Source organism: Barbus barbus (assembly GCF_936440315.1).
Source record: "Barbus barbus genome assembly, chromosome: 27".
In the NCBI taxonomy this organism is placed as follows: Eukaryota; Metazoa; Chordata; class Actinopteri; order Cypriniformes; family Cyprinidae; genus Barbus; species Barbus barbus.
The window spans coordinates 15480980-15711245 of NC_136755.1; the positions used below are offsets into that span (position 1 = coordinate 15480980).

Below are 230266 nucleotides of genomic sequence, written 5' to 3' on the forward strand. Positions count from 1 at the left end.
TAGTGCAAATAGCTATATATTCTATTTACACAATGTTAAAATCGGGGTTTCAATTTGTCTGCTATTTATACTACTTATTGCAAATAGTGGCAATTATCTGCACCTCAGTATTGTAGTACATTATAAACAATATGCAATAATAACATATTGAGTTTAAATTATAATTTTAATTCAAATTATTAAATGGATGCCACCTTTTTGGAACAATATAAGCCCTCCCTCTGATTACCCTACCTGATACTTTATTTTCAACTTTTCGATTATTTCCTTCATTTTTATTGAAAATAAATGCCTTTCTGATGTGATATAAGAAAGTTAAAAAAAAGTTCAGCAAAAGGCGGATTTGAATTCGGGTTGACCACGTCAAAAATAACTGCAGCATGCACGTTACCATCTATGCCACTGAAGTTGTTGATGATAGTCTCGTGTAGTGTTGACTAGGCAATTCACACGTTGGTGGGCAGAGTCTGCGTAAATAGCCTCTGCTAACAGGGCGGCTATTTGCACTTACTGTAAATACACACTCCGTATTGGGCACTGTTCACAATTGTTTTTAGTAGAGTTTGAAGTCAGGATGTTGCTAAGCAAATAACACATTACGCTAATTAAAATAATAACACTTGTATTACTTTGTATAACTTTTGTATTAAATATTCAATTTTAACTGCACTTATTATTTTTAGTCATAAGTATTTCATACTTTCCAATAATGTAAAATTAAAAATATAGCCAATATTTTCCAACATACAGGATTTATTTTTCCACTCAGCTTGTCATAGTACAGGATTGCTTCCTCAGTCAAAGACAGATGCGATGCTGCCTTGGAAAGTTGGACTAAAATATGTTTTATGAAGGCAGCATAATTGCAATGCCTCTGTACTATGTTTGGAACAGACATTGCAGGCATTTACAGAAATTATAGATGCATGAAAACAAATTCACATGCAAATAAACAAACACCAGACTAAAGCAAGGCACACAAGGTTTATTTGACCTCTCTGCTAAAACTCACCAAGACGTACTCATCCCTTCTCTGGCTTTTTTTCATCTCTACATCCCCACCTAAGGAGAGAAAATGTCAGCCCTTTGCGTCTGTTGCTTTAAATGTCTTTTTCAAGCCACTTTCCCCTAAAGTGTTTGCTGGCATGTTCTCCTGCGGGGCTGAACGCCCCTCTCTGGCTCTCTGCACAGTCCATCAGTCATGTGAGACAGCCCTCCCTTCTTCCTTTACCCCCAATTTAAAACAATTGTCTGTCATCGGCTCATGCAAATTCTTCACCTATTAGAAGAGTGTCTCCATTAAGGCCCCCACGGGGGATTATTGGATAAAGAGGCAGATCAGGAAACAGACAAAGTTCAAGACTATACTGCTCCAAGCGAAGATACGGCTTGCAGGCCCATGTTTTCTCTGACAGCTCTGTCTGACAGAATGGGAATGCTGATAAGCACTGAGGAAAAGAGCGTATGCCTCTTTCTTGTTGTTATTTTTTTTGTGTGTGTGATACAAGCAGTGTTTTGGCATTAAAAGTGTGTTTGAACGAGCTACCTCAGTGTTTTCAGATGATTCCAAGTTGAATGATCAACTGATCTGCGAGCTGAATGGTTGAATTACAAGCAAAAACAAGACCTAAATAAATTAATTCTAATAGAAGCAAAGCACCAACATCAAATTAATTGACTGCTTAATCAGCTCGTAACTATAAATTAACAGTCTGTGTTTCTTTTGTTTCACTTCAATATAATGAAACAGTGCCTGCTTACTTCTAGCAGCAGCCTTGGTTCTGGAAGTGTTTTTCCCATAGGGGTTTTTTTTTTTAAGTCTTTGTTAAAGCGTTATAAGCCATTAGCTAAATCAACCAGCTATAAGGTAAAACACAACATTACCAATTTTGATTTGAAGCAAAAATTGGTTTGAATTAAATAGACAAAGCTACGACATTGTGAACTTACCTCTGTAATAAGAGTCCACTGAAGGCGAGCGTAGTGATGAACCCAAGTGCAGTTTATTGACATACGTGATCCAAAATACAAACATAATCCGAGACTTGACTTGACATGAACAGACATGACTTGGCATGAACAAACGAGACTCATCGACTGCAGATTACAGCATCAATATACGACAAGGAACAATGGCAAAAAGATGGCTACTTACAGCAGACAATTGAGAGTCACATGACATAAACAAACCAATGGGAAACAAGACACATGACTAAGACAACCAATGAGAACATGACACAATGAACAAGAGAACCAATGGCATGAATACATGAGGGCAAGTGGCATGACACTAACAGCATGAAACAAACTACAAAATAAAAGACATGAAAACAAGAACATGAAACAGAACCCCACGTTACCTGTCCCCCCCTCTAAGGGGAGCTGCAGACACCCTAACCACACAGACCAAAACCCAAAAAGTCCAGGAGGGTGGTGGAGCGGAGGCGGAACAGGGGGAAGGATGGAGGGCCAGGCCCATGCAGGGGAACAGGGTCAGAATCTAAGAACAGTGGTGGGCCTGGGCCGTGGAGCAGAGGCAGGCAGTGATCAAGGTCAGGAGAGGCCTCAGGAGCAGATTCTTGGACAGAAGAGGCCTCTGAGGCAGAATCGTGGACAGGAGAGGCCTCAGAAGCAGACTCGTGGACAGGAGAAGCCTCAGGAGAGCAGTGTACCGCCCACACGCTCAAAATGGCGACCGCCATTACGGGCAGTGAAGCAGACAGTGGGATGCCTGCTGGGCTTGAGAGCGTAGAGACCACTGGAATGTAAGCCGCTCGCACTGACATCAGTGGTGGGTCCAACACACAAGTAATCAGTCTTTTAAGTCCTGGCCCAAGCTCTGCATCCGCAGGAGCTTGGGTACTATGGCACAATCAGGCATGGCAGCTATCTTCCGATGAGGCTCAGGAGTGGTGGCCATCTTGGCCGGGGAATCAGGCATGGCGGCATTCTTGGCCGGCGTAGCAGGCTTGACGTGAGCAGACTATGAAGTGGCAGCCATGTTATGACGAGACTCTGGAAGATCAGCTAAGAAGTAAAAGTAAAAAAAAGTTAAAACTCAAGGATAGATCAGTACCCATTGTTCATGATCCAGCTGCACCTCCAGAAGAAGTAAGTCGCACACTTTGTATTTTTTATGATTATTTGCTATTTCACAGATCTCATTAACATGTTAAGAGATATGCCCCGAAATGAGTCGCTGTGAATAGAGCTGGTTTTGACAAGGTAAAAAGGGTGTTGTTTTACATGACCACTCAGACCATTTCAAGAATACCCTAAAGAATCATACCAACTTATGGAAAATGAGCATCCGATGTCCCCTTTGAAGCACAACCACCACAAAATCAGACTTACTTTAAAGTCATTCTGAGGTTAAATACAGATTTAAAATCATAACAAAAAATAGTTTAATAGCTATGATAGTGTTTTTAAAATAAAATTTTGCATAACTATGACAGGAAACATTGGAATCTAACAATGCTTTAGAAAAAAATAGTTAATCTTACAAAATAAAATGTACAGTATACATAAACCCAGTTATCGGATAAGCATGTTATAAACCTCTGAAACATGGTGTTTCATATTTTAGAAAAGCCGCTGCAATTTATGAAATAAATCAACTAAATCTGTATGTGGGAGTGTGTGTGAAAAAATCAGATGTATCTCCCTTTGTAATTCTTAACATTTTCATAAGTAACTGTAATTTAATTACACATTTTTTCTTCGTAAATGTAACTGATTACAATTAGTTTTATTTTGTAATTAAATTACGTAATTCCGTTACATTTCACACTACTTAATATTTTTGCTTGTTGGTTTCCACATTTTTCTGTGTTCTCTCTGTATATACTCACTGTTTACTCACACCACTCAGGTGCAAACGATGAATCACACAAATAGGGGTGAAGAAATCCAGTGCAATGATCATCTTCTGTTATGTTCCTGAAACTAGGCCTACACATTCAGTGTGGCTATAAATCGAGTCCTTGTTAAAGCGACGAAGCCATTTCCAGGTTCACTCGCTGTTCGAATCTTTCTGAATGACAGTTTATATGAACAAAACACTTAAGTAATTAGTTCACTAAAAAAGACAAAGTTCACTAAAAAAGGGTGGCACTCTAACCACAAACATACCAGATGTATCAATTAAAAATCACATATAGGCCTAGTCAAGTCAAGTCAAGTCACCTTTACTTATATAGCGCTTTTTACAATGCAAATTGTGTCAAAGCACTGCACAATATCAAAAAAAAAGGAAAATAAAGTGTCAATAAGTTTGAATAGTGTCTTTGCAATAAGGTCGGCGATATCGCTGGAAATGAAGCGTCCCCAACTAAGCAAGCCAGAGGCGACAGCGGCAAGGAACCAAAACTCCATCGGTGACAGAATGGAGAAAAAAACCTTGGGAGAAACCAGGCTCAGTCGGGGGGCAGTTCTCCTCTGGCCAAACAAACCAGCAGTTCAGTTCCAAACTGCAGCAAGTCAGATTGAATGGGCTCAGCTGGTTCCAGTGGTCTTTTCCGATGGCTGTCTAAGTGGCGGGGTCCTCAATGGGGATCTGTCTCTGGCGTTCATCCAGGTGTTTGGCCTCTGCCTACGATCAGGGACACATACGTCATCTCCCGGCGCTGATCCTCCATCTCAGGTGTTCGGTCATCTCAGATCATGTAATGGTTAGATCCAGACTGAAGTTCTGTAATTCCTGGCAGGAACGTAGAGACAAGCAGAGACATGATTAGCGTAGCTGCTGTTCCATCTAAGCAAAAAATAAATTGTTCAACCCAAGCTAAAGAATAATAATGTACATTTGATCAGATATAACTGCAGTACAAGATTATAAAATGCATTATGTGTATGCTTGGCTAAAGAGATGTGTCTTTAATCTAGATTTAAACAGAGAGAGTGTGTCTGAACCCCGAACGTTATCAGGAAGGCTATTCCAGAGTTTGGGAGCCAAATGTGAAAAAGCTCTACCTCCTTTAGTGGACTTTGCTATCCTAGGTACTACCAAAAGTCCAGAGTTTTGCGACCTTAGAGAGCGGGTTGGATTATAGCGTGGTAGAAGACAAGTTAGATACGCAGGTGCTAAACCATTTAGGGCCTTATAGGCAAGTAATAATAATTTGTAAATGATACGGAACTTAATAGGTAGCCAATGCAGAGACTGTAAAATTGGAGTAATAGGATCATATTTTCTTGACATGGTAAGAACTCTAGCCGCTGCATTTTGGACTATCTGTAGCTTGTTTATTGAAGATGCAGGACAACCAGCTAGCAGTGCATTACAATAGTCCAGTCTAGAGGTCATGAATGCATGAACTAGCTTTTCTGCATCAGAAACAGGTAGCATGCTTCGAAGCTTGGCAATGTTTCTAAGATGGAAGAATGCTGTTTTTGTAACATGGGAAATATGATTTTCAAAGGACAAGTTGCTGTCTAAAATAACACCCAGATTTTGGACTTTAGAGGACGTAACAGTACATCCGTCTAGTTGCAAATTATAATCCACGAGATTCTGTGTACTGTTTTTTGGTCCAATAAATAATATCTCTGTCTTATCTGAATTTAGTAGGAGGAAATTATTGGTCATCCAATCTTTTACACTTTTTACACAATCTATTAGCTTAGATAGTTGAGAAGTTTCATCTGGTCTTGTTGAGATATATAATTGAGTATCATCAGCATAGCAATGAAAACTTATCCCGTGTTTTCTAATAATATTTCCAAGGGGCAACATGTAAATTGAAAATAGCAGAGGACCTAGGACAGATCCTTGTGGTACTCCATACTTTACTGGTGATAATTGAGATGACTCCCCATTTAAATGAACAAAGTGGTAGCGATCGGACAGGTAGGATATAAACCATCTTAAAGCCTGTCCTTGAATACCAATATATTTTTGTAATCGATCTATGAGTATATTATGGTCTATAGTGTCAAACGCAGCACTAAGATCAAGTAATACTAGCAATGAGGTGCAGCCTTGATCTGAAGCAAGTAGTAAGTCATTCGTAATTTTAACAAGTGCAGTTTCTGTACTATGATTGGGCCTGAAACCTGATTGAAATTCTTCATAGAGATCATTTTTTTGCAAAAAGGAGCATAATTGAGTAGACACAACTTTTTCTAAAATTTTTGACATAAACGGAAGATTTGAAATGGGTCTGTAATTTGCCAGTTCATTAGAATCTAGTTGTGGTTTCTTAATAAGAGGCTTAATAACCGCCACCTTGAATGGTTTTGGGACGTGACCTAAATATAACGATGAGTTAATAATATTGAGAAGCGGTTTTTCTGCTACGGGTAACAACTCTTTCAGCAATTTAGTAGGTACAGGATCTAATAAACACGTTGTTGGTTTAGATGCACTGATAAGTTTATTTAGCTCTTCCTGTCTTATAGTTGTAAAGCACGGCAGTTTTTCTTTGTTTTTCTTTTTCTTTGAATGAAGCTGAAATACTAGACGCAGTAGAATCTACATTTGTTATTGTATTTCTGATGTTATCTATTTTATCAGTAAAGAAATTCATAAAGTCATTACTATTAAACTGTGAGGGAATATTTAGATCGGGTGGCGTCTGTTTATTTGTTAATCTAGCCACTGTGCTAAATAAGAACCTTGGATTGTTTTGGTTATTATCTATGAGTTTGCGGATATGCTCTGCCCTGGCAGCTTTTAGAGCCTGTCTATAGCTGGACATACTGTTTTTCCACGCAATTCTAAAAGCTTCTAATTTAGTTTTTCTCCATTTGCGCTCAAGAATACGAGTTTCCTTCTTGAGAGAATGGGTATAACTGTTGTACCATGGCGCAGTACGTTTTTCTCTAACCTTTTTCAATTTGAGGGGGGCAACAGCTTCTAATGTATTAGAGAAGATAGTGCCCATGTTGCTAGTCATTTCGTCTAGTTCATGCGTATTTATGGGTACACAGAGCAGTTGAGATAAATCAGGCAGGTTATTTGTGAATCTGTCTTTGGTGGCTGGAACAATAGTTCTGCCCAGACGATAACGCGGAGCCATATAACTAATATCAGTAATAGGCAGCATGCACGATACAAGGAAATGATCAGTAACATCGTCACTTTGAGGTACGATATCTATATCAGTAAGATCAAGTCCATGCGATATAATTAAATCTAGCGTATGATTAAAACGATGAGTGGGCCCGGTGACGTTTTGCTTGACTCCAAAAGATGCACTGATCCAAAACATACTAGTGCATGTAAACTTGCCCTTTCTTGTCCCCATCCTCACAGGTTCCGTTATCATGTGATCACTCAAACTAAACATGAACATTATATTGGTAATACATAAGCTATATATCGTAAATTCAATTCGTTCCAAATTAGGCCTGCTCTTAAATTTAACATCACACCAGTGGGACTGATGCTGTAAAACAGCGCTGTTTTTTAACAACATAGGGTAGTGGAAGTGTAGTGCTTTTATACAGTTCATTAAGTTAATATAATAGTCTATTAACATTTTTTGACCCAGAATTGCCAGTTACTTTCTCTGTTTTTGATCCGCCAAAAAAACGGTTGAATGAATGGTTCATCGACTCACTCACAACAACAGTCACCTGTTTATTTCCTGAATGAATCAGCATTTTGAATGAATTGGTTGAATGAATGATTCTAATGACTTCCTCCTTAGCACACAGTCCCTTAATTGTTGCCATCTACTGGTGTTTTGATGTAACCTACAAAAGATTGGAGGAAAAATCCCCACAGCCACAAGTACATTTACATTTACATTTAGTCATTTAGCAGACACTTTTATCCAAAGCGACTTACAAATGAGGACAATGGAAGCAATCAAAATCAACGATTTTGAATCAAGAGCAATGATACGCTAGTGCTTTAACAAGTCTCAGTTAGCTTAGCGCAGTACACTTAGCAAGTTTTATTATTATTATTATTATATAATAAATAATAGAAAAGGAATAGAGCGAGCTAGTGTTAGAGGCCGTTTATGTTTTTTTTAATTGTATAATAAATAAAAAGTAAACAAATATAGAATACAAAAAGGTTAGATAAGCTAGTGTTAATATGTTTTGAGAATATAATTAGAATAGAGAGTGCTAGAGTTAGAGGGTCAAATAAAGATGGAAGAGATGTGTTTTTAGCCGATTCTTGAAGATGGCTTCAGACTCAGCTGCTCGGATTGAGTTGGGCAGGTCATTCCACCAGGAGGGAACATTTAATTTAAAAGTCTGTGAAAGTGGTTTTGTGACTTTTTAGGATGGCACAATAAAGCGACGTTCACTTGCAGAACGTAAGCTTCTAGAGGACACATAAGTCTGAAGTAATGAATTTAGGTAAAGGAGTGCAGAGCCAGTGGTGGTTTTGTGAGCAAACATTAATGCCTTGAATTTTATGCGAGCAGCTATTGGTAGCCAGTGCAAACTGATAAACAGAGGTGTGACGTGCATTCTTTTTGGCTCATTAAAAATTTATCTTGCTGCTGCATTCTGGATTAATTATTAAGGTTTGACAGAACTGGCTGGAAGGCCTGCCAATAGAGCATTGCAATAGTCCAGCCTGGACAGAATAAGAGAAAGTAAAACTCTCACACAATGTCAAAGTCTGTGAATAGCAGAGTGCCATAATGTGTGCTCTTTATCAGGCCATACTTAAATTCAATTAATCATGCTAAGTCACTTGTGTGAGTTACGATTAATAATTAAATAAGCAGAATTTCCGAGAATCAGTGTTTCAGTTTAGTCCTTTTACAGTAAATGTCTCCATGCAAAGATCCAGAAAATTGATTCTGGCCTTTAAAGGGGTCTTATATCACAAGGAATCAGATTTTCCTTGATCTTTTGAGATAAAAGAGTCCACTGTAGCCTACTATATGAAAACATACAGTAAGTTCAGATATCCTTCTGAAGGACATCTTTCTTAACAGTTCAAGCTGCATATTCCAGAGTGGATCGTTTGTCCTGTTTTGAACTTGTCACAATGCGAAGAAGCCTTTGCAAAAATTTGATCTTATTTGGAAAATAAAACTGCATATCGTGTATGTGCGATATTTCAATATGCAAAAAGTGTTTACACCAATAAACACCAATAAAAGGCCATAATAAGGGTCAGAGAAAGAAAATAGAATATGTTCATATTAAAATAAATTATGACTATTTTGAAGTACATAAAAGTAAGCTATGATCCATTTAAAACAATGAGGCTCATAGACATACTGAGGCTAATGGAAACGCTAACGGACAGCTTTCTCCCAGGGATTATAGACCTGCTTCATTAAAACTAATATATTTGTAGGCTATTGTGTTCTAATAATCCAGTCAAGGAACATGAATTATGCATATTGTAAGTAGTAGGTTTTAAAATAATCTTCAGTTTATCATTTATAACAGATGCAAAAAAGTAACAGAATATCTGAACATATTCCTCTTGATGAAATCATTAAACCATCTGTTTCCTATCTATTAATTCGCCCACTGAGAGATATCTAATGCAAAATGTATGACAACATATTAATATAACTGTAAGATGATTTCTCCCTCAAGGCACGACAGCTTATTCATATAATCATATAAAAGAGAAATCTATTATGCACTTAATTTTGGCCGCTTAATAAGGTTTTTGCACTATTTGATTGACCAATTCTCTCAGACCCTTAAACAGACATTGATACAGTACCTTTGAAAATTATTGCAATTACCTTTGTTTACGGGCATTCACACTGCCATTCATTAACATAGGGCAACTGCTGAATGCTGAAGAGGTGTTGATATATATGCACAAGGGAGGTCAATTAAATGCATTAATTGTTATGACATTATAAGCATAACAGATTATAAATGAGCTGATTTTTATTCATTTCATGCATAGCGATTCCTTATAGCAAAATGTTAGCCAGTGAAGCCTGCAAGTTTGTGTTGAGTGACCTAAAGTCAACACTTGAAGAAAAAAAACTGTGTTTAAAGAAAGTAACTGATAAACTGAGTGATAAAGAGATGAATGAAAGAAGGAGAGGGTGGAGGACAAGCTGAACAGGTCTATTACTGATGGCTGACTGATGAAGGCAATGGCATTATTGAGAGATAAGAGACAGAAGTAATGACTGAACAGAATGATGTATTTCTGTGCACAACCAGGTCAGGTGACATAAGGTCAGTGGAAAAGTGCTGAATCAATGCTTGAAGCAGACAGGTATAGATGTCTAAAAATGAGACAAATACATACAATGAGTCAAAAGGTTGGACACACTTGACTGAATTTATTTTTCACATGGCCTTAAAAACCTTTTTGATCTGCAGGCTTATGCCTAAATTCTTAAATGAAATGTTTTGGGTGAGTTGCTACATTTTGCAGACATGTTGTCCCATAAAACAACTGCACATACTGTCCATTTAAAAAATGAGCCAAAGTGACTGAAAAAAAAACCTGTAATGTCTTTACTCTTATTCTCAAAATGTGTGTGTACACTCACTACAGAAATATTTTTGTAATGGAACATCGCATCCTGCAGATAATGACTGAAAGCACAATGACCCCACTAAAACCTTTCAAAATCTCCCTTTTGTTTACCTCTCATATACACTTTGTTCAAACAGCACTGATGTTCACTCAAGAAAGTCATTTTCAGTAGGGATTCTTTTTTTTAGGAAAAATTCACAATTATTTGAAAATTGCAGAAAAAGAGCTCCTTCTCAAATCAACTCATTCACACTGTAAGAATGTGTTTTATTCATGTGGCACGTTAAATCAAATATTGTGTTTATTTGTTCTGTTGGTTTTATGCCATGCAAAGAATTTGTTTATTGAGATTGGATGGTGATGGTGATCAATGACTCTGAGGAAGGAGAGAGAGAGATGTGTCTCAGTTCTGTCTTTTGTCTCTGCAAATGTAAAATTGAGATGAATGAGACAAGGTAAACATTTCAAATTACCCACAAGAAAGGGGTGTAAGGGAATAACGGAGAGAAAGAGAGCATGCATGTCAAAGAGTATAGAGAGAGGCAAAGAATGTAAGAGATGGAGACAGATAGATAGATAGATAGATAGATAGATAGATAGATAGATAGATAGATAGATAGATAGATAGATAGATAGATAGATAGATAGATAGATAGATAGATAGATAGATAGATAGATAGATAGATAGATAGATAGATAGATAGATAGATAGATAGATAAAAAGCATAAAGTCAGGAAATATACAGGGAGCCTTCTATTCCAAACATTGAGAAGCAAAATGGCCATTATAAGTAAAGTACAACAAAATAAATCAGATCAATTAAATCAAAATCAGGTATTTACAGTATATATTAACACTCAGCATATATACATGGATAGAATCAAAAATCAATATATCAAATATTCTTTAGATACACAAAGAAAAATCTAGCATTAGGATGCTCAAGACATCCGAGTTTGATGATTTGTGTAACTCTACTGAGAGTTGATTTGTTTTTGCTTTACTTATTCCACGTATAGCATTTGAAGCAGCAATTGCTTCCCCACAACTAGAACCTGATTATCGAAAACTGGAGAGCATTTTTTTTAACTTCATTTATTAAAATTCATCATGGTGGAAGCACGATCCATCGGGGAATACGCATGCTCGATTAGCACATACATTTTCATATCATTCACATATCAAACCAACTTTGGCCAGTCCCTCACGACCTCTGCATGCTGGTGCGGAGAAGAGTTTCTGTGTAGCTAAGGTTCACAACGGACAGTGTCGAGAGATAGAGGGAAAATACAGTGAAAAAATGATTATAGTATCTGATTAATGTTTAAATATAGAGAGCGCTAACAGGGTAGAGCTGATCTAACTGGCTGAAGAGTTACGCAGGGGAGGGAGAGGAAGGCCGTGGATGAGACAGAGGTTGATTCACTTTGCACAGCCACAGCTGCTCTTGAAAAGAGTGAAATTAAAATAACCCCATATAGCATGATGGATGGGAGAAACTAAAGGGGCGCAGGTCATTTCTGATGATGCCAGGAAGTCAGTCAAAAAAGATGGATGTGAAGAGAGAAAGCAACAAAGATTTTTCAGCGCAAATGAATACATTAATTTAACTGTGACTAATTACAAGGACAATCAATGCTTTATCTGTCATATTATGAACGGATGCCAATAGGTAATTAAACAGTCCAAATGGTCCAAAAGGTTAATTAAAGAACTTGCTTGGAACGGTCAGGACATCCTGACAATGATTATGGAAGCTTTGTTAACTCATTTCGTCTGTGAGGTGCATTTACTGTGATTGGAATCAAATATTTTCTTATTATCAGTGCAATCGCAAGTCTATTCAAAGATGCTTTTTGTAAATGTGAACAATTACATTCAGACTGAAACAAACATAGATTAAGTAAAGTTGACTCACCGTAATTAAGCAGTCAAAGCATGGTGAAATCATTATTTGCCATTCATAAGTTATTGGTGCTTGTTTTATTAATAATTCAAATGTAAATTAAAGCCATTAAAAACTAATCAATTGTTTTTTTGTTTGTTTGTTTGTTTTTTTGTATTCAGTAAGGTTTCTGAAAAGCCTCTGGTGCATCTCCAAGAAAACAAAGCTACCCAATCTTGAAAAGCACACACGTGCGATGCAAACTTCTGTAATTGCATCCCTTTGTAATTTTGATGCAGAACCAAAATGTTGAACAGAAACCACAAAAAACACAGCTTGAGTTTATACTGCCAAGTTTTTCACAGGTGTATAATTGTGACCCATTTGTTATCATTAGGCAGAATTAATAGCCTGTGCAAACAGTTTTCCAAGGGAATCAATTTCTGACACTTGGCCTGAAAGGGTATAAATGCAGTTTGTATTTATTGCACCTGTTCCAGTGTCTTTAATATTGATGGATAATGCATAATTCATATAATTTTTATAATGACTTTAATATCAATCTTTATTAATTTTATTTTTGTTGATTTTTTGCAGCCTATGTGATATGCTTGTTTGGTGTGTTTTTATATTTTATATGTTTATATATGTATATATACAGTGCTGCTTGAAAGTTTGTGAACCCTTTAGAATTTTCTATATTTCTGCATAAATATGACCCAAAAACATCATCAGATTTTCATACAAGTCCTGAAAGTAGACAAAGAGAGCCGAATCAAACAAGTGAGAGAAAAATACTTTCTTTTTCATTTTTTTATTGAGAAAAATTATCCAGTGTTACATATCTGTGCGTTGCAAAAGTATGTGAATCTGGTGTGACCCCCTTTTGCTGCAGTAACTGAAGGTAAAGTTTCTTGTAAATGCTGATCAGTCCTGCACAATAACATGTAGGAATTTTAGTCCATTCCTTAGTGCAGAATCACCTAAACTCTGTGATGTTGGTGGGTTTCCTCTTATGAACTGCTTGCTTAGGTCCTTCCACAACATTTGAATTGGATTAAGGTCTGGACTTTGACTCAGCCATTCCAAAACATTAACTTTGTTCTTCCTTAACCATTCTTTGGTAGAATGACTTGTGTGCTTTGGGTTGTTGTCTTGCTGCATGACCCACGTTCTCTTTAGAATTTGCTGGTATAATTCAGAATTTATTGTTCCATCAATGATGGCAGGCTGTCCTGGCCAAGATTCAGCAAAATGGGCCCAAGCTATGGTACTACCACCACCATGTTTCACAGATGGGATAAGAGTCTTAAGCTGGAATGCAATGTGTTCTTTTCCCCGGACATAATAGCTTAGCCTACTTTCAGGACTTGTGCGAAAAACTGATTATGCTTTGGGTCATATTTATGCAGAAATATAGAACATTCTAAAGGGTTCACAAACTTTCCAGCAGCACTATGTATGTGTGGGTGTGTGTGTGTGTGTGTGTGTGTGTGTGTGTGTGTGTGTGTGTGTGTGTGTGTGTGTGTGTGTGTATATATATATATATATTTATATTTATATATTTATTTATTTATTAATTTTTTCTGGATTCTTTTATAAATATAGTTCAATGAACAATGTTCTATATCTTTGTGGTAGTGTATCACAGCTTCCAAAAAAAAAAAAAAAGTTATATATATATATTTATTTTTTAAGCAGCATCAACATATTAATAAAAAAAAATAAGAGATGATTTCAGAAGGATCATCTGACACTGAAGACTGGCTGAAAATGGCTACTGAAAATCTTAAAATACATTGTTATTTTAAAATAATATTTCACACTATTACAGGCTTTACTGTCTGTTTTATTTATTTTTTTCTTCAAGTAAATGCAGACTTGGTGAACATAAGATACTTCTTGCAAAAACATTCAAAAACATAATTATTCCAAACTTTTGACCAGTAGTGTTATTATTGGGGGGGGGGGGGGGGGGGTACTGCTGCACAACATCGGTATATAGGGGAGGGAGGAAGTATCTCACTGCTACTTAGAAAAATCCATCAAGAAGTATTTTGTTTATATGTTTGTTCAGCTTTTGTGTTTGCCTTTCTCAACAACATTTGCAACACACTTGCACTGTTGCATCATGAGCAGTTGGCAAGAAGCAGGCCAAACATATCAGCAATCAAAGCAGAGAAAGATGCGGCATGACTGGGGTGATTTAGACAGCAGGTGAGAGACAGATGGAGAGGCATCACATGTGATTGTGATCTTTGATCACTCTGCCATCCGTGTTTTAACACTGCAAATAAATTATTCTGCTTCCAAACCCTCAGTCAAGTGAGGAAAACAGAAGAGATAAAGTAATTTAATCTATTTAATAATCCTTTGACATAGTAAACTGTCACTGATAACAAGGATAGTAACATATGGCCAGTCATATCACAACTTTTTCTCCTCTACCTTGTTCTGTGAGAATGTGGACTACTGAGGATGTTTGCATCATTTCTTGAATCAATGTTGAAAACAATTTAATATGAATTGTGAGTAAAATAAATTGACTGCTACTGAGTTTCTGGGAATCTTATGATTCATACAGGTGATGTTGAACTATTAATGACTGTACATCAAAGCAGTGAACAGTGTAATCTCTCTGAAATAAATATAACATTATTGCCAATATAGACAAATAATGTCAAATATCTGCATTCCATCACTGCATATAAATAAACAGCGTAAACCGACTTGTTACATAAAATCTACATTTCACTGCTGGTTATACCCTGTATAATTGTGTATTGTATGTGACAAATAAAAATCTTGAAAATGTTAACAATAGTGCAATATGAAACAAAACCTTTGAAATTCTCATTTGAAAGGCTTTCCACTCATACAATATCTAGATGCACAGATAAACCAGATTATAAACTGGAAAATAAATGTGTATGGTGCTCATTTAGTCTTTTTATGTAACAATCTCCATATAGATACATTTTTAATAGGCTTGGTTACGTGCTCAAAATGTTGAAATGCAATCTCTGACTGTAGGCAACTGAGACTGGGGAAGTCTATTATCCTGGTCCCAGTGTTTTTCGTTTCTTTTAGATGGGTTCCTCAAGCTTCAAGAGTAATATGGAGGACATAACACAGGTTAATTGAGATTTTTTCTCTCTCCTTTCTTCCCCTCTGCCACAGATTGCCACAGCATGCTGAACACAGAGACATGACTGGAAGGCGTCATTATGAGGGTAGCATCCAGGCTTTACACCCGTTTGTAGAAATGTATTAAGCAAAGAAAGGTGGTGTGATATTCCTTGAGCACACACCTGTTCCTGTACCTCAGAGGAATTTTTTTACCGCAACTTATTAACTAAAAGCTTTCCAGGTCAAATTAAGTTGACTCTTTCAGAAAGCTAATGCAAAAAGAGCACAAGTTTATAAAATTCTATCACCCAGTTCCAGGAAATAAGACCAATATTAGAGACTCCATGTTATAAAGACTCCATGTTATTTTATTTTTTTTAATGATATGCAATGCTATAACATTTTATTATACAACAGGCCGGCATAAATAAGTGGTTACACAGGTACGCCAGCAGGTGACAACAAGTTACCATCTTCACGAGCAAGTCAATGAATTATGATTCATTCATTCTGCAATGCCAATAAAGTGTGTTGCGTGGAAATGTTCAACGGTTTATCTGCTATAGATTTGTTTGGAATTATGTTTATTGACAATGCAAAAACAGACAAAGTGATGGAAAATCATGGGCCTAATATGTAAGTTAAGGTATGGTCAATGAAATCAACAGGAAGCAAATAATACAGGAGGCCCCGCACATTCAACTTACAAATGACTGTGTCTGTTTTAAGTTAAAAATAAGGTATCTACCCATGAAAAATCAAAAATAATTAATCAAGCAAGCATGGTATACTGTCACATCTGTCTATGTTTTTTGTTAATGTTTAATGTTTTCAGGTCAGGTCCGTCTAGACATATGTTTTACTTTGGTTTCAGTCATGTGTTTCCTGGTCCATGTCATGTGACCTCCTGTTCCCGCTTGTTTCTTGTGTCATGTTTTCATTGGTCCATTGTCTTATGTAATCAATAAATAATGACTTAGCATATGATACAGCTAATCACACTTTAATGTGTTAGTTCCAGTTGGTTAGTTATTTGGGTTCATCACATGACAACCAATGACAAAACAAAAACTCTAAACAAGAAAAAAAGACAAATGAACATGAACCAATGAATTAATAACAACAAGACTATAGGCTTGATCGAGATGAACTACACTAGCCTGCCACCGGCTGGCGAAATCTGCCGATGCAGGCAGGGGAGGAATAAAGAGATGGCCGTTAGGTTGGATACAATTTCCGTAGTGTGCTAAACCAACGTCGTTCATGGCAGACCACTCAATTTTTGCATTGATTGTAGCCGAAGAAGTGGATGAGATTGAAATTCCCATGCTTTTGCATAAAAATCTTTAGGGACAGCGAAGGTGATACAGGAAATTGTCTAAGAAAAACACGTAACACACGTTGTCCTCATCTTCACAGAATCTGACCAATGAGAATAAAGTGTCGTCATCAAGGCTTTCGCAGCCAATTTTGAGCAACTGCAGAGCTGACTTAGGCGGCTGGTCTTGTTTTACTCTCGCCGTACTTAGATGGCACATGTGATCGTAAAGCAGCTGCAGCGCCTATCAAAGTCGGACACATTTTCTAACCAGAATGCTTTTGTCAGGTTGAAGCCTATCTTTGTAGCTGTGCATGAAGTCGAACAAGCCTAATGAACCAATGAAGATGACTAGATAGAGCTGAACTGAAAACATGAACATGAACAAAAACTTTACACAACACCATTTTCAACTAAAAATGGAAACACTTTTATCCAAATCGACTTACAAGTTTAGTATACAAGTTCTGTGACAAGTCTCCGTTAGTAGCAAAGCATAGCATAGCATAGCATAGAATAGAATAGAATAGAATAGAATAGAATAGAATAGAATAGAATAGGTAAGTGCTAGTATTATTTGGTCAGGTGTTATTATTCACGTTTTTGAAAATGCCTAAAGACTCAGCTGCTCGACTTGAGATAGACAGGTTGTTCCACCAGCTGGGAACAGTCCAGGAAAACGTACGTGAGGGTGATTTTGTACCGATTTGGGATGAAACCACGAGGCATCGTTCACTTGCAGAATGCAAGGTCCAGGAGGGCGCATAAATCTGAACTAGTGAGTTTAGGCATATTGGTACAGAGCCAGGTTGTCTTGTAGGCAAACATCGGCAGCTATCGGCAGCCAGTGCAAACTGATAAAGAAAGGTGTGACATGGGCTTTCTTCGGCTTGTTGAAGACCACTCTCACTTCTGCATTCTGGATCAGCTGCAGAGGCTTGATAGTACATGCAAGAAGGCCTGCCACTTGGATATTTTGGACGCAGATATTTTTCAGAGAACAGACGAATCCATGTCATGTGTAATATATATATATATTTTTTTTTAAATTAACAACATAAAATTAATATAAAAAGACATTAATAAACGTCTCCCACTTAAAGGTGCCATAGAATGCATTGATACAGTATTTTAAATTGTTCTCTGATATCTATACAGAAGGTATGTGGCTTAGGTAAGGGCAAAAAATCTCCAGAAACGATTTTACATGTCCATTTACAACCCTAGGATTTCTCCCTAGAATGAAACGGTCTGTTATTGGCTTATTTGGCAGGGTCATGAATAATAATGAGCTCTGCTCTGATTGGCTGTTTCACAGTGCTGCTCAATGTTGAGCTCTGCTCTGATTGGCTGTTTCACAGTACGGCTCATCAGCAAGAAGGAAGCACAGGGAGGAAAATATATATTTAAATACTTTCTCTCGCAGTTATATCGTCGGGTAATTATACTGTATATAAAACGCGGGCATCAGGGAGCCGTTATTAATATGCGAGGCATTGAAACTGCTTTTGAACATCGATCGTGTTATAGTTTCACTTTCAAGAGACCCGATCACACAAACTATGTTTACATTATGGAGCAACAGTACTTACCACACATTTCACAAGATCAGATGCTTGTCAGTGGTGCTCAGGATCTGTAAGTCATTCGCCATCATCCTCATCTCTCCTTACTGAGAGTGAAATCTTATGTACTGTAACAGGCTACCGCTAGCAAGGAGCTAACCATGTCCCTTTAGTGGCTCGCGTTATTTGCTTTCTGTGCCTTTCTGAATACAGACACCAACCCATCCCTGCACTTCACACCCCCTGCACGGCCTGGAACATAAAATTTATTTTGTTATTTTCGCTGTTGTCCGCGCTTGTTTATTTACAATACCTGCAGAGCTTCTGATGGTTCGGCCGGCTTAGAACAAGTGCGGGTTTATGCAAATGTTGGGGGCGTAGTGATCCCGACTGTTGCGTCACAGTCGGTGTTATGTTCTGATTCGCCTGTTTTTCAGTGGTCTTTTTTAATCACGAGATTTACATATGAAGGAGGAAACTATGGTGTTTGAGGCTCACTGTATGTCATTTCCATGTACAGAACTGTTATTATTTAAATATGCCAGGGTAAGGACAGTTTTTCATTCTATGGCACCTTTAAACTCAATTTATTAAAAACTAAGACTCGACAAGGTGACATGGTGACATCACGTGTTCTTCGGTCTATAGGTATTGGCAGTGTTTCTTTATAAAGTGACATCGACAAATACTGGCCTGGCATGCATTATACAGCTTTTTAGTTGTTTTCATGGATCAGTTTGACAGTGTTGTCTTCTGTAGGCGAAAACATTTCAAAAACGCAAAGGAAAAACATTGTTGTCTTGTAAACTTAACACTTCGACAGACCTTACAGCCCGTTACTTTACTTTACTTTAAATTACTTTATGGGTAGATACTGTAGAGCAGTACAGCATGAGGGGCTGTTCACACAGAACTTGTTTTACATTTAAAATGTGAGACGCATGACGGTAGAATTAAACAGCACAAGGTCTAGAGATTAATTTAGAGTCTCATTTAACATGAAAGCCTAGAGCATTTACATAGAAAAACAACAGAAAAGCAGTGCAGTGGAATGCAAAAATGCATTCTGTGTGAACAGTCCTTATGATTGTGTTTTTGTTTATGTGTATTTGAGAGTGAGTAATTCTGAAGAAAACATGCAGACCAGATGCAGTAGCTGTGTGACAGAATGGTGTCACATATGCCTGGATGCTAGATAACAGTCTCCCCATGTCAGCCCGGCTTCCAAACCCTTTCCACCATCTCTGACACGCTGTCAGAATCAACAGGGCCACCTCTAATGCAAGCAGATGTAATTGTAGAGTCTGAAATAGAAAGGAAGTGTGCTTGCAGAACAATGAAATGACTCAGTCGATGTAAACAGCCACAGTGAGATCAAAAAATATTCATGTTACTTCTCTATTAGGAAAAGTGCATCCTTCTCATATAGTCCATTATAATGTAGCTGAATCTAGCAAGATCAAGATCATGAGTTCCATTCCCTGGGAACACATGTACTGATAAAATCGGTCTATTGGATACACTTTAACTGGCTTTGGATAAAAGCTTCTACCAAAGGTATATGCATTACATATTGTGCAGCTGAACTGTGAATGATGTGAATGCAATATTACAGCTTTGGAGTCTGGTGGTCCACTTCTTTCACATGGCATTTTGGCACAGGAAGAAACAAGATTAGATTCACAGTGAAAGACATCCCTTTCTGCTTTTAGTCATTTTCAAACACATATAACTTATAATAGTACAGTACAGTCAATCTTGTGGTAGAATTGAAAAGCTAATGCTCTCCTACCAGCCTGAGCAGCCATGAGGAACTCTAAATCATCTACTCGAATGTTCTAATAACTATACTTGGCTGGTTTCACACCTATTATATCATTTTTGTCAATGACGCACACCTAATACTGCTTACAAAAGCGTGCCAGAGTCATGAAACGGCTAAAAAAAAAATTACATTTTTTTTTCCTCTTAATGGTTCCCAACATGCATTGCAGTATGCTTTTTTATCTATTTGTTGGTTTATTATGCATTTGCTGTTTGTTTTTTATATAAAATAGAATTTTAATTTATTATTATTAATGTATTTATTTATTTTTTATTTGAAAGAAAGAAAGAAAGAAAGAAAGAAAGAAAGAAAGAAAGAATTTTTAAATTGCTTTTTAAACATTCTATTTATAATAGTCATGTGAAGCTGAAAACTAGAGTAATGGCTGCTGATGATTCAGCCTTGCTATCACAGGAAAAAAATTACATTTTAAAATATATTAAAATTAAACTCAAACATTTCAACAATAGTACACTTAATAACTATTCTTAAAACAAGATACTTTTACTAGATAAGCAAAATTACTTAAGATATTTAGTCTTGTTTCCAGGGGAAAAAAACTAAATTAAGTGCATTTTGCTTAAAACAAGTAAAAGTATCTGCCAGTGGGGTAAGTAAAATATTCTAAAAACTATTTTGCAAGTTTGCATGTTCATTTTGCTTATCTAAAAGTATCTTGAATAAAGAATATTTTGATATTTTGACTAGAAACAAGAAAAAAATACTAAGTAAGATAGATTTTTTGCAGTGTGCAGATAGATACACAAAAACTCCTTGGATTTATTGAGAGTTTCTTTCATTTGTGTATTGTTTTGAGGGGGAATCAAGAATCTGAGTCTGGAAAACAATATTGCCGTGCATCTGTTTCACAGAAGAGTCATTAAAAAGCTTGTTTTTAGAGGAAAAGTCACAGTGACATACTGACTCACAGATTTTATCTCCAAAGATCCATTAAGGTTGGCTTATGGGTATCAACATATCTATCACTTATCAACTTAGCTCACTGAGAGAGACCAACAGGGATATTGTTTTTTTCTTTGGTCTGCTGGACCAGATTGTATTCTAGGGATCCAAACCAAGGAAGAAAACACCAGATCTGAATCAAATGCTCCAAATTAAGTAAAAGAAAACTAATTAAAAGTAAGGGCCCAGCTCTCAGCCAAAAGGGAACACTAAGTGAAGTGAAGTGACATACTGCCAAGTATGGTGACCCATACTCGGAATTCGTGCTCTGCATTTAACCCATCCAATGCGCACACACACAGCAGTGAACACACACCCGGAGCAGTGGGCAGCCATTTATGCTGCAGCGCCCGGGGAGCAGTTGGGGGTTCGGTGCCTTGCTCAAGGGCACCTCAGTCGTGGTATTGAGGGTGGAGAGAGCGCTGGACATTCACTCCCCCCACCTACAATTCCTGCCGGCCCGAGACTCGAACCCACAACCTTTGGATTACGAGTCCGACTCTCTAACCATTAGGCCATGACTTCCCCGACTAATCACGATAATCACCATAATGTGCCTTTTCTCCTTTTTCCGTTTGCTAAGTGACTAAATGTAAATGAAACAACTATTTACACTGTTATCTCATAATGAAGTCTGTTTTTTTTACATTCATTTGTTGCATTATTGTAGACAGCAAACATAGTAAATATCTGAAAAAAAAGTATTTTATCGTAAGAAATCATTTAAAAATCAATCATCAGAGACATCTTATGTGCTTGAGGCATTTCTATGTGGGATGTTCATAAAAACAAAATTTGATGACACAGAAGTCACATATAAATGTGTGTCTGTTGTCTATTGCAGATATGTTGCTGGTTGGCAGACCGGCTTCTGCCTCAGTCCAGATGAGTCAGTCTTGTGCTCTGTTTTCATGTCTCACTAAGTAAGTGTATTGCCGGAGAAATTAGATACCTCCTCTGCATGTACTCTCAGGTCTGATTCATGGAGCCGCTCAAGGCCTGTAGGTAGCGTAGGTAGATCTGCATAATTGTTTGGCTCTTGTTGATGGTGGGAGAAACCTGTAAGGCAGAAGAATAGAGAGGGAGGAAAGGACAATCAATGGAAAGGGCATCTCTACTTGACAAACAATGAGGGCTGGTCCCAGCTCTGACTCACAGGATCAAGAGCGTTAGAAGCATATGCTCTGACACAAGCTGGGTTTCAGCAGGTGGTGTGGCATATTCACAAGTTTAGAAACTGTAACTATATGGAATATGATTCAACAAGTTTTCACTCGTGTTATTTTAATGTTATTATTTAAGTGTTTATTAATATTTATCAATATTGAAAAAAAATAATTAGGTGTTGTTTATTTAATATTTCTATTTAGCTTTTTTATTGTAATGCATTTTTACATTTATGTTTCTATTTAGCTTTATATTTATTTTAGTAGTACTTACTCTTACAGCATTTATTTTAGTTAGTTGCTAAAGTAACATTCCTAGTTTATTTATTTTTTTAAACCAATATTTATATTTTTATTTGATGTTCTTATTTTTATTTTATTTTAATAGGTTTTATTTTGGCTTTAGTTTTAGTTAACAATAACAATACTGGGTTTTTATTTACTTTTTTCATTTTATTTCACCATTTCATTTTTTGGGTGAACTCTTCATTTAAGATCTCGAAGGCAGGTCAAATTTAGCATATATCGTAGTTACTCTCAATGCTCTCAGAACACAATGAACAGATCATTATTCAGAGAATAATGATTATTGATTATTTTTAATGATTATATCATTATTTTTGCACATTCCTCTTATTACCATTTAAGTCAACAACATACTGACCTGCACATTTATATTTATATTTTTTATCTTATCTTATTTTATTTTATTCTTTTATTTTATTTTATGTTTTGTACTTCTCCTTCTTCATATTTGTATTCTATATAATTGCACTGTCCTTGGAGCGGACCTGACCTACATTTCACTGCTGGTTATACCCTGTATAATTGTGTATGTGACAAATAAAAACTCTTGAATCTTGAATCTTGAGAAACACTTCGATATATATTTAAAACAGACTGCAGCCGATCCTTTGGAGCAATTCAGGCCTGCTATTTATCTGAGCAGTCTGGCCTGAATGTTCTTTTTTGTTCTTGAAAATATAAGCATGATTTTTGTCTTTTGGATTTTCCAGGCGTTTTTTGCAGAATTTTTAAAGCCTTAAGCTTAAATAAGCAAACTTGATCGTATAAAATGACTTTATTCTATTTTGTGTTTAAGGCCAGTAATCCTGCCACAATGGATCATTTCTAGATTGCTGTTCCTTGTGTACTACAGAATCACAGTCATTTCACTTTATTTGTTAATTGTTTTGTCTTTGAGCTGGGCAAACCGTTTCTTTGCTCCACTGCACTGTGTGAGCGTCCAGCCATGGCCCAGCAGGCTTGCTTGTGTCCACAGTTTTTTTATATGTCAGGGTTTTGTACAAGCCTCCCAGCTTCACTGAATAAAACATGAGTTCTTCTGATGTTCTGAAAACACAAAAAAAAAAATCAATAAAAAATATTTTTGTCTCCACATTTTATTACTTTTCAAGCAGTAATATGTGTTTGGCTTGCAAAAATGTGTTTGCTTTCTGTTTTTTTTATTTTGCAGGTTTCACGAGTTCACACTTACATAATAAATAGAATAAAGTTTGTGCATATTTGCCGTGCTGTCCGAAGGGAGGGCTCCGAGCTCGGAATTTTTGGCCCGAACCCAGAGTTATATATTCATATTTTCAAAAGCTACAAAAATTCATACTGGGATTTTGAGAAAACATCTCTGTGTTTTATTTTGTTCATACAATGAAAGTCATTGCGTTCCTGTGTTGTTTCAGACCCCTTTGACTTTCATGGTATGTAAAAAAATGGAAATAATGACATAATTGTAATTTTTCAAGAGAACCATCCCTTTAAGAAACTATAAACTTTCTGTAAGTTTGTGTGTGTGTGTGTGTGTGTGTGTGTGTGTGTGTGTGTGTATCCTTGTTTTAGTGTTATGTACGTTTAATAAATTATTCAGCAAATGTTTTCCTGCGTGGCATTGCAGATTTTCCAGAACACAGTGTGCGCAGCGCATACACATAGGCACAAACTCAACTAAAAAAAGACACCGTGCCACTTTATATCATCCACCTGTAAATATGACAGGACCTCTGGGTTAGTTGTGCTATGATTTCCAGACATTTGAGATAATTGAACAAATTACGTGCAGGTTGCGGTTAGGCGCTGGGGTCAAAATAACTGTTAGTAGTAAATGCTTATGCCTCTGTACCTTTCATTAATTGTGAGAATAGCTGTTTTTGCTCCTCTCTTCATGTTTGGTAGTCATTAGTCACTTGACAGGCTCACCGCAAGCTCTCCAGCCCACCAGTTAAGAAAGAAAGGAAGAAAGAAAAAAATGAAAACATGCCTAATAATAGCTTCATGTTAGCACAGACGAGCATTTGAATGTCACTTTAAATAAGTACACAACAAGAATTATTAGCTTCCCTAATCCTAACAGCAGTAATTCATAAACCTCCAGCTTTCTCAAATGACACATTTACATTTCAAACTGTTGTTTTTACACACCACACCTGAATACAAATCATATGCAGTTTATATAGAACACACGCAAAGAGTGTAAACAGATTCCAAGATTTTAAAAGAATTGTCTGTAGGGGTTTATTAAAATAAGCATAATTTTTTCTGACAAAGAGTGCACCTGACTTGCATACATTAAATCCCACGTCTTTTCTTTCACTGAAAGGTTTTCAAGAATAAAGCCTTATTAGCTCAGGCCTGGCCTTCACAGGATGACAGGTGCATCCAATGGATAATGGAAAATATCCACACTGTGAACTTTGTGGATGGTGAATATTTTCAGGGTAATTTCTCCTGGGCAGCACACCTGTAGACAAAACACTGAGGGGAATTGACTAATAGTGCTGTATATTTCAATGTGCAGTGCTGTTTTAGCATTTTAACATAAATTAAGTTTGCAGATCAGAAAACAGTGCAGCAAAAATCAATCCACTTTGTGGACGATGCAACAGACTACTACAATTTGAAACACTTTACCAGTATCACGACACACCACTGCAGTCCAGCTATGTGTCACTAAAAACAAAGTTAGCCAACCTGTTCAATAGTTTGGTGATTCCTGAATCCATAGTTCCAGTAAACATTTGCAAACATCATCACAAAGTTGTGTGTTTGGAACTATAGTTCTTAACCTGTGGTCAGAAGCATAGTTTCCCATTATGTGGAAATACATCATTTACTTGAGCAAAATAGCAAGCTATGTACAATCTATGTCTTTCATTCCATACAAATTTCATACTATGTCTTTTAGTTTGTTAAGAGAATTAAAGTACCGGTTTTGAAGTGTGTGCATGTATGTACTCTACCATGGGGGAACCCCAGAGTGAGTTAAGTAAACTTGCAACATAAAGAAAATGTGAGGCAGTCCTCATATTGCGGTTAATTATTTATATGACATTAATTTGATCTTGAACTGATTAATTGGCAAAAGTTATCACTCCACCACCTGCCTGACACCATAAACAACAAATCATTAACTGTCTTTGGACGGCAGATGTGCAACAAAGTTCTTAAGTCATTATTGCCTAGTTAGTTCCTTCAACAATGCATTGCACTATGATAGTTAGGCAGTGAGATACATTGTTATTCAGGAAATACAATAGGCCAGTCTTGTTATTATTTAATGGAAAGTATTAAAAATGATTTTCTTTAATTAAAAGTAAAGCTGAAATATAATAAAATATAAATACTACTTAAAAAACAATAACTTAAAAATGAGAAATGTTGCCTTTGCAATTAAATGAAATAAGTTTAAGCTTAAGTATTAAAATGACTAAAAATGAAAAAATAAAGAATTAAAGCTAAATAGAAAAACATAATAAAGCTGACAAAAAGCAAGTAACCAAATTACAAAAAATTTAAATAAAATCCTATAAGTAATACTAAAATGACACTGGTCCAAGCATCTGAATCAGCTCTTTAAAATGCAGAAAGTGAGCTTGGCATATTTGTCTCCATCGTTTGATCAGGAGAAAATCATAATTTAATGGATAGTTCAAGTTCAAGTTTATTTGTTTAGCGCTTTTTACGATACAAATAGTTGCAAAGCAGCTCTACAGGAAATTAAGTTTCCCCAATATATTTATTTACTGCAGAAACTTAATATATTTAACTTATGGCAAAATTTGGTAATTGTGTATGTTGTCTGAGTGTTGGCATCCTCTGAGGGGTTGGCATCATCTCTTCTCAGGATAGCTAACACAATCAATAGACAGTGTACACAAACATCTCTTTTACATGAAATTCCGTGCGGACAGGAATGGTTTGACATTAATTGCACTTTTGTAAATTAGACACAATGCATAATGAGCCTAATTTGCATAGAAAGTTTCTGCTGAAAAGAATGACTTTCCTATAATAAACCAGTTTGTTTTTTTTTCTCATATTTAATTTTACGAAGCACTGTATAATGCACTTTTGTGATTTCACTTGTGCTTTGCTGTGAACACTTCCTTCAGTTATATTGTATGTGTGTCAGGAAAGTGCCTGTCAGGTGAAGAGCATCAAGTCATGAAGAGGACACTGAAAAAAAGCAATGAGGAGGATGTGTGCACTGTGTGTGTCATGCTGAAATATTCATAATACATACAGTACATACACTACTAACTAGCAGGCAAATGACCATAAACACTAATTTTACCTATAACTATGTAGCTACATATACAGACACAACTGTGAGAAAGCCATTTACTGTTGATTTCCCTTTGAATTCCCCTGTTTGAACACACCAAACAGCTTACAGCAACACAGGCTCAACCGTTTATGCACTCATAACTGATTGATAGTACCATGTAGTAAATTTCTAAAAACGTCCTCCTTCCAGTTGTGGTACACTATTTTTATTTAGATATTTATTTATGTTTGTTTGTTTGTTTCTGTCTGTTTATCTATTTATCTACCTACCTATCTATTCATTCATTCTGTGAAACTTTTAATGCTAGTTATAGTAAAGTAAACCTTAAGTAAACATTTGGACTGAAGCAACTTTACTTTTTATTTTTCCTCATGTTACAGAATGTCACTTTTTGGCCATGCAAATATAAGCAATTGCACCAAATAGGTATGTGGTACTCAACAAAAACACATGAAAAATATTATTAACAAAAATTAGGGTTCTTTTTCTTATTATCTTATTTTTCTTACTATTATTTCATATATGCTGGTGTAATAAGGTGTCATTTGTTAACATAGTTCATGTTAACTAATGTAGAGAACTAATGTGCAGTGTTGGGAAGGTTACTTTAGAAATGTAATAGGTTACAGATTACAAATGACCCTACTTAAAATGCAATAAGTAGTGTAACTTTTCAATTACTTTATTAAAGTAATGTAACTGATTACATTTGATTACTTTTTATTACTTTTCTAAATTTCTAATGTTTTCAACTGTTAATCATTTTCAAACATGTAAACTAGCAAAGGCAGGGTAAACCTTACAGTAGTACTCAACACTGATTACTGTCACACTTCCGAAATCCTTCATCACTTGAATTAAGATTATATTTCAATTTTAACATAGACATTATATGTAAAATTCACTTTTACATGGTGTTTGCATATAAATGTATTTTAGCAGTGTGTGGACACAACCACCCTACAATGATAAAAATCCATTCACTCCTTTTTTTAATCCCCCAAAATCCTAAACAGTCTCAATTATTAAGCCGTTTTGATTTTCTGAGCAGTATGATGTCATATTGCTCAGGCCACACCCCCAACCGCTGAAGTACTGTCCAATATTAGCATATTTTTGTCCTCACAGTTGTATGAAGTCCATAATTTTCTCCACGTTCCAGCATCTGTAGCGACAATGTCTTGTAAGCAATGCAGATGTTTTGTAGTTTTGTGATGTAGAAGAACATAAGAATCTTAATTTTCTCCCAATATCAGAGCCACTGAGGACGCTGTGCATTACTTTTGTTTTTAATGGTAATGGTTACCTTTATTTTGTAATTAAATACGTAATTCCGTTACATGTAACTAGTTACTCCCCAGCACTGCTAATGTGAACTAATGAACCTTATTGTAAAGTGTTACCGATATGCTTTACAGGGTTAATGTCAGTCTGAAAGAATTTTGAACAGCAAAATATATGCTGTTCAAAATCTAAAATGGTTGTAATTTCACTCAGCAATTCATTTGTCCATGAATAGTGCTATAAATATTGTCCTTTTCATAAGGCAGCTTTACTGGCCAGCTCTGAAGAGGAAGTTTGAGGAAAGCAGTCATTTATAGCAAACACACTTTATCTTTTAATTGATCTTTTGAATGATGTTGAGCGGATTCATAAAGAAAATGAAAGAAAGCAAAAAGATCACACTTCCTGGTCGGACATACAGAGGAGAGAATGATTTCTCAACACTGCGATGAAGCTGTCCGAGGACTCCTTAGCTGCAACCACAAAAATTCCCCACCTTCCAGCCCAAACCAATGATGACAGCATGGCCACACAAAGCTATTTCAGTTTGTCTGAAGAATTTCCATGTCATTTAGAAAGACTGGATGGGTCTTGATCACTCCTAGATTAAAGTCTGCTAATGGAGAGCGGAGCAGGCCAGAGAGCTGCTGTTACCATGACAAACGGGCCGTGAGTGTAATCGCAGGGGACAGGAGCGCTGTTTGTAAGAGCCCATGTCAATGTGTTAGAAAAGCCCTGCAGTGAGTGTCATCAGTTTATTTCTCTTTTTGCACCAAACACAGGACAACAAAAAGCCCATTCCATTTCATCTATAAGAGACACTTTGAATATTAAGACATAATAGAACAATTACAGAGCACTTATCAGTAAACTCAAAGCTGTGTCTTCCTTGTATGTGTTCTCCCAGAAAAGGTTGGACTTCACACTCAAATGCACAGCCAATCCCTGGATAACCAGTCAACAGTATCTATTTTCAATGGCGCTTTGAGGCTTTTGGGCACATGCTGCGTGCTGACAAATATGCAAATTTCGCTGATAACTCCAGTAGCCAATAGGGAGCCAGAATGAAACTGTGCTTTGTAATTATGTACTCCCAGCCACTGGCAACAGAGAATAACATTCACAACCAAAGTGTTTTGCAGCACAGAACACTTGTACAGCGATACAGGGAAAGATGGTTCTCATCCCACAGAAACTCTCTATGATTTTCTGATTTCAGTTTTAACTGCATAATATCTAATAAAAAATAAGGGGGGAAGGGAAGTGGTGTGTGGCCAAGTATGGTGACCCATACTCAGAATTTTTGCTCTGCATTTCACCCATCCAAGTACACACACATAGCAGTGAGTAGTGAACACACATCCAGAGCAGTTGGCAGCAGCACCTAAAATCCCTGCCGACATTGAGACTCGAACCCACAACCTTTGGGTTACAAGTACTATTCTCTAACCATTAGGCCACGGATAACTAATTAGTTTAAATGTAGGAACTCAAAAATATCAATATAGATGAATAAATATAATATATTATAATGGATTCATAAAACTTTTTACATTTTTAACAAGCATATTTGCGTTTCATATTGCATGTTTCAGCATACTGTATATTCAAACGTATTTATACGAGCGAGAGTGCTGATATTCAAATAAACATTCTGAAAGTTTTTACACAATCAACGACAATATTTCCAAGCAAAGCCGATGGAGAATTGTTGGACATTTCATTACATGAATCAGTGTTTTTGAACAAATTAATGATTCAATGATTCGCTCACTGAAATTCACTTGATACTACCTACTGTCATAATAATGGTGTAACTTAAATAACCGTTTACTGAAAAATCCCCAGCACTAATGTACATTGACAGTCTTGAAAAGAGCAAATAAAAATGTGTGGAGTAATACAAGCAGTGAAAATTCCCAGTGCAATACATGCATAAAGGCTGGAATTGGAAACACTATAAAAAAAAGAATACACTAATATCAACTCCCTTCACTCCAAGGTATCACAGGGATTCATCAAGACAGATGGGAGTGTTAACAGGACAGGAGTAAAGCAAACATGTCAGTCTGTAATGGTTTTCTCAGTCTACAGCACTGGGGAGCTTAATATTTGCATTGGATGATCTCTGGGATCTTTGACAAACAAAGGAATGGCCATAATAAAACGGACTAAGATGGAGGCTTTGGAAACCATTAAAAAACCTTGTTTCATGGACTCTTGTCCATGAAATCATAGAGGCACCCTTGGATTGTAGTGCAGCAACATATTGCCCTTTTAAACCATTGCAGTAAAACAAAAAGCACTGAAAAGATGACATGTTAAGTCTGACCATTAATCTGACTCCATAAAATCTCTGTTAGTTAAAATAACTACAATACTATTAAGAATAAAGGTTTTCTCCTACACTACTGTTTAGGAATGAACAGAATCTAAATAAATATTGCAAATATCCTTGCAGCTCTGTCTGGAAGCCTGCTAAACCCAATTATATGCCAATTAGTGAGTCAGAGCCTTTATAAGAATTACTCAGAATGCAGGCTGAATTAGAGTCACCTTTTAAGAAAAAGGTCTAAAATTTAAACAGATTTTACTCATTCCTCCAGAAATATGCGCATGAGTGACATTAAAATCACTTTAATGCAATTAGAAATACTGTGTGTGTGTCTGTGTGTGTGGTTTATTTGAAAAGGACAGGAAAATAAAATAATTCTTGATCTATTTTACTTCACCCAAGTGCATTCATTTGGGTTTACCATATGCTTTTAAACACACCATAAACTGTAAAAATATTAACCAAGAAATATATTAAAACACATGAATTATGTGTGGTGGAAACATAAAAATCTGATGCAATGGTTTATTTCCATGGTGCCAGGTGTGTGAGCTCATTTGCTCCCTCAGGTTCAGTATATCCTGTACATAAATGTGATAAGGTTATATGAGGTGATATAGTTCCAACAGCCTAAATATAGACTTAAAAAAGTTCTTCTAATCGCACAGGCCAGTGTAGTTCAAGTTCAAGTTTTGACGATACGATATTTTTTACGATACAAATCGTTGCAAAGCAGCTCTATAGGAAATTACGTTTCCACAATATATTATGTAGTATGTAGTGATGAAAAATATTACCCCTTATCCTCACTTAGCCCTACATGATAAGAACTGAAAGATGTATTAGATTCCCCCCATTAATGCACATTATATATTAAGCTTAAGAGAAGAAAAAAAAAAAGTATTTTTCACACGATTTTTCACAAAAAGCACATTTTCAGCTTTCCTGGTGTACAAAACATTTGTACTAAGCATTTAAATGTTGCTTCAGACATTGTGAGTGTAATATCTAAGATTAATAATTACTGAATGAACTAGGCAGCTGTATGTGTAGTATTTTTCATGTATAATCAGATTTTTCTGCCAATTTTCCATCGTAAGCTGAATTTACAATCGTTTGAGAATCAGATGAAGTCTGAAGACACTCAGCAGGGGGGTGTTAACAGCGCTGCCGATTCTCTGACAACATCCAACATGTTTGATATTATTGCTCAGCTGGTGATCTAGACACTTGTGGCATCCAGCAACTGACCAATCAGGAGTTCATGGGCTCTAGCTCCGAATAGTTCACCCTTAAAATCAAAACTTGCTGAAAATTCTCTCACCCTCAGGCCACCCAAGACAGATGAGTTTTGAACAAATTTGGAGAAATTTAGCATTATATCAGTTGCTCACCAATGGATCCTCTGCAGTGAATGGGTGCCGTCAGAATGAGTCCAAACATCACAATAGTGTAAACATCATAAAATGAATCCAAATAACTTCAGTCCTTTAATATGGTCTTGTGAAAAGCAGAATGTTTGTAATAACAAAAAAAAAAAAATGTTTCTAGTCCATAATATTGCTTTCTCCACTTAAAAAGTCGTCTCATCTGAATCAGGACAGAAATATACACAAATCAAGCACCAATGATCCAAAACAGTTCTAAACAAATATGTCAGTGTATTTCGATGTAAGAGAACAACAGGGGATGGACTTTTTCAATGGAGGAAGTGTTATTATGGATTATAGACTCTAGAAAATTATAGATTTAGACCAGAAGTGACAGATTGAAGTAAAATGTCGTAATGACAGATTTGATTCTTACAAACACGCAGCTTCTTACTTCACAAGACATTATAATGGACTGGAGTTGTGTCCATTACTTGGATTATTATGATATTTTTATCAACTGTTTGAACTCTCAATCTGACGGCACCCATTCACTGCAGAGGATTCAGTGGTGAGCAAGTGATGTAATGCTAAATTTAACCAAATGTGTTCTGATGATGAAAAAACTCATCTATACATTTGATGACCCAAGGGTGATTCAATTTTCAGCAAATTAAAATTTAGGTAAACTATTCCGATGATGGATAATGGCTAATGGAGAGGTGGACCAAGAAAATTAAATATTTAAAATATTATATTTAGATTTTATTCAACAATTAAATTAACACTTCATAATAAATAATCATTTTCTAATTAAAACTGGATATTTTACCAACATGAAATTAATTACTGAGTCCAGCTGAGCTTTCAGATTATACACTTAAGGCCAAATTTCTTAGTCAACCATTTCTGTTTTTTTTATTCATGTTAATTACATCTTTATTCATCAGATAAAACTTGCAAACATGCACTGAACATTTTGACCTCCAACTGAATCTCACCTACTTGCATCTGAAAGGAACATTTAAAGGGCTCAAATGAAGATGAAAGTACATTATTCTCTTCCTGGATTTCAGTGGTTCCTGCCTGGAGGCTTGTGCTCTTATTGCTTTCTTTTGGTCTGTCAGACACCCTCGTGCTCTGCTCTCACATCTCTCCTCAAGCTCTTGAATACCTTATTAAGATAAGAACTTGACAGAAGGATACTAAATAATAGCATACTTAAATAAGAACATTATGAAAAAGATGATTTATTTAAAGCTGCACACATTCATTTTTACTTGTTAAATAAGGACATTAATAGCAGTTATGAAAAATGTTTGAAATCATGTACTCACAGTGTTGGGGAAAGTTACTTTTAAAAGTAATGCATTACAATATTAGAAATTACGTTACTTAGTATGGAAAGTAATGTGTTACGTTACTTTTGAGTTACTTTTTAAATCTGGGCAGGGCTTGCTTGTTTGTTTTCAATATAAAAAAAGTTCTGAAGGAAATGTAAATTCACGACTGTACAGTAGAGGGCGCCACTCAAACAAATCGCATGAAGAATATGACGCAGGAGAAGAAAGTTCAACACTATTCAGCAATAACAAAAATGAAACACATTTTGGATCATCGAAGGTCAGTAGCAAAGACTGTTAATAAAATGGGATTATACATAAATGCTATTTGTCTTATTTAACATCTAATTATTGCAGGTTTATATAATATTCTGAGTTTCCATTTGACAGTTTTTATTCATTTCGAGGAATACTGAATCTGTTTCTGTGCAGTGAGATGAGTAAATAATGTTCATATTTAGTCTAGAACTAGGGTAACATCATGTTTACACAGCGCAGAGCGCACACAACGTTTCTGCGCTTACTCCCGATTTCTCTCAACATAGCAACACAAGAGCTGTCAGTCAAGACATGTGAAACAAAGTAACTAGCGTTACTTATTTGAAAAAGTAACTCAGATATTTCCTTCTAAATCAAAAAGTAATGAGTTACTTTACTAGTTACTTGAAAAAAAAGTAATCTGATTACATAACTTGCATCACTTGTATTGCTTTACCCCCAACACTGTGTACTCACATGAAGACGCCAGTCCTATCAGTAGCCTGAAAAGTGCAGCATTTACTGTATTTACAGCTAAATACACCATTCAACCAATTTTGAATGATTTCCATCCCTTTGTCTATAAAATGTATCTTATTATTGAGTATCTATATAATAGTAAAAGGTATGTATTTATTATACAAAAATTTATGTTTGTAAAGCTGTGTATACATAAGTACTTTTACATTTTAGATGCACAACTGTTCAAATGTTTTAATGGTTTTATAAAAAGTCTCATGTTCACCAAACTGCACTTGTTTTATCAAAAATACAATAAAATCTGTAATATTTTGAAACATTATAAAAAACATTTTTTTACTGTATTTATTTTTATTATTTTTTGTAATGCAAAGAGAAATTTTTAGAAACTTACTCCAGTTCACACAATCCTTCAGAAATCATTCTTATGCTGATTTGATGCACAACAAATTCGTTGTATTATTAACATTAAAAACAGTTGTGCTTCTTAATATTTTTGTGAAAATAGATTTTCTGATAAACAGAAAGTTCAAAACAGCATTTATTTTAAATATATTTTTAGTATAATGTAAACGTCTTTACTGCCATCTTTGATTAATGTAGTGCATCCTTGACAAATAAAAACTTTAATTTCTTTTTTTTCTTCTTCTTCTTTTTTCTTTTTGCACAGTTGTGTACATCCATACATGCATAATGTATATCCAGACATATAAAAATGTATATGCAAATGCTACATAAAAATACCAATGAATACAAATTAGATCACTGTGGGTAAGCAAGAGTAAAAGTAAAAAGGACAAAATGTTTCTCTCTCTTTTGACCCTGCTCTCTCGATCTCCTTTCTAAAGTCTCCTCTGAGTCCTTGTCTTAGGTCTGTGGGTGCTGCTGGGCCTCTGTGCGTCCCTGAGCCTCAGGCAGCCAGCGAGGAGGCTCACTTCAGCCCTGCTCTGTGGGCAACAATGCTAAAGAACAGCAGGTTTCAGGCATGATATGTGGCTGCTTGTGTAATCAAACTGTCCCTGGCCAATATGACAACGCTGAAGGGTTTTTTCATGACCTCTCTCCCTGATCGGCTTTCATAAAAAGAGTGTGACTGCAGGCAGAACGCACTTTTTTGACAGATGACATTGTAGCTTTTACAATATAGTTTGATATATTGTGCAATTTTACGACTGTTCAAATATGCAAGTGGGTCAGGCTTGAAAGTCAAAGACAGAAACTTAAAGACACAGTTCTTGTTACTGTAAACTGAATGAATTATTACATGGCACCAACTAACCCCAAACTTAAATGCCCTACTATGCATTATGAGAAATGATACAACACTCCATATCTTCGAGTCATTTATAAAATATTTATGTGTAAGCTGGCCAGTTTAAGTGTGTATGCTTGAGTTAAGAAGAACTAAAAGCAATGGGTCTGTTAAATGACTGACATTTTAATCAGAATAGCCCTTTTCACAAACAGACCCACATATCACCTTTGTGTCTGGGGTACCAGTGACATTTTCATTGTTATTTCTGTTGTTTTGGGCTTTTACATCTTATCAAATGACACCACGTATCCACATGTTTGGAATAGAAATGTAAAATGAAGAATGGAGTAATAAACAGGCCAGGGTCCATCAGGCCATACGTTTCTTTTTTATTATTATGCAAGTGGAAATTTGGCTGTCTCTTAAAACATGGCATTTCATTTGGTTAACATAGGGTACTCTATATCGGATTGTGCATATTCAATACTGCTGCCCCTTGTTTTTCATATTCACTTTATTTATCACTGCACCCCTTTAATGAAGCCTTTGGCAAGCTGCATTCTGGATAGCTCTATCAATATTTATTGTCTAACTATTTGTCATATTATTTTCATGATACATTGCTGGTGTTGCCAATATTGAAAAACTGTAATTACATCTAAGATGAAGGAAGACAAAAATGTAAACTGAAGAGGGTTTTCTCTTTAATAAGGTGATGTAGCAGTTTGGGTTAAACAGCTATAGTGTGTACAAGCTGAAACTGAAAGGCATTAATGTACTCCTCTGTTTAGCTGCGTGAATATGACAGAATATTAAATTGAAAACATATGAAAAATACAGGAAGATATCCAAAATGACCCCACTGTAAGTTTATTTTGAACAAATTCATGCATTTATGTTTGTTTACGTTTTTAAACTATATGCAGAAGCATGATGTGCATGTTTATTTGGCAATTAAAGAATATATCTTAACCTTTTGTCTTTTTTAGAAGCACATAGCATGCTTCTGCCAAATAGTGTCTTATTTGTAGATAAAGATTCTCATTACTTAACAGTAAATATAAACATAGTTTGTTTACATGGCTAAACAGAATTTTATATGATTCAGTCACACATGAAAGTGAGAAAATGTTTATATACACTACCTTTTGTAATATTTTATGCTCAAGTAATAACTGTTTTCTCTTTTAATATATTTTAAAAAGTAATTTATTCCTGTGAGGGCAAAGCTGAACAGTAATGTACTTCCAGAAATACTCAATGATTTTTTTTTTCTTCCTTTTTGAAATTAAATTTCACCTACACAAGAATTCTATCAGTGGTTCTTAATCCCTTCTAATGCTCTGAAATGTGAATATTACAGGTTTCATTAGTGCACCTTAACCTGACATCCAATAAAACAAGCCTGACATCATGGTGTCCCGACATGTGACTCTCAATCCAAGAGTATTGTGTACCGCTCCTTGCCAATGTCCTATGGCTTTCATTACAAGCTAACATGTTACTGCCTCCACCATCATGTTTGAGCTAAACCTTCATCACCCAAGTGTAAAGAGTCTGTGTTAAACACTATGTTAAACCCCCTACATGTGTCAGTTATGCATGTCAAACGGCTGCTGTTTGTAGCACCATCTCGCCGCCTCTATTGACACACAGTGGGGAACCACAACATGCTGTGTGCCATCTACTTAATATGGCTGGTCTAATGACACCCTTGCCTGCTACTCTGTACATTGTTTGGTATAAAAATGTTTTCTTGGGTTCCACATACGTTTTAGTACTTGAAGACCACTTCTTGCCCTGTTTCTGCTTATATACTTTAGCTTGAAGCGTCCGTCAGGTCAATCAGTTTAGAGAACTGGAACTGCAATAACAGGCCTATAACTTTTCCTGTCTTTTACTATCTATGTAATAAGCATGTGAGCTTGTTTCTATTTCAGCCTAAACCTATGACTAAACACCAGCTCTCTTCTAAAGGAAGTATATTTTATAGCCTTGATGAAGGTGATGGCACCTTGACAAGATTCATTTATGCAATTCATTAATTGCTGTCCAATTACATCCATGTCAAACTTAACACGTCTCAAATTGAGGAGTACACGGTCTTCTCGGTGGAATTAATTCTTTAATGATATGTCAATAAAAGTGCAGGAGTCATGTGACCCAGCACTGCTTGAGAGTAGAGGTGACGGATGATGGATGAGCGCACGGGGAGAAGATATTAAACACAAGCAAGCAGGGACATATACACTAAATCATACATCCCAGCACTGACATACACTCCTTAAGATCATAAAAATATATAGTAACTATGATTTTTTTTTTTTAATAAATCAAAGCAAAATGATTATTATCGTTATTTACTTTGGATGGGTAAAAATACAGTTTTCTCTGATTTATTGTGATCTTCATTGAGATCTCAATATTGTTTCTAAAAGTCTCTGGATTGTGTTTTGAATTCTATGCCAATATTTATTTATTTTTACACACTGTGCGAGTTGAAAGCCTCACAGCAAAAGAGTAATATTTTGCAGTCTGAATTGACTGTGATGAGAAACAATTCAGTTTATTGTAAAATAATGGCATTAATGTTTGGTTGCCCTTGAGAGTCGCACGCAAAAACAAATACACAACATGACCACTGTAGTCTGATTCAAGAACAAATTACTAATATGAACTGGTTCTTTTTTAATGAATCCCAACCATACAAAAGAATCACAAATGTTTTTGTTAAATAAATAGCTATCAAACTAAAATAAATATTCTTGCAATGTTCCAAATTAGAAGTTTCCCTGTATAATTTGTAGCAATAGTCACATTTATTGTATAACATTAGGCTATACATTATAAGTGAAAAATACCCAAATGAATCAGATTCAGGCGTTTGTGATTCAAAATCAAACACAAAATGCAAGCACCACAAAATAAAACCGCATACAAGTTTGGAATAACATGATAGCGAGTACTTTTATAATTTGTTTATTATTTTATCCAGCTTTAATATGGTACAGCAGTGTAATATTCAAGACACATCTGTCCCAATGCCCCGTATCTTTCTCTTATACCCAAAACCCCTCTCCTCAGGCACTGAGCTTAATAACGATCACGTCCACTGGGACTTTCTCCCAGACTGAACTCTCCAAAACAGCAGTAGAATCTAGAATAAAGACCAGCTATTCCCGGCAGCTCTCAGCAGTTGAGCTGCCATCTTGTCAAGACCCCAAATGAGCATCCACCCAAGGGCGTGGACCTCAGCGGAGCTCCAGAAATAGTCATGTCTAGTCCTGCACTGTTACAAGTTTCTCTCTTTCTCGTAAGCAACACTCCAGCAGCAAATCATGACAATAGATACAAATCAGAAATTCATTGTTTAAACTCTAGATGAAAATGTTTAGTGTATTTGCACCTTTGAGGCCATTCTGCTGATAATGAGTTGGTAAGCTTTGTAATGAGGAGTATTCACACTCTGTGATTATTCTATTCACATTAAGCTGCATTAGCGACGTATGCATTCCATTTATTAGAATATTCTTGTCAGCGTTCTTTCTTCTCTACCTTCCAGCTTAGAGAGTCAAACAATACAGCATGATGAAGATTTTAATCACTCATTTAATTACTAACTTTACTTTTGAATGGAATGTTTTGAAAAAAAATTAACACAGAGAACAGTTTGGCCAGTGTCCACATGAGTTAGTGAAAAACCAGAGAGATTTTGGTCAGATTTTTCATTACACCAGTAGGTGTTGAGAAGTGACCACCTTTTATTAGTGATTTGTTCCAAAACACTGATTCATTCAGGAAGTTTTGACTGAATAATTGAATTGTTCGATCAGTTGCTCATTCAAGAACACTGATTCATTCCCAAACCAAACAATTGACTTTGGCTGCATCCGAAAACCTAGGCAGCTGACTTACTGACTTGTGGGATATCAAAGGCAGAGAAGGATACATGGTGTCTTCAAAAATCGATCAGATGAAGGTATCTCATGAGACAGGAAGTGAAGCTAACTTTGGATTCTGAATGCACCTTGGAATGCATCCTCTGAAGGCAGCATTTTTCAGTTTTCGGGTGCAGCCTTTGAGTCACTGAATCATTCAGTTAATTGAACTGATTTTAATTAAAAGGAATGAGTCGCTTATAAACGTACACTACTGCGTGTTGCAGTAAATGGTCAATCCTGCTTTGGCTTTCCTTGGAACCATTTTCTTGAGCACAGCAAAAATAGACAAAGTAAGTGACAGTATTATGTCTAAAAGCTTCTGTATATGTCATCATTTGTCAACTTGCGTCAAAAAAAGTGTTGCTGACATCTGAAGTGTGAAACGCACCACAGAGCAAATTGCGGTCGAAACAACCCAAAGATGCCACTGAAAAAAAACACACAGCTGTGCTTAGAGGGTTTACAAAAACAACATTACTAAACCAAAACTGTTCATATATTGTACCTATTATAAATTTGAGTACTCTTAGTGTGCACCACCACCTGTGGAGACAAGATGATGATGAGGATGACGAACTGACGCACAGCAATGAATATTAAAATCCATTACTGGACATTCCATGCTCACCACCCACATTCATTAGAGCTCAGGGAAAATAAGACAAGCAATTTGCAGTTCCCCAGGAGCATCAAGCAAAACATTTCCATCTCTTTCAAAATTTCAAAATTTGTGAGGTATTTATTTGTCATGGCTGTAAATTATGCATTTTTCTCTTTATAATGCTCTGGAGCTCACTTGGCAAATATGACATTATGAAGAGGTGCATCTTTCCACCGAATCACTCACATTATACTGATAGCATCACCTTTAGACCCTCCAAGAGGGTCATATTTTAAGACTCAATCTGGCTGCGGAAACTGTTGATGCGACCGGTGGCTGCTGGGAAAAATTTTAAATTATTCGCTCTGCTGTACAAGAATGATTTTTCATTTTCTCCTGATTAAATATTTACTTTGATGGAAGCAAGTGCATACATATATTCACAAGTCACATAATCAACAAATCACACTAAGTGCATAGCTGCTTTCCCCAATACTCCTTGTGAAAGTAATTAGGCCCTAATTCCTCCCGGGTGGTGATAGAGGTAGCATATAAATGACAGTCTATGAGGCTTCCCCATCATAGATTGTTGTCACTTAAGAAATAATAGATTTTCCAAGATCAGGAGAGGGAATATTTATGGGGTGAAGAATTTATTAAAAGCCACTTTATATTCTCCTTTTTGCTTGATTGGCTCTCATGGAGAGAGAGTGCATTGATCTTAAAGCATACACTGTGACTGAATTAATGGACTCAGAAAAAGAATATCTGTGGAAAAGCAAAGACAGAGCATGTGACAGTGATTGCCAATCATTTACATTTTGGATAATTGGGATGCACAGCATCTTTGCTTAAACGTGTAAAGCATTAGTAAAGCAAAGAACAGTAGGTGGGGTCGGCACAAGTTAACGCTGAAAAACAGAATGGTAATAATGGTAAATATGTATATACGCCAGAGAAAAACAATTAAACATATAATATATTAACTAGATTGTGTAAATTAATAAACTCCAGGTGTATATTTATACGATGACTAACGCCAAATTCTGGTCAATGCCACTTTTTCTGTGCTTTATTTTTCTAACTTATGATTCTGTTTCTATCAAGCACACTAGAAATTGTTTATATGAATACAATCAGACATAATGCCATGGGGCCTGAAACCTTGTCTGAAACCTGTTTCCTTAGGCACACAAAACTTTGACCAGTTGACCATTTTCAAATTTCCAGGGTTCTCAAATGCTCAATGGGTAAAATTTGGGTACTAAAAAATATATATATGCACTAAAAGAAAAAATACATGATAGCGTTTCTATGACTTTCCAAAAGAGGAAAAAAATACTGAGAGATTGATTATGTTGGCCAAAAGAGAGAAAGACGTCAAATTTATTGTCACTCCGTCAGCATTTGTATCAGAAATACTCACACAGCAACAGTAGTTTTGTGTAATTTAACAGCATATAGTGTTATAAATGTATATTAAAAGTGTTTTAAAAGTGAAAAGTGTAAATTTGGCAAAGTTTTTAACATTTAAAATACAATGTTAAAGGGGTCCATAGGGTTGCTTTGGACACATGATTGGCTGATGAGATGTTAGCATTACCGGCTAAACATACAGGTATACTAAATAAAGGCACCACTGAACATTGATAAGCATTATAAGACACAGCTAAGGAAGAAAAGTGACCGTGTGAGGTCTGAGTGATTGGATAAAACCCATAATGCTTTACCGTCCTCCCTGTAATTAACATCACACGCAGTAATTTTCGCTGCTTTTATAAGCCAGACAGAGTAATGGCACTCTCTTGTCTTCAGATACATTTATTACGTTTCAGAGAACTTTTATGACATCTTGAATGCATCAGAGGGGTCCTGAAATAACGCTGGCATCTGGATTGCTGCAATCAAATCAATCAGTCAGGATTAGGGATCTGTGGAGGTGTCAATAGGGCTAAAGCTGGAAAGTGAATATTTAGATTCATTGTCCGCTGTTACCATGGTGACGCTGTGGCATTGGCATTCCAACAAGATTCATTTCTAAGACGAAAAACTCCAAGCATTTGATCATTCTTCAGGAAACGTATCATATCTGACTTATAACTCATAATTTGAGTGTGATTTTGTAACTTAAATACAAAGTGGGTACAAATGAAGTATTGTGCTTTTTAAAAGTTACTTTTGCATTAAATGTGGCAGGTGTTTAATGCAAAAGAGCTTACTTTGAATTCAAGATATGCACTTTTATACATTCATGGGTTGACTGAGAATTAAACGCATGACCTTGGCTTTGCTGCTGTTTAATTATTTGAGCTGCAGGAATGCTTTACAGAAAGGATTCTGTGTGTCATTGTGCTCTGAAATGTATTGGCATCATAACAAAATATTATGTAGTAATGGGGGGAAATGATTTAGTTAAGTAAATATGTCGGGAACTATTTCCGGTTGTTTTCCACTTGATTAGACTTAATATTCACAAGTTTGGGGTCAGTAGGATTTAAAAATAATCTAAAAAATATATAAATAATAATTAATGCATTTATTCACCATAAAATGCTAATCAAACGTGACAGCAAATATATTTACATTGTTATAAAAATATTTCTATTTCAAATAATGCTGTTCTTTTGAACTTTCTTTTCATCAAAGAAAACAAAAAAATATTTGTTTCCATAAAAATATTAAGCAGCACAAAACAAACAATTAGAATTAGAATGATTTCTGAATGATCATGTGACATTGAAGACTGAAGTAATGACTGCTGAAAATTCAGCTTTGCATCACAAGAATAAAAAATATATATTAAAATAGAAAACAGTTATTTTTCATTTTTAATATTTTACAATATAATAAATGCAGCCTTGGTGAATATATGAGATTGTAATCATCTCATACCAATGGAAGGCTGCAATTGATTTCATCGAAAATGTCCATCCAAAACTACTAACCATTATGAGCAATACTCTGTCCCTACAATCTATACCTCAGCTTGTTGTAAAGGCCACTGTGAAATCAGATCCTCTCCCTCTCTAAGCATTAATTAACAGAGAAAGAAAGCGATTAGATTACAGGACTCGTTGTGTTTAACATCAGGGGAATCAAACAAGCCACTGATTCAATATCGATTGAAGCTGTGCTGAGCGTCTGACTTCTGTATTGATGAACTGCTGATGTCTGCAAAGACTCGTCCTTTTAACGACCCCCGACCTTATGAGTTGAACACAGCAAAGGCTTGACGTGTGGAAGCACAGCAGGAACAGGAAATGCTGTTCATGGTAGAGTTCTGTGTGTGGTTCAGTTTTGAATTGAATTGAAAATCTTTATTCGCCACACATGTGGAAATTTATCTTCGGCCCCACAATAACATATACCGCAAATACACTTAACTTCACAGTCAAAGTTTTGTAAAGTGAATGGACCGGGAAAGTTTCACACCTGCTCAACCAAAAGAAACGCTACAGAAACACTCAGGAATGATTTTGATTTCTGAATCTTTTGAATGAATCTCAAAAGTTAGTGACTGTTTCTGCATCTGCAAGTTATACGATTATGCCAGTAGGTGGCGACAAGTGACTGTCTCATGTTGAGTGAGTCATGATTAATTTGCTCAAAAAATTTGTTTAAATTCACAGATTCATTCAAGAACTATCAGCTATTTTTTATATACTAATATAATTTCTCATCCACATTTTTTTAAATGCGTTTGCACAACGATGTTGGTGTTACTGTGCATTCAGTCCATAGCTGTCTGCTTTCAGACCAAGCTAATGGCGCCTTTGGAATTTGGTAATTGAAAATCTATGGCTGAGTTCATTTTACAACACAGCTGACACAATTGCAAAGTTAGTAGTAATATACTATCATATAACACCAATCAATTCCTTGTTAATGGCTTTTCTGAGCAATGTCTTTATCAATAGACAAACTGAGAGAACATAAACTTTCCCAGAGGAGCAAGCGGCCAACAAATTGCAATAGCTTTTTTATTTTTTTTCTTGTTTATTTTTTGTTTGTTTAACCTTCAAAAATACCTCTCAAAATCATACTCATGAAGCAGTGTGTGTTTGTTGCATCACTATCCACTTTCCATGTATGACTAGTAAAGGTTTAACAGAAACGGCCGACTCAAGTCATAGTTCAGGATGAACATTTCAAGTTGACATTGTATGCATAGTGGCAAATAATTCAAAGGCTGTGGGAGACAACTGGGAGAAGTCGGAGAGCACAAAGCTCTACTTAATTGTAGACAAGCTGAAGCCTTCTGCAAGATTTACTGTCTTTATTATTATCTCTGATTCTCCCACAAAGAAACTTATAATCTATCACTCCTCCATACAGCCACCACAGGGTAACACTGAGGTTATTTATAAGCTGTGTGATTTTAATATATATCCAGTCAACCACAAACCATCTTTATTTTCCTGTTACGACTGGTCAAACCTTTGGCTTGTTAACCACACAACAATATGGTTAACATTCAGTTTTGCAATCAGAAAAATAAAGTGTAATTTTGACTTTGTTTTTCTCACAATCATAACTTAAGTCAGACTTAATGTGACCAGGGTAATTATCATTAACTGAAACTAAAACTATTAAAAATATTCTTCATTGAACTTAAACTGAAATAAAATGAAATATAAACATTAGATGAAACTCTAAACTAAACGAAAATTAGAAATGTTGACTTGGTAATTAACTGAAATAATCTGAAGCTCGAAAATGACTAATTGGAAATATATAAAAATTAAACCAAAACTGAAATAAAGAAAAATTTAACCTAAAATGTAATATTAAAAAAAGAACATAAAATTACTAAAAAAAAAAAAAAATGAAAATAGAAAAAGAAAAGCTTATTCAAAACATTGATAAAAACTAACAGCATACTGTCAGTCCTGTGTCTTGTTTCCCCCTCCTCTCGTGCCCATATTTGGCCTTCCTGTTCCTGTCCTCGTTTGTCATTAGTTCCTTTGTCTCCAGCCCTGTTTAATTACTCTCCACCTGTTCCTGGTCTTCCTCGTTGATTTCCTAGTGTTCTTAAGCCCTGTGTCTCCCTGTCTCCCATGTCCTGTATTGTTCGTCCATTCCCCAAGCTCTACGTTCCGTGTGTTTGGTTATTCAATAAAACTCCTTTGGATATCTCCGTGTCTCCTTGCTACAGTGAAACGTGACACATACACTGTAAAAAAAAAAAAAGAAGTTGAGCCAACTTAAATTTTTAAGGCAACCAGCTTCAGCAGATTTTTGAGTTCTGAACTTGTTGTTTTAAGTTTATACAACAAAAATTTGAGAATCTCCTACAAAAATAAATTGAGACAACTCAAATCTGCTGAAGCTGTTTTTTGTTTGTTTGTTTGTTTTTTACAGTGTAGAAATAATTCTAAAATAACACTGAATGTGACTATTTCACAGTAGAAAAAAAAATTATCCATACAATTGTAACCAAAGCTGTGTGCTTACCAACATTTGTTGAAATGCCTTCTTTTGTTTTCCAAAATGACATGAGGGTTAGTAAATAATTGTCAACATTTTTGGCTAAACTAATATCGCACAACTACAACCTAACGTCTCATAATTTGCATCTCAATATTTCATTTTATTATTCATAACTTCGGCAGCGGGTTTCCATATACTGTACATCTGGTAATCCCTGATCCAGATATGCAGCATTTGTTATGAGCCATTTATCCTTTAATAACGAGGATGCGCATACTTTCACCAAACTCTCCATTAATGACTTTTACGCTGAATGTGAATTATAATGAATGACTTGTCAAAAGGATATAGGTCTCTCAGTCATTACAGGATCAACTGACCGTGAGAGATTAATTAGCATTGTCCTTATAATTACTCAAAAATGAGCAGGGCTATTGTTTGCAATGACAGCGAAATGTGTTTAGCCTCAGATTTAGGTCAGTGCATTAAAAAGCATAATTGAGGTGCCAAATGAGCCTAATTAATGAATATACAGTAATTAAAACTCAAGGAAAGGAAAATCGTGTAGCGCAGTTTGCTGCAAAATCAAATATTACGAAGGGTGCTAACCTGATCTACGAAGCATACAGAGCTGAGATTTGATTTACTGTCACCTTTCTGTATTTACACGGCGCTCCCACTCAATATTAAGCCCCTCACAGGTATTTGAAGCCCATCTCTCACCGGATGTGATCCAGGCTCCCCAGCAGCTTTGTGAGTAATGATCCTCCATCAGTCTTGCTCTTCAGCACTACCGCAGGGAGGATCCATGATTACAGCATCTCTGCTTTGGCCTGCTACAACCGCCTCGCCGACAGTGACAATATTGAGACGATGGCAGACATAATTTCCTTTGAAATTAATGAATGGTAAATAATTACTCTACAAACCCGGAGAAGCTGCTGGATGGGAAGAGAAAGAAAGGAAAGAAATATGACAAGACAATCTCAACACCTCCAGGGGCAGGGGAGGGCAGGCACGAGAAAGAGATGGAGGAACTCTTTCATGGTCTTCAGGGAAGCAGATATCTGGTTTGTTGCGACTGAGCGCTGCTTACTTCTGCACGGAGTTCCTCCCCTCTGTCAGCGCTACAATCCTCATTCATTCATCAAGAGAATCAAGAGCAGAGTGCCTGGTGTACCATTAGCATATCAAAGCCGCTCTTATTTCTAATTCCATCTAAAGTAATTGTTAAATGAACATTGTTAACTGCTGACTAGGGCTAGCTAGAATATTGGAAAAAAGCATCTACGTTCAAGAGGAGGTGGCGGTGGTGTGATCAAAGGTATGGTAATATCTGCATAAAACAGCGAGGAGCTTTGACAACACTGAGCAACACTGAGGTACCAAGCTAGACTTTTTTTAGTTTTAGACAGGGTGGATGAGAGATGTGACTCTTTATCTCACAATTGTGGCTTTTTATTTCACTGCGTGACTTTTTTCTTTCACTGCAAATTCATCCACGTTGTTTTTAATGTAAGAGTGGCCATTTGTAACTTGAATGTGTGAGTCTTCCAGTGTCATTTGCTTCTAGTAATTTTACCTGTAAAAAAAAAAAAATTAAAAATGTATGTTATGCTGCATGATATTGCAAACTGTTACTTATTTTAATGGATTATTAGTTTACTGCATTTTGTTATTAGTTATTTACCTATAGCGGCTAATAAATCTTTCACATTCATGGAAAATACTTCTGCAAATACTTATGAGAAATTAAATGAATAGTTCTGATAATTATTATTAATCTTTTTACAAAGTTGTTACTTTATACATCAAATTTTGACTTTATATCTCACAGCATGACTTTTTCCTCAACGTTGCAGCTTTAAATAAAATTTCTCAGATTGATCACTTTATATCTCACAACTGCAACTGCTAAAAGAATATGGCTATTAATAATAATGGCAATTATTTTATATGCCATGATAACTTTATTTCTCTTAATTGTGGCTTTGTATATCTCACAATATGACTTTTTCCTTATTTAATTGCTACTCACAACTGCTCATTTACTTGTCATAATTATAATTAACAAATCTTAATGATGACTTTCTCACATTTGCAGCTTTATATATCAAAACTACAGCTTTATATCTCACAGCTGTTACTAACAACTTCGTTTTTCTTAACTGTGACTTTATATCTCACAGTGTATCTCAAGGAAATCATGCACCGTTAAACTGTAAAGTCAACGTCAAATGCACGTAGGAAGGAAAGAAGTGTGCAGGTTTCTTATAATTATAATGAAAATGATCACCGAGATGAGGATATTGAATGTATGTGAATTCCTCCCTCTGCTTTCTAAAATATGTTTGAGTGGTGTCTAATTAACCTCATACTGTGTGTGCCCACTTCAATCAAGCTATTTAGGGCACTCACTCCACTGAGACATTTTTCATTCCTTACCTTTTAATTTAATTACAGAGCAAAGACAAGGTCACCTCGACTGTAGTTACTGCCATCTATACTGGATGAATTTCAACTGTGGGTGCTGCAATCCCAAATTCCCAATCCACATTCCACAAACAGGTTAATGGATCGTTCACACAGGATGTGTTCTTTCCTTCTGTCCGCATTAGTTGTAAACAAGCCATAGCTCCATGTTTTAAGGTGTCAATTTAAAAGTAGTTAAACTACCGAGATGCAGCATATCAGTGCCTGTTAAAAAAAAAGACTATAGACCAATCAGATTTAAAATGTGATTTAAATTTGATGATGTGATTTACAATGACATAGTTTTTTTAATGCAAGAGTGTCCCCTACAACCTGTTTTCATCCAAATTGCGTATTTAATTTATTTAATAATAATAATAATAATAAAGATTCCTTCCCAAATATTCCAGAGAAAAAAATCAGGTGAAATTAGCACAAAATAAAATTGGAGGCTGCAGTTGCAGTCTCTGTGGCTCTTTTTTTGTTTTTTTATTAATGTATCAAATGTAATTTACTACATTTGCATCAAATGTAAATGTGGTAAATCAGCCATGCAAAAGCAAACTCTGTAATTATTCAGTCAAAACATATCTTGAGGCAATTTAATATGACTTTTTGATACACATCTAGTTATTTATTTAATATTTCCATGATTTCTTTTTTTTCAACTTTATTTGCATCTTGGTTTATGTAAAAATGTGCATGAAAATAGCTAAAGTTTTAATGACATTATATTTGTCATACAACAAACTGATAATTCACTAGAGTCAATGAGGTGATAATTAACAGTTCACCATAGTGGATAATTTTCATAAAACCTCAGTTGAAAGTTTAAATTTACATTATTGATCAGACAGGAGATATGAATATGTATGGTTCATGTACTGCATAATATAAGCTTAGCATATTTTAGCAATACTGTGCCAAACTGATGCAACACATAAATTAAAAGTAACAGAGTTGTTCACAGAATTAATATCTAATCAATAAGGATTCATTTGCACGTAGACTCAGGCCCACCATACAACATGTTGAAAAAGTTCATCTAAGTAGCCCTCTACCCCCAAAAAGTACAGCTGATGGCAACCTTTTTTAATACACCATTACACAATTTTTTACTTTTTTATAGGCCTACAGTGAGTTGAGCTAAAGTGTTTCTCCTCTTCAACCATTTATTCCTTACTCTGTTTTTTTTTTTTTTTTTTTTTCTCGTATCTATTTTTCTTTTTGCTGTAATCTTTCACATTTGCATTATTCACATTGCACAGTTGAGAAATGGTAGCAGAGGTGTTTCCACTATGCTTGGTCTGAATATCAAAGGAGCAACAGGGGAAGCATAGAAAAGTGTTAAATAAACAGAAAGGTTAAATCTGTCTTTTCAAACAGAACTAAAGATGCTTTATGCGCTGTACAGTCTGATTAATACATGAAGAGAAATTTAGAAATATCTCAGAGACAGAGAGGTGAACTTAGCTGCCAAGCAGTACTGGCATCTTCACCCGTATCACAGAGAAAAGCAGATGTTCACACAGTCATCAGGATGAAACTGTTAATTAATGCTAATCAAATTACTATAATATTAAAGTAAAAGAGACAATGCTTACAGAAGAAACTGGACCATTGTAATGCAGGAGGTTTTGCAGTTGAAAGATTTCTTTGAAGCATGAGAGGTACTTTCAAGTGAAGAAACAGAAAATTTCTTCTTTTTGCCTCCAATTTTAAAGATGTTGAAATTGTATGATGAATCAGAATCAGTATTTGTTCTTGAAAATGTCATTATGGACACATAAGTAAATGGCACAAAGTAAAGCATCGCTTTGGAGCACTTCAAACAACCAAGGAACGACCTGAAGAGGAGGGAAATAAGGCCAAGAAATGACTGGGGACTACCCATCTACCCTCATTGAGCCATGATTGCGCCTTTCTAACAAAAGACACTCCCTTTTGAGTTTTATCTGCCAGTGTTGCCACAGAGAGCCGACAAAAGCAGGCAGCTTCACTTTTCATGGTGTCATTTTCACACATTCTTTTAGCAAGTTAAGATTAATTAATTTTTTGCAGGCGCTTCTTGTTCCTCAAAGCCCTACATCAAGAGGCTGCTTTCTCATCACGCCATGAAAGTCAGAAATGACACGAAAAGGCAGGAGAGAACAGAGATTGACCTGATAGAACTGTTTCATGTCATGAAAGTATATTAGTGTGTTAGTTTATACAATAGTTTTAGTCCAAAAATTGTATGTTTGTATCAAATGACTTGTTTTTGTTTGCAAGTTTTACACAGACAGTCAGTGCCTTTATGGGGATTTTTCAGCGACTTGCTTGCCAAAAAATACATTAGTACCCCAGTAGGTGGCGACAAGTGAACTGATTTATGAAGAAGTCCAGGAATCATTCATTCATTGACTTGATCATTCAAAAAAAGACACCGTATTTGTGACTTGTTTCAGTATGAATATCTAAACATTCTCAGATCAAGATACATTTATTTGAAAAGCAAAATAGCAGGTTTAAACAAGAAAAATTTTATTTAATTTCTTTATTTTCTTAAATATGTGGGTAGATAGTATTTATAGATTTGTAACTTTTTAGTTTTAGTTACTTTTTCTTATTTGTAAGTCGCTTTGGACAAAAGCGTCTGCTAAATGACAAAAGTAAAGTAAGTAAAGTAAAGAATAAGGGTCTTATCTAGCGAAACGATCGGTCATTTCAAAAATAAATAAAAAAGTTTAAGTTTTATAAGCACAAATGCTCGCCTTGCTCTGTTCTGTGATGCGCGTTCGTGACGTCACGTAATACGTAATGACGTTGAAAAGGTCACGGTTGACTTAGGCGGAAGTACCGAGTCAGTAGGCTTTTTAATATTAAAACACCCAGGATACGCACACGAATTGGGCATTTTAAACGATAAACTGACACAAAGACATTTGAATATGTGTATATGGTCCTCCTTCCGCACATTTGTAAACACTGACTCGGTACTTCCGCCTAAGTCAACCGTGACCTTTTCAACGTCATTACGTATTACGTGACGTCACGAACGCGCATCACAGAACAGAGCAAGGCGAGCATTTGTGCTTATAAAACTTAAACTTTTTTTTTTATTTTTTAAATGACCGATCGTTTCGCTAGATAAGACCCTTATTCATCGTCTGGTATCGTTTAAAGCCCTTTGAAGCTGCACTGAAACTGTCATTTTGACCTTGAACCGTTTGGGTCCCATTGAAGTTCATTATATGGAGAAATGTTTTCATCAAAAACCTTAATTTCTTTTCGACTGAAGAAAGAAAGACATGGACATCTTGGATGACATGGGGGTGAGTAAATTATCAGTAAAAGTTTTTTTAAAAGTGAACTAATCCTTTAACACTCATAGTTACAGCTGCTTGTTTAGTTCCTGAATGAGTCAGTAAATCAACACTGATTCATTCAGAATTGAAATCAAGTCTGAGCAAGTCATTGAACCATTCATTAAAGCGGTGTTTGATTGTGATTTCACTTTTTTAACATTAGTTAGTGTGTAATATTGCTGTTTGAGCATAAACAATATCTGCAAAGTTAAATCTTCAATGCAAATGGAGATTTTGTCTTTTAAAATTATGGCACTTTTAATGCCAAAAAACCCAGCTCGTAGTGTCTACAACAAGCTACTTTTTTTTTGGTATACAAAATGTTATTTTATCCTTGCTTCTAGAAAATCCTCAAGCTATATGCTTTCTAACAGCTTCTTGTGGCCGTAAACATTTCATTTTAACGTGGCTTTATGCACTATGCATTGTTAAAGTTTCACTTTTACCGTGACTAAGCCGGTAAATGTGGTGTTTACATGGAATAATCGTATGAGTTTACCTTATGGTACGAACCCAGAGTCTCCATGTCAGTAAGCGATAACGAGCATCTTCCATCCGAAGACTTGTGTTGCATTTTGAGGCAAAGCAAAACAACATTGTCGAACAACAATATAAAATGCGGTAAACTATTAATTGTTTATTCTACAATTAATTGTACTATAAATTATACTACAATTGGAAAATACTATTTGGGGAAGTCGTGGCCTAATGGTTAGAGAGTCAGACTCGTAATTGGACAGGTTGCGGGTTCGAGTCTCGGGCTGGCAGGGATTGTAGGTGGGGGGAGGGAATGTACAGCGCTCTCTCCACCATCAATACCACGACTGAGGTGCCCTTGAGCAAGGCACCAAACCCCTAACTGCTCCCCGGGAGCCTTATTTTAGGGGATTTAACCAAACTCCCATTCAAAAAACGCATTGACTCTGGGACGATGGAACCGGAAGTTCTAAAAGGGGCGTGACGTTTCTGAACTGCACTGTGCGGTTTAGCGAATCACAACACACTGGGCCAGCTAAAAAAACAAGCCAGTAAAAGAGAAGATGTTGATATATCAAACTCAATAAGTAAAGCATAAGCTAAAACAAAAATCTGGATGTAAATTATGAAAAAGTGGCAGAGTAATTGGGATAGAGAGGAAAAGGAGAGACATTTAAACAGTATACAACAGAAGGATGGGACAGGGAAGATCACTGGAAGGAATCAAAGGGGAAAAAATAATTTTCACTTGGTTAGGGATTGGACATTGTGGTTTAAATAAGTGCTTACATATCTTAAGCATAAATCAGGAAGATGTAAATTTTGTGACAGTATTGTATCTGTTGAACATGTGGTACTTGAATGCCAAAAGTATGAGAGAGAAAGGATAAAGATGAAAGAAAGAATAAGGAATTTGGGGGTACAAGGGAATTCACTTAAGGAACTTCTGGGGAAAACATTTATTTAGCTTTCTGATGGACACTGGTATAGTAAATAGGATATAGAATACAGTTTTGGAAATTATTATAAGGGGAGGGGTGAGAAGAGAGATGGAAAGTCTCCCTTCTACATATAGTTTGTCTCTGTCTAGCTCCAGTTCACACTCCAGTACAGTAGGTGACGGTAATGCACCACTGAGGTTGGATGCCAACCGCCGTTAAACATCAAGGAAGAAGAAGAAGAATGGGCCAGCTGTATTATAGGGTCTTTTAACTAGTTGCTTATTAGCATGCATATTACTAGAATATTAGCCATTTATTAGTACTAATTAAACATATTAATGCCTTATTCTACATGAACTTATTCTACATCCCTAATCCTACCCAATACCTAAACTTAACAACTACCTTACTAACTATTAATAAGCAGCAAATTAGGACTTTATTGAGGGAAAAGTCATAGTTAATAGTGAATTAGTGCTCCCTATTCTAAAGTGTTACTGGGCCTACAAACCAATCTGAGCCCATTGCGTATTTTGCGTAGGGAGGAGCTTCATAAGACCAGGAGTGTTCATGAGAGAAGGGACAGGGCGGTGTAGAATAAAGGTAAATTATGAAAAATAATGCATTTAAAAAAACGAAGCATTGAACACAATCAAGCCTAGAAAAAAAAGCAGTCAACCACCCTTTTAAAACGATTCACTCAAACACACATTCAGGAACACCAATACTGTGTTGTTTGTCAATGCTCAATTGTTCATTCTATAGTGGATTCATATGGGACTATTTTTGTTGGCAAACCAAAAAGTAAAAAAAGGATCTGAAAATTGCGTCTAAAATGAGGGCTAAATGATTCACTAAATTGCTTTTTTTGTTCATTCAACTGCTATATAAAAGCAATATCACATTTGCAATCACGCTGTTGGTTTGGATATCAGTACAGCTATATGAACCTGTGTGTAATGTTGCTTTATATATTAGAAAATATCAGAAAATGTGTTAAAATAAACCTTTAAGATATGTTGCAAATAAATATAAGCAAATAAAAGTTAAATTACTAAATGATGGCCATCCATTTGGTCTATGTGGATAAAAAGGAAATTAAATACTTTCTTTAGTTCTGTGTTTTCACTTAATTTATTATTTTGTGCTGCTCTATACAAAAATAGCTACACTAATATGTTTAGTACATCCCTATGAGACCCACTAATGGCTGCACTTAAAACACCGCTATTTTTGCACTATGTTTTTGTGCTACACTTGAAATATTTATGCTATCTGACGAAAGTAGCTGAGTAAGGCCCACTATGAGGAAAATCAACAGCAAACCAGAGTTTGCTCATCAATCACCCTAAAAAATTCTCAGGGGCAGGTTGTTTGCTTCATATGACAGGAATCCAAATGTGCAGGATGGTAATGTGTTCATTCTGAACTGAGGGGAAAAGGTACAAAGAGAATGCTAATGGAGAGGGTTCTCATCAGGGGCATAGAACTTGCAGGAGATCCCTGTAGTTTGGTAAATCGTGTTACCGTGGCAAAGCAACATGTGCTGGGTAATATGGAGGGCCGTGCTAATGCGGCACAACGCACTTCTTATTTCAAGCTCCATTTGCTTGTCTCTGAGAGAGGCAGTGCTTTCTCTCACACTTTTGTCTACCGTGGCAACACAGTGGCACAACTACAGCAACACTGACACTTTAGGGATGATGAATTCACACTAAATTAACATTTTATAATACTAAACTGACTCTTTTACAGGAATCACATGAACATCTGAGGTAAGATGGACATGCTATATAGCTAAAAGGTGTCCAGACATGACAGGTATTGCTATATCAAACCATGTACTGTTACCCTACCCATAATTCCACATATTGCCCTTAGATACAAGGCTGCAATAACACCTTAACAAAAAAGATTGATTGTGAGAATTGAATAACATACACTGTTAGGGAAAACAGGAGAAACTGTGTCAGAATGTGTTACTAATAAGACTTTTAGTGACGTTTAGTGTTAAATATGTTGCCTATAAGATATGTACATTGTTTAGAGAAAAAAAATAGATGGTATTAGGCAAACCAAGACAAAGGCTAACAATATGCTCATGATTGCTGCAAAATAATCATATACTTTTGTTTCTTGCCTATTTTGCCAAGTGCAAAAACACACTCATCTAAATCGTGTAGCTACTTAAAAAGTTATTTTTCTCTCTCTTACTAGCAGCCGAAAAAGAATTCAGCTTAATAAGTGCATTTGAAACAAGAAAACTATTGCTAGGTATGGTTTTTAAAAAAAACACAAATTGAACTCTGTAATAATACTTTTGGCACGGATAGATTGTTCTGACCTTCAATTTAACAGTTTAATCAGTCTTTTTGTAAAGAATAAGCTGAAAATGTGCACAAAAGTGCACCAAAAAACCTTTGCATTTTGTCAAAAAATGTTACTTTTTCTGTAGTCTTTCTTTACTTTGATTCATTTAAATCTGATGAGAGACATTAAGATGTGGTCCTCTCCTCATTTAACATCAGTTAGGATTTGGACCAGAAACATTGTTTTTAAGCAACTAGAGACTACTAAAAAGAATTAAAAAATATATATATAATAATAATAATATTTAAATTCAGTAAGGATGCATTAAATATTTAAAATATTGAATGATTTCTGAAGGATCTTGTGACATAAAAAAAATAAACAGTTTTATTGTATTTTATTGTAAATAAATGCAGCTATGTTGAGACTTCTTTTCAAATCATAAAAAAAAATTCTAACCCCAAACTTTTAAACAATAGTGTACAAACACATTCAAACATACATCTTGTTTCTAAAACAATGCCATTAAAAATAAACTAGTTTTAATTTGTTGTTGCTTTACTGTAATGCATCTAATTAGGAGACAATATTAGATGAGAGTAAAAAGAGGTTAGAAAAAACATTATTAATCTCTGACAGGGATTCAATCGAGCACCAGGCGTAAGATGCCATTTGTTTTACTTTAAACACACAAGGTCACATTTTTGGTGTTGTACAGCACTGGGTTCAAATCAGGTTAAAGAAAAATATAGTGAGAGAGCACAAGGCCGACTCTGCTTTCATTTCTAGGGCTCATATTTTCCACAGTGCGCTAAATATTTAGACATTTTGACAAACAGCCCGTCAGCATAAGTCAGTGGCGAGCTGGCAAGGCCCAAAAACAGAGCAGAGGTAGGCTAAGTCTCTCTGTTCAGCCCCATTTCTCACCCCATGGAACACTTCTGTCAAGCACACGGCCTTTATTAAAGCTGCCCTGAGCAGCACATTCAACCTCACCATCAAACGGAGTCATTGATGGCGAGGGAGGATAGAGCTGGCCGAACACATGAATAAGTTGGTAAAATATGAATGTTTCTCTTGGCAGCTCATTACAAAAGGCTGAATGATTTCCATAGCATTTTCCTGTCGTTTTGAGGTTTGTATCTATACACACTTACACAGCGGATGCGAATAAAGTCCTCATTAGATTACAGAAACTTCACGAAAGCCTTCAGATGTAGTATTCTTATTATAAAAAAACAACAACAACAAAAATGCAGAAGACTGCTTTCTGTAAAGGCAAAGGCTTTTACCTACAATGACTTCCCTTTACTACATTTATGCATGTTTAAATGTTATGTCTGCATGTATGTGGCAGTATTATAAAATAAATACCAAAAAAATATTACAAAAAATATATATATAAAAAAATAAAAAACTTACAAAACCTTTACATTTCTCTTCATCAAATTAATGTTAACTTGTTAAAAATAAACATTTCAAAAATAAAAATCTAACTCAATTTTTATTTGATTTATATTCTGATAAACCCTCATGCACTGCTACAGTTTTCCTAACTGTATGTGGATGTACTGTATTTTTGAAAATGTTTGAGAAAATGTTTGAGTTCATGTACTCCAGTGACAGATTATGATGTAATATGTGAGCATTCTTTGCTGGAGGACTAAAAGACGTCCAGCTTTTGACCCCTGCAAATTGTCATGGGCATCAATTACCAGTAAGATTGATCTTGGTCATCTTCTGCAGCTGGCCTTTGCACAAATATATGATAAATTAATACAGTTTTGTAACCAAATCTATAAGCTTTTCCAGGTATAAGATCTCAGGGGATGCTATTATCATCACATTTAAATTACACAGATCTAGTTGCCTAGGTTACATAAACTGTAATTTATTATTATTATTATTATTATTATTTAGTAAACCCAGCAGACCAGAGGATGTGTTCATGAGATTTATTTCTGATACAGGCGACATACTCAGAATGATGTCCATTAAAGTCCAGGACTCTTGATGCAGAAATAATACTGAGAAAGAGCAACGTCTCAAACTTCTGTGATATCTCACCCATTACAATCCAATAAGGGACAAAGCAAAGAAAAAAAAAAGATATAAACATTGTGACTAATGGAATTGGTACATGGCCATAGGCTAAAGGAACAGAATCCAGTGTAAATCATAGCTGACAGATGCACAGAGGAATTATGCAGATGTGTTTATGACTCAAGATTTAGGCAGCTGAGAACAGACATGCATGTATCGCCAAAAAACAAATCATAAGCATCAGACATTTGCTTTTTGTGTAGCTATAACAAAGGACGTGTATAAGCTAAAAAAGTGAATTCAGATATTGAGGAAATAAGAAGCATTGTTTATTAGCATAATGAAATATGAGGATATTTCTATATTTCTTGCTTTAAGTGGCACTGAGTAATTTGTCCCTTATTAAGGTTCAATTTGTTAGCATTAGTCAATGCATCTTCTGCAACATTATTAGGGGCCAAGCCCCGAAGGGACTGTAGCCCTTAGATTGTATCTGTACTGATGCTTCTTCTCGTCCAATGGGAGTCTATGGCAGCCCTATGAACAGAACATAGGAAAATTATGAAAATTGGCACACTTTTAGTGATGGCCATGAATAGTGATCTGACCAACTTTGTGGTCTCTAGGACCAACTCTATAGCGCCACCACCAGTTCAAAACTTCAACATTGAAATGGTAATAGCTCTTGAATCCCTAATCCTAGAAAAATGAAATGCAGTACATCTGATTACTCTCTTTATGCTGATCACATTGACAATCTTACATTAAGTCCATTACAGTAGTGGCCATTTTGAAAAGTACAGCTTTTCATTTTTTCGCTAATCCTTCAAATTTTATCCAGTATTTCCAAAACTTGGCAGAGATAATCTTTGGACCAAGCCGCTTAGAAATGACTGAACAGAATTTTTGGACCTGCTGGTCAAAAAAAAAAAAGTATGATGCTGTGAAATTAACATGCAGAGGTCGTCCCGAAATTGGTTCAGAGGCTGTATCTCAGCCAAACTTTGATCAATCAAAATGAAACTTGATTGATGATTTTTGAAACTTCATCAACAGCATGGTATGAGGGTCCGTACAAAAGTTGGGAACAACGCCACCTATGGATCGTGAGATATGAAAAATTGCTATTTTGGCTCATAACTTTTGAACAGTTAGTCAGAAAATCATGTCTATGGATTCCTTGCATCATGCTGAATCTGTGGATATCAGTTTTGCCAGGATCAGCTTAACCATGTGTCCGCCATTTTTAAATTTGAAAAATTGCAATATCTTTTAAACCATTTGACATATCGCCACAAAAATCAGTAGGGAACCAGAGGTACCTGAGAAGTGTGAAGACAGTGCCACCTAGTGTTCCAGAGATATAACGATTCTTTGAAAAACACTTACAACTTTTATTTTTGTGTCCTTTCATTCCTTGGGTTATGTCGATTCTGGTGGTATCCCACTTGTCATGTTCCATCAGTGCATCTGTCCGCAATATTGAAGTAAATGAAAAACTGTTTTTACGCTACTCCTTCTACAAATTTTGTCCAAAATCTGATCATATGATCTTTGGACCGAGCCATGCAGAAATGACTGAACAGATTTTTGATATTCACTACCATTCCCGAGAAATACCTCTCCGAAGTAGACCATGCCTGTGCTTGTTCATTTATGCTAGTTAGCTTAACATGCTAATAAGTTACAGGCTAACCAATTACCATACTGTTTAATGTGACTCTTCAGCTATCAAGTTAACCATAAACTGCGTTACAATTAACTTAACTTTGCATGTTACGCTGGTTAAAATGTTAAATAACTTTTTTGTGAGCTCATTCACACACTGAAACCTCTCCTCAGTACAAGCATGAGTGACTAGCTCAATGTGTTACACCACGGATCCCGCATGCTACATGTCGTGGGTTCGCCACTCAGTGTGACGCATGCCCAGACCGCAAGAGGTACTGTGGCAAGAAATGCAGAAGTTGCAGGTATTGTGCCTTTCCAACATGACCTCATGTCAATCTATTAAAAATATGACAGTGCATTTAAGTACAAATTAATTACTTTGAATTTATTCCTAGTCCAACTTCTGAAATTCAGCATCTACATGAACACCCATCTCCTCAGTGGCATGACAGGCGCGAGACCCAGTGATTGTGGGTTCAAATCCTGTGTGGTGCAACTTTATAAAATTGTGTGTAATGTTGTGCCGTTTCGATACTTTTTTTTTTTTTTATCCAGATCAGCATTGTAAAAATCTTTATTGCCCCTGGATTAGAAATAAATGTTTTTATCCATGCTCTGTTCATTTTCATTTGAACTTCTGTTCATTCTGAGTTTGTTCTCCCCAATAATTCCAAACCGGCTGTTTTTCACATTCATTCAATTTTTGACGTTTTTTAGTTTTTGATCTTCTGCACTTAATCTAGGTTAATGTTGATTTATTTAAAATATATTTTTCAGTCAAAATACATTCATGTTAATTTCATAAAACATAATATGCTAAAATATATTAGTATAGTTAGAAATGAACCTATAAATGCATTAAAGAAAGATCAAAGAATGCTCATTGGTAGTTCATGATACAAATATTAAAAATCTAAATAAAATATTTAATTCTTTTTGTGAAGTGTTAATGAATGTTTTTGTTTTATAAAAAATATATGTGGTGTTATTAATTAAAAATACAGGATTTATTTGACCATTACAGAATTGTCAACAAAACTAATATAATTCAAGAATAATTTAATTAATTAATTAATTAGTTAACAATTTAGGTAATGTAATAAATCAAATGAGGTTTTTTTATGACATTTTTACAATTTATTCTGTTAATTTTATACTTGTTCTGCTAGGAGAAAATATAACATTTTAAAAGCCTTGAAACTATTAATACAGTCAGTCATACAAACTTTCTGTGAGACTGAGTGTCATTTTCTTTGTGAAAAAAATAAATCCATGTGCTGCCATCATGCGAAAGCCTTGCCAAGAATTATATTAGCTGATACATCATCATTTTCAGCCTCAAGACATTATGTGCTCACTCCTGTTACAGTACTGTGGACCCCATCAGCCAAAGCCATTCAACATATTTCATTCCACTCTGTCCATGAAAATATGCAGAGCAAAAATGATGGACATTTCTGTAGGCAGCACAGTATAAACAATGATTCATTAACAAAGGAATTGCCATAAATCTCTACATTGTAAACAAGGTCAAACCAATAACCCCAAATACATTTTATTAGCATTTTTAGCAGTTTTCCACTGCTAAATTTCAACAAAAGAAAACCTCTCATCAGAGCCTCAAAACTTGTGTGGCCATGAATAACATCACACTGAGTTAACATCAAGATGGAAGTGCAGGGTTACTTTAGGTTGTAAATGAACTTAGTGAGCCACATTTGTCCCAAACACACTGCTCCGGCAGGGCCGTTAGATAGCGTAGGCTTAGTTAAGCACCAGCTGACCCGCTCTTGGCCATGAATCTTTCATCAGAACTATATTACACTTCCACAGTCTATGTGGTGCCCAATCTGTGTGCAGAGACATCCCAGTGCAGTATCCATTATTAAACATAACATGGAGAAATCCAGAGGGAGGGGGGGCAGGGGAGAGGTATTTGGGGCGCAGGACTAAGCTTGACTGAAAGAAAAGGTTAGAAGCGCAAGAAAACACCACCTGTTGTTTTTTCAGCAGCATGGGGAAGGATGGAGGCAGAAGTACGTGACCACATAAACAAAATTACCAAAAAATATAATTTATTTGTATCTTTAATAACTATGTGGCAAAACTGATGTAGAAAAGAAAATTGCTCAAATACATGGAATTTCAACCTCTCTTCCACTCTGTATATTATGAGGCTAAAATTCTACATATTTCTACAAATATATACTTATTTATACTATATTTAAGGCAGGAATACACCATACACGACTTTTAAAATCTGAACAGATTTTACAAAGCTAGAAATCATACACTTACCGACTTTTGTAAACAGTCACAAATGACTGAGGATCATACACTACCAGACTTTAAAGTCGTTCCGATCACAACAAATTCACGAAGAAACATGTGCCTTGTTGCTGGGAGAAGCGAGAGACAAATGAAAACAATGTGTGTTCTAAAATCGGCTGAAATATCAGACATGTTTGATATCCTACAACTGGGTGGAATCAAAATCTGAAGCTAAAAATATTGGATTCTGTGACCAATATACACAACACGATTTTCTATGAAATCTGTCAGCTCAAATCTGCAGACTGGCTCTTACTTTCGGCAATAGCGTCTACTTCTCCAGACTGTAAATAGGGGGGAAAATCAGGGCAAAAGGTGTGCAATGTATTGCAGAATTGACATAAAAAGTATATTTTTAAATGAAAAAAGTAACTTTAACTACACACACACATATAGCTAATGCATACAGGATAAATCAAAAAAGTTGTTTAATGTTAGTTTATGAATACTTTTTCATCCATTAATGTTCAGTTGTTTTAGTTTCATTTCATGAAACGTAATGTATTAACTCAACTAACTGAACTTTTTGTACATTTTTGCTTTATGTATGTTTTTTCTTAATAAATAAGTGAATAAATGACTATACTAGTAATTTTAACCAATCTCTGTTTATTACTATATGAGGTTAAAATCTGTATTATACATATTTAAAGTCTGTGTAAAGTCAATTCTGAGAATTGTTTGTAAACACATTATAAATGTTAGAAATGCATTGCTGAAACATGTTACAAAGACTGTGAACTATGCAGTACTTAATTGCGGAGTTAGATCATAAAAAAGTTCTTCACCATTTTCGTGATCAGGATTTTTTGGGTGGGGCTAAATCATGACTCGATGACCCAATCAAGCCACCGAGCACGGCCCCTTTCCCTACACTATAAGACATGTGTTCGACTTAAAGTAGTGCTGCAGACCGATCGGTGAGAGCTACAGAAAGCAGACGCTCCTGATGCTTTCGAACCACTCTCGCGGTACTTTAATGTCATACACTGATCATTCTGCAACGCTGCTTCAAGTCGAACACACCTAATAACTAGAGCGCATTAGCATCAGTTGTTCACAGCTCAATTGCAAGTTACTGTCATTACCGTTAGTTACTACAGCCTACAGTTTGCTAGCTAGCTATGCCTGCGTCACGTAAATGCATAATACCTGGTTGCGATCATTTACAAAACAGCTCGGTCTCCTTATTAAATAAGCAGCTAGAGGAAGACAGTGTAGAGAGAGACAGCAGCTGTCCCGTGGGCGTGGTTTCAACGCCACCAGTGGACATGCCCCCAGCATTTTGAGATGCATATTTTTTCAAGATTTTGATACCTTATTTTATTTACTTGGTGTTTTTTTTAGCATTCAAATTTGGCTGGGTGGTTAATAACACATTTTTCTGTGGTGTGACAACTCAGAACACACATTTAATATTGACTTTACACAGACTTTAAAGAGAGAGTTTACCCAAAAATGAATATTCTGTCATTAATTACTCACCCTTATGTCGTTCCAAACCTGTAAGACCTTCATTCATCTTCTGAACACAAATTAAGATATTTTTGATGAAACCTGAGAGCTTTCTGACCCTGCAGAGAGACGGTAACGCAACTACCACGTTCAAGGCTCAGAAATATAGTAAGGACATCATTAAAAAGGTCCATGTGACATCAATGGTTCACCCTTAATTTTATTAAGCTACGAGATTATTTTTTGCGTGCAAAGAAAACAAAAATAACAACTTTATTCAATAATTTCTTCTCTTCCGTGTAAGTCTTCGATGCATGTTCACAAGAGTACCATGACGCATGCATATGCATTCCTCTGCTTGCAAATAAGCCACAGTGTTCTGCATCCGGGTTCTACGTCTCTTAATTTGTGTTCCGAAGATGAATGAAGGTCTTATGGGTTTGGAACGACATGAGGTTGAGAAATTATTGACAGAATTTTCATTTTTGGGTGAACTAACCCTTTAAGCAACATTTACAGTACACAGATGAGTTCCCAGTTCAAATATAAGCTAAAAACACATTTATAATTAATGTATCTGTGTTTATGCACTGTTTTATGTACAGCACTGTGTTCAATTATGGTTGTTTTAAATGTGTTATAGCAACATGAACTAGAACTTAATATTTCTCTCTGTTCTTAGACACTAAACAGAAACTGAATCACTAGACTGTTTATCTGGGACTTTCAGAATTAACTATTACTGTAAGTGTTTTTGTTTGTTAGGCAAGATAAGGCAACTAAAGAAATATAAATCTTTCACACAAAAAGTTGGGACATTAATAACAAAATGTGTGTGATGCATCTGGAAGGAAGCATGGAAAGAAAACTAAAAGAGTGAAACAACCCCCAAGATCAGATGATTATTCACAAGTGCTGCTGACAAGCTCTATTAAAATGCAAATGTTTTTTCAGGTTTTTACTTTCACACTGGAGCAAGAGTTCCATACGTTTCCCTAAGCATGAACCTCTACTTCCTTTTTTGTACATTTACAAACAGCACCGATGACCTTTGAAGGATTTGACTGAGAAGCGAAATGTGAAGTGGCAGGTAATTACTCATATGTGATGGCTGTCTGTCAATCTTGCTTCCCTAAGCCATTGTTATTCCAGCCCAATGCACTTCACGTACGTTCCTTGATGTGCATTTCTTTAGGATTTGAAATGTACATCCTCGTCCTTTGTCCTGTTCGCAGACAACAGCTCAATATAATCGAAAAATGTACCAGGTCACAGCGGCGCTCAATTTAGAAGGGCCAAAAGCGACTAATGCAAGCAAGGTTTACATGTACAGTTAAAAAGAAAAGTTTAAAGGCAACAACACCTTATCCTTTAACCTTCAGAGAAAATTTTCAGCCTCATAATAAACTTGAAATAAACACGTCTGTATATTCCAGCTAAGCCCTTTTAACTTTTTGTCAACATAACTGTTCGTCGTCCCCAATGGGCGCTCAAGTCTTCGTCTCTGCTACAAAGGCATAAATTTGCAAATGTAAAGAGCGCCTCTCCCCGGGGCACCAATTAAAACTTCCTTTGGCTGAACGACAACATGAATTCCAGATTTTGGTTGTTTTGTTTTTTTTCTCCATCTTCTAAACTTGTAACAAACTCTTGAAATCTGCACAATAGACGGCTATTAAAAAACAAGAGCCCTGGTGATAGAGATGGCGGAAGATGCTATTAGTCACATATTAGGCTTAAATTATGGAATCATTTCTGAATGTATAATCGAATATCTGGCGCTGAGAAATCATTATCATTTGCTTTGCGTTAACTTGGGTTGTAGTGTATCCAGTGGACTGAGCGGGAAGGAACCAGATTTTTTTAGCAGGCTTTCATACATGTCTTCCAGCTGTGCACCGGAAATCAGTTTACCACACTAGGCCGCAGGTTGAGATAAAATGTAAATGCGGTATTTGCATTTACGTTGGACTGGGAAGACCAATATGTCTCAGAGAACAAAGAGAGGCAGATGTATCACTGTACTCAAGCTGTTTTGTTTGTCACCACTGCCTACAATCTGAGGAAGCCAAACATGAGATGGCAGCAGGTGGCTCTGGAGCATCGTTTTAGCATTCATTTGAGAGACAAAATCCTGTCATTGAGAGAAAGCGAAAATAGTAGGAAAATAAAAGGAAAGGAAAGGACGTGAGGCCAAGTATGTTGACCCATACTCGGAATTTGTGCTCTGCATTTAACCCATCCATGTGCACACACAAAGCAGTTTAGTTTGTACGTTTAATTGCAGACGCTGATTGTTTGGATACAAATTAATGGACACAAATTTACGAGAGAGGAATTATTTTTTTTATTAACACTTGAATGTAGGGAAGTTTCATAAAAAAGCAACATTTTTAGCAAAAAAAGCTGAGAGAAATCGCAATGCTACTTCTGGATCATATTCAATACTATGATCAAAGCAAAGATATAGTAGTTTGTTTTCATCAGCACCGACAAAGCTTGCACAGTCCTTTACCACTTCCTGGAAAGACATTTTACTCGTAACATTAGGCAGTTTTCACTTATATGCGGTTTATTGTTGATGATTATTGTTTTTCATATGCTTACATATGAGATCGGTCGTTTCTGCGTCTTCCTCGTCTGTGTTTTTGATCGGGACATATCAGACCCATTCAGGAGATTGTTGTGTAAAACCACCCCCAAGTGTATAACAGTGAAAACGCAAAAACCTGGAAAATTCTGTGTTTGGCGGGGAAAGAGTTAAAGAACATACCTGTACATACTAAATTGTCTGTTTTGTATATTGTGTTTGTGCCATTTTGCACATTGTCCATTTTGTATATTTGTACATTATTTTTTTATTATCTGTGTCCTGTCCTGTCTCTGTCATTCTGTTGCACTGTGGAGCTTCTGTCACCAAAACAAATTCCTCGTATGAGCATACATACCTGGCAATAAAGCTGATTCTGATTCTGAATGTCCTGGCTCTTCCAAGCGCAGTGAATGGTGGTTGAGATTTTGAGGCAAAAAATAAATCCATCATAAAAGTACTCCACAGGGTAGGGTGAGTAAAGGCCTTCTGAAGTGAATTGATGTATTTGTGTAAGAACAATATCCATATTTAAAACTTTATCAACTGTAATCTCTATCTTCTGCTAACTATCAAATGCGTGTTCATGACAATGGCATTTCAGCGGATGATGCAGGCATAGCGTAACACCTATGGCTTGAGGGTGAGTAAATCATGGGTAATTTACATTTTTGGGTAAACTATCCTTTTAATACTTTGAATTAATCTGGACATGTCAGTGTATGATGTATAATTTAAACAATTGGGGGGGGGGGGGGGGGGGGGGGTAGCAGGTTATTTGTTAATCCACTGAAGTGCTGAACAAAGAGAGAGAGGCAGAAGACTTTACATCCTTTTTGGATCACAGTAGATCTGGGCTGTTGTGAAAAGCAGTGGGAAACCATGGCCTTCCTTGAACCAAATTCATTCTGCCTGAACACACTCTGTCCCAAGTGATCAATTTTGATACATGCTTGTTCTGCAACATCATCTCAACATCTTGTATCCACAGTGTATACAGTTTATAAAATCTATAGTGCACAAAAGTTTAATGTTAAGAGAAAGAGACAGAAAATACATTAGATACAGCATGTCTGGAATCAATAAATATTACAGACAAGTTTGCTTTTTTTTTGTTTTTTTGTCAGACATACTTTAAATTTGGTCTGGGGATTGTGCTACAATATTAGGTTTTAGCTAATATATCATTTTACTTACAACAGCAACAGTACAATGAAGATGCCTGATGGAGTCTATCACAATGGCATCAGATGAGAAGATTTAATCTAAGAGAAATAATATGAAGTCCCCAACAATTCATGGAATTAAAGGGTTAGTTCACCCAAAAATGAAGATTTTGTCATTAATTACTCAGCTCTCAGATTTCATAAAAAAATATCTTAATTTGTGTTCCGAAGATGAACGAAGATCTTATGGATTTGGAACGACGTGAGGGTAGGTAATTAATGACAGAATCTTCATTTTTGGGTGAACTATCACTTTAATATGGCCATACTGCACTATGAATCTGGGGAAAATATTTATTATTATCAGTGGTCACACACCTTATTTAAGGTGTCAAACAATATGGACAAAAATAATGGGACACGCTTTTAATTATTGAATTTAGGGATTTCAATCAGACCCATCCCCACAGGTGTATAAAATCAAGCAAAATATTTGTTCTGAAGAGCTCAGTAAATTCAAGCATAGTAATTTGTTAAGATGCCACCTTTGTCAGTTTAGTGAAATTTCATCCCTGCTAGATATTCCTCACTGGAAAGTGGAAACGTTTAGGAACAGCGGCAGCTCAGCAATGAAGCGGAAGACCGTGAATTTCAAACTTCCACTGGCATTAAAATCAGCACAAAAACTATTCATCAGGAGCTTCATGGAATGGGTTTCCATGGCCGAGAAGTTGCATGCAAGCCTCACATCACCAAGAACAATGCCAAGCATCAGATGGAGTGATGTGAAGCATGCTGCTACTGGACTCTGGAGCAGTGGAAACCTGTTCTGTGGAGTGACAGATCATGCTTCTCTGTTTGGCACCCTGACGGGCAAATCTGGGTTTGGTGGATGCAAGGAGAACATTACCTGTCTGACTGCACTGTGCCAGCTGTAAAGTTTGGTGGAGGTGGGATAATGGTATATGGGTAAGTTTCAGGTGTTGGTCTAAGCCTTATATTTCCAGTGAAGGGAAATGTTATTGCTTCAGCACAAAGACATTTTAGACAATGCTTTGCTTCCAACAATGTGGGAACAGTTTGGGGATGGTCATTTTCTATTCTAGTATGACTGTGCCCCATGCAGTGCACAAAGCAAGGTTCATAAAGACCTGGTTGGGTGATTATGGTGTGGAAGAAATTGACTGGCCCTCACAGAGCCCTGGCCTCAACCCCATCGCACACCTTAGGGATGAACTGGAATGGAGATTGCAAGCCAGGCTTTCTTGTCCAACATCAGTGCCTGACCTCACAAATCTCAAAAAAAAGAGTGGAAGCTGCTATATGTGTTACGGGGGGACCAACTCCATATTAATGTCTGTGTATGTAGAATGCAGTGTGTCAGGTAGAATGAAATGGTCAGTTATTCCAATACTTTTGTCAAAAGAACAAAATCAAAAGGAAGTCCAAAAACTAATCTTCCACATTTCACCACTGAACAAACACAGCTTGTTTATTAATTTTGTTTACTCTGAACACTATGACAAATTGCTTGTGATGTTCCTTGTTTATAAGTCACTTTGGATAAAAGCATCTGCTAAGTAAATGCAATAATAAGAACAATACTTCCAGAGGATCCTGGCATTTTCAAGTCACAGTTGTAGCCCCCTAAGCTTCACTGAATCTGTGACTCAATATTCTCTCTGCACCTTCTCACTTCAGAAGGCAAACTAAAGATGATCAGCAACTCTCAACCATTAAATAACATTTTACCCATCACCATTTTTTAAGTGATTAATTATGATGGGTAACAGTTTTCCTAAAAAGACATTAAGAAAAGAGCATGCATACAGGCATACATGCATACATAAAGGGGTGTGAAAAAGTGTTTGCCCCCTAAACCTAATAACTGGTTGTGTCACCCTTAGCAGCTGCAATCAAGCGTTTGCGATAACTTGCAAGGAGTCTGTTACAGCGCTGTGGAGGAATTTTGGCCCACTCATCTTGGCAGAATTGTTGTAATTCAGCCACATTGGAGGGTTTTCGAGCATGAACCACCTTTTTAAGGTCATGCCACAGCATCTCAATAGGATTCAGGTCAGGACTTTGACTAGGCCACTCCAAAGTCTTCATTTTGTTTTTCTTCAGCCATTCAGAGGTGGATTTGCTGGTGTGTTTTGGATCATTGTCCTGCTGCAGAACCCAAGTTCGCTTCAGCTTGAGGTCACGAACAGATGGCCAGACATTGTCCTTCAGGATTTTTTGGTAGACAGCTGAATTCATGATTCCATTTATCACAGCAAGTCTTCCAGGTCCTGAAGCAGCAAAACAGCCCCAGACCATCACACTACCACCACCATATTTTACTGTTGGTATGATGTTCTTTTTCTGAAATGCTGTGTTACTTTTACGCCAGATGTAATGGCACACACACCTTCCAAAACGTTCAACTTTTGTCTCGTCAGTCAACAGAGTATTTTCCCAAAAGTCTTGGAGATCATCAAGATGTTTTCTGGCAAAACTGAGATGAGCCTTTATGTTCTTTTTGCTCCGCAGCGGTTTTCGTCTTGGAACTCTGCCATGCAGGCCATTTTTGCCCAGTCTCTTTCTTATGGTGGAGTCATGAACACTGACCTTAACTGAGGCAAGTGAGGCCTGCAGTTCTTTAGATGTTGTTGTGGCAAACACTTTTTCACACAGGGCCATGTGGGTTTGGATTTTGTTTTCCCTTCATAAAAAAAACCTTCATTTAAAAACTGCATGTTGTGTTTACTTGTGTTATCTTTAATTAATATTTAAATTTGTTTGATAATCTGAAACATTAAAGTGTGACAAACATGCAAAAAAAAAAAAAAAAAAAATCAGGAAGGGGGCCAACACTTTTTCACACCACTGTATATATACACACACACACATTGAAGCTGTAAATAAAACAGGGGCCATATTCACAAACATCTAAAAGCCTAAAAGTAACTGTTAACTTGCAGATTTGGGATAAACTCTTAAAAATAATGGGTGTCAGTCCTAATTTAGGACTCCTACATTTTTGCTCCAAGAGTATTTCACACAGCGTTTTAGCACTAAACCCAGCTCCTAAATCTGCCAATTGTGCCATCAGTTAATATCTTGTGAGGTGAGAAGCTGTGTGTTAATAAGAAACCTCACTAAAGAGGATCCAGAGATGTAATTTCTCCAAATGTGTTTGGCTGAAAAAACAAACTCATCTACATCTTGGATAGCCTGAGGGTGAGTACATTTTTGGCAAATTTTCATTTTTGGGAACTATTCCTTTAAGAGATAATAATTAAACCAGGCACAAAAGCTCAGCGTAAGACAGTTTATATGTACACACATACTTACAAACAGCCATTAGCATCTCCTACGCGGTCCCCGTGGTCTTGAGTTTAAAATATCTCAAATTCTTCTCCCCTGTGACCTCAGAAAGAAAATTGCCTCCTACATCATTATCATCTATGACAGTTGCCATGCAGGGAAGGTCAGACACAAGGGGAAATACACAATGTTTATATGGGAGTACATCTGCATGACTGCCACCGTTTATCTTTCCCTAGCACCTTAAAACTAATCCTCGCTGTTCACGCCATATGAGAAGCAGGGTGAGACACAGGGTGGGACCGTATTACCCCAAAGCTATTTGCAGAATTTGAAAAGAAAATTTTGGGGCTCAGGATGACTGAGATGTCTGACTGATGCCGCCAACCTGTTACAGATCCCCTTTAAAACGGTCTTCTGTAGTCAAGCCTGGCACTGATTGCTGTCTTAGCTATCAACGATCACTGAATACATCAAATCACTGAATGCATTAATGAAAATATTCATAGATGGAAAGTATTGTTCATGTTCTATCTAGAGGAAAAGTTTTGATTGTATGTTAAAAGTATGGTTTAATATGCGCAGGCAAGATGATGCTAATATGCAGTGCACTCCAGAAGATTGGAAATGATGATGCAGAGATTTGAGTGATATCAGCATAATGTTTTTTTAATGTATTGATAAGTGATGACACAAAATATGACTAACATATTTTATTCAATAGAAAAGTATGGGAAAAAAAACCCTTCTAAAACCAGCATTGTACGTTATGGCATACAATGTAAAAAAAGTAAAGTAAAAAACAAAAGAAATTAATTAAATTAATAAAATAAAATAAAAAGTATTTAACGCATTTTAAGCAAGAAGTTAAGGAATTATGTTGATAATGCCCAAAATTGAACTTTTAGGGCATTTTTGGAGGGTACTGTATTTATTTTAATATGCTTCAAAGTATTTTTGAGAAAGAAAAAAAAATGAAATTCTAAAACCAGCATAAACTGGTCTAATGGTCTTTTTTTTTTTTTTTTTTTATGAGTAGCATAACAACACTTGCACATTTGTGAACTAAACTTGTCAAGCACTCCAGCAGCTCTTGATTGATCAGAATTAGGGAAGTGGGAGAAATGCCTGCCTTCTGAGTGAAAGGTGCAGGGCGGTTCACCAAAGCATTTCAATAAATTCAGAAAAGTTTGCAGGAAGTCAGAAATGTATGATAACTCCCCTTGAGACATTCATTATTTTCTCTAGGGTGAATGTGCACATTTCATCAAGAAATAAACAGTGATCAAAACCTCTTTAATCTTTCAGTCTTATGCATTTCATAAGATTTCGGAGGAGTGAACATTAGCATCATGCTTCTGTGTGCAGATTTTCCAAGCCCGGCTCCATTAATGCAGCATTTAATGTGGTTCTTTTAATCATTTCGATTTAAAAGCTTTAGCACCCAAGTTCAGCATACTATATCATGATTAACATACAATGCTCCTGGGGTACATTCAAAATATGACATTGAACATGTAATATAAAAATTAAAGGCTATATAAAAGCAGTGAGACCCGGAATAAGGCATTTCCACCTCTCTCAGCATTTGTGCGTTTTAATATCCAAGGTTAGATGGCTCTTGATGTAATGAGTGCTCTGATGTCCTGTTATCGTTCTCTGCTCACTCCCTTTTATCCCCTAATTGACTCACTTAAGGGCCATGTTGCGTTATTCAACTGCAGAACTAAATAGCACTTTGATCCCCCAACTCTGGGCCAATGATCTTGAGGATAATGCACCCATCATTCAGCTCAAGCGTCTCCTCTTTTTCTCTAAGGATATCCACTCGAATGTGTGCACCCACTCGAATACTGTGGGTGGACAAAAGCCAAAGCCAAATGACCTTCAACCGGTGCATTATCATTGACATCTGACTGCTTACTTTGTACATCTCTCCATACACTATAGATTAGCCATCTGTAAAATAGAGCTATTGAAAAAGATTCCATTGCAGCTTTCAGTAGAAGTGTGCTTTCATAAAGCAAGCGCTAACTCAAAGCTTAGCTCTTAACACACAGACTGTTTGCAGACCATGTATAACCTCCTGAGATCAAACTTGAACTTCAGGTGACATTTTAACAAGGTAAAGTAGATGAAATTACACATTTGAATATGCACTGCTTATAATAAAATAATATGTATATATAACTATTAACTACAAAATCCTTGAAATTTGAAATTCATGCATATCACACCATAATGGAAGAAGAATGTTTGATACAAAAAAAAGATTTTATGTTGAAGTTAAATTGTACGCTCTTATATTAATAAATTAACTTTATGCTGAAAACAACAAATATATGTGCTATTAAAAGTGTGCTGATTTTTGGATATTTCTAATCATAATATACACGGGGAAGTCGTGGCCTAATGGTTAGAGAGTCGGACTCGTAACCGAAAGGTTGCGAGTTCGAGCCCCCGGCCGGCAGGAATTGTAGGTGGGGGGAGGGAACGTCCAGCGCTCTCTCCACCCTCAATACCACGACTGAGGTGCCCTTGAGCAAGGCACCGAACCCCCAATTGCTCCCCGGGCGCCGCAGCATGGCTGCCCACTGCTCCGGGTGTGTGTTCACGGTGTGTGTGTGTGTGTGCGTGCATTTGTTCACTACTCACTGCTGTGTGTGTGCACTTGGATGGGTTAAAGGCAGAGCACCAATTTCGAGTATGGGTCACCATACTTGACAATACGTCACGACTTTACGACTTTACGATACCATTTCAATTTTGAAATCAGAAATGAGCTGCTACAGACAAAGATCACACATCATATAGACTCTTTATCAAGTGCAAAATCATAAAAAAAATTATGCAGAGCCTAATTAATATGTATAAGCTACACTGTACAACCCCCAAACTGTCCACCACCACTTAAAGAAAATCACTTTAAAATCAATAGGGGGAGGGGGGGGGGGGGGGTCATTATGTAATTTTGAAGACAGAAATTGAATGTGCACCTTGCCTTTTCCTCAGCAACTTATATCAACAATCAAGGCCTTACAATATCATTCTCTCTTAAAGGAACATTTTAGAGGAAACTGCTGTTATGTCAGAACAGCAGCAAAGCACAGACCCTTGTATAATTTCTTCTGCATCCCTAAAATTATAGATGACCTTGCCTCAGTCTTAACTGATATTTTTAATTGCAATGCAAATGCAAACCACAACATCTTTTAAGTCTGTTGTCATTATTTCAGTGCCTGCAGAGTTAATCACTCCCTATGTCGTTTGGGTTTTGACCTTAGTTAAGGTTAGCAATTATTAACACAATATCCCAAAAACTAAAAAACTGATGCTCAGAAGATCATTACTGGTTACAAAAGATGCATCAAATCATTGAGTCACCAAAACTGATAGCTTTTGGTCACCATTCACTTTTATTGTAAAGACATTCTGCTATAAATGTCTCACCTGTGTTCCATGGAACGAAGAAAGTCTTACAGGCATTGAAAGATTCAAGGCTAAGTAATGGTGAGAGGTTCATTTCTGGGTGAACTATTTTCTTTAAGTTTCTTCTTCCTCTTGAAAAAACACCTCTACCTCTGTCAAGAACGTCCACTAGAGACTCCTTTTCCTATTTTAGCTCAAAATGATGGGGTGGAGAAGAAAGGAGTTCTGTAGTTCTACAGAGCGGACAAGAAAGTGTGCTGCTATCCCCCTCCATCACTGCCTGGTTGGTTACACAACTCAGCAGCAGAGGAGCTGGATAGAACTGCAGTGATATATACTTGGGTTATTTTATGGCTAATAACCAAATAAATATATAGAGCATAAATATAGATTAGCAGGGATGGGCAGTATTTCAGATACATTTTCATTCCTGTCAAAAATTAGAACTATACCCTGTCCCTAACAACCTAACTATCGATTACAGCTTGTTCAAAATGTAGCTGCCAGACTACTGACTGGTAGGAGAAAGAGGGATAGAATAACTCCAATTTTAGCATCCTTGCATTGGCTACCTGTTAGATATCGGATCGATTTTAAGGCCTTAGTAATAATCTTCAAAATTTTAAACAGTCTTGCACCTTTATATTTGTCAGATCTTGTTACCTTGCATAAACCTGTTAAGAACTCGAGATCTGCTGACAAGTAATTGCTCCAGGTACCGCGGTCCCGACTTAAGCGAAAAGGGGATGGGGCCTTTTCAATTGCCGGTCCTCAGCTATGGAATAATCTACCTTTAGCCATTCGTGCTGCCCCCTCTGTGTTTGCTTTTAAAACGGCTTTGAAGAAGCATTTTTATTTTATGGCGTTTGAATCTGATGTAGGAGAGACGTAATGAATGTTTTCCTTTTTAAGATGTTGAGTGTGTCATTGTTTGTGGGGGTTTTTTTGTGGAAAGCATTGTCCAGCACTTTGGGCTGCTCTGACAACAGTAGAAATGCGCTTTATAAGAAAATAAACTAAACTAAATCTGCACTGTGATAGCATGGACAGTAGTGCTGGTTTGAGCAACTGACAACAGAGAATATCTGACCTCTGATTATTGCAACTGACCAATCAGAATAAAGCATTCCAGAGGGCCATGTAAAAAGACTTGCCAGAAGACCTCCTGTCATCGTCAGCTTCTTCAGATGTGTCATAAACAGTGTTCTGACAAACAACATTACTGTCTGGCATGGAAGCTTTGCAGAGCATGGTAAAACGCACCCAGTGGGCAGTTTTTACTATGACTGGGGCCCACCTCCCTGCCATTGAAAACATCTACACTGTGTGGAGAAAGAGGAAGTCCACTGTCATCAAGAAAAACTTCACTCATCCTTCACATAGCATGTGCACTCAACCACCCTCAGGGTGGAGTGTAAAGATCCTTCCAAACACCACAAAGACCACAGTTTCCCTATGCAGGCAGTTTACAGCTCACAGAAGTGTCTTATTTTTCATGCACATGACATACCCACATACAGGTTTATCTGGATTATATGGGCCAATAAATTGCACATCACACCAAATTTATTGCGCAAGTCACATTTAATAATCTGTCTCTTCTAAGTAGCTTTACAAACTTTGACACTCACAGTAAAAGACATGCAATTGATTTTATAGTTGCAGGATATTGCTCTAGCTGATTTATACTTTGCCTATAGTCTGTATGTAGTGTCCCTCATGTCTATTATTGTTTGTGTTGTGAATAGATTTGAAATGCTCCAAGGTTTCCCCAAGAACTATTTGTTTTTTCTCCAAAACAGACAATAAAACTGACTTTGTACAAAGGTTATAGCTCTAATGGCATTTTAACTTTAGATGAAAACAAAACAAAGTAAAAATATTGGTCTATTTGATTCCTTTATCAAATTAAATAAATTGTCATCTTTCAAAAGACACTAAGCAGCAAGTTAACATGCTCATATTTAATGATTTTTGTGATTTTTTTCTGTATATATATATATATATATATATATATATATATAAATACAACCCACAGGTCGAATTGCATCATCTTTGTATGCATGTATAGGACAGTTAACCTACATTCTCTGTTATTCAGTGTTATACTGTATGTGAAGGTCATTGCATCTAGAAGTAATTTTGCAATAGTTTTGTGCCATACAGTCACCATCATCAAGCACAAATGCAAGACAATACTTTAACACATAGTCACCAAAGAGAGGTGTCAAATAACATGAGATATGGTAAGAAAATAACCACATCATCACACAACCATGTAATTATATAAGAGACTGAATACATCCAAAGCTATTTTGATGGCTCTGAAATGGTAAGATAAAGTGCATTTCTCTTGGGTATTGTACATGCTAAGTTCACAAATTTAATTTTAGCATGCGCTAGGTGATTCAGTATATCTGGCCCTAAATCTCTCCTCAATGGTGCAACACTAGAGCCATCAAGTGGCTGTTAAACATATTATTACTAACTCAACTTTTAATTCCTCTCTAAGACTACTGACCTTCACCCTATGCACCCCTTCAGCTCATTCAAAGAATGGGAATATCTGTTTGCAATCGATCTGAATGTGCATTCATTTTTACATTAACATTCTGGACAAAAGCTTGTTTTTAATGTAACAACTTCTGCCTAGGAGTGTAACCAGTTTATAATATGAATGCACTTATGGTAATAGAAGTGATCAAGATGTACCAAGTGCAAGTAAGTGTTTTAGACCAGGCAAGGTACTTGAAATTGAATTGTAAGTGTTCAGTCATTTGGTGGTATATATTGGAGTGTCTTTGAAATGTAAGTGTCGAGTAGGTTACTTTAAGAGTATCTGAAAAGCAGACAGTGTATATAGCCTATTAGGAATCTACTTGTAATGTATTGGTAGTACTCAGGACAAGTACAACAGAGTGTACTGAGTGCAGTGAGAGTACAATCAAACTGAAATAGACAATGTCACATTGAGGGTCAGTAACTATACACACTTCAGTTTTTATTGCAGAATAACAGTTTAGAGTCAAAAAAGCTTCAGGGCATGTTTAGCTTCAGGCCGACAAACTTTCATTAGAAGATTTGACTGTTAAGACAAACGCAACCCATAATAATGAGCTAAAGTAAATTTTTGCTTGTCATGCTGAAGTAATTAACGAAAAATCATTTAAATTGGCAGTACTGAGACTTTAAAGATGCTGAAATCATCTTTTAAATTGAGTGGATTTGCTCTGAAGCGCCAACAAATGAATGTGCTCTCATCACCCTGGGAATTAACTCCGAGTGCACGGAGCAGAAACAATTGTTCAAAACACACTAATTGATGTATGTGTTTAACATATATTTATTTCTGTATTAGTTACTAATGGCAGTAATCAAATTCGTATGATTTTCTCAAATGTGTCAGAAGCAATCAAATGTTTCAAGTGAAACTCATTAGTAACAACCAAGAGCACATTCTTGTCATTTTAAATTGCAAGGCTCAACAACAGCTGCCTTCATTTCATAAGTTTCTTATGGCATCTCATGAAAAATGCAATGAAATGAAATGACAAACATAAATACTGTGATCCATAAAAAGTACTGCATAATAATACTGAATGAAAAGGGGAAGGAGAAAGGAGGATAAGATCACTCCATGCTTTATGTTCTTATCTTTTTATGCATTTAATTAATTGAACCTTTCAATTAGGTGAAAACATTAGAATAAAATGGAAAAATAAACTTTGTGTCTAAAAAGAAAAAAAAAATCTTAGTGTAAAGAAAAATGACGTTCTTACATGGGCTGATACTGACCTCTAGTGTTAAGAAAAATCAAAGCAGAAGATTTGTGCACTAAATAAATACAACACAAACCGAGCAGGCAGGTATGAATGTTCAGATTATTCATAAAACAAAACAAATTTAATTCAAACTTGACAAAGTGTTTTCATGGCATTCTGTCTATTTTTGAAAATGCATTAAGCAGCATTAACTCGTATGTGTACAGAACAGGACTGACCACCCCTGGATTACACCAATCTAATTGTGAATAAAATCATCACAAAGATGTGTGTCTCTCTTTTATAAATGCCCATGTAAAAAGATATCAAGCACATGCGCAAGCTAAATTACCTTAAAGATCCCATGGCATAAAAACTTAACTTTATGAGGTTTTTTAACATTAATATGAGTTCCCCCGTCTGCCTATGGTCAGGGACGGATTATGACGCAGAGGTGCCCTGGGCACGGACTGATTAAAGGCCCCCCTCAGTTGAAATTGCGGTCGTTTTTCTTAAATTCAAATAGCAATGGATTCTATCTACACCAAGTGAAAATAGCAGTATTTTTAGCGATATGTTATTTACACTAAGTGCAAATAGCTATAGATTATATTTACACTGTTAAAACAGCAGGATTTTCTGCTATTTATACTAGTTGTTGCAAAATAGTGGCAATTGCACTTCAGTATTGTATTACATTATAAAACAGTACGCAATAATAACATATTGAGTGTAAATTATAATTTTAATTCAGATTATTAAATGGATGCCACCTTATTGATACAATAAAGCCCTCCCTACACCTACCCTAACCCTACCCGATACTTTATTTTCAACTTTTTGGTCATTTCTTTAATTTTCATTAAAAATAAATGCCTTTACGATGTGATATGAGATTTGAAAAGGGAGAAAAAAAGTTTGTCAAAAGGCGGGTTCGAACCCCAGTCGATCACGTCAAAAATACAACAATATGTTTACCATCTGCGCCATGGAGATGGCTGGTTTATAGCAGCTTTTTATAATGATGACAGTCCCAATCACACTTGGTGGGCGGAATCAGTGTAAATAGTCTCTGCCAAAAGGTGGGCTATTGAAGTTGCCTACATGAAGTTGCACTTCTGCACTTTGTTGTTTCTGATGAGAGAAATCGGCAGAGAGCAGAATTCATTCAGGGAGCGCGCACTGAACAAAACAGCTGTTTCAGCGATGACTCATCTGGTCTTCGCTTCATGCGCTTTGACATCACATCCTCAATGCACAAGCTGAAAGATCGACTAGAAGTTCCAGAAGAGTTTCCTCTGTCCTTTTGTACAGGTACGAGTTAGTTTATCAAACATCTTGACTGGCCAGTTACGAACATTCACGTTAAACGGTCTAAAAAAACTGTGTCAGAAAGACACTTGAATAATGTTTAAGCATTGAGCATTATGACATCTACTAAACTCTTTTCTCATTTGGTACATGATCTTCAACAGAGAGAAAAGAGATGACAGTGTTAGAAATAAAAAGCCCAAAACAACGGAAAAAGAGCAAAAAGAAGAATGCAAATGAGCCTGCAAGATCACAGGAAAGATATAGACAGCCATTTATAGATAGATAGATAAAGTCGTGACGTATTGTCAAGTATGGTGACCCATACTCGAAATTGGTGCTCTGCGTTTAACCCATCCAAGTGCACACACACAGCAGTGAGTAGTGAACAAATGTACACACACACACACACACACACACACCGTGAACACACACCCGGAGCAGTGGGCAGCCATGCTGCGGCGCCCGGGGAGCAATTGGGGGATCGGTGCCTTGCTCAAGGGCACCTCAGTCGTGATATTGAGGGTGGAGAGAGCGCTGTACATTCACTCCCCCCACCTACAATCCCTGCCGGCCAAGAACACCATAGAACACTTCCCATAACACACGATGTACTTGTTACATCATAAGAAGATTGACATCTACGCTAATATTAGTCTGTTTCTCTCTTATTGCGAGGTCACCGTAGCCACCCGATCCGGTCCGTATCCAGCCCAGATGGTCACTGCAGTCACCAGATCCAGTTCGTATCCAGATCAGATGGTGGATCAGCACCCAGAGACGTCCTCTACAGCCCTGAACGTCAGCGGAGACCAGGACACCGAGATGAGCGCCAGAGACAGATCGCCAGTGAGGACCCCGCTACTTAGCCATTGGGAAAAGACCACTGGAACCAGTTGAGCCCTTACAATCTGACTTTGCTGCAGTTAGAATTGAACTGCTGGTTTGTTAGGCCAGAGGAGAACTGGCCCCCAGACTAGGGATGGGAACCGAGAACCGGTTCTTCTTTAGAACCGGTGCCAGTGAATCGATTCCTTGGAACTGTTAGCGTACCTGCTTAACGATTCCGCTTATCGGTTCCGCTCGTTGCAAATGTGTCATGACATCACACACGCGCTACATTGTTTTGGTTACGCAGCAAACATGTCATCGAGGCAGAAGCGATCTAAAGTGTGGTTATATTATACTCGAAAAGACACCAATGCGGTCATTTGCAACAGTTGTAAAAGTTTAATTTCAGCAAAGGGGGGAACTACCTCCAATATGCAGAAACATTTGGCCACACAGCACGCAATTCATTTGCAGGACTGTCGCGTGTTTGATACACTACTACTTAGTGACACAGCAACAACAAGTGAGTCAAGCAGCAGCGGAGCTAACGAGACACCATCTGCTATTAATGCCGAAGGTAACTTGTCTATTTAGTTAATGTGAGCGCCATTTCATTGTGTAAACTTTTACTATACGGATAATAATCTCCATTGTCATTGTCCCATCAAATTTAGATGATGATGATGACGGCCATCAGAGTCTGGACCAATGAATGTGAAAAATTCTATAGGTTCCTGGACTTTACTTTGTAGCTCACCTACTTTTAGGTTTGTTCTGAGGTTGCTACACATAATTTGTGTATACTCTGAGTATGTGCTGTGTTCTTATCAGATATTAAAGTGAGTTAATACAAACAAACAAATTTGTACTTATTCCCTCACCCAATGAGAATCGATAAGAGAATCGATAAGGAATCGGATCGATAAGCAATATCGATAATGGAATCGGAATCGTTAAATTCTTATCAATTCCCATCCCTACCCCAGACTGAGCCTGGTTTCTCCCAAGGTTTTTTCTCCATTCTGTCACCGATGGAGTTTTGGTTCCTTGCCGCTGTCGCCTCTGTCTTGCTTAGTTGGGGACACTTCATTTCCAGCGATATTGTCGACCTGATTGCAAAGACACTATTTAAACTGAACTGAGCTGGATGATGACATCACTGAATTCAATAATGAAATGCCTTTAACTGAAAATTGAGTGTTTAATCTTGTCATTTTACATTATTTACACACTATTTTGCTATTGTGATATTGTGCAGTTGCTTTGACAAAATTTGCCTTGTTAAAAGCACTATATAAATAAAGGTGACTTGACTTCATAGATAGACAGATAGATGGAATGTTAAAACAATACAGAATACGTAGACAAAATTAAAGAACTCAGAAGCATTTGAAATGCAGCAGCAGCATCTAATAATCTGTGTTTGTATTCCACAGGAACAATCAGATTGCAGCACACAGTACAAACTAGCTGGTGTTGTGTCACATCTGGGCAGCCATTTGTATTGTGGTAAGAGTTTTCTCTACATATTCAGTCATCTAATTCACTCATTAAGCATTGTACTCAAGTTTCTCTTCTTGTAGGGCACGACATCAGTTATATCCGTGACGTCATTGGATATGAATGGCTGGAATGCAGTGACAACTCCATCAAAAATTCCAACTGGTCAAAGGCGTCACGTAACAATGGGATAAGAATGACTACATGCTGTTCTGTGTGAAGAGGTAAATAGTATCACAAATCTAGTGCACAAAATATGTTCAGTGCTCAGTTTAGTTGCATTAATTCAGCGTTGTTTTGTAGTTGAGCAGTGACTGGTTGAGTTTTGAAAAGGAAAGGAACTAGCCTACATTTGAAGCTAAACATCAGTGTAGTGAAGTACTTCTGGACATGTGCTCTAGGGCTGTAAGATTGAAAATTTTTTGGAATCGATTCCGATTCCTGGTTCTGGAATCGATGTAATTAGTCATAGCATGGGGGGGGGGGGGGGTCATTCGCGGACCGTGCCCCACCAAACGAGTTACTGTGCCCGCCACTTTCCATCCTTTCCCCTCCTTACTGAACGTGATCGATTTCGAAAGCTAAAGTGAAACCGATAAAACGGCGCACATAAGAAAGTGATTGCACGCTTGCGTCAGCAACTCACAAGATTGCATGTACGCTTCAAACCTGATATAGATATTTTAAATATAAAAAAAATTACACAACTCTTGTAATTACGGCTTTTATCGAGCATGAGGGAGGCGAATGGTGCTCAAACGGAAGGCTGCATCCTCAAATTCAGATAATCTCAATACCGACTCATTTTCTTTCAGTTTATTTTCGTGAATTTAAATGTGTGCAGCCTTAGTAGGAAGCAGCCCTCCGTTTGAGAGGCATCAATAGATAAGCTTTGTTGAACTGAAAAAAAGCTCTGAATGAGGAGTCGATTCCTCTTGATGGGATCGATTCCAACCTTAGCCAACGCCTCGGAATCGATTCTTTTTGGAATCGATTCCCATCCCTAATGCGCTTTGGCATCACAACTTCAATGCACAAGCTGGAAGACTGACTGGACGTTCCAGAAGAGTTTTCATTGTCCTGCTGTACTGGTACGGGTCAATTCATTAAACATTTGCCCTTTGCTGGCCAGTTGTTGAACACTCAGCTAAATTATTCTGAAAGACAGGGTCAGGAAGACATTTTCAATGAAAAATAACATTTGAATAATGATTAGGCACTGAACACTATGACATTTACTAAACTGGTTTCTTATTTGATGTATGATCTTCAACAGAGTGCAGAGATATAACAGTGATGCACTTAAAAACGCCCAAAACAACAGAAAAAGAGCAAGATGAGCCTGCAAGACCACAGGAAAGACATTTGACAGCAAAATGTATGTAAATAGTACCACAATTCTAGTGCTCAAATAACATTCAATGCTCAGTTCAGTTGTATTAAAGGGGACCTATTATGCAAAAATCACTTTTATAAGCTGTTTGAACACAGTTGTGTGGCCACAGTGTGTGAAAACAATGTTAAAAATCCACCAACTCATTTTTTTATAAAACCAATAAGTCATGAACAGTCTCTCCAAACGAGCTGTTTCAGATTCTCCCTCTGTTCACGTCACAGAGGGGAAAAAGTCCCACCATTTGTGACGCTCTCTGCCCTATTAGCATAAACACAGCCCTGAGTGAGAAGCTGCGGTCCGCCATTACTGGAGATATATACAATGTCAGCTCCAAAGAGGCTTTATAAGTGTTGTGTTTTGGGATGCACTAATGAACATAGGAGTTGCCATAATCTCCCCCATCTGAGCAGAGGACACTGTGGTTAAATTTAATTTTCGAAGGAAATATCCCAGAAAAAATTGGTAACGTCCCCTAAATATGTAGGAATCAATACCAACGCTTCGTGCGCGAACGTCAGCTCCAAACACAGTAAGTATCACACGTTTGTTTTCCAAATTGCTTTTCTGAAAGAGCTTTTTGGCACTCTGTAAGGCTTATTGCTAAAGCTATCATTGTCTCTTGTGTGTTTTCACGGATGCTGTCTTCAAGTGCTACCAGAATGATCATGAATAGGAATGTGGTGGTTAACAGTTGCATATGAAAGCAATGTGAGTCGATCGCTTGAAGTTGTTGAGCTCATAATCAGAAGTGGGACTTATAAAGTGTGTGATAGCATGAGACCAGCTATGTTGTTATTTTTGTCCCGCCGTGCTCCCTGTCTGTGTAATTCATAAACGCAAATTTATTATGCACAGTATAATCAAATGACTGACTTTGAAACCGAGTAGTTTACTGTAAAGATAACAGGCTTGTATTAATAGTGGAATGTTTATTTGCAAAGGCTAGCACTGCTAATGCGGAGCTTGAGCTCTTGAAGCGCCGCCCTCTTCTACAGGAGCAACAGCTCACTCGCATTTAAAGCAACATCGTGTTTTGGCTCACACCCTAAAAGTGGCAATTTTAACAAGCTGTAAAAATTTCTCTGTGGGGTATATTGAGCTAAAACTTCACATATACGCTCTGGGGACATCAGAGACTTATTTTACATCTTTTAAAAAGGGGCATAATAGGTCCCCTTTAAGTCACTGTTGTTTTGTAATTGAGAAGTGACTGGTTGATGGTGCATTTGTGAAGGAACCACATCTAAAGTTGAACATAAGCTTAGTGAAGATCCTTCTGTGGCTCCTCTGGCTGACAGTCTCTAAACAGCAGCTCATCTGTCTTCCTCAATTCCTTGTTGTCATCCTGGGCATTGCATCTCTCCATGAGCACATCCCTTTGCAAGGCTGAAGACTTTGTTAATAAGTGCCTGGCTGGCATTATTAGCTGTAGTTCCCCTGGCAGGCAGCATCTCCTGTTAAGGGTTGTATAGTTATACAGTGTTTGCCTCGTGGCCATCTTCATTGGAGAGATGCATTCATCTACATCTGGAGTTTATCCTGTCACCCTGGTGTTTGATTGTGCCAACATCCTGATGACCACACCAAAATGTTAAATCAAATCTCCACATCAGAAATGTCAGATCCATATGCTGGATCCTGCCAGATATCTGTTTTGTCTAGTATCCAAAACTTGTTAACAGCAAGTCTTGTCTGGTACCTAAAACGAGTGTTTTGTCGGTTACCCAAACTGTTTTAACAGTCTTCTATCAGCCAATAAGTTGATTGAGAAAGCCAGAGAAAAGCAAAAGTAATGATGATAAAAATAAAAAATGAGCAGAGTTTATGGAATAATAACTTTGTCTGACTACCACAAATGTTGTTATGCCACAACAAGCAATAGCAAATATCTCTTATTCTTGATGACAAATATACTTTAAAATCACACAATAAGACTAAACATTGATGGAAAATAATATAAAATATAATAATGAAATGAGTGTATAAATTGCTTCAAAAATTATTATAAATAATTATGTGTAAAAGAATTGATATAAAAAGAAAAAACAACACAATTGTATGGTTGCTCACTTTAATCAACTCACACAGGTTGCTATGAAGAATCTCTCTTCGTTGCTCTTTTATTTCACTTTGAGATGCTACTTTTAAAGGTGATATATAAAATAAAGTTTATTATTATTATTATTATAATCCTTAGATCTGTCACTAGGAAAATAAGGCTGTGCTTAATACCATCAGCACTTAATAAAAAATAAGAAATAAAAAGATCAAATTTACTATCAAAAGAGCTTTCCATCATGAGTGCTTCACAACTTCTAAGGTAAGACGTTTTTCTCTGGAAAGCCACCATCCTTCTGCATATGTCTCATGCACTTGTTTTGATTAAAGTGACTCTATGGACCTGATGTCAGTAGTGCCTCAGCACCACTGCCCATAAATGGATCTCTTCAGGAGAATAGCCATTTCCCTATGCATGAAGAGATAGGGTAGAGAATCTGAAACCGGGTTGTTAGTTTGTGCTGTACACAAAGTGTTGTCTCTAGTCTATGTCCTGGTCCTGGTTCGGGAGGGGAGCATGTGCAACAAGAAAAAAGACTGCATGTTAAATGAATAAATGTGTTAAAATAAGTAATGGTGTCAAACAATTAATTATTAGCATACAGTGAGGAAAAAAATATTTGATCCCCTGCCGATTTTGTACGTTTGCCCACTGACAAAGAATGTAATGAATCTAAAATATATGACATTTTTTGAAATAAGTTACAAGAAAAAATGAACTTTTTCACAATATTTAAATTTTTTGAGATGTACCTGCAGCGGCGTAACTTTGCTTTGAAAAGTGGTGGGGACAGCGCACAACTCGTTTTGCTATTTGTTTATTTAATAACTGAATTTACTTGGGACTGAGTTCAGAGTTGGAAATGCACTTAATTTTCACTTTGATGTACACATGCATCACATTCACAAATATGTCTATAAACATCCAAATAAGCAAAACGTAACATTCACAATGTGAATGTTACGTTTTGCTTATCACAACACATCCAGGGTAGCTAATATCAATCAAAATACGCAAGATAAATGCTCAGCTGCAGCGTATTCATTAATCCCCAATCAATTGTGTGTGTGTGTGTGTGTGTGTGTGTGTGTGTGTGTGTGTATTACGATTCATTCCACTTTGAATTACTTGAATGAATGAATTTTCTCTTAATACCAGCCGGACAACTTGCTAAAAGCAGGTGTGATCGATGCACGCGCTCAACATTACGTCAAGACAAGCCCACAAAATGTTTCCTCATCCAATCAAATAATTTAACCAATCCTGAACTAGGCAAAACCTCGTGTAAAACATGAATGAGAGTTAATTTGTGTTTAAAATGGTTAAACTACCTTTATTAATTAAATAAATGAAATTGTTTTGACGAATCTTTTTTTTTATGACGTTTGTATAAAAGCTCTATTTTTTCCTCCCCCACCCCACATGTAAAGGCTATACGGTAAATGTTGCTACCTATAGCATAAATGTTAAAACATCAACAAAATGTCCAAAAGAAAGTATGGAAGTGATATAAGAAGCTTTTTAGTGAAGCAGCCACGCACATTGCACACTGAGTCCGAATTTTTCGCCCGAAATTTTCGCACTTTGAAAAATAAATACGACCTCACGTTTTGTCAATCACGTTTGCACACTGCCTCCGAAATTGTCGTCCGTCAAAAAATAAGTTCGGATCGGGTTCGATTTTTTGCGTTTTTTGCATCCGTATAAAGCATTTTGAGATGCTTTGAGAAGGTGTTTTGACAATTCAGAGCCACCGTACAAGCGAAAGCCAAAATCCAAAATAGTGTCAGACAAATTAATACACTTCGTCTTGCAGCAGAGAGCACTTTATGACAAACAAATTGCGGAATACAAAGATACAGAATATAAAGAACTGCTGTAGCCTATTTTTTTATGCCTGGCGCGCACCTTTCCGATGCCGCAGTTCGATGTTTGTGTGTGTGTGTGTATCCATACCTCAGACAGTCTCTGTTCAGGATAAATTGGTTCACGGAAATTGGTGGTCTTTTTAATATGTGGATTCAGTATCGATAGCAAAGTATCAAACTGAGGTACTGACATCCTGAAATAAACTTTGAATCTCTCGGGATAATCCCGCAGCTCTTTGATAAGGAGGTGGAACCTTCCTCTCTGCGCAATCTAAGGATTGGATGGACCCAATATTTCCTTTTTCTTTTTCTTTTTTTAAAAAGAGAGAGGACAACAAAATCATCCTCACTGCTTGAAGACATTTTGTATAGTTTTGTGAATTTTTCCCCAACGGATTAATTAAAACGCATCGGACTCCGTGTGCAAGGTCTCTGTGGGTGACGAATTTTTAAGATTGCGAATGCGATAAAACGCATGAGGAAATTTCGGACTCAGTGTGCAGAGACCTTAAGACTAAAATACAGTATTAACATTGTAGACTACAAATAAATTTTAAAAGAGGTACAGGATCTGTAGACTAATTAATTATAGGGAAAGGAAACTACATATCCCATGACGCATATCGCGTATCTCGCGATAGTTTCACAACGAGACTTAATATTCATCTTTGAGGATGTTGAAAAGCTTCTGACCGGCGGAAAAATGTGTTAAATGAATGAATTAGATTATGAAGAGTGACGATTTGTAGATGGTGCTTTTCCTTTAATATATACCTTACGCAATCTATTTTTCAGATACTTTTTAAAAGTGGTGGGGACAATATCGAGCCTGGTAAAAAGTGGTGGGGACATGTCCCACCCGTCCCACCCGTAAATTACGCCTATGTGTACCTGTATATCTTGTTGGTCAGACAAACTCAATGGAGCTCCCCTCAGCCCCAAGTTTCAGCTGCTGGCGCCTCTCCCCTTTCTCTCTTTTTTCTCCACCATAGTAGTTTTCTTTCTTTCTTTTGTTAAAAGCTGTTAAATTATTAAGCAGTGAGGCATGTAGGTTTTTTTTCTTTGTTTTATGTGGTGACCACTGGGAGGTGCTCTGGGCATATATCTTTCTTGGTTTTGTTCCCTGACATGACGCATGTTGCAAAGTGAAAGTAAAAGTTTCATGCAAGTTTGTTGCATTCTAACAGGAAAGACTTCTGTGTCTTTATTTAAAATCAACAATTCTTTTATAAAGAACACTGCTTTCTCACCGCACTGAAGCAGCCCTTGCATAGTGAATAATCCATTCTCGATCCATCGATATCAACCAATTCAGCACCACCCTCATGGACAGCACGTGGTAACGTCGCACGTAAGAAGGTATACCTGTAAACAACCTCCAAAGGTATAGTTTGGGGAACACGCCTAGAAATGGTATACCTTTAGTTAAGATATACCTTTAGAGTCTTCGTAGTGCACTAAGAGGCAATATTATTGGGGAACGCACACCAGAGACATAATGTATTGTGACAGACTTTGTCTTTAATTTTCTCCAAAACTTGAAAGTAAATCCCAATGAAGGTTGATATAGACAGAGTCATGGTCGTCCTGAAGAAGAATGAATTGAAATGTCATGTTAACTCTGAAGGAATTTGAATAATGCATGTAGAAAATAGCAGGAAATAATCAGTGCTATAATGTATTTTAGCAGACTTTATTTTTATGGAAAACTCCACAGTATAATATATTTGAACATAATATAACTGTATCTTTTGTGTTTTGGGACACATTTAATTGATAACCGTTGAAATATAGGTCTTCAGCCCGATTCGGACGGTAATTGTTTCTCATATGGACGTCTGTAAAAATAAATTTACAGATCACCTCAGTGATAAAACTCATGGATTCGGATGGCGATTTATTCACAGTGGTGTGATCCTACGAACCCGGGAACGCGCTGCTCACGTGACCAGTCACATGATTGTGTGCTGTAAATAAAATTTTATTCTTATTGTGTAAAATGTAATTTAAAATACTTATGTAGAATGTATTCTTATTCCAAGCATATTTTATAATATATAATCTTATTTATTATTTGATTTAAATCTCCTGTTTAAAAATAGGAAGCTATAGTTGTATATAATTATACGTGATATCCTATATGTTTATAGTACACATTTCAAATTTGTATTACCTCCTGCTGCCATAATAAAGACCCATTTTGAATGTTTACGTGGTTTGTTCTCTTTCTGCTCTCATTCGCTGTGGTGGAGCAGTTATGAAGTATTGTTCTTTTAAATACTTTCCAGCGTTTCAGAAATAAATATGTATGCAAATTACACAGACGCACGGTGTTCGGGAGCGCTCAAAAAGGGTTTAAACGCTGAATTTTGAATCGATTTTTTCTCGTAAACTCAGAGATGTGGATTCGGGCGGCAATTAAATTACCAACTACCCCCTGTATATGCTGAAAATCACTTACGTCCCCCTGAGAAAAACAAATACCGTCCGAATCGGGCTTTCGTCAGCTTTTTGGCCGCTTCGTGTCTCCGTACCGTAATACCACAAACAGACGTGCAACTAGAGCCAGGTACTTGACCGCGGTCGTCACAGGAAGTCCCGAATTACTCATTTCTGTTGTCAAACATTCTAAAGGACACCTAAAGTATTTTATTATAATTATCAATTTAACTTCAGTGTTATTTGAGATCACATTCAAAGTATAATAACGTATATTATTTCCATATTTTTAAAAAAACATGCTGTTTTCACTGTTCATTTTCAACACAAAGTTATCACAACTAATTCGTCCATGTAAGAACACGAGTACCACTAGAGCGCGCTAGTAATCGTAATGATTTAATTTTGGGCGGAGGGTCGTGAGCACGTCGGTCCTCCCATTTTTATGGTCTTCTCGCGCAACCAGCGGCCATTTTACAAAACCAGCCTCGGGAGTGCGTTACCAGCTCCTCTGTAGCGTTTGAATATAGTCCATTGTTTAACCTTATCTACTACTCTCGAAATATTTTTAACGGTTTTCCCCCCAGTCTGCTTGTGTGAAAATGTCTCGTGACCGGTCCCGTAACCGAGGAGGATTCCAGCACCGAGGCCGCGGAGGAATCGGGATGCGCGGTGGCATGGGAAACCCTAACTTTCGAAATCAAAACCAGCATCCTTATCAAAACCGAGGAGCTCATATGGGTGGCGGGTTTAAGCCGAATCAGGTAAATCAACCCAACCAGGCCTCTACCCCACCGAAGCCGCAGGAATCCAATCAGAACAAGCCAGCGGTCCAGTCACCTCCGGCGCAAGGCCCAGGCCTGGCCCAGCAGAGCATCAACAAAGGCCCGTCGCCGCAGCAGACCGTCAGCCCCGTTCAGCCGAAGATCCAGTCTCCACCGCCGCAGAATACCGTGAAGACCCCGGACCTTGGTTCCCCACAGAACCAGCCCAAAAAGATCCAACCAAAAGCTGTGATGGGAAATGGCCAAAAACCGCCTGTTCCCGTGAAGAAAGACCCAGAGCAGACACCACCTCCACAACAACAACCGATCACCAAGAGCGAGCACGGCGCTCAGCCGCAGGTAAAATTACTTCACACTTGGGGAAAAGTATACAATAGAGTTTTTGAGAACGTGGGGGATTTGAGTAAGTTGCGTTTACAAAATTATTATTTTTAGCACACATAACGTTAATTGTTCGGTTGTAACGTTGTTACCGCGTTAACGTTGCTGAGACAGGTCCGCCATTTTGTAGACCCTTAAACAAAGGTTGAACTCCATACTGGTCCACCCGTGTCTTCGTCCTTATAAGACGCATTGAAACGTTGTGGGTTGTTGTTCACTTAACTTAAAGAACATGTTATTCTCACTTTGCTAGCGTTTCGGTGTTTTGTGTGGCCAGGCTGTGTGATAGATGGGCCATGTTTGAGCTGTGCATTGTAAACGGCTGTCGTTCACGCGCACTGCGAATGACTAAAGTACCACTGATTTGTCGTTCAAATTTAGCCGCACGATAGGTTTGCCTTAGATTTACGTTCTTATTTTATGAATGTTTGATTTCAGGAATTGAGGGCAACTCTGTCTTTGCTGCGCAAGCCCGGGGAGAAAACCTACACTCAACGTTGCCGTCTGTTTATTGGGAACCTACCAAACGACATCACTGAACCTGAATTCAGGAAATTATTTGCAAAGTATGGGGAGCCCAGTGAGATTTTCATCAACCAAAGCAAAGGTTTTGGATTCATCAGACTGGTAAGATTTATAGCATTAAAACGCAGTCCTAAGAAACGTATTTGTTAAAAAAAAAGCGCATAAGGTGTGTATAAACTTTTTTTATTTATCCTTTTTTTTTTTTTTTTTTTTTTTTTTTTTTTTTTTTTACCTTTTTAGGAGTCCCGTGCATTGGCAGAGATCGCAAAAGCTGAGCTGGATGATATTCCGATGAAAGGAAGACCACTTAGAGTTCGTTTTGCCACTCATTCTGCTGCACTTTCTGTGCGAAACTTGTCTCCATTTGTGTCCAATGAGCTGCTGGAAGAAGCCTTCTCTCAGTTTGGAATGGTGGAAAGGGCTGTAGTTATCGTAGATGACCGTGGCCGCTCAACGGGGAAAGGCATTGTTGAGTTTTCTTCCAAGCCAGCTGCACGGAAGGCCCTTGATCGGATCAGTGACGGAGTGTTCCTTCTCACATCGTAAGATGAAAATTCTCTTAATTTGTACAGTTTGGCAGAAGAGCAGTTTTTGTGAGTAGTTTTATAGAATATTGCTTCACATAATTATTTTTTTTTTTTCTAGGGCACCTCGTCCGATTGTGGTTGAATTGTTAGAACAGTACGATGATGAGGACGGTTTGCCAGAGAAACTTGCACAGAAGAACCCCAGTTATCAGAAGTAAGTTCCAAATGCTTTATCATAGGGCTGGGCGATAACTATAATTATCACGCAATATACATTTCCTTGATAAATGATAACAAGAGTTTGGTAAATGTTCAATATAATGTTTATGCGGCAAAGGTGGAACGAAAGAGTGCTTATCATTTGAAGCGCACCACTCGGACCATTTGTCCGCTCGGCTCGAAGTTCAAACGCCAGCGCGAGCTCACTAGAGCAGATGCATTACTCGCTGATGTAACTGACTTTGCAGTGTAGTTCCAGCCGTGACGTTGCGGAAATAGAAACGGTTTCTAAATTAGAAATTTTGCGTGTCGCCGTCACGGCTAGTTAGGACAAAAACTGTGATTAACATGGAAAAGATGCCTTTTATCGTGTGTCGCGGCGTCGTGTGTAGTTAGGACACGGTGTAACAAGGGGAAGGGATATAAAATAGAATTTGGGTTGTACCTAAACAGTGCTTTGAGATCCAGTGTGAAACGATGAATTCAGCAAGGGACACAACACTGTTCACAGCCAGATGATACAGCGCTGACAAACAGGAGAAACACTGCGCAACAATAGTCAGAAGATCTAAAAATCACCATTTACCATGGATTTACTGTAGTAACACTAACTGCACCGTGGTATTGTCAGAAATGTGGGTATTTGTCAAATTTTGTTATTATCGATGTAGACCTGTATTAAATGTTTTGGAGGAGTAATGGTATATAATAACAGTAGGGCTGCAGCTATCAATTATTTTTGTAATAGAGTATTCTACCGATTATTCCATCGAGTAATCAGATAAGTAATTTTTCTGTAAAGAGCAATACTACACGCACAAAAAGAAAGATATATCTTAAAATAAACTAATTTGTTTCCTTTTTAGGAAAATTAGAATTTTTATTGCTGAAATTGCATACAATAATATCTGTGAAAACTAAACCCATTTAATGCATTTAATTGCCAAATTACATTCAAAGTGCAAAATAAAAGAATAAAAATACAAATCAATTTCACATTACTTTAAAAAAAGGTAAACATTACAACCTAAAACTAGGGCTGCACGATATTGGAAAAAACTCACATTGCGATATTTAGTTTTTCTGCGATTTTATATATTGCGATTATAAAAAAAATTAAATAATCACCAGATGTCTTGAATGGCTCTATTTGGAAGAAAAAAATCTATGATTGGGGTGATTTTAGGCAAATCAGAAGAGAAAACAGACAAATTGCAAGCATATATGAATATAATGGAACAAAGATACAAATGAAATAATATTTTTCAGATAAGTCTAACAGTATTCAGGTGCAGAAATTGATTAATCACGTGTAATTAGGGCTGGGTATCGTTCAAAAAATCAATCAGCGCCGCGCCGCTTCTAGTCAAACACACCTAGTGCTGCAGGATTATTGGCTCACTGACGGTGATGAGATTAACCCCTTAGGTATCGAAATTTGGTACCGAACGACAAGACGTTTTTCGATACTCGGTGGTATCGAGGCAATTCGGTCGGTGCCTAAAAAGTATCGAACTCGATACCCAGCCCTACGTGTAATCAATATCAATAACACTGCGTAGTCTTCACTCTATAAATTAAGAGTAGTGTTTTGTTGTTTTATTAACGTTCATGACACAGAAAGCTGGAACATTAAACCTCTGTGAACCAGCCTATACTGTTGCACATCCATTTTCTTGATCGTTTACCTTCACTTGAGACAAGCAACTGTGTTTACAAGGATACTTGCAGAGACATGCATTTTGACACCTTTTGCACGCGTGTCATAACGGGCACAGAGGCGGAAGTGAACGAATCCCCGACAGTAAACTGATGCCTCGTTTATGGCATACTGACACAAACTTCAAATGATTTGTAACGATCGCTTTGTCGTGTCCAGTATAGACATGGTGTCTGTGTGAGCAAAGAAAACGATCAGTATAAATAACGATCAGTATACTAAACATCGCACATCCTGCGATGTGACTATTGCGATATCGATGCTGAAACGATATATCGTGCAGCCCTACCTAAAACTAAGGCATAAATAAAAATTTATGTTGTGCAACTCTGGGGTCGACAATATAATTGGCCCGGTGGCCCGGACGTACTTTTAAAACCGTCAGGGCCACCAGATCGCTCCAACCACTAGCCCGGTGGGGCCAGTAAAAATAATGCCTCGATTAAAAAAAGTCTAATTTCACATTAATTACCTGTGGTTCTGTGTTTTGATTTCTGTTTAATCGTCTCGGTAACCACCCCTAACACGTTACGTGATCCCGACAGCCTTCCGCTCCATCTGCACCGCCTTGCTCGCTCCCGCGGTTAAATGTTTCATTCGCGCGCTGGTCTGACGTGCGCTTTTTCTGAGCGCATACACCTGAAGCGCGCGCACTAAAAAGCCTGTCTAACAGCGCCGGATTACTCAACTAACTTATTTTTTGCGCTAATACTGTCAAAACACACAAGGTTTACGTACAGACTCAGTTGGTTATCTCTAAAATGAAAGTAAATAGTTAAGAGAGAAACAGATGCGTGCCTGTATATTAGATGCGTGCAGGTCTTAAAGGGACAGGACACGAAACATGCTGTCGACTGTCATTAAAGGGATAGTTCACCCTAAAATGTAATTTCTGTCATTATTTACTCACTCACATGTTGTCCCAAACCTCTATTAATTTCTTGTGCTGAACCCAAAATAAGATATTTTGAAGAATGAGGGTAACCAAACAGTTGCTGGTCTACATTGACTTTGATAGCAGGAAAGAACAATCCTATGGATGTCACTGAGGACCAGCAACTGTTTGGTTTTCACCTTCTTCAAAATAGCGTTTATGTTCAGCAGAAGAAAGAAACTCATTCAGGTTTAAAACAACTTTTGAGTAAATGATGGTATAAAAATAAAACATTATGACAGAATTGACAGATGACAGAATATTTATTTTTGGGGAACTATTCATTTAACGTTAACAAAACAACAAAACAGAGAAAAAACACTCACTATTCTTGACTGAAAAACTTTAATACAGTTGCTTTAGGAATCAGTCTATCTAGTGTTTTATTTTTATTTGTTCATTCAATTTCATTGAATGCTCTGCTAAATACACCTATTGTACCTGGAAATAAAGCACTGTTTGTTTTATTTGTATATTATGTGTATTTGTAATGTGTATCTTTGTTCTTATTTTTTAATAAGAAAGATAGAATGATGACAAAGATTTTTATCTTCGCCCACTTTGGCCTAAATATCCACCATCCCTTTGTTGTTTTTTGTTACCTTGAAAGGCTTTGTCTTTCTAGTTTGGCTGTAATGCTCAGACAACTTGTAAAACCAACATGACAAAGAATCGTGATAAAATCGTGAATCGTGATATTTCTAAAAAAAATCGTGATATGATATTTTTCCCATATCGCCCACCCCTAGCTGGGCTACGATCAAGAAAAAAAAGAGGTTTACTGTGAGCTCTGCAGATCAATGCCCACATATGCAGACAAGTAAGTTAGAGAAAAGTTAACGTGTATGAAACCTATGGTATGAACATAATATAATGAATTGCTGTGTGACTACGGAGAATGAATCCTATGCAATAGGTTTATTTGCACTTGTTTCATGTTTTTGCACAGTTTTGCTGCACTTTGCACTAAACCTACCTTAAAAAAAATAAATGTTATTCATGTTGTTCAAGCAAACTGTTCTTTTTCGTGATTATTGGGATCAATACCCGACGCGTTGACCTGGGCCAGTGAACTTCAAAAGACACTGGCCCTCGGCCAGTGGCAAATTTCCCTTATTGTCTACCCCTGCAACTTAACTTTTGAAATAAAGCTCAAGTATGACACAAACCTTAACTGACTTCTTGGAAGACTGGCTTTTATAAGAGGCAAATATCAGTGGACAGGAAGGTAACTTGGAACAAGAGTCCATACACTATTTCCAAATAATTATTTTTTTTTTTTTTGTGATAATACTGTTGTATTTTAAAAAGGCAGTATTCGTTACAAATACAATTATTTTATATTAAACTTAAAAATAAAATGTTAATATTTACTACTTTATATATTAATTTTAAAACTTAAATTTTACATTTTTTTTTAATTGGAGTTCAATTTTAATCAGACAGTTAGTCTAATAAGACATTTGGGCTGTTACCAAACAAATGAAATCAGTATCAACAAAATTCATCTTTGTAATGTAGAGGAAACACAGAAACTGCATCTGAAGTGGAATAGATATATTTACCCACTGTTTAATGCAGCTCTGAGGGACATGTGATGCTTTAATCTGCAGTTACAAATTAATAAATAATGTTTTGATTCATAAAACGATGAAACTGATATTTGAAATTATTTAAAAAATTTAAAAATACTGTAAATGTGAAATTAAAACCTGGTGGTAGGTGTCATCAAGTTACTGTTAATAAGTGATTCATTGCGACTGAACCGAATCATTTAAACGGTTGATTCATTCAGGAACGAAACGCGTCATGTTGCTCAGAGACGCAGAACAGTGCTGTGGCTGTGTTTGGAATTATTTGTGTTGGTGAAACAGAGCAAAAACAGGAAATATGGTGTCTAAAAGTCTCTTAATGTTAACTTATTGATTATTGAACTCTTATAAAATCACTTGTAATCATGATGTTTTTGGAGCAAAAAAAACAGCGCTCGATCTTCGTGTGAGACCATATGAAATTATTTAAATATATACATTTTCTTCTCCCATGTCTTGAATTTTCTGAGCATTCTTCATGCATTGTAAAACTGAATCATGCAGCGAAGGAACGCACTCGCACGTGAGCTAGTCTAACCTAGACGACTTTACGCAATGTATGCATGCGCACTGTAGGTGTGTTTTGTTTGATTCTTGCAGTACACTCGATAAAACAACGAAATGATCGCAAACGATATATATAATAACACCCCTATAACAAAGGCTATATCATAAATAAAGGCAGTTATTATTGTTTTTGGTATTGACTTTTTCAAGTTACTTTTCCGATTGGGCAAGTAAATTTTCTCCTTCACTTGCTCGATCAAAACATTCACTTGTCCTGGACAAGCGTTAATGTCGAGCCCTGCATTTGTAACCATGCAGATTTTTAGAGGTGAAAACTGGCACTCTTCGTGTGATATTGACTAACTTTGTTTCTGTGGTATTTTTATGCATAACTGTATGGAGAGTGTGTGTGTGTCTCAGAGAGAGAATGAGACAATCATCATGAATGGCGCTTCGTCTTTCACAAAACATTGCTAACTTAGGGACATCATAACTATCAATCATAGCTTGAGCAAATTAATATATAAATCTAGAAGTAAATGCAAAAATAAGCATTGAAAATGTTTCTTATATTTATAACGTTTAACCTGTTAACCCGCACCAGGACGCCAGTGCACCGAACGCTCTTTGTTTGCATGTGTCATTGTTTACAGTAGATTAAATGAAACGGGACAAAATTAATCTTGACAAACTATATATCATTCTGAGGGTCTAAGCCTCAAGCATCGACGACAGATCGCTGTTTTTCAATGGAAAGCTTATAAGGAGAGTTATTGTTTGTGTCTGTTATGGAATAAATTATGCTCAAAAACAGTGTCTTGGTGGTAAAAAAACACTGTTGTAGCATACAGTGTTACAAACAGAATGAGACCATTCACTGAAAAAAAGAAAAATCAGATGCGGGGAATATTGTTCATTTGAATTTGGCGCGCTCTTGTGACAGCGCGTGGCGCACGCTGTGACGCACCTGAAATATTCTCAGAAAAATGATTGCAGGAATCTAATTTTTCATGGTATCTTCAAATTTGAAATATAAACTCATGAGACTTTCAACCCATTACATTTAGTCATTACTTTTCTGGATTGCTCCAGGACGTATTTCATGTATTTGTATATGTATATGTATAGTAAAGTCTAGAGTGTTTTCTTTCCAAAGATACCTAAATTGTGTGTAGAGCACACTATTGTCAGGAACTGTTACCATTTTAATTTAGGTAGGGTCATTTTCACCTGTGAGGCCCAAAATGGGGGATGCTGGCTAACAGGTTAAACACATCTATGAAAGATTGTGCTGTGTGTAAGCTATTGTGCAACAATTGCATGATTGTCAAAACAAAAAAGTGCTTGATCAAACATTTAGTTCTGTCAGGATCACTATCGTCAAAGATGGCATACAGTTTGGATTGGCGGTATTAGGGGGTGGGACAATAAATCAATATATTGATATTTTAATTAATACAATAAGGTGCTCTAAATAGATTTCCCTGCTCACAGAGTCTAAAAATGTGTGGGAATCGCGGCCGTGCCACTTCCAGCTTCTTTCCAAAAGCGCTCTGACTCTGAGCAAGTTCCACAAACTGCGTTCTCTATGAGATGCGGAAGCATGAGGAACTGAAGGATAAACAGATTTCCAGCCACTGTATTAGCTTTAATGCTATACACTCACCTAAAGGATTATTAGGAACACCATACTAATACTGTGTTTGACCCCCTTTCGCCTTCAGAACTGCCTTAATTCTACGTGGCATTGATTCAACAAGGTGCTGAAAGCATTCTTTAGAAATGTTGGCCCATATTGATAGGATAGCATCTTGCAGTTGATGGAGATTTGTGGGATGCACATCCAGGGCACGAAGCTCCCGTTCCACCACATCCCAAAGATGCTGTATTGGGTTGAGATCTGGTGACTGTGGGGGCCATTTTAGTACAGTGAACTCTAGGGCTGTATACCTTGGAGAACCTGGCGATACGATACATACCTCGATACACAGGTCACGATTCGATACGTACCTCGATACAGCGCTGTCTCGATACGATTTGATACAATGTGACACGATTCGATACGATTCAATAAAAATACATGGGCCAGAGCCAATTAGTTAATGCTGAACACATTTTTCTTCAATTTATTTAAGACAAAAGTGCATTATAACAAAGTGCATTTTGCTTAAATATTTGCAACTTTAAGTGCTCTGATTAATTGTACTGCCATAATATATTTCACTATGAAATCACTTAAATGCTACATCTTGCTTTAACATTTGGCACAACAACAAATCTACCTCATAACAGGATGGATTTTTAAAATCTTAAGGCTAAACCAGGTTTGTCATCAAAAAGGCAGGTTGAACAAAAATCACTGCAGCAACAAAACAATAACCTGAGGATACTCTTGGTAATGCTAGCTTTATCCTATGACTTAAGATTTTTGTTCAAAAACAGAAGTTGGTCAACATGCTTTGAGTTTAGTACACTTCTCTGTGCTGTTACGATATCGCCTGCCGTAGAGAAAACGCGCTCCGAGGAGACACTAGTCCCTGGAATGCACAGGTACACTTTGGCAAGGCGTGACATTAGTGGATATTCATTCTGGTGCTCTTTCCACCAACTGAGTGGACTTCCCTCAGCAAGAGACAGGGGTGGTGCCTCTTTGTACCTTGACATCTCCTCTTCTGCCTGGGCCTGTGTGGTTCTGTGTCTCACCGCAGGACCTGCACTGTAAGTTGAACCAAGCAGATCAGCCAAACAGCACAAGTCCTTTTTCTTCTTGGGTGGTGGGCTGGCAGGAATGTCATCCTTGTCTTCCACATGATTGTCCTCCTCTCCTGGTATCACTTCAGCCTCTTCCTATTATGCAAAATACAGATTTTTTATCAATAAACCCATAGTTAATTCTATAAAGAGCATATTCAAAAGACATATAATAGTTAGTTTTCCTTTTATTTAATGCGATGAACTGACAAACCTTTACAATATATTGTTTTGCTAGTATAGTGCTTTACATGAAGTATATGTTTGAAACCATTTAGTTTTTTAAGCTCTAACATACTATTATGAATTTGAAATTATGAACTGAATATTTCGTTTTATTACACAGTGTGTATATATATATATATATATATATATATATATATATATATATATATATGTATGTGTGTGTGTGTTTGTTTGTTTTTTATGTTTTTTAACCATGTAATGCTAATGTTAATGACACAGTGAAAGGGCTTACCTGAAATAGTTCTTGAATTCTTCGAGCTTCTGCAGTGATTCTCAAGTATATTTCCTCTCGTTCATCATCAGGAAGGAAGGGCAAAGCTTTGAATCTTGGATCGAGTGCTGAACATACATACATGGTCTCTTTCTGCTGATCCATGTACCTCTTGCTCAAATCTTGGCAAATAGCCGCTTTGATTTCTTTCACTATCTCACTATCTGCTCTGCTCTCTTGGAAATCCTGGATGAGCTGAGCATGAAGAGGGGCCACAACTGACAGTGTTGGAGAGCTTTCTTTTGACATTACAAGAGTAGCAATCTTCATGGGCTTCATTGCATCCACTATCTCCTCCGCAGATGTAATGTCCGACTCACATAGGGTGCAAACTTCTTTCTCGGTTTTCCTAAGCTCGTTGGACAGAAGAGCAGCGGAGACAGCGGGTTGCTGCTCAAGAAAGCGCTCGAGCATATCATGCGCGCTATTCCACCGCGTCACAACATCAGTGATCAATTTATGTTCAGGCAACTCGAGCAACTTCTGCTTCTGTCGAAGTACGTGGCTGGCTGTGGTACTGCGCTTAAAAAAGGTGGATATCCGTCTAACACGTCCCAATAAACGAGCGACAGCAGGAAGCTTCAGTGCACGCTGCGAGGCCAGGTTTAAAGTGTGAGCGAAGCACCTGAAATGCAACATACCGGCAAGCTCCGCTGCGACGCTCATATTTGCGGCGTTGTCAGTCACAATAGCTGGGTCTTTGGATACGAGGCCCCACTCCTCCAGCGTCGCTTTCAGTAACTGTGCAATATTTGACCCCGTATGGCTCTCGTGCATGGCTCGCGTTTGTAAAACGTGCGACATCAGTTCCCACTCCTCGTCAACGTAATGGCAAGTGATTGTAACAAAAGCTTCCGTGGCTCGCGATGTCCACCCGTCACAAGTCAGTGCCACTCGTGGGGCAGAACTCAGGGCTGACTTAACATTGTCTTTGACTTTGTCATATATCCTCGGTACTGCTTTGTCGGTCATGTAGCTGCGGGTAGGGATCACATAACGGGGATCTAACGTGTTGATCATAAAGCGAAAGCCTGTGTTCTCGACAACACTGTAGGGACATAAACCTTTGCAAATATAATGCACCAGAGACTCCGTAATCTTCTGTGCACGGACTGAGTTAGATGGAAGCTTGGATGTTGCGTTGTCCAAAGTAGTTTGCGTGGGGTCCCGTGTTTTTTTGGGCTGCGGCGAAGCTAGCTTGTCTGCATGGTGTCTTTGCAGGTGGGCGCGCAGGTTAGTTGTATTACCGGTGTAGCGTATAGAAGCCTGGCAATGCTTGCAGATTGCATTTGTTTTATCGATCCCTTGGTTTCCTTCCTTTGCTTTAAAACCAAAATGTGTCCAAACATCTGCCTTTAGGGACAACGGTGCTTCTAAAATCTTCGACATTTTCCATGAGTTTTTTGAAACTCGCGGGCGCCGCTGCGCCCCCTAATGGCTGGGCGGAGTATCGATACTAAGGGCTAGAATATCGATACTGTATCGTTTTTTATTATATCGGTATGTATCTAAGAATCGATATTTTGAGCACACCCCTAGTGAACTCATTGTCATGTTCAAGAAACCAATTTGAAATGATTCAAGCTTTGTGACATGGTGCATTATCCTGCTGGAAGTAGCCATCAGAGGATGGGTACATGGTGGTCATAAAGGGATGGACATGGTCAGAAACAATGCTCAGGTAGGCCGTGGCATTTAAACGATGCCCAATTGGCACTAAGGGGCCTAAAGTGTGCCAAGAAAACATCCCCCACACCATTACACCACCACCACCAGCCTGCACAGTGGTAACAAGGCATGATGGATCCATGTTCTCATTCTGTTTACGCCAAATTCTGACTCTACCATCTGAATGTCTCAACAGAAATCGAGACTCAGACCAGGCAACATTTTTCCAGTCTTCAACCGTCCAATTTTGGTGAGCTTGTGCAAATTGTAGCCTCTTTTTCCTATTTGTAGTGGAGATGAGTGGTACCCGGTGGGGTCTTCTGCTGTTGTAGCCCATCCGCCTCAAGGTTGTGCGTGTTGTGGCTTCACAAATGCTTTGCTGCATACCTCGGTTGTAACGAGTGGTTATTTCAGTCAAAGTTGCTCTTCTATCAGCTTGAATCAGTCGGCCCATTCTCCTCTGACCTCTAGCATCAAGGCATTTTCGCCCACAGGACTGCCGCATACTGGATGTTTTTCCCTTTTCACACCATTCTTTGTAAACCCTAGAAATGGTTGTGTGTGAAAATCCCAGTAACTGAGCAGATTGTGAAATACTCAGACCGGCCCGTCTGGCACCAACAACCATGCCACGCTCAAAATTGCTTAAATCACCTTTCTTTCCCATTCTGACATTCAGTTTGGAGTTCAGGAGATTGTCTTGACCAGGACCATACCCCTAAATGCATTGAAGCAACTGCCATGTGATTGGTTGATTAGATAATTGCATTAATGAGAAATTGAACAGGTGTTCCTAATAATCCTTTAGGTGAGTGTATATGTTTATGGAGATGAAAAATAAAAAACTTCCCCGGAACAGCTATCAGCGTGGACCATAGGCACAGGGCTCGACAGTGCGAGCATTTCACTCGCATTTGCGACTAAAAATAGATGTGCGCGAACTGGAAAATGTATTTAGGAGCACAAGTGCGAATACAAAACAGCCTAACTTATACAGTAGCCTATAACAACCATATTCATTTATTATGTTTATTTATGGAAAAATTGCGATGCAGCCTCATATGATTACTTTAGAACTTTAAAAAGGCAACGGTTTAATTTAAATGAGCACCGATGAGAAGAAAAGCAGAGCGAGTTAAAGTGAAGACGCGCTGAATGACGCACATTCGCCACTAGAGGGCGCTGCCGCTGCCGTTACCCCGGTAACCCAGTAAACAAACCAGCTGGCTACTTTCTTAAAACTGTGTAAATAATGTTTCACAGTCATTTAGATATTTATATTCGCTTTAGTCTTCACAATAGCCTCAAATAATTCTTACTTAAAGACTTAATGAGCTATTTATTTTCAAACATTTTTTCTAACCTAAACATGGCCCATCCACTGATCTATAATAGAGAACAGTGGGCCTATCTATATATCAACGACTGATTCGTTATTATTGTTCAGTAACACAAGTTCCATTAGTTAACATGAAAAAAAAAATGACTGCATTTATTAATAATGCTATCTTAATTTCAACTTTTAATGATACATTATAAAATCAAAAGTTGTCTTAATATAATTCAATGGAGCTAACATTAACTAACATAGTTGTATTTTTTATTAATCAACATTAACAAAGAATATTAACTACTGCAACAATTAGCTATTGCACATTTTTAGTTAATGTTAACCTGCTTTAACTAATGTTAACAAATGGGACCTTACTTACCTATTGTTCTTTCGTTCATTTGAACAATCTTTTGCACTCTAATCTTGAACCACTTGTTTACTTTATATTTTTATGTATTTTTTATAAAAGTCTTTTAGTAAATTATCTATAATAGTTATTTAACCTGTTAGGAGGACAACACTTTTTCACTTAGAAATTATATATTGTGATTTTAAAAACAAAAACATAAACAGTGACAAAAGCTTCAATGATTATTGTGAAAATTTTATACCGACACTGTTTAATAGGATTATAACTAATTACATAATTATTAAATAGTGTCTGAAGTAAAATTATTTAAAAACCTTGTGAACTTTCTGTATTCTGATAAATTAAATAATTGTGCTTGTAAATGTCTCTTTGTATCCCCTTATTAAGCTAAAACACCTAATTTGAAAAATTTGCATTGCGCCCCTAAATTTTTTGACTTAGGAGCGCATGTGCTCCTTGGGGGGAAAAGGTAAGCGTCAAGCCCTGAGGCACCTATCACGTTATTATTGCAGAGCGCATATTCAGTTCATGAACCTCTGCTTGGATCGAGGTTTCCCTGGATTTCCCTCACTATATGAGTAAGAGAGAGGGCCACTGCTTTTATCGGTAGAAACATAAATCTGCGCCTATGGCATGTAGGAAAAAACAAAACCTTGTCAGAGCCACAATTTTTATAGATATTACTGATTTTGATAATGAACATAAATCTGCATACTAACTCAAGCTACTTTTAAATATGTATTTCTAAGAGACAAAAAAAGCTATAAATATTATCAGGCAACACAAACCTGTTTCTTGATTTGAAACAATATTACTCATTGGAGCATGCAGAACTAAGAAATAGAAAAAAATATTTCTTAGTTCTGCATGCTCCAATGATATTTATTTTTAAGGAAAAATTACTGGAAAAGTGTAAAGAATTCAAGAGAGATGTTTGTCATGTTCTGACCGTAAAAAATAGTTCAAAACCACAATTAACCGTCTGGTTTTTACAACTTTTACGTTAGACCAAAAATCTGCCTTCAAACTTGAAAAAAAGAGTAATTTGTGGTAATTATCAATATTGACTGATATGGAAAAAAAAATCGCCCAGCCCTACTTCATCACATTTGACATTCTGTGACTAGAAACCTAGTTTCTTGGGATTAAGTTTTTGGGTGGTTGTAAAACACCTTTTTTCAAAAAAAGACCACACCACATGCCTAGTTATGTAGGTTCAGCCCCCCCCAATGGTTTATTGGTCAAAAGAACGTTGGTCAGAATTGATAACAGCTGTGATTTGACCTCAGGGAGCGAGAGCAACCTCCTCGGTTTGCCCGTCCTGGCAGCTTTGAGTTTGAATACTCCCAGCGATGGAAGTCTCTTGATGAGATGGAGAAACAACAGAGGCAGCAAGTGGAGAAAAACATTCGTGAGGCCCGTGAGAAGCTGGAAGGAGAAATGGAAGATGCCTATCATGAGCACCAAGCAAACATGCTCAGACAGGGTGAGTATTGTCTCTGCTGAGTTTGTGTATTTATGTTTGGCCTTTTTGCTACTTTAACAAAAAATAATAATTGGACTAAATAATTGATTTGGGGGATCATTTTCTTTCAAAAGACCTTCTTAGACGTCAAGAGGAACTTCGTCGCATGGAAGAGTTGCACAGTCAGGAGATGCAGAAACGTAAAGAGATGCAGCTCAGGTATGTCTGTTGTAGTGTATTATGGTTCTGGAAACCTTTGCTATAATAGATAACGGATTGGTTGTTCTCAACCTCAGGCAAGAAGAGGAACGCCGTAGGAGAGAGGAGGAGATGATGCGGCAGAGAGAAATTGAAGAACAAATTAGGCGCAAACGTGAGGAGTCTTACAGGATGGGCGGCTTTATGGATAATGTAAGTAATGCATTCAGAAAGCTCTTAGCTTTTAATTGCAATGTTGGTGAAATCCTTTAAAGTAACAGTTTCCTTTTTTTGCAGAGAGACAGGGAGATGAGAATGAATCCTAGTGGAGGCCTGGGTTTGGCTGGTAAGATGCGGTTTATTGTTCTCTGTGGTTTATTGTCTAGGAATTCAGTATTTCCACATTTATGTGCTAAAAGTCTGTAAAAACTTTATTCAATCTACATGCCTTCTGACCTTTCTAGTTCATACGTTTTATTAGGGCTGCAGTGTGTTGACCTGCTCCTCACTTTTTTGTGTTTTACACACAATCTACTAAATATAGACTTTACTGTAAAGAAAAACAACAAATGTATATGTAATTATAATCTATGACAAATACTTTTATAAACTAGGTTAGTGGATAATTCAGTAGCAAGTTACTCTAGAAAAATCATGAGTGCACAATTTTATAAGATCTAAAATTAGTGAAAAAAAAACATTTATTGAGGAACAAAGAAAAGTGAATGTGTAGGAATAAATCTGGTAAAAATTATATATTGCTCTTTGTATTTTTGTAAAGTACATTCGTGGAAAACAAGTAATATATTTATGTATAAATATATAGAGAGTAAAATTAAGACATTTCTTTTAAACGTACTGCACATCACCATATGACAGATGAGACAAACAAGAAAGGCTATTAATAATCTTTCATTGCGCAAAAATATTATAATAGGAAAGGCTCCAATACAGAGCGGCATAAAGCACTTTGCTTCACTTGCTAAACACTAATGCGCAGAATGATGTGCTTGAAGCAGCGCGGAGTCACCGCGCGTAGGCACAGTGCTCCGGAGTCCGCATAGAGAAGTTCAAAGCACAAAGGAAAGAGATATTAATGCATAGTGTATTAAATCTGTGCGACAGTTTATTGAGCCTTTTCTTTTAACCGTCGATTTTTAGTCGACTAGTCGATTTTTTTAAATCGTTGACTAACCTGACTAGTGTGCGCTCCTCACTATATATCGTCCTCTGGTCTATAAAAGCATGATTTACCAAATATAACACAATCGTAAATGTGCTTTTTAAAACCTTTACAGGGTTAATGAGCCTAATAATGTATGTTGTGCTTTTTGTGTTTTTTTTTTTTTGTTTGTTTGTTTGTTTGGTTTTTTTACCCCAAAAAAACAAAACAGATATGTCGTTTGGGTCACCTAGCCAGAAGTTCCAATTGGCAGGAATGAATTTTGAAGGACACCAGGGAATGGGGGGACCATCACCAGGGGGCATGGTGCCCAACGAAATGGTAATGTATTCCTGAGTTGAAATCGAGAGTGAATGTGGGGTATGTTTTGTATGCATGATAATCTTTCAAAGGAGCTGTTGTGGTTCATAGGAATCAAGGCCATTTTGTGTTTGAAGGTTTAGTGTGGAAGCTAGGTGTGAATGGATTATTTCTAGACTTGTCAGTGGGCAGTATGTTTTGATCCCTCTTGTGATTCAATTATATTGTCACCATCTAGTTGCAGAAGTCATTGTCAGCACTCGAGCTCAGCTTCCATCACTTTTCCTTCTCTTGTTACTTTGGATGTCTGTCTGTACTAAAGCCCAGTAATTTTTATACAACTGTCTACTTGCAACACATACTTGTAAGTCCTGTCTAAATTGCAAAAAAGACAGGCATGTTTGCGTGCTGTTTGATTTGTAATCTTTAAAGTAGTGATGTGCCATCTTTTCAAACACAAAGCCTGGTGAAATAATACCCTATGACATGCTGTGCTTGTGTTGTGGTGAAATACCTTTTGGAGGTGGTGTTTTTTTGTTTTTGCCTTTTTTTTTTTTTTTTTTTTCTTTTCAAGTTTACAGTTGCAAATCCATGTCAAAGTCATGTCAGTGCTGCAATGGTACCCTCATGGAAATGCTGTTTCCATGCTTTGAGCTCTTTTCCGTATTGTCGACTGACTGGGCATTTAGTGCAGATAGACTTAAAAGCAACTTAATCACAAAATGGATGTGACATAAAGTTACAGTGACTGAAAATGATGTGGCTGAGTTTTTGAGGAGCTGGTTGGAGATGTGATGGTTGGCATACGAACTTAAATTTTGTTGATATTGGATGGTGAGAGTGAGGTTGGGTTTGACCCATATTTGCTATAATGAAAAGAACTCGGGAGTTTTCCTTGGACCTGGCACACATTTCTATAATCACCAAGATATAATTCTTATATCTCCTACACGGTGTGCTTTTAATTATTTCTATTTTAATTTAAGAGGTTAAGTATTTGTCTCAAAACAATTACTACAGCAGTTTGTAGTAATAATGTAGCTACACTGTGACTGACTGTTTAAGCCTTATAAGTCCATACATAGTGAATTTGTACTGCATTTGCCTGTTCTGAGCCCTTGCTGGGAATGCTGTGTTGCAGCAAAGTAATTCAGCAGCAAAACCAGTGCTTTACAGATTGTTGCATTGTTGAATGTGTTGCCTGTATGCTGCTTTCACTGCAGTATCCTTTAATAGCTGAACCATTTTGTTGCCCTTGTTACAGGCAGTGTTATTGGGAATATGGGAATTGATCTTTCCTTCCATTAGGCTTTAAGTATCAATAATAGCTCCATTTCAACACTTTTAATGCGTATAATGTGAAAATTAAACCTTATTTATGGGCATTTTCTCAATGCTTTCTTTCGAGAGATTTTGAAGTTTTAGAAGTTTAGTTTATTAATACAATACTATTCGCAAAGCAGAGGCTTGATTGTGTAGAAATTGAATTAATTGTTTTATATGTGTCTGAAAGCAAGTATTTTGTCTTTAAGTAAACATTTTAGTTGTGTATCTGAATGTTAAAAGTAGATCTCTCAGATTTAACACTTAAAGTCAACATGAAATCAAAACGGACCCCATCTGCTTTCATGCGTTTTTATTGTGCCGTATTTAGGCTATATTAAAGCTTTTTTGGGTAATTATCAAATGTTTGCTCCACCTCTGAAGTTATCGCCTTTGTTGGCTTCATGGCCACTTAAATTGTCAAATGAGTGCTGGTTGTGTTTTAGGTGGAGAATAGTCCTCCCCTCACCTTTAATTTGACTTTGCCTTCAAGTCCTGCTTTTTTTGCAAGGGTAAAAAATTAAATTTTTTATAAATTATATATTTTAGTGTTGTCACGGTACTGGAATTTCTAACTTCGATACGATACCTTGAAAAATATCGATACTCGATACCATTTTCGATACCACGGAGAAAAAACTGCCACAATTAGTGTTGTCACGATACTGGAATTTCTAACTTCGATACGATACCTTGAAAAATATCGATATTCGACACCATTTTCGATACCACGGAGAAAAAACTGCCACAATTAGTGTTGTCACGATACTGGAATTTCTAACTTCGATACGATACCTTGAAAAATATCGATACTCGATACCATTTTCGATACCACGGAGAAAAAAACTGCCACAATATTAAGGGGGTAATTTTTTTTAATTTAAAGATAAATGTAACAAGTCAAGAACATGCGGTATATTTTACATGAACAAAAAAATGTCTTGAGGTACTGCATTTGTTGATTTATTTATTAATCTTTTATTAATCTTAGTTAAATGTTAATTGAAACTAACGTTTACTAATACATGTACTAATTAAAATCCAAAGTTCTATTTGTTGATATTCTCATTTGCTTCATAACCAAAATATTTCCAGATATAGGGTCCTATGAAATCCGTTTTATTTTTCCCCAAACTCCATTTAATTTTTTTCTACATTCAATTTTTTCCATTTTAATTTTTCTGGATTCCGTTTTTTCCGTTTTAATTTTTCTGGACTCTTTTTTTTTTTTTTTTTAATGGTCAAATGAAATGCTATTAATCTAAAACCATGTCTAATTCATTAAAATCATGAAAATTATACAATTTAACGTTTAATTTATTAAAAGTGTAACAAAAATGACATGTTTAGGGCCGTATGAAATGTTTTATTTTTTTCTCACCTTGTTTTATTGTTACCAAATTCTGTGTTTTAGCATGTCTATTATTTGAATGCATAACAAACAATGTTTATTTATTCTTACAGTAGCCTTATGAAATGTGTTTCCCCCCTCAGAAATTCTGTGTTGTGTATTTAAATTTTACTGGATATCAGATGAAGGCATAAAACAATTTTAATTAATTTATATTTGAATTAATGAAAATTAAACATTTACATTTTTGGCAAATGAAGGGGATTTACTATTAAAATTAAAATATTTTGTGATTATTTCTTTTCTTTAAAAAAATGAACAGTAGTAGTAAGTAGTAGTATTATGTACATTCTACTAAATAATAGTAATATAGCCTATTTCTGGCACACGGTCTTTAATAGGCTAAGTTAAACCGAACTTTTATTTTGACGGGTTGCCGTGAATACTTTTAAAGTTCTGTGTGTATGATATGACGCTAGTTTTACTCAAATTAAATGGTAAAATGCTGGTAAAGTGCCTTTCAGATCAGTTCTGGAGATATTGTTGATGTATTTATGTCCTCATTGAGACGGCAGACGCTGAAATCACCGCGAGCGCCACATTAGTAAACACAACCGCACGTGCAGCACATTCACACAGAGACGCGCAGAACATGCAGGATTCATATTTAAATCGACTTTTGCAGCTTAATATTTACAGATACTAGTCCATATCGCGATTTGATTTAAGTGTAATGACCTACTTTTAATTCATCCAAACTTTGACAAATTCCGTGACATTCCGCGTTAAACTGTAAATTCCGTTTTTATTACTGGATTCCGTGCGCGTTCCCTGCATCACGAAGATCATAGATCCCTACAGATAGCGCTCCTGCTGTGTTCTTTAACAACCAGAGCAGTCATCTTTCTATTCACTTCACTTTTGCTATTTAACCAGAGCGAAGGAGACGAGTGCGGTCACGTGTGGTGCTTGTTCACGCGCCTTTGGAGAGAAGTGAAAGTGACAGCTCTGCTAGTATCGGTGTATCGATACTTCGGGAAATTAATATTGGTACCGTTCAGATATTTCAGTATCGAAATATCGATATTTTTGACAACACTAATATATATATATATATATATGTATATGTGTATATGTTGCTTTACAGAAGAAAAATGGGTTAAGTGCAGTTTCATGTTGACTTTAAGTGGTCAACCTCTTTTGCTGAAAGAATTGGACTCGCAGCAAGCAGATATAATTGCATATTAGATACAATTATTTTTGCAAGTTGCAAATGTGAAGTTGCAGTATTTAATTTCGACTTAGCCATATGCTTTGAATGTTTTTAAAGAATTCTATCAAATCGGCATTACTTTTTTGTATAGATGATCTAATCTTGAACACTTGAAACTAAATGTAAATTACAAAAATACTGCTTGCATTTTTACTCGAGAGGCTGTTTCTCACGTTTGCAGACATTCCATTTCATCCAGTTAACCAGCAGCACTACTGCATGTTCTGACAAGTACCGGTTAAACGCTGTTTATGACAAACTGAAGAAACGTGGTTTAACTTTGAACTATGTCAGGGGTGTCAAACTCAGTTCCTGGAGGGCCACAGCCCTGCAGAATTTAGTTCCAACACACAATGTAGTTTTCAAATAAGCCTGAAGAACATGATTAGCTGGATCAGGTGTTTAATTAGGATTGGAGCTAAACTCTGCAGAGCTGTGGCCCTCCAGGAATTTGACACCCCTGAACTATGTGATGGTTAAATAGTTTACAATTAATTTTTTTTTTTATCTGAAATCACAATCTCTTGGAATGTAAAAGTGACCAATTAACACATTTTCAAATGCAATATGTATAAAATAGTATAAAATAGTTTTTCTGTTAAAGTGCAAACCTCTCTGCCATAATGATAAATTTGGGGCATCCAATGCATTTCTGCTTTAAAATCTCCCATGCAAATGGGGTTAGTAACTGTTTCCTGCAGCATTTATCACAGCAGCGCTATTGGAATGCATTGTAATGGGATTTGACTAATAAATACATTACCCTCTCTTCCTTTTCCTATGTCACCTCTGGCACCTGTGGATCTGCGTGTTGGAACTGTTTCGCCGATTGTTTTCCTTGGATCCCACTTTTATAATGCTTTGCTCAAAATACTCTTGGAACTCATGGAACTTGTTACTACTTTGTTGCTTTTTTCCCCCTACCCATGGATGTAAACTCCATAATTTCTACAAAACTAAATACCCAACTGATACATAACTGAAAATGGTCCATGTAGCGCAATGAGCGTTTCCCACAAGGTGGCCCAGGGGGTCCAAGGGGCATGGGTGCTGGAAACCCTGGATTTGGCAGGGTCCGTGAGGAATATGAAGGATCTGCCAAGAAGCCACGCTTCTGATCTGGCACTTTAAAATCAAAGTTTGTATGTGGAAATCCAGAGGCTTGGTTCTGGAGTCGCAATTGATGTATTTAAGTTTAAAGAATTTTCTTGCAGTTTTAGCCTGAAGACTCATACCATTTGTGGCAAGATTTTTTTTTTTTTGTCCTATTTTTATTTTGTAATCTTAATAGGTTTAATAATAAAACCCTTGAAGCTAGCAGTGGCTTAGTGATACCATGTAATCCTCTTTCTTACTAGTCTTTATCTTGTCATGTTACTTGTGTTATACTAGTGAATATTGTAAATTGTTCTGATCTTACTATGGCTGTGTTCTGTGCCGTTCACATTTAAAATACTATCTGTACATTTTCAATAAAGAGTGCAGTTGGCTTTCCAAAATCCCAATCAGGTGTTCTTGGCACAATGATTAAATTTGCTAAGTGTCAGACATCTGACACATGTAAGACAGGCATCTAGTAAAATTGAACCCCCCACCCCCATCATACAGGGTTTTTTTTCCTCTTAATGGATCCATTATATTACAGTTTAAAGCTCTGATTTATCATTAACTTTGAACAACTTGGCGATTAAGATAAATATGTTGTGATGGTCCGATATCAGTTTTCATTTTGTTTTGAAAATATAGCTTAAACATCATTTGTTTTTTTACAATTTGACTTGGTTTCATTGGTTAAATTGTGCCCCTTTCACACATACTTTGATTGCAGTGCAATGCAGAAGCAGCGATGCAGAAGCAGCACTGGCACATTGTGCTTTCATATAGCATGTTTGCCATCTGCTACTGATCAGATCTATATTACAAACACAACACCTATCCATTATTTTAATTTAAATTCAGTGTTATTGAATGCTTTTTCAGTGTTGCGATTTTCTTTGTACGTGGTACAGTAATACAATCTTTCATAGACGTAATCACATTTAAACAATGTATTGTTCAATGCATTTTACTTGCCACTTGCTCGAGCAACTTTACAAAACATTTAAACCGCCTATAAGCCTACTTTTATGTTCAACGGTAGTAGGCTATCACTAACATTTTAAATGAAATCTTACCATTGACAGACGCAGTCGACTCTTATGCGTTTTCTTTTGCAATTAAAACTTTAAGCAATCATGTTGGTTGTAAAGAATTTAGTTTTTGCTATGAGCATGAGTGCCATCCATTGTCACCTCGTTGCGTATTTTTTCTTGCTGTAAACCTAGCCAAAAAGCCATGTGTTGACTCTGAAACACATGAAACACGCAGTTTAATTGTATACATTTATGGCGTTATTGCTAAATTCTTAAATCCATGTTAATTTTTACTGCGAATAATGCCTTGTCACTTTCATTCAGCACATGTAGCACAGCAAAAATAGGAACGATCGCTGCAGACTAGGGTTGGGTATCTGATTCCGATTCTGCTTATTGTTTCTGATTCTTATTGATTCCTAGTTCGATTCCAATAAGATGAAAAAATAATAAATCTGAAATCTAATGTTTCACTTAATTTTTTAATCAAACATACTTATTCTGTCTTTTTACAAAGTGTTCTGTTGCAGCTGAATAACATGAGCAAGCAACTTCTAGAACACTTAGGCCTTTTACACTTGGGAACATTTGCCTATGGTTTTAACTAAAAACACCACAGCAAAACAACTAGACTAATAAATTTGAAACATTAAATTGTTAAAGACAAGTAAATAGTCAGGAATGAGATGGGAAGGAAGGAACAAACAAATCAATTAGCAGTAGCATAAATACATCTGAACAAATTTCAGGTACAGAAACTGAAATCAAAAGTTTAAAAACACTATAGTTTTCTTTTCATAAATATTATATACATTAAAGGTGGGGCAAGCGATTTCTGGTAGCCAATGTCGATATTTGAAATCACCAAAACAAACACGCCTCTACTCCAAAAGGGTCTCGCCCCCATTTTGATAGCTCCGCCCCACACATACGGAGCCTACGCAACCCAGGGAACAATTAGTTCTGTGAAACAAAGCAAAACCAATGTTACACCGTATCTACACCGGACGTGAGCGTTGCGAAAAAAATACTATAGAAGTCATAATCAGTGACGCTGTCTACACTGGATGCTGCGCGGCACAACACATCTCCGACAGTAAACTGCTGCCGCGTTCTTAAAAAATAAAATGGTAAAAATATGCGCTGCAAACAAAGTATGTGTAAAATAGGCTTTAGCCCTGATCGGTTCCAGAATTTTCCCTATAACACACATCGTTATAACTTCAATCATAAATTATAGTAATACATTTGTTTTCTGAAAAAATAGTCTTTACGCTGCAGAAAAAAGTTAACTGTGAATTGCAATTTTAGAAAACTCTTAGCCACTTGTTTCCACAAACTGTACACACTCCATTTCAGAAGCAAATTAAGGTTTATGCAGCATTTTCTTTTTCACAGAATTACGTTAATTTCTGCGCTGTTTAAATCTAATTCTGCTAATCCATTTTAGAATGTAGATTCTTATTTTGTACAGTTTATACTGGATAAAGCAGCAGTTTAAGTTTTCTTTTCGCTGTATATGAATCTGTATGAACTATAAATTCTGATTTTATTTTTTTTATTCATTTAAAGCAACTTTATGTAGTCTTGTGGGGTTTCTTTTGTGATATTACAAAAAATCGTATATAATGTCACTGTCATTTTTACAGTGGATAGCAGTACACATGTATTTGTTGTAGCCATAAAGCAATCTGCCCTTTTCACAGACTTTTGTACGCGCTCACCAAACTTGCATACTCCCAGAACAGACATTTGGACAAGACAAGCCATTTGCGTTACTAGAAGTCAGTGTACCATCAGAATGTTTTAGACCTGATGTTTCAATGGTATGAACTTGCATATAGTTGCTTTAATCTGAAGTCAATGGTGAAGTGTATTTTTGTTGCTCCTGTTGTCACAAAATGGGCTTGGGGGGGAAAAAGACTTTAAGCATGCTTCCAGTGTTTGATTAAACCAATAAACTCGCACCATTGACGTTTTGAATGTGCCATTGTGATGGCAGTTTTTTGGGGGAGGGAGTGAACACTTAAGGGCTGCATCCGAAAACTGAAAAATGCTTCCTTCAGAGGCAGCATTCCAAGGTAGGAAGGCATCAAGGCACGTCCGAATCCAAAGTTTGCTTCGCTTCTTCTTGTCTCATGAGATACCTTCATCTGATCGATTTTTGAAGGCAGCATAAATGTATCCTTCGCTGCCTTTGATATCCCACAATCTTGTGCATTCCATTCCGTGACGGTTGAGCTACAAAAATAAAACTGGCGTTTGGTAGTTAGTTTGTGGGTAAATGTATATTTCTGATTAACTTTTTGCACTTTTATTTCATAGCGAGAAATTTAATTATAGTAATTAAATATTTGTTTAGTTATCACCAATTTAAATTAAACCGTTACGCTGCCTCAGAAGCCTGTCAGAAATCCGTGAGGTGCCTTCGTGCAAAAACGCTGACTGCAAAGTCATTGCCTCATAGGGCAGCGAGGCAGCAAGTCAGCTGCCTAAGTTTTCGAATGCAGCCAATGCCTCTTTGTAGTTTCACTTGGTTGTCTCTGCACATTAAAGCTGCAGTCTGTAATTTTTTTATTTTTATTTTTTAATTATGCAAAATCAATATTTGAGCAAGTATATAAGCAGCCAGTGTTCAAAACTATCACCTTACTTTAGTCCGATTCACAATTTTACGCTTATAATGTTTTCTAATTTGAGTGGTACTGGTAGGAATTCGTGGGAAATTTGAGCATGCCATTGCGTCATTACATCATGCCTGTAAACATAAAGATGTTGTCCTGGCTAGTAGGTTGTTGCATGTGGTGATCCTGTAGGTAGTGGATCGTTTATAGCCTTTTCTCACAGCAACTGGAATAATTAAATTTACCATTTTGATGGTGGATTGTAATCCAGAAAGGGAATTTTTAAATTATATTCCAGTTTTAAATGTGCGTCTGATTACAGATAGCCTGGGATTACACAAGATTTTTATTTAATAGAGAACCAGTTCGAAGGAAGAACATTTACATTTATGCATTTAGCAGACGCTTTTATCCAAAGCGACTTACATTGCATTCAAGTTACAGTTTTTACATTTTTATCAGCTCTTGCTTTCCCTGGGAATCGAACCCATGACCTTGGCGTTGCTAGCGCCATGCTCTACTATTTGAGCTACAGGAAAGAATAATTTACTTTTTGGGTTAAAATAATTTCTTAAGATTAATTCAAATGGTATGACAATTAGAGAACATTAACATTACCAATTTAAGAACAAAATATAGCAATAATAATTTGCACAGTTGTGATATGAGGTAACCGATCGTTAGATTTAATCACCATCGTCGCGTGATTTTATTGTAATGCTTTTTCCCTCAGTTGGTCAGAACAAACGTGGCAGACATATGCAGATGACTATCCGGTGAAAATTCCTGTTTGGGTCATATATTCCAAGATGTAGGCTAGAATCTATGATTCCTAAGTACAGTATCCACCCCGGTGCGTTGACTGACAGCCACACATATTCCTCAACATTAGATTCATCCGCACTGGAGCCGTTTCCATGCACAACCCACGCAAGGGAGATAATTCTGCAAATAACTTCAATTGCATGATTTCAAACAGAGATGGCAACAAAGAGGCAAAACTTATGGACTGCAGCTTTAAAATGACATTGAGGAACGCCATTAAGATGCTTTTAACCCTGGAAAAAAATTATACAATTTGCCTTTAACTCAGCTGTTAAAAATCAAATCTGTGATTCACTTAATTGGCATACAGCATTTTGGCTCTTGAGAAACCTTGGAAACTTGGAACTTTAATTGAATTGTCCTGATTAATATTTTAGAAATTATTTTTGGTCTATATTGCCCTGCCCCAGTTCTTATACAACAAGTGAAAGTTGACTGCCTATGTAGAGGTTACAAGACGCAGACCCTTAAGTAGCATGTTTTTTTTATTTTCAATTTCTAAATTAAGTGTTTCAATTTTGTAGCTATGGTGGTCGACTCCAATCAAAGTAAAAAATATTATTTGAAAGCACTTTTGGGTTTTTTTTTGTAATGTGTAGTATCCACAGAACCAGCTAATAGATTGTTGTCTGTATAGGATTATATATTAATCTGCAAAGGAGCATTTTGTTTCAACTGCAGAACAATAAATTTGTCGATATGCCAAGACAATGATATTGAGTGAAATTGAGAATTATTTACTATTATTATTATTATTATTATTATATAACAATATTGTCAATATAATATAAAAGTTTTCAGATATAATTTACACCTTTCACTTAATATAACAGGTATTTTTGTTTATCATTTGTTAAACATTCTAGGTCCGTTAACAATAGGGCTGAATGGTATATTGCATGCGATTTGTCATGCGCATCTTGTGAGTAAAGCCGGTTCTGTGACTATTAATAAATATCCATCACCTGTTTTTAAATGGAGCGGCATTTAATACACAGAGCCGCAGTTCACTGACAGGCTACGCAGTATCACGTTCAGTATCACAGACGATTCATCTGCGAATTGCGTCGCTTGTCTGTGAACTAGGGGTGTGCGATATTGGGGGGGGGGGGGAAAATAATTTTTTTTCTCTAACGATAATTAGACTATTTTGCAGAGTGTGTTATTGTGCTGATATCTGACTACCGTGGACAGCTGCAGTTTTTGATATTCTTCATATTCTTTGTGGTCAGTTCACATCAGTGATTTAATTAATATTTTAATTTGTTTAAATAGATTTTTACCTTTTTTAAAGCTTTTTTTTTTTTTTTTGTGTACATCTTTTGAGTCAAATTGTTGCATTTAATCAGTCAATTAAGATAATACACATTTAGGCTGTTACCAAACAACTGAAACCAGTATCATCAAAATGAATCTTTGAAGTTGCATCTGAAGTGGCATTTAGATGCATTTACACACTATTTAATGCAGCTCAGAGGGACATGGAGTGCTTTAACCAGTTACAAATGCGCATTTGTTTGACATTTTAAAGAAAACATTGAATACTGTTATTTAAACTTGTTTTAGAAATGAAAATGGACTTTAAATGTGAAAATAAAACTACCAGTAGGTGGCAGAAAGTCACCGTTAATAAGTGAGGCATTGCGACTGAACTGAATCATTTAATGGTTGATTCATTCAGGAACTAAGCACTGTCATGTTGCTCAGAGACGCCAAACAGTGCTGTAGCTGTTTGGAATAATTTTTGGTCGACGAAATGGAGCAAAAACAGGCAATATGGAGTCTAAAATGTAAGTCTCTTAATATTAACTTGTTTATTGAACTGTTGTATAAAATCAATATTACATTTGTATTCATGCTTATTTTTGAAGAAAAAAACGGCATGAAACGTATAAATGTACATTTCTGCCCCCATATCTTGAATTTTGCGATCTTTCTTGATGCATTTGAATTAAATGGTGCTTGGTCAATATTAAACAAGGATTAGATTGCGCAGTAATGTGTAAAAATAATCGTCTGGCTGTCGGCACCCCTGCAGGCCTTTGTTGTAATGCGTTATCTTTAGCTCTATTGTTTATAATACATTGTGTATTTTAACAGTTTTGTTCAATAAAACCATATGATATCCTGCTTTTCATACTTTATTTGAACTAATTATTATTGCATCATTGCAATTATATATGTATTAAGTGATTTGAAAAGCTATTGTTCACTTACATCTATTTTTATTACCACAAAATAATAATTATAGGGCCCTATGAAATCAGTTTTATTTCCAAATTCATTTTTTTCTATTTAAATTTTTCTATACTGTTTTAATTGTTAAATAAAATTGTATTAATCAAAACGCCGGAGTTTTTCAGTTTTATCTTTACCAAATTCTGTTTTCCATTATTTTCTGGATTCCATTTTAATGGTTCCATTTAAATTAAGAATCAAAAGTCTCCAATAATTTTTATTATTTTTTTTTTTTTTTTTTTTCAGAAATACTGCACATTTACATTTTTCACCTAAATGAATTCTGGTAAATAATGTTTCTGGTAAATGCTGCTTTAAAAAGTTTTTTATTATAATTTTATTATTATTAGACTAGAACACGTGGATATGTTGTCATTCTTGCACTATAATACTGAACTTTGATTTCAGTGATTTGGACTGAGATACACTTGCTGCTTGCACTCTGTTGCACTTTACTTTTGCTTTAAAAAGGATTTCATAGAAATTTGGATTTCATTTGGTTTAAAATATTCTTAAGTAAAATTGTAGATTATTTTGTGGGAAATTAATCGTTTAGATTAATCGATTAATCGTCATATTAGTCGATAGATTAATCGAAATAAAAATGTTTGTTAGTGGCAGCCCTAATTTTTATATTAAAGCTTGACTTCTATATTGTATTAGGATTAACAATGCATTTATAACTAGTAATTTATCTTAATTTACTTTATTATTATTATTAACTAATTTTATTTCACTTTGCATGATGTGAGACCTACATTTTGGATTTTACACTTCATTTCTGTAAAAAAAAAAAAAATCTCACTCCTGCATTAGGTAATTTAAAGGTAACTTTATTTTGGTATTGCCTTGAGTGAGGACTAATTTGATTTTCTTCTACATTTTCTTAGTAAATTTAAACCTTTTTGAAAATTTGGTAGCATGATTAAATCATTTGTCTTCATTTTGAAAGCCATGTGTGATATTTGATTTTACTTTAATTCTTTGTGTACAACTTTTTTTTATTATTTTTATTTTTTTTAAATCATGGCTTATGTAATTTAGATAATTTTAACATCAAGAATGGAGCTGGAAAAAGGTAATTTCACATGCAGATTTTCTCAGATACATTGTGGAAATAAATGTTATTGTTTATTGTGTTGGTTTTCTATACATTTTTTTCCCTTAACAGGTTTGTTCGTGACTTCCGAAGTATCGTCAAGTTTGGAACTGTTTTGGATTTTAGCCATATCCACTATTAGTTTCAGCTTTATATGGCATGCTAATGGACTGTTCACCAGCTGTCTAATGTGTAATATTCTCAAAACAGCAAAAATGGCTTTTCAGAACCCAAGGCTCTAGTCTGATTGACTGGCTTTCAATTACCAGGAGTCAGGGTGTTTAGGTTTTGAACAGTCCACCTGGAAATATTTACAAGTTCTCAAGCTTCTTCAGTGAGAACTACAAAGGAAGAAATAGTCGCTGGATTTGCCATCATTTTAAATCTTCAAGAGCTTTAAGACACTTGGTAGCAAGTAGACCATACATCCTTGACCCTGCCAGTATTACTCCTTTTCCACCTGCTTGAAGCGGGTGCTAGTTCAGAGCCAGTGCTATTGCCGGTTTGGAGGTGGTTTGACTGGCGAGCCTTCTAAGAACTGGTTTGTCTTTCCATTGGCTGGAGAACCACCACAAAGCCAGGTCTTACGTCACTGAATATGCCGTCTGAATACGTTTAATTTCCTCTTGCAATGCTAGCGTGGCAGAGCCAAACACAACAGGATTGTTCTGGATGCAACGGCGCTGGGCAGACCGATCCGCGTGCAACACAGAGGCGCCGTGGGAGCAATCCAAAAGCATAAAGAGCTGTCTGTCAACAATGGCGGACGTTGCTTTGCTATTGATGTTAATGGCTTTGTGAACCTACATCGGCATTTAAACATGGCAAATCCAGCGTGTTTGTGTTTAGCTGTTATTCAAATATGGTGGTCAAAAGTTTGTTCCTCTTTTTGGTCACGGTAACCCCAGCACCTGATGCAAGCAGTTTTTACTTCTAGCCCAACAATGTTTTGGTGCTACTTACGAACCACTTTTCCTGGTTCGGAGCTGGTGCTTTGGGTGTCGAAAGACAAAGAACTGACTTGAAACTAGGCTCTGGCTCCGAACCAGCACTCAAACTACATTGTTCTTAAAGTTATAGCTCTTCTTAAACACCATGTGTTAATACATATCATGGTTGGTCGCTTCATGTCGTGTCGCCTCATTTGGTTTGGGTTGTCTGTGTTTGAGCAGGATGAATAATGCGAGACTAATTCGCTACCAAATATCACCTTCTGGCATGTAACAATTCAATTCCAAAATTTTGTTGGCCTGTTTGTCCTATTTGGAACAACTACGATTATTTAGCTTCATCACTAGTGTTGCACCATTACTAATTATTGTTGCTGCTCACATCTTTGTGTCATAAAATTAGAGGTAGTATTAAATTTGCCATCTCTTCATAGAAAAGATTTTTAAAACGTATTTCAAGAACCCTGTTTTTAGAAAGCTGACTACTCAAATACCAGTGTTAGCATAAAGTTCTAGGGCAAGATTCATTGACCAAGAGTAAAAAATTTTCTTACCTGCTATTTTCTTATTTAAGAATAAAGTTTAGAAATATTTTGCATTCCCATAATCATTCCCCCAAAAATATATTTTTCATTAGGTTATTCAAATGAAGAAACTAATGAACAATTGGAGTCTAAATTGAAAAGAATGAAGTGTCATAAAATCCCTTTTAAATAATCCTTTTTCATTTAATAGAGTAAACTCAACTTGTCTTAAATCTCCAAAGGTAAGATGTTTCATGACAGCACGCACGCTCAGATTCAGGATGCTTTCCAGGGCGCATCAGTAAGGACTACCCAGTGTCCTGAGGCCAGCATGAAAATTGCTCTGGCCAGCTGACCCAAGTTGTCATTAGCTCTATTGGGTACACACTAACGAATTCAGTTCTCTTTTGCATCAAATACAAAAATGTTCCTCTCTTAAAGTGTTCTTTAAACACTTTTGGTAATGTTTTATTTGGGAAAACATTTAGGAGAAAATTGGATTTCAACAAGTTTTTTTTGTGACTCTGGCCATAGTTCTAAATTGAATAATTAATGTAATTAAATCTATAATTGTAAAATAGCCGCTAATTCTTTTTTTGTGGTTATATTGAGAAACTTTCTTCAGACTGCATTTCCTAGATTGCATTGGATTCATAAACGCCACAACGTTTTTTTTTTTTTATTATTTTTTTTAATTTAGGTAATGTTGATGTAAGTGAGGGCTCTTTCAGTAATTCAGGAGGAGTATGGGATTAAAGGGACCTTTTAGAGTTAACCAATTGTTTAACAATATTAGTAATACTTTTTTTCTGGTTTATGAATGTAATGTAATTGCAGAATCTGCGTTCTTCAAGAAACAAGTGCTATACCATATGAGAACTGCTCTGGATTGTCGATGTTGGCACCTGGATTTTTTGTTATTTATGAGTGGTGAATTCCCAAGTACATTATACTTAATTTTGCAAGCATTGAGGAACTGCTTTCAAGTTGCTATGCATTGTCAGGGAAAAAAAAAAACTTTAATTTGGGAAGACTAATCAAAACCATAAAAGTCAGATTATTCAAATTAACTTAAATATTCGGTTTTTAGACGAAGACAGGAGGCTGGAGGCATGTTTAGAATCAACAGGAGGCTGGGAATTAAATGGGAATAGTAATCTGAATATTTATATTTCTCCTGGTTTAACACCACCTCAAATTATTTTGACCTCCTTGATGAAAGCCTTGAATGTGGGAAGATCTTCTCATTCCAACCTGAGGCTCTTGTAGCTAGTTGCCTGGATATTAGCAGGAAGGAAGAGAAAGATAAAAATTATCAGACTTCTCAATTTTCAAGAACACCACACCACCTCCAGGCTTGGTAAGTGCACAACGCATGATTACTTTACAGTCTGCCAAGTCCTGCAAGAAAACCATTTTACTTGTGCCTGTTTGATAGTGTTGGGGAATGGGAGTTTGTTGTTTTGTTTGTTTTACAATTTATCTCTACAGTTTACTACCGTAGTTATAAACATTTCAATCCAGATCCACACTTGGAGAAGAGGAATCATGGAAAAAAAAAATCACTGATCAAATTCAGACCATATTTAAAGGCATAGGTCACTCAAATGAAAATTGCTTGCCCTCATGTCATTCCAAACCTGCGTAATTTTTCATCAACACAAATAGGTGGACAGCTTTTTTTTTTTTTAAGCACCATCAAAAAGCTCCATACGAGTCTGTACGAAATGTACAGTATATTCCGAGTCTTTGTGTTAAGGCATGGTCACGTTAGCAAAATTTCAGTTTTTTTTTTTTTTTTTTTTTTTTAAATCAAGTGGTCAATTGTCTAATGTGACTACTGTAGTGATGCACACAGCACCGCTCACATAAACCAAGCAGTATTCTGTTGGTCAGTGCTGTGAATTTGTGTGTTTACCTCATGATCCTTCAGAAATCATTGCGAGTTTACATGCACCCTCTTAAAGGAACACTCCACTTTTTTGGAAATAGGCTCATTTTACAACTCCCCAAGAGTTAAATAGAGTTTTACCGTTTTTGAATCCATTTAGCCGATCTCCAGGTCTGGCGGTTGCACTTTTAGCTAAGTTTAGCATAGATCATTGAATCAGATTAAACCATTAGCATCTCGCTCAAAAATGACCAAAGAGTTTCGATAATTATCTATCGATATAGATGGGGACTTCTTTCAGGCGCTGCGTCATATCATTGCACCTGCTGCACCCATGGTACAAAGTTCCTTGATTATTACGCCAGAATGAGAGTATAGTTCCTAGCTGTATCAGCCTAGAAAATCGCAACTTTTCATTTTCCGTCGGTCTTAGTACACGATGTAACTTCAGAAGTATGAAGTTTTAAAAAGGAAAATTAACGAGACTCTTTGGTCAATTTTGATGGAAAAAAAGTGGAGTGTTCCTTTTAATGCTGTTATAAGATTTTGACATTGCGATTAATCTTTACTCTTAAACGCAATGCTTCAATCTAAATCCGATTAAGCTCATAATCGCAGCAAGCATATTAACATAGGTGGCGTATGCCGATTTTAATCGAAATATACAGGCATGTAAACACTTTAATCGCAGTATTGCCGCTCTGACCAAAGTGCGCATGCGCTTGTGTCATACATGAATGACGTGACACACACCTGTAATACGCATATTTGAAACGATGGCAGGGGAAGAAAGCATCGCATTCTGGGGAAAACTCAACTAACGTTAGCTGCCACCAGTCTCTGTTCCTTATCCTCATCCACAAACGGCAAGTAGAACGCGACGGCAGCGTATTCCATCACATTTCTATGGTGCCTAAAAAGCGTGGAACACCGCCATACAAAATCATTCTGCATTAGACGTAAATAAATTAAAACAGCGGCCAGTAACACACATGCTCGTTCTGAATCCATCATTTAAGCTGTGCAGTGGGGTATGTGAAAAATGGTTTGAATGGTAGTCAAGTCACCTTTATTTATATAGTGCTCTTAATGCAAATTGTGTCAAAGCAACTGCACAATATCAAAATAGGAAAATAGTGTCAATAATGTAAAATTACAAGATTAAACACTCAATTCTCAGTTAAAGGCATTTCATTATTGAATTCAGTGATGTCATCGTCCAGCTCAGTTCAGTTTAAATAGTGTCTTTGCAATCAGGTTGACTATATCGTTGAAATGAAGTGTCCCCAACTAAGCAAGCCAGAGACTATCTAAAGTTGTAAAATTCAGTGAGAGAGCGCCAATTAAGTTTCCATAGTCCGCTCAGTTTTCTCAAAACGATCACGTTCAGATGGCTCAAAGAAAAATACGAAATGTGCGAAATTTGAAATCGCAATGGGAAATATGACCGCACCTTTAGTCACATGGGTTTGGAGTGACACAAGGGTTAGTAAATGACATGCTTTTTATATTTTTGGTAAACCTTTGATTCATTCCGAGCTTAGAGCCATTGGAATAATTGTTAATTTTTTCATACAATATTAAATTCAAGACACATTAATTTAATAATTAATAAGTTCCTTGCTTTAATTAGAACATCTTAATTTTGTTTCTGTAATTTAAATAGTCTAGTAGGAGTTTATACAGGTTATTACATAACATTTGCCAATTTTTTTGACATCACCCTGCATGTAGTTAGCACTGTATACACTGGGACCGTACATTTCCATGTGCTATTGATCGTGTGATCAGACTCTATGGTTAAGACTGTTTTTCCCCTTGGCAGAATACAGTGGAAACTTGCCTTTTCAGGCTCCTGAGATTTTAGCAAGTGTGACAAGAGCTTGTCTCTGTCTGTACTGTGTATTGAGTGAATGGTGGTGCTATAGCTGAGCATTAGGGGCCAGTGTCCAGCTTACCCACAGACTCCAGCAGTTGGTAACATTGAGGATTAGTTCTACAGATCAGTGGACAGTTGAGCCTGGACTTATTTGCATCAAGAGGTATGCTTGCATATCACCGGAAAAGGTAAGTGATCTTGTCTTTTGTTCCATGCAAATAAAGTACTACTTTCATCAGCCGTGTTGAAATACTACCTGGGTTCTGGCATCACACTCTTGAAAATGGATTCACGGTGCAGGAATTGTTTTCGTAAGCAGTATTTGAAATGTTTGGTACTTTGGCTCCCTCTGTGTGTTTCAGCTGCTCTGTAATGTCTTCCACACAGTAGCTGTCTTTGAGGACAGCAGCAGCAGCACTACTTCACCAGGCATCATGTACTTAAGCAATGTACAATAATAAAATTCAAGGACCTCATTAGTTGGGTGGTGGCATTCTATTGACTTCACGTACTGAGATGTGCCAAATCTTTCTGTTTGGGCAGGAAAAATGTGGTTTGTTTATGGTGAAGGCTAGGGTTCTAAGAACTTGAATCTGAATAGATATGTTCAGAAAAGCTCTTTATTTGTAGTCCACTTTTGATTCAAGTTAAACGGCACTTGAATTTTCATGGTTTTCAAATTCCCCCAAAAATATCCTTTTTGCCTGATTTAAGCTGAAGCAGCTAAATATTTGAGACAATTGCTGGTTCAGTTCCTTATACAAACAAAAACTACAAAGTTTGGGGTTGTGAAGATTTATTTGTTTTTGAAACGTCATGTGCTCAAGAAAAATGATACGGTGAAAATGGTAATATTGAAATTAGTACAATTTAAAAATGTTCTGTTTTACTATACTTTCAAATTTATTCCACTGCTGAATTATCAGCAGTCATTTCTCCACTCTTCAGTGTCCCATGATCCTTCAGAAATCATCCTAATATGTTGATTTGATGCTCAAGAAATTTCCTATTAATGGTAAAGTGTTTTTTTTTTTTTTTTTTTTTTTTTTTTTTGGAAACTGAAACCTTTTTGGTTACACTTTATTTGAAGGTGGTATTTTTGTTGTGTAATTATACAAATGTGTACTAAGTAATATTAACGTACTTACTATAGGGTTAGGTTTAGGCTTTGTTGCTTGTAATTATGCATAATTTACTGTAGTATAGTAAGTACATGTAACCAGGTCACTGTTAAATAGTTATCTTTTTTCTTTCTTTCTTTCTTTTCAGGATTCTTTGAAAATGTTCAAAAGAACTGCATTTATTTTGAATAGAATTTTTTCATCTAAAAAAAAAAAAGATATCTTTATTTGCCCGTATTTACCAGTTTCCCCAGTGATGCTCTGATTTTGAGTGATGTTTGTATTACACAATTTTCATTCATTCCATTGAGAATGCTTTTTGCGTACGGCAACCATACTGCTCTCCAAACTCTTGAGTGCTTAGACCTTGTCTATCAACTGTTGTAGTCTTCAACAAACTCCTATATTGGATAGCCTTTACGTTTGTTGTCTTGATGTTGCAAAAATGTATTTATGGCAGTGTAAATACTACTTTCTCTCTCCTCCTTTCACTTCTCAATCCTGGCAGTCTAACTAGTCTGTTTGCTTCATAACTACATGGATATCACAGTAATGCTGCCTCCACTCTTTGTGGACTGGGTGGGAAATACTCGGGGTAATGAAACGGTGCTTTAAAGTACATTTATTTGGTGTTTTCCCCAAATATGATCCTTTTATACTTCAAGTATTGCGCTCATGCCAGTGACTTGTTCTCCAGCATTGTATCGCAGCCATGTTACTGAACAGACTGTATTAATGGTGCCCTAAATTCACTGAGTGTGCGTATTCCTGCTCCTGTGGATGATCAGAGTGCTTCTGTACAATATATTTATAGTGCTGGATCAGCATTCTGTCTGGATGTGTGTGTACATGTCTGTTTATCTGCACTGTGATCCATTCATCTTAGCCCCAATTTTGAGAATCCTAGTATGGGCCATGAGTTTTTAGCTCTATGGAGTGTGATGCCAGAACTAACCTTGTGACCTAGTGGCTGCCTCTGAGAGGCAGATCTTTAACACAACATTTGTTAGAAATTTGGGATTGTTTGAGGTGTTGTCTGTATGGAGTTCAAGTGTCATTGACCTTGTCATTTAGTGAGCTGTACAGCAACTGTAACAGTCTTCCTGCATGAGATGAAGTAATATTTGCTCTTCAGCTGTATATTCAAAAACAAAGTGACTTAGCTTTAACTTCAATATACCTAACCATTTATTTCACCATTATGTGCTTGTGTAGTTTCCATGATAGTGGTTTTCTTTTTTGAAAGAACTTTATTTTCAAAAGGACTACTGAAACTTACCAAATGTTTTCCAATCTTATGTAGTATTAAGTATTGTTAATGATGATAGCCTGCTGTAAGTCATATAAAACCGATAAGGTAGGACTCTGTATAATGGTTTACTTCTGTATCCTCACTGCCTTTCTCTCGCTGCAGGGGCCTCGGGTGACTGAAGGAGGATGAGCAGCATCATACACTATGAAATATGGGTAAGCAGAACCCAACACTTCAGTGACAAGCAAAGGATGATCCTGCATGTGTTTGTGTGCTGGAGTAAAAAGGTTTTTTCTTTTCTTTTTTTTTTTTTTCTTTTTTATTATAAAGGTCAACCAAGGAACCTGTTCTCTCAGCAATTGAGCACTATGGGCACTAAATGTTCCTGTACTGTGGACAATAATGTGCAGGTCTGTGAAATAATTCAGGATCATAATTTATATTGAAGAATGACAATGTGAGCAAAGTATCTAATTGTTATATGAAAATAATACTTGGTGTTAATATTACTGTTTTTAATCAAAGATGAGAAACCACTGTTAAGCAACCAGATTACTAATTTTGACCTCTTGGTTTTTTTTTCTGTTTGTCCTATGTAGTCCTGTTGGAGTGTGACGTGATGTGGCAGCTTGGGAAATCTTGAGTGCAGCACTGGATGCATCATGATTATATCCAATTTTAAAATAAACTACATAAAGATCCCTGTGTCTGGTCTTGGGAACATTTTTTGAGATGAAACCATTGCATTTTACCTGGAACTGCAGAACCTTGATCACGTAGCTGACTTTATGTATGTTTTAGAGTTAAATAATTTAATAGTTTGGATTGGCACAGTAACTTAATGTCTATTCATTAAACTTACTGGCAAAACTTTAGAGGAAAACGACACTGGCTGTTTAAGAGTTTGTTCTGTAGGTCTACAAACGCAGACAGACCTCTGTAACCTGGTAGCACCCAGGCTGCTGTCCAGTATCAATTAAGGTCAAGGTGCTATGTTTCTCTTGTTTTATCACTGTTGTGTCCTGTCCTATTGGCTGACAGCTACTTCTGGAAATCGTTCAAAGGAAAATAAACCTGCAGTCTGAAAAGTGTGGTGCAGTAAATGTGGGTTAGGGTTTTCTTGGCCAGTGTTTTTAACAAATGCACTTGAGGATTTTCACAGCTATTGTTAAAGTGCTGGTGACAGAAATATTAAATGTGTCATTTCAGACTGATAAATTTGACCATTTACTAACATGTCTGTTGGCAGAAAAAGTTGGAAGTTCCATGTGAGACAGATCTAACACTATAATATTTTTTTTACTATTAGAAATCAGCAAGTAGCACATTGATTCGAGAGATTTTAAAACTGAAGTCCAATCTTTAACTTTGGAATTTGTTTTATAGTGTTATAGTGGATTCTAGTTTATTTTAAATTGTTCTTTAGAAGTTACGTACCACAATTTGTTTGCCAGGATTGGGATTTATTGAGTTGGTTATTTAATGATCCTGGCATCAGATATGCCCATGTTCCAAGATATCTCAGGGATGCTCGAGTATTTCTGTGTGCTGTAAACTGACAACAGAATGAGGGAAAGGGAGACAGGGAGGGAGAATTTGGTGGTGTGCGACCAATGGGCTTGCCTGATGTATTTTTAATGCACATGAATGATTGATCACTGTATATGGACACATGCTCTCCGGAGGGGTGGCTGCAGTCTGTCTGGTGCTGTCGGTGCAGATATGAGTGCGACCAGGGGACCTTCTGGACTGAACATGAACACTGTGGAGTTAAAGAATCAGTGGGCAATGCAGAGAAATCACACTCTGGTCCGGACATACCTGCTCTCCAGTTCTGTGCTTCCACTTTCTGGCTCGCGGTGCAGAGATGATTTCAGACTACCATCATTGTCCAGATCAACACATGGTCGGACCACCACAGTGCCTCTCAGGTAAGCTGATATCTGGCGCCTTGAAACCTGGGGTTTAGCATCAGCGGTAGCTGGAGAACTGGCTACTGTATGATATTAAAATTACATTGTTTAAAAAAAAATATATTTTTTCTTTGTAATTTATAGTATTATACATTTATAATATTTACACTTTTTAATATTCTAAAGAACTTAACATCTTACTCTCAATTTTAAAAACAATTTAAAATAAGTTAAATGCTTACAGCAATGCAATCCCTGCAATGTTTTAAATATGTTGGGATTTGTATTAAACTTTGAACCTGTACAAATGTGAGTGCAGTTAAAGCTCCAAGCACAATGGAGAATGCTTTAGAAACCTGAGAAACATTCCTCTTACATGGCAACACACCCAAACAGCTCATGGGGAAAAAAACAACCGCTATACTGCACAGATTATCCAATGAGAGCAGCTACTGTTTCCAGTGTTTCTTAAGATGTACAATGTTGTGCTGGCCGTATTATGAAATAAGCAGAGCGAAAATAAATCTAGATAAACAAGTATTTATATAAATATATTTTTTTTTAATTCCTCCATCTTTAATGTTGAATTGGATCAGATGACTGATTGGTTATGACAGTTAAAGAATTTAAGGAACCATTTTGTCTTGTGTATCTGGACTGGCAGCTCAATTGTAATTTCAAAGTTATCAAAATATTATTACAACCAGGATATAACGTTTAAGTTTGAGGCCAGTACAATGTTTTCTTTCTTTTTTTTTTAAGTCAGAAATATAGTGAAAACAGTAATACTGTAAAATACTATTACAATTTTAAATCACTGTTTTCTATTATTTTACAAAGTAATTTATTCCTGTGTTGGCAAAGCTGAATTGTCAGCATCATGATGTCACATGATCCTTTAGAAATAATTCTAATCTGATTTGCTGCTCAAGAAACATTTCTTATCGTTATCTATGTTGAAAACCACTGATTTCAAATACAAGTCTTTTGTAGCATTGTCTTTACTGTCAGCTTAATTTGATCAATTAATTTAATCAATTTAATGTGTCCTTGCTGAATTATGTATTGTGAATTACTTTCAAAAATAAATCTTACACCTTGACAACTTGAATGGTAGTATTTTTGAAAAAACATTATCCATTCATTTCTTCAGCTTTACAACTGAACACATGCTGTTGAACCTCACTTGTCTTTTTTTTTTTTTTTTTGTCTCCTCTGATCTCACAGTATCAGTGAGCCCTGCTTGCTCACCCCAGGCCAGAGAGCGGTTTTCGAGGGCTTTTCAAAAAACCGCCGTCCCCTTCTACACAAACGTGGCCCATCTTCTCCCTCCTTCAAAACTCTTGAGAACACACAGACGCCTCAGCAGAGCTATCATCAAGTGTACATGCATTTCTCTCAGCCTCTGAAGCCTTTATCAAAGGTTGGACAGGCCTTTACTCACAGTCAGCGGCGGGCCACAGGGAGCAGAGGCCTGCAGGCGTTAGTGAGGCAGCACAGGCAGCCCATAAACCTAGAGACTTTATCTGTCAGAGGAAAGACTTGCCTTCCCACCCAGCATTTGCCCACCTTTTCATCTAGCGCAACTCGCACACAGCTGCATGTGTTCTTGCCTGCGGAGGACGCCAGACAAGAGGAAGACAGGGAGAGTGAGTCTGTTGATGAGGGTTTCATGGATGAGCTAGATAAAGTCACCACTCTGAAACTTCAACAAGATCCAAAGATCCCCAAGCAGATAGAAAAATCACTGATGGGTCAAATGGTGCTATTGAATTAACTTCTTAGTGTCATGCCTTTATTGTAGCATTTCATATTTTGATGTGTGCTGTATGCTTCCACTGATACAGAAATGACAAGTTCTGTATTTACCAATTTGAGCACTAGTTTAAATATTTGCTCTCAAGCAATGTATGCAAATCGTAATTTATGTTGTTACAATAAATCTAAATTATGATAAAAGGTGTCATGTGTTGATATATAAAAGGAAGGAAATGTTCCTGACATTACAGGGCATTCTAAACAGTTCATATAAAGGTTATAAAATTATTTTAAATTACTTAAAAGTACAAAATATTTTGAGACCTATTCTGCGAAAATCACTTTTGTAAGGTGTTTGAACACTGTGTGTGAAAATGACCAGCCGTAATGGTAAAAATCCACCCTTTTTTTAAATAATCCCAATAAATCATGAACAGTCTCTCTGAACATCAGATTCTCCCTACATTGATGCCATTAGTCCCCAAACCCTAAAGTGAGAAGCAGCAGTCCGCCATTACTGTTTTCTTGCTGCAGCTGCTGAAGATACTATAAGCCCTTTCACACATACAGACTTTTCCGGAAAATTACCGGTAAATTGCTGTAAAGAGATCAAGTGTGAATATGATCACAGTAATACCAGGCAATTTATTGGTATTACTGTGTGAAAGGGGCTTATGTCAGTGCCAAAAAGGCATTACAAGTGTTCTGTTTTGGGATGCAAAAACAAACATGGGAGTCTCCATAGAATCCCTCCATCTGAGTTGCTGAGGACACTGGATAAATTTTATTTTCAAAGGAAATGTCCCAGAAAAAATCAGTAAGTTCCTATATGTAAACTTTGTGCCAATCATTTCATGCCAGACTGCCTCACAAATGAGGGTCAGTACAACGCTGGATTTTCGCAATGGTTGATTCTGAAAGAGGGATCAATACCAACGCTTCGTGAGCGAACATCAGCTCCAGACAAAGTATCATGCATGCTCCTATTTTGTTTTCCAAATTGCCTTTCCAGGGCTTGACGCTTACCTTTTCCCCAAGGAGCACATGTGCTCCTAAGTAAAAAAAATAAAGGAGCGCATTAAAAAAATTTAGGGGCGCAATGCAAATTTTTCAAATTAGGTGTTTTAGCTTAATAAGGGGATACAAAGAGACATTTACAAGCACAATTATTTAATTTATCAGAATACAGAAAGTACACAAGGTTTTTAAATAATTTTACTTCAGACACTATTTAATAACTATTTAATAATTATGTAATTAGTTATAATCCTATTAAACTGTGTTGGTATAAAATTTTAACAATAATCATTGAAGCTTTTGTCACGGTTTATGTTTTTGTTTTTAAATCACAATATATAATTTCTAAGTGAAAAAGTGTTGTCCTCCTAACAGGTTAAATAACTTTATTATAGATAATTTACTAAAAGACTTTTATAAAAAATACATAAAAATATAAAGTAAACAAGTGTTTCAAGATTAGAGTGCAAAAGATTGTTCAAATGAACGAAAGAACAATAGGTAAGTAAGGTCCCATTTGTTAACATTAGTTAAAGTAGTTTAACATTAACTAAAAATGTGCAATAGCTAATTGTTGCAGTAGTTAATATTCTTTGTTAATGTGCCCCTTTAAAACCGGCTGTGTCGTCGCCGACACACTAAACCATGCTGTATTCATGTTACCGTAACTCTTCAACCGTTTGCACCATCACAATAATTCAAATTCCTCCTGACAGTAAACAATATGCGCTTTTCGGCAATATATTGCTTATTACGGTAATTTCTTGCGCTCCGTCGACAAATGACGGCTGATTTCCGGGAGAGCGGGGAGGGAGAATTTGAATGGAGAGATAGGGAGCGCGGAGTTTTGGATTGCATAAAATAATAAACGAAACAAACAAAAACATGGTGAAGGTGGAGTAAACAGCACAGGAGTCGATTGGGATGCTTTTTGATGAGACTTTGGGAGCAGTCTAAGTGAGACTTTTTCACATGTAGTGTGTGCATCGCTATAATGAGTCAGTGCGTGTAAATGAATGGGTGTATGCATGTGTGCACGCATTTACATGCATGTGTAAATGTATGCGTGTATGAACAAAAAAGCTTCCTGAATGAAAACTCTGCAACCCAGTGTCCCAAAACTACTTGTATATATGTAAGTTAATATAGTTGAATTTTGAAGTAAGAAGTGTTGGATTATTTCGATCACGATTTTTCTCTTTTTTATAAATAAAAAACAGAAAATGTTTTACTGTTGTTGTTTATTTTTGTCTATTTAAATTCTGTTTACAAACTCAACACACGACATTAATGGTCAAAAACTGTACTTTTTTGAAAGCCGTCTGTTTTCTGAAAAAATGACACCTTGCACTTGAAAATAGCACATTCTGTTAGAATTTTACAGTCAAATAAACAAAATATGTAAAAATGACCTATTTTACCCTTAGGTTTTAAAGGGTTAATAAAAAAATACAACTATGTTAGTTAATGTTAGCTCCACTGAATTATATTAAGACAACTTTTGATTTTATAATGTATTATTAAAAGTTGAAATTAAGATAGCATTATTAATAAATGCAGTCATTGTTTTTTTCATGTTAACTAATGGAACTTGTGTTACTGAACAATAATAACGAATCAGTCGTTGATATATAGATAGGCCCACTGTTCTCTATTATAGATCAGTGGATGAGCCATGTTTTAGGTTAGAAAAAATGTTATAGTAATGTTTATAGTAATCATATGAGGCTGCATCGCAATTTTTCCATAAATAAACAGAATAAATTAATACGTTTGTATTCTGTATAAGACCCTTTTACAGCCCACGTGATCAAATAGTTGCGCGCGCATTTTGGCAACAGAAGTGGTGTTGTTCCCCACTGGCTCTAACGTGTTAGCAACGAAAGTTTATCAAAACGGTTTCCCAGCATCAAAATGTCTGGTTGTTGTGTTTACGGTTGCACTAATAGATATTCCACCAAGGGGCTTAAGTTTTATAGGATTCCGACAGGATCACGGCCGTTTCAAAAGAACCGGCGGCGCCTGTGGCTGCAGGCGATTAAACGTGTTGATTGGAGCGAGGACACAATAAAAAATGCTCGCGTCTGCAGCGCCCACTTTATATCAGGTAAGTTTATCTATATACTCTTGAGTTTAATGGAAAGCATGGTTTACATTATTGTCTGTAGCCTACGGTGTAGTTTATCAACGCAGCTGAAGTTTGATGACCACATACAGCTAGTTTCATAAGCTGGTTTTGGATTTGGCTAGTAAACAAACTGTGTGTGTGTGTGTGTTATTTGCAGATGAAGCATTATTGGACTCTAGTAATCCTCGTTTACATTAGTGATTGTCTGTACGATGTAGAATAATATTCAAATGCAGGTAAAGTTTGATAAACTGGCGGTAGATTTGGCTAGTAAACAAACTTGTGTGTGTTTTATTTGCAGGTGAGGCGTCATTGGACTCTAGTAGTCCTGATTTTGTGCCTTCTGTGTTTGTGTACACAAAACCGAGCCAGAACCCCGAAGCAAAGTTGGAGAGGTAAGAATATTTAATTTCCCCCTCTGTTCTATTTAGTTTGTTTTTCTCTCTTGCATAACTGTACATTTCTGCTGTTTTTATTGTAGGTACCATAGGAAAAGGAGGAGAGATGACAGACCTATAACGGCAGCAAATCTATATGTTCCTTCTGAAACTCCGAAACAAGAATGCAACATGGATCATTGTCCAGGTATGAATATATTTCATCTTAACTGATTGATTGTCAGGGTGTGTGTGCCCCTGCCAGGCATACTGCTCTAATTGCATATCTGTATATGAGTACACAGGCCCCTGGATGAGTCAAATGCAGGTTGTAGTGTAGTTTTAAGTCTGTGAAATGTATCCTCACATTTAACCTGCATTTCCTGTGGTGAAAGTTCTCGGAGTGTTACATCAAATAAAGCAGTCAAAGGCTCAGGTAAGTCAGGATGCTCCTCTGAATCAGTGTCAGATGATGCGGTGTCTGTGTCGCTATTTTCCAGGCTTGTCAGCACTGCAGCACAGGGGTCCACAACCTGCAGTTCCCGGATGTCATCATCTGTCAACACTGATAATACAGCAACAAAAAGACACAGTTACTGTGCTGCATAATGTTCACATCAGAGCTTTAAACACACCGGTGTACAATATACAACAAACAAATGTAATTTCTAAAAATAAGTAACCTGAAGACAAACGCAGACCTATTCAAACTAACAAATTATACTGATAAAAATTAAACTGTGTCTGTACTGTAGGCATTTTCATCTCTGCATCACCAAGTTACACCTTTCTCATGCTACATTATGGTGTCAAAACACTATGGCAATAGGAAGCTTATCTAGGCTGTCAACTATTACATGCCTCTGGGTGTGATACTATTTTTCCTAGCAGATGTTAAAGGTGCTTGAAGCTGCCTGTCTAGCCTCTTTGGTTTGAGGAACCTGATTTCCCTCAATGGAGCTGGTCTGACTTCTTTCCTGCTGATGTCTTTCCACATGCACACTCCAGATGTAACTGCTGCTTTCTCAGTCCTTCCCATCCTAACATAGAGCTCAACTTTGAATAATATTGCAGCTGCATGACTGCAGCATGACCCAAGCCTGAAATTTCACAAAAACATAATAAACTTACTGGCTGATCAATAATGTTATGACCAGGGCTTGAAAGTAACATTTGCTTTCACCCAAATTTCATCTCGGACTATGAAGTAAACAAACATCTGACTTACTACGCGTGTATACGACCTAAGCCTAAACAGGTTTTGAATGTAACTGAATGATATTGGCTGGCTGCTGACATTTTGAACACTGTTGGCACTGTGTATTTCGTGAAAATTGTAGTTTCAAACCCTGGTTATGAGAACATATTAGAATATGAAAAGGAGAGTAGGTTAAACCTAAGTTAAACCTGAAAGGACAGTAGCACTGAAGTACAATTCATCTTTGTATGTCAACTACAAGCCCACACCAAAAAATAGCCTACTTACCCCGCCATACAGGTGCAGTTTGCCGTGAGGACGTAGTTCTCTCGTTGGTTGATTATAACCCAAGCCTCATACATCGTTGTCTTGTGTCCTTGTCTTTGACTAGGAAGAATTTCTGATTTCAACACACAAAACTCTTGAGTCTATGTCATGGTATTTGACGTTCTGTACATGACCACAGACAACGTATTCATAAGCATCCAGTGATTTATATGCTCGTAATTTCTCTCGGGTGTACACGCTCGGTTTCTCAACTAAATACGTATATATATCTGGCCACTGTATATTTGGCCATCTGCTAACGTCTTCTATCCACTCCACTATAGTACACAGATCTGGTAGCCGGATACCATTTGATAAAGTCAACTTTTCCAAATAACTTTCTCTGTCTGTGTTGCTTAATCCGCTCGCGTAGCTTGACACGCTACTGATTCTCGCCATACTTCCGTTGCCAATATGCGCGAGCATACGTTGCTACGTCATCATTGTGTACAAACAGTAACTGCCTCTATAGGCTACTGTATAAGTTAGGCTGTTTTGTATTCGCACTTGTGCTCCTAAATACATTTTCCAGTTCGCACACATCTATTTTTAGTCGCAAATGCGAGTGAAATGCTCGCACTGTCGAGCCCTGCTTTCTAAAAGAGCCTCTTGGCACTCTGTAAGGCTAATGTTGCTAAAGCTGCCATTGTCTCTGCCTGTTTTCACTGACGCTTCCTTCAAGTGCTACCAGAATAATCTTAAATGGGAATGCGGGGGTTAAAAATTGCATATGAAACAATCACATTAGATTATGAACGTGATATTGCTTAGCTTGTCAGTGAACTAGGCTCTGTGTATTAAATACCGCTCCATTTGAAAGCAGGTGATGGAGATTTAGCGCTAATCACGGAATCGGCTTTACTGACGAGATGTTCATGACAATCCCACACGATTATTTGCACAGCCGTATGAAACAACATATAAGACTGAACTACTGAGAGTTGCATGAGATGAGCTCTTGGAGCTCCTCCCTCTTCTGAAAAGGGGGCAGGGAGCATCAGCACATTTGCATTTAAAGGGACAAAAACGGCGCATTTAGGCGTATACCCTTAATGTGGCCATTTTAAGAAGTTATAAAAATGATCTGTGGGGTATTTTGCACACAAATTTCACATACACACTCTGGGGATATTAGAGACTTATTTTAGGCTACATCTTGTAAAAAGGGACATAATTGGTCACCTTTAAGACTTCTGTGAAATAGTTAATTTGTCTAAAAGACATTACTTTATGAAAAGGCTTTGTGTTGGGAATGAAGAGTGGGCTCACTGAAGAGAGTGGCGGGGTGAGCAGTAGCTTATTATCATTTAAAAAGACAGAACAGAGCTACAAGGTAAAAAGAGTGTTGTTTTAAGTGACCATTGAGGAATTTTAACCAAAGTAGGCTACTTTGCAGACAACTTTTGGAAAATGGGTATCCGATGTCCCCTTTAGTTATTCATTAATGAGTTGAATACTTTTTATGCAGTTTAAATTTATTTGATTAGAATTTATTTTTGCTGATATTAACCCTTCACACAATGTGTAGGTATTGTTTTATTTTCGTCGTCTCTGAAGAATTTTGTTAACAATAATCTGTATGTAGATCTTTGGTTACTTTTAACCTTTATTAACCTCAAATGCTTTTATTTTGTGCGGTGTGTTTTTGGAGAAATTCTTACTTTGCTTGCATGTTGTAAATCATTTCAGAGAACATCACTAACCGTTCAGAGTAGTAAAGACGCAAGGATACAAACAGACCTGGAAAACCACAAAACCATGGAAATGGAGCTATCCTTTGAAACTCTACAAAGTTATTTCAGAAGCAAAGGTTTTGAATTTTTCTTTTTACAGTGTTTATCACGTGTCTTGTATTTGGATCTGTTAGTGATGTTACTTATGACGTTGAAGCTTAGAGGCATGTATCTGGCATGCAGCACAAAATAGTTCATAAACACCATTTATCTTCTCCATAAGGGAGACTTGATTTTAAACAATAACTTATAAACCTTTCAAGAACTGTTGTGAGCTCCTATGTTTTTATATAATAGCATCGCTTTTGTTGAAGCCATCTGTTCATAATATTTCAAGTTATTTTTAAAATAATTACAGCAGAATTTATGGTGGAAAACTTACCCATGATGCAGTGCACAAACGGGTTTTTGATGTGTCATCTGTAGTACAGTAAAAGTTATTTCCATATTAGTGGTTGGGCTCGGCGGTTTTAAAGCATTAAGATTTTTATTTTTTTAATTAAAATGTATTGTAGTAATGGTTGAAAGTTGTATTTTCAAACACTTAAATGTTGTAATACAACTAATTGTGGTGCATCCCTAATTTGTGGAAGACAGATGCAACTTATGACTAGAGCAAAAAATGGTTGTCAAACCATGTTTTTCTCGAAAGTGCTCCTTGAGAAAAAACATCCGCTGGATCAGGACAGATTTTAAAACACTGCACATCATAGATTTACAGACTTTGTAATAGTCAACCTGAAAAAACTAGCCATTATACACTAGCTGAGGATCATACACTACCAGATTTTAAAGTGGCTCAAAATATCAGACAATATCATCCATCATTCATCCAGCATATATACCAGATTTTCTATTAAATCTAGCAACTAAAATCTTCAGACTGGCTCTGACTTTCGGCAGCGTCACCTTTTCCAGACTATAAATATGTAGAAAATCAGGGCGTAGTGTATTCCAGCCTCAACAGTGCATTCAAGGTACACATTTGTTTCAAGTTTAAATTTTTGCTTTCCCCGTTAATCAAACCCATGACTTTGTTGTTGCTAGTGCCATGCTCTACTGTTTGAGCTACAGGAAGGCTGATACATAGGGGGCTCAAAATGGATTTGCTGCTTCTGCTACTAGAGCATCCTGTGCTGCCACACTTCCTGAAGTACTTGGAGGCACAATGCACCGCAACTGCCCCAGTACTGGCTTGCAGTAGTGTTGTTATTCCAGCCCCCTAAAAAAAAAACTCTCACACACACAAACAACACTTATGGAATAGTTCATCCAGAATGGAAATTTGCTGATCCAGGTGTATGAATTTCTTTCTACATCAGAGCAATTAAAAAAAAAAAAAAAAAATCTTTATCAGATGAGAAAAGTCTTGTGCCCTATAATGGATGGCCTTATGGTGACATGGAGCAAATTTTCTTTTTTAACTATTTTGATATTTGATAAAACTATAGTATTTGCTCTTTTAGATTATTTTTTTAAATGAAGTCAATGTAGACCAATAACGTTTTTGGTTACCTGCGTTATTTAAACTAACTAATATTGTGTTCAGCAAAAGAGAGACATTTTTACAAGTTTGGGACAACTTGAGGGTAAGTAATTGACGACCATTTTTGGGTAGGCTAAAGGTAGCTTTTTTTTTTTTTTTTTTTTTCTTTACAAAATGAATATTTTACCTTATGAAATACCATATGAAAAGTTAATGCAGGATGTAAAATGTTTTACAAGACACGAGGACACAAATGTGTTAGAAAAAGTGACACTCTGCATCCCAATGTGCCTACTATCCACTCTATCTGCCCTAAATAGTATTGAAAATGACTAATATCACATAGAATTTAGGATCGACAGTATGCACATTGGGACGCAGGCACAGTCTCTCAATTTTGACGTCACGAGAGGGAGTTGTTTGCCGGACTCTGCGTTGCTCAGTGCAGATAGGCTGGTATTCAGTAGGAGCGGTCGTGATTCAGTGTGTTTTCTATTTCAGTTTATCATCGTCATGGTAAATTATTGTGTTTGTGGAGGTTGCACAAACTCCGGCCTGTCAGGGCATCGAGTCCACAGGTTTCCGAACAAGAAAAGGCACGGTGCTATCTTCCGTGCCTGGGTGCGTTTTGTGCAGGTGAAGAGACCGGACTTCACCAGTGCATCTGTTTCGAAAAACTCGGTGGTGTGTAGCGTTCACTTTGGACAAGAAGATTACTTACTTACTTTTTTACTTTTGTCATTTAGCAGACGCTTTTGTCCAAAGCGACTTACAAATAAGAAAAAGTAACTAAAACTAAAAAGTTACAACTCTATAAATACTATCTACCCACATATTTAAGAAAATAAAGAAATTAAATAAAATTAACACATGCATATAACAACAACATTTCAATAATAAACATATCAATGAAAAAATTAAATAAAAAGCTACTACTATCCCTTGCCGGTGTCCCTGCCCGGTGGAGTTATCGTCCCGACGATACGATGGAGTTCAACATGGGATGCAAAAGCAAGAACCAAGTGAGACTCAGAGCTGGTGCGGTTCCTTCGGTGCTCACAGCACATTCATCGGGTCCGCCCTGTCCGCCTTCAGCCTGTGGTTTGTCCATCGCCGGGAGACATGATGGTCATCAGTGGCGTAACTTTGTTTTTAAAAGTGGGTGGAACAGGATTGAGTGTCCGTCTATGGGGGTTAATGTATGTGCATAGAACTTTTAAAGTGATAGTTTCATTTTTACATGCACTATAATAAAATATATTGTAAGGGCACATCCCTGAAAACCACGATTGCAAATTTGACATTGATTCAAACGGGTAGTTATTATACAGTACAATAGTCAATGTTGACTGTTTTTGCTCATTTGATTAACGAAAATAGTTCCTAACAAAAATCACAGCAGAACAGCTCTTGAGCAACACAGCAGTGTTTAGTTACTGAATGATTCGCATTTTTGAAATACTCATTTAAAGGATTAGTTCACCCAAAAATGAAAATTCTGTCATTCATTAATTACCCTCATGTCGTTCAAGACCTCGGAACACAAATTAAGATATTTTTGATGGAATCTGAGAGCTCTCTGATTCGCCATAGACAGCCATTACAGTTTACAGTTACATAATAATATTTCTACTTCAATTCGTTTTTTTAATAGGCTATAAGCATTTAAATGGTGGCTGTCATAAAACCTCAAACAAATTAAACATTGAAGAACAGTAAAAATGATAATGAATATGTTATATGGTGCATATGCCCCTCTACAGTTTATCTTTCTAGCTCACTATACCCACATGAAAAAATACTGTAGTCATTTATTGTAAATACTATAGTGTTTTTAAACCATACTATTAGTAAAGTGTATTATACTGTATATATTATAGTATTTAAAACACTTTGTTTATGAATGCTACAGCATACTGTATTAACTATACTGAACTGATAATCCAATAAATACTGTAGTATACTTTAGTTTTTTACTACAGTAAACTCTAGTGTATTATAGTATAATATGTAGTTGTTGAAAACTTAGTACAGTATTGGGTAAAGTAATTTGTTTATATTACTATAGTTGTTATATTACCACAACAACTATAGAATTACCTCAACAAATTAATTGAAGTACTTTATTATAGTATGGTTCAAAAACACTATAGTATTTTCCATAAATTACTGAGTATTTTTTCATGTGGATAATGAGTTTATGGTCACCAAATATGTTTTTTTTCTGTGGTAAATGTGACATTACGTGACACTGAAACACTGATTGAGCGATTATATGAGACCGCATACGGATTTTAAAGTTTGTACTCTCTTTTAATTTACCTTCGAATGTTTAGTCATGTTTATTTTGTGCTGAAACTGGTAATGTGGAGGAGATGATCAGTTCACGTGCGCTTCGTGCTGCCTCTTCTGTTGAACTGAGACGCTACAAGGATCTGTCACTCCAGATTACAGTGGCAAACAGTGCTGTTACAGTGGCAAAACGGCATTTATTTTTTTAGCCTAAATACTGCAAAACAATGGACAGAATTTGAAATCTGAGATTTTTCATATTAAAAGTACCAAAGCGCAATGCTTATTGCGATTTATTGGAGTTGCACTTCAATGTTCTGTCCATTAACTAAAAACAGGCTAGGCTAATCGATTCTTGGGATTTAAGAATTGATATCGTTCCGTAAAAATGAGAATCGATTAAAATCGAGAGAAGAGTATTTTTTACCCAGCCTTAACCACGATCAATGCACAGAAATGTAGCAAGGACATCAGTCCATGTGACATCAGGGGTTTGACCAACAATAATACCATAATTTATTCAACAATTCTTCTCCTCGAGTTACCGTCTTCTGCCATTTTGGAGAGTACCCCAAAACGTAATCAGCTTTCTTTACATTCAGCATGCGCACACTGTCTACTGAATGTAAACAACGCTGACTACGTTCTGGGGTACTCTCCAAAATGTCGGAAGACAGTAATTCGAGGAGAAGAATTGTTGAATAAATTATGGTATTATTGTTTTCTTTGTGCACAAAAAGCATTCTCGTTGCTTCATAAAATTACGGTTGAAACACTGCTGTCACATGGACTTTACCGATGTCCTTGCTACGTTTCTGGACCTGGGAACATTGCAGGTGCATTGCTGTCTACGGAGGGTCAGAGAGCTCTCAGATTTAAACAAAAATATCTTAATTTGTGTTCCAAAGATGAACGAAGGTCTTACAGGTTTGGAACGACATGAGGGTAATTAATGACAGAAATTTAATTTTGGGTGGAACTATAAGTCAAAGATTCAGTGGTCCATTCATAAAGACAGGCACTTTCTTCATTCTTGAAGCCGTCTGAATGAATCGTTTGAATAAATGCCTCAATGACTACGTTTACATGGACATCAATACTCCGATTTTAATATGATTAAGACAATACTCTGATTAAGCATCTAACATGTAAACAGAGATTTTTGATTACCTTAATCTGTTAAAAGTCATAATCGAAGTAAACACAAATCCGGAAACCATAGCTGGTTGGGCCATTTGGGCGCTACCAGCAGCACGGACTCCTGCTCTTCCCACATGTGCAACAGCCCCAAATGGCAAACTGTTTACGTGGCTGCCATCAACCCCAGTGTCTTTTGGAAACACTTTAGGGGTGGTGATCTCCCCAGTTTGAACACAGCGAGAGAATTGATTATAGCATGAGAGCGCTACCGAGAGAGGCGGGCTCACATTGACAGCGAATGCATCTCTATTCCTAAGAATGAAATGGTTTGATTGGGTTGCAGCCTGCTCTTCTGCACATTGACAGAAAGCCCCAGGGACTGCAAGTGCTGAAGGAGCTTTGATTTTTGAATGTTTAGCACATCCTCGGAATGTCGTCTAGATAGTTCAGAATGCACATTCCGCTTGATTTGAGATGGGACAGAGCAGAATTCATGCATTTTGTAAACGTACGTATATATGCAGAACCATGAACTGATAGGCCACGCCTTCGAAGGCGAATCTCAGGAAGCGCCTGTGGTGAGGGGCTTTCTGAATGTGAAAGTAGGCGTCTCTCAGGTCTACCGAAATGAACAAGTCCCGGGGCTTCACCTTAATCATTTTGAATGAGCGTTGTGACAGAGCACGGTATAGTGGTCTTAAATCCAAAATAGGTCGAAGGCCGCCGTCCTTTTTCGGAACTAGAAAATAGCGGCTTTACAACCCCCTCTCCCGGTCTTCTGGGGGAACCACCTCCATCGCACGCTTTTCCAATAGAGCCTGTATTTCCGCGCACAGAATCGGAGCATCTTGAGGCGGAACCGTAGACATCAGCACACCGCTGAAGCGGTGTGGTCTGCGATAAAACTGCATAGTGTAACCGCTTGTCACAGTCCTCAGTACCCATTCTGAAATGCCCAGAATCATTCGCCAGGCAGGCACATAGTTCTACAGAGGTTGAATAATTCTGCGCTGAATGCGGGACAGTCCGCCATTTTGTGGCAGGGGTTTTTCTGAGCGTTCTGACGCATCTCTCTGTGATGAGGGGCCATTTATGTTGCACAAGTATGTCAGATCGTTTACCCGTGTGAAATGAGCCAGCTCGCTGCCTTGAGTGCTGTGTGAGTGTGAGTGAGTGAGCTCGATGTACAGCCGTTCGCCGCTCTGCGGCTGGGGACTGTGCGTATATGTGGGAGCGTGCTGCATGTACAGTTGCTCGCCGCTCTGCAGCAGGGAACTGCGTGCATGCATCAGTGCTTGTGCCACATATTGTAGTTTGCTGCTCTGAGGCGGGGAACTGTTCATTTCGTGTGAATGTGTTAAGTGCAGAGGAAAAAATTTGCTCTGATATTGAGGAGTTTAGTTTGTTTTTGCATTTATTAAAGGCAAACACATTGAACACACTTTCACGGTCTGAACAAGCGAGGGAATAGCAGAAAAAACATGAGCGTGACAAAGGCGGGCGAACTTCTGCACCGGCTCTCCATCCAAGCTGCCAAGTGCTGTCCTCCTCCGGCTGGGACGTTCAGGGATGCGGCTGAGGTGGCGGCGCTGACACAGTTGAAGGGCGTGGAGTACCCGGGTACTTGTAGCGAGACTGCCAGGCTGCCGCTTCGGGTACTTGTAGCGAGACTGCCAGGCTGCTGTCTGCTTTGACGCTGGTCCGATGTCCTTGCTCGGGGCCGGTGTGGAAGCAGAAGGTTGTCCAGCTGGGTGTTGCCTGGCGCGCTGAAGTGAAGACGATCTTGAGCGAGCAGGGGGAATTCTAGGGCCGGTGCTTCGCTTGGGCATGAAGTGACTCATAGCCCTCGACTGCTTCTGGGCTTCGAGAAAGCGCTCGGAAAAAGTGCCCACAGCCTCACCGAATAATCCATTTGTGTGGATTGGGGCATCCAGTAGAGCCGTCTTTTCAGAGTCTCTCATTTCAGTCAGTTGAGCCACAAATGGCGGTTAAGCACCACCAAACTTCCCATACTGCGGCCAATGGATTGGGCGGTTTTCTTCGTGGCTCGAAGAGCGAGGTCGGTGGCACTCCGGAGCTCTTTAAACGTTTCTGGGTCCTGCCCACTCTCATCCAATGACTTAAGCAGCTTTGCTTGAAACACCTGGAGCTCGGCCATAGTGTGGCGAGCTGAAGTTGCCTGTCCTGCCGATATAAAGGCCTTCTCCGTGATGTGCGCTGTCGTCCGGCAGGGCTTCGAGGGGAGGGTCGCCTTGGACTTCAGCCTCTAGCCTCTTCAACGGGGGGAAGCTTGGCGTAACCCCAGTGGTCCGCTCAGTAATAAAATTACTTGAAATTTTCAACAACTTTTCACATCATATCTTTTTGCACCAAATAGTATCGTTAACAGTATTGATAAGTACCGGTATCGATAAGCAGTATCGGTATCAATAAAATGTAAACGATACCCATCCCTACCCAAAACTGTATATGGCATCATCACGAAGACGAACTATGTTTATAAGTGAAATTCTGGAGGGGGCATCGGATTGCGTCATGTGATGATGTAATGACGCATGCCATTAATCGATCTATGTACTCTAACATGTAAAACGGGAACATGAAATGATTATTCTAAAAGCAACTCATGTAAACACTTTAATCATAATATTGTCTTATTCAGAATAAGGTAAATAATTAGATTACTGATATCCATGTAAACGTAGTCAGTGACTCATCCATTAAGACCATCACTTGCTACCACCTAATGAAGGTTTACTTTAAAAGAAAAATGTAAAAGTAGCTTATTTTAGCATTTTCCCAACATTTCATATAGTATATTTAAAAAAAGAATGATTTAAAACACCAAGGTCATAACCTTATTTATGCCGTTATAATTCTGCAGTGTAAATGCAGTCATGCTACATTTCAGCTTCATTAAACTGTGCATTATGTAAATGCATCTAAATGCCACTTTAGCTGCTTCAGTGCTCAGGGAGTCCTGTACATTGTTCGGTTCCGGTAGAGCCCGTGCAGCAGGGTAACTGGGTGACTGTGAGGCGTCCTACTCACGGATCAAAACAACACTCTTCCGTTTCCGATCAAAACATCAAACAGGTTCTCCCCACTCAGTGACGCATCCACTGAGAAACCTGATGAAAGTGCTCTAGTTATTGCCGATTCTATTGTACGGAACGTGAAAATAGAGACACCAGACACCATAGTTCATTGTTTGCCGGGAGCCAGAGTGCCTGACATCTTGGCAAAATTAAAAGTGCTGGCTAATGCTAAACGTAAATTCAGTAAGATTATTCATGAATGGTCTTCATCCCTCTTGGAGTGGTGCCGCTCTTCTCTCTAGAAATATGGCACATAGTCTGAGAGTTCGTACTTGACTAACTGGGGCCCAGGTCAGGAAGCAGACAGACTGGCTAAACCGACCGTCTGCTAGCCGCCTCGCGTCACAGAAGTCAGTTAATTCTCAGCACACAGAGACTCTTTCACCTAGATAGAAAGCAGCAATCGCACTCGGGTGCGCACCAAAAGTGGACCAAACAAGGTGGTCTCGGTACGCTTTCAAACGAACCCTGGAGAGGTTCTTTGTGGTGAGAAAGCGATCCGACCTTAAACAGACCCAACCGCAAAAAGAACTGCGCATTTTTGAACTAAACCAGCAGCCGTAGTCAGCTGCGCTGTGCATTATAGGATGAGGAACTGTTTGTTGACAGTTTGCAGTTTAGCATGGCAGGTCGCGGACAAACTTGGGGTTATGAGGAGCTGCGGAGCCTCAAAATAACAGTGCGCTGTTTGCTGTCTTTGTTTACTTCCGGGAGCACCGTTGGAATTTTCCCGCACGTTCTTTCTGACCAATCAAAAAGCAGTTTAGGGAATGCGTTCAAAGACACATCTAGCCAACAAGTGAAGCAGATGTTGTCAGGTGACTGCATTTTGGTTCGTTTCAGCTGGTTCGGACCAGAGCAAACAGTGTGGTGTGAAAAGGAACAAAAACGGCAAAAAATAGCTACAATGTATAATTTTTTGCCTTTGGTCCGGACCAAATGAACCGAACTACAGATGTGAAAGCACCCTTAGTTTAGCATAGATCATTGAATCAGATTAGACAATTAGCATCTCGCTCAAAAATGACCAAAGAGTTTTGATAATTTTCCTATTTAAAGATTGACTCTTCTGCAGTTACATGGTGCACTAAGACCGACGAAAAAAAAAATTTTGGGCAATTTTCTAGGCTGATATGTCTACGAACTGTACTCTCATTCCAGCATAATAATCAAGGAACTTTGCTGCCATACCATGGGTGCAGCAGGCGCAATGATATTACACAGCGCCTGAAAGTAGTCCCCAGCTCAGTAGCCTATTATATAGCTGGGGACTACTTTCAGGCGCTGCGTCATATCATTATTTACTACAAATAAAACCAAAAAACCAAGGTTACTATAGTTAAACCATGGTAACCACAAATTAACCATGGTTTTGCAACACTAACCATAGTTTAACCATGGTATTTGTAGTAAAACTATGGTTATACAAATGGTAGTCAATACGCAAAAAAAAAAAAAAACATGGTTACTACAATTTTACTATAATAAAACCTTGGTTAATTTTCTTACAGTGATGATAACTGCTGGAAAAAATCAAACAGCTAACACCAGCCTAAGCTGGTCTGGTTTTAGCTGGGGATTTTTTTATTTTCTTTTTCTTTTCTTTTTTTCACCGGGGTAACGATCATTTATTTACTCAGGCATGTTTAATCAACCACGCTAACCGATTCAATACAAAAAATGTGAAAAATCAGTAGAGTAAGTAAGGCTGGAATACACTACACGACTTAAATCTGAACAGATTTTTAAAACATTAGGCATCATACACTTACCGACTTTGTAAATAGTGACAAAGGAAAACTGGGCATCATACACTACGCGACTGAAGATCATACACTAACAGACTTTAAAGTTGCTCTGATCACAACAAACTCGAGCAGAAACATGTACCCTGTTGCTAGGAGACGCATGACAAATGAAAACATGTTTTAAAATCGGCTGAAAATATCAAACATGTTTGATATCCTCCGACTGGATAGAATCAAAGTCTGAAGCTAAAAAATCGGAGTCTGTGACCATTATACACTACGCGATTTTCTGTGGAATCTGTCAGCTGTAATCTGCAGACTGGCTCTGACTTTCCTCAGCTAGCGTCAACTTGTTCAGACTGTAAAATTGGGGCGGAAATCGTGTAGTGCTTAACTCAGTTATGCTTAAAATGTAACTGAGTCATTTAAACGAACTGCTCGAAGGAACCGATTCGCGGAAATGAATCGATAGCGGGTAACCCATGTTGTGCGCCTCACCCATAATGCACTGCAGCACGCAGAGGGGGAAGAGCAAGCTAATCCATTCAGCTAGTTTTCGGTTTCAGCAACTTTTGCAGTATTTTGGTATTTTAATGCAGAAGTAATCAACCGTGCATCTGGCAGTGGTTGTTTATCGAGAGGGATTGTTGAAAGAATACGTCAGGCGTTTTAAGGTGAGTGTTTGAACTGTTGAAAATGTTGGCCCGCGTGTTGTTTATCATCTCTGCAGAGATTCGCTGCAAAATATGCATGCCCCGCAGCGTGGTTCACCTTTATGCGCTCGGTCTGGCTACAGCTTACTTTGCATTCATATTTTAAAACCTTATGTTGGAGTCTTTTGTTGTTGTTGTTGTATTTTCCATTTCTATCGAATATCGAGCTAACGTCAACAGAACACGTTCATAAAATACAACAATACAATTTGGGAGTATTGTTTGGTGTGGTATGTATGTGACGATATTAGCCAAACATGCATGTTTGCAGTTCTGTGACTTCATGCCTTGTGCAGCAGTTGCAAAAGTACAAGAGCGTTTGCTGCAGACAGTAAGTTAGACTAAAGTCCATTGTAGAGGTTGTTATGGTTTGAAATAGGAGGGTAGTATTTGAAAAATAACTCTATCGCAATTATATAAAATGAGGATGTTTTCATTCCGAATACTGTGGAAGATATTAATGGATTTTTATTAGAATTTAACTTTTTCCTGCCGCAAGTAAGATTAATAGTTATTTGTAACATTTGTGTAAACTAAATTTAGTTTTCCTTTTAAAACGACAAATAATTAACTTTTTTTCATGAAAAATAATATATTCTTAGTTGTATATTATTTTCCTTGAATAAACAATGGCGTAAAACGTAGTTTAAGTTTCTACCCAGTCTAGCCTCTGCTTCAAGGAAGTAATTTAATATTTGAACGTGCAGAATTTCTCAAAAATCGAAATGCATTGCACTTAACCATGTTAGACCCAAATATAGAAAAAAATGAAAAATGATTTCACCTTTTAAATGTTGTTGTAGGAGATCTCTAATATAGAAATAAATGGTCTTTTACATTTTGGGCTCTTGGGTAGCAGAATTTCAATGATTTTACTCACTGTATGAACAAATGTAGAGAACACCTAAATGTTCATTTGCAGGCTGTAATGCTTCTGTAACCCCATAACAATAGTCTATATGTGTATACACACTAATAAGCACAATGATAAAATTAGTCATATTTCATGGAAGAAAAAAACATTTATTATAAAAAAAAAAAAAGTTCCGATTACATTTGCAAAACCTGATAAACTGAAAGAAAGCTTTAAAACATTCATCATGACTTGAAAACTTGTATCAGAGTCCATCTCAAAGTCTCTGTTCCCATTTTGGACAGTATCATTGGTATCATACATATATGAGACAGTCTCTCTTGGCTGGTGACATTCTAAAATAGAAAACAAAAAAAAACACAATGAATCCCAATCACACTCGTTTTAAAGAATCCACCCATTCACAGATTCACACAGAACTGTCCGATAGCTTATTGTGTCATTTAGTTATCATGCTAATAGCACTGATACCCGCACATTCCAGAACATTATCACCTCCTCATGGAGCAAGTAGCTATTTGGAAAAACATGCAAAACCTAGAAAAAACAACAGGGCATTTTATAAATAAGATGCAGATAGTCTAAAATATTGCTACACAAATACTTTGAAATTCTCAAAGAAATAATTTATTCTTCAACTTGAACTTATTTAATAATCAAAATCTTGATTGAATCTAAAAATGGTATCAATGGTAAAAAGACATTTAAAACTTGTGAATGATCAAAAACAGTGTTTCTATTTAAAAAAAACATGCAACAAGTGAGAAGCACAAATCATCCCTTTAATGTGCTTGGTGCACAGGCTACCCCTTTAACCCAATGTTGTAAAATTACAACACTGACATAGCTTAAAATCTTCATAATCTAGACATTACTAATCACAGAAAAAAATATTTTAGGCATTTTAGATATTTTAAGTATTTTAGATTTCTCCAGTCCAGTAAAACAAGATGTGCTTCATGGGTGGTTCGCAGGACGTGTGAGTTCATGGCCAGGTAAACAGGCCTATTTTTAATATCTAGCATCCAATAGCATTGCAAGGCTAAACAATAGGACCTATTCGTTTTGTAAATGTGGTCTTGGAGAAAAAAAAAACATGAGCAGCTTTTTTTTAGTCAAGCTAAAACTGATGTTGTAATATTACAACAGTGGACCTTACAGGGTTAAGCAAGTTTGGCATTCTTATTGTTGAACTCGGCTCTATGAACAAATGTCTTCATTTCTCAGTTTCAGGAGTGAAGTCTGGCCCCTCACAGTCTACAGAGACAGTTTCACCGCTGGGCTCTACGTCTGTCACCAGTGTCCCTATGGCTAGTGAGGATTCAACAGAACAACTTCCAGGGGTTGTAGCTGGTTCAGAAGTGAAGCCAGATGCAGTGGAGTCATGTCTGCTGGATGCCACCGAGGCTGGTGTAAATGAACCAAACCTTCAAAACAGCCTTATGGAAAGCCAACAGGTGGAGCAGGAGGAAGAAGAGAAGCTTCCAGAGGAGATGGAGGAAGATCCGGATTTAAGACAACAGCAGGATGTGGACCAAGAAAACAGACCAGATAAGAGCAGCGTAGCTGACCAGAATGAAGAAGAAAATTTAGCACAGGAACACTCTGAGCAGAAGAACGCTGTAGAAGAAAAGACGAATGAAGTGAGGAACATCACAGAAGATGCAGCACAGTGTTCAGAAGAGCTTGTGATCGCTAAAGTCGAAGACTTTACCAATGAAATGACAATAGATGTGGACCAGGCTGAGGATCGCGATGGGAGGATGGAGGTAGATGGATCAGATGATGCAGGTTGGTGTGAACTTTTTGCCTGTCACAAGATGTGTCCCATTGATATGACTTGCAAATACATTTTGGTAGTTACTGATATTGATTTATGATTCTGTGTATTGATAAGTGTTAATTCCACAGCCATGGAAAATGGTTGAATTCCTAAATATGCGTTTTATGTTTTAATATATTGAAAATGAAATGCATGTTTTAGATGCAGCATAATGTTGCTTTATCATTCATATTTTTTATACATTTATTCATTTAATGTAGACTGTTTTTCTACATCATTTTTACATTTAACAGGAAAATCTTTCCCTAAACCCATAAAAAGAGAGAAAACGGACCCATCTGTTGTGGTAAGTATTATCACTGTTTTATGTTTACCATTTGAAGTTCATCCATGGAGGAAGTAAACTCCTAAAACTAAAATCCTCTCCATCTAAATCCAGCAAACACAGTCTGTATTAAAAACTGAGATGAAACCTCAAGTGGCCCAGCTCTCTGCTGCCCTACCAGTGAAGGTGAAGGATGAGCCAATGGACGAAGAATATGAGAAAGCGTCGGTGTCACTGCGCCCAGAGGGAAACATTAAAGATGAGCCTGACACAGCAGCTGTGAGTTTCACCACTGATTTCTGCCTTTTAGTTATTTTTTTAAATAAAGTTAAGGTACCAATGCATTTGAGGATTGAATTTTTTTAATACTTTGTGTGTTCAGTCTTTAAATGTATGTGTTTGTAATCATATCAGTTCTCTAAAAAATCAGCACAGGAGTATGGATATGTTTTACAATGTCCAACATCAGAATGCTTGGATAGATGGTTTACCAAACTAGACTATGTTCTTTAAAACTATAAAATGTTACAATATATATGTAGGGTTGTCATAATTTTGTCTGACAACTGATTGTAATATGAATAATTGTGACAATTTCGTTGAAGTTAAATTAACAAGAGTTCAATACACACATTGTTTGTTTTTGACAGATGTCTCTTATGCTCACTAGGGCTGCATTTATTGGATCAAAAATATAGTTAACAAATATATATTTTTTTATTTTAAAATGTAATTATTCCTGTGTTGGCAAAGCTGAATTTTCAGGAACCATTACTCCAGTCTTCAATGTCACATGATCCTTCAAAAATCATTCTAATATGCTGATTCGCTGCTCATGTGACATTTCTTAGTGTTGAAAACACTTTTTTTTTTTTTGTGGAAACCATTAAACTTTTTTTTTTACAGGATTCTTTGAATATGATGTTCAAAAGAGCAGATTTATATTTGAAAAATAATGTTTTGTTATGCCTTTATTGTCAGTTTAATCTTTTGATCTGTTTAATTTAAAAAAATTCTTTCCTCTACCACTGAACTGGAAAATGAACCCAAAATGGGATTTAAAATGCAAAATAGTTAATTAGATGAATTAAATAACAGTACCGCTGATTTAACCTGAAGTAATGTAAATTCAGCTCATTTTTTCATTGCCTGTCATATGGTTTGGCTTTTTGCAGTTAAGTAAGGTATAAAATGTTTCATGGAAACTTGTATTTTTTTTTCATTGTGTTCATATTTTCAGGAGTTCAAACAGACACCTGATTCGATCAAGATCAGCGCAGTTTTCTCTGTAGGAGGAAATACCACATCCATTGGTACGAGCCCTAAAAATATATTATGTTGTTCTTCTATCATTTATTATAGGAGTGAATAGACGTGGTGATCAAAAGTTCAAATAATTTATTAATTTTCTTGTTATAATTCTTCCAAATTTTTCTTTGTGACTGCAGTTCCAGCAGCCGCTCCAGCAAAGGTGGCACCAGTTCCTACACTATCTCTTCATTCTCTGGCCCCTGTCAACCCAATTGGTGTGGTCTGCACAGGATGTAACAAAGTCCTCTTAAAGGGACAGACGGCTTTCCAGCGCAAAGGCTGTCCTAAACTCTACTGTTCACCTCAGTGTCTCTGCACTACCTCTAATGTGGTGGTCAAGATACCTCAGAAGAAACAATGTCACCACTGCCACAAGTATGCCTACAAGTCTTGTTTTCATTTTTTTTTTCTAAAATGTAACTTTTAAAATGATCAATCCAGGTGCATTAAATTATATTGCATTTAAATAACTTGTTTTTTAATATGGACATTTTAACTTACCACCCCAAAACCTAACCACATTATAATAACATACTCCGTTATTTTAAAAATACAAAGAATAAAACATAACACAAATTGAAGTACAGCAATGGTGTTTAACATACCCTTTATAGATACAAATGCCTCTTTCCCTGCAGAGATATTTTTGACCCGAAGGATGTGATCAATGCCCCGGTAGACATGTCAGGGACTGTGAAGGAGTTCTGCAGTCAGAAATGCCTCAGCGCTTTAAGCTTCAAGTGCAGTGTGTGTCAGAAAACAGGAATGGTAAGTGGCCATATCTATTTGTGCAGGTGTGTCCTGCACTGGATCGCTGCTACTGAAAATGTGGCCCGTAAAATAAATCATGTTTTGCCCCTAAAGGCCTGTTCACAACAAGACAAATGTAAACATTTTAATTTAGATGAAGAGGGGCCTGTTTCATTAAACAAGTTTACCAAATAAGCCAGGTTTATTTCAGTTAGTCTGTCTTATTGATTTGGTTCAAAATAAGTCAGACTAACTAAAATAAGCCTGGCTTGTTTGTTAAACTTGTTTTATGAAACAGCCCCCAGGTGTTACTTTGTTCAAAGTGATACAAATATTTACATGCCCTTGTAATACTTTCATATACTTGTGCATGTGCATACCAAGACAACAGCAGCACTTTCACTGCTCATAGTGCTTTTATCTACTTATATCTACATATTTTAAGTTTTATATACATATGTATACCATTTCTCGTTCCCTCCTCTTAGGGAACCAAGATTACATTAGGTACTTGGAGACATTTTACTTCCTTCTGTCACAAGTGGATGCACTGAATAATATTAGTGTCAAACATGTTGGTGTGAACAAGCCTTAAATTTAGGTGATCTGGGTACTGTGAAATAATGTCAAGACAACACATCTTCATTTTACATTGTCTTTTCTGGATGTACTCAAAAATACATAACTTAAGTATTTTGAGTTCCCATAATAAATTGCACAAAAACAGTTTGATTAGTTTGATCCAGTCAAGAATAGTTTTTTCGCTCATTGAATCTGTTAGAGCGGTTACACATCAGGTAACAGCTGACTGACTCATTGAACCATAGGTCTTTAATTTCAGTTACGTTTGACTTGAAATTAAGCAAGAACCGTTTAGTGTATTTAACTAAACTTTTTACATTTAGTCGGTTGGCAGACGCTTTTATCCAAAGCGACAAATAGCAAATTGAGGACAATAGCAATCAAAACCAACAAAAGAGCAATAATATGTAAGTGCTTGACAAGTCTATTTTTTTATTGACTTAAGGGGCTCTTGGTGTTTATGGTTATGCAGATATAATGAAGACATCATTCAAAATTATAATAGGTCTGCTTTCATTTGTGGCCACTTAAAATAACAAAATTACTTTTGTGAAATGCAGAAACGCAGCCAATGTCTGCTTCCACTATTTCATATATATATTTCAATAACTTGTGCATCATGAAGAATGTTTTGTTGCATATCCAAACCAAATAGCGCTGCTTTGTAGTGACTCGGGAATGATCTAAAAAAAATCTCAATTGCTATTCTTTTGGTATCTTGTGAAAGCATAACTAAACTAAATGCAAGCATTTTTGATAGATGTTTGAATAATAATTAACTAAAACGTGGCAAGTATGTTTGAAAGCAAATATAAAAAGTGTGCATTCATATTAAAATGAACTTGGTGGTGCTTCACATTGGTCAATCATTGTTTCTGTGGTGGGGAGAAAAACTAATACCACTAGTAAAAGCACGCAAAAGTAAAATTTTCATCTGTTTAACAAATTTACTTGCGAAATACGACTTGCTCGCATCTTTCCTCAGGTAGGTTGTGTGTTGTAGCTCATTGTCTGTCGCTCTGAGGTCTGGCTCATGAATATTAATCACATTGTCTGCGTTCGCCAGAGCTGATTGGCGGAGAGGTGAGCGTTAGCCAATGGGATTACCGCTTGCTTCTTATTCTCCATCTGCCGAAGGATGCGAACGGCCTAAATAATAAACGATATTCGTCATTCTGATAGGGGAAAAAAGTAAGAATACCATTAACATTTAGCGCGTCAGTACCGCGTGGTTTAAGACTCACTTTCTCTCTCTTTGCCGTGTGTGAGGAGAGAGCTGCCGCTGTCAGTCAAGCGACGGTGAGTACGGCGCCTACACAATAGATACCGCTGCGAATCCATAGAGATCAATAAGAACAGAAAGAAAACGAAACTCTTCCAATTCGCTGTATTCCCGCTTTATTTATGCGAATGATCTGCTCGAACGATTAATGTTTGGTTAGGTACCGTTTTTGTGCCTCATCCCCACCCGCAGAGCGCGCTATTCATACGGTTGCATATAAGCATGGTTAAAGCTCCCCTATCAATGTGATAAAAATAGCTTCAAGCTTCATCCGATTCATTCACTTTTCATCGCTTTTGGAAGATGACACACTGCACGTGTGAGGAAACTCTTGAGACGGTCCTGGACAGCGAGGAAGAATTCACCTTTTCTTCAGAAGAGGAGCAGGATGAAGATGAAGAATGGTCGCATTTTGAAGAGCGCCTTGATCCAGCAGAGGACGCCCTTTCTGATGAGTAAGTCATTCATACTTTTTTAGTTATCATGTCATTTTGAAATAAGCATTTACGTATTTTAATAGTTTATATTTTGAGTAAAATGTGTGTGTCCTGGTCATAATACATTGCCGTTGCATCTAAATGTTTTTTGTTCTGTATAATACACTGTTTAAAGGTTTGGGATCAGTGAGATTTAGATTTTTTTTTTTTTTTTACAGAATATTTTTATTAATCAAGAATGCATTAAATTGATTAAAAGTGGTAGTGAAGAAATGTTGCAAAATATGTCTCTTTCAAATAAATTCTAAAGTTCTTGTAAACTTTGTATTCATTGATCATAATTTTATCACTATTTAAAATGAAAATTAGCAGCTTTGATCATAAATGTTTGAGTTCCACACAAGTATTAGAATGATTTCTGAAGGATAAAGTGACCCTGACAACTAGAGTAATGTCTGCTTATTTGCTTGAATAAATGTAGCTTTGGTGAGCATAAGAAACTTCAAATTTTTGAAAGGTAGTGTATATTGATATAAATGTGATATTTATTTACACTAGTTTGCTTATCAAATTAGCTTGTTTGCAAATATCTGATCAGGCATAAATGATTGTAGTGTGCTATAAACGTGCATGTGTTTAGCGATTAGTAATGGTTACAAAAAAATAGCTTTGAACTTGTTGTCATCATGCTCACAGTTTTGTTTTTTTGTTGTTTTTTCATAAAACAGAAATGAGGAGAATGACATTTACCAGAAGCCTGTTGCAAAGAAGCCCAGGACAAGCAAGCAGCCTGCTCTGAAGTGGAAAACAGAGACTGAAGTTGACGTGGTTACACAGACTCTGAGATTTGTGCCCACTCGAGAACCCGGACCACAGCTGTGGTCAACTGACTCGTACACTCCCCTCAGTCTCTTCAAGCTCTTTTTCACTGAAAATGCTGTCTCAACTCTATGCTACAATACAAATGCCCAGGCCGCCAGGTCACTTGCAAGGGGTCGCAAATACAAGTGGACAGATGTCAGTGTCGGTGAAATGTACCGCTACTTCGGACTCATATTCTACATGGGCATGGTGAAGTTGGTGTCCATCAAAGACTACTGGCGGCAAGGCAGTCTTTTCTCTGTGCCTTTTCCTGCCACAATCATGTCAAGGGACAGATACCGCACCATTTCATGGAATATGCACATGAGTCACCCAGCTGAGGACAAGGAGAATGACAAAAAGAAGGGCACAAATGAATATGACCGGCTTTTCAGGGTCAAACCCCTCATGGACACGATCCGTCTTGCATGCAAAAGCATTTATCATCCTAGACGAAATTTAGCTGTGGATGAAAGAATGGTAGCATGCAAAGCCAACACAGGAATGACACAGTACATGAAAGCCAAGCCAACCAAGTGGGGTTTCAAGCTGTTTGTCCTCGCCGACTCCTCGAACGGATACACTATAGACTTTTCTGTGTACACGGGAAAGAACAACACTGCGACAGGCAATGGACTGCCGTATGATACTGTGATGTCTCTCTTGGACAGAAAAAGTTTGGGATCTGGGTACCATGTGTACATGGACAATTTCTACACAAGTCCAAAGCTCCTAACAGACATGTTAAAGATGAAGTATGGCGCTTGTGGGACTTACAGAGACTACAGAAAGTACAGCCCACAAAATGCACCTAATTCACTGACTAAAAATTCCCCCAGGGGATCCATTAGATGGATTCGAAATGGTCCGCTTTTGTTCGTGAAGTGGATGGACACACGAGAGGTGTCTGTGTGTTCCACTATCCATCCTGCCTACACAGGAGACACTGTGCAGAGGAGAGTGAAGATGCAAGATACATGGAGCTTAAAGTCGTTCCCCTGTCCCGCACCTGTTACTGCATACAACCAATACATGGGGGGCGTTGACCTGTCCGATCAGCTGTTGCAATACTACACCGCACAGCACAAAACCTTGAAGTGGTACAGAAAGATCTTCCTACACTTCTTGGACATTGCTGCCACCAACTCTTACACAATGCACAAGGAGTTATATGGCAACATGACCCACAAGGAGTTTATGGAGCAGCTAATTGCGGAGCTCTGTGGTGTGTCGCCGAAAATCCCACAGAAACGTGCCAGCAGTGACCATGTGCCCGTTCCAGGAGCTCCGCTGAGCAGCAATACCAGGAAAATTGCCTCTAGTGGTCGGCGAATCTGTGTGCACTGCAAAGCAGCGCATGGAAAGAAGAAGCAAACTCCTTGGAAATGCCAGGCGTGCGACGTGCACTTGTGTCTTCAGCTGACGAGGAATTGTTTCCAGGAATGGCACAAATCTCTGTGACTGTGTGCTCAAAATTGTGGTTTTGACCTTCTGTCTTTCTTTTATTTGATCTGTCTTTCTGTCTGTATCATATTATACGCTGTTGTAAATAAACGCAAACAAAAACATTTTCTTTTAAGACTTCTTACATAATCTCTTTTGGTTTCCTCACAGTTGGATCCCACATTGATAGGTCTTTACCCTCCTGATGTGAAATACGTCAAAATGTAAAAATATATTGTCTCACATAAATTAAAGGGGTCCTATTATGCTCTTTTACAAAGTCTTGACTTTGTTTTGGGGGTGTACTAGAACAAGCTTGGTGGTTTGAAAATCGTATTATCTTTCACATAATTTACATTACAATACCTTTCTCCCCAGCCTTGCACAAACGGCTTCATTAGTTCCGGGTGTAATGAAGGCCCGCCTTCCGAAAAAAAGAAATGTTGTGATTGGTTAGCTGTCCCGGTGTGTTGTGATTGGCGAACAGCTTAGACAGCGTTTCAGTATTGCCCCACCCCTTGCCAGAACAGCAAGTTCATCAATATTGCTATATCAATTCAGTCCTAAGAGAATATTGAACAAGAGGATCGTGCAGAACCTTTGCACGCACAGAATTTGTAACTTTGTAGGTCGTTTTATGCTGAAACGCACACTGACTAAAATTCAAAAAGTGAAAGCATAATAGGACCCCTTTAAATCCATGTTTTGTTTTATGTGAATGAAAGGACAAAATAATTTTTGCAACCTGTTGTAACAAAGGCTATATGAAATCCAGTAATTAAGGTTTACTGTTTTTTTACCCCATGTCTTATTTTGTATATCGTTAGATTATCTGATTTGGTGCTCAAGAAACAAATCTTATCAGAGCTGCTTAAGTTCATTTTACAAATCTCTTTCTGTGCCGTGTCACTGAAAATCCCACAGAAGCGGGCCAACAGTGAGCATATGCCCGTTCCAGGAGCACCGCCAAGCACCGATACTAGGAAAGTTGCCTCTAGTGGTCGGCGAATCTGTGTGCACTGCAAAGCAGTGCGTGGAAAAAAGCAGCAAACTCCTTGGAAATGCCAGGCGTGCGATGTGCACTTGTGTCTTCAGCTGACAAGGAATTGTTTCCAGGAATGGCACAAATCTCTGTGACTGTGCTCAAAAATGTGGTTTTGACCTCCTGTCCTTTTATTTGTCTTTTTCTCTGTATTGTACGCTGTTGTAAATTAATCTGCAAACAAAAACATTCTTAATTCAAGTCACTTAATTTTATGGAGTGTAGATTTGGAAAACAATATTCAGTTTCATAACTGACTGGATGTTTTTGATTCATTTACATTTTTATTTTATAGTTCTGTAGAAAACACTATTGTTCTAGACATTATATATATTTTTTTCTTTATTTGTCTGTGATGGTTCTGCCTGCCTATATAGTCTGTAGAAATAAAATCTTCAAAAGATCTAAAATGTTGCATGTTGCAATTGTATTTCTCATAGACTTACACTCACGAAGTGAACTTAATGGGCTCCATCCATAAGCTGTGCAGCAACAGTTGCTTCAACCAGTTCCGCTCCTCCAATAAGCTGAACATGAACAGCTGTGTGAACTGTGGAGGATATTGCTATGGCACAGACAGTCAGTGTCCATCTCTGCAGATAGAGGGCAGTGTTATGAAGTTCTGCAAACAAAACTGCTTCATAGCCTTCAAAAAGGTAATGGCAAATGAATAACTAAATAATGATCCAATAATTTAAGTCAAGTCATTATTAAATAAATTCATCTTTCTTTTGTAGAAAAGTTTGAAACCTGTCGCCTGCAAAATTTGTCGTACCATGCGCCCGGTTGCAGAGATGGTGGACAGTCCAAACACGCAGGGTGTCAGAGAACTTTTCTGTTCATCTTCCTGTGTCACAGCAAATAAAGTTCAGACTGTCAGTTCTTCAGGTAACATAACCAGCTGTTTACTAAGATTCTGCATTCTTAATGATGTTCTCTTTTTGAAGTATACTCAAATGTCCTTTTTGTTTGCATGCAAATAAGGTGCTCCAGTGGAATGCAACAGTTGCAAGCTTAAATTAACGCCTCAGTACCATCTAGCCATGTCTGACGGAACCATCCAAAACTTCTGCTCCTTTCCATGCGTAGTATCATATCAGGTAGAGTTTACTGATCTCTCTAATTCGAAGGGGACATCGGATGCAAAATTCACTTTTACATGGTGTATGAGATCATACTGCTCAAGCCCTGCCCACGACTGCTGACAGACTGTCCCGTATTAGCATATTCCCGCCCTCAGCCAGTTGTACGCTGTCTGCCATTTTCTCTGGGCTCGAGCAGCTGTAGTGACAACAATGTCTCGTAAGCAGTGGTGTATAAAGTACCTGAAAGCCATACTTAAGTAAAAGTACAGATATCTTACCAGAAAATGACTTTGGTAGAAGTTGAAATCACCGTTTAGAATATTACTTGAGTAAAAGTCTTAAAGTATGTGATATTTATTGTACTTAAGTACATTTAAGATTAAAAAAATACTTTTCGTACTTAAGTATTGAAAGTAAAAGTACAAGTAAATGGAAAAGAAGCAAATATAGGCTATATAAAAAATGTTCATACACAGCTTAAGTAGCAAGATTGTGTTCAGTCTGAACTCTTTTTGCAATTTTGTATTTTTGGGTAAGAATAAGAAGCACTTCATCCGGTACTTAGTGTCTTTCATTCCAACATAAGGAAACTTTTATGGAATCTGCATCTGATATAGCATTTAGATGTATTTATTTACACAGTTAAATGTATCTCAGAGGGGACAAGGATGCATTTAAACTGCAGTTACAGATGCATAAATAGGCCTGTTTTGTTTTTAACATAAAACGTTGAAAACTGATATTTTAAGACATGAAAAAAGTATTCGATGTGAAATTAAAACTGCCAGTAGGTGGCAGCAAGTGACTGTTAATGAGTGAGTCATTGAGATTCAAACGGCTGATTCATTCAGGAACAAAGCATTTGACTGTGTTAATGAGTGAATCATTTTTATCAACCCATTCGTTTAAAAAGCCGATTCATTCAATGAGTAAACCTGGTCCATTGATCAGAGACGCAAAACAGTACTATGATCTTTGTTCGGAAATATTTTCGTTGGCAAAATTGAGCAAAAACAAGCAATATTATGTCTAAAATGTAAGTCACCTATTGCTTTACTGAACTTGTATAAAATTATTAAATGTTATCATGCTGATATCTGCAGAAAAACGGTACTCTTTGTGTGATATTCAAGTTAACTATATTAAATTATATAAATATAAAAAGCATACAGAAGCATTTTGCCGTCTACAATTTAGAATACCTGGAATTTTGATTTTTAATAGACTAAGAAGTCAACGTGCGTGCACTCTGTGTGTGATTTGGTGATGTAGCTTACTCAATGTCAGATCGCACATCATTGCAACAACACTAAACATATTATCGCAGAAGATATACAGGTACATCTCAAAAAATTTGAATATCGTGAAAGTTTTTCTTGTAACATTTCAAAAAGTGAAACTTTCATATATTTTAGATTTACATGTAAAGTAAAACATTTCAAGAGTTTTTTTGTTTTAATTTTGATGATTAGAGCTTACAGCTCATGAAAGTCAAAAATCAGTATCTCAAAATATTAGAATATTTATATTTGAGTTTCAATAAATGACCATCCCTACAGTATAAATTCTGGGTATCTCTTGTTCTGTGAAGCCACAATAATGGAGAAGACTGCTGACTTGGCACTGATCTAGAAGACGAACATTGACGCCCTCCACAAAGAGTGTAAGTCACAGAGGGTCATTACTGAAAGGTGTGGCTGTTTACAGAGTGCTGTATCAAAGCATATTAAGTGCAAAGTTGACTGGAAGGAAGAATTTGGGTAGGAAAAGGTGCACAAGCAACAGGGATGACCGCAAGCTTGAGTATACTGTCAAGCAAAGCCAATTCAAACACTTGGGAGAGCTTCACAAGGAGTGGACTGAAGCTGGAGTCAGTGCATCAAGAGTCACCAAGCTCAGATGTCAGATGGAGAGGCACAGAATCAATGTTGCTTGAAGTCCAGTGTGAAGTTTCCACAGTCAGTGATGATTTGGGCTGCTATGTCATCTGCTGGTGTTGGTCCACTGTGTTTTCTGAAGTCCACAGTCAACGCAGCCATCTACCAGGAAATTTTAGAGCACTTCATGCTTCTTTCTGCTGACAAGCTTTATGGAGATGCTGATTTCATTTTCCAGCTGGTCTTGGCACCTGCCCACACTGCCAAAGGTACCAAAAGCTGGTTCAATGACCATGGTGATACTGTGCTTGATTGGCCAGCAAACTCGCCTGACCTGAACCCCATAGAGAATCTATGGGGTATTGTCAAGAGGAAGATGACACACACCAGACCCAACGATGCAGGTGACCTGAAGGCCGCTATCAAAGCAACCTGGGCTTCCATACCACCTCAGCAGTGCCACAGGCTGATTGCCTCCATGCCACGCCGCACTGATGCAGGAATTCATGCAAAAGGAGGCCTAACCAAGTATTGAGTGCATAGAAATTAACATACTTTTCAGAAGCCTGACATTTGTTTAAAATATCCTTTTTTATTGATCTTTTGTAATATTCTAATTTTCTGAGAGACCGAATTTGGGTTTTCATTATCTGTAAGCCATAATCATCAACATTTCAAGAAATAAAGGCTTAAAATATTTCACTCGATGTGTAATGAATCTATATAATATATGGGTTTCACTTTCTGAAATGATTGACACAAATATATTGACCTTTTTCATGATATTCTAATTTTTTGAGATGTACCTGTACTGTATATGGCACACCCCAGACTCGACTTGAGTGGAAAATTATATCATCCGCGGGTGTGTGAGCACTTGATTGCACATGAGCAAAGGTGTTTTTAGGAGTCTTAATTTGCAAATGCCAGACCACTGATTCGTCAAATCTGCTTTCTTGTAGTATGTGTTCTTCTGACTTCTGACTTTTTTGTAGTAAGTAACAAATATGCTTCGGGGAAATGTATCGGAGTAAAAGTGTACATTTTAATTTGGAAATCTAGTGGAGTAAAATTTGGCTGAAATATAAAAACTCCAATCCAGGTGTTTTGTAGTTGGATGTAAAAGGGAACATAAGAGTCTTCTGACAAAAGAGCCACTGAGGACACAGTGTATTCATTGTTTTTGATGGTAGTGCGCCACCGAATACACTTAAATTCGTTTGTCTGTGCAAATCATTTTAATTCAGATTGCTTTCTGAATGAGGGACAAATCAAGGCAGGTTTTGCTAAAAGGTTAACACTCAAGAATGGATCAGTTCCCACTGTTCATGATCCAGTTGGACATCCAGAAGAAGTTAGTCTCACACTTTATTGTTTTTGATTATTTGAACACAGGTTTTTTTTGGGGGTATGGCGAGTGCCAGCGTTAGCACAGAAGAGACATGCACCGAAATGGTCGCTGTGAACAGAGCTGTTTGACAAGGTAAAAAGTGTGTTTTACACGACCATTGAGGAATTTTAACCAAAGTATGTTGCAGACATTTCATGAAGACCCTAAAGAATCATACCAGCTTGTGGAAAATGGCAGTGGTGTAATGTAACAGTAATAATACTTTGTTACAGTACTTAAGTATTTTGTGGGACATCTATACTTTACTTGAGTTTTTATATTTCAGCCAACTTTTACTTCTCTACATTTCCCCGAAGCATATTCGTTATTTACTACAAAATAGTCAGAAATCAGAGGAATGACTGCAGGTTTGACGAATCAGTGGTCTGACGCTTGCAAGCTAGACTCCTATAAACACCTTTGCTGATGTGCAAACAAGTGCGCGCACAAACGCGGATGATTCATTTTCCACTCAAGTCAAGTCTGCGGTGTGCGATATTGCCTACAGTATATCTTCTGCAATAATATGGTAAGTGTTGTTGTAATGATGTGCGATCTGACATTATAGTGTAGGCTATATCACCAAATCACACACAGAGTGCACGCACGTTGATTTATTAGTCTATTAAAACTCTGAATTCCAGGCATTCTAAATTGTAGATGGCAAAAATGCTTCTGTATGCTTTTTATTTATATAATTGAACATATTTAACTTAATCTAAAGAGTATCGTTTTTCTGCAGATATCAGCATAACGCATTTAATAATCATTTTATACAAGTTCAGTAAAGCAATAAGTGACTTACATTTTAGACATAATATTGTTTGTTTTTGCTCAATTTTGCCAACGAAAAGAGTTCCAGACTAAGATCACAGCACGTCTCTGTATCTCTGATCAATGGACGGTGTTTACTCATAATGAATCAGCTTTTTGAACGAATCGATTGAATATGATTGAGATTCACTCATTAACACAGTCAAATACTTTGTTTCTGAATGAATCAGCCATTTGAATGAATCAGTTGAATCTTGATGACTCACTCATTAAAAGTCACTTGCTGCCACCTACTGGTGGATTTAATTTCACATTTCGACTATTTTTTCATGTTTTAATTTATTTTAAATATCAGTATGCAACGCTTTGTTAACAAAACATTAGGCCTATTTATGCATCTGTAACTGCAGTTTAAATGCATCCATGTCCGCTCTGAAATGCATTAAACTGTGTAAATACATCTAAATGCTATATCAGATGCAGATTCCAGAAATGTTTTCTTTTGTTGGAATTAAAGACACTAAAATAAAAAATGGAAGAAAGAGTTAAAACTGAACACAATTGCTACTCAAGATGTGTATGAACATTTTTTAGAAAAATTTATTTGCATCTTTTCCATTTTGCATTTACTTGTACTTTTACTTTCAATACTTAAGTACGTTTAAGATTTAAAAAAAAAAAAATTCGTACTTAAGTACAATAAATATCACATACTTTAAGACTTTTACTCAAGTAATATTCTAAACGGTGACTTCAACTTCTACCAAAGTCATTTTCTGGTAAGATATCTGTACTTTTACTTTAAGTATGGCTTTCAGGTACTTTATACACCACTGGTAAACAGGCATCCGATGTTCCCTTTCATGATGTCAGTCACAGAAGTAGAGCTATTTGAATATTTGTTTTTTCTTTTACTTCAGGAGTCCTTCAGTAAGGTGAAACCTGCCATGCCAATAAATACTGTAACCTCTACAAACAACAACACACCTACCCCAAAACCTGCTGCCCCCAAACCAACTCCCTCAGAGTCCAGCTCGTCAGCAAAGACCAGTACTTCCAGTGGTCTGGTGCAGACAGTCACCAAGATCCCCTGCTCTCAGTGTCTGAAGTCGTTCTTCCACAGACCAGAGCTGCTGGAGTTCAAGGTACTCTTAATTACCAATAATCAAATACTGATAATCATTATTTTAAAGCCAATATACTGATATTGGCAGTCTACATTTTGTGAAACCGATTACCAAATTAAAAGAAAAAGAATAAATCTGTAATGTTAAAAAAAAAGATTTTTGCTATGGAGAAGTTTTAGATAGTTTTAAGACTTAAGATAGTTTTATTCCATATTTACTTTGTTTAACAAAAAAATAGACCAGCTAGAAATAAAGTGAGATGTTATTTAATAATAATGAGTCTTAAATATATTAGCATATTTGAGAAGTTGACCCTAAACCTAACTGATTGCATGTTTTCCTGTCCTTTCAGAGGAAAATGTACGCTTTCTGTGATAATAGTTGTGTTGAGGAGTTCAAACAGATCAACAATGTCATGGCTCGCTGTGAATACTGTAAGATTGATAAAGTTGTCAAGGAGATGAAAAGGATAAACAAGATTGACCGCTGTTTCTGCAGTGAGGGTAAGTACTAAGAGCAAAATAAAGGTACTATTAGCTGGTAGTTTAGTTTTCTTTTTGCTTCATCTAGTTGTGCGTTGTGATTGTGACATCACATTTACTTGTTTGTTCATTCCTGTACAGGATGCAAGTTACTGTATAAGCATGACCTAGTCAAGCGCTGGGGGAAGAAACACTGTCGCAACTGCTTTTACTGTAGCGGATCCTCTCAGGCTCTAGTGACTGAAGTTATTGATTACGTAGAGCAGGAGTTCTGTGGGAACATATGCTTATCACAAAACACCTTATTGATGCGTAAGGTAATATTTGATCTCTTTTGGTTTATTCTGAGAAACAATTTACAAGGCTGTTTTTTGCTGCAACATTACTTTTTAAGACTATGTCGTGGATTTGGCTTTCAACTAACAGCAAGCATATTTTTTTTTACAGGAAATAAAGTGCTCCATGTGCAGGCAGGCCAAGAAGATGACGGAGAAAGTGAAATGGCTGGGTGAGATGAAGCATTTCTGCAGCTTGCAATGCTTGATGTTCTTTTGCAGTCTACAGGGAACCACTGGGGCAGTGAGACCTGCAAACAAGACTTTGTCCACACAAGGTATGTCTTCCTGTAGATTTATGAGGATATTTGTCCATTTTGTCTCTGTATCTTATCTTTTTATGTCTGATAATCTTTCTGTGATTGTTTTCCTCAGGGACAAGCCCAGCACCGTCTCCAGGCCCTCAAACTACAGTTAATCACAAACCACTAGTAACTAAAGAGTCCACACCGGTCATTGCCAGTGTTATATCACTCTCAAGTGCATCCAATGGACTGCCAGGTGTTTTGGGGAACAGTGTTCTGCAAGGTGACTAACCTCTATTGACCTCTTAATCATCTCTGTATATTGAGGGATGAAGAGTCTATTAGTGTTGGGGTGATATCCTCAATTGTCCTATCGTCAGCCTTTTAAATCACAAAACACAATGTTATCATGCTAATTTATTTAATTTGTTAGTTACTTAGTTTAATTACCGGAAAGTGAACCAACACCAGCAAAAGTCTAAAAAAAGCATGTTTTTAATATGACTGAATTTGTATTCATAACAATTTAATGCAAACATAGTAAGTTACTAATTATAATGCTTATACATTTCCTCAGTTATTCAAAAAGCAGCTACAGAAAACAAGCAAAGAACATTTACATTACTAAAGAGCATCATCTAGTACGAGTATGCTCTTTTCAAAACACTCCTGTTATAATCAGTGATCACTATCTATACTGTATGATGAATAAATCACTTGCACGTAACGGCTCCGATACAGCCACCGGAGCTGATCGCGGCCACTCTTGTCAATGCTTGTTTATACCAGGCGTGCTGTGGCATGTTTATAAAGCATCCCATTAACAGCTCTCCGCGCTGCATCGCTAAAGATAGGTGCCTAGTCCATTTTTGATGACTAATAATAAGAATCGTTTCGTTATCGTCAAAGGCAGCAGCAACAGGCTCATCGATACACGATACTATCATCACAACCCTACATTGAATACCATATTTTATGAGATTTTGTAATATTTGTTTTATTAAAGTATGAATGTATCTTATTTGTATTAATTTCTATTATTATTATTTTAGAAATTGATTTTATTGGATATACCTACTATCAGATTATAATGGATTTTGGGCATGCTCATTTCTCTTTACATTTGTATTACTTTTTGCCATTGTCTAGAAGTCATTTAATAAGTATAAATAAACTAGAACCTATAAATAAATGGAATCTTTAGCAAATCTCAAAATGAATATCTATTTTGCTCATACTATAATATTGTGATTACTTCAATGTTTTTGTGTTTGTGTGTATTTGGATAGCATCTTGTTGAATTTTATCAGCCATAACATGAAATTAATTGAGCTAATCAGAGCTCTCAGAATTTTAATATCAGTTCCTAAACAACACGTTGCTAGTTACATAATTATGACATCTGTTGTCAACGCTTTTTTCAGTTTTTTTGCCAACTGAGGAATGAATCAACTATTTTCTGTGGTACATCTCTCACATTTACCTTTTTGTTTCCTCAGCCTCTGTTCCAGCTGCTACAGCAAAAAGTTCAGGAAATGTGAGTATTTCACAATATTAATAATCCAGCTGAAGTTTCTTTTGAAATGTGAATGAAAATCAACCAATTATCAATCGTTCTCTGTTGTCAGACGGCCAGCACACAGACAGATGGGGCGAAGGCTTCTGTGCCAGCACCTCGAATCCTGAAAAACAAAGCCTTGCTTTGTAAACCATTAAGTCAGAACAAAGGCACATCTTGCAAACCCAATGTCTGCGACATGAACACACAAACAGGTACTAGGAAGCGCTGTTGCAGACATATTTCTTTTGGGCATTACGGCATTATTTTGCGTCATCATGTGTCTCTTGACCTAATATAGTGATGTTATCCTGTTTTCCAAAAGTTAGTGTTATATATAGTGGCCAGTGAACATCACAAAGGTAAAAATGACAGGAGGTACTTGTTATAAATGTCGTGCTTGTCTTTTGTCCTGTAGATGGACCTTCGGTGATAGTGCTGCCTGTGCCAGTGCCAGTCTATGTTCCGCTTCCCATGAATCTCTACACCCAATACACTCCAAAGGCTGTGGGGCTTCCGCTTCCGGTATGTATCTCTACCTCTTTCTGTCCACATTATTATTCTCTAGTTGTTCTTATACTCATTTATGAATATTAAAATGATTAAAGCTGTATACATGTTATAGTTATAGTATGTTAATCTATTAATGAGTGTTACAGTATTTTTATTGTTAATAAAAACTAAATAACAATATTTGTTAACGGAAATAAAAAAATTAACTTAGAACTCCTTAAAAAAAAAAAAAGTTTCACTCAATTTTAAATATTAAACTAAAATAATCGTATTATGATGAAAAAATTATTACTGAGAAATGCAATGCACTGTTATACATTTTAAATGATGGCTCATTAAAACAAAAACATAAATCTGAAACTAGAAAATGAAGTAGTGGTGCAAACTAATGAAAACAAGACAAATTGAATAAAAAAAAAATAAATTACATGTATAAAGATAAAGTATTATAATCCCGAATCAATGTAATCATTTCAACTGAATTTCAGATCATAAATTAGATTCACAGATGTCCCAAAGACTCTCCTAATTACACCATTAATATGTACTTGTGTCATCATGTGTCTGTCTGTTTATGCAGGTTCCGGTGCCCTTGTTCTTCCCCACCACTCTGGACAGTGCTGAGCGCATTGTGAAGACCATTCAGGAAATCAAAGAGAAGATCCCTGCTGACCCTCTGGAGGCCGACCTCATCATGATGGCAGAGATGGTGGCTGAAGATGCAGAGAAGGAGAAAAGCATTGTTACTGGTAAATAAGGGACAGTTGGAAGGTTTTTAATATTCCTGCAACTTCTGATATTTTTAGTTAACACACTGATCAACTTGATCAATTGATAAACTGGTTCACGCCATAAATATAGCCATAGATGCTGGAATGGCATTAAGAAGAAAATAAACAAACACACTGTTCGAACAAAACTTGGATGGTTTGGGCACTGCACAGGCTTTAAACTTTAAGAGATGTAATAAGATATTGCAGGTGCACACACGTTTATTTTTGTTCACAAGCCTCCTGTTTTGTTATTCAGATCAGACTAGTAACATAATGGACGACCTTGATCTGGAAGCCTTATCCAGCAATCTGAGTTGGGAGGAGGACTCTGTGTCTTCTGCCCAGACGTGGGATCAAACCCCTGAGCCTGAGAGGCCTCCTCCATCTAGATCTGCCACACTGACCCCCGTCTCCACCGCCGCAGAAGAGCCACAGATGGACTTGGAGGCTGATTTCCCAATCGGTAAGAGCTTCTGCTGTGATTCAGAGGTGTAAACATACAAGCACAATTCAATTTTTGATTATCTTCCATTCATATTTCACGCATATTTATCCTTTCATATTTCAGAAAGCATTGAACTTTTCAGAGAGCCAACAGAAACGGAGACAACAGATTCTGGCAAACGGAGATCTCGCAAGAGAAAACATGACGGCTTCCCTCAGAAGAAAAGGGTAAGAAAAGCTTAAGCAGAATTATTCTTGACTTGCCACCATAATGTCCACTATAACACTTTGACTTTTGGAAACAGGATGACATCATATTAGAATGTTGTGATATAAACCAGTTTATTTTTTCTATGGCTTTATTTTGAAAGTGTTTCTATTGTTATACAAAATGTCACTACATGGTAGGAATGTTCCTATCACTTTGCATTTAGCCACAATATCATTTTCAGAGGACAGGTGGAGAATGAAGGTGGAGCAGCAACAGGTGTCCATCAAACATCACAAAGGAGAAAATGAGAGGAGACACTTGTTATAAATAAGTGTTGTAGAACTGACCTTAATCATGCCTTAATTATGGCACGTGTTCTGCTGCTGTTAAAAGATGCATGGAAATGGAAGCAGTTTAAAACTGAGCAAATTGTCTCAGATATTAATTAATCCCTCGGTGAACTGCAGCCACTGACAAGATTTTGGCGTGCCGAGGCAGGTTACATGCAACACATTACATTGTCGTTTTCAAAAAAAAGAGAGAGAGAGAGGGGAGCCTAATTTTTTTTGTTTGGAATTTCAAAACTGCATTTTCAGAATTTTTGTTTAGAACATAATTTCGAACTCAGAGTTTCCCCTCTAGGGACAATATCATTTGTCAATGTATTTGGATTTTGCCCTCCTATCAGATGAATTTGAGTCACATTTTCTTAAGAGCATAGCTACTTGCGTAACTTGTATACTTAACTACAGATTATACGAAATGGAAATACTTGATTTTGTATTAAGGATTATCCTGGCAGCTACCGCACAACCTACACATCAATTAGACAAATTGGAGGAGAATGCGTGTGCAATAATGCTAAAATATTTACCATTTTGTATCCCAAAGTGTCAGCACCTTAAATGTAAGCTCTTTCCCCAATAACAGCACCAGAAAGTGCATGGTGTTGCTTGTTGACATGGTACACAATGTTGAGACTTTTTTAAAAGATAGACATAGTTTTTTCAGTAATCTACTGTTTAATTCGCTGTACAGAAAACATGCCAAACAATGACATCAAAACTGAGGTACGTACTGAACTGTCCAGTTTTGTGTACCATTACATCGCTATAAATTAGTAAATACTAAGTATGGGATAATTAGGGCCTTTTTATCCTAAAAATCTTTGCTACTCTAAACATGGCACTGTAGCCATAAAATTTCAGAGAGCTGAACATATTTCCCAACAGGCTTTGCATTTTTGTTGGTGTTTGTTCACGCAGCTGCAATAAAAGAGCTATTAAATTTTATAGCCATTAATTTACTTTTTTAATGCAGTTAACTTGTGACTTTAACTTTAAAATTACATTAAGTCCATAAAGGGGTGCATTACGTATTGCAGATTTAAATAGTTCTAACACATAGTTTTGTCATTCCTTAAAAAGGAACTGATTACGTTATTGCATTCAACTTAACAATAAAAAAACAAATGTAATTAATCATGATTGACAGGCCTATTTTTCCTGCTCCACCAAGGGTGTTTCGCCCACATGCGCATTCGTATCTGTGGAGTTGTCAAGTCTTCAAGTTTCAAGCTCCGGACAACAGGGACAGAATGTGGTGGAGGACTTCAATTCTGAGCTGGTGGAAAGGGACGCTATGATTGAAGGGCTAAAGCGGGAGCTGCGTCACTGCAAGGAAATTTATGACATCACCAAGGCTGATCTAGCAGATTTGAAAGGGTCTCACAAGGGGCTCATCGAGGCCCACAATGCTGTCGTGTTGCAGCTGAGAGAGGCACAGGTGACAACACCGATGTTGAGGAGCAAGCTTGACTGTGCACAAAGCCCAGTGGTGGACTCTAAGAGCGAGGATGCTGCTGCCCAGAGTAGCGATGCAGACAGTCAGCAAATAGAGCCATGTTGCCATCCTGATCTGGAGATTCGTCCTCCCTCAAAGAAGCAGCTGGAGCTTCTGTTCACGCAGAGTCGGAGGCGGCCAGATCGATATGGTTGCTTGTTGTTCCGTGCTGTTTTATCCCAGACGAAATATAAGGAGTGGGCATCCAATACCAACTGGGATGGTGCGAGGGGCAAATTTGCATTGCCTGTGAACCTTCGCCACTTTATCATTAAGACTGTTTCCCAGAGGTTCCCCTGCATAACCAACTTTGACCGAAAACGCGTCAAAGACAGAGTCAATGAGTTCTTGCGCTCACCAAGAAACAATGTTGGCCACAAGCTTTTACATAAGACAAATGCCGGAGACAACATCTAAATATTTTGATTTAATAGATTAAGTGCAAAATTCGAAAACCTGATTTTGTTTTTCATTAGAAACCCTTTAGAGACTCTCAATTATTTAGACTGTTAATCTTGTGATACATAAGCTCAAACGTATAGTGTATTATATTTTAATTTAAAATTTAATGTGATAAATCAGCCAAAAACAATAAAATCTGAATCCAGTTTTATCAATCAGTACTGATGTGATTGCTTTAAAACCCATTTTCATCTTGTCATGATGGGAGCATGTGCAAACCAGACCACTTTAAGCTGGCTTCCATGTTTAATGCTGTTCTGATGATTTGTACTTGATTCTTCAATATGTTGCGCATGAAAAGGGTATAGTTTTAAGTGCAGGGATATACTAACATTTACAACATTATACAGATTACATGTACACTACTGTTCAAAATGAAGAGATTTTTCTCTCATCCACAAAGGCATTAATTAAAAAATACCGTAATATTATAAAAATCATTACATTTTAAAATGGCTATTTTTGGTTTGAATATATTATCAAAATGTAGTTCCATCCTGTGATGGCAAAGCATTTAGCAGCCATTACTCATTTGCATTTAGTCATTTAGCAGACGCTTTTATCCAAAGTGACTTACAAATGAGGACAATAAAAGCAATCAAAACCAACAAAAGAGCAACAACATGCAAGTGCTATGACAAATCTCGGTTAGCCTAATGCAGTACACGTAGCAAAGGTTTTTTTTTTTTTAAGAAAACGAGTAGATAGAATATAGAAAAAAGAAACCTAGTGTGTTTTTTTGGGGGTTTTTTTTACTCATCTCAAGTTTCACATGATCTATCAGAAGTTATTGTAATATGCTGATTTGTTGTTCAAGAAGCAGCATTATTATCATCATGTTGAAACCCGTTGTGCTGCTTTATATTTTTGTGGTGTGTAGGGCCGTAAGAGTGCAGCTGTTGTTCCAGTTAAATCAGCACTAGACAACTTCTCTAACCTCTCAAACCTGCAACATGAGTACGCTGTAAATGCTTGGAAGGAATGGGTACGCTGGAGGAATGCCCAACCCAACATGGAGACTCCCAAATTTGGCTGTAGGTCTCTTTTAATCCAGCATTTCATCACAAAAGAAAGTTCCACCATTTAAAATGATCAATTATACATAGAATTATGAAATGAACATTTTCTCCTCAAAACAGATTTGGAAAAATATACTATTACACCTGCTCACCAATGGATGCTTTGCAGTGAATGGGTGCCGTCAGAATGAGAGTCCAAACATCTGATAAAAACATCACAATAATCCATAACTAATCCACATGACTCCTGTCCATCAATTAATGTATTGTGAAATGAAAAGCTGCATGTTTGTGAGAAACCAGTCCATAAATTAGACATTTTAAGCAATCACTTCTGACCAAAATACAAGTCCATAATAATGGTTCCTCCATTGAAAGAGTCCTTCCCCTGTTTTTTTTCACAAAAATGCATCAACATTTTTCAGACCATTTTCACTTGTAATCTGTGCATATATGTGGTCTGTGCATACATTTCTCTCCTCATTCAGACAAGACAACTTTTTCACTGGACAAAGCAATATTATGGTTTAATCCTTGATGAGGGATTAGTTTTTTTTTTACAGATAAATTGCTTGTGGATTATTGAGATGTTTATATCAGCTGTTTGGGCTCTCATTCTCACTGCAGAGGATCCGTTCATGAGCAAGTGAAGCAATGCAAAATTTTTCCAAATCTTTTCTGATGAAGAAACAAGCTCATCTACATCTTGAATGACCAAGGTTGAGTACATTTTCAGCAAATTTTCAGTTTGGTGTAAACTTTTCCTTTAATGTGTTTTTCAAGGTGTAGGTTTTTTGAGTATGCATTCACAGGGAATTGAGCCTTAGCCTTATGCTTGCATCATGCTCTACTAGCTAAACTACAGAGTCTTCAACATGGCATTTAAGCACTAAACACTTCCTCTTCACCCGTAGCACGTAGTATGACACTAAAGGAGGATTTGTTGAAGTGCTGCACTGCTGAAATAAGCTACGGCCTCTGCAAGTTCATTTCTGAGGTTCGTCGACCTAACGGAGAGAAATACAGCCCTGACAGCATCTTTTATCTCTGCTTGGGCATCCAGAAGGTAAACTGAGAAGAAACCACACAAACGGAACACAGCCATATTATAATAGTTTAATTGCTTTAGCTCTTGTCGTTCATGTTTGCAGTACCTGTTTGAGAACAATCGGATGGAGAACATCTTCGCAGACGTCTTTTACACCAAATTCTGCCATGAACTGACAAACATACTCAGACAGTGGAAACCAACTATTTTGCCCAGTGGTGAGTAATCTAGGACAAAAATGTGTGACTGGCTTGTTTTGCTGTTGTTCTACTAACGTGTGTGTGTGTGTGTGTGTGTGTGTGTGTGTGTGTGTGTTCAGGTTACGTGCATTCTCGTGTAGAGGAAGAGTATCTGTGGGACTGTAAGCAGCTGGGGGCATTTTCACCAGGTGTGCTGCTCAACACGCTGCTCTACTTCTTCACAAAGTTCTTCAACTACAAGACCGCAGAGCAGCACCGCCGCCTCTCTTTTGGCCACATTGTACGCTGCTCACGGAGCAAGGGCAACACAAAAGTGGCCTGTTTGCGATTCTATCCCCCCAAAGGGGACACAAGCACAGGTCAGTGGTCAGTTATACTGTCCTAGCTTGACTGTGTGTTTGAGTTCTTGTTGTATCACTTGTTTGTTTTAATTCAGTTGGCGTCCCTGCAAAGAAAAGGAAGGAAGAGGAGGATGAAAGTGACACTGTGTATGAGATAAAGGAGAATGCAGACAATCCTCTTCGCTGTCCTGTCAGGCTGTACGAGTTCTATCTCTCAAAATGGTACGTTTGTTTGAAATTCCATAAAGCATTTATTTGAAACTAAATTTGAACTTTTATTAATGTTTTACTGTCGCTATTCATCAATTTTAATGCATTCTTGCTGAATAAATCTATTCTTCTGTTATATCAAGTTTATCATAATTATGCAGCCCTATTAAATACGGTCTTTCTTTCCATCCAGCTCACCCAGCGTGAGGCAACGCACAACCGACTTTTACCTGAGCCCCGAGCGCTCCTGTATACCCAATAGTCCCATGTGGTTCTCAACCACCTCCTTGAGTGATGAGGTTCTGGACAGCATGCTCACACGTATCCTTACCGTCAGAGAACTGCACCTGGAGAGAGAGACATCACCCAATGAGACTGATTCAGACAGTGACTCGGATTTCAGGCCCTGACTTTGAAATGAGATGCACGGCATAAGCGCACACCAAAATTTGCAGAGTGAAGGTGGTATCTCGAGTTTCTCCTAGATGGTTCTCTGAGTATTGCTACAAAGCTGACAAAATCTGGATGCCATTTAGGATATTGATAGAGATTCCAATGGATGGAAAACAAGTGTTTTGTCATGTTTAATTGGATAGTAGTTATGAGGCTGTACAGTGTTTTTTGTGATCAAGCGTATGTAAAACTATGATTTTTGTCAACAAAAAAAAAAGAAAACATTTCAAAAGGTGTATATGGTTGTATGGATTTCATTTAGAGGACAATGCTGAGTTTTATACAATGCCACATTACACACGAGTAGTATTTAATGGGGTTTCTGCACATTCTTTGTATCATACTGAAACACTAAAGACATTGACAGCATCTTTGTACAACAACAGGCATTAAAACAGTGGCTGGTATATCTACCCCTAAAATGAATACTGAGGGTTTTTTTTTTTTTGCAACCTAACCACTCCAGGATTTCTTAATTCTTGTATGGACAAGGCTGCATTTCTTTGGATAAAAAAAGACAATTAAACTGTGAGTCTGTTTTTCAGGATATACTGCTAAGTCTTAAATTAAGTTGACATCAAATAAATAATCAGTTAAAATGACATGCATTGTGCACAAATTATTTTATGCATGAAGTCTCATTTTAAAATATCTAAATAAATTAACATATAACTGAAATAATCTGAAGGCCTCCTGAAGCTAGATATTATGGTTTAAAAGTTTTAAATATGGATATTTTTTCTTACAAAAACACACCGATTCACTTCAGGAGGTCTTTATTAACCCCCCGGAGACATGTGGAGCACTTTTTATGGATGAATTGTCCACTGTATTGGACTATTGAATGTCAATCCCCATTCACTGCCATTATAAAGCTTGGAAGAGCCAGGACATTTTTTTAACCCTAAAAAGGGTAAGACCATAAGAAAAATTAATTTAATGTTATTTTCCATTTTTTTTAGGGCACAAATAATACAAATTCATGATTTTTTAAAAACATGACTTTAATATTTGATTTTAACGTTTGTATTCCCCAGGAGACGTCACCCCTTTGAGGATATAAAAGATCTGAAAAAATATATATTCTCTGATAACTTAAAATTCTGTTGAACAATAAGTATCATGCCTATTCATTAAAATAGCCTGTATACTATATCATATTTAATGCGAAAATTTCTAGGGCCTATAAATTATCAGTATGAACAAAACTATACACACACACCGGTGCATCTAAAAACAAAATTGAATTTTTGTGTGTAACTTGTTTCAAAAAGTGAAACTTGAATACACAGTATTCTAGATTCATCACATGTAAAACATTTCAGAAGTTTTTGTTTTAATTTTGATGATTACAGCTTACAGCTCATGCACCAGCAGACGTCACGGCACCCCAAATCATCACATCAAACTTGTTTTATGAAACAGGCCCCAGATCTAAATATTCACAACAAACACTCTTTCAACATGAAACCAAGACACCTCTCTCCTCAGCCTCTCCAATGTTAGTTATCCCCCAGGATACCTTGCCCTTTTTTTAATATAACTTTGATTGAATTCGTCAGAAAGAAGAAAATCATATACAGGTCCTTTTCAAAAAATTTGCATATTGTGATAAAGTTCATTATTTTCTGTAATGTACTGATAAACATTAGACTTTCATATATTTTAGATTCATTACAACACAACTGAAGTAGTTCAAGCCTTTTATTGTTTTAATATTGATGATTTTGGCATACAGCTCATGAAAACCCAAAATTCCTATCTCAAAAAATTAGCATATCATGAAAAGGTTCTCTAAACGAGCTATTAACCTAATCATCTGAATCAACTAATTAACTCTAAACACCTGCAAAAGATTCCTGAGGCTTTTAAAAACTCCCAGCCTGGTTCATTACTCAAAACCGCAATCATGGGTAAGACTGCCGACCTGACTGCTGTCCAGAAGGCCATCATTGACACCCTCAAGCAAGAGGGTAAGACACAGAAAGAAATTTCTGAACGAATAGGCTGTTCCCAGAGTGCTGTATCAAGGCACCTCAGTGGGAAGTCTGTGGGAAGGAAAAAGTGTGGCAGAAAACGCAGCACAACGAGAAGAGGTGACCGGACCCTGAGGAAGATTGTGGAGAAGGACCGATTCCAGACCTTGGGGGACCTGCGGAAGCAGTGGACTGAGTCTGGAGTAGAAACATCCAGAGCCACCGTGTACAGGCGTGTGCAGGAAATGGGCTACAGGTGCCGCATTCCCCAGGTCAAGCCACTTTTGAACCAGAAACAGCGGCAGAAGCGCCTGACCTGGGCTACAGAGAAGCAGCACTGGACTGTTGCTCAGCGGATGAAAGCAAATTTTGCATGTCATTCGGAAATCAAGGTGCCAGAGTCTGGAGGAAGACTGGGGAGAGGGAAATGCCAAAATGCCTGAAGTCCAGTGTCAAGTACCCACAGTCAGTGATGGTCTGGGGTGCCATGTCAGCTGCTGGTGTTGGTCCACTGTGTTTTATCAAGGGCAGGGTCAATGCAGCTAGCTATCAGGAGATTTTGGAGCACTTCATGCTTCCATCTGCTGAAAAGCTTTATGGAGATGATTTCATTTTTCAGCATGACCTGGCACCTGCTCACAGTGCCAAAACCACTGGTAAATGGTTTACTGACCATGGTATTACTGTGCTCAATTGGCCTGCCAACTCTCCTGACCTGAACCCCATAGAGAATCTGTGGGATATTGTGAAGAGAAAGTTGAGAGACGCAAGACCCAACACTCTGGATGAGCTTAAGGCCGCTATCGAAGCATCCTGGGCCTCCATAACACCTCAGCAGTGCCACAGGCTGATTGCCTCCATGCCACGCCGCATTGAAGCAGTCATTTCTGCAAAAGGATTCCCGACCAAGTATCGAGTGCATAACTGAACATAATTATTTGAAGGTTGACTTTTTTTGTATTAAAAACACTTTTCTTTTATTGGTCGGATGAAATATGCTAATTTTTTGAGATAGGAATTTTGGGTTTTCATGAGCTGTATGCCAAAATCATCAATATTAAAACAATAAAAGGCTTGAACTACTTCAGTTGTGTTGTAATGAATCTAAAATATATGAAAGTCTAATGTTTATCAGTACATTACAGAAAATAATGAACTTTATCACAATATGCTAATTTTTTGAAAAGGACCTGTACACCTAGAATGCTTGAGGGTGGCTTTTTTGTGTGAAGATCAGTCATTTTGAATTTCGGTTGGCTCTCTCTCTTTCTCTCTCTCAACGGCTCTGGTTTACAGCAAAGGAAAACCACGAAGTTAATTGCTTTAGCTAGGCTATACTCTACATTTTATTAGTCCTAATATGGTGTTTTCGTGTGTATATCCTGGATGCTTCAACAAAGCTAAACCTTCAAGATTACGCGCGCGGACATCAAAGGGAGCTGCACCTAACATTTCACACATTCCCTATAAATGATCCTGAGCGATTGAAGCTATGGCTGCTCGCTGGGATGTAAATACAACTTACAGACCAAACTTCCACAGACAGCTCGTGCCCTGAGCGAGATCCAGTTCACAGACTAAAATAACTTTATTGAAATCGGGACATATCAACCAGTAATTTCATTTCCAGTAACGGACAGTAGGAAGTTCAGAAATGAATGGTATGCGATTTATGACAGAATAGTCCCACAATTGATGATTTATTTTTTCCTCATGTGTCTCATCACAATGATTCAAAACGGACACATTTCAAGTGACAGAAAAAAAAGACATGAACAATGAACATCAGAAAACAGCGCGCACAATTCTGGTTAAAAATGAAAGGCCATCAACTGACACTTAAAACGGGAAGCATCGCCATTGAAATCAGCAGTGAGAAAAGCTCCACAGTTTAGTAAACACAGGCAACTTCAAGTTATTCTTCACTGCACTGTACTGACACAATGCATTGCAATATGATAGCGCATTTTTTTTAAATGATGATGATGACCATGATCAACAGCACAAAACATACCCAAACAGCGCGCGCGAGAGAGAGAGAGAGAGACTGCCTGAGTCACTGAGCGCATCCTCCATCAGGTTAAGTCATATTCATGAAACAAATTGGTTTGTGATGTCCTAAGAGCAGTGGTGGAAAGAGTACTGAAAAAATATACTCAAGTAAAATTACCATTACCTTCCAAAAAACGTAGTGTGAGTAGAGTAAAAGTACTTGTCCAAAAAAATACTCAAGTAAGAGTAAAAGAGTAGCCTATTTAAAAGTACTCATGAGTAGTGAGTACTGAGCTGTGGATTCTACCCCATCATAATAAACGCTATACACGTGCATTGCAATTTATACATTTAAAAAACGTTGTACATTCTGTAATTCACATTATCTTGTTTGTCTTAAAGAATGAAGAATATCTATCATCCACAGTGTTGGGGGTAACGCATTACAAGTAACGCGAGTTACGTAATAATATTACTTTTTTCAAGTAACTAGTAAAGTAACGCATTACTTTTTAATTTACAAGAAAATATCTGAGTTACTTTTTCAAAAAAGTAACGCCAGTTACTTTGTTTTCCCATTTATTGACTGACAGTGCGCTGTGTGAACATGCTGTTACTGTAGTCCTATGTGAATGTGCATTAATTCATCCCACTTGCAAAAAGCAGATTTAGTATTAAAACAATGAAATGCAAACTCAGAATATGACGCAAACCTGCAATACTTAAATATGTTAAACAACACAAATGTGTCTAATTCCATTTTATTAACCAATGTCTTTGCTGCTGACCTTTGATGATCCAGTTCAACAATACTAATAATCAAAAATGACTTCAGATAAACTAACAATTGTGCTTGAGCTTCATGGTTTTTATTGCTGAAGAGTGTTGAACCTTCTTCTCCTGCATTCTACTGTAGAGATGTGACATTTGCTATGATTAGAACTTCTTGTATTAAAAACAATCAAGCCCTGCTCATATTTAAAAAGTAACGCAAAAGTAACGTAACGCATTACTTTCCATAAAAAGTAATGTAATTACTTTTACATCTTTCCCCAACACTGATCATCCAGCAGTTTTTAAATCATGTGTAAGGCCACCGAGACAGTATGCTGTTGTTGCACATAAAATATTAATGTTTAGAATAGTGCAAATGCAAACACCATTAGAAACTCACAGACAGTACAGCATCACAGCATGATATGGGTTAAAATGAGAGCCCATATTTCTCTCCAAAACGGAGCCAGTTTTAGCGTTTTGCAATAAAGAAATATGAATAACTAAACTTGATAATTTGTTAAAATGTTAACATAAATGCACATTGTTCCAGAAGGATGGCATCATGCCATACATTTATTCGAATTATGTCGATAAAACAATTTGGAAGGAAAAATGCATTAAATAGCAAAGTATTTCTGGGGAAGCTTTTTCAAAAGAAAACACAAACGCACGTCTCTCTGCTGAGCCGCGTCGGTCTCGGTGATCAGCAGCATCCACAACTGAATGAACAAAAAGTATTGAACTTGAAAATTGTTAATGCGCGAGAGCACTTGCTAAATGAAGGCGGGTTGGGTCAAGAAGAATCTTTTTTTATTATTATGCCTTACATCAGAACAATACAACGAGAAACATTCAAGTGTAAAAGAAACATAGAAAAAGATGAACAACATTAATATAATGAAACCGTGCCAGAGGACAGTAACAAAATATAATAGACAAATAAATAAATAAAATTACAAACCTTTTTTTGGGGGGGGGGGCTCACTTTATACAATAGCATACCTGCTTACAATATTATGAGTTCTAATAGCCTTTTTATTTGTGCAATTACACAGGACTTTACAATACAGCTTGAAATCGTTTATAAAATGAGAAAAGTTTGGTCTGGAGCCTGACCACTTCATTTTATGAATATGAAACTTCCCCATTAAAATTAACAATTGTATGAAGTATGCTTTATCTTTATCAAATCCATGATCACCGAAGTATATTATTACATCAAATCCACTCAGCTGCAGAGAAATGTCCGGGTCAAGAATCTGGAGCTCAGGTTTTCTGTCGCATGATGATGTATGTGCGGTAGGAAAATCTCGCGTGAACTGACGCCATTGTTGTTTACAGAGAGGGACGAAGACGCCTGTGCAGAAGGTGGCTTGTTTTTAGCAATATATTTATACTCGATTCGTATTGTTCCTCAAAAATGGTGCTTACATGTGCTTATCCTGGATGCCGCAACCTATTTAAAAGCGTAAGATTACGTGCGTCAACTCAAACGGGAAAATTGACTTTCCACCGATTCCCGACGTTTGAGCCGGATCGACTGCAGTTATGGTTACTTGCTCTTCAGATGGATATTAACACGCCTATGAGGTTACTCAAAGTATGGAGGGTCTGCAGTGAGCATTTTTCCCCTGATGACTTCAAAGCCATCAGTGGGAATCAAGTCTTACTCAAATCATCAGCGGTGCCTATGTTTGTTTCACAACGAGCCGAGGTATGTAAATCTGACAGATCACCAGCAGCTGGATTAGAAACGAACAATGGCGTCAGTTCACGCGAGATTTTGCGACCGCGCGTACGTCATCAAGCGACAGAAAGCTTGAGCTCCAGACCCTTGTAAAAGTGAGGATAACAGAAAATGGTCATTTTGGGTGAACTATTGTCAACTAACAAGGCAATCAAGAGTATATATTGAATTCATAAAATGGGGTTTTAAGAATTTATTAATTTTCAGGGCAGTAGAAACACTGGATATTCAAAGATTTTAAATAAGGATGAATGTGGGGATGAATTAAATAAGGAAGAACTGTCTTTTTTAGTTGTTTTGGCTTATTTTAAGTGCTGTCAAATGATTAATCAGATCCAAAATAAGTTTTTGTTTACATTATATATACATGTTGTGTACTATGTACTAATATGTATTATTACACAGTATATTTTGAAAATATTTACGTTTATACATTTATATATTCATAATCGTATGTTTTTTATGATATATAAATATATTTAATATATATAAAAAAAAAATTCTTAAATATATACAATAAGTATACACATTATGTAAAGAAAAACTTTTATTTTGGATGCGATTAATCGTTTAATAGCACTACTTATTTTATTTTGTTTCATTTAAAATGATTGTAAAGGGATAGTTCACCCCAAAATGAAAATGGTCATTAATTACTCACCCTAATGTCGTTCCAAACCTGTAAGACATTTGTTCATCTTTGGAACAAAAATTAAGATATTTTTGATTAAATCTGAGAGCAAGCTACAAGAATACTATTTGTGCATAAAGAAAACAAAAATAACAACTTTTTTCAACAATGTTTAGTGGTGGGCAAATGAAGCCTCATGAAGCATTGATGTTTTCGTCTGCCTGTTCCAGGAAAAGATCTGGTGGTTAGTAAAAAATATAGCAGCCAAAAGCCTGTGAAAGAACCTCCGTCGGACAAAGCCAGTAGCCCCTCACTGCAGTACACAAGATCCAGGGGGCGAGGTTACATCCACACCCAGGGGTGGAGATGGGTAGGTTTAAGTTAAGGTGGGAGGATTTGGATCTGGATCTGGATCTATCCTTGCCCCATGGATCTTGTGTTCTGCAGTGAGGACCATCTCGAAAGCACCCACACATTCCATAGATCAATTCATGTTACAAATAAAAGCCTGGAGTTTTTGTGTGTGTGTTTGTTGAATTTCTCTCTTATAAAAGTTAATTTACCCATTAAACTGTGGCATTAAAGGCCAGTGTGAATATTAAGATGATGGAATAGAAAAATAATGTACAGATATTTGAATTGCATATGGAAAATATTTAATTTTAGTAAAATAATTGGCACTCCTTATATTACTTTTATGACTGGTTATTTAAACATTGTGATTAAGACTGAATGAAAACTTTACTTGTAAAGTAGGATCTGGGATTCAAACATTCCTACACACAAGTTAATCACGCACCTGATTGGACAGAAAGTGAGGCTTCGTTTGTCATTGGTCACATGATTTTTGCAGTAAAGGGTTCGTTCAGCCCAAAATGAAAATTATGTCATTATTTACTCACCTTCTTGTTTTAAACTTGTAAGACCTTTGTTAATCTTCGGAACACACATTAGGATATTTTTGATGACATCTGAGAGCTTGCTGCCGCTGCATAGACAGCAACGCAACTGAAATGTTCCCAGACCCAGAAACGTGGTAAGGACATCGGTAAAACAGTCCATGTGACATCAGTGGCTCAACTTCAATATTGTGAAGCTACTAGAATACTTCTTGTGTGAAAACCTGGCAACCCTGCTGCCTTGCAGAGGAAGGCACGCTTATGCAAGCTAATGTGTAGTCTTTGAAATGGTGCTGAAGTGTGCATGTCCCGGGTGCCCGAATCGTGAGAAACCAGCGAAAGTACGTAAAAGTGCATTACCAGCGCCGACAGATGAAAGACTTACCTTTCACACTTTCCCAATAAACGACCCAAAGCGACTGAGGCGATGGCTGCTGGCTGTTCAGCGGGATGTTGATTTGCCGCTTCGATACGTCAAGCAAATGAGGTTGTGCAGTGAACATTTTTCACCAGACGACTTCAAAACTTGTCAAGAAAAGATACGACGATTATTGAAATCAACAGCTGTGCCCAGTCTGCTTTTAAAAAACAAAGAGGTATGAGTGAAAGTGGCATGGGGAGATCGTTGAGGGTGATAAAGCTACGATACAGTAATTCATTCATATGTCTCGACTTTTATGTGACTAAAAATAATTTTTAAAACTTTATTTTATAATGCTTTGCATGAAACTGTAACGTAAATTACATCCAAGTCACAGCAGTAAACAAGGTGCTGCACCACATGCATGGGTCATGGAAGACAAGACGTTGAGTAAAGTCATTATTTTTGTGGCCTTTGTGCACTGAACAAGTATGTTCGTGGCTTCATAAAATTAGTCTGAACCACTGATTTCACATGGATTGTTTAAAGATGTCTTTACTACGTTTCTGAGCCTTGGACGTGTTAGTTGCGTTGATGTCTATGGAGGGTCAGAAAGCCCTCAGATTTAATCAAAATCATCTTAATTTGTGTTCCCAAGATGAACGAAGGTCTTACGGGTTTGTAACCATATGAGGGCGAGTAAATAATGACAGACTTTTCATTTTTGGGTGAACTAATCCTTTAAATGTCGACAGTTGAAAGCCAGTGAGCTAACGATGTGGCACCAGTCCAGTAGGTGGCGGAAATGCACCATGTGTTGTTTGTAAACCACCACAAGAAGCACTCGATTCTGCTCCTCCTTTTTCCATTCGTAAGTGGATGAAGAGAGCAGCAGAAAGTATCATAACAATAACCCCCGTGACTCGTGCGACGTATAGCCTCCGAAAAGGCAGCACCATGAGAGGAATAGAGGGATTTTTGATGGATATCTGTGTCATGCCATAGCTGTGGAGTCTCGTTCCGCTTCTGCACGTTCAAACATGGCTCCTTTACGTTTCGCATAACAGCGAGTCCCAACAAATCGGAATTTGATTTGTTGTTTTCGCAATGGTACGCGTGTGTGCGTTTCCTGGATGCTTCAACCGAGAGAAAGCGATACGACTCCGTCCAGTGGTATCATCACAGGAGGAAAGTTTGGCTTTCCACACATTACCGTTGCATGATTCAGAGAGGCTGAAGCTGTGGCTGCTCGCTCTCAAACGGGATATAAATTCACCCATTGAAAATATCCGGGCGTTGAGAGTGTGCAGTGACCATTTTTCGCCGGACGATCTCACAGGGCCAACTCGAAGATATCTGAATTCATCTGCTGTGCCTAGGCAGCAAACGGAGGTGTGTGTTGCTGATAGACAAGCCAATGTTCAAACACAGCAATAGGACTTGCAGAGAAAAACGAGATTAATTTTTGGACGAATCATCCCTTTAACAATGATGTATGACAATCTCCCGTTGATGTCCACAATAAAAAAAAAAAAAATCTGACAATTATTATGAATACAGCGCATACGTCAAATGGGCAACTTTGTCATTATTAGCGTTTGACAGACTCTGTGGTCACCATAACTGTTACTGATTGTAATAAATTTTAATAAATGCATACAGTTTTGAAACGGGATGAGTGGGAAAATAATGAAATAATTTTTGTATTTAGATGGGTTTTTTTGTTTGTTTTTGTTTTTTTTAAGGAATAGTTAACGATGTTAATGTATAATAGTTAATGATGCTAATTTAAAATTTACTCACCCCCAGGATATCCAAGATGTAGGAACAGATTTGGATAAATTTAGCATCATTTTCTCACCAGTGGATTGTCTGCAGTGAATGGGTGCCATCAGAATAAGAGGCCAAACAGCTGATAAAAACATCCCAATAACCCAAGCAATAGATTAATGTCTTGTGAATCCATTGCTAAGCAACTTTAAAACATTGCTTCTGGCCAAAATAACAGTATGTAATCCATAATAATGCTTCCCCCAGTGAAAACCCCTTCCCGTTGTCCTCTTATCAACATATTAGTTTAGAACTATTTTGGGCTGTTTTGGCTTGTAAACAGTGCTTGATCTGTGAATATTGCTCTCCTGTCCTGTTTCAGATGATGAGATGATTTTTTTTTTTCAGTAGAGAAAGCGATATTATGTCATGGCAAAAAGCAATGTTTTAAAATATAAAATGTTGAATTTGTTTATTACAAAAACAGCTCTTCACTTCACAAAATGTTAATTGATTGGTTGTGAACTCTCATTCCGACGGCACCCATTCACTGCAGAGGATCCACTGGTAAGCAAATGATTTAATGCTGAATATCTCGTAATCTGTTCTGACAATGAAACAAACGCATCGACCTCTTCGATGGCCTGAGGGGGAATACATTTTCAGCAAGTTTAACTTTTTTGGTGAACCATTCCTTTAACACTGTTTGCTGCTGTTTTAGGACATTGTGATTGAACCAGACGCCCTGTCAGCAGACAACAGTTGGGATACAGAGGAAGATGATGAGGTTTATTATGCAGATGATTTTGAATCCACTTCAGGAAAGCAAAAGAACCCCAGAACCTGCCCTGAACAACATGGTAAACTCATTTTGAATGTTACAAATCCACCTACAGAGCCATCTACATCTCTATCGACTTTTGGGTCCTACTATGCTCTTCCACCCACATGGCACTACCAAATGGCAAGTCCTTAAAAAATTGTCATACAATTTGAAAATGAACAGGTTGTGCTATTTTACTTCTAAACCATAACTTATGTTGCTCCACTAACTGTTTTCTGACAGGATGATCCTGCTGAGGCTGGGCTACAAATGGAAGAATATTATGATGTAAACGCCAACATGGATTCTGTTGCTTATTCAGAAGGCAAGAAGGGTTTTAGTTTTGTTTCTGTGAGTTTAGCTTCTCCAAATTAGTCACGATCCTGCAAATCCTCAACAAATTTGTCTGTGTCTGGTAACCTAAATATCATATTTGAAATGTATAAATGTCGTCATTTCCACTTTCAGATGAGAACTCTGGGCTGGACTCTCCATCTGCAGCAGGTGTCTTTATGGCCAGTGAGGATTTTAAAGGACATCCAGACATGTGCCAGGGGGAGGACATGGCCCAGTGTTCAGAAGAGCTTGTGATCACTAAAGTTGAGGACACTAATGAAATGACACTGGACCAGAATGAGGATTACAGTGGGATGACAGACGTGGATGGATCAGAAGATTCAGGTAATTGAACCAATGTTTTGTTTCAATAAAACAGTGTCCTTAACACTAGTAAATTCACAATAAGTGTGATAATGTTTGTCTTTTTTGTATTTGAACATGATTTGTACTTTTCCTGTTTAACAGAAACACAGAGAGCCAAAGACATAAAAAGCAGAACTATGGAATCATCTGCTGAAATGGTGAGCACAGCACCATTTTATGCTCACCACTACAGGCAAACGAGTTTGAGTTTGTTTGCTAACCCATGGAGCAATGCACTTCTAAAAATAAATTATCTTTCTTCTATGCAGGCTGTTGACAAAGTTAAAGCAACCCAGCCCTCTGTCATGATGCCTTTGAAGATCAAGGATGAACCGATGGATGAGGAATGGAAAAAAGCGCCACATTCCCCGATGGAAAACATTAAAGATGATGAGGTGCTCTTCTCGAAGTTACTGAATTATACTGAAATTTTAAATTATCCAAATAAGTTGAAGTACTTTTTTTTTGGTCAATAAATTACATAATATATACAACATAAACTACTGTTCAGACGGTTTGAGTCAGTAAGTTGTTTATTTCCCTCTTTTGAAATTTATATTCATCATAATCCTAAAAAATGTATCATGGTTGAGCAGCAAATCAGCATATTTGCATGAGTTCTGACGGATCATGTGACACTGAAGACTGGAGTATTAATGGCTGCTGAAAATTCAGCTTTGTCATCACAGGAATAAATTACATTTTAAGACTTAATTAAAAAAAATTTGTCAACCACAAACATTTGAATGATAGTGTATATTATAGAAGATGTGACAAAGCATACATGACATTTCTTGCCAATAAATATGATTTTAATTAGGCTAAAAAGTATGTGATCTATATGAATTTAATTTTCCATATTTATTCTCCAATGTCAACCCCCTATTATCCATTACTCATGATTACACACATTTTTGTAAATGAATGATTATGGATTCTCCCACTATGTTCATGCTTTCAGGATTTTGACCAAGCACCGGATGATATCAAGATACAAGGTGTGTTTTCTGTTGGAGTAAATGCTGCATATGAGCGTTAGGTAGCATTATAATTTTTTCAGTACGTTTGTTCCAAACCTATGTGACTTTCTGTCATATAGTGCATAGTAGCCAGCCTTCAAACTGGATGAACACCACCTTTTTGGGTGAGCTGGGTTGAGTTTTTGCATTTTGACATTCCCTTCTTTGTCACAGAAGCTTCAGTAGGCGTCCCAGAAAAGACACCATCAATCCCAGCAAAATCCATTCAACCTTTAAAAAGACATGGTGTGTTGTGCACTGCCTGTAATAAGGTCATGCTGAAGGGACACACAGCATTTCAGCGTAGTGGCTCTTCTAAACTCTACTGCTCGCCTCAATGTCTCTGCAACTCTAAGAAGAAAACATGTCACTGCTGCCTTAAGTACGCTTACAACATTTCATTCATCTATAGTTGTATGTGATTGGAAAGATTTGTCTTAATGTATGTTCTTTCTTTTCAGAGAAATTCAGGCTGAGAATATCAAAATTACCCTGGTAGACACGTCAGGGACTGTGAAGGAGTTCTGCAGTCAGAAATGCCGTAGCGCTTTAAACTTCAAGTGCAGTGTGTGTGAGATGACAGGAGTGGTGAGCAGACATCTCCATCTGTTCTGAAGAATATTCTTGTGTGCTCAGTCAGAAATTATAAATGCATATCGTGTTGCTGTAATTGAGTTAAAGATCCGAAATGGTTGTTTCTCATAGACTCATAGTCATGAGGTGAATTACATGGGCTCCATCCATAAGCTGTGCAGCGACAGCTGCTTCAACCAGTTCCGCTCCTCCAATAAGCTGAACATGAACAGCTGTGTGAACTGTGGAGGATATTGCTATGGCACAGACAGTCAGTGTCCATCTCTGCAGATGGAGGACAGAGTTATGAAGTTCTGCAGCCAAAACTGCCTCACAGCCTACAAAAAGGTGACCGCACATCAATAGTGATAATACTCATTTCAACAAAATGAATGATAGATTAATATAATTTTTAGGGTGAATTATACATTGGATAAACTCATCTTTATTTATAGAGGAGTCTGAAACTTGTCACCTGCAAAATGTGTCATGCCCTGCGCCCAGCTGCAGATGCGGTGGACAGTCCAAACTCAGAGGGCATCAGGGAGCTTTTCTGCTCCACTTCCTGTGTCATGGCAAGTAAAGTCCAGACTGGCAGGTCGTCAGGTACAGTGATTTGCAACACAACCCAGTGTTTTAAACTGTAGTGAAGCACAGATGCCAGTTTTAGAGTCAGAGTATGAGTGCCAATACTAGCCAATACCTAAACTACCATCCAAAACTTTGTGTTCGGGAACATTTTTGAAAGAAGTCTCTTACGCTCACCATGGCTTTATTTATTTAATAAAAAAAGTTGTTTATTAACTATGAAATATTATTATTATTTTTAATTAAAATAACAGTTTTCTAAGGTAATGTACTTTACCATAATTTAATCCTCTGCATTTTTTTGATGAACAAAATTCAAAATAATTTTTTATTTTTTTGCTTTTAATCAATTTAATGCATATTTGCAGATTTCTTTTTTTCTAGCTAGTCATACTAACCCTAGCATTTTGATTGGAGATATATATATATATATATATATATATATATATATATATATATATATATATTAGGGCCGGGACTCGATTAAAAAAAATAATCTAATTAATTAGAGGCTTTGTAATTAATTAATCGAAATTAATCACATTTTAATCGCATATAAATATTTTACCTGAGAACAGTGAGAAGTAAGTTTTTTCATATGGATTTTTAGTATACCATTGAATAATGACTGAATACATAAGCTTAAGCAACAAAATATTGTTTATTTTTGTTCAACCAAGTCCAACAGACCAGTGCAATATTGCCATTAAGTGTAGCAATAGGATATTTAGAAATATAGTAGCCTACATTTCAGAAATTCAGGTACCCTATAGGTAGGTATACCTTCTGTAAACTGTTTTTTTAAGTAAAACACAATACTTTCAAGTACATTCAGAACATCGGAAACCCTGACTATTACTGTAGACAACATCTCTGTTGCTTCAGAGGCCATAACAGACTTTGCTATATGTTTAGCATTGAGGTGATACTTGAGGCTCGATGTGCTGCGGTGATATGCGAATTCCTTGTTGCATAGCTTGCACACAACCGTGCTCTTATCGACGCTTCCATCCATTCGTTTTTTATAACAAAATTTCCCATCCACAGGGCCAACCAAAGCGGTCTCATCAGCTTCTTTGTCCATGTTCACTGTGGTTTGTTTTTGTCTGAACGCTAGTTGGTGCTCCAGTATAATCGGTCCGCCGAAACTCATCCAGTGAGAAACGTTCCGCGGTGCAAAAATAAGTGCGATTAAAATGCGTTAAAAAAATTTTACGCGTTATTTTTGTGTAATTAATCTAAATTAACGCGTTAAAGTCCCGGCCCTAATATATATATATATATATATATAATATATCTCATTACAATAAAATGTAGTTTAAGTAATTAAATGAAATGTTAACTTAAAAAGAAAATGTATTACTGCTCACTCTCATATTGTTCCAAACCTTTTTTTTTTCTTCTGTGGAACACAAAAGAAGATATTGGACCCCATTGACTTTAATTGTATAAACAAACAACACTTACACATTAAAATATCTTCTTTTGTGTTCCACAGAAAAAAGAAAGTCATACAGGTTTGGAACGACTTGAGGGTGAGTAAATTATGATTTTGTGTAAATTGTGACAATTTTCATTTTTTTATGAGCAATTATTTAAAAAAAAAATCTTGCTAAATATATGATAGTATAGATCAGGGATAGGCAACAAACACACCTGAACACCTGAACAAGCTAATCAAGGTCTTCGGAATTACTAGGGCTACAGGCAGGTGAGGGTTTTTTTCAAAGTTGGAGCTAAACTCTGCAGGACATTGGCACTCCAGGACCGACGTTGCCTATCCCTGGTATAGATAGTCACCCAGGCATCATAAAATCGACTGGATTAATTATTTTATTTTATTTTATTTATGCATTTGGTTGATCATATTAATTTGTATTTTTTATTTTATAAATATAAAAAAATAGAATTTTATTGTTTATTTAGCAAGTTTTAAAAATTTAAATTGAATGCATTATTCATTAATGCATTTAGTCACTTTAGTTTGGAAACCAGTTCTGACTATTAACTATGAAATTTTGCCTCAGTGAACACCTAATTTGCTGCTTATTAATAATTAGTAAGGTAGTTATTAAAGGTTAAGTTTAGGTTTGGGGTAGAATTAAGGGATGTATAATATGCCATTGATGTAGAATAAGGCATTAAAATGTAGTTTAAAAAAACAGCCAATATGCTAGTAATATGCTTGCTAATAAGCAACTAGTAAATAATTAGAATTGGTCCTGAACTAAAGTGTTACCATGCATTTATTCAATTTGACATTTACAACTGTTTAATTTTATTCCGTTTAAAAAATTATACTTGAATGTTTTTATTGTCTGCATGCAAACAAGGTGTTGCAGTAGAATGCAGCAACTGCAAGCTGAAACTAGTGCCTCAGTACCACATATCCACGTTTAAAGGATCCGTTCAGAACTTCTGCTCTTATTCCTGTGTACTAGCATATCAGGTACAATTCTGCCATGTCTGGCACTGATCTTCTTTAAATTATTATAGTACTAAAACATATTGATTGATTTGAATGATGTCAGTTTGTGTTGGTTTTTGTTTTGCTTGGTTCAGGAATCCTTCAATAAGACGAAATCTAACATGCCAGTAAAAACAGTAACTTCTACAAGCAACAACACATCTACCCCGAACCCTGCTGCCCCCAAACCAGCTTCCTCAGGGTCCAGCTCATCAGCGAAGACCAGTACTTCCAGTGGTCCAGCGCAGACAGCCACCAAGATCCCCTGCTCTCAGTGTCTGAACTTCTTCTTCCACAGACCAGAGCTGCTGGAGTTTAGGGTACTCCTGTTCACTAGACCTACTTGTCTTTATTAGCCCAATTACAAATATTTAGTTTTTCCTCTTTTTTTGTTGTTGTTTTTACTATTAACCAACCTACACTATTTTTTTTTCAACAACTAGTGTACAGTTGTTATAACTGTAATTTTGCTCATTTAAAAGTAATTCAAAGTATTTTCATATTAGGGTAACTAGGACTGTAGGGACATTGCCTACATGTCTTTTTATTCATTATTTGATTTATTTCTTAAAGAGGTGGTTGACTGTTTTTTTTTTTTCTAGGCTTGATTGTGTTTATGGGGTGCAGTATAACGTATTAATTGTATAAAAACGTACATAGTAGTATAAAAACGCTTTATTTTTCACAATAATTTACCTTAATTCTACACCGCTCTGTCCCTTCTCTTATAAACCTTCTGATGATTTCCTGGTTTTATAAAGCCCCTCCCTCAGAAATACGCAATGGGCTCAGATTGGTTAGTTGGCACAGTTTGTTGTGATTCGCCAAAACGCCTAGAGCGTGTCTAAACATCATGCCCCTCAGCTCAGTGGCTCACGCTCCGTTTGTTTTGTGAACAATGGCATCGTCATTATTGCTTATCAATTTGAGGCCCAGAGAATATTAGTGAAGAGGATTGCGCAGAACCTGTGCTAGCACGGCTCTTACAGGATGTTTCAGAATGGCATGTTTCTTTGTTTGTTGTCTCATACTTTTACATCCGCTGATATTTGTAAATGCTACTGCTTATGTTAGCTTCCAATATTCGGTTTTATCCTGAATAAAGCTGTAATACAGCAGAATACATGATTTGCATTGTTGCAGTTTTGTAACAATAAATGTTTGCCTGCAAGTATCACTCACTACAATGGCAACCGTGTGCCTGCTTCTTGTAGCTATGTGAAAAATATCTGTCTGTCTAAAGTATATAATTGGAACACAGTTCATTGATGGAGCTGATGATCTGAGTGAGAGAGATGCAGAGCAGGGAGACACGAGGAATATTAACAAGAACTGCTGCTTTAAAACATTGATTTTCTAAATTGTGAATCCATTAGAATCGTTAGAAGACAGAATTGAGATTCATATATGAATAGATTTTTACGTGCACCCCTAGTTTTCTCTTCCTCTTCTCTAAAGCAGCACAACATGGCCTCGCCCCCTTTGCTGCATGTTCCCGGAGCTAGGGTTTATGTAAATGTGTGGGTTTGTGATGTCACCAACCGGGGACGGAGCTCGTTGTAGTCCCTACCAGCCGTATTTGTAGGCATTAAACTACCATCATTTTAAAAGACCATTTGCATTGAACTTTCAGCGTCGTAACTTTTCAGATATTGTTTATGCTCAAACAGCAACATTACACACTAACTAACGTTAAAAAAGGGAAATCGCAATCGAATCAACCACCCCTTTAATAAAACAAAAAGACCAACCAAAATATGTTAATAGTTGCCTGAGGCCCTGGTTGAGTACATGCTTCTAATTTTTATTTATTTAATTTGTATTAATTTAAATTTTTTTAATCTGATCTTTCAGAGGAAAATGTACGCTTTCTGCAGTAACACTTGTATTGATGAGTTCAGAAGGATCTACCGCATAGAGGCTCGCTGTGAACACTGCAAGCTCGATAAAATTGTAAAAATAGTGAGAAGGATAAACAAGACTGACCGTTCCTTCTGCAGTGAGAGTAAGCTATAAGCATAATTCAGACCTTGTTGTTATTTTATTGTTTGGCAACATTTTAATATTAATTAATAACCTTTTCATTTTGTATATGTGACCTTGTGCTTGTGGTTTTCCTGTCTGTACAGGATGCAAGACACTCTTTGAGCATAGCCTGTTCAAACGCTGGGGAAAGAAACACTGTTGCAACTGCTTTTACTGTAACAGCACTTCGAAGACTGTAGTGACTGATGTCTTTGATGGGAAGCAAGAGGAGTTCTGTGGGAACGATTGCTTGTTAAAACATAATTTACTGATCCGTCAGGTAATATTTTATTTTGTTTACTTATGCAGGTGAGTTGTTAGTTTAGCTGTTTAGTTATGTAGATATTTATGTAGTTTATTTGCTTATTTAATCTGTTTTAGTTATGTAGTTATTTACTACTTTGTTACATAGTTATTCATTTACTAACTAAACAGACTTAGTAGTTTTAGTTAGTGCTGGGTGGGCGGTATACCGGTTCATACTGAATACCGGTGTTTATTTTTCTTATGATATGAATTTTTAAAATACCACAATACTGGTATGTCGTTTAAACAACAAAAACTCATTTGATCACGGCATTCCTCCATTCACTGGTTGTTGACGTCTGTAAATGGCGTGCATAAAGACGTAGCTGTCAGCCACTTCAGAGTTCCTGCTGCCGGTGCGAATGCAACCAGGAAATTGGTTCTCTAGCAAATTGGTTCTCTAGCCTGCTGGCTAGTTCCTTGAACTGAGTGCCTGGAACTACATGGAGCAAAATTCCCTATATTGTTTCAAAGAACCTTTGTGCTGCATCATTAGACTTAGGATATTGCATAAGATATTGATATACAGTATCTCACAAAAGTGAGTACACCCCTCACATTTCAGCAACAATTTTAGTATATCTTAAGGGACAATACTATAGAAATTAAACTTGGATATATTTTAGAGTAGTCAATGTACAGCTTGTATAGCAGTATAGATTTACTGTCCTCTAAAAAATAACTCGGCATATAGCCATTGTCTAAATAACTGACAACAAAAATGAGTGCACCCTAAGTGAACATGTCAAAACTGTGTCCAAAGTGTCAGTATTTTATACACCGCTGTTCTCTAGAACTGCTTTAATCCTCCTGGGCATGGAGTTAATCAGAGCTTTTTATTAAAGCAAAATCTTTATGATTTTGGCATACAGCTCATGATTTTGGCATACAGCTCATGAAAACCCAAAATTCCTATCTCAAAAAATTAGCATATTTCATCCGACCAATAAAAGAAAAGTGTTTTTAATACAAAAAAAGTCAACCTTCAAATAATTATGTTCAGTTATGCACTCAATACTTGGTCGGGAATCCTTTTGCAGAAATGACTGCTTCAGGGGAAGTCGTGGGGAAGTCGTGGCCTAATGGTTAGAGAGTCGGACTCGTAATCGAAAGGTTGCGAGTTCGAGCCCCCGGCCGGCAGGGATTGTAGGTGGGGGGAGGGAATGTCCAGCGCTCTCTCCACCCTCAATACCACGACTGAGGTGCACCGAACCCCCAATTGCTCCCCGGGCGCCGCAGCATGGCTGCCCACTGCTCCGGGTGTGTGTGTGTGTGTGTGTGTGTGTGCGCGCATTTGTTCACTACTCACTGCTGTGTGTGTGCACTTGGATGGGTTAAACGCAGAGCACCAATTTCGAGTATGGGTCACCATACTTGACAATACGTCACGACTTTACTTTACAATGCGGCGTGGCATGGAGGCAATCAGCCTGTGGCACTGCTGAGGTGTTATGGAGGCCCAGGATGCTTCGATAGCGGCCTTAAGCTCATCCAGAGTGTTGGGTCTTGCGTCTCTCAACTTTCTCTTCACAATATCCCACAGATTCTCTATGGGGTTCAGGTCAGGAGAGTTGGCAGGCCAATTGAGCACAGTAATACCATGGTCAGTAAACCATTTACCAGTGGTTTTGGCACTGTGAGCAGGTGCCAGGTCGTGCTGAAAAATGAAATCTTAATCTCCATAAAGCTTTTCAGCAGATGGAAGCATGAAGTGCTCCAAAATCTCCTGATAGCTAGCTGCATTGACCCTGCCCTTGATAAAACACAGTGGACCAACACCCGCAGCTGACATGGCACCCCAGACCATCACTGACTGTGGGTACTTGACACTGGACTTCAGGCATTTTGGCATTTCCCTCTCCCCAGTCTTCCTCCAGACTCTGGCACCTTGATTTCCGAATGACATGCAAAATTTGCTTTCATCCGAAAAAAGTACTTTGGACCACTGAGCAACAGTCCAGTGCTGCTTCTCTGTTCAAAAGTGGCTTGACCTGGGGAATGCGGCACCTGTAGCCCATTTCCTGCACACGCCTGTACACGGTGGCTCTGGATGTTTCTACTCCAGACTCAGTCCACTGCTTCCGCAGGTCCCCCAAGGTCTGGAATCGGTCTTTCTCCACAATCTTCCTCAGGGTCCGGTCACCTCTTCTCGTTGTGCTGCGTTTTCTGCCACACTTTTTCCTTCCCACAGACTTCCCACTGAGGTGCCTTGATGCAGCACTCTGGGAACAGCCTATTCGTTCAGAAATTTCTTTCTGTGTCTTACCCTCTTGCTTGAGGGTGTCAATGATGGCCTTCTGGACAGCAGTCAGGTCGGCAGTCTTACCCATGATTGCGGTTTTGAGTAATGAACCAGGCTGGGAGTTTTTAAAAGCCTCAGGAATCTTTTGCAGGTGTTTAGAGTTAATTAGTTGATTCAGATGATTAGGTTAATAGCTCGTTTAGAGAACCTTTTCATGATATGCTAATTTTTTGAGATTTTGGGTTTTCATGAGCTGTATGCCAAAATCATCAATATTAAAACAATAAAAGGCTTGAACTACTTCAGTTGTGTTGTAATGAATCTAAAATATATGAAAGTCTAATGTTTATCAGTACATTACAGAAAATAATGAACTTTATCACAATATGCTAATTTTTTGAAAAGGACCTGTATAATCCTGTCAAGCAGACAAAAATATGAACCTGATGAATAGGACATGTGGCTTTGCATGGTTAAACGACGTTTAAGCTGTTATCAATTAGGGTGGACTCACTTTATTGCCAGCTATTTAGACAATAATGGCTATATGTTGAGTTATTTTCAGAGGACAGTAAATCTTTACTGCTATACAAGTTGCACATTGACTATTCTAAAATATCTAAAATAGTATTGTCCCTTGAGAAGATATACTGAAATAGTTGCCGAAATGTGAGAGGTGTACTCATTTTTGTGAGAGACTGTAAGATGTTGCTTCTGAAGGTAACAGTAAATATTGCTGCTGCACAATTTTGACAGGAAATAAAGTGCTCAATGTGCAGGCAGGCCAAAAAGATAACTGAGACTGTGAAATGGCTGGGTGAGATGAAGCATTTCTGCAGCCTGCGGTGCCTGATGTTCTTCTGCAGTCTGCAGGGCATCACTGGAGTCGTTGCAAATAAATCTCTAGCCACACAAGGTATGTTCTCTTACAGATATTTGGGTGTATTGGTCTGCTTTTATCCCATCCAGTCTTTTATTACATCTGTAGATTCTATAATTGGCTAGCAAAAGTTATTACATCCTAAATGTTTCATTTTCTTTAGTCTGGAGTCCTGCGCTGTCACTGTCTCCACAGGTGTGACCCCAGTATCCTCTGCAGTTCCTCAAAGTACTAAACAGGGCACACCGGTCATTGCCAATGTTGTCTCCCTTTCAAGTGCATCCAACGACCAGCCAGGTGTTTTGGGAAACACAGATCCAAAAGGTGAATGACCTCAGATGCATTAACTATCTAAACACTCATGTATAGTGCATAATGCATAGGATTAAAGATTGAGATGCGTTGTTTGCTTAAGTCATTCATATATAACCCTTTGTTTCCTCAGGCTCTGTTCCCGTAAAAGTCAAAGGAAATGTGAGTTCAGGAAAGACCTGTATTTATACTCATAGTCTAAAAACTGAGATTTTCAGTAACTAACTTTACTTATTGAGAGCAAGATTGGTATTCAAATTTTTAGCTTTAGGAGTGCTTGTTTGGATCAGTCTGGTTTGCTGTAAACAAATCTCTTGTTCTTTGCTCTGCTCACAGGAGCGTGCTGTGAAAGCTCCTGTCTCTTCATCCCAAACCCAGAAAGACAAGGACTTGCCATATAAATCCATAAGCAAAAACAAAGCCACATCCTGTAAACCTCACACCTGTGAGGCAGAAACACAAATAGGTACTAATCAGTTCCAGCGCGACAATGACAATCACTTTTTAGCATCCTTATTCTGGAAATTGTTCCTCATTTGTTTTTCTCTTTAGTAAACTACTACCAGTGCATATGACACTTTTCTTTTTTTGTATATCCTGCAGATGGAACTCCTAAGGTGATAGTGCTGCCTGTGCCAGTGCCAGTGTATGTGCCAGTTCCCATGCATCTCTACACTCAATACATTCCACAGTCTGTGGGGCTTCCACTTCCGGTACATTTACTCTTTACACTTCCTCATCCTCAACTTCTGAGTCAGAATTATTTTCTGTATTAACAACATATCACAGAAGTGTATTTAGCCTTGAATATTCCTTGAAACTTGTTAAAAGTAGATATGTTGACAGTTGCACTTGGTTAGATGTAGTTTTGTGGTCTATGAACCAAATATGGCTTCTATGCAGGTTCCTGTGCCCTTGTTCTTCCCCACAACCCTGGACAATGCCGAGCACATTGTGAAGACCATTCAGGAAATCAAAGAGAAGATCCCTGATGACCCTCTAGAGGCCGACCTCATCATGATGGCAGAGATGGTGGCTGAGGATGCAGAAAAGGAGAAACAAATCATCTCTAGTGGTAAATGATAGAAAAGATAATGGGTTGTGGTGTTTAGGCTGTATAATATATCAGCAAATGCACATTTAATTGTTTCGGTCACACATCTTTGAAGCCACCTGTTTTGTTGCTCAGATCAGACTGGTAACATAATGGAGGACCTTGATTTGGAAGATCTATCCAGCAATCTGAGTTGGGAGGAGGACTCTGTGTCTTCTGCCCAGACGTGGGATCAAACCCCTGAGCCTGAGAGGCCGCCTCCATCTAGATCTGCCACACTGACCCCCGTCTCCACCGCCGCAGAAGAGCCACAGATGGACTTGGAGGCTGATTTCCCAATCGGTAAGAGCTTCTGCTGTGATTCAGAGGTCAAAACAAACCAACAAGTTTTTTTATTATCTTCCATTCATTTTCCATGCATTTTTATCCTTTCATGTTTCAGAGAGCATTGAACGTTTTAGAAAACAAATGCAAAAGGAGATCAATTCTGGCAAACAGAGATCACGCAAGAGAGGACATGATGGCTTCCCTGAGAAGAAACGGGTAAGAAAAACTAAAGAAGAATTATTCCTGACCACCAACCAAACTCTAACGTATCATATTATGGAAAGCTGATTATGATGCGTTTTGTTGGAATGTAGGGCGGTAAGTGTGCATCAGCACCTCCAAACAGCCTCTCCAAACTGCAACATGAGTACGGAGTCAAAGCCTGGAAGAAGTGGGTGCGCTGTAGGAACACCCAACCCAACATGGAGACTCTCAAATTTGGCTGTAAGCCTCAGTTTACTTTTTATCTAGCATTTCATCCCCAAAACAAGTTTAGTTATACTTTATTAAGAAGCAATACCGGACAACATTATCTTGGGAATAATTAAATAAATCAACAATGAAAATGTGGATTAATTAGCCATTTTTACATATGCAAGATGAGATTTTATGGCATTAAACACTTCTTCATCAATAGCGCGCAGTATGACACTAAAGGAGGATTTGTTGAAGTGCTGCACTGCTGAAATAAGCTACGGCCTCTGCAAGTTCATTTCTGAAGTTCGTCGACCCAATGGAGAGAAATACAGCCCTGACAGCATCTTTTATCTCTGCTTGGGCATCCAGCAGGTAAATCATGAAAAAAAAACACAATCTCAACACATTAATTTGTTATATATTGTCTATTTAATTTAGCTCTTGTCGTTCATGTTTGCAGTACCTGTTTGAGAACAATCGGATGGAGAACATCTTCGCAGACGTCTTTTACACCAAATTCTGCCATGAAATGAGCAACATACTCAGAGGGTGGAAACCAACTATTTTGCCCAGTGGTGAGTAATTTAGGACAAAAATGTGACTAACTTGTTTTGTTGCTGCTCTATAAACATGTCTCTGTGTGTTTGTTCAGGTTATGTTCATTCTCGTGTGGAGGAGTATCATCTGTGGGACTGTAAGCAGCTGGGGGCGTTTTCACCAGGTGTGCTGCTCAACACGCTGCTCTACTTCTTCACTAAGTACTTCAACTACAGGACAGTGGAGCAGCACCGTCGCCTCTCTTTCGGCCACATCAAACGCTACTCTCGAGGACAAGCCAACAACAAAGTATCCTTCCTGCGTTTCTATCCCCCCAAAGAGGACGGAAGCACAGGTCAGGGGTCAGTCATACCTTTTATTAGTGTGTTTTTTGTTAATTATGTTTCTACTTAGTAATTTTGTCCAATTTAGATGGTGTCCCTGTAAAGAAGAAGAAGAAAGAAGGTGAACGGCAAAGGGTGCTAAAAATACGGCAGAATTCAGACAATCCTCTTCGCTGTCCTGTCAGGCTGTACGAGTTCTATCTCTCAAAATGGTACGTCGGCATTTTGTGAAATAATACGAGTCATGGTGTATTTGGTTATCATACAGTGTTGTTTCTTCCAGCTCGCCCGGCATAAGACAAGACACAACCCAGTTTTACCTGAGCCCCGAGCGCTCCTGTGTACCCAGCAGTCCCACGTGGTTCTCAACCACCTCCTTGAGTGATGAGGTTCTGGACAGCATGCTTACACGTATCCTTACCGTCAGAGAGCTGCACCTGGAGAGAGACAAATCACCCAATGAGACTGATTCAGACAGTGACTTGGACTTCACAGCCATTTAGTACCACAATACTGAAGAAAATTTTGACTGTTGTTCTGAATGCTGGAAAGCAAGTGGTTTATCATTTCGTTTCCATTTTCAATCTTCTTTTAGTTATTAGGACAGTTACAGTGGGATTATTGTAATTTGCCACCTTTGTATTATATTTAAACACTAAAGACATTGACAGCATCATTCCAAAAACAGATTTTGAAATTGTTTTTCATTGCAAGCCATTTTGGTTTAAATAGACGGAATGTTCCTGAAATTGACTCTTGATGCCTTTTTTATGGATAAAAAAGACTGTGAAACTGATCCTGCACATCTTTTATCTTTATTGTCTGAAAAGAGGTACAAAAATCATCTTTTTACTTGCACAGAAACACTTGATGCATTAACCCACACCTTTTTTGTTTGTCATTGTCACCCTGGTGGTGATTTCAGAAATAATGTAATTTACTTATAACTATGTTCATATATTTAGAAAAGACTGAAAAGATAAAGCTGCCTGTGATCAAGAGATGCACATGAGAAGAAAAAGCTTTTTTTTTTTACTGTTTGTTGCAAATTAACTTTCTGCATGGCAGGCAAAATAGATTTTATGCTGCAGTAAATATATCCACACTGAAAACAATTAGTGTAGTGTTTACTTTGAAACAGTTTTCACTTTTACAAAAACTACATAATATTAGTTGTTTTACTTTAGAGAAAAAATGGTTTGGAGCATTACAGATATTTTTAAGTCTTTGACAGACATCTGATTGAAAAGAAGTGGTTTGCTACGTTTTAAATATAACCTTTGCATGGTTTAGCCACAGAATCTTTTTCAGCCAATTTTGGTGAAGATTGGGCAAAAAAAAAAAGAATAAAAACAGTGAAATATCTTTTCGAAATCCAATATGGCCAATTTGGATAATAATCAATGAGAAAATCTTGACCAGGAGCAAATCAGGGACTCGCAGGCAAAACTATGGGTGCTCTAGAGAGGGAAAAAAATGTTAAGTGGATCCTGTTGCAAAATAAAAAATCCACATCCAGGCACTCACATAGTAAGCAAAGTAAAAAGCCTAAGACGGGGCTCAATATTAAAAAGACACCAACACGTATCAGCGAAGGCCTGAAGGAATTATTATTATTTTTTTATATTATTTTGCAACAGGATCCACTTATCATTTATGGCCAATTTAGAGCGGAGATTAAAATCAGTTACTTCACTGAACTCAAAAGTTTACTAGTAGAAGCGAGTTAGATTAGGATACAGCAAAACTGTCTATTCCAGGGCTATTCAATTGGCGGCCCACGGGAGAGTACACAGGTCGCCTTGAATTGTTCTTGCACTAATTAGTTTGGCCCAGCCAAAAAGAAAAGGGAGAGATGCAATAACAACAATCGTACCGGAGACCACAACATCAATAGATGACAGTTTTGGCAAGCGCTTATGTGAGGGAGTCTTGAGATCCACAATTCTAACGTTAGTTTAAACAAGTTTGAAGACCGTGTTATCGGTCATAACTTCTGGTGATAAATAGTGCCACTGGACGAAGATATTTATCAAAGCAGGAAGTATAGTTTGAAAATCTGCGTGTTTGGCAGTATTCATAAGCTTCACACAAGCTTCAGCTTCAATGGACAAAACCACACACAATTATGTAAAAAACACAGTCCTCATAAACACAGTCTTAAATCAGTTATAAAATCCTAAACGACTGTAAAGAGTTGGGAGAAAATCACATCCGCGTCATGTCATAAGGTTTTATTATAGAAACCGCACTGCTTTTAAAGTGAAACCTGCTGCAGTCTGTGATTGATGAAAATCAAAGAACTAAAGAAAAAGAGAAATCACTTACTGCTCTGCTTGCTGATTACCTTTTGTAGCTTGAATAAAGAATAATCAATATAGCTTATGTATACAATTTATAGTTTAGGTGAAGATGGTTTTAAGTTCACTTATAAAAGGTCGTTATATTTTTCAAAGCCTATTAAATGTGACAAACAATATCATAACATTTCAGTTATACTGTAATAATTAATGGCTAAAATTAAAGGGAAAAATGGATTTAACAGAGACAACAGTAACATTATTTACCCCCCCCCCCTCCCCTTCAAATGTTCAATTCGAAAATCTGGCCCTCAAATGAAGTTAATTGAATAGCCCTGGTCTGTTCAGTCCTTTCCAATCACATCTTATTGCCAAAGTTCTTTGGGGTTCCACAGACCCCCAGCCAGAGGGAAAATTAAAACAAAAACAACAGGGGCTAATGTGACACTGATGCTAGGCCATAAAGTAAATATACAGGACTGATGTTCCCTTGTCATAAGCCACATTTCTGTTTCCAAGTAATCTGCTTCTGATGACACACATTACTTCACATGGTCACTATGTTTGTCTGGAGGATCTGGTCTCACAAATTCTTCTGAGTGCTTTATTGCTGACTGCATCAAACCAGCTCTTAAGATCCTAGATGTTTTTATGTATGTGAGCACAGTCCTCTCCGCTGGGGTACTCTCCCCCATATCCTTTCCAGTTATCTGGTTCCTTTCTAGTCCAGTAACTGAAAGAAATTATTTGTTTCATTGAGAGCATCATCTCAAAATTTGTCAAAAGGGTATAATATTTAGGGTTTAGAATGTAAAGAACTGTAAATGAAGAAATACATTTCATCTTTACAAACATTTGTGTTGTCTACCCATAGCCATTGACCCTCTATCTTCTCATCTGTGAGGCCGATCCAGAATGACTCTTCGGTTTTTATAATCCCATCATGAACTCCTTACAGGACAAAGCGTAGGCTTATTTACACTGCAATATTTCATATTAAATTCAAACAGTCATTATTTGTAAGTACATGGACAAACCTGTTAGTCTCTACTGTGTATAATCACCAGATGACCGCCATCCTGGATACAAGCATCTCTACTATCAGTCCAGCTCAGTTTGTTTGTGGAGAAAAGGTAACATTTTCCTGCATGATACTCCCAGTTCTTTGGGCATGCTAAAGGTTTATTGCATTTGAGATGAGTTATCATTTTATTTAATTTTTCATGGGGATGAAATTTGTGTATAAAAACCACTTAACACTCATACAGAGCCTTGGACAAATTTTGTGTCCAGTGATGCATGTCTTGAAGCACTGCTTTATAGAAATACAGGCTGATGGTCGGCCTGCTGGGCATTGCTGCCTGACGCACCTCCACCGGTGCCTTTTGTGCAGGTGTGCTCCTCTGAGCACCTCTCTGGGCATAAACGGATCATCAGCTGGGGACCACCAGTCATGGATGTTTCGCACCTTTAACCCCAGTACATCTCCTGGTGGCGGAGCGATGGCAGGGATCACTCCCTGCCACCCCCTGCTGATGCCCTAGGTGTTATTTAGCCCCCACCCCCTATGCTTCCTTCTTAGCCACAGCCAAAAGCTGCCCTTCTCTGCCTCCTCTGCCAGTTCTTTAATGGCTTTTCGACACCCTGCTCCTGTACATCCCATGTCGCGGAGTAGGTGAACCGTTGAGGACCCAACAAAGACACTGCATCCCACTTCGACGGGACACATGATGGCTTTCCAGCCAGCCTCTCTGCAGTCATCCACCAGGTCTGCATACTTGGCACGCTTCCGCTCGTTGGGAGCCTCCATTCCCTCCTCCCATGGGACAGTGAGCTCCACCAACAAGATGGTCTTGCATGGCTCTGACCACATGATCAGGTCTGGCCGGAGCGAAGTTTCTATGAACTCCCTGGGGTATTGAAGCTGCCTCCCCAGGTCGACCCTCATGTTCCACTCACTGCCAGATGAGAGGACTCTTGATGTTCTCTGGTGAGGGTGGTTGATGTTTTCTCTGGCCCTTGCAAACAGGATGGGACGTCTCATTGGCACAGAAATTGTGTGTCCAGTGATGCATGTCTTGAAGCACTGCTGAAAATGAGTCTGTTCATAATGCTTGATTTTATAAATTGTTTTGAACCGTGTAATTTAAGAGTCCTTATTTAGCACATTGTGGACCTGTTGAAGATATTCAAGCTTTTTCTCTGTATATGCATCAAAAGTAGGTGATGATTAGATGTATATTGCATATTGAAATGTAAGAAGCATAATATTAGTCATTAAACGAAGACCCAAGATTAATTTGTGACCGTCTTAAAATATTTAAATCTAAAAATACTTTGGATGGGATAAAGAGCAAGTGTGAATAGGAGCACATATGTACACTGGAAGCTGAGTGCGATCAGCGCATGAGGAGAATACAGTCAAGCGATATTACTGTTATATTATTTTCAAATTACTTTTTTAATTATAATTATTTTAAATTATTGTCCCTGTACCAGTAGGGTACTCTTGTAATAAAGTAGCGTGGCTGGGACAATTTTAAGTATGCTATCTAATCCTGTTTACATTAAATAAGCCTGCTCCTGAGCAGGTCTAAGCTTATGGACCTGTTGCTATGACAGCAACTCTGGGATGAGCTTTGAATAATCAATTCATCCAAGATCAAGTGAAATCGGCAACACTCAACTCTCCAGTAGGGGAGTGAGTTAGCGATGCACGAAGAACGGACCCCTGGGGCCTGTTTCATAAAACAGGTTTACCAAATAAGCCAGGTTTATGTCAGTTAGTCTGACTTATTGTCAATTGATTTGGTTCAAAATAAGCCAGACTAACTGAAATAAGCCTGGCTTGTTTGGTAAGCTTGTTTTATGAAACAGCCCCTTGGTGTACATCTTGAGACAAATCAATGACATGACATAGTTTTAGATATGTGAGTACAAGTTTCTTTCAGTTAAAACAGCTCAGACAAGCGTTTTATTGTGGGACTAGGTTTAAGCCTTCTCAGTAAAATTGGGGCAATATGTATTAAATTAACCGTTGGGTATTGTATTTCCCATGACCGCAAATAACACACAAGTGTGACTTGAGCCAGAGAACAATGACCGAACAATACCAGAGGGTTAAAAATTAGACTGGATTAATGACAAGTTAACTATGCAATTGCAAATCACTACAATAATATAAAATGATAGTTTAAAAATTGAGACTTTTATTTTGAAACCTGATGAGTCGTTTACCTTGGTTGCTGTCTCTGACTTCACACAAATGGACGGTTCGGTCGCTAATCCGTCTGTGTGGGGCACACAAAAAGTGTATAAACACCATGAGCAACAAAATGTTGCCCAAACACGCCCAAAATACAGAGAGGGAAGGCGCCTCAAAGCTGTTAAGGTGAGTTTATTTTACAAATTGTAATGTATGTGAGCAGTGAGCACTGTAGTTTAGCTTGACTGCACCTAATGCACACAGATGTTGTAGTCATCTCACTAGGTTTTGAGCCACGCCATTGTAAATAATATTTTTGACTGCATCACTGATTTCAGGCATATACCATCAACTTGGAGTCTCGGTTCCTGTTAGTTCAAGGAGTGCCCGCTATTGGAGTGATGACCGAGCTGGTGCAGCTCTTTGCTCTCTATGGAGTGATCGAGGAGTACAGGGCGCTTGATGAATACCCAGCAGAGCAGTTCACTGAAGTCTACTTATTTCAGTTCCAGAAACTGACAAGTGCAAGGTAAAGACAGACTGAAACATGTTTAAAGTGAGCATGTGCCTGTGCCACACTGGATTTTTTTTTTTTTTTTAAATGTTTGTCTTATGCTCAGGCAAGGCTGCATTTATTATTTCATCCAAAACAAACAAACAAAAAACTTAAACTGTAAAATTCTGACACATTATTAGACTTTAAAATAAAACTATTTTTATTTTATTTTAATATATTTTAAAATATAATTTATTCCTGTGATGGCAAAGCTGAATTTTCAGCAGCCATTACTACAGTCTTCAGTGTCACATGATACTTCAGAAATAAGTGTTTTTTTTTTTTTTTTTTTTTTTTTTTTTTTAAATGTTGTAAACCCTTGTTCTGCTTAATATTTTTGTGTAAACTTACACATTTTCAGAGTTTTTAGATGAATAGAAAGTAGAAACTGAATTTATTTGTAATATTGTAAATCTGTCCTTTCCAGCAAAGTATCTTAAAAAGTATTTTTACATTTGTGCATTTAGACCGTTTTATTCAAAGCAACTTCTAAAAGCAATACTAAAACAATTTGTCAAGTAGCCAACAATGTTCATAATATACAATGCCAGGCTTATTTGGCAACAAGCTAGAAAAGCAGAAATGCATTTTTTTAATGTGTAATTTAATCTTTTAACCCTTTCTCAAGGTCATGACACTGTAAGCTGAATATTATAAAGAGAATTGAATGCTGATATCTAAATATGATTAACTTCAAACTAAAAATTCTTTAAAACTGTGATTTATTCAACTTAATCAATTTAATGTCTATAATAAAACATAAAAGTTAGTGTCAGATTTTTATTAAGTTAGTTTTTTTTATTTTTTATACGGATGTTCATGACGGACTCCAAAGGCTAATTTCTCATGAAATGACATGCGTATGTTACAATGTGGAATTTTTCAGGGTAGCTAAAAGACACACTGATGAAAAGAGCTTCTTTGGGGGTCAGTTGCACGTCTGCTATGCCCCCGAGTATGAAACTGTGGAAGAGACGAGGCAAAAGTTACAGGACAGGAGACGATACGTTAACAGAGCAAGCCAAAATACAGGTATTGTAAATAATGTGAATTGTCTCTCAATAGGTTGCATCTATAGAAAATCTATATAACTTTTTTTTTTTTTAGCAAAACAACACGATTGGCAATTAGAAGAAAGCACAGAGTCATCAAGCACGGACACACAAACAGCTGCAGCACCTGAGATCCAGAAAGGCTCTGAAAAGGCCAGAATGGAGAACGTGAACTCTGACGACATAGGCTTTCCTGTTCTTTCTTTGCCCCCAGTGGAGGATGTTTCTTGTAGACTTCATGGTTTTGCACAGCCATTTCAGTTGCAGTGGACCACTGATACAACATTACTTACAGAGGATAAGATGGGCTCTCTACATAATGCCATCCCTCCTGTCACAGAAACTTCAAACCAGTGTACATCCTCTGCTTCTTATAAAAAAGAGAGAGATCTGAGTGAAAGGCACAAGAACCTGTCACCATCTGTTAGATTTATGCCAAGGACTACACATTTAGAAAGTAGAAAAAGAAATTTGGAGGGACAAGTGTTAATTTTGAATGAAGCAGCTGAAACTGAGACTCTGATTGGTCCTAAATTACCAGAGCTGCCCAAGGTAGACATGAAGGATCATTCATTAAATGTAACCGCCAATTTGATCCGTCAAACAATGAGCAAGGTTAGTTTGTCTGAAACTTAAATTAAAAATATTTAAAATGTTTTTGAAATAAAAAATATTAACTGAAATAATTATATATATATATATATATATATATATATATATATATATAAGAACTTATTTCAACATTTCTCATTTTAATTTAGTTTAATTTATTGTACTAAAATAACAAAAACTGAAATAAAAATCAAAACATTTATTTATATATATATATATAACTAACTGACAATGAAAACGACTAATATTACAAAATTTCTAAAATTTTAAATTAGAATGGAAATATGAAAATAAAAACTGATTTAAAATATTAATAACTATAATATCTCAATGATACTAAATGTTATGTACATTATGTAATTTTTTCATGATGTTATATGGCATTGTTGTTACAATATTTTTTTGGTTTTCTTAGGTTGCATCTGTTCCAGAGGTCAAACCTGTCCAAGTGAAGACCCCTACAGCAAAGCCACGCAGAAGAATTTAATAAGACAATCATGGTCTCACATTGAGCAATATTTTAGATATTTATTTCAGTTTCAGCCACAAATATTGTTTAACTGTGTTTTCGCTTCAATTTTTTTCCATAAGTTAAGTGGTTCTTTTCAATGTCCATGTGGTTCCTGGAATGCATATTGCTCGAATGCCAGTATGCTCTGCCAAACAAATAAAAGAACCATTTAAGAGCTTGCCCTTTAAAATGACAATAAATTTTACATGCAGATGCACAAATAGTTGCTTGTGATTTCTACCTTTGTATCTGGGAGGCAGTTGCCAAAAGCTTGTAGTAAAAGGTTTTCATCTTTGACCGTCTTCTCAAAATCAGAATAAGAAACTTTCCCATCATGGTCATAATCCTGAAGAAAAGAAAAAAAAGATTAATGTATTTGGTAAACAATGGTAAAATGTTACATGTTATCTTTATGATACATAGTTGTACCATTTTCTTCAAGGCAATCTCCACAATGTCCTTAATCCCCTCATCAGGATCCTCTTCAGTGGGCTGTCTGATGAGGCTGTCTTTCAGCATTTGTAACATCTCCTCCCGTGAGATGTACCCGTCCCCATGCAGGTTGTATACGTCAAAACAGACTAATATAAATGAAACATTGTGTACATAACATTTCATGGTCACCACTTTAAAGTGAAATATAAAAAACTTACATTTAATTTTCTCATCCAGTGTGCCTCGCAAAAAGACAGACAGACCTTCCACCCATTCTTTGGCGCTGATGTAGGTATCACTGTCCTTGTCAAAGGCACGAAATACTGTTAATTAAAATAATAATAATAATAGTCAGTTTATATTAGTATTATTTGACAATTAAGAAACGTTGCATATATTCATAGTCGTTTACTAATTTCCTCATAACTTCAAGCTTAAGATGTATTTAAGTACGTGTATATATTTGTGTATTAAACACACTATACTGTCCACTTCAGTTACTACTAGCTTTATAATCGTCCTCCTCGGTCAAATCAGAGACGTACCGCTGTCCATCATCATATCGTCGGTCAGGCCGAATGTGTTGTGCAGTATGTTTCTAAACCTGACCCGGTCCAGTCCATGAGCCGCTCTTCTCTCCGCCTGCTCTCCCTGCAGACCGTTGAACAGCCTGATCAGACACTCCGTCTCGGTTTTATCAACTACAGCATGAACACAGGATTGTCAAATGACCAAACAACGTTTTCTTCTCACACTTTTATAATGCAGGACATGGTAATGAACAAAGATCTGATAGCAAACGTCGTACAAGAATAATATAAAGAATATTACCTGACATGTTAGAAGAAAAAAAGCGTTATAGATACCTACAATGTTTGACTTGCTTGCATAAAGTTTCGGCGAGGTTTTGAATTAATTTTCTGTTCATCGCCGACATTTTCTGCATGTTTTTACTCTCACTAGTCTTTCGTTAGATGTTGCTATAGAAACACGTCAAGAAGGCGGAGCATTGTTGTGTCCAAAAGAACCAGAGTCGTTCATTTTATTTGTCAGTAAACGGTCGTTTTATTTGATCCTAACAACGTTTTTAACCATATCTGGTTATTGTGGGAGTTATTGGGGAAGCTGTCTCCCTCGGTATCTAGGCTACTGTGCTTATTGCTGTGCATGGGTGTGTAATTGCGGGGTTTGATTCATCCCAATGATTCGAATCTTTTGAATCACATTCAGATTTGTTCAATGCTACTTGTATTTATTTGATTTTATTGCAGATTGTTATGCCAATAAGTTGAAACCAGCATTGAAACAGTCATTAATGTTTAAGCATTGTCCTCAAACTTTGAAGTTGATGATACATGGGGTATTTGCTGTCAACGCGCAACCAACACAGGTGAGACACGGGGCCCACGACCGATCTAAAATATCCAGATAGAAATTTGTTACCCATTCTCAGTGGGAAAAAAGTGCCCAAGCAAAATTGCTTAAAAAGTCGCCGGTGCATCATCTGCCTGAGGACTTTGCCTTCTCATTTCAAAACACCACTGATACTAGGCTATGCTGCAACAATAGTAAGTAACAGTAGTATCTATTACAAATGTAGCTGGAGAGACTTCAGTAAACAAAAAATGATTCTTTTAATTAAAATTAGACTTAGTCACAGTGAAGTGATAGAGAACAAGTTGTTTATTTTAAAAGATTCATTTATACACACTGATTCATTCATAATAATACGATGGATGGACAATTAAAAATAGTAAGACTTTCTCAAAAATGATAAAAATGACTCATTTTTAAACCGTGTAGCTATTGAATGACTATGCAATTTATTGTAATTAAACTATAATTCTTCCAATTTTTATTTAGCATTAATTCAGCCCGGGTGTGGGATTATATATTTATAACTGGCAGGTCTTTCTTCAAATCAGTCGTTGATTAGTCTGCACAGTGCCACACCAAGTCGAAAATACTTATAGACAGAGTATTGACACACCTGAGTTTTTTGGATAGCTTATAAGGCCAGTCTGGGAGAAGATGGCAGTCTCTGCCACCCACCCTGACAATAGGATGATGTCGAATCACACAAATAACCATGAGGGCAGCAATGAAGTCAATCTCTGCAGCACTGGCCCTGCAAGAGAGGAGAGAATGAACAAAAGGGGGGTGGGGGCATGTAATATAGGTACATAATTATATAGGCCAATTTGTTAAAGAAATATGTGATATGCTTAGTTCATTAAAATTATTTTAACTTTTATATGTCCCAAAAATATTTAAGTTGCAAGACATGATTAGTGACATTGCTGTCCATTTAATATTTAATATTACAATTTTATTAGTCTCTTTCAGGATTTATTCACTAGCATGTAGGTTGAATGAGTAACTTAATCCACACAGATGAAAAGTTCTTTCTGTCAGACTGTAGCCTTATTTAAGGATACAGGGGGTGAGTTCGGACACAGCCCACATGTTGTCACCTTTACGACACGGTGTGAACACAGTTAAGCAATGGGCGTGGCAGTTACCCTATAGCACAGGGCTGTCCAAACTCGGTCCTGGAGGGCTGGTGTCCTGCAGAGTTTAGCTCCAACCCTAATTAAACACACCTGAAGCAACTAATCAAGCTCTTACTAGGCATACTAGAAGCTTCCATGCAGGTGTGTTGAGGCAAGTTGGAGCTAAACTCTGCAGGACACCGGCCCTCCAGGACCGAGTTTGGACAGCCCTGCTATAGCAGATGCTTTGGCTTTTCTTCAAGATTGTGTACACTGAATGGTGAATCCCATTGTTAACATTTATGCTGTCAGTACTGAACGCTGACACTTAATCCAAAGACAACCCAAGTTTTTCAAGAGAGAACAGTATGTACTCAACCATTCATTCTGCTGATTCATTCAGATTCTCCATGAAATCCAGTTTGTTCATCACCCCATTTTCTGTTTGCTTTACTGGAGGCATCACTTTGAACAGAAAATGGTAGCTGTTTTTATTATAATTGATATTTTAATTGAACATTTTAAATTGAGGTTCCCATTTACTGATTATGTGTTTCAAAACCACACCAATTGCTTACACTTTCACTTCACTTTTTTAATGCAGATTGTGCATTTTTAATTTCTATATGACATATGATTGTGGTTTATTAAACCTTTTATATTCATGGTTATTGTCTCGAGGTTGCCAGTCTGTTAACCTCATGTACAGTTAAAGTTATACAGGACCCAAATTCAGAGTGCAATTCTATAAGCATCCAGTGTAAACTTTATTTCAAATTTGTCTGCTGTTTTTAATTAGAGCTTGAATCAAGCCTCACCAATCAGGTTAACTCTGCAAACTTAATCCTTCAAGACTTTTTGGCCGTGCAAACTATATTCTTCTAGGGGTTTTTTTCCTCTTTTTTTTTTTCTTAAGTACACTAAATTCTCACTCTTTTATTCTCATTAATGTCACCTCCTAGGTATAGCTATAATTTTAGATAAGACAGAACTCTGTGACTTGCCTACATGTTTGTCAAAGAATAAAAGTATTTATCTTTTTTTTTTAATTGTATTGACCCCAAACCTTTGAACAGCGGTGTATATAATTAAATTTCTCCTGACAAAGGACAAACTTTATATTATATATATATATATATATATATATATATATATATATATATATATATAATGCTATTCAAATATTCAGTGATTGATAATATTATCTCTGAATACATGACTTAAGAATAATTGTGTTTGGGAATTAAATATAACATGAGTCCTTTTATGAGTTTTTATAGGATCAAATTATGAAGCCCAGATAAACATTTATACATAGCCTATACATTTACCCTTTTTCCCATAAATAGGAACAGAAAGAGGTTTTGCCATTCTAAGCTCTTGACAGAGGTTCACACTGATGATTGTGCAAAATTTAAGGCTTACTCTCAAACTCTCTTACTCTCATTTTAATTGTGCAATGCCAAACCAAGATCGTCCGGAGTTGTCCTAGCTGCGACGCAGAGATGCACTTCTCGTCTGGTGTGCAACCACCTTATACATTAATACATTTTAAAATTGCATGTGTTAAAAGGATAATTCACCCAAAACTGAAAATTAGCTGTTTGTCTTCTGGACCATTGCCAAGTAAGCAGTCTTCCCCATTATTGTGGTTTCAAAGAACAAGAGATTGTCGTTTAATGAAACTCAAATATAAATATTCTAATATATTGAGATACTGGATTTTGACTTTCATGAGCTGTAAGCTCTAATCATCAAAATTAAAACACAAAAACTTTTGAAATGTCTTACTTTACATGTTATGAATGTAAAATATATATGAAAGTTTCACTTTTTGAAATGTTACAAATAAAAACATTTTTCACAATATTCTAATTTTTTTAGATGTACCTGTATTCATTGTTTTGCACTTCTTGTTTTCCCTTATAGTAGCTCTGTTTCACAGATTGTTTTATGTAACCAAAAATAAAATTTTATACCCATGTATTGTCTCATTTCACAACAATCAAATCTAATCAAGTTTTAATACATAGTTACCCAAACCCCTTTTTGTAAACCTTTCTACTAAACTCACTTTCGCACATCCTCCATGTTTTTTATTAAATTTACATTTTAATTCATCTTTGTAGTTCTAATTGAATCCACGTCTAACACGCAATGCGTTATGGGCAATATTGAATATTGAATGAATTCTAACTGGAAATAGTAAACTATTCAACCAGTCTGCATTGAATTCTTTGATGTTTTTCTGTCCACTCTTTGGGTGTCCACAACAGTGGCTGAACATTCTTACCTCCGTCTCCCTTTATTTTTGTTTGGTTTTGACCCCTTCAGTGGCTTGTTTGACATGTTAGGGATAGGTCATGGATCAGCGGAGCAAGGTGAGACAAATCCTGGACGTATGATTGATAGTAACTCAGGAATCAGAGCACCCTCCAGACTTCACAGACTGTGGTAGGTGTCTTTGTTTACCAGACTTGTACTGCATCTAGATGTTTGGGGTCTATCTTGACTCCATCTGCACTGACTAGTCGTCACATGTTACACACTCCCTTCCCAAACACACTCAACTTAATGCCATGTCATTATGAGGCTTGTAGTACTTTCTGTAGTCCTTCCACATGCCCCTCAAAGGTCTTTGCGTAGCATAAGATATCGTCAAGAGAATGGATACAACATTGATCTTTCAAGGAGCCAACATCTCTTTGCTTCTTTGAAAGGCAACTGATGCATTGGTTCGCTGAAGGGGATTTATGTAGTGGCTTGGGGACTGAGGAGTATGTTCTGTGAATAGGAATGTTGTCGGTTAAGTTGATGCACTTTTGCAAACTTGGGATACAATCCATGCCTTGGAGTCACTTGGAGCTTGTTTCAGAAGTTCAAAACAACTTTCCAGAGCGAACTTTGCCAAAACGGTCCAGACCAACGAACCACAGTGAAAGTATAGCTTTGAATGTGTGGTGTGATGTCTAGAATCACCTGATAACGAAAATGCAGTTAAACACAAGATGCACAGCACCAATCTATCATGTAAATATTATTATAATGAGAACCCTGTATAGTAATACAATGTATGTTGTAAATTCTTTGTACGCATACATTTTTTACCGTATAGGCGTTTCGTCCACACGAAACCTGCGTTTCGAAGAGTGAAACCGATCATTTTTGAAACCGGGTTAGGGTGGATAAATTTGAAAACGCCGGTTTCATGTTTTCGTGTGGACGGCGAATTAGTTGCCCGTGTTTTAAAGTTTTGTAATATGAAGAGTCTAGAACAGAGTTACGCATTCTGGCATTCTAGCACTTGTAATGGTCAAGATCACTTGTGCATTCATTTCCTTTTGAACAGATGTAAGTTGTAATTTTACATTTATGTTGTATATATCTGATTAATCTTATACAGGATAGAGGAGTGAATGAACAGCACTCTCTTCAATACCCACGACTGATACCCTTCAGCAGGACACCAAACCCTCAATTGCTCCCCGGGTGCTGCAGCAAGAATGGCCACTGCTTCGGGTGTGTTCACGGTGCGTGTGTTCACTACTCACTGTTGTGTGTGTTGCTTTGCCTTGGTTGCTCCGGCAATAACAAACAAATCATCTGCACTTGCCAGTTTAAACTCCTGATACACGATTTTCTGAGCACATACGAAGCACGCACATAGAAAGCTGGCTGTCAGACAGCATGTCGCAGGAGAATTAAACTGTTGGTTATGACGGTAAATGTAAAGAGTTGGGGAAGAAATCGCATGTGTATCAGTATATTAGATCTGTGAAACAGCATCTCTTGGGCATGGCGACAACACACTACTAACGCAACTTAACCAGACCTTGGTCATGCCTTAGGTGGGAATTATTTAAATTTGGGATATTGCAAAATATAGCCTACGTTCAAATGTAGGCCTACGCTAAAACTCGGGACTGAGGGGCATTTGAGGGAGGTCAGGAAAAGCGCATACTAATATAGAGGATAAATCTCTTTGGAGTGCACTTTTTGCTTTGTAACTTTGCAGACATTAAGCACTAAAGGAAGTTTAAAGTGTAAAAAGGATAATGGGACCCCTTTAAACGGCTCAAATGGCAATGTCGTTCAAATGTCAATTCCTTGTGCGTTAATGTCATTCGTGTAGATAAATATACTACAAGTTGTTATATTACATATATGTTTTGTATTTACCTGATTCATTTCATTAGGATCAATTTAGATGAGGTAATTAACACATTAACAAAGCACTTTACCAGTATTCATCCACTCTTCAGCTACAGCTCAAGCAGTTTAAACAGCAATTTATAATATTATTAAATGAAATATTTCAAACTATCATATGTTTCTTTTACAAAAATATTGATGATGCATTGTTAATAATGACTAGCAAGTGTTATGTTTCATTGTCCTTTTTGCCATGGCTCACATTGCCTCTCAATTTTTCAATTAATCATTTTATTCAGCTTTCCAAAAAATATGACAAAAATGCTCATCCCTAATGCAGGGCTCAGGGCAAGTGAAAGAGGATATTAGTTTAGGTCTATTGCATCTCCCGTGATGTCTATTGCAATTGCCCTACATGGAAATTGTGGGGATTTTGATTCAACTCAGTGACTTGAATATATTGAATCACCTTCAGATTTGTTGAAAGCTGATTCAGTGACCCTTTTTGTTGATATGTCAGTAGGTGGCAACCGGTGAGAGTGTTCTGTGTTAACGAGTCATTAAATCACCAAAAATGTATCACAAACATCAAGTGTTTGATCACATGAGCTCATTCCGCTCTAGTGTTGTTGATATATTTTTATGTTTAATTTGTTCCCTTAAAAGAATCATTCATAAGATTCATGCAAGATTCATTCAAGAACAAAATATCACATGTCCCATGAATAGATCATAAAAAATGCAAACAAATGAAAACACACTCTCAAAAAATTTATTAAATGACAATGACATTTGACTGTAATTTTATTTATTCATTTTATCTTGCATTATTTGAGTTTAGATGTGTATTATTGCTTTTCCTCAACAGAAACGGACATTTGAAAGCCTCTTGCACTTTGACAGTCTTTGATAAGAACACGTGGAATGTTTACTTACAACACCATCTCTGTAAAAGAAAGAAATATAACATGAGCAAACACAAAACTTCACATTGCACGAGTTTTTATTATATTTATGTGTTATATTAAAGCCTATGTTCATCAACATTTATTTGAGTGTCCTTATTAGGCATGATTAATACAGCAGCATAAAGTTAGTTTTACCGCTGCAGCAGCCCCACTGGCCAGCTGATGTCTTGCAGCAGAACTGCTCAGTTGGGCAGTAGACATTTCCATCACAATGAACCTTCTCAGTCTGGCTCTGCCAATTAAGAGCCTGGTCAAAGGGCACAGACTGTAAAAAAAACAAAACAAGATATTTCATTGCAGGGATTACGTTAGTAAACACATAACCAGAAGTTCACCAGCTTAGAAAATAACCATTTAAAGCTAAAATAAATATGTTGAATAATATAATATAATAGAAGTCAGAAGTCATTGCCCTATTATTTCATTCTATAAATGAATGCTGAAATTGAAGTGACTGTTTATTGAGAACGTGCTACTGAATGTGTTTTGAACCCTAACAGTTTCTTCAACTGCTTCAAAAAATCACATGCCTTTTTATTGTATACTATTTATTATTTGCAACTTGAAAATATTTAACCACGTTTTATTACTGCCGGAAATGGTGATTAAAAGTCACATGACTGTCACGCATATGGTCAGTGACGCAGTGGTTTTCAATCCTGGTCCTGGGGACCCACCGCTTTGCACATTTTGTGTGTCACCCTTATTTACCTCACCTGATTTGGATAATCAGCTCATTAGATGAGAGCTCCATAAACGGCACTGAATGTGTCAGATAAGATAGACATACAAAATGTGCAAAGCAATCCTTTCACGACAGGTCGCAACATGATAGGTTGCATTACCAGTTGCATATTTTGAGTTACTGGTTGCATATAGTTTGCGATACCGGTTGCATAGTTTGCATTACTTTGGCATCATACACAGTACACAGTGTTGACTCACCTGAAGTTTCTGGATAGCCTTGGTGGCCGGCTGGGGAGAAGATGGCAGTCTCAACCACCCCCTCAAACAATGGGTCGATGTCGAGTCGCAGTGATAACCATGACGACAGCAATGAATTCCATCTCTGCAGCACTGACCCTGAAAGAGTGGGAAGAATGAGCAAAGGTTATACATGAAACTTAACTTAATAGAGTATAATAAAGCGATTAGACATTTCACTGTGACTCACTGACCATTGAGAATGGGCAGCAGAACCACGCACCATAAGGACTCAGACAACACGTTGTTCCATCAGGACATATAGTAGAAGAATCACAATGAACCACAGAAACAGACTCTGCTGGCTCTGAGAGATCCATCATTGGCTCGTCTGCAGCTACAAGAGCGGCCATGAGTAACACCAACACTGGAATCATCTGAAAACATGAAATGAAAAAATTATATTATAGCTTATTTTTATCTTTTCTTTTTGAAAATAAGAATATTTACCTTGCTGGCTGGGACTGTGTCTGCTCTGGTGTGGATTGTTGTGCTGCTGGCTGTGCTGTCCTGGGATGTTCTTATATTTCTACACATGGCTCCTCCTACTGTAAAAACAGGAAAGCTGTTCAGTCAATTTTTAACCAGGGCATTTAGATACTGCTTTATGAGTTTCTGAACATATATAGAAGTCTTTGCATGATCATGATATAATAGGAAATGAAAGAATATATGAGAGTAAGGCAGAACCTTACAGAGGTAGTGAAAGGAACACTTCCTCACATCCAAGGCATACATTTAAAATGTATTTGTTATTAATAATTAATCAGTTACAAAATATATTATTACAATTAAATAACTGCTTGATATATTTTAAAATGTACTTTATTCCTGTGTTTATTCCTGAATTTTCCTGTCATTAGTCAAGTCTTCAGTCACATGATTCTTCACAAATCATTCTAATCATATTATTATCAATTGTTGTGTCCTTGGTGAATAATAATAAAAAAAAAATAATATATATATATATATATATATATATATATATAGACATACACACAGTGCTGCTTGAAAGTTTGTGAACCCCTTGCAGAATTTGTGAAAATGTAATTTTAACAAAATAAGAGAGATCATAAAAAAATGCATGTTATTTTTTATTTAGTTCTGTCCTGAATAAGATATTTTACATAAAAGATGTTTACATAATCCACAAGACAAAAAATAGCTGAAAAAATTAAAATAACCCCATTCAAAAGTTTGGGAACCTTTGGTTCTTAATGCTGTGTGTGGTTACCTGGATGATCTACGACTGTTTTTTTGTTTTTGTTTTGTGATGGTTGTTCATGAGTCCCTTGTTTGTTCTGAACAGTTAAACTGAGCACTGTTCTTCAGAAAAATCCAGATTCTGCAGAATCTTCAGTTTTCCAGCATCTTTTGCATATTTGAACCCTTTCCAGCAGTGACTGTCTGATTTTGAGATCCATCTTTTCACACTGAGGACGATTGAGGGACTCAAACACAACAATTAAAAAAGGTTCAAACATTCACTGATGCTCCTGAAGGAAACACGATGCATTAAGAGCCGGGGGTGAAAACTTTTTGAAATTGAAGATCGAGGTAAATTGTACATAATTTGTCTTCCGGGAAACATGCAAGTATCTTCTGTTGCTTCCGAAAGGCAGTACAAAATGAAAAAAATATATATATATTTCTACAAAATAAGAAAAATCCTCATCCTGTTCAAAAGTGTTGTAAATGTTTACACTGTATATTATTTGCAGCTTGAAAATATTTACCCGTTTAATTACTGTTGGAAAACGTGATTAAAATCATATGACTGTATACACATACAGTATATGTATGTAGGTTATTGTAACATGATTGTTGTATTACTGGTTGCATATTGTGCATTAAATAGTACTATTTGATACTATGATGTGTATGTTTACGTCATAAGATTCCTGGTCTGATTAAAATGTCCAAGCAAGTAAAGTTTGATCAAAGCTTTATTTTGTATTTATGCCAAGGGAGATTAAAAGATTGCATTAAAAGGATTTCTAAATAAAAAACAAATCCCAGCTCTGATACAACATTTGTAAACCGGACATTTTTAAACTGAGGTTCCCGTTCACTGATTATGTAACATTTGGAACATAAACATATATTTCAAAACCACACCAACTGCCTACACTTTCACTTCATTTTTGAAATGTAGATTGTGGTTTTGTTTTTTGTTTTTTACTTCTATAGGTACATATGATTGTGGTATATTAAACCTTTTGTTTCCATGGTTACTGTCTTGAGGTTGTCAGTCTGTCACACAACCTTGTGTTCAGGACCTACAGATGACAATTCTGTTAGCATCAAGTGCAAACTTTATTTCTGATTTTTCTGCCATATTTTTTTATCTTTTGTCTATAATTCATCCCAAAGACTATTTTATTTCTTATCTATTGCATTTATTTTGTCATACAGTAAAAACAGTAATATTATGAAATATTATTATAATTTAACAGTTTTCTATTTTAATATATTTTAAAATGTAAGTCTTCAGAAATCATTCCAATATGCTGATTTTCTGAAACATACATGAAATATTTCTTATTAATATCAGTTGAAAACAGTTATGCTGCTTAGTATTTTTGTAGAAACTGTGATCATTTTGTAAGGTTTCTTTGATAAATAGAAAGTTCAAAAGAACAGCATTTATTTGAAACATAAATCTTTGTAACATTATACATGTCTTCTCTGTCACTTTATATCAATTTAATAGACCTTGCTGAAGTATTTCTTTCTTTCTTTCCTTATGTTTGGGAATTAAATATCAGTTTGTCTTTTTGTTCTTTTTTAAGGATCTGGCTGTGAAGCCTCATTATCTTTCTGACTCCATTCAATAAATTGATCAGTTCAACTTTTATACTTCTTTCATTTTTTTTTTTAGAAGTTCCCATGATCATGAAAAATTTAAAACTTCCTCTAAAAATGTACAAGATTTCAACACTTAGCCCAACTGCCCGCCCGTACACTTCACTTTTCAGTTCAAGTTTATTTGTACAGCGCTTTTTACGATCCAAATCGTTGCAAAGCAGCTCTACAGGAATTGAAGTTTCCACAATATATTTATATATTGCAGAACCTTAATATGTTTGACTTATGGCACAATTTGGTAATTCTGTATGTTGTCTGAGCGTTGGCATCCTCTTAGGTCCTCTGAGGGGTTGGCATTATCTTTTCTCAGGTGTTCGGTCATCTCAGATCATTTAAGGGTTGGATCCAGACTGAAGCTTCTGTAATTCTTAGTTACCCATGGGATGTTAATCCAGTGACAGAAACAGAGAAACAAGTAGAGACATAATTAGCATAGTTGCTGTTCCATCTAAGCAAAAATGATTTGTTCAACCCAAGCTAAAGAATAATAATAATGTACGTCTGATCAGATATAACTGCAGTACAAGATTATAAGATGCATTATGTGAATGCTTGGCTAAAGAGATGTGTCTTTAATCTAGATTTAAACAGATAGAGTGTATCTGAACCCCGAATGTTATCAGGAAGGCTATTCCAGAGTTTGGGAGCCAAATGTGAAAAAGCTCTACCTCCTTTAGTGGACTTTGCTATCCTAGGTACTACCAAAAGTCCAGAGTTTTGCGACCTTAGGGAGCGGGTTGGATTGTAGCGTGGTAGAAAGTGAAAGTGAAAAGTGAAGTGACATACGGCCAAGTATGGTGACCCATACTCGGAATTCGTGCTCTGCATTTAACCCATCCAGCGTGCACACACACACCGTGAACACACACACACCCGGAGCAGTGGGCAGCCATTTATGCTGCAGCGCCCAGGGAGCAGTTGGGGGTTCTCAAGGGCACCTCAGTCGTGGTATTGAGGGTGGAGAGAGCGCTGGACATTCACTCCCCCCACCTACAATCCCTGCCGGCCCGAGACTCGAACCCACAACCTTTGGATTACGAGTCCGACTCTCTAACCATTAGGCCACGACTTCCAAGACAAGTTAGGTACGCAGGAGCTAAACCATTTAGGGCCTTATAGGCAAGTAATAATATTTTGTAAATGATACGGAACTTAATAGGTAGCCAGTGCAGAGACTGTAAAATTGGGGTAATATGATCATATTTTCTTGACCTGGTAAGAACTCTAGCTGCTGCATTTTGGACTATCTGTAGCTTGTTTATTGAAGATGCAGGACAACCAGCTAGCAGTGCATTACAATAGTCCAGTCTAGAGGTCATGAATGCATGAACTAGCTTTTCTGCATCAGAACTGGTAGCGTGTTTCGAAGCTTGGCAATGTTTCTAAGATGGAAGAATGCTGTTTTTGTAACATGGGAAATATGATTTTCAAAGGACAAGTTGCTGTCTAAAATAACACCCAGATTTTTGACTTTAGAGGACGTAACAGTGCATCCGTCTAGTTGCAAATTGTAATCCAAGAGATTCTGTGTAATGTTTCTTGGTCCAATAAGTAATATCTCTGTCTTATCTGAATTTAATAGCAGGAAATTATTGGTCATCCAATCTTTTACATTTTTTACACAATCTATTAGCTTAGATAGTTTAGAAGTTTCATCTGGTTTTGTTGAGATATATAGTTGAGTATCATCAGCATAACAATGAAATCTAATTCCGTACTTTCTAATACACATTTTAAATTTAGTGTGGGATTTGCTAGTCAGTTAGCACCAGATGGTTCCCAAATTACTTAGCTGCTCTGTTTGTTAGGTTTGTTTGCTATTTCATTCTAGCATACTTATTATATATTTGTATTATTATTTATATGAAAACATTTCAAAATATAATTTATTCCTGTGATGGCAAAGCTGAATTTTCAGCATCATTACTCCAAGCTTCAATGTCACATGATCCTTCAGAAATCATCCTATTATGCTGATTTGGTGCTCAAGTAACATTTATTATTAAACCTGAGTATCGGAGTGTTTGCAACATTGATAATGATAATTAATGTTTCCTAAGCAGCAATTTAGCATATTATTATTAAACAACCAAGTTGTGACAATTATCTATCTATAATATTATTATATGTAATAGGACAAGGAAATGTTTTCTGATTTTAAAAAAATGTATTTAGTTACCAATTGTAGTACACTTGAACCCATCTTTCATACACTAGTGGGTTCAGGTTTACTACAAGTGGAAAATACATACATAAAAAAACACAAAGATAGCATGTTAAAAGCCAATTTTAGTTCATATTCATGGTGTCCCAAAATAGCACATTTGAGTACACTTTAGACAGTCTTAAGAGGTACTAAAGAATGTGTGTGAGAGTGTGTGAACATAGAGCAATTTAAGTACATTATGGAAGTGCACTTTTTTATGATGTGTGTTGCTCAGAGATGAAGTATAAAAGTGTGTAAACGCTTGAAAATACTAATACTAAATACTCTTGCTTGTGCAAACTAAAAAGTAAAAGAAAAATAATAATAATATTTTCAAGGTTCATTCGAAATGCAAATAAATACCCTCAGTTAGCAAATAGCATTATGCTACATTACATCTAATGTAAATTTTTTTCATAACGGTGCTGATTTTTAGTTTTTTACTGAAACAATTCCTTTATGTTATGAAGTTTACTACGGAACCCCTAAGAGGCCATAATTTACTATTATTTTCTTGTGAATTCAACTCAAAGACTGAGGCCTGTTGCACAAAGCCAGAATCAGTGGCTACTCAGGTAAGCCTGAGTTTAGTTTAAGCAAAGTCTGTGGTGTGTTACAGAAAGCAAAGTTAACTTACTGTCACATATAGTCTGAACTCTTGGTTTATTAACCACAAATTTTCTTACTCTAGGCATGCTGGTTCCAAAGCCATGCATGGGAGTTAATTCAATCAACCTATGGATGTTCACGGTGGACACACAAGACACAAGTGTGCCATACTACTTTTTATTATTCTTTTGTTTAATAGGGCATATCATAACCTAACTGGTGGTTGTGCAATAATTTTTCATATTTCATATTTTTTATCAGTTTTTATCACTAAACTAAACAGTCTGGGCTTGCATGACAATGTTTTATTTTATAATAGTGCTTTTGTTTTTTTTAAGAATTTAAGATATGTGATGTGACAAAAACAGGTATTCCAGAAAGCAGGTTATGTGACATACCTCTGTAAGTTTACAGATAAGTTAACAGATAACTTAAATATTCAGTTCCAAAAACAGTGACAACTTTCAGGATATGCAAGTAGCCATGGCAAATTATGCTCTGGACATCTCTCTTAATATATGTATATATATTAACGTATACAGTGGGTACGGAAAGTATTCAAACCCCCTTAAATGTTTCACTCTTTGTTATATTGCAGCCATTTGCTAAAATCTTTTAAGTGAATTTTTTTTCCTCATTAATGTACACACAGCACCCCATATTGACAGAAAAACACAGAATTGTTGACATTTGTGCAGATTTATTAAAAAAAGAAAAACTTAAATATCACATGGTCCTAAGTATTCAGACCCTTTGCTGTGACACTCATATATTTAACTCAGGTGCTGTCCATTTCTTCGGATCATCCTTGAGATGTTTCTACACCTTCATTTGAGTCCAGTTGTGTTTGATTATACAAACTGGACTTGATTAGGAAAGCCACACACCTGTCTATATAAGACCTTACAGCTCACAGTGCATGTCAGAGCAAATGAGAATCATGAGGTCAAAGGAACAAAAGAAAACCTTTGTGTATGTACCAATTTCTAAGGTATTGCCTGCCTTGTTAAACAGAGGTGATGTCTTAGACAAAATTCTAATTGCCATCTGAGTATAGTGTATATCAATCTATTAAAAAATAATCCACTTCTGTCTGGTGAAGAGTTGTGCATTTCTCTGGGGTTATATATAGATGGATTTGAAATTTGTAATCCTTTGGAAACCTCACGAAAAAAACACAAGGTTACTGCAATATACTGGGTATTGGCAGATTTGCCTGTAAAATATAGATCAGTTTTATCAAGCATATACCTTGCTATCCTTTGCAAAAGCAATGATTTGAAGACTTTTGAATACAAAGAAGAAATTGAACCACTTCTTAAAGACCTTAATGTGCTTGAAAACAAGGGATTTTACATTAGTCGTTTGGATACGTGCGTTAAAGGTACAGTTCTTTATGTTTCATCAGACAATTTAGGAGTACATTCTTTTGCTGGCTTTCAAGAGTCATTTAATGTGGAAAGATTTTGCAGATTCTGCCTTGCTGGGCGCAACGAAATTCAGACAGTTTCAGTAAGATCGGGTACATTTCCGATTAGAACCAAACTGTCCTACAATGATGCAATCAAGACTTTAAAAGAGCAAGAAACTTCAGCAATTGATGGAGTAAAGAGGGAATGTGTCTTAAATGAACTGAGCTCCACTTTGTTACTGGCTTTCCTCCTGATTTTTTGCATGATTTATTGGAAGGAATTGTACCTGTGGAACTTGGTTTATGTTTAAAGACGCTGATTGGCAGGAAATACTTTACATTTGATCAACTGAATACTGCCATCCAGAACTTTCGCTACAGATTTTCTGACAGTACAAATAGGCCACAGAAAATCCCAAAGACCTTTACTGTTAATGGTACAATTGGAGGGAATGGACATGAGAATTGGACTCTCTTGAGACTGTTGCCTTTACTAATCGGAGATAAAATCCCTGAGAATGACTGCGTATGGGGTGTTATTTTAGAGTTAAAAGACATTGTTGAAGTTCTTGCATCATCTTACTGAGGAAAAACTTTGCTACCTTGAGGCCAAAATTCACGAGCACAGACAACTTCAGCAGCAGGTTTTTCCAGAGTTTAAACTGAGACCTAAGCACCATTTTATAGAACATTACCCATATCTCATTCGCTGTTTCGGACCTCTGCTTGACATCTGGACCATAAGGTTTGAAGCCAAGCATAGTTTTTTCAAGAAGGTTGTACAGGATGTAAATAACTTCAAAAACATTCTACACACTTTAGCCTGCAGGCATCAGCTTATGTTGGACACACCCGCTTTGTTCAAGCCAGCAGTTGAAGCGGAGAAAATTTCAGTGGTGACACTTGACTGTTTGGATTCCTCTGTAAAAAGTACCATCAAGAGTCAATTCAGTAGTGTGACGACTTTCTCTCTTGCTACAAATGCTACAATTCATGGAACAAAGTACACCCGAGGGATGTTTCTATCAGCTGGGAGCACAAGTGGACTCTACCTGACTTTGGTAAAATAATCAGTGTACTGATTGTTGAGAACAAGCCTTATTTCATCATTGAGCCTTACACAGCCTGGTGCATAGAACATCTTAGATGTTATGAACTCTCCAAGAACAACCCAGAAAGGCATTGTCTTGTCCAGCCAGAGGATCTAAATCATTATTCTCCCATTTCTGCATACGTGGTGAGAGGCAGGTGCCTCCTCTCTCCAAAAGCCTTTCTTCTTAAGTGAAGTGAGTTAACTCATGAAATCCCCCTGTTTTTATTCATTAGCTAAATTTTAGGTGGATTTGATAACGTTTGTTTATTGTAAGTTTGTTGAGCAGTATTTTTAATCAATTAGTTATGTAATTCTTTTGTCATTTGCAGAATTACACCTGAGCTTCCTGTTTCTGTCCAGACTAAGAGGCTCCAGTTCACTGAATAGGTAAAGTTTGTTTGTATATAACTAGTTTGAGCAGTATTTTTAGTATTTTTATTAGCATGTGAGTTCTGTAATTCTGTTGTCTTATGTCATTTGCAGAATTACACCTGAGCTTCCTGTTTCTGTCCAGACTAAGAGGCTCCAGCTCACTGGATAGGTAAGGTTTGTTTGTATTAGGCATGTGACGGTATCACATTTTCATATATATTTTATCGCCATGTACAGTATTATCACAGTAAAGATGACAAAATACTTATTCCTGCTGTATATAATGTAATCAGCAGTGCATTAATATAATTTACACCATATATGCATTGCCTAGTACACATGTAATATTAGATTCATGCTTTGATATTTTAATTATTACTGGCTGTCAAGTTATATACAGTACATATATCAAGGGCAGCACAGTGAAACCACGATGCTACAACAGACGTAAGATGTATGCGACTATCTCAGTATAGCTTCAGATACACTAAACATACTGCTCTCTGAGTCATGCTTGCTCACTTCCTATTAATGGTCACATGGCATGACTCTTTACCGAAACTTAAGATTCTTAAAGGGGCCCCTACCATATAAAGAAAAGCATAGAGATAAGCTTCAAAAATGAAAACAAGACTTGAAACATATTAAATGGTAACAAAACATTCCCCGTAAATCACTTTAAGGAGTCAAATATCACTCCGTAATGCGAAGGTTAATTTTTGATCAGAAATTTTGATTATTGATTTGAAGGTGCTCCTAAATTTTTGACTGTGCTCCTAAATGTTTTAAATTAGGAGCACAAGCGCTCCTAAAAAGAAAAGTAAGCGTAGAGCCCTGATTTAAGCAGTTGAGAAAAAAAAAAAAAAGTTCAACACAGAATAAAAATAGAATGATGAACTTCATTTTCAGGCTGTAAATGAACCAATGCAGCCTCTGTATGGACCCTCTCTGATGAATTACACTCCTTGACCTGCCACTGAGGCTTATGAGCTATATTTATTTGCCCGGTTAAACACTTCCTCTTTGCTTAGCCTAATTTCTAAAAAAGTAATTACAAGTCATAAATCAGTGACGAAAACCTTCCATGGCACTACCATGGGTTATTCCGACTTGAAACCAATAAATAAAAAAAAAATAAACATGTTCTTTTGTGAACATTTACTACAACAATGTTGTTTTGCACATATTCACTGGCAGTACCATGGTTAATTTAATAATTAATTTTAATTTGTTTTATTTGTCACATACACAATTATACAGAGTATAACCAGCAGTGAAATGTGTGCTCTGCATTTAACCCATCCAAGTATACACAGTAGTGAACATACACCCGGAGCAGTGGGCAGCCAACGCTGCAGCGCCCGGGGAGCAGTTGGGGGTTCGGTGCCTTGCTCAAGGGTCTCACCTCAGTCGTGGTATTGAGGGTGGAGAGAGTGTTGGTTATTCACTCCCCCCACCTACAATCCCTGCCGGACCTGAGACTCGAACCCACAACCTTCGGGTTACAAGTCCAACTCTCTATCCATCAGGCCACGACTGCCCCTAAACGACTGTTTTGCACATATTCACTGGCAGTACCATGGTATTCTTCAGTGTTATTTTAGTATTATTTATTAATATAATAAGTATTATATACTGTAGAAAATAATTTCAAAGTTGTACCATTTCTTCGTTTTTGTGTATTGTTTGTGAAATTTACAAGCAATTTCTGAGTGAAACTTGTTCTACACCAATTTTCTTTTTCAGTGCAGTAGTATTTTTTTGTAATAATTACTTTCAGTTTTAATTTAAATGTTGTGATTTGTATTATTATTGTTGTTTTAAATATTACTATTTATCTCTAGGCTTTATTTCAATTTTAGTTTTTATAGTAAATTAGTGCTTAAATTTAGTTGTCAAGACAACATTTTTAAGTTAACACTGAATTTTCATTTGGTGAAATGTTTTAATCTAATATTTATATTTTATTTTATTTCAATTAACAAAAAAATTTGTTTAATAGTTTTAGTGAATATGATATCCATTTAGTATAATATAGGGTAGAGTGGGGGAAAACGCCCCCCTTAAGGACTGTGTCATTTTTTTTCTGAGAAACAGAAGTTAAATATGTTCAGAAAACTTTTCATTATTTTAATGACAATGACAAAAATTATAAACCAAGTATGAAAAATGTCTAGAGTTTTCATGCTATTAGATTTTTTACAAAAATATACATTTATGCCAAGGGGGCATTTTGCTACTGAACGGGACCATGATCATGGAATATATTTCTAAAAGGTTGATAGATTTTATATAGGCTACCTTATATTTATTTTATAAACCTATTTAGAATTGTACTGTATCATTGTCCTTTTAGTATCTATAGACACTGTGAGTGGTTTAAACTCCAGTATGAGGACCTTCTAAACCTCTCTGGTTCCCATCCATTCATCAGTCCGTGTGTACAACAGTCAACCTCAAGATGCCGCCACTGAATCACTGTACTTGTCTACTGATCATTGAGCTGCAGTGCCTGCTGCGTTTCAGAGCATAACAGGACGTTCATCTCCTGTACAGTGACAATGAAACAAATGCAAAGAGAAGTGAGTGTTTGTATCTATATGAGTATGTGAACATATCCCTTTTTTGCAATGGCTTGCACTCTTTGACACTTGCTTGGATGGCTCGATGGGTTGAGCATAGGTCCTCCGTGCTGACACTGTGCAGGATGGAAAGACAGGGCCTGAGCCAAGACAGGCTGGAGGGAGGCCACGGTCACACTGCAGAGCCAGTGTCCCAGTCTGAGCCCACCTCAGTGAAGATGAGGTACTTCTTATATTATTTTCTGAGAAGAAAGAGACTGTACGAGAGATATGAAGCTAGCATAGTGTTGTGCAGATTGGCAGCTAGAGACAATGGGCAAATATACAGTTATATAAAGACACTGGACCATAGAATGTAGCCAATGACCAATCAGAATCAAGTATTCCAGATAGCCATTAGGGAATGCATGACATATAAATATTTTATATACCTGTATCATATACACTATTGTTCAAAAGCTTTGAGTCTGTAAGACTTTTTTTTTAAAAAGAAATTAATACTTTTATTGTGTTATAATCAAAATTGAGAGTCAAGACATTTATAATTTTACAAAAGGTTTCTGTTTTAAATAAATACTGTTCTATTCATCAAAGAATCTTGAAAAAAAGAAAATAAAAATGTTTATTATCATATGAATGTAATAAGAGACTTATTTCAAAAACATAACAAATCTTAATAACCTCAAATTCCTGATAGTAGAGTTTTTTATTTATTTTTGTATTGGTTGGTTGATATAGGTTATATATTGGTCTTTATGCTTAGGGGAAAGCGTGCATATGCGTTGTGATACTCTCTAAAATGGCGGAAGACGGTAATTAAGGGGGAGAAGAATCGTTGAATAAAGTCATTATTTTTGTTTTCTTTGCGCACAAAAAGTATTCTCCTAGCTTAGTAAAACTGAAGCTGAGCCAGCCACTGATGTCACGTGGACTGTTTTAACGAAGTCCGTACAACGTTTCTGGGTCTGGGAACATTACAGCTGTGTTGCTGTCTATGCAGGGTCAGAGAGCTCTCGGATTTCATCAAAAATATCTTAATTTGTGTTCCGAAGTTGAACGAAGGTCTTACGGGTTGGGAACGACATGAGGGTGAGTAATTAATGACAGAATTTTCATTTTGGAGTGAACTAACCATTTAAAGTTATTTTATAAAAACAATAATGTGATAACACTTTTAAATAGGTGACCCATGATGACCACAAAAGCAGTCATAAGACTCAGTTTTTTTTAAATTGAGATTTATAAATCTCAATTTATAAATTTGTTAGGATAGGACATTTTGGCCGAGATACAACTATTTGAAAATCTGGAATCTGAGGGTGCAAAAAAAATCTAATTGAGAAAATTGCCTTTAAAGTTGACCAAATGAAGTTCTTAGCAATGCATATTACTAATCAAAAATTAAGTTTTGATTTATTTATGGTTGGAAATTTACAAACTATCTTCATGGAACATGATCTTTACTTAATATCCTAATGATTGCTACATATATATACCCCAGCGACTTAAGACTGGTTTTGTGGTCCAGGATCGCATATAATCTCTGGGAAATACTGTCCATTATAATATTGTGATGCCTAAATTAACTTATTGTCACGAACAGGCTAGGAGACACGGAGGAGTAAGGTCAATACAGGGTTTATTGTGAAAGGTGCACGGGTGAATGCTGAGTGGAGGAGCGGGAACAGGATCCAGGAAGGGAAGTCGGCGGTGCGCACTGCCGCGGGGAGGAACAGGACCAGGAAGAGCCAGGAGCGGTGGAGAACAGGAGCGGTGGAGACTAGGAGCGGTGGAGACTTGGAACAGGGGGAATCTGGAGGTCTGCAGGTAAGTAACACAAGGTTAGTAGTCAGGCTAGGTTCGGGTAGTGAACGGTAGACCGGACGAGGAAGGAGTGCTTGTGGTGAGTGGATATAGTGCTGTTCATTAGCCGGTGACAGGTGCGGGGAATCAGTACTCAGGTGATTGGGATCTGGCTAATGAAGGTGCAGGTGACTGTGATTCTCTGACATTACCCCCCCCTCCAGGGGCGGCTCCTGACGCCCTACCACGGCGACGGGGGCGGCCTCGGCCTCTGGGTGCGGGACGACTAGGGTGATTGCGGTGAAACTCTTCGAGGAGCAAGGGGTCGAGGATGTCGTCCCTGGCCACCCAGGATCTTTCCTCTGGGCCATACCCCTCCCAGTCCACCAGGTACTCGAGCCGGGCGCCCCGTCGCCGCGAGTCCAGGATGTTGCGGACCCGGTAGACCTCAGCCCCATCGATCATCTCCGGAGGAGGGGGTGCGTCCGGTCCCGTGGTTCCTGGTGTAGAGGGGGAGAAGGGTTTGAGCAGTGAGACGTGGAAGGTGGGGTGGATGCGATACCTGGGGGGGAGCTGAAGCTCATAGGTGACGTCGTTCACCTGCCTCTGGATCTTAAACGGACCTATGAAGCGGGGACTCAGCTTTTTGCAAGGCAGGCGGAGACGGATATCCTTGGTCGACAGCCAGACCCGATCTCCTGGCTGGTATTGGGGGGTCTCGGATCTCCGGACGTCCGCAAAGCGTTTATGTCTCCGCACTGCCCGCTGAAGATGGATATGTGCTGAGTCCCAAACCCTCTCACTTTCTCGGAACCAGTGGTCCACAGCTGGAACCTCCGCTGGTTCCTCCGTCCAGGGGAACAGAGGGGGTTGGTAGCCGAGCATGCACTGGAACGGGGTGAGACCGGTGGTGGCCTGGCGAAGGGAGTTTTGTGCATACTCGGCCCATGGGAGAAAACGGCTCCAGCTGTGCTGATCGGGGGAGCAGTATGACCGGAGGTAGCGTCCGAGCTCCTGGATCTTACGCTTACGCCGTTGGTCTGGGGGTGATAGCCCGAGGACAGGCTGACGGTGATTCCCAAGAGGCGGAAGAAGGATCTCCAGACCCGGGACACAAATTGAGGGCCACGGTCCGACACAATGTCCTCCGGTAGGCCGAAGTTGCGGAACACATGGTGGAATAGGCATTCGGCGGTCTCCAATGCCGTGGGCAAGCCCCTGAGGGGGATGAGTTTGCAAGCCTTGGAGAAACGGTCCACCACAACTAGGACACAGGTGTGGCCCTCAGACTCTGGGAGGTCGGTGACGAAGTCCACACCGAGATGGGACCAAGGCCTCTGGGGAATTGGCAGGGGAACCAGTTTGCCTGCGGGCAGATGGCGAGGAGACTGAGACATGGCACAGACTGAGCAGCCTCGAACGTACCTGATGACATCCGCGGTCATACCGGGCCACCAGTAACGAGCTTGGAGAAGTGAGAGAGTTCGCTGGCTGCCTGGGTGTCCAGAGCCCGGTACTTCATGTGCTGAGCCCAGAAGGGTGAGGCGCTGGGAGCGGGGCACATAAGTTTTCCCTTCTGGGCCTCCCTGCGGGGCGGGTTCGGTGAGAGTGGCGTCACGGATGTTGTCGTTAAGTTCCCACTGGATGGGGCTGACTATGAGGGCTGGAGGGAGAATGGGCTCGGGGTCTGTGGGTGTTTCTGGGGCATGCAAGCGGGAGAGAGCATCGGCCTTGGTGTTGCGGATTCCGGGGCGGTAGGTGATAGAGAAGGAAAACCGGGTGAAGAAGAGGGCCCAGCGTGCTTGACGAGGGTTTAAGCGTTTGGCATCTCGTAGATACTGGAGGTTCTTATGGTCCGTGATGACGGTGAAGGGGCAGGTGGCTCCCTCCAGCCAGTGACGCCACTCCTCCAAGGCTAGTTTGATGGCCAGCAGCTCTCGATTG

The 230266-nt window shown here is 37.3% G+C and overlaps 7 protein-coding genes and 1 long non-coding RNA gene across 15 annotated transcripts; 6 read left to right on the forward strand and 2 right to left on the reverse strand.

Annotated features, from left to right (window-relative positions):
* Positions 1-86596: 86596 nt before the first annotated feature.
* Positions 86597-110125, forward strand: LOC306847067 (splicing factor, proline- and glutamine-rich-like). Of its 2 annotated transcripts, XM_079380816.1 has the most exons (11): positions 86597-86823; positions 88466-89002; positions 89483-89671; positions 89810-90111; positions 90215-90310; positions 102997-103193; positions 103307-103391; positions 103469-103583; positions 103668-103716; positions 104765-104874; positions 109799-110125. In XM_079380816.1, the coding sequence occupies exons 2-11, from the start codon at positions 88481-88483 to the stop codon at positions 109916-109918; spliced, it is 1785 nt and encodes a 594-aa protein (XP_079236942.1). In that variant the 5' UTR covers positions 86597-86823; positions 88466-88480; the 3' UTR covers positions 109919-110125. The 2 variants fall into 2 exon arrangements, with proteins under 2 accessions (XP_079236942.1, XP_079236941.1); XM_079380815.1 differs by lacking the exon at positions 86597-86823 and having other exon boundaries at positions 87978-89002.
* Positions 110126-131881: 21756 nt separating this feature from the next.
* On the forward strand, positions 131882-136657 carry LOC306847084 (uncharacterized protein). Its single transcript, XM_079380840.1, has 4 exons — positions 131882-132130; positions 132453-132546; positions 132633-132736; positions 133029-136657. Exons 1-4 carry the CDS (start codon positions 131938-131940, stop codon positions 133208-133210), a joined length of 573 nt encoding a protein of 190 aa, XP_079236966.1. The 5' UTR covers positions 131882-131937; the 3' UTR covers positions 133211-136657.
* A 9249-nt stretch (positions 136658-145906) lies between these two features.
* Positions 145907-173945, forward strand: LOC306847059 (zinc finger MYM-type protein 4-like). Of its 2 annotated transcripts, XM_079380803.1 has the most exons (27): positions 145907-146224; positions 148365-148928; positions 149214-149266; positions 149360-149524; positions 150486-150558; positions 150694-150931; positions 151195-151324; positions 157394-157609; positions 157691-157841; positions 157938-158053; positions 163000-163224; positions 163559-163709; positions 163830-164005; positions 164136-164301; positions 164399-164551; positions 165768-165805; positions 165897-166041; positions 166245-166351; positions 166920-167088; positions 167369-167575; positions 167681-167784; positions 170952-171105; positions 172005-172156; positions 172242-172356; positions 172458-172697; positions 172775-172901; positions 173083-173945. In XM_079380803.1, the coding sequence occupies exons 2-27, from the start codon at positions 148445-148447 to the stop codon at positions 173297-173299; spliced, it is 4272 nt and encodes a 1423-aa protein (XP_079236929.1). In that variant the 5' UTR covers positions 145907-146224; positions 148365-148444; the 3' UTR covers positions 173300-173945. The 2 variants fall into 2 exon arrangements, with proteins under 2 accessions (XP_079236929.1, XP_079236930.1); XM_079380804.1 differs by lacking the exons at positions 170952-171105; positions 172005-172156; positions 172242-172356; ... (1 more) ...; positions 172775-172901; positions 173083-173945 and adding an exon at positions 169286-170224 and having other exon boundaries at positions 146047-146224.
* Positions 173946-179420: 5475 nt separating this feature from the next.
* On the forward strand, positions 179421-198907 carry zmym4.2 (zinc finger MYM-type containing 4, tandem duplicate 2). 6 transcript variants are annotated; one of them, XR_013782127.1, is made up of 29 exons: positions 179421-179801; positions 184217-184459; positions 184562-184643; positions 184787-184999; positions 185123-185178; positions 185290-185415; positions 185982-186018; positions 186214-186421; positions 186501-186627; positions 186745-186960; positions 187068-187218; positions 189534-189649; positions 189763-189987; positions 191522-191672; positions 191797-191972; positions 194997-195156; positions 195316-195444; positions 195566-195594; positions 195769-195898; positions 196036-196145; positions 196336-196507; positions 196622-196828; positions 196929-197029; positions 197128-197257; positions 197451-197602; positions 197691-197805; positions 197883-198129; positions 198200-198323; positions 198395-198907. XR_013782127.1 is itself a non-coding variant. In XM_079380799.1 (29 exons), exons 1-29 carry the CDS (start codon positions 179508-179510, stop codon positions 198612-198614), a joined length of 4440 nt encoding a protein of 1479 aa, XP_079236925.1. In that variant the 5' UTR covers positions 179421-179507; the 3' UTR covers positions 198615-198907. The 6 variants fall into 6 exon arrangements, 5 of the variants coding, with proteins under 5 accessions (XP_079236925.1, XP_079236927.1, XP_079236924.1 ...); XM_079380799.1 differs by having other exon boundaries at positions 197883-198122; XM_079380798.1 differs by lacking the exon at positions 179421-179801 and adding an exon at positions 181610-181960 and having other exon boundaries at positions 197883-198122.
* Positions 198908-203657: 4750 nt separating this feature from the next.
* Positions 203658-206565, forward strand: LOC306847075 (RNA-binding protein 48-like). The gene is made up of 5 exons (XM_079380828.1): positions 203658-203802; positions 203955-204145; positions 205059-205204; positions 205280-205839; positions 206252-206565. The coding sequence occupies exons 1-5, from the start codon at positions 203677-203679 to the stop codon at positions 206321-206323; spliced, it is 1095 nt and encodes a 364-aa protein (XP_079236954.1). The 5' UTR covers positions 203658-203676; the 3' UTR covers positions 206324-206565.
* Positions 206347-207766, reverse strand: LOC306847082 (calaxin-like). Its single transcript, XM_079380838.1, has 6 exons — positions 207653-207766; positions 207328-207483; positions 207001-207105; positions 206777-206928; positions 206589-206693; positions 206347-206492 (listed from the first exon to the last, which is right to left on the reverse strand). Exons 1-6 carry the CDS (start codon positions 207726-207728, stop codon positions 206442-206444), a joined length of 645 nt encoding a protein of 214 aa, XP_079236964.1. The 5' UTR covers positions 207729-207766; the 3' UTR covers positions 206347-206441.
* Positions 207767-214176: 6410 nt separating this feature from the next.
* LOC306847085 (progranulin-like) lies at positions 214177-216019 on the reverse strand. The gene is made up of 5 exons (XM_079380841.1): positions 215829-216019; positions 215573-215755; positions 215340-215477; positions 214530-214659; positions 214177-214372 (listed from the first exon to the last, which is right to left on the reverse strand). Exons 1-5 carry the CDS (start codon positions 215913-215915, stop codon positions 214359-214361), a joined length of 552 nt encoding a protein of 183 aa, XP_079236967.1. The 5' UTR covers positions 215916-216019; the 3' UTR covers positions 214177-214358.
* A 7098-nt stretch (positions 216020-223117) lies between these two features.
* LOC306847091 lies at positions 223118-224789 on the forward strand. The gene is made up of 3 exons (XR_013782131.1): positions 223118-223758; positions 223895-223952; positions 224049-224789. It is a non-coding gene; the product is annotated as an uncharacterized lncRNA (long non-coding RNA).
* Positions 224790-230266: the final 5477 nt, after the last annotated feature.

Excerpts from the sequence above, each read along its gene's own strand:
- LOC306847067 (XM_079380816.1), top strand. The coding sequence starts at position 88,481 with ATGTCTCGTGACCGGTCCCGTAACCGAGGAGGATTCCAGCACCGAGGC. Across the intron at positions 89,672-89,809 it reads GTTTTGGATTCATCAGACTG|GAGTCCCGTGCATTGGCAGA; the intron begins GTAAGATTTATA and ends TTACCTTTTTAG. Across the intron at positions 90,112-90,214 it reads GGAGTGTTCCTTCTCACATC|GGCACCTCGTCCGATTGTGG; the intron begins GTAAGATGAAAA and ends TTTTTTTTCTAG.
- LOC306847075 (XM_079380828.1), top strand. The coding sequence starts at position 203,677 with ATGGACGGTTCGGTCGCTAATCCGTCTGTGTGGGGCACACAAAAAGTG. Across the intron at positions 205,205-205,279 it reads CAGAGCAAGCCAAAATACAG|CAAAACAACACGATTGGCAA; the intron begins GTATTGTAAATA and ends TTTTTTTTTTAG. Across the intron at positions 205,840-206,251 it reads TCCGTCAAACAATGAGCAAG|GTTGCATCTGTTCCAGAGGT; the intron begins GTTAGTTTGTCT and ends TGGTTTTCTTAG.
- LOC306847082 (XM_079380838.1), bottom strand. The coding sequence starts at position 207,728 with ATGCAGAAAATGTCGGCGATGAACAGAAAATTAATTCAAAACCTCGCC. Across the intron at positions 206,694-206,776 it reads AGATTGCCTTGAAGAAAATG|GATTATGACCATGATGGGAA; the intron begins GTACAACTATGT and ends TCTTTTCTTCAG. Across the intron at positions 206,493-206,588 it reads ACTGCCTCCCAGATACAAAG|AGCATACTGGCATTCGAGCA; the intron begins GTAGAAATCACA and ends TTTGTTTGGCAG.
- LOC306847084 (XM_079380840.1), top strand. The coding sequence starts at position 131,938 with ATGTCTGGTTGTTGTGTTTACGGTTGCACTAATAGATATTCCACCAAG. Across the intron at positions 132,547-132,632 it reads CCCGAAGCAAAGTTGGAGAG|GTACCATAGGAAAAGGAGGA; the intron begins GTAAGAATATTT and ends TTTTTATTGTAG. Across the intron at positions 132,737-133,028 it reads CAACATGGATCATTGTCCAG|GCTTGTCAGCACTGCAGCAC; the intron begins GTATGAATATAT and ends GCTATTTTCCAG.
- zmym4.2 (XM_079380798.1), top strand. The coding sequence starts at position 181,652 with ATGGTGCTGAAGTGTGCATGTCCCGGGTGCCCGAATCGTGAGAAACCA. Across the intron at positions 187,219-189,533 it reads CCAGACTGGCAGGTCGTCAG|GTGTTGCAGTAGAATGCAGC; the intron begins GTACAGTGATTT and ends CATGCAAACAAG. Across the intron at positions 195,899-196,035 it reads TGAGGCAGAAACACAAATAG|ATGGAACTCCTAAGGTGATA; the intron begins GTACTAATCAGT and ends TATATCCTGCAG.
- LOC306847059 (XM_079380803.1), top strand. The coding sequence starts at position 148,445 with ATGGCTAGTGAGGATTCAACAGAACAACTTCCAGGGGTTGTAGCTGGT. Across the intron at positions 163,225-163,558 it reads CAGAGCTGCTGGAGTTCAAG|AGGAAAATGTACGCTTTCTG; the intron begins GTACTCTTAATT and ends CTGTCCTTTCAG. Across the intron at positions 171,106-172,004 it reads GGAGACTCCCAAATTTGGCT|CACGTAGTATGACACTAAAG; the intron begins GTAGGTCTCTTT and ends CTTCACCCGTAG.
- LOC306847085 (XM_079380841.1), bottom strand. The coding sequence starts at position 215,915 with ATGTGTAGAAATATAAGAACATCCCAGGACAGCACAGCCAGCAGCACA. Across the intron at positions 215,756-215,828 it reads ACACAGTCCCAGCCAGCAAG|ATGATTCCAGTGTTGGTGTT; the intron begins GTAAATATTCTT and ends TCATGTTTTCAG. Across the intron at positions 215,478-215,572 it reads TCTGCTGCCCATTCTCAATG|GGTCAGTGCTGCAGAGATGG; the intron begins GTCAGTGAGTCA and ends CCACTCTTTCAG.